This window comes from Bufo bufo, chromosome 4 (genome assembly GCF_905171765.1).
Source record: "Bufo bufo chromosome 4, aBufBuf1.1, whole genome shotgun sequence".
Classification (NCBI taxonomy): Eukaryota; Metazoa; Chordata; class Amphibia; order Anura; family Bufonidae; genus Bufo; species Bufo bufo.
This window is the reverse complement of record NC_053392.1, coordinates 52,605,931-52,860,527: the sequence shown is the minus strand read 5'-3', so window position 1 is coordinate 52,860,527 and position 254,597 is coordinate 52,605,931. Positions and strand designations below refer to the sequence as shown.

Below are 254,597 nucleotides of genomic sequence, written 5' to 3'. Positions count from 1 at the left end.
AGCGTGACTGACGTCACTTAGTAACGCTCCTCCCACTTCAGGAAGCAGGAGCGTTACTAAGTGACGTCAGTCACGCGCGGCCGGCCCGCTCGCTGCCGCTCGCTGCAGTGCATTCATCGTGACAGTGAGTACAGAGGCTGGACCTGTTATCAATAGGAGAGAGATTGTTTCACACACTAGTAAAATACTTTACACACAAAGCCAGTTATGTGAGCGGTGGCCCCTTCATATATAATCGCGGCATTTTTGGGTCGGCCAAATCGCCATATCGCATTTGCCGATTATCGCGATTCGATTATTTTTTTGATTTATCGTGCAGCCCTACTACTCACTGTCCCTACGGGGTACAAGGGGTTAACACAATGGTGGCACTGCAAGGGTTAATACTTGCAGGCCAGGTATATGGTTAGGGATGTAGGAATCCCAGCTGCTGTGTCTTTGTGAATAAGCCTCTTTTTATTTTCTCAAAGTAGAATGTCCTACAACCAGGACCGGTTTCGGCATGCAAGCCTTTCTCAACAGATATCTGTTGAGAAAGGCTTGTATGCCGAAACGGTCCTGGTTGTAGGACATTCTACTTTGAGAAAATAAAAAGAGGCTTATTCACAAAGACACAGCAGCTGGGATTCCTTTATCTTTGATACATTGGAGGTTGCCTCCTCTCCTGTGCAGCGTGCAATACAAGGTGAAGTGCTGACCTGTTTTCTTCTTTCCATTATGGTTAGGGATGTAGCCGTGGGTTACAGGTTCGTGTGATACAGGGGTTAATCTGCTGCTGGGTACTGCAGCAGGAGTTCAGGGCAAGGGAATGCTGGGGCTGCACACAGGGAATGCAGGAGAACTGGGGTGCAGGGATTTCAGGGGTTAATGCTCTGCAGGGCAGGAAATGCAGGGGTTAAGGATATGGGTAGAAGGGGTTAACAGGGGTAAAGGACCTGCAGGACAGTGCAATAGGGGTTAAATATCAGGTGGGACACAGGGGGTTGCGGAGCAGGGGTTACTGCTACTTAGCCAGCTTGTTTGTCTCAACTTCCTCCATGGGGAACTGTTCGATCCATCTTCCTTCATGGAGCTGCTCCCATGTGTCCCTGTTTGAGGCTGTCCCAAGAGAGAGAGCCTTTGTCCTGGCTTGGGCTAATATAAGCCCAAAAGCAGCCCACCTCCCCCCTCTTCAATAGGAGGGTGATGACATCATCGTCGGAGTGTGACGGAATGCTTGAACTGCCAGTTGGCCCCCTGAGGCTATCTCAGGATCTGTACAGACAAAGGAATCAAAGGAGTTCCTGCCCAAAATGTAAATGAGAGCATCCCCCAGATGCCAAACCATGGCATCATACACGCCCACGTCATAACAGAACTAGGCTGATATATATATATATTATATATATATATAGAGAGAGAGAGAGAGAGAAGGTGAAGAAATTTGGCGGCACCAGTGAGGGCTCAGGTGCAAGGTCCAAGAGAATTAGCTTCTCACCCTTAATATACGTATGAAATCGGACAGCACTCCAAGACTTGAAAAAACGTGATGTCTTTATTCACCCATGTGGAACAATTGCAACGTTTCAGCTCACAACTGAGCCTTTCTCAAGCAAAGGTATACAAGCTTGTGCCTTCATTAAATAGCACTCAAATAATCTAGTGACCAATGAACATTCAAATACAAAGTCATGTGACAAATTAGCATATCCAAATCATGTGACTAATTAGCATATCCATATCATGTGATCAATAGCACATACAAATACCCATACACATTGTGCATAAGATTAAACCTGTTAACATGTATCCAACAACTTTACATGTGATAATGTGTTTCCAAAGTGAAAATAATATATCCATCGTAACAGTGAACTTTATTCTTGTAGTGATAATAGATAGTATGTGAATCATTAAAATATACAAACCGGATTCCAAAAAAGTTGGGACACTAACAAATTGTGAATAAAAACTGAATGCAATGATGTGGAGATGGCAAATGTCAACATTTTATTTGTAATAGAACGTAGATGACAGATCAAACGTTTAATCCGAGTAAATGTATCATTTTAAAGGAAAAAATACGTTGATTCCAATTTTCACGGTGACAACTAATCCCCAAAAGTTGGCACATGTAGCAATAAGAGGCTGGAAAAAGTTAATTTGAGCATAACGAAGAGCTGGAAGACCAATTAACACTAATTAGGTCAATTGGCAACATGATTGGGTATAAAAAGAGCTTCTCGGAGTGGCAGTGTCTCTCAGAAGGCCAAGATGGGTAGAGGATCACCAATTCCCACAATGTTGCGCAGAAAGATAGTGGAGCAATATCAGAAAGGTGTTACCCAGCGAAAAATTGCAATGGACTTTTCATCTATCATCATCAATGTGCATAACATCATCCGAAGATTCAGAGAATCTGAACCAATCTCTGTGCGTAAGGGTCAAGGCCGTTAAACCATACTGGATGCCCGTGATCTCCGGGCCCCTTAAACTACACTGCACCACAAACAGGAATGCTACTGTAAAGGAAATCACAGAATGGGCTCAGGAATACTTCAGAAAACCATTGTCAGTGAACACAATCACCGTGCCATCCGCCGTTGCAGCTGAAACTCTACAGTGCAAAGAAGAAGCATTTCTAAGCAAGATCCACAAGCTCAGACGTTTTCACTGGGCACGGATCATTTAAAATGGAGAGTGTGGCAAAATGGAATGACTGTTCTGTGGTCAGACGAGTCACGATTCGAAGTTCTTTTGGAAATCTGGGACGCCATGTCATCCGGACCAAAGAGGACAAGACAACCCAAGTTGTTATCAACGCTCAGTTCAGAAGCTGCATCTCTGATGGTAGTTGGGGTTGCTGAGTGCGTGTGGCATATGGGCAGCTTGCATGTCTGCAAAGGCACCATCAATGCAGAAAAATATATTCAGGTTCTAGAACAACATATGCTCCCATCCAGACGTCATCTCTTTCAGGGAAAACCCTGCATTTTTCAACAAGATAATGCCAGACCACATTCTGCATCAATCACAACATCATGGCTGCATAGGAGAAGGATCGGGGTACTGAAATGGCCAGTCTGCTGTCCAGATCTTTCACCTATAGAGAACATTTGGCGCATCATAAAGAGGAAGGTGCAACAAAGAAGGCCCAAGACGATTGAACAGTTAAAGGCCTGTATTAGACAAGAATGGGAGAGCATTCCTATTTCTAAACTTGAGAAACTGGTCTCCTCGGTCCCCAGACGTCTGTTGAGTGTTGTAAGAAGAAGGGGAGATGCCACACAGTGGTGAAAATGGCCTTGTCCCAACTTTTTGGGGATTTGTTGACACCATGAAATTCTGATTCAACATATTTTTCCCTTAAAATTGTACATTTTCTCAGTTTAAACTTTTGTTCCGTGATTTATGTTCTATTCTGAATAAAATATTAGAAGTTGGCACCTCCACATCATTGCATTCAGTTTTTATTCACGATTTGTATAGTGTCCCAACTTTTTTGGAATCCGGTTTGTACATCCATGTAGACAGGAAGCAAAAGAGGGCGTTACCAAGAGAAATGACATTGCAATGCAATATCGCGCGTCATGTGAATAATGGCCAAAGCTGGCGTCTCTTTTTACTAACAGCACAGGTGCCACAGAGTGTCAAAGAACAAACCTCACAACCAGGATTGCGTCTGCAGCACGGCTCCACTCTATCGCCAATAGCACGGCTCCGCTATACCACGTATCTGGAAACCAGCGCATGCGCATAATCCGGCATCCTTTCAAAGATGCCATCATTGTTTCTGGAGGCATGCCAATATTCCCAATATATCAATATAGCTATCATGACCAATCGGAGAGGGATCCATCCTCCCGGGTGGATCAACCCCTCCAAAGTTCATCGTTTTGGTATGCCCATGCAATCTCCTATATGTGGGAGAAACTTCCACTGATTTAAAAACCAGACTGAACAACCGTAGATTCTCCATACGTCAGAAACGACGGGATTTAGCGGTACCTAGTAATTTTACCGAACATAAACATGTGGAACGTGAACTAAAATGTTGGATTGTAGACCATGTGCCTCCCCCTAGGAGAGGGGGTAACAGACTCAAATTACTGTAAAATAAGGAAATGTGGTGGATATACACCCTAGACAGCCTAAAACCAAAGGGATTGAATGTGGAATACATCCCTGGAGGTGTTCAATAGCGGTTTGCCTGACATTTCATTACTGATGCTTTCGACCATAATCTCTGTAACGTAGGTGCTATCTGGATTTACAAGCATATAGGTAATTTTGCTTTCTCTCCTTTTTTCTTCTTTTAGTTACTAAGTAGATTGATGCGAAGAGGGTGAATAAAGAAGCGTGAACATAGGCTACAGTGCGCGTGGCTCCATGCGTGTAGAAACAATTGATTTGATTTATTTGTTTAAATGTTTCCACTTTGTGTCAAATCAACCTCAGTTTTTCATTAGTATACATATATGGGAGATCCCCTATTAGACTATTCATGGACCGTAATGGTGAGATGGTTTGGGGTACACCGCACTAACGTGTGTGGTCCCCATAACCTGATCGCAACTTTGGAGGGGTTGATCCACCCGGGAGGATGGATCCCTCTCCGATTGGTCATGATAGCTATATTGATATATTGGGAATATTGGCATGCCTCCAGAAACAATGATGGCACCTTTGAAAGGATGCCGGATTATGCGCATGCGCTGGTTTCCACATACGTGGTATAGCGGAGCCGTGCTATTGGCGATAGAGTGGAGCCGTGCTGCAGACGCAATCCTGGTTGTGAGGTTTGTTCTTTGACACTCTGTGGCACCTGTGCTGTTAGTAAAAAGAGACGCCAGCTTTGGCCATTATTCACATGGACGCGCGGTATTGATTGGCAATGTCATGTCTCTTGGTAACGCCCTCTTTTGCTTCCTGTCTACATGGATGTATATTTTAATGATTCACATACTATTATCACTACAAGGATAAAGTTCACTGTTACGATGGATATATTATTATCACTTTGGAAACACATTATCATATGTAAAGTGGTTGGATACATTTTAACAGGTTTAATCTTATGCACACATTGTATGGGTATTTGTATGTGCTATTGATCACATGATACGGATATGCTAATTAGTCACATGATTTGGATATGCTAATTTGTCACATGACTTTGTATTTGAATGTTCATTGGTCACTAGATTATTTGAGTGCTATTTAATGAAGGCACAAGCTTGTATACCTTTGCTTGAGAAAGGCTCAGTTGTGAGCTGAAACGTTGCAATTGTTCCACATGGGTGAATAAAGACATCACATATTTTCAAGTCTTGGAGTGCTGTCCGATTTCATACGTATATATACAGTACAGACCAAAAGTTTGGACACACCTTCTCATTCAAAGAGTTTTCTTTATTTTCATGACTATGAAAATTGTAGATTCACACTGAAGGCATCAAAACTATGAATTAACACATGTGGAATTATATACATAACAAAAAAGTGTGAAACAACTGAAAATATGTCATATTCTAGGTTCTTCAAAGTAGCTACCTTTTGCTTTGATTACTGCTTTGCACACTCTTGGCATTCTCTTGATGAGCTTCAAGAGGTAGTCCCCTGAAATGGTTTTCACTTCACAGGTGTGCCCTGTCAGGTTTAATAAGTGGGATTTCTTGCCTTATAAATGGGGTTGGGACCATCAGTGGCGTTGAGGAGAAGTCAGGTGGATACACAGCTGATAGTCCTACTGAATAGACTGTTAGAATTTGTATTATGGCAAGAAAAAAGCAGCTAAGTAAAGAAAAACGAGTGGCCATCATTACTTTAAGAAATGGTTTGGGGTGAGCTGGACCGCAGAGTGAAGGCAAAAGGGCCAACAAGTGCTAAGCATCTCTGGGAACTCCTTCAAGACTGTTGGAAGACCATTTCAGGGGACTACCTCTTGAAGCTCATCAAGAGAATGCCAAGAGTGTGCAAAGCAGTAATCAAAGAAAAAGGTGGCTACTTTGAAGAACCTAGAATATGACATATTTTCAGTTGTTTCACACTTGTTTGTTATGTATATAATCTCACATGTGTTAATTCATAGTTTTGATGCCTTCATAGTCATGAAAATAAAGAAAACTCTTTGAATGAGAAGGTGTGTCCAAACTTTTGGTCTGTACTGTATATATACAGTCAGGTCCATAAATATTGGGACATCAACACAATACTAACATTTTTGGCTCTATACACCACCACAATGGATTTGAAATGAAACAAACAAGATGTGCTTTAACTGCAGACTGTCAGCTTTAATTTGAGGGTATTTACATCCAAATCAGGTGAACGGTGTAGGAGATACAACAGTTTGCATATGTGCCTCCCACTTGTTAAGGAACTAAAAGTAATGGGACAGAATAATAATCATAAATCAAACTTTGACTTTTTAATACTTGGTTGCAAATCCTTTGCAGTCAATTACAGCCTGAAGTCTGGAACGCATAGACATCACCAGACGCTGGGTTTCATCCCTGGTGGTGCTCTGCCAGGCCTCTACTGCAACTGTCTTCAGTTCCTGCTTGTTCTCGGGGCATTTCCCCTTCAGTTTTGTCTTCAGCAAGTGAAATGCATGCTCAATCGGATTCAGGTCAGGTGATTGACTTGGCCATTGCATAACATTCCACTTCTTTCCCTTAAAAAACTCTCTGGTTGCTTTTGCAGTATGCTTTGGGTCATTGTCCATCTGCACTGTGAAGCGCCGTCCAATGAGTTCTGAAGCATTTGGCTGAATATGAGCAGATAATATTGCCCGAAACACTTCAGAATTCATCCTGCTGCTTTTGTCAGCAGTCACATCATCAATAAATACAAGAGAACCAGTTCCATTGGCAGCTATACATAGTATTTCTACCTTCAAGGTCTACTTATATTGATAGGAGTCAGGGAGAGGTCTAGGTATTCCTAGGAGGTCACCATCCCTCTCCCTTAGCTTTGAGGCCTAGACTACTGTCTATTTCCTTCTGTGTGTTATCTGGTGTTTTCCCCTCCCCATTACCTGTGACAGATATGGGGGCCTTATCTAAAAGCTAACGGGATATTTTTTGTACTAGCACACATTATAAGGTGGTATTTTTTTGTACTGGCGCATATTGTAAGGAGGTATTTTTTGTACAAGAGCACTTTTAAGAGGGTATTTATTTGTACTGGCGCACATTGTAAGGGGGTATTTTTTGTGCTGGCACACATTAGGGGGCATTTTTTACTGGCACACATAAGGAAAATTAACACTACTGGGGGACTACGGTAAACATGATTACTAGTCTGAGCACAATGGGAGCATTATTACTATTGGGGGCACTGTTAACACTATGCACTCTGACAGATAATTATTTCTATTGGGACTTTAAGGAACACTATTACTGTGGGGGGCACCTTGGCACACTATCAGCTTAGCACAATAATTTTTAGAGCACATTTTGTTTACAACACTAATACTGTCAGGGACACTATTTACTGGGCGCAGTTACTTTTTAGGGCACTGTGTGCCGATAATTATTGAAGCGGGCACCATGTCACAGCACAGTATGGGTAGATAACTCCACACCGACCACAAGAGGAAATGGAAAAGGTACTAGGCCTGGAAACTAGGGAAAGAGTGAAAAGGTCACCACCTAGTGAATCCCTGAACCGAGCCCTGACTACTATAAGTATGAACAAACCTTGATGGTAGGAATGTTCATATGCTGGAACCTAAGGACCTATCTGAAAACAACAAACAAGAAATAAAAGAAAAGACACTTAACTCCAAAGTATGCAGACGAACAGGAACTTAGAGGAGAACCAGACACCAGCCCTTCACAACCAAAAGGAGCTATCAACCGCATAGCATGATGGGTGAGGCCAGACTAAATAGAAGAGTTGGAATGACTACTTAAGCTACACCTGAAACCAGAGGTGTGGTCATACCCAGCAACAACACAGAAACAAGTGGAAAAAGAGAGGCTATTAGCTCACATCATGCACAGCCAGTCTCTTAGATCTTCTGACCCCTGTTACAGGAGGGACCATGACACACCATCTCTGCGGTACTAGTATTTTCAGGGGGACTGTTTCTGCAGTATTGTATTGGGGAGCAGTGATGGCCAGTTCGCATTGTTCGCCAGCGAACATATGCGGGCTGCCATCTTTTTTCACAAGTCCGGCGAAGCACAGGTAAGCTCTTACCTGTAGAAATAAGAGTATGTATTAGGCGAGCACTCTAACATAAAGCACACATTTATTCTGGGAAATAAAATATCAGGTATATAAAATCAAGTACATAAAGCCCTTACATGTGCCTGTGCCGAGAGCCGGTCTGAAAACAAATGCTGTCACCGGGAGCAGGCAGTTCCGAGAACAAAAAATACAAATGTGATAGCACTCTACATCCAGCAATTTGCCTCCATGCTGGATGAGGCATTGGTGTACATTTTGGCCAAAGCGTAGTAAGCCACTCACAACGTCAAGGTCGCCTCTATTTGAGTGGTCCCTAACACTAGTTCCTACCCATTTATGGGCCATGACAGCCACACAAAGTCCAGGGAATGCAGGTCAGCGTGCACGCCAAGCACACTCTGCTTTTAACCCCGTCCGGTGCCATTACAGCTTTCATCGGATCCAGGGATGCAAGTACCAACATGCACGCTGAGCCCACCATATACTTCTCCTGGAGCCAGATGGCTAATGGTAGGTTCTATATAAGCAGACTCAGTTTTATACTGACTTTAAAACCAGCCTCCAGGACAGATTGACTGGTCAGGTGTGCAATGACTTCAAGGAGATCGCCACGCCTCCAATATATACTACAAAGAAAAAATGTGGGGGATTGGGTCAGCACAACCTGTATGTAGGTGCACATCACTATGGCGAAATACATATACAAACGAAAAATACAAATGTGATAGCACTCTGCATCCAGCATTCTGCCCTGCCTCCATGCTGGATGAGACATTGGTGTACATTTTGGCCAAAGCGTAGTAAGCCACTCACCACGTCAAGGTCGCCTCTATTTGAGTGGTCCCTAACACTAGTTCCTACCCGTTTATGGGCCATGACAGCGGCGAAGCACAGGTAAGCCCTTACCTGTAGAAATAAGAGTATGTATTAGGCGAGCACTCTAACATAAAGCACACATTTATTCTGGGAAATAAAATATCAGGTATATAAAATCAAGTACAGTACATAAAGCCCTTACCTGTGCCTGTGCCTCGAGCCGGTCTGAAAACAAATGCTGTCACCGGGAGCAGGCAGTTCCGAGAACAGCCCGATGAAGGCGCCCGGTGGCTGTTCTTGGAACTGCCTGCTCCCACTGACCGCACTTGTTTTCAGACCGGCTCATGCACAGGCACAGGTAAGGGCTTACCTGTGCTTCGCCGGACTTGTGAAAAAAGATGGCAGCCCGCATATGTTCGCGGGCGAACAATGCGAACTGGCCATCACTGTTGGGGAGCACAGTGGGCACAGTATTGGGGTTGGCAGGATGGGGTGTTCAGAAGGTGGGTGGATGATGACAAAGTAGGAAACTAAGATTTCTCTGCAGACACAAGATATGGCTGAAAGAAATTACCATGGTGGTCTGAAAGGAGAAAATGAAGAAAGAGAACATTTACATTTGAGGAGACATCACTATAAGTGGTATGTTGCACCGTATTACCCTGTATGTTTTGTAGCGCTTTATGTAATGTTTTCCAAGTATGTCTTTAACAGCAGGGCTAGAAGGAAGGGGTTAGATTGAGAATTTGGTAATGGGGGAGGGTGCCGTTTCAATTTTTGCCTCAGGCAGCAGAAAGGCTAGGTGCACCAGCCCAAGCTGAACTCTTGCACTAGGGCCCATGAGCCTTTAGGCTACATTCACACGTCCGTGGTGTGTTGCGGACCCGCAAATTGCGGGTCCGCAACACACCAGCCCGTCACCCTCATAGAAATGCCTATTCTTGTCCGCAAGTTTCGGACAGGAATAGGACATGCTCTATCTTTTTGCGGAGCTGCGGACCCAAAATCGGGGCCACGCTCCGCAATTGCGGCTGCAGACAGCACACTGTGTGCTGTCCGCATCCATTCCGTCCCCATAGAGAATGAATGGGTCCGCACCCATTCCGCAAAATTGCGGAAAGGATGCGGACCCATTTTTAGACGTGTGAATGGAGCCTAATCCACACCTCTGACTCCATTACTGTCATAATTTCTGCTGCATTTACTAGGGTGCAACCAAGGGGTCAAGCATATGGCAATATGGGTTTCTGGGTACAGATGAGCAAAGCTATCAAAAATCGTTTTGCATGCTTCGCGGAATATTGTAAAAAGAATTACTTCGTCACAAACCACATTTCTTTGTAAATAGCGGGTGCCATGACAGGGAACAGCGATCGCCGAGCAAACATCAAGCCTTCACATAGCTCCGTAGAAAATAAAAATAAAAAAGGTGCTTGGGTCTTGGGATGCAGTGATACAAAAAGATTTTCTTCTTTAAAAAAAAAGGTTTTTATTGTGCAAAAGTAGTAAAATGCAAAAAAAAAAAATACAGGTATTTGGTATCGCTGTAATCATACTGACTGAGAGAATAAAGTTATTGTGTTATTTATGCCAAAAAATAAGAGTCGCAAAACTCAGTGGAAGTATTGCTTTTTTCCCATTTCCCTCCCAGACAGAGTTAATTAACCACTTAAGGACCACAGGTTTATACCCCCCTAGTGACCAGGCCCTTTTTTACAAATCGGCACTTCACAACTTTAACGGTTTATTGCTCGGTCATGCAACTTGGCACCCAAATGAATTTTACCTCCTTTTCTTCTCACAAATACAGCTTTCTTTTGGTGGTATTTGATTGCTGCTAAGAAATTTCGTTTTTCCGATATTAATCAAAATAGGCCGCAATTTTCTAAAAGAAAAGTGTATTTTTAACTTTATCTGGTTAAATTGTTAAAATATAATTACATTTCTATACAAGTTTGTGTCAGAATATATTGTGCTACATGTCTTTGATAAAAAAAATCCAATAAGTGTATATTTATTGGTTTGCGCAAAAGTTATAGCATTTACAAACTATGGTACAAAAATGTGAATTTCCGCATTTTGAAGCAGCTCTGACTTTCTGAGCACCTGTCATGTTTCTTGAGTTGCTAGAATGCCAGGATAGTATAAATACCCCACAAGTGACCCCATTTTGGAAAGAAGACACCCCAAGGTATTCTGTGATGGGCATGACGAGGTACCACGTGTGACACTTTTTTTGCAGCCTAGGTGCGCAAAGGGGCCCAAATTCTAAAGAGCACCTTTAGGATTTCACAGGACATTTTTTACGCATTTGGATTCTAAATTACTTCTCACGCTTTAGGTCCCCTAAAATGCCAGGGCAGTATAAATACCCCACAAGTAACCCCATGTTAGAAAGAAGACTTCCCAAGGTATTCTGTGAGGGGCATGGTGAGTTCCTAGAATTTTTATTTTTTTGGCACAAGTTAGCAGAAAATTATGTGTGTTTTTTTCTTACAAAGTCTCATATTCCACTAACTTGTGACAAAAAATAAAATTTTACATGAACTCGCCATGCCCCTCACGAAATACCTTGGGGTGTCTTCTTTCCCAAATGGGGTCACTTGTGGGGTATTTATACTGCCCTGGCATTTTAGGGGACCTTAAGCGTGAGAAGTAGTTTGGAATCCAAATGCGTAAAAAATGCCCTGTGAAATCCTAAAGGTGCTCTTTAGAATTTGGGCCCCTTTGCGCACCTAGGCTGCAAAAAGGTGTCACACATGTGATATCGCCGTACTCAGAAGAAGTAGGGCAATGTGTTTTGGGGTGTATTTTTACATATACCCATGCTGGGTGAGAGAAATATCTCTGTAAAAGTCAACTTTTCCCATTTCTTTATACAAAGTTGTCATTTTACAGAGATATTTCTCTCACCCAGCATGGGTATATGTAAAAAGACACCCCAAAACACAATGCCCAACTTCTCCTGAGTACGGCGATACCACATGTGTGACACTTTTTTGCAGCCTAGGTGCGCAAAGGGGCCGAAAGTCCAACGAGTACCTTTTAGGAGGGCATTTTTAGACATTTGGATACCAGACTTCTTCTCACGCTTTAGGGCCCCTAAAATGCCAGGGCAGTATAAATACCCCACATGTGACCCCATTTTGGAAAGAAGACACCCCAGGGTATTCTGTGAGGGGCATGGCGAGTTCATAGAAGATTTTTTTTTTTGCACAAGTTAGCGGAAATTTTTTTGTTTGTTTTTTCTCACAAAGTCTCCCTTTCCGCTAACTTGGGACAAAAAGTTCAATCTTTCATGGACTCAATATGCCCCTCAGCGAATACCTTGGGGTGTCTTCTTTCCAAAATGGGGTCATTTGTGGGGTGTTTGTACTGCCCTGGCATTTGAGGGTCTCCGCAATCATTACATGTATGGCCAGCATTAGGAGTTTCTGCTATTCTCCTTATATTGAGCATACGGGTAATGAGATTTTTTTTTTTTTCGTTCAGCCTCTGAGCTGAAAGAAAAAATGAACGGCACAGATTTCTTCATTCGCATCGATCAATGTGGATGAAAAGATATCTGCCAAAAAATGTGCAAAAAAAAATAGGAGGGGAAAGGCGTCTGCCAGGACATAGAACTCCGCCCAACATCCAAACCCACTCAGCTCGTAGCCCTGGCAACCAGATTTCTCCATCACATCGATGTGGATGAATAAATCATTGCCAGAGTTTTAACTTTTTTTATTTTATACAAAGTGTTTGCCAAAGCATATGAACACCGCCCCTCAGCTCATAAGCCTCGGCAAACGTATCTTTTTTACTGCAGAGGGAGAAATCTCGTCTTGCAGCGCCGCATACACCGACTTTTGTGTAAGCTGACAGCACGCAATGCTTCTGTCAGAATGCAGATCATGCTGTAGCTGCTTGATCGCTTGGTCCACCTAGAGGGTAAAAAAAAAAAAAAACAGGCGCAACGCAATAAATTTATTAACATTAACCTTATATAACATTTGAACAGAACATTAACTTTTATAAACTTTATTGAACTTTTGAAACAGAACATTAACTTTTTTGCTTACCTGTGATTTATTTTTATTTTTTTTACCTTTAGAGGACAATCCTCTCCTTCCCCATGGGACAATGTGCAAAGCGCAAAGCGCCCAGAGATGTGGCAAAGTACATTATGCACTTTGTCCCAGGTGAAAGGAGAGGTTTGTGGCACCTGTGAGTGAAAGGGCGCCTAATAGCCCGTGCGTGCCTGTCCTGTGTCACGCAGTCCCTACACTAGTAGTGTTCCTGTGTGTGGAACTTGCGGAAACACTCCCCTATGCATAGGGCAGGCTGGTCAGGACAGTCAGGACAAACAAGGTGGTGGTCACGCCTTATTCCACCCCTGCTACAGACACAACATCTTTTCTTGGGGAACGTTGAGTTGGGTACCAGGATAGACACTGGGGAAGTGTCTGCCATGTAGCCGGCTCACTACATCAGGACTTGGGGCACGGACCTTCCTGGATACAGGATTTCGAAATGATCTCTACCTGAATTTTAGGAAGGATCCTGTTCTCCCAGCCTTACTGTAGAGAACAAAACATTATATACAGCCAATTGAAGTAAATATACAGACATCTTCTTATACAAGCGTCTGGTCCGGCGGGAAACTAAATAGGGAGCCAACATCTGGTCATTGAAGTCCACCCCTCCATGTGAAGGTTATAGTCGTGGACAGAGAGGGTTTCACAATGACTCCAGTTGCCCTTTCAATTTGGACAGTCGTGTCTGCGTGAAATGGTGGACAGAAAGTAAACGGTCCCCTCTTGTCCCTCCACTTCACCCGCGAGCAGTTCTTGGTCACACAAGGCAGGCCCTCTCCCCCGTTGCAAGTCGGGTATTAACAAGACCGTTGGGGAAGCCCCGGCGACTAGGTCGCGCGGTGCCACAGCATTGAATTCCGACTAGATGTAAGTGCCGAAAGAGGGCCACGCTTGAGTAAAAATTGTCCACGTATAAGTGGTACCCCGTGTGGAGTAAGGGTGACAACCAAGTCCTAGACAATCTTGCCACTGCTCCCCAGGGTGTAAAGACATCCAACCGGCTCAAGTTTTTAAGTCTTTTCCCTCATAGACCCTAAAACGATATGTATAGCCTGTGCCCTTTCACAGAGCTTATACAGTTTGACCTCATACCGGGCGCGCTTGCTGGGGATGTACTGTTCGATGCCAAGGCGCCCGTAAAATGTACTAGGGGACTCGTCTATGCAGATGTTTTGATTAGGAATATACACATCTGCAAATCTGGATGACAAATGGTCCTATGAGGGGCCGAATTTTGTGGAGCCAGTCATAAGCAGATGGCCTCTTGGATGACGGGTGTTATTGTCAGCGAAATGCATAAAGCACTTGATGACCTCAAAACGTGCCCTGGACATTTGCAGCAGAGAACATGGGCATGTAATGTAATTGGGTCTTTAGACCAATATGACCGCAATACATGTTTTTTTAGTTAGACCCATGCTGAGGATAAGGCCCAAAAAAAATTTAAACTCGGAAACTGTGACTGGTTTTCACCGGTAAGGCTGGGCATAGAAGCTTTCCGATTGGCGGTAATAAACTGTGTGGCGTAGCGGTTGGTTGTTCTGCCACAACTAGGTCATAGAGATCCGCAAACTCCAGACTGGGCGGTGAAAGGGGGCAATACGGGTGCGGCGGAAGCAGTGGAGCTGCCAATTAGGATTTGCCTGCACCTCTGGGAGACTAAGGGTTCTATGGGCCTGTGAACGCGTTGGCTGCGACGGGGGAGGTTACTGCACGTGCCACCGTACCAGCTTTAACTGCCCTTCTGGTGCTCGCCACTTCACCAGGAATACGGCAGTGCTGGTTAGAAGGTCCAGGATGTGCTGCGCTTGCTGGTGTATGCCGCACCATAAACAAGATCAGCGCTAGCACCACTCTGCTGCAAATGAGGCTCATCATGCGGGTATGCAGAACACTGACATGGGGTCGGGTAGCCTCCCTGACCATAGCAGGGACCTCAACCTCGTCATCTTCGCTAGCGGGTTAGAGTTCCACTGCTGTCTACAGGTTCATATTCTGAACCACTGGATTCAGCGGATGAGGCGTCCCATCGCTTTCATCCATCAGGGCCAGAATCCTGTAGGCCTCTTCAGCGAATACCCCTTATTTGACATTTTGGGCTCACTAAATTTAGGGGGTATTCTCTGAGACTACCTAGGAAAAGAGCAAACTACCTAGTAAAAGAGAGTGCTTGCGAAGTAAAGCTGCAATTGCTAATAAAGATCCAAAAAGTTCAAAAGTGATCTTTATATAGCGCCGCAGCGATTTTTACTGTGTTTTGCAGTGATCAGAAAAAAAATATTCTGTCACTGCAGTGGGGCGGAGCTGAACGCAAGTGTGCGCACAAGATCAGCCTGATCGGGCGAACACTGCATTTTTTGTAGAGCCTAAGGTGACCCTAATATACTTATATAGATCTGATTGCGATCATTCTTGATCACTTACAGATACTATATAGTACTATTGCTGATTAGCGACAGCGTTGACTCTAATCAGCGACTAATCAGTGATGCGGTGCGGTGGGCTGGGCGCTAACTACCTAGCAAGTAGCTAACTACCTGGCGGTGATGAGGGTGATCAATGGCAGGGGGTGGACAAGGGGGTGATCAATGACAGGGGGGTGGACAGGGGGTGATCAGGGTGATCAGGAGTCTAATATGGGTGATCAGGTGCTAAATTAGGGGTTAATAAGTGACACGGTAATGTGTTAATGTGTATGTGTGGTGATTTGGTGCTACTTCCAGACTGCCTGTTGTCCTCTGCTGTCGATCCAAGCAAAAGGGACACCAGAGGAGCAGTATATCAGACGCTATTTTCAAAATAGCGTCTGACATACCCATTTCAATGGTCATTTCAAAAATCCACAGCCTGCCAGCCAATGATCGCGGGCCGGCAGGCTGCAGATGAACTTGTGAACTGCGCGATCCTGTGAACGCCCACTCCTGTGAGCCCGCGTTTACAGGAAATCTCGGGTCACGCGAGATGATTGCCGATCGGCGTTAGTGTGACCTGGAGAGTCGCCGCAATCACGCCTTTCGGTGTTAGCGAGACAAGAGGTGGTTAAAGTATGTATTTTCCATTCTGCAAAACACGGATCCACAAAAAATACGGATGGCGTCCGCGTGATGTCTGTGTTGCATATGTTTATTTTTTGAGGACCCATGTAACAATGTTATTCTTGTCCGCAAAATAGGCCTGCAGAATGGACATACGGGTGTGCTGTCCCGCATTTCTTGCGGTCAATTGAAATGAATGGGTGCGCATCAGATCTGCAAATTGCGGACCAAAAATATGGTCAGGAGAATTGGAAATTGGGCCCAATCAGTAAGTTATGTGTACCCTAGTATAGTTCCATTAAAAACTACATCTTATCCCACAAAAAACAAGCCCTATACTGCTACATAGATAGAAAAATAAAAAGTTATAGCTCTTAGAAGGCGATGATAAATAAATAAATTAAAAAAAAAGCTTCTTCAGTAAGGCCCAAGAGAAGCTGTCACCAAAAGGTTTGACTGAGTAAACAATGCAACACAAACAAGAAACGTCATTGGGGCGAGGTTTCAATATTTTTTAATTGCATTTTATTATTTAAAAACAATACTATAATATATAAATGCAGAAGAAGACCAAGAGCGGCCCACATGCCAAAACTTCCCCCGTAGTATACCAATAAGTATTGTGGCTAAATAAGGGGGCCAGCTACAAAATATCCTGGTACAAGCTCCCAGGCAGAGAAAAAGACTTAAACAAATAATGGAGCTCAAAAAGTATGCGTAAAAAATATTTTATTAAAAAAGTATTTTATTAAATCACAAATTATATAAAACGAATGTCACATTAAAAGGAAATGTGGCAGAAGAAAACACCATCCTGGCAGCACACAGGAATAATATGAGAGTAATACTGCAAAATCATACATAAAAAATGTTTTTAAATATTATATGGGTATGTCCCAAATAATATACATGATGCAGCAATAACAAGTGTCAATATCCATCATGACAATCAACACCGGTTTAAATAGGAGGTTGAAGTAATATAGTACCAGGGAGCAAGATCACATGTATTCCCATACACAAAAATCCTAGAAACTGCTGCATGGAACTGACCCAAGATACTGTGTGCAAACAGGATGGCGCTACCCCGACGATGTGTTTTGGCGTACCTTCGTCTGGACAAAGTCCTCAAAAATAAAAATAGAGCCACAAAATTGGCTATCTTAGAAGCTCCAAAAATCTCATGTGAGAGTACATTCCGTATGGGAAATAAAGGTTAAGGAACAAAAAGAAACCAATGTGGATAAATAGAACTGTAAAAAAAGCATAAATGACAAAAAGAAAGCATATAAATCACTAAAACAGGAGGTAGCACGGAAGCACTGAAAAACTATAAGGAAAAAAATAGAACGGTAAAAAACTAATAAAAGCGGCCAAACTAGGGACCGAGAGTAAATTGCCAAGAGAGTAAAACTAACCTAAAATGTTCTTCAATTATATAAATGTTAAAAAAGTATAAATCTGAAGGTGTCGGCCCTTTAAAGAGTAATGAGGGGGGGAGTCGCAGAGAGCGGACGAGGAGAAAGCAAAGCTGTTAAATATTTTTTCCTCCAATGTATTGCTGTCAGATGACATGCAGAATGTAAAAAAATAAATTCCCCATTAAAAGGTGTCCTGTCTGACCCAGGAAGAAGTACATCAGCGACTTAAAAAGATTAAAATAGACAAATCGTCAGGACTGGATGGCATACACCCCGGTATCCTAAGGGAATCAAGAAATGTCATAGCCCAGACCCTTATTTCTGATATTTTGCGGACTCTATACTGACAGGAATGTCCCACAGGATTGGCGCCATGGCAAATGTGGTGCCAATATTCAAAAAGGGTCCAAAAACAGAGCCTGAAACTATAGGCCGGTAAGTTTAACATCTGTAGTGGGTAAACTGTTTGAAGGGTTTTCTGAGAGATGCTATCTTAGAGCATCTCAACGGAAATAAGCAAATAACGCCATATCAGCATGGCTTCGTGAGGGATCGGTCATGCCAAACTAATTTAATCAGTTTCTATGAGGAGGTAAGTTCTAGACTTGACAGCGGCGAATCAATGGATGTCGTATTCTGGACTTCGTCTCCAAAGCATTTGACACTATACACATAAAAGGTAGCATATAAAATGAGATGCTCGGACTGGGAGAAAAACGTCTGTATGTGGGTAAGTAACTGGCTCAATGATAGAAAACAGAGGGTGTTTATTAACGGTACCCGCTCAGATTGGGTCACTGTCACTAGTGGGGTACCTCAGGGGTCAGTATTGGGCCCTAGTCTCTTCAATATATTTATTAATGATCTCGTAGAAAGGCTTGCATAGTAAAGTATCAATTTTCGCAGATGACACTAAACTGTGTAAAGTAATTAACAATGAAGAGGACAGTATACTACTAGAGAGGATCTGATAGATTGGGAGGCTTGGGCAGATAAGTGGCAGATGAGGTTTAACACTGACAAATGTAAAGTTATGCACATGGGAGGAATAATGCAAGTCACCCGTACATACTAAATGGTAAAACACTCGGTACACTGACATGGAAAAGGATCTAGGCATTTTAATAAACAGCAAACTAAGCTGCAAAAACCAGTGTCAGGCAGCTGCTGCCAAGGCCAATAAGATAATGGGTTGCATCAGAAGGGGCATAGAGCCCGTGATAAGAAAATAGTCCTACCACTTTACAATCGCTAGTCAGACCACACATGGAGAACTGTGTACAGTTCTGGGTTCCTGTAAACAAGGCAGACATAGCAGGCTGGAGAGGGTCCAGAGGAGAGCAACTAAAGTAATAACTGGAATGGGCCAACTACAGTACCATGAAAGATTTATCAAAATTAGGGTTATTCACTTTAGAAAAAAGACACTGAGGGGAGATCTAATTAATATGTATAAATATATCAGGGGTCAGTACAGAGATCTCTCCCATGCATCTATTTATCCCCAGACCTGTGCCTGTGACGAGAGGACATCCTCTGTGTCTGGAGGAAAGAAGGTTTGTACACAAATAGAGTTGAGTGAACCCGAACTGTAAAGTTTCGGCACCCGGACCCGAACATTTACGTAAAAGTTGGGGTTCGGGTTCGGTGTTTGGCGATTTTTATGGCACTTTTGAAAGGCTGCAAAGCAGCCAATCAACAAGCGTCATACTACTTGCCCCAAAAGCCCATCACAGCCATGCCTACTATTGCATGGCTGTGATGGCCAACAGCAGCATGTGACGCCAGCGCTCTATTTAAGCTGGAGTCACGTAGCACCCGCCCGTCACTCTGCTCGGAATTAGTGTAGGGAGAGGCTGCAGCTGCTGTGAGGGAGAGATCAGGGAGAAATCTTATCAAGAACTAGTTTATGTACTCAGCGATCTATAGAAGTGTTTTGTGGGTTGCAGTGCACGAATTTTTTTAAGCCTGCCCTGAGCCAACTACTGCTGAAAACGAACTTTTTTTTCTTCAGTTAGTCAATATCAATACATGATCGGCAGCCATTTTATGCAACGATAGTGCACCAGCATAGGCTATCTGAAAGTCCAGAAATACAGCTTTGGCATACTGGGGTGAAAAAAACATCTAATATACTGCACATCTGGGATTAGACTAGCATAAGTGACTGTCACATTAGGACAGAAATACAGCTTTTTGGTTAGGGTGAAAAAAAGCTCTCATATACTGCACATCTGGGATACACGAGCATAAGTGACTGTCACATTTAGGACAGAAATACAGCTTTTTGGTTAGGGTGAAAAAAAACTCTAATTTACTGCACATCTGGGATTAGACTAGACATAAGTGACTGTCACATTTAGGACAGAAATACAGCTTTTTGGTTAGGGTGAAAAAAACCCTCTAATATACTGCACATCTGGGATTACACGTGCATAAGTGACTGTCACATTTAGGACAGAAATACAGCTTTTGGTTAGGGTGAAAAAAACCTCTAATATACTGCACATCTGGATTAGAAAAGCATAAGTGACTGTCACATTTAGGCCATAAATACGGCTTTGGCATACTGGGGTGAAAAAAGCCTCAGATATACTGCACATCTGGGATTACACGTGCATAAGTCACTGTCACATTTAGGACAGAAAATACAGCTTTTTGGTTAGGGTGAAAAAAAAACCCTCTAATATACTGCACATCTGGGATTGGACAAGCATAAGTGACTGTCACATTTAGGCCATAATACAGCTTTTTGGTTACTGGGGTGAAAAAAGCCTCTAATATATTGCACATCTGGGGATTACACGTGCATAAGTGACTGTCACATTTAGGCATAAATACGGCTTTGGCATACTGGGGTGAAAAAAGCCTCTGATATACTGCACATCAGGGATTAGACAAGCATCAGTGACTGTCATATTTAGGCCAGAAATACGCTTTTTCGGTTACTGGGGTGAAAAAAGCCTCTGATATACTGCACATCTGGGATAAGACGTGCATAAGTGAGTGTCACATTTAGGCCACAAATACCGCTGTCATATAGAGTTCAAAAAATAATAATTGAGTGCAATACCCTACATCAGGGTTTATATTGGCGGTTAATTATTTTAACATACTTAACCACTTTTTACTTTGCTTTGTGAACGCTAACTATGAGGGAAACATCTAATATGGGACGCGGTCATGGTCGTGGTGGTGGTGTTGGTGGAGCCTCTGGTGCAGGGAGAGGACGTGGCCGTTCTGCCACAGCTACACGTCTACTGAACCTACTACCTCAGGTCCCCAGTAGCCAACATAATCTACAGCGATATTTGGTCAGGCCTAATGCCGTTCTAAGGATGGTAAGGCCTGAGCAAGTACAGGTGCTAGTCATTTGGGTGGCCGGACAGTGGATCCAGCACGTTCACATTATCTCCCACCCAGTCTTCTGCAGAAAGCGCACAGGTGGCGCCTGAAACCCATGCCCATCAGTCTTTCACATCACCCCCGTGCATATCGGGGAACCTGTCTGAGCCCTCAAGTCATGCAGGCGTCTCTTAGCTGTTTCCCAAGGGCATCCACCTAGCCCTTCCCCATGGGTGGAAGACATAGGATGCACTGACGCACAACCACTTATGTTTCCTGATGAGGACATGGGAATACCACCTCAGCACGTCTCTGATGATGACGAAACACAGCTGCCAACTGCTGCGTCTTTCTGCAGCGTGCAGACCAAAAAGGAAGTCAGGGAGGAAGACTGGGTGGAAGACGATGCAGGGGACGTTGAGGTCCTAGACCCACATGTAATGAAGGTCGTGCCACTGACTTTCAGAGTTCGAGGAAGAGGCAGTGGTGATACCGAGCCAACAGCGTAGCAAAAGCGGCAGCAGGGTGCAAAAGCAGAGGAGCCGTTGCCAAAAAAGTTTGCCTGCTACTGGCCACCGTCACAGGGATCGAGCACACCAAAGGCATCTTCAAGGAGTTCCCTGGCATGGCACTTCTTCACACAATGTGCTGACGACAAGACGCGAGAGGTTTGCACGCTGTGCCATCAGAGCCTGAAGCGAGGCATTAACGTTCTGAACCTTAGCACAACCCTGCATGACCAGGCATCCTACATGCGAGACACGGGCTGCAGTGGAGTAAGCACCTTCACAACCAAGAAAGGGCTCAAGCCCCTCCTGCTCCCTCTTCTGCTGCTGCCTCGGCCTCTTCCTCCGCCTCTGGAGGAACGTTGGCACCTGCCGCCCAGCAAACAGAGAATGTGCCACCAACCACACCACCTCCATCACCAAGCACCTCCACAATGTCACACGGAAGCGTTCAGCTCTCCATCTCACAAACCTTTGAGAGAAAGTGTAAATTCCCACCTAGCCACTCTCGATTCCTGGCCCTAAATGCCAGCATTTCTAAACTGCTGGCCTTTGAAATGCTGTCATTCAGGCTGGTGGAGACGGACAGCTTCAAACAGCTCATGTCGCTTGCTGTCCCACAGTACGTCGTTCCCAGCCGCCACTACTTCTCCAGGAGAGCCGTGCCCTCCCTGCACAACCAAGTATCGGATAAAATCAAGTGTGCACTGCGCAACGCCATCAGTGGCAAGGTCCACCTAACCACAGATACGTGGACCAGTAAGCACGGCCAGGGATGCTATATCGCCCTAACTGCACACTGGTAAAGTGTAGTGGCGGCTGGGCCCCAGGCGGAGAGCTGTTTGGCACACGTCCTTTCCACTGCCAAGGATCGCAGGGCATCATTATTTGCCTACTGTTGCCTCCTCTTCCTACTCGGCTTCCTCTCCTCTTCTACCACCTCCTCATCCGGTCCACGACAGACCTTCACCACCAACTTCAGCACAGCCAGGGGTAACGTCAGCACGCCGTTCTGAAATTGATGTGTTTGGGGGACAGGCCCCACACCGTGCAGGAGTTGTGGCGGGGTATAGAACAACAGACAGATGAGTGGTTGCTGCCAGTGAGCCTCAAGCCCGGCCTGGTGGTGTGCGATAATGGGCGAAATCTCGTTGCAGCTCTGGGACTAGCCGGTTTGAACGCACATCCCTTGCCTGGCGCATGTGCTGAATTTGGTGGTGCAGAAATTCATTCACAACTAGCTCCGACATGTCAGTGCTGCTGCATAAAGTGCGGGCCGTCCTTGCGCACTTCCGGCGTTCTCATCCTGCCGCCGCTCGGCTGTCTGCCTCTACAGCGTAACTTCGGGCTTCCCGCTCACCGCTTCATATGCGACGTGCCCACCAGGTGGAACTCCACCTTGCACATGCTGGAGAAACTGTGCGAGCAGCAGCAGCCATAGTGGTGTTCAGCTGCAGCACGCACCAGTGGGTCGCACTGCGGAACAGCAACCACTTCACCACCAATGACTGGGCCTCCATGCGAGACCTGTGTGCCCTGTTGCGCTGTTTCGAGTAACTCCACCAACATGGCCAGTGGCGATGACGCCGTATCAGCGTTACAATACCACTTCTATGTCTCCTTCAGAAAACACTTAGTGCGATGATGGAAGAGGATGTGGCCCAGGACGAGGAGGAGAAAGAGGGTCATCTCTCACACTTTCAGGCCAGTCTTTTAGAAGTGGCTCAGAAAGAGGATTTTTGCAACAGCAGAGGCCAGGTACAAATTTGGCCAGCCAGGGCCCACTACGGAGGAGGAGGAGGAGGATGGGGATGAAGCATGTTCACAGCGGGGTGGCATACAACGCAGCTCGGACCCATCACTGGTGCGTGGCTGGGGGGATACGGAGGACGCAGACGATACGCAGAGGACCAGCTTGTCCTTACCTCTGGGCAGCCTGGCACACATGAGCGACTACATGCTGCAGTGCCTGCGCAACGACGGCAGAGTTGCCCACATTTTAACATGTGCTGACCACTGGTGGCCACCCTGCTGCAATCCCCGTTACAAAGACAATGTGCCGTCCTTAATTCCCTCACTGGAGCGTGATCGGAAGATGCGCGACTACAGGCGCACGCTGGTAGACCGCTCCTGAGAGCATTCCCGACTGATGCCGGGGGGACAAGTGGAAGCACAAGGCGAAGGCAGGGGAGGAGGAAGAGGTCTCGAATGCAGCTGTGTCAGCGCCAGCACCTCAGAAGGCAGGGTTAGCATGGCGACATGTGGAAAAGCTTTGTCACCTTCGCCGCAACAACCGGCCCCAACTGCTGATATGGAGCGTGTTAGCAGGAGGCAGCATTTGAACAACATGGTGGAACAGTACCTGTGCACACGACTACACTTACTGACTGATGGTTCTGCCCCATTCAACTTCTGGGTCTCCAAATTGTCCCACATGGCCAGAGCTTGCCCCTGTATTTCTGGAGGGTGCTGGCCTGCCCTGCAGCCAGTGTACTCTCTGAACGTGTATTTAGCACGGCAGGAGGCGTCATTACAGACAGACGCAGCCGTCTGTCCACAGCCAATGTGGACAAGCTCACGTTCATTAAAATGAACCAGGCTTGGACCCACAAGACTTGTCTGTACCTTGTGCAGAATAGACATTTATACCACCATCAAACATACATTCTTGTACTCAAGTCAAATGCAATGATTCTTTTTTATATATTTTTTTATTTGTCCCAATATTTTGGGGCTACCTACCCCAATAAAAAAAAATAAAAAAAACATTGTTGGCTAGCCTCCTCCCTCCATTGCTGGCCTCCACCTACAACACCTCATTCACCGCCTCCTCAACCTCCGAGTCCATATCCACCTCCTTTACTGAGTTGCAGAATAATAATTTGTAATTTTTTGTTATTTTATTCATTTTAAGTTATTTCCCTATCCACATTTGTTTGCAGAGCAGTTGCCATGCTCTTAAGCACATTTTACTGCCTTTTACATCCCTCTAGCCTTTTCAAGGACTATTTTAGAGCCATCTTAATTTAAAAAAGTTCCAATTTTAGTGAATTCTTATTTTCAATTGTCGGGTGACATTTTACAATTTTTGGGCGCATACAAACCCCTGCTGTGCCTTGGTGACAGGGGCATAAATCTCTCAAAATCCTCTGTTCTATTGCTGGGTGACATGACCCCCTTTTGCTGTGAATGAACCCCTGCTGTGCCTGGGTGACAGGGGCCGAAATCTCTCAAAATCCTCTGTTCTATTGCTGGGTGACATGATCCCCCTTTTGCCGTGAATGAACCCCTGCTGTGCCTGGCTGACAGGGGCCTAAATCTCTCAGTGAGATCCCTGTGCGCCGCTCTCCATGTCGGTATACTTAGTTTAGATTTTCTATTCTAGTGAAAGGTCCTCTTTAAGCAGCTCCGCTGACGGCTCCTTATCTCTGACCTTATAAACATTCATTACACCTCAATTCTAATGTTATTGATAAGAATGTAACTTAAGTGTTTATAACCTTTTAAGTAATTTAGAGACAAGGGTTATTAGATGACCAGCACAGAGTGAAAGTAAAAAGTAAGGCTACTTTCACACTCGCGTTTTGGATTTCCGTTTGTGAGATCCATCATGGGCTCTCACAAGCGGATCAGTTTTGCCCTAATGTATTCTGAATGGAAAATGATCTGCTCAGACTGCATTAGTTTTGCCTCCGATCAGTCTACTTTTTGCTCTGAAGACGGACACCAAAACGCTGCCTGCAGCATTTTGCTGCCCGCTTAGACGAAACAGAGCCAAACGGATCCGTCCTGGCACACAATATAAGTCAATGAGGATGGATCCGTTTTCTCTGACACAATCTGAAACAATTGGAAAACGGATCCGTCCCCCATTGACTTTCAATGGAGTTCATGACGGATCCATCTTGGCTATGTTGCAGGTATACAAACTGATCTGCTCAAAATGCGAGTGTGAAGTAGCCTTAGACGCACAGAGCTAGACAAACAGTTAATCCTTTGTGACAGAATGGATCAATATTTTTATTAAAGACCAAATGAAAAAATGATTTTTAGCCCAAAATGAGTAAAATGCAATAATAAAAAAAATGGTGTAGATAGCCTTTAAAGGGGTTGTCTCATCATGGACAATGGGAGCATATCGCTAGGATATTCCCCCATTGTCCTATAGGTACGGGTCCCACCGCTGTGACCCATACCTATATTGAAAACGGGGCCCCGCAAGTAAAGGAGGGCGCACTGCGCCTGCGCATCCGCCCTCCATTTATTTTCTATGGGGCCGGCAAAAATAGCTTAGCGCTGGCTCGGCTATTTCCGTTGGCCGCATAGAAATGAATGGGAGCGGGGGCCGTGCATGCGCGGTATGTTCCCATTCACTTTTATGGGTAGCCGGCTTGGTGGTGGCTGGACCAGAGTCCTCCAGCCACCAACTTGTGGGGCTCAGTTCTCGTTATAGGTGCAGTTCCCAGCGGTGGGAGCCACACCTATAAGACAATGGGGGCATATCCTAGTGATGCAACGCTCCTTATTGGAATAAAATATGTATATATTCTCTCTTTCCAAAAAAAAAGAAAAGAAAGCTAGGCCTCTGGTGCCAACAGTTGGAAGGTAACTCTACTATAAGTCAGTGTTTGAACCATTAAACAGACCTTCAGCCATTACAGTTAGACATGAATCTTAATATGAATACAGATGTTTCCTTCTTAATGTTATGTTCTTGACTCGACATACCCCAAGATGTGTGGAGTGAGATAAGCAGCTTTAAAAATATAATTTTGTGATACTGTCTGGAGATGTCTATGTAATATGTGTAGTCACCCAGTGGTTGTGCTGTGAGTTACAGGCTGTTGAGAGTTTTGGAAGCATGTTGTGATATTGTATTGAATTTATATTGTGAGGTATTGGAGGGAGTTCCTAACAAAAATGTAGACACATCTGTACGTCCAAAATTCTACATTGTACATTAAATGATAACTTAATATTCCTTTATAATGGTCAGAATTCCATTCTTCTGTTACAGAACTCTGAATACCTATAGAAATTTAGTAAAGTTATAAACAGTTTGTTCTTTGTCTGCAGCCACCACTAGAGGGAGCATACGAGCTTCCTGTGGACAATTTATACATTAAACTCAGGAATACCACACTATGCAGTAAGCTCACAGTAGACATGATTTTATAATTTGACTCTATATCTAGGCAGGAGAGTTAGAGCCTCTATAGAGTGATCCCATCACATAACAATTGGCCTCTTTCCAGCCTGAAAGCACTGATAACACATGTAGACAATGCAGGTTTAGAGCAGAACCTCATCAAAGAATTATGATGACATACAACATATCTCATGTCTGTGTTGGCTGAAAGCGTAGTCTATGTGCGAGATATGGCACAGATCTTATAGGTTTGGGGGGCATTTGTAATCCCCAGTAAAGGTTCAAGGTCCAGTTTGGCTCCAGGCGGTGCATTGAAAGTAAAATTTTGTAACAGTGTTGTGAAGAACAGGAAGAGCTCCATTTTAGCCAAGGTTTCTCCTGCACAGCTACGTTTACCTAGAAGTAAAAACAGAAAGCATAAATAGAAGATTGAAAATTTGAGATTAAAATTAGGTGGAAATAAAATTTTATAAATATTTTCTATAAAACCAGTAGATGGTAATTGGCGATCTGGTACAGATTACGCATTGGGAGCAGGAGCTTCAAGTTATACCATGTCCATGCAGTCACTCAACCTTGTCCAGGATCATACATGGATGGTGACTAGAGATGAGCGAATCAAAGCTGACGAAGTGGAATTAGCAACGAATGCGAATTTCCTCGCGCTTCGTGGTAACAAATCGCAATTTTCATAAAATGGCGGCTACAAGTGTGAGGACTGAGGACATGGGGCATGGGACTCTGGGAAGGCGGGATCACCCAGATTGACATGCCTCCATGCAGCCAATCAGCAGCCTGCTCTGTGATGTCACAGCCATATAAATACGGCAGCCATTTTAGATTCTGCCATTTTCCAGCATTCAGAGTGCAGGCACAGACTTGTGAAGGCGCTAGGGATAGCAATTGGAAAAAGCTATATGTTTTAAAAAAAAAATGAAAAAGGGATTTATACGTGTAGGGAAAGGATAGGGAGGAATCATTTCACAGCATCTTAGTGCAGGGAGAGACGTCAGAAGGTGCTGGGGACATTGATAGGAAAGGATTTACAAGTGCAGGGAATGATTATTTGGGGATCCAAATAGCCATTAGACAGCCCTGTCATTCCAGCTATTTGTTATTGGGCTGCAAGTTGGAAAGCCTTTAGTGGCTTATATCTTAGTATCTTATTCAGTACGACAAGAAAAATAAATATAGGCATTTCACTTCAACAATTATTTATGTTGAAAGCGTATAGGGGCGTATTACAGTACAGCAAGAAAAATATACAGCCAGGTCCATAAATATTGGGACATCAACACAATTCTAACATTTTTGGCTCTATACACCACTACAATGGATTTGAAATGAAACAAACAAGATGTGCCTAACTGCAGACTGCCAGATTTAATTTGAGGGTATTTACATCCAAATCAGGTGAACGGTGTAGGAATTACAACAATTTGCATATGTGCCTCCCACTTGTTAAGGGACCAAAAGTAATGGGACATTTGGCTTCTCAGCTGTTCCATGGCCAGGTGTGTGTTATTCCCTCTTTATCCCAATTACAATGAGCAGATAAAAGGTCCAGAGTTCATTTCAAGTGTGCTATTTGCATTTGGAATCTGTTTCTGTCAACTCTCAAGTTGAGATCCAAAGAGCTGTCACTATCAGTGAAGCAAGCCATCATTAGGCTGAAAAAACACAACAAACCCATCAGAGAGATAGCAAAAACATTAGGCGTGGCCAAAACAACTGTTTGGAACATTCTTAAAAAGACACACCGGTGAGCTCAGTGCAGATGGACAATGACCCAAAGCATACTGCAAAAGCAACCAAAGAGTTTTTTTGAGGGAAAGAAGTGGAATGTTCTGCAATGGCCAAGTCAATCACCTGACCTGAATCCGATTGAGCATGCATTTCACTTGCTGAAGACAAAACTGAAGGGAAAATGCCCCAAGAACAAGCAGGAACTGAAGACAGTTGCAGTAGAGGCCTGGCAGAGCACCACCAGGGATGAAACCCAGCGTCTGGTGATGTCTATGCGTTCCAGACTTCAGGCTGTAACTAAATGCAAAGGATTTGCAACCAAATATTAAAAAGTGAAAGTTTGATTTATGATTATTCTGTCCCATTACTTTTGGTCCCTTAACAAGTGGGAGGCACATATGCAAACTGTTGTAATTCCTACACCGTTCACCTGATTTGGATGTAAATACCCTCAAATTAAAGCTGACAGTCTGCAGTTAAAGCACATCTTGTTCGTTTCATTTCAAATCCATTGTGGTGGTGTATAAAGCCAAACATTTTAGAATTGTGTCAATGTCCCAATATTTATGGACCTGACTGTATACGCACTGCACTGTTGCAGTTATTTCTGGTCAAAGCATATAGGGGTGTATTTCAGTAAAATAAGAAAAATATATACGCACTGCACTGTTGCAGTTATTTCTGGTGAAAACGTATAGGGGTGTATTTCAATAAAATAAGAAAAATATACTGTATTTTTCGCTCCATAAGACGCACTTCCTCCCCCCCCCCCCAAAAAAGTGTGGGGAAAATGCCCCTGCGTCTTATGGGGTGAATGCTGGCAATTTACATCGCAGTCTGCAATGCTGCAGCATCGCAGACTGTGATGTAATAGTGAGGAGGGAGGAGGGACTGTAGTAGGCGGGGAGAGCGGCGGGGCCGTGCAGGCACTGTACTCTGGCCCCGCAGCTCAGTATGTACTGTATTATACGTAGTGTTAATCATCAGATCTAAACTGAATAATGATGCGCTCCCCCTACTCCCCATGTGTACCGTACTTACCGGTACACATGTCACGCTCCTGTAGTAAGCACTAGCAGCTAGCAGGCAGGCCGGGCGGCCGTAACTCACTGAGGTCACGTGCCTGCTCCGCCTACTTTATGAATGAAGTAGGCGGAGCAGGCACGTGACCTCAGTGAGTTACGACCGCCCGGCCTGCTAGCTGCTAGTGCTTACTACAGGAGCGTGACATGTGTACCGGTAAGTACGGTACACATGGGGAGTAGGGGGAGCGCATCATTATTCAGTTTAGATCTGATGATTAACACTACGTATAATACAGTACATACTGAGCTGCGGGGCCAGAGTACAGTGCCTGCATGGCCCCGCCGCTCTCCCCGCCTACTACAGTCCCCCCCTAGGAATCTGTGAATGGGATAATGATTGGGGGGGGGGGGGGGGTCTGTGGATGGCATTATGCACTGAGAACATATTTTTTTTTTTTTACTGTAATATGCACCTATACACTTTCACCAGAAATAACTGCAACAGTGCGTATATATTTTTCTTATTTTACTGAAATACGCCCCTATACGCTTTCACAAGAAATAACTGCAACAGGGCAGTGCGTATATTTATTAAATTTTTTTTATGAAATACGCCCCTATACGCTGAGGTAATCCGAAGACTGTTTCTATCGCCGTGCTCCATTATTTTTGGTAAAATCTTTATTGAAGTATTTTGGTGGAAAAATAAATTTTATTCAGCGTTCAGCGCAGCACTCATATGCGTTAAAATCTTTTGTGAATTATTTCGGAGGGAAAAAAAATTGCATTCTGCTTTAAGCGCTGCACTTATATGTGGTAAAATCTTTTGTGACTTATTTTGATGGAAAAAAAACATTTTATTCAGCGTTAAGAGAGGCCGGACTAGGACAAAAGGTAAGGGGAGGCCGACATGAAAGGTTTTGGTAGGAAGGGCCAGGGCAGGAGTTAGTTAATAGTGGTGGGGAGGAGGTGTTTAGGGAGATAGAGGGGGTGGGATTTAGGTTTTAAAAGGAGGTGGCCGGGGGAGAGCCGGCGCCATTTTGGGGAGGAAAAGAACTTACCGGTCACGATGTCCCACTCTGTGGAGGAGATGCTGCAGCAGCTGAGAGCGGCAGCGGACGCCATTGGACCGGACTGGCTACAGGAGCAGGTAGCCAGCCTGTTACAGGGGGGGGGTGCAATCCGGCCGCGGCGGGGGGGTCAGCGTGCAGACTCGCTCCAGGTCCTCCTGACGCGGGAGGAATCCAACGGTTCGGCTGGGCCCAGTGAGGGGCGGGGTGTCCAGTGCCCCGTCCTTTGCAGCATGCGGTGTGGTGGCAGGAGCAGGTACTGCAGGCTCCCCCCTCTCGGTTGGGGGAGGGCTGCTCGGCGTGGGAGAGGCAGCAGCAGCAGCAGAGGACACGAGGCTGTGCACCAGGAGAGGGGGAGGGTGCACAGGCCTCAGCAGAGTGACGGACAGCCTCTAGCTGGTCCTGCCCACGGGGAAGAGGAGGACGAATCGGGATCGACGTGCAGCGCGTTCCAGCGTGGAGGATGCTGGGATGCCTGGTCCAAGCGGGAGGATGATGTCTGGAGTGGTCATTCCGATGACATCTGGAACGCAGCGTCAGGATTCCGGAATTGCAGCTGCGGGGTTCACAGCACCCCGGCAGCCTGGTGAAGCGGCATTGGGGGCGTTTCTTGCGCTGGCTCAAGGTGCTGGGCTGAGTGGTTTTGGCGGGGGGCAGAAGAAAATGATTGGGGGGTTAGGGAGGTTACTGTGTGGTTTAGCTGGGGGTCGTGTGTCGGGTGCAGCACCCCTGCAAGCATGGGGGATTGGGCCTGGAGGTAGTAGGTGGACGGGTAGTTCGGGCGTCGCGGCGGGGGGTTTGGTGTCGGTGCAGACGCAGGCAGGCGGCGATGACGACAGGCCCCGGTTGGATGACGCGGCGAAGGGGAGGTGTACGTGTGTTTTGAGGGCCCCCTGGGAGCGCATTTGAAGCAGGAGGTTAGGGATAGGATATGGCAGGGAGAATATGTAGATATATTTTCGCTTCTTCCTTTGGAGCGTTTTAATCTCAATTTAGGTAAACGGGACGGGACAAAGAGGGAGGAGGAGGAAAAACTGCGGTATAGGCTGATACCACGCACGTTTGCAAACTGGCTACAGGCGTTCACCATATTAGCAAGTGTGATTGGGGAAAAAGCTCCGGACAGTTGTTTGGCGCTTTTTTGTTATCTGGACGCTATAGGGGAGGCTTATAGGATCTATGGGGGTTCTGGTGGTTGAGGTATGACAAGCAGTTTCGTCAGAGGAAGGCGGTCCGCCGTAGCATGAAGTTGGATCATAAAGACATAGGGTTGTGGATGAAAGTGACGGCGCCAGTGTGGTCGGGGCAGCCCTTTCGGGGAGAGTACAGGGGGACAGGTCAATCAGGGTTTGCAACTGCAGCGGCTAAGGGCTTGTGCTTTCTCTTTAATGAATGGAGTTGCAAGTTTGGGCCAAAATGTAAATTCAAGCACGAGTGTTCGTCCTGCGGGGGAGGTCACCGGGCTAGCCGTTGTTTCAGGGGAGCAAAGCAGAGGGGGGGCGAGGCTGGTGCGAAAGGGTCAGACGCCAGTGCGGGTGGGCCTGATGGCGCGGTACCTAGATAGATACCCAGACAGGGGAGCGGCGGAATTTTTGAGGAAGGGCTTCACAGACGGGTTTAGTATTCCGTCTCGCCCGGGGGAGCAGGTGTTGATGGTTAGGAAGAATCTGCGTTCGGCTTTGGAGCATATGGAGGTGGTATCAGAGAAACTGGCTAAGGAGGTGGCATTGGGTAGAATGGATGGGCCTTTGGCAGAGTTACCGTTGGTGACGTTGCGGGTTTCCCCCTTGGGGGTGGTGCCCAAGAAAGAGCCCTGGTGGTGCCCAAGAAAGTTTTGGCTCATTCATCACTTATCCTTTCCAAAGGGGGCGTCGGTCAATGAAGGTATTGATCCTGAGCTCTGTTCGGTGGTCTATACCTCCTTTGATGCGGCTGTAGGTTGGGTATGTAAATTGGGGCCGGGGGCCTTATTGGCAAAAACGGATATTGAGGCGGCATTCCGGTTGTTGCCCGTTAACCCAGATAGTTTGCACTTGTTAGGTTGTTTCTGGGATGGCTGGTATTTTGTGGATAGGTGTCTGCCAATGGGGTGCTCTGTGTCCTGTGCATATTTTGAAACATTTAGTTCTTTCCTGGAATGGGTAGTGAAGGATGTGTCGGGGTGTGTGTCGCTTATCCATTATCTTGACGATTTCTTATGATTAGGTCCGGCAGATTCACAGGTTTGTTCGTTATTGTTGTCCACGTTACAGTCGGTTTTTGAGTCGTTTGGGGTGCCGTTGGTGGCAGGGAAGACTGTGGGGCCTACGACGGAGTTGAGTTTTCTGGGCATAGTTATTGACACGGTTAGAATGAAGTGTCGGTTGCCGGAGGATAAGGTGCAGGATTTGAGGATGGTGGTGGAGAATGCAGTGAGGGCTCCCAAAATCCGCTTGCGGGACTTGCAATCATTGTTGGGAAAGTAAAATTTCGCCTATCGGATTATTCCGATGGGGCATATTTTTTGTAGGAGGTTGGCGTCCACCACAGGGGGGGTGGTTGCCCCGCATGATTTTATTCGTTTGGGTCGCGAGTTGAAGGGTGATTTAGCGGTTTGGGAGAGGTTTTTGAGGGATTTTAATAAAAGGGCATTGGTGTTGGGGGATGCAGTGGATAGTTTCGATTTTGATTTGTATTCGGAGTGTTCTGTAATGGCCAGTGGTGTGCGGGAAAGTGGCCCGAGTCTAGGGTGTTGAGGGGTTGGGTTAGGAACGTGGCTTTGCTGGAGTTGTTTCCAATAGTGCTGGTGGTGGTGCTCTGGGGGGATAGGTTCAGCAATAGGAAGGTTCGTTTTCACTGCGATAACCTGGGGGTGGTGCAGGCGATCAACGGTTTGACAGCGTCTCCTCCCCCAGTGGTTGTTATTGCAGCATTTAGTGTTACGTTGTTTAGCGCTTAACGCTTGGATTGTGGCTATACATGTGCCGGGTGTTGATAATGGGGTAGCTGACTCTCTTTCTCGTTTACAGTGGGAGCGTTTTTGGCAGTGTGTCCCAGTGTTCGTACTGCAGGAGGTTTGTGTGGTGGTGATGTGGACTTGTATGGTTATAGGGTTGTGGTGCGGATCCGCGTTTCTAAGACGGATAGAGAGGGCAGAGGTTTTAGCGTGACACTGTTTGAAGTGCCGGGGTGTTTGTTGTGTCCGGTACGCTGCTTATGAGAATACAGGGCGGGGGTGAGTTTTGAGGAAGTGGGACCCCTGCTACGGCACGAGGACGGGTTGTTTCTGTCATGATTTCAGTTTGTGGCGGTGTTTAACCCCTTAAGGACTCAGCCCTATTTCACCTTAAGGACTTGGCCATTTTTTGCAAATCTGACCAGTGTCACTTTAAGTGCTGATAACTTTAAAACGCTTTGACTTATCCAGGCCATTCTGAGATACTTTTTTTGGCACATATTGTACTTCATGACACTGGTAAAATGAAGTCCAAAAAATTTATTTTTATTTATAAAAAAATACTAAATTTACCAAATATTTGTAAAAAATTTCAAATTTCCAAGTTTCAATTTCTCTACTTCTATAATACATAGTAATACCTCCAAAAATAGTTATTACTTTACATTCCTCATATGTCTACTTCATGTTTGGATCATTTTGGGAATGATATTTTATTTTTTGGGGATGTTACAAGGCTTAGAAGTTTAGAAGCAAATCTTGAAATTTTTCTGAAATTTTCAAAAACCCAATTTTTAGGGACCAGTTCAGGTCTCAAGTCACCTTGCGAGGCTTACATAATAGAAACCACCCAAAAATGACCCCATTCTATAAACTACACCCCTCAACGTATTCAAAACTGATTTTACAAACTTTGTTAACCCTTTAGGTGTTCCACAAGAATTAATGGAAAATAGAGATACAATTTCAAAATTTCACTTTTTGGCAGATTTTCCATTTTAATAATTTTTTTCCAGTTACAAAGCAAGGGTTAACAGCCAAACAAAACTCAATATTTATGGCCCTGATTCTGTAGTTTACATAAACACCCCATATGTGGTCGTAAACCGCTGTACCAGCACACGGCAGGGCGCAGAAGGAAAGGAATGCCATACGGTTTTTGGAAGGCAGGTTTTGCTGGACAGTTTTTTTTGACACCATGTCCCATTTGAAGCCCCCTGATGCACCCCTAGAGTAGAAACTCAAAAAAAAGTGACCCAATTTTTGAAACTACGGGATAGGGTGGAAGTTTTGTTGGTACTAGTTTAGGGTACATATGATTTTTGGTTGCTCTATATTTCACTTTTTGTGATTCAAGGTAACAAGAAATAGCTGTTTTGGCAGCGTTTTTATTTTTTGTTATTTACAACATTTATCTGACAGGTTAGATCATGTGGTATTTTTATAGACCAGGTTGTCACGGACGTGGCGATACCTAATATGTATACTTATTTTTTATTTATGTAAGTTTTACACAATGATTTCATTTTTGAAGCAAAAAAAATCATGTTTTAGTGTTTCCATAGTCTGAGAGCCATCATTTTTTCAGTTTTTGGGCGATTACCTTGGGTAGGGTATTATTTTTGCGGGATGAGATGACGGTTTTATTGGCACTATTTTGGGGTGCGTGTGACTTTTTGATAGCTTGCTATTACACTTTTTGTGATGTAAGGTGACAAAAAATGGTTTATTTAGCACACTTTTTATTTTACATTTTTTACGGTGTTCATCTGAGGGGTTAGGTCATGTGATATTTTTATAGAGCCGGTCGATACTGACGCGCCCCACTCTGTTACCGGGTCAATTTGTGGTTTCCTGATGCAGCTGCTGCTGCCATATCCAAACTATGTGACCTTGCCACTCTGTGGCCTCCTCATGCTGCTGCCATCTCCACACTATGTCACCTTGCCAATCTGTGGTCTCCTGATGATGCTGCTGCTGCCACCTCCACACTATGACACCTTGCCAATCTATAGCCTCCTGATGCTGCCGCCACCTCCAAACTATGTCACCTTGCCACTCTGTGGCCTCCTCATGCTGCTGCCATCTCCACACTATGTCACCTTGCCACTCTGTGGTCTCCTCATGCTGTTGCCATCTCCACACTATGTCACCTTGCCACTCTGTGGTATCCTCCACATGCTGCTGCCATCTTTACACTATGTCACCTTGCCAATCTGTGGTATCCTGCTGCTGCTGACATATCCACACTATGTCACCTTGCCACTCTGTGGCCTCCTGATGCTGCTTCCCCTTCCAAACTATGTCACCTTGCCACTCTGTGGCCTCCTCATGCTACTGCCATCTCCCCACTATGTCACCTTGCCACTCTGTGGTCTCCTCATGCTGCTGCCATCTCCACACTATGTCACCTTGCCACTCTGTGGCTCCTGATGCTACCGCCACCTCCAAACTATCTCGCCTTGCCACTCTGTGGTCTCATGCTGCTGCCATCTACAGACTCTGTCATTGTGCTACTCTTTCAAAGTGTTTTTTTGGTAAAAATGATGGGCTACTGAAAAACAAATTTTGCTGTATAGACCGAATGACGTTGTGTGAGGTCGTGTGACGTCTGAAAGTGTAAGGAAAATATATATTATGAAACAACAAATTTACAAAAAGTACATGAAAACAATGACAACCTCCTGATGCTGCCTCCATCTCCAGACTCTGTCATTGTGCCTCTCGGTGGCCTCATCATACTGCTGCCAACTCCAGACTCTGTGATTGTGCCACTCGGTGTCCTCCTCATACTGCTGCCAACTCCAGACTCTGTCATTGTGCTACTCGTGGCCTCCTCATACTGCTGCCAAATCCAGACCCTGTCATTTGTCCATTCTGTGGTCTCCTTATGCTGCTTCCACCTCACCACTATATCATAGGTCCACTCTGTGGACTTCTCATGCTGTTCCCACCCTCCCCAATTCATGACTGGTCCACTATTTTGGCTTTCAGCCTGGCTGACATAATCATCTATTTGACCTTTCTTCTGTCTGTCAGAAGGAATGAAAAATGAGACGCACAACGTATCCTGTCTGTGCAGCAGCTGTAAGGCCTGTATGGTCCCATCAGAATTGGCTTATGATTTGGTAGCCAAAAGCAGGAATGGGTAGAAAACACAGAAGACATGCAAATATTCCATTTACGTGCCATCTCTGTTTTACATCCACTCCTGGGTTTTTTTGGGCATTAGCAATACTGATGGATTATTGAGCAAATGCTGACCGAGTGAAGGCATATGCTCCACAGACAGGATCCGTTTTTTGGAGGTTATTGTTCTGACAGATCAGAGGAAGGGAAAATTAATCAGTGACTCTGTCTGGGGGGCTCTACTTGAATACGTGTTTAATAGAACAGGTATTGTAGACATCTATGTGGAATCACTTGGCGACGGTGTCAAAGGAGTGCGCTTCTTCTTGGCGCTAACATCGACCGTTAAGGCTGAGTTTATACTTGAGTTATTTGGTCAGTTTTGGCCATTGACTGCCCTAATAAGTGAAGTGTGCAGTGATTCTAAGAGCGACGCCTGTCATCTGCATGTCATACGGATTCACAGTATTATTTCACTACCAAAACAGACTCCCTATGTGTGTTACTGCAAGGCATAGTGTTCTACACCTCTATAAAGGCTCTCAGCAACCAGGAAATAGCAGTTTTTTAACGTAATTAGCCGCAAATTTATTCAAATCGAACAAAATTTTTCCCCAAAAATTTGGGAAACCTGTGAATCAAATTTTTTTTTTAATTCGCTCATCTCTAATGGTGACAACAGGCTGTAGGAGTCACCTACCTGAAAACACTTTTGGGTTATCCAATGTGCAAGGAATAACTGAATGAGACTTTAGCAGCACCCATAAAAACCCCTAAACTTTAATCCAAATAGCACACATGTAGTGGCCTCACGGACTAAGCGTGGGCACTACACGAGGGTCAATTGGGGTGTGCGTGACTTCTCTTCACTAGGGACAGAAGTGTTATTTCCAATTGTGTATATTTTATGTAAATTTTAAAGTATTGTTTTTGTATTGTGTAATGTTTCCCTGTTATAGGCATTATCAGGCCTAGTCCCTGTAGTTAGTCATCCCAGATGCTAGAGGGAGCTAGAGTACCCCAAGTATAAGTGTTCAGGCCCCAGACAGGGAAGGGTTGTTGAAAGTCAGGAGTCTGCAAAGACAAGCTGGAAGGCACCAGTCAGGGCCTTCTCCTGACATGCAACTAGACAGTCCAGGCTTCTAGTTGCCACCAGAAGACTAGTAGAGGGATCCTAGTCTACCTCCTGATCCAGAAGATCTAACCCAGGGGAAGAGGTTGCCTCCTGGGAGAAACCCTGTAGTTCCCACCAAGTCAAGCAGAGCCCACAGGTCCAGCTGATACAAGCAAGCTGAAGGGCAGAGAGAATAGAGGTATGGAGCAAGAATGAGCACCTAAGGAGGACTATTTACCAAGGATAAAAGCGTACAATAAGGTATCTGGGCCTTGGGATTAAAGCCAGACAGGAGTCCGAAAGGGACAGTGTACACTAATCTCCGAGGAGTCTGTACAGCCTGATTCTGCGCATGTGGATGTTTACCCTCTGTGTATCTTGCCTAACCACCATATACCTGCCATCATTGTGTAACCTGCTTGTGAAGTGTACTTGACATGTGGAACTGAGTTGCCATCTAACTGTACAAAGTGGAATTTACTACAGTAAAGCAAAGTTTGGTTCACCCTGCCATCTGTGTTCCTTGCTTATTAAGACCTTCCACCGGTGTGCCACCGTTACCGGCACTGGCGTCACGTACCTCAAAGGGACCTTGCCCCAGGCACATAAAACACCTGCAACACCCAGGGCACCTCAACCATCATCAGGCCTGGTCCCTAAATACAGAGTGTGCCCCAGAGGACTTTTGTGCCAGCCTCTCCTTCACTGCTGTATGCCTGCCCAGGGGCTCCATATAATAACTGTGAGTGACCCTCGCTTGCCATCGACCGTGAGCTCACATTCGCATTACCCTGCGGGTCTGGAGTACCGCATAAATTGGCGTCACGAACAGGATACGGAACATATCCGCGCCATTGTGGGATTACAAAACTGTGTGCTGAAAATCATCTTAAAGTGACCAAGCCCTAAATGGTTTTATTCAAAATTACTGGGCCAAAGGACTGTCCTAAGTAGCGGTGTGAAAATAGTGTTTTATGGACTGTTTGCTGCTTGTTTAAGCCACCGCTTGCTGTCAGTGAATAGACAGCATTTCTACTAAAGATGGCCACTGAGCTTGCTTGACATTACTGCTGCGTCATCTTCATCCTGAATTAGCGGTAAAAGTTGGCGCCTTTTTGCTGAGAAGAGCGGGAAAAAGCTCAATATTGGCGCCACCGCCTGTCTGGACATTTGCATGTCTGCCAGAATGGACTCCGCCTTCCCCATACTGGAGTACCTGGGGGGCGGCCTCCCAGTGCAATGGGAGGATCTGTCTGAACTTATTGGCGCCACCCTGTATCGCTCTCCAGAGAAGGATCGAGCATGTTGGAGAGTGAAGACTGCTCTGCTGGGATGTCCGCGTCTGATTTACTGAACATGACTAATATTGGTGTAGAGCCAGAGGAGGCTCCACCGGCCTACTCTCCGGGACCGGAGAGACCCGCCTGCTCGCCACTGGGGAAAGAACCGGAGCACTGCTACGGCTCCTGGAGAGACTTCTTTCAGCCCTCATTCAAGTTGTCAACACTTATGGCAGAGATCCGGGAGGCCGCTATAAAGAGGAATACTAAAACCAAAATATACTATGAAGAACTGACCAAGTCCATTTACGACCGTCATTCTAATACCCAACCCCGCCTGGAAAGGAGAAGGGGGTTGGTGCTGTCCTTTGACAAGACCCGTGGCTACGGGTTCATACAAGACCACATTACTGGCAGAGACTTGTACGTCAACCGGAGGTCTGTCAAGAGAGGTTACCTCCCTGAGCATCTGCACAACCTCCGCGAGGGAGAGGAGGTAGAATTCACCCCTGCCGAGAGCCTGCGAGGCCCATATGCGACTGCCGTGACCCGTCCCAAGAAGGAACCGGAGGACTGGGAGGCAGATGAGGACTACTCTGGCTGCGAGTGCAAACCTGAGCGCTCTCCAGAACCGGCCCATCACGCATTCCAAGAGCGGGGCTCTTTCATTGGTCCTAATGTGTTTTGGCAGCCAACTGTGTTGGAAAAATGGGTGAGTCCCTATCCGTCCCCCGAGCTGCCTCGCCGGGAGAAAACCATCCAGGACATGGAAAATCTAAAAGGACTTTGCGTTACCCTGGAGAATATCCGGAAGGGTAAGAGACCCGATGCGCCACCGGAGCCTGCAGCGGCCACGTCCGATGCATCCTGCACTGTACCTGCGCTGGCGGCGACAGCAGAGGACAGCGATTCTGAGACCGAAAGCATAGGTAACCAGATCGTCCGTCTGGAAGAAAAGTTGCGGGAGCTGCGCAAGATTGCCACCGCCAGGATCCAGACGCCGCCTAGGAAGGACGAGGTAAGGGTGCCTGTCACCACCCGTAGACCACCTTCTACCACCTCCACACCGTCGGTGCTCCCCAGACGGCCCTCTAACTCTATGACTTGCTGCGCAGAGTCAGTCATTCCACAGCCCACCGGACCGCTTGCGGCGGCGGTATCAAGTCCATCACAGCCTACCATAATCATGCCTGGACCGGTGCGGTCCACAACTGTCCTTACCCCTAGGCCTATGGGGCCAATACCTATTAGGGGTCCCTTCATGCTGCAGCTGCCCCCTGATACTGTAATGTGGGCACATCCGCCTGTGGAGGATTACTACAGGCCTTATTTGCCAGAAAGAACCGGGTGATTATGATGAGCCCTTGTGAATTAGCCTGCTAGGCCTTTGATTCGCTTTGCCAAGGGATTATTTCTGAAAATTTAACCCTTTCAGGACAGGAGTCCTTTGTTTCTGGTCCTTTGTTGCTGCTGCCAGTTTACCCACGGCTCAGTGGTAGTGGTCACCCACTGAAATAATAAAGTCAGCAAAGCCAAGTTTGTTTCCAGGACCTCCTGCCTGCTTCTACTATCACACACCAAGTTGTGGCTGTTCCGTTGTTGCACCTTTTACCCTTAACCCCCTTTTCAGGTTGATCAGGGGTATTACAGCACTTGTTTTTAGCTGTCATTTTTATTGTGCAACGGAACTCCAAGGATACGTGCCCAGTGATAGACTGAAAAGTACCTGAGCCTCTGAGATCTTTGTTTTTAAGGAAATGTGCCCAGAGATGGACTCCACTGCCTGCGAGCCTCTGTGATTTATAAGAAAGGAACTTGGGTACGGACTCATATTGTTCTTTGAGCCTCCAAGAACTTTTAATTTGTTTCACCTTGTTTTGTTGTTCTCCTAAGGACAATTGCACATATGGACTATCCTGGTAGTAATGTTACGCTGTGCCAGGTCAGCGCCCCTGTTCCCTCATACGATCCTGAGAGAAGAGAACGACGCCCCTTTTCACCGAACTTGTTCCTAAGCCAGTTGGAACTACCTGATATGTGCATATATTATGTTTCTGCAAATGTAGATGTGTCTCCTGCTTTGCTGTTTAGTCTCTTTTTCAGGTGCAGTATCCAGCTGGGCAGGGCCCCTCCATGTTGCGCCGAGGTCGGGCAACGTTAAAGCGTGGGGGTATGTAGTGGCCTCACGGACTAAGCGTGGGCACTACACGAGGGTCAATTGGGGTGTGCGTGACTTCTCTTCACTAGGGACAGAAGTGTTATTTCCAATTGTGTATATTTTATGTAAATTTTAAAGTATTGTTTTTGTATTGTGTAATGTTTCCCTGTAATAGGCATTATCAGGCCTAGTCCCTGTAGTTAGTCATCCCAGATGCTAGAGGGAGCTAGAGTACCCCGAGTATAAGTGTTCAGGCCCCAGACAGGGAAGGGTTGTTGAAAGTCAGGAGTCTGCAAAGACAAGCTGGAAGGCACCAGTCAGGGCCTTCTCCTGACATGCAACTAGACAGTCCAGGCTTCTAGTTGCCACCAGGAGACTAGTAGAGGGATCCTAGTCTACCTCCTGATCCAGAGAGTCATGGTTAGCTCAGAAGATCTAACCCAGGGGAAGAGGTTGCCTCCTGGGAGAAACCCTGTAGTTCCCACCAAGTCAAGCAGAGCCCACAGGTCCAGCTGATACAAGCAAGCTGAAGGGCAGAGACAATAGAGGTATGGAGCAAGAATGAGCACCTAAGGAGGACTATTTACCAAGGATAAAAGCCTACAATAAGGTATCTGGGCCTTGGGATTAAAGCCAGACAGGAGTCCGAAAGGGACAGTGTACACTAATCTCCGAGGAGTCTGTACAGCCTGATTCTGCGCATGTGGATGTTTACCCTCTGTGTATCTTGCCTAACCACCATATACCTGCCATCATTGTGTAACCTGCTTGTGAAGTGTACTTGACATGTGGAACTGAGTTGCCATCTAACTGTACAAAGTGGAATTTACTACAGTAAAGCAAAGTTTGGTTCACCCTGCCATCTGTGTTCCTTGCTTATTAAGACCTTCCACCGGTGTGCCACCGTTACCGGCACTGGCGTCACGTACCTCAAAGGGACCTTGCCCCAGGCACATAAAACACCTGCAACACCCAGGGCACCTCAACCATCATCAGGCCTGGTCCCTAAATACAGAGTGTGCCCCAGAGGACTTTTGTGCCAGCCTCTCCTTCACTGCTGTATGCCTGCCCAGGGGCTCCATATAATAACTGTGAGTGACCCTCGCTTGCCATCGACCGTGACCTCACATTCGCATTACCCTGCGGGTCTGGCGTACCGCGCACACATACAAAAAAAAGTCACAACGAGGACGGAGGCAAGTCTGGAAAATGAATACAGACTACATGAGCTAAGAGACATGAACATTTTTTATTATACTATTTTTAATTCTTAAAGTTGAGAGTTTTTATGGTTTTTAACTGGGTACTGGACTTCTTTTATATTATAAGTAGAAAAAGTTCCCGGCGCTGCCTAAGTATGAAATGTTGGTCTGTTTGTATGTTTATTGGATTTGTTCCAAAGGTGCCCAGGAGGCAAATCATGACCTCTTATTACAGGGAAATCGCTAGAAGCCCTATACAGTATACCTTGGCAGTTACGCACTTTATTTTATTAACTGTCCCCCATAACCGAGACCTCCACAGCACCCCGCCCTTTTAACTGTGACCTCCACAGTGTCCAGCTCTCCTTAATAGTACCCTCCACGACACCTTCACCCTTTAACAGTGACCTCCACAGCTCCTTGCATCCTTAATAGTGATCTCCACACTGCCCCGCTCCCTTAACTATGACTTTCACAGCACCCCGTCTTCTTCACTGTGACCTTCACAGTGCCCTTCCCCCTTAACAGTGACCTTCACAGCATCCTGCCCCTAACTAGGACCTCCACTGCACCCTATCGCTTTAACAGTGACCTATAATAGTGAAGAAAAATGGCTAAGTTGTTATGGAAACCTGGTGTAAAACTGTGTGTATTTCAAGACTGAAGGACCTGTAAGCTTCTATTGGCTAAGAAGGGTCATGTGTCAGTGTGTATGGCAGTTACGATATGAGTAAAGGACCTGCGAGCTTCTATTTGCTAATAAGGATCATGTGGCCATGTGTATGACAGTTAGGTAATGAGTAGAGTTGAGCGAACACCTGGATGTTCGGGTTCGAGAAGTTCGGCCGAACTTCCCGGAAATGTTCCGGTTCGGGATCCGAACCCGACCCGAACTTCGTCCCGAACCCGAACCCTATTGAAGTCAATGGGGACCCGAACTTTTGGGCACTAAAAAGGCTGTAAAACAGCCCAGGAAAGAGCTAGAGGGCTGCAAAAGGCAGCAACATGTAGGTAAATCCCCTGCAAACAAATGTGGATAGGGAAATGAATTAAAATTAAAATTAAAAAAATAAAAATTAACCAATATCAATTGGACAGAGGTCCCATAGCAGAGAATCTGGCTTCACATCAGCAGAGAATCAGTCCCTTCATGCCATAGCAAAGAATCTGGCTTCATGTCAGCAGAGAATCAGTCTCTTCATGCCATAGCAGAGAATCTGGCTTCATGTCAGCGCAGAATCAGTCTTCATGTCATAGCAGAGAATCAGGCTTCACGTCACCCACCACTGGAACAGGCCAGTGTCACATATTTAGGCCCAGGCACCCAGGCAGAGGAGAGAGGTCCCGTAACAGAGAATCTGGCCTTATGTCAGCACAGAATATGTCTTCATGTCATAGCAGAGAATCAGACTTCACGTCACCCACCACTGGAACAGGCCACTGTCACATATTTAGGCCCAGGCACCCAGGCAGAGGAGAGAGGTCCCGTAACAGAGAATCTGGCCTTATGTCAGCACAGAATCTGTCTTCATGTCATAGCAGAGAATCAGGCTTCACGTCACCCACCACTGGAACAGGCCACTGTCACATATTTAGGCCCAGGCACCCAGGCAGAGGAGAGAGGTCCCGTAACAGAGAATCTGGCCTTATGTCAGCGCAGAATCAGTCTTCATGTCATAGCAGAGAATCAGGCTTCACGTCAACCACCACTGGAACAGGCCACTGTCACACATTTAGGCCCCGGCACCCAGGCAGAGGAGAGAGGTCCCGTAACAGAGAATCTGGCCTTATGTCAGCGCAGAATCAGTCTTCATGTCATAGCAGAGAATCAGGCTTCACGTCACCCACCACTGGAACAGGCCACTGTCACACATTTAGGCCCGGGCATCCAGACAGAGGAGAGAGGTCCCGTAACAGAGAATCTGGCCTTATGTCAGCACAGAATCTGTCTTCATGTCATAGCAAAGAATCAGGCTTCACGTCACGCACCACTGGAACAGGCCACTGTCACACATTTAGGCCCCGGCACCCAGACAGAGGAGAGAGGTCCCGTAACAGAGAATCTGGCCTTATGTCAGCGCAGAATCAGTCTTCATGTCATAGCAGAGAATCAGGCATCACGTCACCCTCCACTGGAACAGGCCACTGTCACACATTTAGGCCCAGGCACCCAGGCAGAGGAGAGAGGTCCCGTAACAGAGAATCTGGCCTTATGTCAGCACAGAATCTGTCTTCATGTTATAGCAGAGAATCAGGCATCACGTCACCCACCACTGGAACAGGCCACTGTCACACATTTAGGCCCAGGCACCCAGGCAGAGGAGAGAGGTCCCGTAACAGAGAATCTGGCCTTATGTCAGCACAGAATCTGTCTTCATGTCATAGCAGAGAATCAGGCTTCACGTCACCCACCACTGGAACAGGCCACTGTCACACATTTAGGCCCAGGCACCCAGACAGAGGAGAGAGGTCCCGTAACAAAGAATCAGGCCTTATGTCAGCACAGAATCTGTCTTCAAGTCATAGCAGAGAATCAGGCATCACGTCACCCACCACTGGAACAGGCCACTGTCACACATTTAGGCCCAGGCACCCAGGCAGAGGAGAGAGGTCCCGTAACAGAGAATCTGGCCTTATGTCAGCGCAGAATCAGTCTTCATGTCATAGCAGAGAATCAGGCTTCACGTCAACCACCACTGGAACAGGCCACTGTCACACATTTAGGCCCCGGCACCCAGACAGAGGAGAGGTTCATTCAACTTTGGGTTGCCCCGCAGTATAATGGTAAAATGAAAATAAAAATAGGATTGAATGAGGAAGTGCCCTGGAGTAGAATAATATATTGTTAAGGGGAGGTAGTTAATATCTAATCTGCACAAGGGATGAACAGGTCCTGTGGGATCCATGCCTTGTTAATTTTTATGAACGTCAGCTTGTCCACATTGGCTGTAGACAGGCGGCTGCGTTTGTCTGTAATGACGCCCCCTGCCGTGCTGAATACACGTTCAGACAAAACGCTGGCCGCCGGACAGGCCAGCACCTCTAAGGCATAAAAGGCTAGATCTGGCCACGTGGACAATTTGGAGACCCAGAAGTTGAATGGGGCCGAACCATCAGTCAGTACGTGGAGGGGTGTGCACAAGTACTGTTCCACCATGTTAGTGAAATGTTGCCTCCTGCTAACACGTTCCGTATCAGGTGGTGGTGCAGTTAGCTGTGGCGTGGTGACAAAACTTTTCCACATCTCTGCCATGCTAACCCTGCCCTCAGAGGAGCTGGCCGTGACACAGCTGCGTTGGCGACCTCTTGCTCCTCCTCTGCCTTCGCCTTGGGCTTCCACTGGTTCCCCTGTAACATTTGGGAATGCTCTCAGTAGCGCGTCTACCAACGTGCGCTTGTACTCGCGCATCTTCCTATCACGCTCCAGTGTAGGAAGTAAGGTGGGCACATTGTCTTTGTACCGGGGATCCAGCAGGGTGGCAACCCAGTAGTCCGCACACGTTAAAATGTGGGCAACTCTGCTGTCGTTGCGCAGGCACTGCAGCATGTAGTCGCTCATGTGTGCCAGGCTGCCCAGAGGTAAGGACAAGCTGTCCTCTGTGGGAGGCGTATCGTCATCGTCCTGTGTTTCCCCCCAGCCACGCACTAGTGATGGGCCCGAGCTGCTTTGGGTGCCACCCCGCTGTGAACATGCTTCATCCTCATCCTCCTCCACCTCCTCCACCTCCTCCTCATCCTCGTCCTCCAGTAGTAGGCCCTGTCTGGCCACATTTGTACCTGGCCTCTGGTGTTGCAAAAAACCTCCCTCTGAGTCACTTCGAAGAGACTGGCCTGAAAGTGCTACAAATGACCCCTCTTCCTCCTCTTCCTCCTGGGCCACCTCCTCTTCCATCATTGCCCTAAGTGTTTTCTCAAGGAGACATAGAAGTGGTATTGTAACGCTGATAACGGCGTCATCGCCACTGGCCATGTTGTGGAGTACTTGAAACAGCGCAACAGGGCACAGAGGTCTCGCATGGAGGCCCAGTCTTTGGTGGTGAATTGGATCTGATCCGCAGTGCGACTGACCCGTGCGTGCTGCAGCTGAAACTCCACTATGGCCTGCTGCTGCTCGCACAGTCTGTCCAGCATATGCAAGGTGGAGTTCCACCTGGTGGGCACGTCGCATATGAGGCGGTGAGCGGGAAGGCCGAAGTTACGCTGTAGCGCAGACAGGCGAGCAGCGGCAGGGTGTGAACGCCGGAAGCGCGAACAGACGGCCCGCACTTTATGCAGCAGCTATGACATGTCAGGGAAGTTGCGAATGAACTTCTGCACACCAAATTCAGAACATGCGCCATGCAAGGGATGAGCATCAAACCGGCTAGTCCCAGAGCTGCAACGAGATTTCGCCCATTATCGCACACCACCAGGCCGGGCTTGAGGCTCACCGGCAGCAACCACTCGTCGGTCTGTTGTTCTATACCCCCCCACAACTCCTGTGCGGTGTGGGGCCTGTCCCCCAAACATATGAGTTTCAGAACGGCCTGCTGACGTTTACCCCGGGCTGTGCTGAAGTTGGTGGTGAAGGTGTGTGGCTGACTGGATGAGCAGGTGGAAGAAGAGGAGGAGGAAGCTGAGTAGGAGGAGGAGGAGACAGGAGGCAAAGAATGTTGCCCTGCGATCCTTGGCGGCGGAAGGACGTGCGCCAAACAGCTCTCCGCCTGGGGCCCAGCCGCCACTACATTTACCCAGTGTGCAGTTAGGGAGATATAGCGTCCCTGGCCGTGCTTACTTGTCCACGTATCTGTGGTTAGGTGGACCTTGCCACAGATGGCGTTGCGCAGTGCACACTTGATTTTATCGGACACTTGGTTGTGCAGGGAAGGCACGGCTCTCTTGGAGAAGTAGTGCCGGCTGGGAACAACATACTGTGGGACAGCAAGCGACATGAGCTGTTTGAAGCTGTCTGTGTCCACCAGCCTAAATGACAGCATTTCATAGGCCAGTAGTTTAGAAATGCTGGCATTCAGGGCCAGGGATCGAGGGTGGCTAGGTGGGAATTTACGCTTTCTCTCAAATGTTTGTGAGATGGAGAGCTGAACGCTGCCGTGTGACATGGTTGAGATGCTTGGTGACGCAGGTGGTGGTGTTGGTGGTACATCCCATGTTTGCTGGGCGGCAGGTGCCAACGTTCCTCCAGAGGCGGAGGAAGAGGCCGAGGCGGCGGCAGCAGCAGCAGAAGAGGCCGAGGCGGCGGCAGCGGCAGAAGAGGCCGAGGCAGCAGCAGCAGAAGAGGTAGCAGGGGGAGCCTGAGTGAGTTCCTTGTTTTTAAGGTGTTTACTCCACTGCAGTTCATGCTTTGCATGCAGGTGCCTGGTCATGCAGGTTGTGCTAAGGTTCAGAACGTTAATGCCTCGCTTCAGGCTCTGATGGCACAGCGTGCAAACCACTCGGGTCTTGTCGTCAGCACATTGTTTGAAGAAGTGCCATGCCAGGGAACTCCTTGAAGCTGCCTTTGGGGTGCTCGGTCCCAGATGGTGGCGGTCAGTAGCAGGCGGAGTCTCTTGGGGGCGGGTGTTCTGATTTTGCCCACTGCTCCCTCTTTTGCTACGCTGTTGGCTCGGTCTCACCACTGCCTCTTCCTCCGAACTGTGAAAGTCAGTGGCACGACCTTCATTCCATGTGGGGTCTAGGACCTCATCGTCCCCTGCATCGTCTTCCACCCAGTCTTGATCCCTGACCTCCTGTTCAGTCTGCACACTGCAGAAAGACGCAGCAGTTGGCACCTGTGTTTCGTCATCATCAGAGACGTGCTGAGGTGGTATTCCCATGTCCTCATCATCAGGAAACATAAGTGGTTGTGGGTTAGTGCATTCTATCTCTTCCACCCCTGGGGAAGGGCTAGGTGGATGCCCTTGGGAAACCCTGGCAGCAGAGTCTTCAAACAGCATAAGAGACTGCTGCATAACTTGAGGCTCAGACAGTTTCCCTGATATGCATGGGGGTGATGTGACAGACCGATGGGCTTGGTTTTCATGTGCCAACTGTGCGCTTTCTGCAGAAGACTGGGTGGGAGATAATGTGAACATGCTGGATCCACTGTCGGCCACCCAATTGACTAATGCCTGTACCTGCAGGCCTTACCATTCTTAGAACGGCATTGGGCCCCACCAAATATCGCTGTAAATTCTGCTGGCTACTGGGACCTGAGGTAGTTGGTTCACTAGGATGTGTGGCTGTGGCAGAACGGCCACGTCCTCTTCCAGCACCAGAGGGTCCACTAACACCACCACGACCATGTCCACGTCGGCGTCCGCGTCCCTTATTAGATGTTTTCCTCATTGTTCCCGTTCACCACAATTTTGAGAATGGCAAATTTGGGAATAGTTTTTCAACCCAGAACAAAAACTGTGCTTTTACGGTCACTACAAATAACTTGACCAGCTAAAACAGTACAGATTTGGTTGAATAGAAATGTGAGGCCTATTTTTTTTGCGCTGTGTGACAGGTATACGTTTAATCACAGAATTAGACTTGTATCTGCACGGTAGCGTGTGTGTTAAGTTTTTCTGAATGACACTATCAGCACCTTGAATCTAAGATATCCTTTTTGGGATAGATTTCAAGTAGGCCTGATATAGCAGAAACTACTTATTTTGAGAATGTCAAATTTGGGAATAGTTTTTCAACCCAGAACAAAAACTGTGCTTTTACGGTCACTACAAATAACTTGACCAGCTAAAACAGTACAGATTTGGTTGAATAGAAATGTCAGGTCTATTTTTTAGGCGCTGGGTGACAGGCTTAACTTGCCCCTGATGTAGTATATGGCCAAAAAATAACCACACTATTGATGGTTAAATGCACTTGGGTGACACAGGCTCAGCCTGCACCAGATGTAGTATATGGCCAAAAAATAACCAGACTGTTGATGGTTAAATGCACTTCGGTGACACCGGCTCAGCCTGCAGCTGATGTAGTATATGGCCAAAAAATAACCACACTATTGATGGTTAAATACAATTTGTGGTAGCTTGTGCTGGCGCACCACAAGCCACAAAATGGCCGCCGATCACCCCAGAAAAAAGTGATATAAAAACGCTCTGGACAGCCTAAAAAAAGTGAGCAAGTCGATATTAGCACTTCAATGATCCACAGCTGCAGATCGATCACAGAATGAAGTCTTTTGGAGGAGGTAATCTGCCTAATCTCGCCCTAACATCGCAGCTGCAACCTCTCCCTATGCTTGAATCAGCAGCGCTACGTGACCCAAGCTTATATAGAGGCTGGGTCACATGCTGCACTGGCCAATCACAGCCATGCCAATAGTAGGCATGGCTGTGATGGCCTCTTGGGGCAAGTAGTACGACGCTTGTTGATTGGCTGCTTTGCAGCCTTTCAAAAAGCGCCAAGAAAGCGCCGAACACCGAACCCGAACCCAGACTTTTACGAAAATGTTCGGGTTCGGGTCCGTGTCACGGACACCCCAAAATTCGGTACGAACCCGAACTATACAGTTCGGGTTCGCTCATCCCTAGTTATGAGTAAAGAACCTGTGACCTCCTATTGGCTAATAAATTTTTGGGGAAAATCTCAACATAGTAACATAGTAACATAGTACATAAGGCCGAAAAAAGACATTTGTCCATCCAGTTCGGCCTGTTATCCTGCAAGTTGATCCAGAGGAAGGCAAAAAACCCTGTGAGGTAGAAGCCAATTTTCTCCACTTTAGGGGAATAAAAAATTCCTTCCCGACTCCAATCATGCAATCAGAATAACTCCCTGGATCAACGACCCCTCTCTAGTAGCTATAGCCTGTAATATTATTACGCTCTAGAAACACATCCAGGCCCCTCTTGAATTCCTTTTTTGTACTCACCATGACCACCTCCTCAGGCAGAGAGTTCCATAGTCTCACTGCTCTTACCGTAAAGAATCCTCTTCTATGTTTGTGTACAAACCTTCTTTCCTCCAGACGCAGAGGATGTCCCCTCGTCACAGTCACAGTCCTGGGGATAAATAGCTGATGGGATAGATCTCTGTACTGACCCCTGATATATTTATACATATTAATTAGATCTCCCCTCAGTCGTCTTTTTTCTAAAGTGAATAACCCTAATTTTGATAATCTTTCAGGGTACTGTAGTTGCCCCATTCCAGTTATTACTTTAGTTGCCCTCCTCTGAACCCTCTCTAGCTCTGCTATGTCTGCCTTGTTTACAGGAGCCCAGAACTGTACACAGTACTCCATGTGTGGTCTGACTAGCGATTTGTAAAGTGGTAGGACTATGTTCATATCACGGGAATCTATGCCCCTTTTGATGCAACCCATTATCTTGTTGGCCTTGGCAGCAGCTGCCTGACACTGGTTTTTGCTGCTTAGTTTGCTGTTTATTAAAATTCCTAGATCCTTTTCCATGTCAGTGTTACCGAGTGTTTTACCACTTAGTATGTACGGGTGACTTGCATTTTTCCTTCCCATGTGCATAACCTTACATTTATCAGTGTTAAACCTCATCTGCCACTTATCTGCCCAAGCCTCCAGTCTATCCAGATCCCTCTGTAGTAGTATACTGTCCTCATCAGTGTAAATTACTTTACACAGTTTAGTGTCATCTGCGAAAATTGATACTTTACTATGCAAGCCTTCTACAAGATCATTAATAAATATATTGGAGAATAGGGCCCAATACTGACCCCTGAGGTACTCTACTAGTGACAGTGACCCAATCTGAGTGTGTACCGTTAATAACCACCCTCTGTTTTCTATCACTCAGCCAGTTACTTACCCACATACAGATGTTTTCTCCCAGTCCGAGCATTCTCATTTTATATACTAACCTTTTATGCGGTACAGTGTCAAATGCTTTGGAGAAGTCCAGATATACGACATCCATTGATTCGCCGCTGTCAAGTCTAGAACTTACCTCCTCATAGAAACTGATTAAATTAGTTTGACATGACCGATCCCTCACGAAGCCATGCTGATATGGCGTTATTTGCTTATTTCCGTTGAGATGCTCTAATATAGCATCTCTCAGAAAACCTTCAAACAGTTTACCCACAACAGATGTTAGACTTACCGGCCTATAGTTTCCAGGCTCTGTTTTTGGCTCTTTTTTGAATATTGGCACCACATATGCCACGCGCCAATCCTGTGGGACATTCCCTGTCAGTATAGAGTCTGCAAATATCAGAAATAAGGGTCTGGCTATGACATTACTTAATTCCTTTAGGATACGGGGGTGTATGCCATCCGGTCCTGGCGATTTGTCTATTTTAATCTTTTTAAGCCGCTGATGTACTTCTTCCTGGGTCAGACAGGACACCTTTAATGGGGAATTTATTTTTGCATTCTGCATGTCATCTGACAATTTATTTTCCTCAGTGAATACATTGGAGAAAAAAATATTTAACAGCTTTGCTTTCTCCTCGTCGCTCTCTGCGACTCCCCCCTCATTACTCTTTAAAGGGCCAACACCTTCAGCTTTATACTTTTTAACATTTATATAATTGAAGAACATTTTAGGGTTAGTTTTACTCTCTTTGGCAATTAATCTCTCGGTCTCTAGTTTGGCCGCTTTTATTTGTTTTTTACATGTTCTATTTTTTTCCTTATAGTTTTTCAGTGCTTCCGTGCAACCCTCCTGTTTTAGTGTTTTATATGCTTTCTTTTTGTCATTTATTGCTTTCTTTACAGTTCTGTTTATCCACATTGGTTTATTTTTGTTCCTTAACCTTTTATTACCATACGGTATGTACCTCTCACAATGAGTTTTTAGGATGTTTTTAAAGATATCCCATTTTGTGTCTGTATTTGTGAGGACTTTGTCCCAGTTAGTTTGGCCTATGGCCTCTCTTAGTTGGCTAAATTTAGCTTTTTTGAAGTTTGGTATTTTTGTTCCTCCCTGTAGAAACGCTCTTTTGAATGATAATTGGAAGGTTATTACTTTATGGTCACTATTTCCCAGGTGTCCCCCGACCTGCACGTCTGTTGTTCTGTCATGTCTATTGGTTAATACCAAGTCCAGTATGGCCGTCCCTCTAGTCGGGTCCTGAACCAGTTGGGAGAGGTAATTGTCTTTGGTTATAGCCACGAACCTGTTTCCCTTATGAGATATACAAGTTTCAGTTTCCCAGTCTATATCTGGGTAGTTGAAGTCCCCCATAATAACCACCTCATTATGATTTGCCGCCTCGTCTATCTCGTTTAGTAGTAGATTTTCTGTGGACTGTGGTATATTAGGTGGTTTATAGTAAACTCCTATTAGTAATTTATTGTTGTTTTTAGCTCCATGTATCTCTAACCATAGTGACTCCACATGTTCATGTCCCTCACTTATATCTTCTCGGACTGTGGGCTTTAGACAGGACTTTATATAAAGGCAGACCCCTCCCCCTCTCCGGTTTTGACGATCCTTTCTAAACAGACTGTAACCTTGTACATTAACTGCCCAGTCATAGCTATCATCCAGCCATGTCTCCCAAGATCGGTATGTCCTAGAGAGATCGTTACGAATACCTTCCTAGGCACGTTATGTACCTCTGTGCCAAATTTGGTGTCCAACAGTTAAGGCCTCTGGATGCCTATAGAGGACGGTCAAAAAGACATTGATTTTTATAATATAGATACTTACGTTATGTTTTATTATTTTATTTGTATATGTAAAACTGGGAAATACGTTGAATTTTTTATACTTTTGGGCATTTTAGAGTTTTGAAAATCTTTTTAACTATTTTAATTTTAGTCTCTCTAAGGCAGGGGTGCACAACCTTTTTTGGTCTGAGGGCCGCATTGTCACATTGCTCTATTTCAAGGGGCCGCAATGTACACAGGCCGATGTAAAGTGACGGGGGAATGATCGCTATCACAGTCATTCCTCCTTAATTTAGTTACATTGACTATGAGTAACACTAGGAGGTGAAGTCGAGACTAAATAGTGAGCCACTGGGAACAGGTGATCACAATCAGGTACAGGACACACCTCCTGATGACATCCTCCACAGAAAAAGTGCATAACAATTACAACATGCCAAAAAAGACATAGAAAGTAAGATAAAATTTACAAAATGCAATAAAAGAGAAATAAAAAATATATTAGTAATGTAGAATAGTATCATGACGCCTGTTCAATCCTGACGGTATCCGTGAGCCTAATTTGAAAATCCAAAAGCACTCACGATTGAGCAACTTTTTCTTGTGATCACCGCCTCTGCTTGGTCTATTAACCCTCTCCACTCCTTGTACTGACATGCTATCTGTATTACCATTATGAACCGCAGCGAAATGCAAGCTTGCGGCGGAAACATTTTTTACCTTAGCATGGGGTACATCAGAGATGTGACGGCAAATTCGAACTTTTAAGCAGTTTGATGTGCACCCGACGTACTGTAGATTACACAGAGAACATGTGATGCAATATACCACATATGTGGTGTTGCAATTAATGTATTGCTGAATGGTGTGAGTGGTATGATTGCTTGTAGACAGAATATGCGGGCCCATTCTCATATGTGAGCAACATGTGCATTTTTTATGTCCACATTTAAAATTACCTATGTGTCTCAGCCAGGTAGGCTGGGTCCCAGGTTTATCCTGGTAAAGAGAGGGGCTCACCATATTGGCTAAAGTAGCAGCACGTCGGGCAACACATTTAACACCGCTTTTTACAACATCACCCCAAACTTGGTCATATTTGAGAAGATGAAAATGTCTTATGACAATGTTACATATTTGTGAGTATTCACAGCTATAACTCGTGGAAAAAATCACTTGCTTCTCTTTATGACCAAGTTTGGGCTTATTGTTTGGGAAAATTAGATTGTCCCGAGACATAGTGGAGACCATATTTTTGGATCGGTTTAAAAGTCTGCTGGGATAATTCCTCGCTAGGAGACGGGTGGTAACAGTATTCATTTCTTCAATACGGGTTTCACTAGAGGAGCAATTGCGCAAAGCGCGAATATATTCACCCCTGGGGATGTTGTGGACAGTATGTGCAGGGTGACAGGATCCCGCATGCAGGATGGTGTTTCCTGCGGTTACTTTTCTATACGTGCGACTCTGTACACGGCCAACCCCCACGTCCCCCACCAAACACAAGTCCAAAAAGGATATTATGGTCTTGTGCGAATTTAGAGAAAAACGTAAGTTGCAATTGTTGGCATTGAGAAAGGATCCGAATGATGGTACGGCCGCCACATCGCCCGACCAAACAAAGAGCAGGTCATCGATGTAGCGACCGTACCACCGGACGGATCCACTCCATGGGTTGGAATCAGAGAAAAGAAAATGGTGTTCCCACCATGCCATATAAATGTTTGCAAGCGATGGTGAGAAACGGGCCCCCATAGAGACTCCTCTGCATTGGAGAAAAAACCTCCCATTAAACATAAAATAATTGTGCTGCATAAGAAATAATACAACTTTGCAGAGGAAATCTCTAAAGGGTAACGAGAAATTGGAATAAAGACTCAAAAACCAACCCAAGGATATAATGGCGAGATCCTGGGGGATAGCCGTGTACAAAGAAGCGACATCAGCAGAGATCCAAGAAAGATCAGAGGACCACTGGAAGGAATGGAAGGCCTGTGAGACTGAAGCAGTGTCCCGCAGAAAACCAGGAATACACTGTACCAGTGGCTGCAGCATACTGTCCACCCAAGATGACAGATTCTCTGAAAAAGACCCAATACCCGAAACTATAGGGTGCATAGGAGGGGGGAATCCCTCTTTATGTATCTTGGGGAGGGAATGGAAGATGGGGACCACTGGATAAGAGACAAAAATATAGTCAAATTGTTTTTGGTCCAAGTATCCACTATCCAGTCCCTCCTCCAAGATACTCCTCAAAAGGGTTTGGAAAGGAGCGGTGGGATCCTGTTTCAACTCGGTATAATTTTCCCAAACAATAAGCCCAAACTTGGTCATAAAGAGAAGCAAGTGATTTTTTCCACGAGTTATAGCTGTGAATACTCACAAATATGTAACATTGTCAAAAGACATTTTCATCTTCTCAAATATGACCAAGTTTGGGGTGATGTTGTAAAAAGCGGTGTTAAATGTGTTGCCCGACGTGCTGCTACTTTAGCCAATATGGTGAGCCCCTCTCTTTACCAGGATAAACCTGGGACCCAGCCTACCTGGCTGAGACACATAGGTAATTTTAAATGTGGACATAAAAAATGCACATGTTGCTCACATATGAGGATGGGCCCGCATATTCTGTCTACAAGCAATCATACCACTCACACCATTCAGCAATACATTAATTGCAACACCACATATGTGGTATATTGCATCACATGTTCTCTGTGTAATCCACAGTACGTCGGGTGCACATCAAACTGCTTAAAAGTTCGAATTTGCCGTCACATCTCTGATGTACCCCATGCTAAGGTAAAAAATGTTTCCGCCGCAAGCTTGCATTTCGCTGCGGTTCATAATGGTAATACAGATAGCATGTCAGTACAAGGAGTGGAGAGGGTTAATAGACCAAGCAGAGGCGGTGATCACAAGAAAAAGTTGCTCAATCGTGAGTGCTTTTGGATTTTCAAATTAGGCTCACGGATACCGTCAGGATTGAACAGGCGTCATGATACTATTCTACATTACTAATATATTTTTTATTTCTCTTTTATTGCATTTTGTAAATTTTATCTTACTTTCTATGTCTTTTTTGGCATGTTGTAATTGTTATGCACTTTTTCTGTGGAGGATGTCATCAGGAGGTGTGTCCTGTACCTGATTGTGATCACCTGTTCCCAGTGGCTCACTATTTAGTCTCGACTTCACCTCCTACTGATGCACATCATGACTAAGGATCCACATCTACAGTGATCCGAAACCGGTCGATTTTCTGCATTGCTGTATGTTGGTTTTTATCTGCACGGGATTTTATCTGCACGGGATTTCAGTGAAGCTGGACCGTCTTTCTTTTTATTGACTATGAGTAGCACATCCCTGATCACACAGAGAGATGTGCGGCACGATTATACTGCAAGTTATCATGAGTGAGTGTCCCTATGAAGACGTATTTCCAGTAATTGACCTGAATATCTCGCTGCTGGCCCTAGAAAAATACTAACAGTGGCCACGTTTTGTAGTCGGGTACAAATTGATGGAAGTCCGGGCCAGCAATGCCATATTGTGGCACATTATACCGCCCAACAGTTCATCACACAATACTGCCCCCATGAGCACAAAATACATCCCCAAAAACTCTCACTGGTTGGCCGTGAGGAGGGCCCAGATGGCCCCACGGGAAATTTCCCTGTGAGATCTATGGCTAATCCACCCTGGCTTAAAGGGATTTCCCAGTAAAAATGAATTTTTAACAAGTTCTTGCAGCATTGCCCCTGAAACCGAAGAGTTATACTTACCTGCTCCCAACGCTGATTACACCTGTCAGTGCATGGCCATGGTCACAATTACCTCTGCAGCCAATCACTGGCTTCAGCGGTGATGTGGCCACAAGCAGCGTGTCACTGCTGCAGCCAGTCATTGACTGGAGCGGTGTATGTGACAATGGTCATGCACGGACAGGTGTAACAGTGCAGGAACCAGAAGATGGAGGCAGCGGGGGCATGGAGCAGGTAAGTATGAATCTTCTGGTTCAGGGGCCACGCTGCAGGAACTTGTTCATAAATCAGTGATTTCCCTCACTGCAGAGGCCGTGCTCCCTGGTTATTACCGCCTCCTGCCAGTTACAGGCATCATGTAATAACCAGTAAGCACTTTCTCTTTCTAGTGGGGAAAGCGCTTATTAGTTAACACTTTAATAACCAGGCCTGAAAAGACACTTTTTTTTTGTGTTTTTGGGCACCTGGTGGTTCGAGCGGTTTCACATGAATGGGGCGATAATGGCAACGGTTTTGGTTGGTGTGGGTGTTTTTATCTTTTTTAACTTAATTTTTAATATATTTCTGCTACAAATAACATCTCCCAAGAGGTCATAAAAAGACCTTTGGGGGACATTGACACTTTTTGTGAATTTTTCACTCTTTCCTTTTTATTTATTAGTTTTATTTGTATTTTAATAATATTTTATTGTATTCTTTTTTTTTTATAATTGGTTTATTATATTATTTAAATATATTTTTGCCACATAATATCTCCCCCAAGAGGTCATAAAAAGACTGTTGGGGGACAATGAACACTCTACTATTTTGCACTTTAAATTTTTTTTCTTTTATTTGTATTTTATTATTTATTATTTTTTTTATTTTCTATTTTTTTTTATATATATATTTTTGCCACATACTGACAAGGGATCATAAAAAGATTGTTAGGGGGCAGTGAACACTCTTTTACTTAGCAACTTTTCCTTTTTTCCTTTTATTTGTATTTTTTTTTCATATAATTTTCTATTTTTTTGCCACATCATATTTTATTTTATTTTTTCTTTTATTTGTGATTTATTATATTTTTTTAAATATTTTTTTAACTTATTTAATATATTTTTTCCACATAATTTTTCCCTAAGAGGTCACTGAAAGACCTTTGGGGACACAGACTTTTTTTTTTGCACTATTTCCACTGTAACTGGAGCATCCAAAGGAGCCCCAGTTACAGGGGAAACCAGCCTGCAGTGGGGGCATTGTACACAGGCAGAGCTGATCAGGTCTCCTAACCCTGCAGCTCTGCGCTCCTCTGCCCCCAAGCCGGGTCTACCCTACATAGTGCTCACCTGTGTGAGGAGAAGGCAGAAGCGCTGATAACTTCTTCTGCCTTTTCCTCGGCTCCCCCGCTGTCACTGACAGCCGACGACCCGTCCTGCTCCTGCTACAGTGCAGGGGCAGGAGCTATAATGATCCATCGTGCGGCGCTGCTGGCAGAAACACAGCTGATTTATGATCAGCTGTGTTTCTGTCCAGGAGGACGGGGGCCGCAAATCTTGGCTCTGGGGGCCGCAGGTTGTGCACCCCTGCTCTAAGGTATCGCTAAATTATTTATACCACAGGGAGACTCCCCCACCCCACCCTCCTTTGCAGAGCCTTGTTTTATCACTCTAAAGCAGGCAGCCTCCTCTTGTGGTGCCTTAGTATTAAGTACTAATTTATAAGGTCTAGGATATGCTGGGACTTGTAGTACCCCAGTGTTCTAGTGCGTGCAGTACCCCAGAACTTGGGGTATCTGCAATTGTTTAATATAAAATATAATATTATGTAAATACACCAGTATGAAGTTATGGTTGTCATTGGTTGGCATCAGGAAATGGGACTAACTATCCCATTCCTCGCCCTCTTGGTAGCAGTGGGCTGGTCCCACTTTCTGCCAGTAAAGGCTAGAGCTAACTAGGCTAATGAGAAAGCACGAATATCTGCTCCTGCTCCAAGGGTCTTAAAGCCACAAAATCAGCTCAACTGTGAAGAAAACTGCTCCAGGGAGACTGAAGGTCCAAGATTGCGGATAATCTTTGGAGCTACATTGTTACAGTCAGCGGGGTGACCAGCAACTAAAGATTCCCAGATCCTGCTGCAGGTGAAGGAGATTGTTAAGACACCCATCGCCATAGGACAGCCCAGACAAACACAGAAGCACGGACCTGGAAAGACACGGATGCTCTTCCACGTGCTTTCATATCCATGCATTTTGCAGATTGCAGACCCATTGAAGTCAATAGGTTCGCACAGTGATGTGGAGTTCACATGGCTGGCATCCACGTTTTGCAGACCCGCAACATGGGCACGGCGGCACCAGAGTCACGTGAATGTACCCGTAGAAGTGAACATTTCAGGTTACTGCATCCTCCATGTCTGAAAATTATGGCAATAATAGTTTACACCTAGATCAAGATTAAAGAAAGAATTTGCGGAAGAAGATTGCTATTTATCCCTGACATCGTCTGTGACAGTCACATCAGACAATCTCTTTAAACAGTCTCAACAAGCAAAGAATAGTTCTCAATTCACACTTCAGGCGAATCACACTTTGTGAGAAGTCACGCCCCAAACCACACCCCTTTTTCTACCTAACCAATGTTGAAACCATACCATGCAGAGAGTGAAACTCTTTTACCAATGATACTATAAGCTGAATGAGATGTGGTCATCTGGACTTTCATGATGTGGTTACTACCATATAAACATTACCTATTGAGAAGGGTAGAAAGGCCTCATTCTTTTTGAAATTTCCTTTAGAGTCAAGAAAGTGTTCTGGATAGAACTCATCAGGTTTCGCAAAGTATGTTTTTTCTCTGAGTAGAGAGTGCAGAAGTGGGATAACAATAGTGCCCTGGAGGGAAAAAAATCAGTTATGACATAAACTTTATAGCAAAAATATATAAAGTAAAAATCAACAAAATCTACAAGTGAAACAACTGCCATGATAAGTATATGCAGTGGCCACACAGGAGAAATGAGGTAGAGAGCATAAGATTGGTAGTCTGGCACTCGTGGTGGTGGGATCCTGCTTTTGCACTCTCCAGGTTGCGCACAGTGAAGAAGGGGCCAACTGACTCTCACTGGCCACAACCAAGTGAATTGTCCCCTTCAGATGGACGTGTTGTGATCAACACTCTGGTGATGTTCAAGAAATGGGTCCAAGGGCCGGTGAATTTAGTAAAACAATTAAGCAGTACTTTACTGAAAGTCTCTGCAGTCTCCACATACATTTACTTGTAAATGTACGCTTAGTTTCTTTGAAAGTTTCAAAAAGAACTAACTCCATGTGCCACATCCAGATACATTCTTTAGGTATTGCCATGTCTCACTCTAGTCCAATATCTTCCCATAATGTGGGTCTACAATGCACACAATGGGGTATAGACCTTTAACAGACTTGCCATCTGCAACTCTCTCTCATATGACTAGGGATCTGAGGCCTTTTCCCCTAGCTATGGAAGTGCTATGTTATATCCATGTTATAACTCCACAGACAGTCTTCCCCGCGCCAACAAATATGGCTGCTTAATTTTCTGCATAAAAATCTTCATCTAGACTCACTATGGAAGGAATTTCTTGAGTTTCCCTTAGGCCCCAACTCTTTTCTTAAAATCCACCCAAGACTCCTGCAGACTGCTCACATCTCCAGACTCACACTACCTCAGACAACCAGGAAGGAGCCAAGCCCCAGGGGTTGGGCCAGCCCCCGCCTAGTGACTGTATCCAGGCCATGAGTTAAGTCTCAGTGCTCCAGCCGGAAATTACATAAATTAGAAATATCCCAGCATATACAAAACCACACATTAAAAAATGTAGCTTACACCAAATTCCATTATTATAAGTGATAGTAACACGACTTGAATTTTAATATGTGGCCTCTAGGTCACTGCAGGTTGAAATTATAGATTTAAACTGTGACCACTGTAGTACTACTGAACTACTCCTAGGACACAACCGTGAGGTAAGATGTTGACACTTTTAAAAGGATCTGTCGGCTGTCATGTGTGGTGCAGTATAGAGCAGGGGTTGGCAGCCACAGGCACGCCAACTGTTATAGAACTACAAATTCCAGCATACTGCATTCACTTCAGTTGGAGCAGCTATAATAGCCAAGCAAGGTTGTAATCGGTACAGCAATAGTATGATTCGGTGTCTTGACCGCGTTGCCAGTAAATACTCATCAGTAGGGAATTGGCTCCAAAGATTGTCTTTATTCGGACTACTCCTGAATGCTCCCTTCATCAGGTCCCAGTCATATTAAAAACGTACATACAATGTAGGGCAATTTAAAAGACAAAGCTCCTCCAAGGGGAGGTGTTGCAAACAGTCACTTAATGTATACAAGGAAATTCAAATAAAATCATTTAAAATCATCAATAATTTAAAATATTTAAACATTAATATAATCATAAGAAGGCCTGTTAGAGGCTATGTACACCTTTGGAGGCAATTTTTGTTTATGATTGCATTTTACTCATTTTTGGCAAAAATTATACAATTGGCTTTTATTAAAAATTTTGAGCCATTCTGTCACAAAGGGTTAACTGTTTTTCTAAGGGTCCATTCACACGTTCGTATGTCTCCGTTTCATTCATTCGTTTCAATGGGGCCGCAAAAGATGCGGACAGGACACCGTGTGCTGTCCGCATCTGTAGTTCCGTTCCGCGGCCCTGCAAAAAAGATAGAGCATGTCCTATTCTTGTCCACAATCGCGGACAATAATAGGCATTTCTATCATGAGGCCGTCCATGTGCGGTCCGCAAAATGCTGAACGCATGCGCCTGGTATCCGTGTTTTGCGGATCCGCAATTTGTGGACCGCAAAACACTTATGGACGTCTGAATGGACCCTAACTGTGTGACTGGTACTCTCACATTGTGGCGGTCATCTAATAAACCTTATCTCTAAACTACTAAAAAGTCATAAACACTTATTTAAGCCACATTCTTATCAGTAAGATAAGAACTGAGCTATAATGAGTGTTTATAAGGTCAGAGATAAGGAGCCCGTCAGCTTCCCAAATGACGGAAAAGACAGAAAATCCGCAGGCTGCTACTACAGCATCTCAACTATGTACAGTAAAAAGGATTCAATATTTTTAATAAAGACCAATTGAAAAAATTATTTTTAGCTTAAAATAAGTACAATGCAATAATAAAAAACATAGGTGTACACGGCCTTTAAATGTATTTTAAGGGCTATTACATAAAACTAAAGCCACTATCTATCACTCAAACTGCTTGGTGCTCGGAGTGTCACATGACAACCAGGCACATCACGGGACTGATAGAAGGCTGATCTGTCATGTGGGCACTCTAGCTTAATTAAGGCCGTCCCTGTTGTCATAGTAGCTGTGAGCTGATTGATAGGAAGGTTTTCTTCTTGGGCAATAAATTGACAGAGGATGCAGTCAGCATGGCTAAATGCCCAGCACTACTATCCTACAGTACTGGGGTCCCAGGTTCAAGTCTGACCCAGTACACAATTTCTTAAATGAATAAAAAAGATTATAGTACACACTATTTAAGTCCTATAATATACATTCTCTATAAGTTCATTTATGTCACATGGAAATAGAGTTAGGTTTGTAGATCCAATAATTCTCCCTCTTGATTAACTACCCCATGCTTTCTGGATGACACAATGGGATTTGTTCAAGAGGCGCCAATTTTAAGATCTCTGGGTTCGCTTGATGGTAAGCTGAGAAGTGTCTAGAGACACTGGGGGGTCATTTATCAAACTAATGTAAAGTAGAACTGGCTTAGTTGCCATAGCAACCAATCAGATTCCACCTTTAATTTTTGACAGCTACTTTGAAAAATTAAAGATGAAGTCTGATTGGTTGCCATGAGCAATTAAGCTAATTCTACTTTACACTAGTTTAATAAATCTCCCCCACTGTGTTGAGGGAATGATGCCTTGATCTTGTTGCGTTGAGTGTTCATTCAGCACCTTAATTGTTGAGATGTACTGTACTGTAATCTGCACAGACATTTTAGAAGGTATGTTACATGGTCCGATCAACAATTCAAAAACAATGTGATGTTAAAAGTTTCACCTGTGGTTGCTGATTTGAAGGATTTCCTACCGTGCTGTATATTTCTTCAACATAAGCATTTCTTGGTGTACCAACAAAAAAAATAAAAAAAAATATTTTGGGGAACTGACTCTTAGAAGGCTTACTTACTTCATGTGTTAACTAGGGGTCAGCAGGTTTTTGAGAGTTCTGAAGGTTATACAGGGAAAGTTCGGAAGGACCCTAGCTAGATGGGAATCTTGAAAGGCTATCTGCACCTTTGGGGGCAATTGTTTTTATTAATTATTATTATTATTATTATTCATTTTTTACTAGATGCTCTAGTAGCAGGATCTGAATTTTCACCTCTGTTTCATCGGCCAGGTCACCATTACAGGCTCCTTATCTCTGACTTAAAAAAAAAATATTATGGCCTAATTCTTATCTTACTGGTTTTCAATATGCTGTTTTTAACATGACCGGACCTGAGGAAGGGAGCATTCCGTCCCCGTAACACATAGCCCAAATAAAGACAATCTTTGGAGCCAACTCGCTGATGATCAATATTTCCTGGCAGTGCGGTCACAACACTGGATCATCCTATTGCTGTACCGATTTCACCCACCCCTGTGCTTGGCATGTGGATCCGGGGACACGTAGAAACCATATACTGATTCCCTGCCACACACATCATCCCATACTGAAATGTATTACACTAGGAGCTTTGTGTTTCTCTCTAAGCAAGCGTGTATCCTAAGGGTCATAAATATTCATCAGTTGGAGTTCAGGATATTATAGAATTCTAGTGGGGAGGATCTCCTGGCTCACCTTTGTGTTGTAGTAGAGATGATCTGTCAGCCCTCCTGTGTGCTGTAGTATAGAGGATCTGTCAGCTCTCCTGTGTGGTGTAGTATAGAGGATCTGTTATCTCTCCTGTGTGGTGTAGTATAGCGGATCTGTCGGCTCTCCTGTGTGGTGTAGTATAGAGGATTTGTCAGCTCTCCTGTGTGGTGTAGTATAGAGGATCTGTCAGCTCTCCTGTGTGGTGTAGTATAGAGGATCTGTCAGCTCTCCTGTGTGGTGTAGTATAGAGGATCTGTCGGCTCTCCTGTGTGGTGTAGTATAGAGAATCTGTCGGCTCTCCTGTGTGGTGTAGTATAGAGGATGTCGGCTCTCCTGCGTGGTGTAGTATAGAGGATCTGTCAGCTCTCCTGTGTGGTGTAGTATAGAGGATCTGTCAGCTCTCCTGTGTGGTGTAGTACAGAGGATCTGTCAGCTCTCCTGTGTGGTGTAGTATAGAGGATCTGTCAGCTCTCCTGTGGTGTAGTATAGAGGATCTGTCAGCTCTCCTGTGTGGTGTAGTAGAGAGGATCTGTCAGCTCTTCTGTGTGGTGTAGTATAGAGGATCTGTCAGCTCTCCTGTGTGGTGTAGTATAGAGGATCTGTCAGCTATCCTGTGTGGTGTAGTATAGAGGATCTGTCAGCTCTCCTGTGTGGTGTAGTATAGAGGATCTGTCACCTCTACTGTGTGGTGTAGTATAGAGGATCTGTCAGCTCTCTTGTGTGGTGTAGTATAGAGGATCTGTCAGCTCTCCTGTGTGGTGTAGTTGAGAGGATCTGTCAGCTATTCTGTGTGGTGTAGTATAGAGGATCTGTCAGCTCTCCTGTGTGGTGTAGTATAGAGGATCTGTCAGCTCTCCTGTGTGGTGTAGTAGAGAGGATCTGTCTGCTCTCCTGTGTGGTGTAGTATAGAGGATCTGTCTGCTCTCCTGTGTGGTGTAGTATAGAGGATCTGTCAGCTATCCTGTGTAGTGTAGTAGAGAGGATCTGTCAGCTATTCTGTGTGGTGTAGTAGAGAGGATCTGTCTGCTCTCCTGTGTGGTGTAGTATAGAGGATCTGTCTGCTCTCCTGTGTGGTGTAGTATAGAGGATCTGTCAGCTATCCTGTGTAGTGTAGTATAGAGGATCTGTCAGCTCTCCTGTGTGGTGTAGTTGAGAGGATCTGTCAGCTCTCCTGTGTGGTGTAGTATAGAGGATCTGTCAGCTCTCCTGTGTGGTGTAGTATAGAGGATCTGTCAGCTCTCCTGTATGGTGTAGTATAGAGGATCTGTCAGCTCTCCTGTGTGGTGTAGTAGAGAGGATCTGTTAGCTCTTATGTGTGGTGTAGTAGAGAGGATCTGTCAGCTTTTTTGTGTGGTGTAGTATAGAGGATCTATCAGCTCTCCTGTGTGGTGTAGTATAGAGGATCAGTCTGCTCTCCTGTGTGGTGTAGTATAGAGGATCTGTCAGCTCTCCTGTGTGGTGTAGTATAGAGGATTTGTCAGCTCTCCTGTGTGGTGTAGTATAGAGGATCAGTCTGCTCTCCTGTGTGGTGTAGTATAGAGGATCTGTCAGCTCTCCTGTGTGGTGTAGTATAGAGGATTTGTCAGCTCTCCTGTGTGGTATTGTATAGAGGATCTGTCAGCTCTCCTGTGTGGTGTAGTATAGAGGATCTGTTAGCTCTCCTGTGGTGTAGTATAGAGGATCTGTCAGCTCTCCTGTGTGGTGTAGTAGAGAGGATCTGTCAGCTCTTCTGTGTGGTGTAGTATAGAGGATCTGTCAGCTCTCCTGTGTGGTGTAGTTGAGAGGATCTGTCAGCTATTCTGTGTGGTGTAGTATAGAGGATCTGTCAGCTCTCCTGTGTGGTGTAGTAGAGAGGATCTGTCTGCTCTCCTGTGTGGTGTAGTATAGAGGATCTGTCAGCTCTCCTGTGTGGTGTAGTATAGAGGATCTGTCAGCTCTCCTGTGTGGTGTAGTATAGAGGATCTGTCAGCTCTCCTGTGTGGTGTAGTATAGAGGATCTGTCAGCTCTCCTGTGTGGTGTAGTATAGAGGATCTGTCAGCTCTCCTGTATGGTGTAGTATAGAGGATCTGTCAGCTCTCCTGTGTGGTGTAGTATAGAGGATCTGTCAGCTCTTATGTGTGGTGTAGTAGAGAGGATCTGTCAGCTTTTTTGTGTGGTGTAGTATAGAGGATCTATCAGCTCTCCTGTGTGGTGTAGTATAGAGGATCAGTCTGCTCTCCTGTGTGGTGTAGTATAGAGGATCTGTCAGCTCTCCTGTGTGGTGTAGTATAGAGGATCAGTCTGCTCTCCTGTGTGGTGTAGTATAGAGGATCAGTCTGCTCTCCTGTGTGGTGTAGTATAGAGGATCTGTCAGCTCTCCTGTGTGGTGTAGTATAGAGGATCTGTCAGCTCTCCTGTGTGGTATAGTATAGAGGATCTGTCAGCTCTCCTGTGTGGTGTAGTATAGAGGATCTGTTAGCTCTCCTGTGTGGTGTAGTATAGAGGATCTGTCAGCTTTGCTGTGTGGTGTAGTATAGAGGATCTGTCAGCTCTCCTGTGTGGTGTAGTATAGAGGATCTGTCGGCTCTCCTGTTTGGTGTAGTATAGAGGATCTGTCAGCTCTCCTGTGTGGTGTAGTATAGAGGATCTGTCTGCTCTCCTGTGTGGTGTAGTATAGAGGATCTGTCAGCTCTCCTGTGTGGTGTAGTATAGAGGATCTGTCGGCTCTCCTGTTTGGTGTAGTATAGAGGATCTGTCAGCTCTCCTGTGTGGTGTAGTATAGAGGATCTGTCTGCTCTCCTGTGTGGTGTAGTTGAGAGGATCTGTCAGCTATTCTGTGTGGTGTAGTATAGAGGAGCTGTCAGCTCTCCTGTGTGGTGTAGTAGAGGATCTGTCAGCTCTCCTGTGTGGTGTAGTATAGAGGAGCTGTCAGCTCTCCTGTGTGGTGTAGTATAGTGGATCTGTCAGCTCTCCTGTGTGGTGTAGTATAGAGGATCTGTCAGCTCTCCTGTGTGGTGTAGTATAGAGGATCTGTCAGCTCTCCTGTGTGGTGTAGTATAGAGGATCTGTCAGCTCTCCTGTATGGTGTAGTATAGAGGATCTGTCAGCTCTCCTGTGTGGTGTAGTAGAGAGGATCTGTTAGCTCTTATGTGTGGTGTAGTAGAGAGGATCTGTCAGCTTTTTTGTGTGGTGTAGTATAGAGGATCTATCAGCTCTCCTGTGTGGTGTAGTATAGAGGATCAGTCTGCTCTCCTGTGTGGTGTAGTATAGAGGATCTGTCAGCTCTCCTGTGTGGTGTAGTATAGAGGATTTGTCAGCTCTCCTGTGTGGTGTAGTATAGAGGATCAGTCTGCTCTCCTGTGTGGTGTAGTATAGAGGATCTGTCAGCTCTCCTGTGTGGTGTAGTATAGAGGATTTGTCAGCTCTCCTGTGTGGTATAGTATAGAGGATCTGTCAGCTCTCCTGTGTGGTGTAGTATAGAGGATCTGTTAGCTCTCCTGTGTGGTGTAGTATAGAGGATCTGTCAGCTTTGCTGTGTGGTGTAGTATAGAGGATCTGTCAGCTCTCCTGTGTGGTGTAGTATAGAGGATCTGTCGGCTCTCCTGTTTGGTGTAGTATAGAGGATCTGTCAGCTCTCCTGTGTGGTGTAGTATAGAGGATCTGTCTGCTCTCCTGTGTGGTGTAGTATAGAGGATCTGTCAGCTCTCCTGTGTGGTGTAGTATAGAGGATCTGTCGGCTCTCCTGTTTGGTGTAGTATAGAGGATCTGTCAGCTCTCCTGTGTGGTGTAGTATAGAGGATCTGTCTGCTCTCCTGTGTGGTGTAGTATAGAGGATCTGTCAGCTCTCCTGTGTGGTGTAGTATAGAGGAGCTGTCAGCTCTCCTGTGTGGTGTAGTATAGTGGATCTGTCAGCTCTCCTGTGTGGTGTAGTATAGAGGATCTGTCAGTTTTCCTGATGTGTTTTAGTAAATCGAGATGTGTTTTAGAGAAGGCTCACCTCCTAGACAAAAATTAGAATGGGTGCACCTACAAGGAAGATTACACCCAATCTTCAAAAGGAATATAGATAGATAAAAGGGTAGTAGGGCACACCTGCATTCAAATACACATGGGAGGGTTATGTAGACAATCAATTTAATTTATTTAAACCGGAGAAAATATGTAGAGATACATAAAATATTATTAAACATAAATTTGCATGCTATATAGACATTATAATTGTTATAAAAATAAATAAAATTGCAAGACTCAATAAAATGCAACACTAAAATATAAATTCATATGCACGGTCCTAGGGAAGAGGTGTCTTATTAGAGTCTCAAATTTTTGTTCCTTCCTCGTACTCTGTATGTCCGTATTATATTTGTCCAGCGGACCTAATATCCAAGCTATTCAGACACAGTCCGTAGTGATCAGGATTTAGATAACAAAGTTCACAAATTAGCTTCAATGTGATCGGAGTGAGGACTTGTAGTTTGGTCACTCACATTTCTTTTGCTACAAATTAGCAGTATATCAAATCGCTCTGCCTGTGTATACACTCATTCGGCACTAGTTTTGCTTACAGTTCTGTAGGTTTGTGCCGGCTGTGCTGCGGTTAACGTGGCGTCCCACGTGTAGTACGCTTACAGGCTGCGATGTAGCTTCCAGGAGGTAGTTTCAGGGATCTGCGGTAATCAATTGTAGGAGTGCCGTCTCAGTGGTTTTGTATAGTTTGGTTCCTGCACAGGTGCTCTATCAAGCAAGCAGGTCAGATGTCACTGCGGCTGTTGATTTCAAGTTTTTTCCTACCAGATTTTCGATACCGATCCCACTACTTCTGGTCGACTTGAAGCGCTTCAATGTATATTTGGTTTCATGGGGTTATCCTTCACCAGACGCGTTTCGGAGTTAACTGGACTCCTTCCTCAGTGGTCGATTTTCCCATGAAACTGGTCGATTTTATATAGAAATGTACAGGTGTAGTCCGGCTTGGTTTAATTCAGCTATACTGAAAACATGGCATGGAGTGTTTGAAGGACCAACAGAGCTGTTGTAACAGGCATATTTCCCTTATTTCCCTGCCACACACATCATCCCATACTGAAATGTATTACACTAGGAGCTTTGTGTTTCTCTCTAAGCAAGCGTGTATCCTAAGGGTCATAAATATTCATCAGTTGGAGTTCAGGATATTATAGAATTCTAGTGGGGAGGATCTCCTGGCTCACCTTTGTGTTGTAGTAGAGATGATCTGTCAGCCCTCCTGTGTGCTGTAGTATAGAGGATCTGTCAGCTCTCCTGTGTGGTGTAGTATAGAGGATCTGTTATCTCTCCTGTGTGGTGTAGTATAGCGGATCTGTCGGCTCTCCTGTGTGGTGTAGTATAGAGGATTTGTCAGCTCTCCTGTGTGGTGTAGTATAGAGGATCTGTCAGCTCTCCTGTGTGGTGTAGTATAGAGGATCTGTCAGCTCTCCTGTGTGGTGTAGTATAGAGGATCTGTCGGCTCTCCTGTGTGGTGTAGTATAGAGAATCTGTCGGCTCTCCTGTGTGGTGTAGTATAGAGGATGTCGGCTCTCCTGCGTGGTGTAGTATAGAGGATCTGTCAGCTCTCCTGTGTGGTGTAGTATAGAGGATCTGTCAGCTCTCCTGTGTGGTGTAGTACAGAGGATCTGTCAGCTCTCCTGTGTGGTGTAGTATAGAGGATCTGTCAGCTCTCCTGTGGTGTAGTATAGAGGATCTGTCAGCTCTCCTGTGTGGTGTAGTAGAGAGGATCTGTCAGCTCTTCTGTGTGGTGTAGTATAGAGGATCTGTCAGCTCTCCTGTGTGGTGTAGTATAGAGGATCTGTCAGCTATCCTGTGTGGTGTAGTATAGAGGATCTGTCAGCTCTCCTGTGTGGTGTAGTATAGAGGATCTGTCACCTCTACTGTGTGGTGTAGTATAGAGGATCTGTCAGCTCTCTTGTGTGGTGTAGTATAGAGGATCTGTCAGCTCTCCTGTGTGGTGTAGTTGAGAGGATCTGTCAGCTATTCTGTGTGGTGTAGTATAGAGGATCTGTCAGCTCTCCTGTGTGGTGTAGTATAGAGGATCTGTCAGCTCTCCTGTGTGGTGTAGTAGAGAGGATCTGTCTGCTCTCCTGTGTGGTGTAGTATAGAGGATCTGTCTGCTCTCCTGTGTGGTGTAGTATAGAGGATCTGTCAGCTATCCTGTGTAGTGTAGTAGAGAGGATCTGTCAGCTATTCTGTGTGGTGTAGTAGAGAGGATCTGTCTGCTCTCCTGTGTGGTGTAGTATAGAGGATCTGTCTGCTCTCCTGTGTGGTGTAGTATAGAGGATCTGTCAGCTATCCTGTGTAGTGTAGTATAGAGGATCTGTCAGCTCTCCTGTGTGGTGTAGTTGAGAGGATCTGTCAGCTCTCCTGTGTGGTGTAGTATAGAGGATCTGTCAGCTCTCCTGTGTGGTGTAGTATAGAGGATCTGTCAGCTCTCCTGTATGGTGTAGTATAGAGGATCTGTCAGCTCTCCTGTGTGGTGTAGTAGAGAGGATCTGTTAGCTCTTATGTGTGGTGTAGTAGAGAGGATCTGTCAGCTTTTTTGTGTGGTGTAGTATAGAGGATCTATCAGCTCTCCTGTGTGGTGTAGTATAGAGGATCAGTCTGCTCTCCTGTGTGGTGTAGTATAGAGGATCTGTCAGCTCTCCTGTGTGGTGTAGTATAGAGGATTTGTCAGCTCTCCTGTGTGGTGTAGTATAGAGGATCAGTCTGCTCTCCTGTGTGGTGTAGTATAGAGGATCTGTCAGCTCTCCTGTGTGGTGTAGTATAGAGGATTTGTCAGCTCTCCTGTGTGGTATTGTATAGAGGATCTGTCAGCTCTCCTGTGTGGTGTAGTATAGAGGATCTGTTAGCTCTCCTGTGGTGTAGTATAGAGGATCTGTCAGCTCTCCTGTGTGGTGTAGTAGAGAGGATCTGTCAGCTCTTCTGTGTGGTGTAGTATAGAGGATCTGTCAGCTCTCCTGTGTGGTGTAGTTGAGAGGATCTGTCAGCTATTCTGTGTGGTGTAGTATAGAGGATCTGTCAGCTCTCCTGTGTGGTGTAGTAGAGAGGATCTGTCTGCTCTCCTGTGTGGTGTAGTATAGAGGATCTGTCAGCTCTCCTGTGTGGTGTAGTATAGAGGATCTGTCAGCTCTCCTGTGTGGTGTAGTATAGAGGATCTGTCAGCTCTCCTGTGTGGTGTAGTATAGAGGATCTGTCAGCTCTCCTGTGTGGTGTAGTATAGAGGATCTGTCAGCTCTCCTGTATGGTGTAGTATAGAGGATCTGTCAGCTCTCCTGTGTGGTGTAGTAGAGAGGATCTGTTAGCTCTTATGTGTGGTGTAGTAGAGAGGATCTGTCAGCTTTTTTGTGTGGTGTAGTATAGAGGATCTATCAGCTCTCCTGTGTGGTGTAGTATAGAGGATCAGTCTGCTCTCCTGTGTGGTGTAGTATAGAGGATCTGTCAGCTCTCCTGTGTGGTGTAGTATAGAGGATTTGTCAGCTCTCCTGTGTGGTGTAGTATAGAGGATCAGTCTGCTCTCCTGTGTGGTGTAGTATAGAGGATCTGTCAGCTCTCCTGTGTGGTGTAGTATAGAGGATTTGTCAGCTCTCCTGTGTGGTATAGTATAGAGGATCTGTCAGCTCTCCTGTGTGGTGTAGTATAGAGGATCTGTTAGCTCTCCTGTGTGGTGTAGTATAGAGGATCTGTCAGCTTTGCTGTGTGGTGTAGTATAGAGGATCTGTCAGCTCTCCTGTGTGGTGTAGTATAGAGGATCTGTCGGCTCTCCTGTTTGGTGTAGTATAGAGGATCTGTCAGCTCTCCTGTGTGGTGTAGTATAGAGGATCTGTCTGCTCTCCTGTGTGGTGTAGTATAGAGGATCTGTCAGCTCTCCTGTGTGGTGTAGTATAGAGGATCTGTCGGCTCTCCTGTTTGGTGTAGTATAGAGGATCTGTCAGCTCTCCTGTGTGGTGTAGTATAGAGGATCTGTCTGCTCTCCTGTGTGGTGTAGTTGAGAGGATCTGTCAGCTATTCTGTGTGGTGTAGTATAGAGGAGCTGTCAGCTCTCCTGTGTGGTGTAGTAGAGGATCTGTCAGCTCTCCTGTGTGGTGTAGTATAGAGGAGCTGTCAGCTCTCCTGTGTGGTGTAGTATAGTGGATCTGTCAGCTCTCCTGTGTGGTGTAGTATAGAGGATCTGTCAGCTCTCCTGTGTGGTGTAGTATAGAGGATCTGTCAGCTCTCCTGTGTGGTGTAGTATAGAGGATCTGTCAGCTCTCCTGTATGGTGTAGTATAGAGGATCTGTCAGCTCTCCTGTGTGGTGTAGTAGAGAGGATCTGTTAGCTCTTATGTGTGGTGTAGTAGAGAGGATCTGTCAGCTTTTTTGTGTGGTGTAGTATAGAGGATCTATCAGCTCTCCTGTGTGGTGTAGTATAGAGGATCAGTCTGCTCTCCTGTGTGGTGTAGTATAGAGGATCTGTCAGCTCTCCTGTGTGGTGTAGTATAGAGGATCTGTCAGCTCTCCTGTGTGGTGTAGTATAGAGGATCAGTCTGCTCTCCTGTGTGGTGTAGTATAGAGGATCTGTCAGCTCTCCTGTGTGGTGTAGTATAGAGGATTTGTCAGCTCTCCTGTGTGGTATAGTATAGAGGATCTGTCAGCTCTCCTGTGTGGTGTAGTATAGAGGATCTGTTAGCTCTCCTGTGTGGTGTAGTATAGAGGATCTGTCAGCTTTGCTGTGTGGTGTAGTATAGAGGATCTGTCAGCTCTCCTGTGTGGTGTAGTATAGAGGATCTGTCGGCTCTCCTGTTTGGTGTAGTATAGAGGATCTGTCAGCTCTCCTGTGTGGTGTAGTATAGAGGATCTGTCTGCTCTCCTGTGTGGTGTAGTATAGAGGATCTGTCAGCTCTCCTGTGTGGTGTAGTATAGAGGATCTGTCGGCTCTCCTGTTTGGTGTAGTATAGAGGATCTGTCAGCTCTCCTGTGTGGTGTAGTATAGAGGATCTGTCTGCTCTCCTGTGTGGTGTAGTATAGAGGATCTGTCAGCTCTCCTGTGTGGTGTAGTATAGAGGATCTGTCAGCTCTCCTGTGTGGTGTAGTATAGAGGATGTGTCAGCTCTCCTGTGTGGTGTAGTATAGAGGAGCTGTCAGCTCTCCTGTGTGGTGTAGTATAGAGGATGTGTCAGCTCTCCTGTGTGGTGTAGTATAGAGGATCTGTCGGCTCTCCTGTGTGGTGTAGTATAGAGGATGTGTCAGCTCTCCTGTGTGGTGTAGTATAGAGGAGCTGTCAGCTCTCCTGTGTGGTGTAGTATAGTGGATCTGTCAGCTCTCCTGTGTGGTGTAGTATAGAGGATCTGTCAGTTTTCCTGATGTGTTTTAGTAAATCGAGATGTGTTTTAGAGAAGGCTCACCTCCTAGACAAAAATTAGAATGGGTGCACCTACAAGGAAGATTACACCCAATCTTCAAAAGGAATATAGATAGATAAAAGGGTAGTAGGGCACACCTGCATTCAAATACACATGGGAGGGTTATGTAGACAATCAATTTAATTTATTTAAACCGGAGAAAATATGTAGAGATACATAAAATATTATTAAACATAAATTTGCATGCTATATAGACATTATAATTGTTATAAAAATAAATAAAATTGCAAGACTCAATAAAATGCAACACTAAAATATAAATTCATATGCACGGTCCTAGGGAAGAGGTGTCTTATTAGAGTCTCAAATTTTTGTTCCTTCCTCGTACTCTGTATGTCCGTATTATATTTGTCCAGCGGACCTAATATCCAAGCTATTCAGACACAGTCCGTAGTGATCAGGATTTAGATAACAAAGTTCACAAATTAGCTTCAATGTGATCGGAGTGAGGACTTGTAGTTTGGTCACTCACATTTCTTTTGCTACAAATTAGCAGTATATCAAATCGCTCTGCCTGTGTATACACTCATTCGGCACTAGTTTTGCTTACAGTTCTGTAGGTTTGTGCCGGCTGTGCTGCGGTTAACGTGGCGTCCCACGTGTAGTACGCTTACAGGCTGCGATGTAGCTTCCAGGAGGTAGTTTCAGGGATCTGCGGTAATCAATTGTAGGAGTGCCGTCTCAGTGGTTTTGTATAGTTTGGTTCCTGCACAGGTGCTCTATCAAGCAATCAGGTCAGATGTCACTGCGGCTGTTGATTTCAAGTTTTTTCCTACCAGATTTTCGATACCGATCCCACTACTTCAGGTCGACTTGAAGCGCTTCAATGTATATTTGGTTTCATGGGGTTATCCTTCACCAGACGCGTTTCGGAGTTAACTGGACTCCTTCCTCAGTGGTCGATTTTCCCATGAAACTGGTCGATTTTATATAGAAATGTACAGGTGTAGTCCGGCTTGGTTTAATTCAGCTATACTGAAAACATGGCATGGAGTGTTTGAAGGACCAACAGAGCTGTTGTAACAGGCATATTTCCCTTATCTACATATATACAATTGGGATATACACTGACAGTGTTTAAATAGGATCCGAAGCAATATACTTATATATGTAAAATCAATGTGTCCATATACAAAGAATAATAGAATATGGTATAGGAATATATATGGAACTATATCAATCGTTGTATGTTGCTCTTTCTAATTAGTTACTGTTATCTGTCACTAATATTCCTACCCAGAAACAAACAGGTCTAGGACTTTGCGGTAATGTTGAGTCATTGCTGTGATTTTCCAGCCAGAATCGGACAGATTTAATCCTTTGCGGCAATGTGGCGTCATTGCTGCGGTTTATACCGATCATGTGTCCTTGATACGGTTTTAGCCAAGGGTGCATGTTTTTATAAGGCTTTTCCTTGTATCAAATCGGAACACCTGATCTGCAATCCATTAATTCCAATATCATAAATTTAGGGTGGACATATATGTGTATATTTAACTACACATTTCGTCTTGTTTGTTTTCGGTATTATATAATACATCGCTTATGTGTAAGTGTACACATATATATCAACCCCACTTGGCTTTGCTGGATCGCATAATGGGTATGTTCGTTCCTTTTATCCGTCGTTGATATTTCCAGACCTGTTTGGTCCTTGGGGTAGTGTTCCGTTTATTTTAAAATTATATAAAATATGGTAGTCTTGCGATTTTTTCTGCCAATATTTATAACATTTTCATTTTAGATTAAATAAAACTTCTGTAGCATATAAAAAGGTAAAAAAATTGCATATTAAATATTAAAATCTGTATATTTTTATCTACATGTTTGGTTATCTTATATTCCATCATATCTACTTGTTATTTCACTTCCTGAAATAACAACGACAGATAAAAGGAACGAACATACCCATTATGCGATCCAGCAAAGCCAAGTGGGGTTGATATATATGTGTACACTTACACATAAGCGATGTATTATATAATACCAAAAGCAAACAAGACGAAATGTGTAGTTAAATATACACATATATGTCCACCCTAAATTTATGGTATTGGAATTAATGGATTGCAGATGAGGTGTTCCGATTTGATACAAGGAAAAGCCTTATAAAAACATGCACCCTTGGCTAAAACCGTATCAAGGACACATGATCGGTATAAACCGCAGCAATGACGCCACATTGCCGCAAAGGATTAAATCTGTCCGATTCTGGCTGGAAAATCACAGCAATGACTCAACATTACCGCAAAGTCCTAGACCTGTTTGTTTCTGGGTAGGAATATTAGTGACAGATAACAGTAACTAATTAGAAAGAGCAACATACAACGATTGATATAGTTCCATATATATTCCTATACCATATTCTATTATTCTTTGTATATGGACACATTGATTTTACATATATAAGTATATTGCTTCGGATCCTATTTAAACACTGTCAGTGTATATCCCAATTGTATATATGTAGATAAGGGAAATATGCCTGTTACAACAGCTCTGTTGGTCCTTCAAACACTCCATGCCATGTTTTCAGTATAGCTGAATTAAACCAAGCCGGACTACACCTGTACATTTCTATATAAATTCGACCAGTTTCATGGGAAAATCGACCACTGAGGAAGGAGTCCAGTTAACTCCGAAACGCGTCTGGTGAAGGATAACCCCATGAAACCAAATATACATTGAAGCGCTTCAAGTCGACCAGAAGTAGTGGGATCGGTATCGAAAATCTGGTAGGAAAAAACTTGAAATCAACAGCCGCAGTGACATCTGACCTGCTTGCTTGATAGAGCACCTGTGCAGGAACCAAACTATACAAAACCACTGAGACGGCACTCCTACAATTGATTACCGCAGATCCCTGAAACTACCTCCTGGAAGCTACATCGCAGCCTGTAAGCGTACTACACGTGGGACGCCACGTTAACCGCAGCACAGCCGGCACAAACCTACAGAACTGTAAGCAAAACTAGTGCCGAATGAGTGTATACACAGGCAGAGCGATTTGATATACTGCTAATTTGTAGCAAAAGAAATGTGAGTGACCAAACTACAAGTCCTCACTCCGATCACATTGAAGCTAATTTGTGAACTTTGTTATCTAAATCCTGATCACTACGGACTGTGTCTGAATAGCTTGGATATTAGGTCCGCTGGACAAATATAATACGGACACCTTTTCCCTAGGACCGTGCATATCAATTTATATTTTAGTGTTGCATTTTATTGAGTCTTGCAATTTTATTTATTTTTATAACAATTATAATGTCTATATAGCATGTTTTAGTAAATACTTATGTGTCATAAAATAATTTAAAAAATATTTTACAGAACTGGGTGTTACTTCCCTGTTATCTGACATATGTCCCTCTATACACTGACACTTTGTAATCAGAACTGACAGTTTAAGATGCTGTAGTGTGCTAAATGTAATCTAGAGTAATGTCACCAATACAATATATAAAGCTGTAAATTCCTATTAACAGGCTGTAACCACCACTTCTCATTTGTCACCACTAGATGGTGCTGGTGCATTCCAATATAAAAGGGACAGGCTTGACTTAAGAGAAGAGTAAGAGAAGTGTAGTGTGTTCAGATGTGATGAGAGATGTTATGAGGAGCTGTGCAGTGATGAGAGTCAGATGAAAGTCCACAATGTAGCTACCACTTTAACCCCCTTGGTAGTGGCCAGGCTGAGGTAGTTTGAAGGAGGAAACATCAGAAGCTACCCAGCACAGACCAGAGTAGACTTGGGTATAGAGGAAGTCTAGTGGAGATAGCAACAGTCTCCAGCTTATGGACTCCATATCACTCAGTGACTTGGAGAAGCCTCAAGCAACTGGACACACCATTACAACTAAGCGCAAAGTTGTGTTTTACCACATTCCTCTATGGACCGTGTGGAACTGTTTCTGTTGGCAACCAGTACAAAGAATGGAGCAGAAGTTGTATGCCTGTTAGGGAGAACCGCCCTGTAAATTGCAGAAAGGAAGAAAGATAAAGAGAAGATAGATAAGATTATATTATATCCTAGGAAGTGGACCAGTTGCCCAGTGAGCACAGATAAAGGACTCTAATACCTGCAAATGGAAGTATATTAGTGCCATCAGAACATTGAAGCCTGAAGTACAACAACTGAGCCTGTTACCTGGGATTGCAGCACATCTGAGATCAGAAGTGTATCGGAATACTTCCATGATAACTGAACCTGTACATCTACCTCAAGGCAAATGATTCTCAGTGAATGTTCCAATTATTTATTTAAACAGACTCCTTTTTATTTTCATACCTCATTTTCACCCAAGGGTGCTGTCATCTCGAACCTCAGGGACCCTGGCTTCCCTGCACCTAAAACCCCATACCATCAAGGGCATCTCAACCAACATCCGGCAGGAATCCGGTGCCTTCCTTCCCATCACTAAACACTAGCCCAGGGAGCTGCAGAAACTCAAGTACCAACTTCTACACCCATCAGGTCACCACACTCACACATTGCCCCTGCAGTCCCTGTCTCTGAACCTACCCATTTGAAAAGAGGAATGGCAACACTCCTTTGCTTTTTGCATTTGACCCACTAGCATTCCTCTCTGGCTATGCCAGCTTGGACGTCTCCAACATCAAGCTGAGCATTGTTTCTTACCTTTGGTATAAAATACCCTTGTAATATGACATCTTCAGAAGTTGCATGTGGGAGATTCCCTGGCACAACATCACCAAAGCGTTGAATTTCATGAATGACGGCATCTGTATACGGCATTTGTTTCCTATGCTCCATTTGCGGTTGAGCTGATCCAATCACCCTTTCAATTTCATTTTGTACTTTTTCTGCCAGGAAAGGGATAAAATTTAACTTACTATTTATGTTTATGAATATGAAGTCACCAATTAATCAATCCAGACAAATGTTTCAAAATAGGACAACTGCTGTGATAGAGGGAGGAGGAGCACCATTGAGGAATGCCTCCAGGAAGTAAACAAAAAGTATCACAAATTAAATTAAAATGATGATGCAATGCAAAATACACCATGTACTAGTAACCTGTATAATATTTTGGCCAAATCTTCTTTTTAGTCCCTTGAGGTCACAGCCGTTTTTCATCTTCCCGTCCAGACTATTTTTTGCAAATATGACATGTGTCACTTTATGTGGTAATATCTTTGAAACGCTTTTATTTATCCAAGCCATTCTGAGAATGTTTTTTTCATGATACATTGTACTTCATGACAGTAAATTTGAGTAGATATATTTCACCTTTATGTATAAACAAAATCCACAATTTACCAAAAATTTGTAAAAATTTGCAATTTTCAAAATGTATATTTCTCTGCTTTTAAGACAGATAGTGATACCTCATAAAATAGTTACCGTATAACTTTACATTTTTCATATGCCTACTTTATGTTGACATCATTTTGTAAATGCCATTTTATTGTTTTTGAATGTTAGAAGGTTTAGAATTTTAGAAGCAATTCTAATTCTTAACATCTTAACCCTTTAAGTGTTCCACAAGAATTAATGGAAAATGGAGAGGAAATTTCAAAATTTAACTTTTTTGGGCAGATTTTCCATTTTCATCCATTTTTCCTGGAATACATCAAGGGTTAACAGCCAAACAAAACTCAATATCTATTACCCTGATTTTGCAGACTACAGAAACACCACGAATGTGGTTGCAAACTGCTGTATGGACACACAGCAGGGCGCAAAAGCAAAGGAGCGCCATATAGTTTTTGGAGGACAGATTTTGCTGGACTGGTTTTTAGACACCGTGTCCAGCCCCCCTGATGCACCCCTACTATAGAAACTCCCAAATAGTGACCCCATTTTGGAAACTACAGGATAAGGTGACAGTTTTTTTATACTATTTTGGAGTTCATATTATTTTTGATTGCTCTATATTAAGCTTTTTATGAGGCAAAATAACAAAAAAATGGCTGTTCTAGCACAGGTTTTATTTTTTCTTATTTACAGTGTTCATTTGACAGGTTAGATCATGTGCTATTTTTATAGAGCATGTGGTTACGGACACAACGGTATCAAATATGTCTACTTTTATTTATTTTTGTTTAAGTTTTACATAATAAAGCATTTAAAAAAAATCATGTTTTTGTGTCTCCATTTTCTGAAAGCCAGAATTGTTTCATTTTTCTGCCGATCGTCTTGTGTAGGGGCTTGTTTTTTGCGGGAAGAGTTGATGTTTATATTAGTACAATTTTTTTGTAAATATGATTTTTTGATCATTCAATATTACACTTTATGGGGCAAGAGTTCAACATATGGCTTGGTAAATGGTGTCAAGAGCAAGGATTTGGCTTTGTTTCTCATGATAGCTCTACTTGGAATAGAAAGGAACTGTACAAAAAAGATGGTTTGCATCTTTCTCTCAAAGGAACAAATGTACTTAGTGAACAGCTCCAAGAATTTGCGAAAGAGTATTTAAACTAGGAAGGGGGGGCAAAAGAGTGAAAATAAAAGAGTCCAATTGCCCCCCGAAACAATGCCAGAACAGGTCAGAAGCACAGAGGTTAAGAAATGATAAGCTCAGAGTCCTGTCTACAAATGCTCGCAGTTTAGGTAAAAAAATCAATGAACTTGGGTCAATAATGGCATCTGAGAATGTAGATTTAGTGGCTGTTACGGAGACATGGTTTAATGAAAGAAATGACTGGGACATAACCATACCAGGGTACTCTTTATACAGAAGAGACAGAGAAGGCAAGAAAGGAGGAGGAGTGGCCCTGTATGTGAAAGATAGCATTAAATCTAACCTAATACAAGTTGGTGAGGCCAACATAGAGTCAGTTTGGGTTACGTTGCAGTTTGCTAACCATGCAGTAACTCGTGTAGGTGTGATATATAGACCACCTGGTCAAGTTAAAGAACTAGATGATCTACTAGTTGAAGAAATAGCTAAAATGACAATGAAAGGAGAAGTTATCATTATGGGAGATTTCAATCTTCCAGATATAAACTGGAAAACCAAAATAGCAAGTTCTACCAGGAGTACAGATATTCTAAATTCCCTACTGGGGTTATCTCTACAACAAGTGGTTGAGGAGCCAACCCGGAGGGAGGCCATTTTGGATTTGGTATTCACAAATGGGGATTCGGTATATGATGTCATTGTAGGCGAAACCTTGGGATCTAGTGATCACCAGTCAGTGTGGTTTAAAATAAGAACTGTGAAAGAGTCCCACCACACAAAAACAAAAGTTTTAGATTTTAGAAAAACAGACTTTTCAAAAATGAAATTAGTCATAAATGAGTCCTTATCAGACTGGAACGGATTACATGGAGTCCAGGAGAAATGGGACTACTTAAAAGGTGCATTATTGAAGGCAACAGAAAATTGCATTAGACTCGTCAGTAAAAGCAAAAAAAGGAGGAGACCAATGTGGTACTCAGCAGAAGTGGCCCAAATCATTAAAAATAAAAAGCTAGCATTTTGTAATTATAAAAAAAACCAGAGCAATGAAGATAAGGAAATCTACAAGATTAGGCAGAGAGAGGTCAAGCAAGTTATAAGAACTTCTAAAGCGCAGGCAGAAGAAAAACTAGCTCAGTCTATGAAAAAAGGGGATAAGACATTCTTCAGATATATAAATGAAAAAAGGAAATTAAAACAAGGAATAACTAAATTAAAAACAAAGGACGGAAGGTATGTAGAAGAGAATAAAGGGCTAGCCGACTGCCTTAATGAATACTTCTGTTCAGTTTTTACAAAAGAAAAAGGAGAAGGACCTCCACTAGAAAGAATGACTATTAAATCGTTTGATGCATGTATCTTTACAGAGGAAGATGTTCTAAGTTTGCTGTCTAAGGTGAAGACAGATAAGTCACAGGGGCCTGATGAGATACACCCAAAATTATTAAAAGAGCTTAGTGGTGAGCTGGCAAAACCGTTAACAGATTTATTTAACCAATCATTAGTAACAGGAGTCGTCCCGGAAGATTGGAAATTGGCAAATGTCGTGCCCATTCACAAGAAAGGTAGTAGGGAGGAATCGAGCAACTATAGACCAGTGAGTCTGACATCAATAGTAGGCAAATTAATGGAAACCCTATTAAAGGATAGGATTGTGGAACATCTAAAATCCCATGGATTGCAAGATGAAAAACAACATGGGTTTACTTCAGGGAGATCATGTCAAACAAATCTTATAGATTTTTTTGACTGGGTGAATAAAATAATAGACGGTGGAGGTGCAGTAGACATCGCATATCTAGATTTTAGTAAGGCTTTTGACACTGTCCCACATAGAAGACTTATCAATAAACTGCAGTCATTGAGCATGGACTCCCATATTGTTGAGTGGATTAGGCAGTGGCTGAGTGACAGACAACAGAGGGTTGTAGTCAATGGAGAACATTCAAAACAAGGTAATGTTACCAGTGGGGTTCCACAGGGATCTGTACTGGGACCGATTTTGTTTAATATCTTCATAAGTGATATTGCAAAAGGCCTCGCTGGTAAGGTTTGTCTTTTTGCTGATGACACAAAGATATGTAACAGGATTGATGTTCCTGGAGGGAAACGCCAAATGGAAAAGGATTTAGGAAAACTAGAAGAATGGTCAGAACTCTGGAAACTGAAATTTAATGTGGATAAGTGCAAGATAATGCACCTGGGGCGTAAAAACCCAAGGGCAGAATATAGAATATTTGACACAGTCCTGACCTCAGTATCTGAGGAAAGGGATTTAGGAGTAATTATTTCAGAAGACTTAAAGGTGGGAAGACAATGTAATAGAGCAGCACGAAATGCCAGCAGAATGCTTGGATGTATAGGGAGAGGTATAAGCAGTAGAAAGAGTGAAGTGCTTATGCCGCTGTACAGAACACTGGTGAGACCTCACTTGGAGTATTGTGCTCAGTACTGGAGGCCATATCTCCAGAAGGATATAGATACTCTAGAGAGAGTTCAGAGAAGAGCTACTAAACTAGTACATGGATTGCAGGATAAAACTTACCAGGAAAGGTTAAAGGACCTTAATATGTATAGCTTGGAAGAAAGAAGAGACAGAGGGGATATGATAGAAACTTTTAAATACATAAAGGGAATCAACTCGGTAAAGGAAGAGAGCATATTTAAAAGAAGAAAAACTACCACAAGAGGACACAGTTTTAAATTAGAGGGGCAAAGGTTTAAAAGTAATATAAGGAAGTATTACTTTACTGAGAGAGTAGTGGATGCATGGAATAGCCTTCCTGCAGAAGTGGTAGCTGCAAATACAGTGAAGGGGTTTAAGCATGCATGGGATAGGCATAAGGCCATCCTTTATATAAGATAGGGCCAGGGGCTATCCATAGTATTCAGTATATTGGGCAGACTAGATGGGCCAAATGGTTCTTATCTGCCGACACATTCTATGTTTCTATGTTTCTATGTTTCTAAGGTGTCTAAATAATTGACACAGGTTTTATTTATTTTTTTTTTTATGGAATTCACCTGAGGGGGTAGATCATGTGACATTTTTATAGAGCAGGTTTTTACTGATGCGGCAATACATCTACTTTTTTTAAAAATATATTTCAGTTTTACACATTAAAGCATTTTTGAAAGAAAAATGTTGTTGTGTCCTCACGTTCTGAAAGTCATTTTTTCTTTTTTGGGCGATTGTCTTATGTAGGGGCTCTTTTTTTGCAGGATGAGATTATGTTGATTGGTACTATTTTGGGGTACATATGGCTTTTTGATCGCTTGGCATTACACTTTTTGTGTAAGGGGACAAAAAAAAATAGCTTTTTTGGCAGAGTTTTTTTTTTTTACCGCGCTCACCTGATGGGATGGATTATGTGATATTTTTTATAGAGTCGGTCGTTGTGTTTGCGATGATACTCAATATGTCTGTTTTCCTTTTCATTTCTATTTTTCTTTGCTAATTTTTAGGTGTTTATTATTCTTTAAAAAAAAAATCAGACTTTCTTTTTGTCCCACTCTGGGACTTCAATATTTCGGGGTCTGATCCTGTCTACAATGCATTAGTATTCATCCTGTATAGTAATGCATTGTGTATGAGCACTGGGTATACAGTTGCCTAGGAGACCCAGCCTAATAAGGCTGGATCTCATTGGCTCAGTGGGAGGCAAGCCCTGATGCCTGTGTAAGGCATTGGGCTGCCTTTTCAGCCATCAGGTCCCCGTCACCACAATGCAGGGACCAATAGGGTTGGGGGGAGCCAGAACATACAGCAAGCCCTGTGTATACCACGGACAGCTCTGGCCGTAGCATACATGGGTTAATCCGCTGACAACGCTGTTTACAGCGAAGCTGGAGGATACAGCAGGGGCCGGATATCAGTAATTGCCGGGCCCCTGCATTGATCGCGCAGGTACCGCTCCGGTACGTACTAGAATGTCTTGGGTCTCTAGAACACTGTCGGCCATGACGTACCTAGGGGTTAATCCTTCGATATTGTAAAGCGTTTACTTCTTGTCATAAATATGATTCTTACGTTGAATTTCTAGAGAGAAGAGGAGCACTATTAAGGAACGTCTCCAGGAAGTAAACCAAATGTATCAAAAATAAAATTTTAATAACAATACAACGTAAAACATGCCACGTACTAGTAACCTGTATGTAATTTTTTGGCCCTATCTTCTCTATAATCCGACGATACTGTAAAACTTTTGCAGGGTTTCATAAATATGATTCTTCCTAGTGATGAGCGGCATAGGCAACTTTCCTATTTGTTGCTAGGGATGTTGCTAAATATCCTATTTGCGAATACGAGAATATAGCACTATATTCTAAATATTTGCGAACTCTCGAAGTGGCGATATTCGCAATTAAAATTCAACACTAATTCTTACGTTGAATTTCTGGATATTTCATCATGAATAGAAGTCCCCATCTCAACGTGGTCGATGTGGTCTCTATTCCACCAGCAAACAGGTTTCCAACCAACATAGTCAAGTTTTTATTGTGGAAATACTCAGTGGATTCAGACTTGCCCTGGAAAGCACAAAAGAAAAAAAAAAATCATATTTAATACTGGATGATGTTATAGGGAATCTGTCGGTAGGAAATTCACTTTTATACCAGGCACAATGTCTTGTAGGGTTTGCTCAGCTGAAATAGTACGTATTTTGAATCCATATGCAACAGAGCAGTTAAGTGCATCAGGGGCGGCCACTTTATGCACCCTTGCTCCTGTTTCTTCTGCTAGGTTCTCTCTCTGTTTCCTGATTGACAGGTCCAAATACGATGACTATGCAGGCACTTGGCCCTGTCAATAAAGGAGAGGTATGGGCTGGCAGAGGAAGGAGGAGCAATTGTACACAGGGTGGCTTGAGCCCTCGGTGCACTTAACTGCTCTGTTGCATATGGATTAAAAGTAAATTTGCTCTGTGGCTGGCACAATGTGGCAATGTCATGGCGCCTGCTGAACTACGAGGAAAAGTGCACAGGCCCACGGATCATTCCCTTGCTGAGGGAACAGGTCAGTGCGCTCTTGTGCTCAGCTCAGCAGGCGAGATGCTGTTTCCCTTTCGCGCCTGCTGATAGAAAGAGCAGGATGAGCTCTGTGAGCATTACTTTTTTATTTGATTAAGACCAAAGAGCTTCACTACTGTAAGGAGGACAACAGTACTGTGTGGGGGCACTAAGGGGACATAACTACTGTGTGGGTACAGTAAGGGGGCATGACTACTGTGTGGGGGCACTAAGGGGGCATAACTACTGTGTGGGGGTACTAAGGGGACATGACTACTTTTTGGGGCTGCTAAGGGGGCATAACTACTGTATGGGGCACTAAGGGGCCATAACTACTGCATAGAGGTTCTATGAGATCATCACAACTGTGTGGGTGTGCTATGTGGGCATATATACTATGTGGGGTCAGTAGAGGTAACTGGTTACTGTGTGGAAACACTAATAGGGCATAACTGCTGTGGGGTACTAAATGGAACATAATTACTGTGTTGGGGCATTAAGGAGGCATTAGTACTGTGAAGAGGGCACTGAGGGAGCATAACTACTGAGTGGTCGCACTAACAAGGCATTCTTATTGTGAGGGGGCAGTGAGGGGACATTCTACTATGTGGGGCAGTAATGGAGCATAACTATTGTGTGGTGGTACAAAGGGGGAATAACTACTATGTGAGGGCAGTAGGGGGAGTAGCTAATGTGTTGAGTCACATGGGGGATTGGGAGGGACTTGATGTTTGTAGATAGGTACTTGGTGGAGTTAGTGGTATGGGTTAGTGAAAAAAAAAATCCATATTGTGCTTAGCATGCTGCTGCTGTTGTCCCTTCTTGAATTTTGAACTTTTTGAATTGAACTTTTCATAAGTTGGAGGTGTGCAATAGAAACCCTTGTGCCTCTGTACATCCTCTGTTCGTTAAGAAGTGTCTCAATGAATATTTTTTTGTCCCGCTTTGCATAGCACGGAAAGGTGTGGCTTCTAAGTGAGAACTCCAGATGTCTGTGCACTTGTGAAGATTAGTATTTGTAACTCACGTTCAAAAAATGATCATGTACACCCCACTCTAATGCTACTGACCACGAGGGAGCTTGATTATGGGATCCTGGGTGATAATTTACCTCTACTGGCAAATTCCTGCACCTTAATGAGGAGACCATTCTGATCTTTACTATGTTCAATGTAAACCACTGAAACAAATGCCGGAGTATCAAATTTGGTGGATTTTTCTCATACCTCTTGTTGCTTGGTTAGGAAAGCATCAATAAGGTTCCTCTGGTCATTTACATCCAGTTCTGTCTTCTGTTTTGTAAATGTCACTTTTATGAATTTCTTAAATTCCTTAACGTTCTTAAAAATTGTTCTGTGAGGTCCAGGGAGCCAGTCCATCAGTAATGGAAAACTGTTATACAGCTAAAGACAGAAAGTCATGATCACCAATCACATAAGGAATTTTTGATGATTTATTTGAAACGTTCAAAAAATGATCATGTGAAACAGGTTTTTTTTGCTCCTCTGCTGTCAGCAGATTTGTACCTATGAAAGTGGCTGACCTGTTACATGTGCGCTTGGCCGCTGAAGGCATCTGTGTTGGTCCTACATTCATATGTGCAAATGAAAATGAAGCTTTAATATATGCAAATGAGCCTCTAGGAGCAGGTTGTTGTTACACCTAGAGGCTCCGTTTTCTCTGCAACTGCCACGCCCATTGCACAATCTGGGACTGTCCCGCTGGATCCGGGATGGTTGGGAGGCATGAAAGACTGACTCTGCCCCAAAACCCCCCACCCCCTGTGCTTTGCAAAGGGAGTAAATAAAAGTACTGCCCAGTCTGCCGTCTGACTGCTGGGATACTCATGTTGTATGTGTGGGACTACAAGTTCTAGCTGTACAGTACAATGTTATTGCTGATACACAGAGGATCTACCCCCCTATCTGTTCTTGTGCAATGCTCTGCAGACACTTCTTCACAGACAGAAGAAGAGAACAGAGAAGATAACTCCTTCTGTCTGTCAGCTCTGTGTTTGCAGGGGTGAGGAGGGAGGGAAGATCCTGTGCACAGCATTTGTCTCTTCAGCTCCTGAAGAATAGGAAACCCTGCAGCTGCTCAGTACCTGAGGCACAGCCTCCAACCCTGAGTCTGTGCTGCTTATGTGCTTTAACTGCAGACTGTCAGCTTTAATTTGAGGGTATTTACATCCAAATCAGGTGAACGGTGTAGGAATTACAACAGTTTGCATATGTGCCTCCCTCTTGTTAAGGGACCAAAAGTAATGGGACAGAATAAAATCATAAATCAAACTTTCACTTTTTAATACTTGGTTGCAAATCCTTTGCAGTCAATTACAGCCTGAAGTCTGGAACGCATAGACATCCCTAGATGCTGGGTTTCATCCCTGGTGATGCTCTGCTAGGCCTCTACTGCAACTGGCTTTAGTTCTTGCTTGCTCTTGGGGCATTTTCCCTTCAGTTTTGTCTTCAGCAAGTGAAATGCATGCTCAATAGGATTCAGGTAAGGTGATTGACTTGGCCATTGCATAACATTCCACTTCTTTCCCTTAAAAAAACTCTTTGGTTCCTTTGAAGTATGCTTTGGGTCATTGTTCATCTGCACTGTGAAGCGCTGTCCAATGAGTTCTGAAGCATTTGGCTGAATATGAGCAGATAATATTGCCCGAAACACTTTAGAATTCATACTGCTGCTTTTGTCAGCAGTCACATCATCAATAAATACAAGAGAACCAGTTCCATTGGCAGCCATACATGCCAACGCCATAACACTACCACCACCATGCTTCACTGATGAGGTGGTATGCTTAGGATCATGAGTTCCTTTGCTTCTCCATACTCTTCTCTTCCCATCACTCTGGTACAAGTTGATCTTGGTCTCATCTGTCCATAGGATGTTGTTCCAGAACTGTGAAGGCTTTTTTAGATGTTGTTTGGCAAACTCTAATCTGGCCTTCCTGTTTTTGAGGCTCACCAATGGTTTACATCTTGTGGTGAACCCTCTGTATTCACTCTGGTGAAGTCTTCTCTTGATTGTTGACTTTGACACACATACACCTACCTCCTGGAGAGTGTTCTTGATCTGGAAAGCTGTTGTGAAGGGTGGTTTCTTCACCAGGGAAAGAATTCTTCGGTCATCCACCACAGTTGTTTTCCGTGGTCTTCCGGGTCTTTTGGTGTTGCTGAGCTCACCGGTGTGTTCCTTCTTTTTAAGAATGTGCCAAACAGTTGTTTTGGCCACGCCTAATGTTTTTGCTATCTCTCTGATGGGTTTGTTTAGTTTTTTTCAGCCTAATGATGGCTTGCTTCACTGATAGTGACAGCTCTTTGGATCTTATCTTGAGAGATGACCGCAACAGATTCCAAATGCAAATAGCACACTTAAAAATTAACTCTGGACCTTTCATCTGCTCATTGTGGAACATGGCCATGGAACAGCTGAGAAGCCAATTGTCCCATTACTTTTGGTTCCTTAACAAGTGGGAGGCACATATGCAAACTGTTGTAATTCCTACACCGTTCACCTGATTTGGATGTGCATACCCTCAAATTAAAGCTGACAGTCTGCAGTTAAAGCACATCTTGTTCGTTTCATTTCAAATCCATTGTGGTGGTGTATAGAGCCAAAAATGTAATTATCACAGGCAGGAGAATACACAGTTTTACACAATGTCTTCAGTCCTGGAGACAATTGGGAAGTAATCCAATTTATCTCCAAGGGCAGAGGCAAAACTCAATTAGCCACATGGTAGCAAAAGACAATAAAAGACATAAGAATATTTAACTGTGCAGCTATTGCATAAAACATAGACATTTAACATATCCCCAGATAGCTCAGGTCTGAGTGCATTCAATTATTAGGTGAATGGCACTCAGACTACACAAACAAAGTTCAATTGCCATGGAGCCAAATTCTTTCACATAGTCTTTGAAGGGGAAAATCAAGCGTTTCAACATGGGGTCATAGTCGGAAGCAGGCGGGCAAACAGGCTTCTCCAATGCAATGTGGCGAGATTGGTCTCGTCACATCTCTCCCCTTTTCCAAACAGACTAACAGGGTATCTGACTTCCTGCCAGTCAGTGCCCTTGTTAGTCCAGCAGCCCACGCACAAAACAGAAACAGCAGTACAGCCCACCCACAATAAAGGGTTACTACACCTGAGCAAGGGAGAAACCTGTCCATGTCCATGTGTCTCACTACGGCTGTGTGGGGGACAGGTAGATTGCCTTGGTGGGTTGCTGAGTGGGCAGAGACCAGTGGTACTTTGCCCTGGTGCCAGCGCTACCATGGAAGAAGCCTGGTTGGAGCCTGGTTGTTGGAGGGGGAGACCGACTGTCTCCCCTTTAGTTACACAGCTCTGCTGCTGGAGGGGGAGACTGACTGTCTCTGTCACCGCCAGCTCTGTGAGAAGGTCTGTTAGACGTTCTTCGCTAGCTCTTGCATGACGTTCTTTGTTTTGGTTTCACTTTGTCATCTCCTTTCCTTCTCCCAGCTGTCACCTATTTGCACTGATTGTCTCCCTTTATATTCCCTCCCATACTGCCTCACTTTGCGGTTTATACTTCTTCCTGGATGAGTTGTTCACTTCTGGATACTGCTTCTCCTGATTCCTCAGATAAGTCTGTTTCCTTTATTTGTGTTTCCTTGCTGGCTTGATTGTAGGTGACTCTGACTCTGTACGTATTAAGTGCAGGGAGCCGGTGGTCGTGTCCCCTCACTATTATAGGGTTTTCAGGTGTCACATAGTATAAGGTACGTGGACATGCAATTGTCTACCATGAAGACCTTTGCATGGGCATAGCAGTCAGGGAGAGCTCTAGGGGTTTTATCGGGCGCACCCATATGCTCCTTAGTTTGGGATCAAGCCAGTCGGATGTTTATTTATAAGTTCCAGCTTTCTGCAATACCATCCGTGACAGTCTCCCCTTTAGATACACAGCTCTGCTGCTGGAGGGGGAGACCGACTGTCTCCCCTTTGGCTAAACAGCCCTTTTGCTGGGGGACAGGACCGACTGTCCCTACCCCCTGTGCTGTAAGTGCAGAGACCACGGTCCCATCTGCACTGTTGTGGGGCTTACTGTCTCCCTGTCTCCCTGTTACGTTAAGCTGCCGCTGGGGAGAGGGGGTAACAATCTCCTCTCCCATACATACTTCTAGCCGCTGGCGAGGGAGGGCGACCGACCGTCTCCTCTCCCAATACAGTGTCCTGCTGCTGGGGAAAGGAGACTGGACTTTCTATTACCTGCTGGACACTCTGCCGCTGGGGTCTGAGGACAAAGCTCTCCTCTCCCAATAAAACACTCTGCTGCTGGGGGACAGGACCGACTGTCTCTGCCCCCTGTAACTCAGCCTGCCGCTGGGGAATGGAGACTGGGCTCCCAATTCCCAATAAATCACATTGCCACTGGGGAGAGGGGGTAGCAAGCTCCTCTCCCATACATACTTCCAGCCTCTGGGGAGGGAGACCAACTGTCTCCGCTCCCAATACAGTGTCCTGTTGCTGGGGAAAGGAGACTGGGCTCTCTATTCCCTGTAGGACACTCTGCCTCTGGGGGACAGGACCGACTGTCTCTGCCCCCTGTAACTCAGCCTGCCACCTGACGGGGCTCCCAATTCCCTGTAGGACCGGTGGAGAGACCTCGGTCCCACCTCCACCGGCCACCTGGGGTTCTTCCCAGTAAACATCCACAATATCCTCCCAGCTGAAGGGCTCTGGACCTGGGTCTGACACTCTGCTTTCTCGCTGAGCCATCTTACTGGAGTGGAACAGCTGTTGGTAGTCCTGTTCCAGCTCCATCTCCCGGGTCACCAGGTGGACCAGGTCTTGCTCCATTTTGTGAGTGTCGTCCCAGTCATACCTGCTCTCCCGCCACTCAAAGAGGTCCCTGAACCGGGCTTGTGTAGGGCTCCCAAACTCTGGTTCTAAAAAAGTCTCCCATAACAAGCCAGGACCATCCAACTCCTCTCCCTCTGGCTTGTCATGCTCGGCTGTCCAGGGCAGGTACTGTGCTCCATACCACCAGAGCACCTGGTAGGCATCTTCCAGCCACATCTCCTGCCATACTAAGTGTTCCAGTTCCTTCACCCATTCCTCCAGGGGCTGCTCTCCCAGGAAGTGCATCCGCAGGGCTACTCGCTTCCGCAACCGCTGGTCTTCCTTGGGGAACCTCCCGACCTGCTCGTACTCCTCCATACTAGTGATGAGCGGGGGGTGCCATATTCGATTTTGCGATATTTCGCGAATATTCGATTGAATATTCATGTTATATTCGTCGAAATTGAATATTCGTAATTATTTAATTTATCGCGAATAATATGCGATTTAATTAATCGCGTATTGCGATTTTTCTTTTGACAGTATAAGGCAACGTTCCTATGACTAATTGACTATGGCTAGGCTAATATGTGTATTTTATGAATATTCTTAATATTGCTCTAACTTTCGTCTTTTAGAATATTCGTAATATTCTAAAAGACGAAGTTAGAGCAATATTACGAATTTTCATAAAATACACATATAGATTGTAATTTAGCTAATATAGTGCTATAATCCTTTTTTTTTTCTCTAATTTTTTTTGCCTCTTCTGAACTTCAGTTTTGGAAAATATTGTACACTATTAAAAAAATTACTATAGCAGTATATTAGCTAAATTACAATCTATATGTGTATTCTTAATATTGCTCTAACTTCGTCTTTTAGAATATTACGAATATTATAAAAGACGAAGTTAGAGCAATATTAAGAATATTCGTAAAATACACATATAGATTGTAATTTAGCTAATATACTGATATAGTAATTTTTTTAATAGTGTACATATTTTCCAAAACTGAAGTTCAGAAGAGGCCAAAAAAAATTGACAAAAAAAAAGGATTATAGCACTATATTAGCTAAATTACAATCTATGTGTATTTTACGAATATTCCTAATATTGCTCTAACTTCGTCTTTTAGAATATTCGTAATATTCTAAAAGACGAAGTTAGAGCAATAATATTCCACTTTGGCATACTGCTCCCCGACAAGCGTCCCCGTCACCATGGGAACGCCTGTGGGTTAGAATATACCATCGGATCTGAGGTTTTACGATCTCAGGGAAAACTCAGATCCGATGGTATTTTCTAACCCACAGGCATTCCCATGGTGACGGGGACACTTGTCGGGGAGGTGTATGCTGAAGTTGATTATAACGATTTTGTCATGCGCTCGGGCACACGTATTAACCATTATGATTTTTCTGTTGTAATATTCGTGAACTCGAATATTATAACCAAGATTATTGGTTTAGATTAGAATAGGACGAATATTCTAAAATCGAATATACAGCAATATATTATTTATTTAGAATATTCGTCATATTTAGTCTATCTAAAAACGTGATTCCTTCCAGCTTCAATTCAGTTGCTTGTGGGCCAATGGCTCATTGACCCACAAGCAAGAAGCAGGGAGGAATCATATTTTCAGATAAAAAAAATAAAAAATATGAATATTCGATTTCGCGAATATATGGAACTATATTCAAAATATTCGCGAAATCTCTAAGTTGCGATATTCGAGATAAAAATTTGTTATTCAAATATTCACGCTCAACACTACTCCATACCGAGTGCCTGGTACCAGATGCCTTTCCTTATTGCATCTCGGTCATCCATGACACCCTCATCGTATTCCACTGCTGGTTCCATTCTGGTGCTGTCAGGGTCGCTGTACTAGGGCATGTGTTGCCCTCAAATTGTAAAATTCATGGAATGGTGTCTCCTGTAGCTATCCTTCTGGCTGTGGGAACGATCCCGCCGCTTGCCACCAATTGTAACGGCACCCCGTGCATGAAAGGGGTTAAAACCATTTAGGCGATCTTCTCCTTCCAGAGCTACAGGCACAGCTACTTACAGAACACCAAACTCCCGAACGGCATACAAGGGAATGCTCCAAACTCCGAATGGAACCTCACGAATAGCTGCTAGCAGACGAATAGGAAACGCACCCAAGCGGCTTACACTCCTAGCAATCAGTCTCTAACAGCATACAGTGAATCCCCCCAAGAACCAGACCAAGCTCTGTGCTGATGGTAAAGCAGTGGACAGCCATAGCTGTGTGTTTATTGTTCTTATATGCACATTCTTAAATTATTAGGTGAATGGCACTCAGACTACACGAATACAGTTCAATTGCCATGGAGCCAAATTCTTTCACATAGTCTTTGCAGGGGAAAATCAAGTGTTTCAACATGAGGCCATAGTCTAAAGGAAGCAGGCGGGCAACCAGGCTTCTCCAATGCAATGTGGCGAGATTGGTCTCGTCACAAAGACTATTTAGAAAGAAGCTCAATTTTGCATTTGGAAGGGTCAAAAGAAAAACCTGTTGGCCAAATGAACTTTCAGTCAACTGCCATCTGATGTGTATGGCCAGCCTTACTATCCCACTTATAATTCTGACTTACCCTGACCCATGGGCTTCCGAGGAGTCGTACATTTTCATTAATTATAGCCATAAGTTTTAATATAGTCGGATCCTCATAGTCAAATCTATGACCGAGTAGTAGACACACAATTATGTTGGCTACTGCGGCATTAATACAGGTCAAATTATCAAATGGCTTCCCTGAAAAAATATAAAAAATACAGTTTTTTAAAATGAAAAGTCAAATTTCTATACAAATTTTTCTTGTGTATCACAAAAAAAAGTAAAAATCCTCATTAAATGTTACTATTCTCTATGGGCTTAGGCTTAAGGCTTGTTCACATCCGCCATATGTCTGCCACTTAAGTCATAATCAACCACATATTCCATGGCAGATATCTCTAACTTTGAATGCCAAGGACAATCTCACTATTAAATGTGGTTAAATGGAGCTAATCTGCGAGTGGACACCTGCCGTGGTTTACAGCGACGTCCATACGGACAACAAGCCGTCACAAGTAGGGTTGAGCGAACCTGAACTGTAAAGTTCGGGTTCGTACCGAACTTTAGGATTTTTGGACCCCGGACCCGAACATTTCCGTAAAAGTTTGGGTTCGGGTTCGGTGTTCGGCGCTTTCTTGGCGCTTTTTGAAAGGCTGCACAGCAGCCAATCAACAAGCGTCATACTACTTGCCCCAAAAGGCCATCACAGCCATGCCTACTATTGGCATGGCTGTGATTGGCCAACTGCAGCATGTGACCCAGCCTCTATTTAAGCTGGAGTCACGTAGCGCCGCCCGTCACTCTGCTTGGATTAGTGTAGGGATAGGCTGCAGCTGCTGTGAGGGAGAGATCAGGGAGGAATCTTATGAGGAACTGCTTCTTTACTCAGCGATCTACAGCAAATGTGTTTTGTGGGTGCAGTGCACAATTGTTTTAAGCCTGCCCTGAGCCAACTACTACTGAAAACAAACTTTTTTTCCTTCAGTTAGTCAATATCAATACATAATCGGCAGCCATTTTATGCAACGATAGTGCACCAGCACAGGATATCTGCATGTCTGCAAGTCCAGAAATACTTCTTTGAGACACTGGGGTTAAAAAAAAAACTTTGTTTCATATAGTGCACATCTAGGATTATCGCTGCATAAGTGACTGTGAAATTGAGGCCAGAAATACGGGTTTCTCATACTGGGGCATACTGGGGTGAAAAAAAAATCTTCTGTTTCATATAGTGCACATCTAGGATTATAGGTGCATAAGTGAGTCACATTTAGGCCAGAAATACGGCTTTTGCTTACTGGGGTTAAAAAAAACCTCTGATATACTGCACATCTGGGATTAGAGGTGCATAAATTACTGTGAAATTTAGGCCACAAATACAGCTTTTGCTTACTGGGGTTAAAAAAACCTCTGATATACTGCACATCTGGGATTAGAGGTGCATAAGTTACTGTGAAATTTAGGCCAGAAATACGGCTTTTGCTTACTGGGGTTAAAAAACCCTCTGATATACTGCACATCTGGGATTAGAGGTGCATAAGTTACTGTGAAATTTAGGCCACAAATACCGCTGTCATATAGAGTTAAAAAAATAATAATTTTGTGCAATACCCTATATCAGGGTTTTTATTGGCAGTTAATTATTTTTAACAGACTTAACCACTTTTTACTTTGCTTGGTGAACGCTGACTATGAGGCAAACATCTAATAAGGGACGCGGTCATGGTCGTGGTGGTGGTGTTGATGGAGCAGGGAGAGGACGTGTCCGTTGTGACACAGCTACACGTCCTACTGAGCCTACTACCTCAGGTCCCAGTAGCCGCCAGAATCTACAGCAATATTTGGTCGGGCATAATGCCGTTCTTAGGATGGTAAGGCCTGAGCAAGTACAGGTGCTAGTCGATTGGGTGGCCGACAGTGGATCCAGCAGGTTCACATTATCTCCCACCAAGTCTTCTGCAGAAAGTGCACAGGTGGCGCCTGAAACCCATGCCCATCAGTCTGTCACATCACCCCCGTGCATATCGGGGAACCTGTCTGAGCCTCAAGTCATGCAGCAGTCTCTTATGCTGTTTGAAGACTCTGCTGGCAGGGTTTCCCAAGGGCATCCACCTAACCCTCCCCCAGGGATGGAAGACATAGAATGCACAACCACTTATGTTTCCTGATGAGGACATGGGAATACCACCTCAGCACGTCTCTGATGATGACGAAAGACAGGTGCCAACTGCTGCGTCTTTCTGCAGTGTGGAGACCGAAAAGGAGGTCAGGGAGGAAGACTGGGTGGAAGACGATGCAGGGGACGTTGAGGTCCTAGACCCCACATGGAATGAAGGTCGTGCCACTGACTTTCAGAGTTCGGAGGAAGAGGCAGTGGTGAGACTGAGCCAACAGCGTAGCAAAAGAGGGAGCAGGGTGCAAAAGCAGAGCAGCCGTCGCCAAAACTGTTCGCCTGCTACTGGCCACCGTCACCAGGGACCGAGCACACCAAAGGCAGCTTCAAGGAGTTCCCTGGCATGGCACTTCTTCACACAATGTGCTGACGACAAGACCCGAGTGGTTTGCACGCTGTGCCATCAGAGCCTGAAGCGAGGCATTAACGTTCTGAACAATGCGAGACATGGGCTGCAGTGGAGTAAGCACCTTCAAAACCAAGAAAGGGCTCAGGCCCCTCCTGCTCCCTCTTTTGCTGCTGCCTCGGACTCTGGAGGAATGTTGGCACCTGCCGCCCAGCAAACAGAGAATGTGCCACCAACACCACCACCTCCGTCACCAAGCATCTCCACCATGTCACACGGAAACGTTCAGCTCTCCATCTCACAAACCTCGAAAGGAAAGTGTAAATTCCCACCTAGCCACCCTCGATCCCTGCCCCTGAATGCCAGCATTCCTAAACTACTGGCCTTTGAAATGCTGTCATTCAGGCTGGTGGAGACGGACAGCTTCAAACATCTCATGTCGCTTGCTGTCCCACAGTACGTCGTTCCCAGCCGCCACTACTTCTCCAGGAGAGCTGTGCCCTCCCTGTGTAACATCCCAGAGTTATGTTCCTAAACTCTTTCTCCCCGCTACAACATGTTAGGTGTATGTATATTGTCATCTTGTGTAATCTAACATTGCATTCTTAATTATATGTATTTTCTAGGCCTGTTTTATGTATTTTGCTGTAATTTCCATGTACACCAGCAGGTGGCAGCAGTATGTAGCAGGACCTTAGTCAGTTTAGTATTGCTAGACTGGAATAGTTCATTCCAGTCTGGTCTCCCCTCTGTAAGCAGAAGTGGGCTGGTCCCATGCCCTGTCTCATGGGGAGGGAAGGAAGTTCAGGGAGTGTTCCAGCTTCCCCTGCTAGGGGGAAGGCTGTGTTAGTAGGAGCTCCCAGACACAGGGATCCCACCACAGGATCAAGCCTCGGCTGAGGCCAAAGATCACTCTTCCCAATCTGAGCCCTTCAGCCTTGACTGTGGACAAGCAAGCAGCACCTCCAGAACTACAGAACTCCAGGAAGGACCATTCCCTGCGAGCAGTACTGTGAGTAACATATCCAGAGTCCAGGAGAAGCCAAATTCCTCCTCAGCTAGTCAGGCCCATACCAAGCAGAAGACAGACAGAGCAGAAGATAGATACCTGCCAGATTCTCCAGGCATATGATTAGAAGCAGAAGAGATAGTGATCCCTGCCACATGTTGCCAATACCTGCTGGGACCCAAGGCTATTGCTGTAACTCGTGTGGATTCATGCTGCCATTCAGTAAAGACAAGTTGGATTATATCCCTAGTCTGGATCTCATTCCTTACTACCAAAGTTCCTCAATTACTCCTACTAACAACACTCATTTTATTGCAAGTGAGCCAGGATCCAGTAGTCCAGCGTACCAAGGTAAGAGACACCGTTGACATTACACAGAGACACTATCCCCACTCTGGCATTCCTCACCTGATATGTGAGCTATAACATCTTAAAGGGCCCTGCAACAGTACCCTGCGCACATTGCAATTGGCGTCATGAACAAACCATAGACTTAGATACACATATCCTGACCCACTGCATTATTGGCCACCGTACCAGTGTCCTGCTCATTGCACCTGCACAACCAAGTATCGGATAAAATCAAGTGTGCACTGCGAAACGCCATCTGTGGCAAGGTCCACCTAACCACAGATACGTGGACCAGTAAGCACGGCCAGGGACGCTATATCTCCCTAACTGCACTCTGGGTAAATGTAGTGGCGGCTGGGCCCCAGGCGGAGAGCTGTTTGGCGCACTTCCTTCCACCGCCAAGGATCGCAGGGCATCATTCTTTGTCTCCTGTTGCCTCCTCTTCCTACTCGGCTTCCTCCTCCTCTTCTACCACCTCCTCATCCGGTCAGCGACAGACCTTCACCACCAACTTCAGCACAGCCAGGGGTAAATGTCAGCAGGCCATTCGGAAACTGATGTGTTTGTGGGACAGGCCCCACACCGCGCAGGCGTTGTGGTGGGGAATAGAACAACAGACCGACGAGTGGTTTCTGCCAGTGAGCCTCAAGCCCGGCATGGTGGTGTGCGATAATGGGCGAAATCTCGTTGCAGCTCTGGGACTAGCCGGTATGACGCACATCCCTTGCCTGGCGCATGTGCTGAATTTGGTAGTGCAGAAATTCATTCACAACTACCCCGACATGTCAGAGCTGCTGCATAAAGTGCGCGCCGTCTGTGCACACTTCCGGCGCTCGGCTGTCTGCTCTACAGCGTAACTTTGGCCTTCCCGCTCACCGCCTCATATTTGATGTGCCCACCAGGTGGAACTCCACCTTGCACATGCTGGAGAGACTGTGCGAGCAGCAGCAGGCCATAGTGGAGTTTCAGCTACAGCACGCACGGGTGAGTCGCACTGCGGAACAGCACCACTTTACCACCAATGACTGGGCCTACATGCGAGACCTGTGTGCCCTGTTGCACTGTTTCAAGTACTCCACCAACATGGCCAGTGGCGATGACGCCGTTATCATCGTTACACTACCACTTCTTTGTCTCCTTGAGAAAACACTTAGGGCGATGATGGAAGAGGATGTGGCCCAGGACGAGGAGGAGGAAGAGGGGTCATCTCTAACACTTTCAGGCCAGTCTTTTAGAAGTGGCTCAGAGGGAGGTTTTTTTTGCAACAGCAGAGGCTGGGTACAAATTTGTCCAGCCAGGGCCCACTACTGGAGGACAAGGAGGAGGAGAATGAGGAGGAGGATGGGGATGAAGCATGTTCACAGCAGGGTGGCACCCAACGCAGCTCGGGCCCATCACTGGTGCGTGGCTGGGAGGATACGGAGAACGCAGACGATATGCCTCCCACAGAGGACAGCTTGTCCTTACCTCTGGGCAGCCTGGCACACATGAACGACTACATGCTGCAGTGCCTGCGCAACGACTGCAGAGTTGCCCACATTTTAACGTGTGCTGACTACTGGGTGGCCACCCTGCTGGATCCCTGTTACAAAGACAATGTGCCGTCCTTAATTCCCTCACTGGAGCGTGATCGGAAGATGCGCGACTACAGGCATACGCTGGTAGACGCGCTGCTGAGAGCAATTCCGACTGACGCCGGGGGACAAGTGGAAGCACAAGGCGAAGGCAGGGGAGGAGGAAGAGGTCACCAACGCAGCTGTATCAGCGCCAGCACCTCAAAAGGCAGGGTTAGCATGGCGACATGTGGAAAAGCTTTGTCACCTCGCCGCAACAACCGGCTCCAACTGCTGATATGGAGCGTGTTAGCAGGAGGCAGCATTTGAACAACATGGTGGAACAGTACCTGTGCACACGCCTACACGTACTGACTGATGGTTCTGCCCAATTCAACTTCTGGGTCTCCAAATTGTCCACATGGCCAGAGCATGCCCTTTACGCCTTAGAGGTGCTGGCCTGCCCTGCAGCCAGTGTACTCTCTGAACGTGTATTTAGCACGGCAGGAGGCGTCATTACAGACAGACGCAGCCGCCTGTCCACAGGAATGAACCAGGCCTGGATCCCACAAGACTTGTCTGTACCTTGTGCAGAATAGACAGTTCTAACAGCCTCAACCATCCATCCTTGTACTCAAGTGCACTTATTACTTTTTTTTTTTTTATATGTCTCAATATTTTGGGGGATACCCCTATGTAAAAATGCAAAATAACACACATCTGTGTTGGCTGTCTATTCCTCCTTCACGCCGCTTCCACCTAGACCGCCACGTGAGCCTACATGGCCACATCCACCCATTCACCGCCTCCTCAACCTCTTCCTCCTACATCATTCCTAATTGTTATTTTTTTAAGGTCTTTTATGTTTTTTTAATTCATTTTCCTATCCACATTTGTTTGCAGAGCATTTGCCATGCTCTTAAGCACATTTTGATGCCTTTTGCAGCCCTTTAGCTCTTTCCAGGGCTATTTTAGAGCCATTTTAGTGGCCAAAAGTTCGGGTCCCCATTGACTTCAATGGGGTTTGGGTTCGGGTTCAAGTTCGGGTCAAGTTCGGGTTCCGAACCCGAACTTTTTTTTCAAGTTCGGCCGAACCTGCCAAACCCCAACATCCAGGTGTCCGCTCAACTCTAGTCACAAGTTGTTTCAAAGTCACAAGTGAATTGTAAAGACAGGGGAATTATATATAAAAAAAAACTGTACTTCTTTCTGAAATCCAATAGTTTTGGCTTTAACAACTGTATCAAAACTGCATCAAAATAGCACATAGTAAATCACACTTAGTACTGTTATATTGATGTAATGGACTGTAAATTGAAAAATATACTGTAAAATATAATATAATATATGACTCACCGTCATATGATTTTAACTTCTGTACTAAACACTCAGCCTCCTCAATAATCTTGTTTTCTATGCTCTTCTTGCCCATTCCATAATCTCGTAGTGTGGAGAGTGTGAATCTTCTCATCACTTTCCAGTTCTCTCCATTGGAAAAGACAATACCTAAAAGAAGTGAATGCACATTATACCCATCCATAAGACATTAGAATTACTAAAGTCCAGTGTGGACAAGCACTTAGAGAACAGGTCCCACCAATGATGAACTGACTGTCAACTGTTGCCATTCAGGGGAGCTGCCAATGGGACCTCAATGGACTGTCCATGTACAGCATGCAGAAGCTCTCTTCCCTAGTATGGGGCTCACTATATGTAATGTCAGCCTGGTGAACCAGGGGCTCTCCAGAAAACTTTTTTTTGGGCCTTTTGAGCTCACTGTTTTGAGCCTGAACCCTCTGAAGTACTCTGATTCTGGTTTGACTCTATCCAAATACACAAACAGGTCACAGAGATAAGATTAATGTAAAGGAAATGTGTCACCAAAGTTTTTTCTGCCAGTTAAAACCAGATGGAAGAACATATTCTTTTTTCAGATATGTTTTTATTTTCTAATTACAGATTTTTCTATTCTATTTCCTGGAATCAGCCATCTTACCTAATCTGTTCTTAACAGCATGTACAAAGCATTGCGAAAACTGCTTTATGGCACCCCCATGGGCCATAGACACAGTGGTCAGGGGGGGACCTCATCTAAATATTATCTATAAACAGAGGCGATATAATTACAGGCAGGATTAGAAAGACAGATAAGTAGGTGACTGCAGTAAAGTGATCTGTACAGACCAAGAAGTGGCACCTATTTTTATTACAGACCAGTAGGAAAACTGCAGGATTTTATGTTTTTTGTTTAAATATAGATAATAACATGGAAAATTAAAAATAACATTATCAAGTATTCTTTAAAAATAAGTTAAACATAAATGGGATTTAAACAATAGCTTATTTTCTGATGACATATTCCTTTTAAAGCAGATAACCCCTTTCGGGAGCTTATCTGGCAGAAAGAAAACTTTGTCTTCAACATCATCATGACTTGCTGAAAAGTACAATAACCTTGGACAAACAGTAATGGCATCGAGCAGAAGAATAGCATAGAAGGTGAGATGGTGAGAGAACATGTCAGTATTCATAATAAATGGTTACCATTGTTCTTTGCAAATTTTGCAGTCACCGGAACATAAGGTCTATCAGAAAATGCATCGGCGTGATTGATGAGCGCATCCTTAACAGCTTCATAGCCACATAGGACAACCGTTTTTGTCATGCCAAACTGGACACTAAAGACCGAGCCGTACGTCATAGAAAGCTGTGAATACAAATATGTTATGAGAATAACTTCAATTGTATCTGTAATTTATAGTCGCTTAAAGGGTTTGTCGTAACTTTTAAAATTAGCATCTTGTCTTATTTCTATGAGATTGCTGTAGCTAGTCTACTATCTCTGGGATTCCCACAGAGTGTGTACTGTGACACTTCATTCATTCTCATGAGTGGGGCATCCCAAAGGTCAGACCCCTAGTGATCAGACACTTATCTACTATATTCTGGATAGGAAATCACTGTTTGTCTTGAGACAACCCCTTTAATTTTATAACATATCTATAAAGCAATGGGAGTTCCACTTTCTAAAGAGATCATCAAACAAACCCCCGAACAGACACTGCATGTACCATAAGGTTCTAAAGGGAGTAGAAGGTCCCAAATGGCTAGGCAGGGCTGGATCCACCCTTTCATTACCGAAGAAAATAAACTCAGAATGTAGAGTTCGTTGCAGGGAAGTGAACACCTAAAGCAGCAAGGAGCAGATCTGGTCACAAAAACGATTGCAGACTACTTTGCCAGAGAAGGTAACTACTTACAACCTGGCTATAGCTTCATCTGTATGTAGAGGGACATGTATAAGCCATAGGCTGCTCATCATACCATAGTCAAAGGACAGAAAGGACCTTTTGTTCATACACTGTATTTGCAGTGAGCCCCTAAGGAAACAGAGCAGAGGATGGGAGTGGTAGTGGACCTGATGATATATGATGATGTATCACAGTGTACTTCGTCAGTCCGTCTCTCCTGGGGGGTCAATGCAGTGAAGGAAAGACACCCTTTTTCCCCCTGAGGCACTCCCTGTAGCCATGGACTCCCTGATTGATGGTAGTTCAGGGATGCCCATGGTGTTAATGTCCATTTGGGTGCTGGGAAGGGCACATAATGGAAATGCAATGTCATGGGTACCACCTGGATCCATAACAGCCAAGCGCATCCTGCCTCGCAACAGGCCCTAGTATACACCTAGAGATAGCCTCAGCTTTATACCAATCAATGTAGTTTAAGAGGACTGGTAGCAGTTGTGGTGCTCCCCATGTCTATATAGGTTATTTGGAGATCAGCATAAAAGTTAAGCCATAACCTGAAAAGATATGGTAAAAATTAACAAGCAGGATTGTGAAATAATGCAAATGATTTTGAAGGTTTGACATTGCTTGTCATTGTAAAAAAAAAAAAAACACTTTCAAACACTCTATTGGAGAAATTTTAGTTTATACAGTGATTCTCTCATTAAAGACCCTAGCCGATTTGCCAGAGTGGAGAAAGACTACATAAAGCATCTCTGGAGAATTCAACATGGATTGGATTCCCACGCAATTTAGAGATTACTACAGCAGGACTACCTATGACCATCATTTTTCAGGGAACCCTTCCAAATAAAGAAGATTATTTAAAGCAGTGATAGAATAAGTGGGCATTTCACTTTGTTTATATGGGACCACGAAGAAGAAAGCTATGGGGACCGAAGCACCGTCAAAACTAGTGTTGAGAAAATCTAAGAGGAATGAATTAAATCTGATATGAATTTAATCAAAACTTTAATTTGCCACGAAGGACAGTGCAGGGAAAGTATAGGGAGATTGTAGGGAGAGTTTTCAGACACTGTAGGGAGGGCATAGGGAGACTATAGGGACAGTGCAGGGACAGCGTACCAAGATGTTACCCTGTTTTTATTGAACACACCATGTAAACATTCACAGTGCAGGTGGAAAAAGGGTGTGAACCCCTAGACTAATGACATCTCCAAGAGCTAATTGGAGTGAGGTGTCAGCCAACTGGAGTCCAATCAATGAGATGAGATTGGAGGTGTTGGTTACAGCTGCCCTTACCCTATAAAAAAACACACACCAGTTCTGGATTTGCTCTTTACAAGAAACATTGCCTGATGCGAATGATGCCTCGCAAAAAAAAGAGCTCTCAGAAGACCTACGATTAAGAATTGTTGACTTGCATAAAGCTGGAAAGGGTTATAAAAGTAATAAAATGATAAAATATCTCCAACAGCCTTGCTGTTCATCAGTCCTCGGTAAGAAAAATTGTCTATAAATGGAGAAAGTTCAGCACTGCTGCTACTCTCCCTAGGAGTGGCCGTCCTGTAAAGATGACTGCAAGAGCACAGCACAGACTGCTCAATGAGGTGAAGAAGAATCCTAGAGTGTCAGCTAAAGACTTACAAAAGTCTCTGGCATATGCTAACATCCCTGTTAACTAATCTACGACACGTAAAACACTAAACGAGAATGGATTTCATAGGAGGATACATCAGAGGAAGCCACTGCTGTCCAAAAAAAACATTGCTGCACGTTTACAGTTTGCACAAGAGCACCTGGATGTTCCACAGCAGTACTGGCAAAATATTCTGTGGACAGATGAAACCAAAGTTGAGTTGTTTGAAAGAAACACACAACACTATGTGTGGAGAAAAAGAGGCACAGCACACCAACATCAAAACCTCATCCCAACTGTGAAGTATGGTGGTGGGGGCATCATGGTTTGGGGCTGCTTTTCTACGTCAGGGCCTGGACGGATTGCTATCATCGAAGGAAAAATGAATTCCCAAGTTTATCAAGACATTTTGCAGGAGAACTTAAGGCCATCTGTCCACCAGCTGAAGCTCAAAAGAAGATGGCTGTTGCAACAGGACAGCGACCCAAAGCATAGAAGTAAATCAACAACAGAAGGGCTTAAACAGAAGAAAATATGCCTTCTGGAGTGGCCCAGTCAGAGTCCTGGCCTCAACCCGATTAAGATGCTGTGGCATGACCTCAAGAAAGCGATTCACACCAGACATCCCAAGAATATTGCTGAACTAAAACAGTTCTGTAAAGATGAATGGTCAAGAATTACTCCTGACGGTTGTGCACGTCTGATCTGCAACTACAGGAAACGTTTGGTTGAAGTTATTGCTGCCAAAGGAGGTTCAACCAGTTATTAAATCCAAGGGTTCACATACTTTTTCCACCTGCACGGTGAATGCTTACATGGTGTGTTCAATAAAAACATGGTAACATTTAATTCTTTGTGTGTTATTAGTTTAAGCAGACTGTGATTGTCTATTGTTGTGACTTAGATAAAGATCAGATCACATTTTATGAATAATTTGTGCAGAAATCCATAGAATTCCTAACTGTATATAGGCACGTTCATATAGTTCATCTGCTAGGCCATTTATACTTAATCTATTCTGTTACACATAGACTGACTGTGAATTAGACTTAGTCCTCTTTCACACGAACAATACGGATTGTGTCAGGATGCGTTCAGGTTGCATTAGGTGAAACGTGCGCAATTTTGCCAGTAAATTTAGTCAGTTTTGTCTGCAATTGGGTTTAGCATTTCAGTTTTTTCCACCCAGGTGCAATCAGTTTTGATACGTTTTTCATACACATGAAAAAACTGAAGGTTTACAAACAAAATATCCTAGCAACCATCAGTGAAAAATGCATTGCATCTGGATTGCATCTGGATGCAATGCGTTTTTAACTTAAGCCCCATTCATTCTATGGGGCCAGGGCTGTGTGAAAAACTCAAAATATAGTACATACTGCGATGGTTAATTCACTCTTCAACATCGTCTCAGGTGACAACAGATACACACAGCCAGGAATCAGTGGGTTCCTCTGACACCACACTTAGTTGACCTGGCCCAGAAACAACCTCTGTGCCCTCACCTGTCCTGCAACTGCCTCTTTCTTTTGCCACTCTTTCTGCTTGAGAAGTAATGCATGCTGATGGCTCTGTTCCGCTTTTCAGCGAGGACAAGCTTAGTGAGGAAAGTCAGCAGCTACAGGCCAGAACAGACTGATGTCGGGGTGAGGGATAGACTGAGAGGAGAGGTCCACTCTGTCCTCTCTTAGACGTGCAACTAGAGATGATGACAGTCGGGTGGGAGCATGTTGCGAGCGGTCAGGGACGTGACCATGAGACTGGTGAGGGTGACATAAGTGAGAAACAGACATTAGTGGATGATGATGTAGCCAATCGCATGTGGGAGCCGGGTGAAGAGGAGGCATCATCATCAGGGGGTGAGGGTGGTAGTAGGCCCATGAGACAGCAGCAGAGTGGGAGCGTGCCTATGAGCCAGCAGGGTGGAAGCAGTGGGAGATCTGGAGCCAAATGTGCTCGGGGTAGACCGCCTGCTAATCAGGAGCCTAATTATAAAGAAACAACTAGCAGTGCATGGGTTCATAAAGTCAGCGGCAGGCAGTCAGCACGGAGTGTTGGAGGTAAAATGCCATACTCAGTAATGGGGGAATTTTTTATCAAGTCGCTAGAGGACGTTAGCATGACAGTATGCAGGATATGTGGGGAGAAGGTGAAGCGCGGTCAGGGTGCTTATGTTGGTATTATGGCCCTGCGTCAACAAATGGAGAATCAGCATAAAGTGACCTAGGAAAACCATGGCACTAATGTAGTGATATAGAATAACACAGAAACCTCCGTATCTCCCAGCGGCCTGCAGTCCATCTCCATCATTCATGGCTCCTCAACCTCAGCAGATGGAAGCTGTCATTCCTTCCCTTCATCTACAGCTCTTGATGCTTCTCCTCGTCATGTATTTCACCAGCAGTCGATCACTGAGGCAATTGCAAAGAGACAACAGTATGCATGTACTCATCCAACGGTGCAGAAGCTAAACGTGCACCTCGCCAAGTTACTGGTATTACAGCCCCTCCTTTTCCATATTGCGGACTATGAACATTTCAGAGAACTGATGGCTTCTGCCCACCCAAGGTGGAGAGTCGCAAGCCATCATTATTTCTCTAAAAAGCTGTACCAGTCCTGCACACATATGATGAGCACAAGTTGTAACTGTGGTCAAGGAAAATATATGTCCTTTACAACCTACTGGGTAAATGTGGTTCCGGCTCAGTCAAACCACCAACTTGCTCAGGTGATGTCAATGCTGCCTCCACGTTATAATCCTGGGATGTCCTCCTCTGCCTCCTCATCCTCCACCTTGTCCTAAGCCTACACTGTAGGCACAGTTCAGAGTAATCCTCCAGCATAACACCTATGCAAACCATGGCGTTGTCACGCGGTTCTGCAACTGGTCAGCCTGGGCTAACGGGGTCACACCAGGGTGGAACTGCTCTACGTTATCAACCATGGAATTATATCCTGTCTGTCTCCTCGCCAATTGGATATAGGAACCATGGTCACTGATAACAGGAAGAACATTCTGTCTGTGCTGCGTCAGAGAGGGCTGACCCATGTGCCCTGCATGGTGCATGTCTTCAATCTGGTTGTCACTAGTGATGAGCGGCAGGGGTCATATTCGAATCCGCAATATTTTGCTGAATATTCGTCGAATATTCGCAAATTCAAAAATTCGTTATATTCTATGATTTTTTTACTTGAAAAAATCGACAAGGTAATGATCGCGTAATATGCGAATTTTCGTAATGCAAATTTTTATCGCAAATTTTTCAATTGCCCGAGCAAAAACATGATTCCTCCCTGCTTCTTGCTTGTGGGCCAATGAGTCATAGCACTATATTGAATATATTAGTTTTTTTGAATATTCGTAATATTCTAAAACAAGAATATTTAGCAATATAGCGAATATTCGAAAAAACCCGAATATAGAGTAATTTAGCTAATATAGTGCTATAATCTTCTTTGTCTAATGGTTGTCATTTTTTTCTCATCTGAAGTAAAAAAAAAAAGATTATAGCAAAATTGCGGAACGGATGCGGACCCATTTTGCGGATGTGTGAATGGAAAAGATATCCCTCAAAATTAAAATAAATTAAATTATTAAAGTTAAGCAAAAAGCATAGATATGGTCGGCAATAACAAGTGCTCGGCGGCACTAAATCAGGTGCTCGGCGGCACCAAATCAGAAACCATATGTCCTACCACAATCCGGGGGGTTCCAGTGCACATCCATGAATCGAGGAGGGAAAGCAAAAAACATCCATCCCTGGGCTAGATGATGATGTGGTATTGAAGGACAGGGTGGGCAAAGAACTGTCCCTGATATTGCCCTACAGGGGGTACTATTCTGGCCCTGATAGCCTAACCACAGACCACCCGCCCTGATAAGAGCGAACCCGTCTGTAACCTTACCCTTTATAAAAATGGCCCTAGTAAGCCCCTAGCCCCTAGGCCCCTGACTTCCAGGTGATCACTATATAGATCTATGTGTTTTTGACTCTTTATAAAAGTATAAGTATATCGCACCCCTCTGTGTATCACACCTATCGATAGCACACCTATACTAGTCCTTAAAAGGACTTTTGTGGCCCTATTAGCTAGCGTTTGTTGTGCCTAACAGCCTGTCCCTGCTCCACACAGCAACCTCTCCCTACACTGGCAAAACACTGAATGTAAAATGGCGGCCAGATCAGGTTTATTTATAAGGTAGGGGGTATGTCCATGTGCTGAAACGTCTCAATTGGCTGTCCTGTACCACCTGATGGATGTGTCATGGGTCAAAGTTCTTCACAATGTAAAAGAATATGGCGGGCGCGAATATCTCCATATGTTCGCATGTTTGGCGAATCGCGAACACGCAAATTTTGCCGCTTTGCCCTCATTTATAGTGATGAGCAGCATAGGCAATATTCGTTTTTGCAATATTTCGCAAATTTTTGGCCTAATATTCGCCATAAATTAGCAAATTCTAGAATTCATGATCTCCAGTCATTATTTTCTTGATTCCGAAAATCGGCAATGTAATATGTGCATATTGCGCACACAATACAGGCGTAACTCAATTTTGCTAAATTTTTCAAGCTGCTAGAAGTTTTCTGAGACTGGAGAAAATGCACAGTACAGTAATTCCTATCACACTACCTAACACCCTGCACTAGATCACTATCTAACCTACACTGACTATCTCCCACTAACTATCTGTATTATATATATAAGCTAACTAACTATCTAATGTAAATGACTCAGCAAAGCACAGAGCACAGTGATGACACTGCTCTCACTCTCAAAACTGCAAAAAACAGCAGAAAATGGCTGCTGGGGAGGTTCTTATATAGTAAGGGGTAGGCAGCTTTCCTATTGGTTGCTAGGGATGTTGCTAAGCTCAGACAAAGACATTGCAGCCTTCTTATTGGCCCACAAGCAAGAAGTGAGGTTACTGATGAAAAAAATCTAGAATATTCGCATTTACGAAGATATAGCACTATATTCTACATCTTAGCGAATTCTCGAAGTGCCGATATTCACGATAAAAATTTGCAATTACAATATTCGTGCTCAACACTACTCATTTACACCTTCCCAACTGGAAAGTTTGAATGCACCTCTCAATAAGCCAGAGTTCCGGAAATTAATTCTATCCTTTCCATTAGGGAAAACCCCAGGCCCCGACGGGCTCTCTAGCAAGTATTATAGACAATTTCACTCAATTCTAATGCCCTACTTGTTAAAAGAGTATGATGGGCACCCCTTTCACTCCGGATATGTTAAAGGCATTGATAATTTCACTCCCTAAACTGGGTAAGCCCAACAACGTCCCTCAGAACTTTAAATACATACCCTTACTCAATTCAGACAATAAAATATTTGTCAAAGCGATATCTTCTACGCTATCCCCCATTCTCTCTTTGCTCATTAAAGATGACCAAATGGGAATAGTTTAAAGGGCGACATGCATCGGATAACACCTGAAGGATACTAGAATTGTTTAAAGGGGTTGGCCACCATAAGTATAAAAACAAATAAAGTGCCCCAGACAATAACTAATGCAAAGAGGAATTTGTATCATGACAGATATACTGTATATATATCATTTTTCTACTGCATTCGGCATAGCATGCTCCCATTAATGAGAGGCTGTGTGGGCAGAGCAGCTGCAAAGTGAAAGTAAAAATCCCAGCATGCATCACAGCAAAGCGTCTCCAGGGGAGCGGTCACATGACATCTCTGCCTACTTGTGATGCCATAGTGACAACAGCACCTTAGGTGTCATTTCATCAGTGCTCTAGCATACCTCCCAACTTTAGAATAGAAGGAAGAGGGACACTACGTGCCCAAGGCTACTTTCACACTTGTGTTTTTTGCGGATCCGTCATGGATCTGTAAAAACGGTTCTGTTACCATAATATAACCGCATGCATCCGCCATAAACGGATCCATTTGTATTAGGTCTTCTATAACCATAACGGATCCATCTTGAACACCATTGAAAGTGAATGGGGGACGGATCAGTTTTCCACAGTGCCCGCCCCTTTAAAAGTGACCTCTGCAGTGCCCGCCCCTTTAAGAGTGACCTCCACGGCAGCTGCTCCTTTAAGGCTAGGGCTACATGAAGCCATGTGTCACGCGACATTTTGTCATACCAATGTCGTGCAACAATTTTTATAATGATAGGCTATGGTGTCGCACTGCGACATGCTGCAACTGCAACATGACAGTCACAAAAAAGCCATCCAAGATGGATGCATGTAGCAGTGTAGTTGTGCCCTATGTGTTGAGCAACTTATTGTCGTCGTGTAGCCCTAGCCTAAAGCTGGCCTACAGCAGTGAAGAAAAATGTCTGGGTTGTTATGGAAACCTGGAGTAAACCAGTGTGTATGTGGAGACTAAGGGCCTGCAAGCTTCTATTGGCTGATAAGGGACATGTGACCGTGTGTATGGCAGTTGGGATATGAAGAGAAAGACTTGCAGGCTTGTATTGGCTAATGCAGGTAATTTTTGGGGGAATATCTCAGGAACAGTACGTCCTAGAGAGCTGAGACCTGGTCTAAAACCTTCCCGGACACCTAATGTACCTGTGTGCCAAATTTGGTGAAGATCGGTCCAGTCTTTTGGTCGCGCATAAAGAACAGACAGACAGACAGACGATCAGACAGACGATCAGACAGAAACAAATTTTTATATATATAAGAGACTAACAGAAGGACCCGGCTTTGCACGGATATATTTAATCTATTTATTTTAATGTTTCTGTGTGTCGTTAAAAGATATCGACAGTATCCCTATAACAGTGACCTCTACAGCACCTGCCCCACTGTCTGCTGAGCTGTGCATCCAATCCTATCCTGTGTGATACTGTCCGCTGAGCTATGTATCTAATCCTATCCTGTGTGATACCGTCTGCTGAGCTGTGTATCTAATCCTATCCTGTGTGATACTGTCCGCTGAGCTATGTATCTAATCCTATCCTGTGTGATACTGTCTGCTGAGCTGTGTATCTAATCCTACCCTGTGTGATGCTGTCTGCTGAGCTGTGTATCTAATCCTATCCAGTGTAATACTGTCTGCTGAGCTGTGTATCTAATCCTTGCTGAGCTGTGTATCTAATACTATCCTGTGTGATAAACTGTCTGCTGAGCTGTGTATCTAATCCTATCCTGTGTGATACTGTCTGCTAAGCTGTGTATCTAATATCCTATCCTGTGTAATACTGTCTGCTGAGCTGTGTATCTAATCCTATCCTGTGTGATACTGTCTGCTGAGCTGTGTATCTAATCCTATCCTGTGTGATACTGTCCGCTGAGCTATGTATCTAATCCTATCCTGTGTGATACTGTCTGCTGAGCTGTGTATCTAATCCTATCCTGTGTGATACTGTCCGCTGAGCTATGTATCTAATCCTATCCTGTGTGATACTGTCTGCTGAGCTGTGTATCTAATCCTACCCTGTGTGATGCTGTCTGCTGAGCTGTGTATCTAATCCTATCCAGTGTAATACTGTCTGCTGAGCTGTGTATCTAATCCTATCCAGTGTAATACTGTCTGCTGAGCTGTGTATCTAATCCTTGCTGAGCTGTGTATCTAATACTATCCTGTGTGATAAACTGTCTGCTGAGCTGTGTTTCTAATCCTATCCTGTGTGATACTGTCTTCTGAGCTGTGCATCTAATCCTATCCTGTGTGATACTGTCTGCTGAGCTGTGTATCTAATCCTATCCTGTGTGATACTGTCTGCTAAGCTGTGTATCTAATATCCTATCCTGTGTGATACCGTCTGCTGAGCTGTGTATCTAATTCTATCCTGTGTGATACTGTCTGCTGAGCGATGTATCTAATCCTATCCTGTGTGATACTGTCTGCTGAGCTGTGTATATAATCCTATCCTGTGTGATAATGTCTGCTGAGCTGTGTATCTAATCCTATCCTGTGTGATACTGTCTGCTGAGCTGTGTATATAATCCTATCCTGTGTGATACTGTCTGCTGAGCTGTGTATCTAATCCTATCCTGTGTGATACTGTCTGCTGAGCTGTGTATCTAATCCTATCCTGTGTGATACTGTCTGCTGAGCTGTGTATCTAATCCTATCCTGTGTGATACTGTCTGCTGAGCTGTGTATCTAATCCTATCCTATGTGATACTGTCTTCTGAGCTGTGTATCTAATATCCTATAACATCCTAGTGTCCCTGTTTGGCCGTGTTGACATCACTGTTTATTTTTCAGTTCTTCTGATCCGTCAGAAGAAGAGAAAAATAGCAATAATTTAATGGTTCCTGTAGAACGCAGGAGAGGGTCCAAACACAGAAGACATGCAAATATTTCAATCACATGTTATCTCTTTTTTGGACCCACTTCTGTTTTTGCCTCGCCAATATTGATCAAATACTGATTAAAATAAATGACCAATTACTGACTGTGTGATAGAGACTGCATGCAGGACTTCTTTTCTGTCTGAATAAAGGCGATTTCAGAGTCAAATGGCCAAAACTCATGCAAACTGAGAATGAGGCCTCTATCACACATGATTAGGAAGTAAAAAGCAGGAGTGGGTACAAAACACAGAAGACATGCAAATATTCCCATCGCGTGTCATCTGTGTTTTGGAGCCACTGTTTTTGTCTTACCAATACAAATAAAATGCTGACCAAATACTGACAGTATGAAGGGGGATTCTCAAACTACAGGATCCGCTTTTTTTTGGGCTGTTCTTCTGATTTGATCAGAAGAACGGAAAAATAAAAAGTGATGTGAACACATCCTTACTGCTGACCCTCTCCCCACTGTTGTGGGGCCACTACTTGAATTTTGGTCCACTGCACGGTTAAGTCCATGACAATAAATTTGACCTGGCACTAATATTGACCTGTAAGGCGGAGTTCACCCTATTGTTATTTCCATCACTTATCGTAAGGCAAATTCAGGAGACAAGCCTATTCTCGGATTAGGTAACAAGAATAGATGTGCACCTGCTCTGTGGGTTTGACCCACCCCTGTATTTGGCTGACAATGACTGACCAAATATGTGAAGTGTGATCTAAACTTAAGGCTACATGCACATGGCAGTGAAAAACAGACATTTTTAAGGGACGTTTATTTTACTGAGGCCTTTCTGAGAAACGGACGTTAAAAATTGATCCATTCAATTGTATGGGGGCAGTCTGTCAGTGAAAAACGGACACAATAGAACATATTCTATTTTTTTACGTCCGTTTTTCACTGACAGTCAAAATAACTGCCATGTGAATAACCCCATAGACTGCCATTGGTCTTAAAACAGACGTGTGATGGTCGTTAAAATAATGTACATCACATGTCCGTTTTTCAATGTCGTGTGCGTGTGGCCTAATAGTGACTCACAGTCATTCTAAATCTAACAGCAGGGATTCAAACACGTGTTTGCACTGCCATAAAATGGATTTTAAAAAAATATAATTTTCTCCACTACTTTACTGGCGCTGCCTCCATGTCATTGTTTTATTCCACTAAAGAGTCATTGGGACACCTGCAGGGGCACGCAACATTTATTTTTTGCTTTACTGAAGGATGCTGTACGCTTTATTTTGGGTTTTAGCTAAGGGGTTAGCCAGAAACGTTGGTTGCCCGCACGATGATCCGCACGTACATACCGTATTTTTTGCCCTATAAGACGCACTCCCCCCTTAAAAGTGGGGGTAAAATGGCAGTGCGTCCTATGGGGTGAATGCTGCCATTTTTACTTTGCACTAAAACATCGCCAGCCGCGATGCTGCACAGCGCGGCCGGCGATGTATTAGCGGGGAGGGAGGAGGGGCTGGAGGCCTGCAACTTGTGTTGGAATCGCAGCGGGGCCCAGTGCAGTCACTGTTCTCTATTACACCGGGCCCTGCTCACAGCAGTATTTATTAAGTGAAGTCACGGGTAAAGCTTTGTTAAGATATAGCAATCCTCTGCAGCAGTAGCGCACGTAGTACTCACTACGAAACTCCCGTAGAAGGCAGGCTGGCCGGTAAACTCACTTCTTCATGCTCATGCTCCTCCCACTTTATGGGAGCAGGTGCATGATGGAGTGAGTGACGTTACGCTGCCGGCTGCCCTGCCTGCTACTGGAGTTTCATAGTGAGTACTACGTGCGCTACTGCTGTAGAGGATTGCTATACCATAACAAAGTTTTACCCATGACTTCACTTAATAAATACTGCTGTGAGCGGGGCCCTGTGTAATAGAGTACAGTGACTGCACCAGGCCCCGCCGCGATTCCAACACAAGTTGCTGGCCTCCACCCCCTGTATTGGGGGGTCACTATTTACACAAGGACAGTGTTATGGGGGGGGATCTGTGGATGACACATATATAGCATAAGATGCTATATATGTGTCATCCACAGATCCCCCCATAACAGTGTCATCCACAGATCCCCCATAACAGTGTCATCCACAGATCCCCCTATAGCAGTGTCAGCCACAGATCCCCCTATAGCAGTGTCATCCACAGATCCCCCCATAACAGTGTCATCCACAGATCCCCCATAACAGTGTCATCAACAGATCCCCCCATAACAGTGTCATCCACAGATCCCCCCATAACAGTGTCATCCACAGATCCCCCCATAACAGTGTCATCCACAGATCCCCCCATAACAGTGTCATCCACAGATCCCCCCCATAAGGCTACATTCACACGTCAGTATTTTTCTATAATCCGATTTTCTGTCCGTTTTTTGCGGATCCGTTGTTCCTGAAAATGTTTCCGTATGTCATCCGTTTTTTGCGGATCCGCAAAAAACGGAAACATGTATAAATTTCAATAAGCAAATAAAGTTGTTTGGATTTCTTGGAAAAAAAAATAAAAAAATTAAGGCCTAATTCACACGTCCGCAATATGTTTTGCGGATACACGGAGACACGGATCCGCAAAACACGGAAAGCGGCAATGTGTGTTCCGCATTTTGCGGACCGCACATTGCCGACATAATAGAATATGCCTGTTCTTGTCCGCAATTGCGGACAAGAATAGGACATGTTCTATTTTTTTGCGGAAACGGAAGCACGGATGCGGAAGTGCGGATCCGCAAATGTGGATGCGGACAGCACATTCCGTTCCCATAGAGAATGAATGGGTCTGCACCCTTTCCGCAAAATTGCGGAAAGGATGCGGACCCATTTTGCGGACGTGTGAATGGAGCCTAAATGTAATTTCCAGGAACGGATTCCGTATAAAACGGATGACATACGGAATGACATCCGTATGTCTTCCGTTTTTTGCGGATCCATTGACTTTGTATTGTACCAGGATCCGATTTTTCAGGAAAAGAATAGGACATGTTTTATATTTAAACGGACATGCGGAACGGAACAACGGAAACGGACAGCACACATTGTGCTGTCCGTTTTTTTCCAGGACCCATTGAAAATGAATGGGTCCAGATTTGGTCCAGATCTGTTCCAGAAAAAACGGAACAGATCAGGAAAGAAAAAACGGACGTGTGAATGGACCCTAACAGTGTCATCCACAGATCCCCCATAACAGTTTCATCCACAGATCCACATAACAGTGCGTCATCCCCAGATCTCTGCATAATTGTGTCATCCACAGATCACCATTAGTTCAAAACCCACCAAAAGCACACCTTTTGGTTAAAACTTTTTTTCTTATTTTCCTCCTCAAAAACTTAGGTGCGTCTTATTGGGCGAAAAATATGGTATGTCATTCTGACGCGCAGTAACTGTTTCACTACCAGAAAGGTTAGCTGTGCATGTTGCTGCACTGCACAGTGATGTACACCAGGATAGATACTCCCTAAAGTTTAGCTGCAGGCCGGGATAGACCTGATTTAACGCGCTTCGTGATGAATTAATTCGCATTGAAGCAAATTTTTTTTTTTAATTTGGGAAAAATTTGGTGAAGTGACGGAATAGAATTTTTGAAAACTTCACTCATCTCTAGTCAAAACGGCTGCAGAGGGGGATCATTGAAGTAATACTTTTTTTTTCTAATTTAACCTTTCTGGCCATTATAAAAAAGATAATATTGCTCTAAAAAGTACCTTTAAACAGCTCAAGAGGAAATAGGAAATATCTGCAGGTTTCTGCGTCTACTACTAAGGAATGCTTCTGAAATTGGATTTCCAAAAAGGCACTTCTTTAGACCTAGCGCGAGCGGGGAAAAGTTGCAGATTGCGCAATCTGCGCCTGAAATACACCTAATATAGGCAGATTTCAGGTCAATAAATGACCCCCTTTGTGACTACTGTAAATGATAACTTAATAGCTGCCACAGTGCTCTACCAAGCTATACGAAGATGCAGAAACCAGAAAACTGGCTGACATAGCTAAAAAAATATAGCAAACAATAATAAGTCAGGAATAATTCTTAAAGGGAGTCTGTCACCACATTTGGGCATATTAGACTGATAGTGTTATATGATCCACCCAGAACTTAAAAACAGTACCTTTGTTGTAGAAAACGGACCTTTCTTTTAGCCGAAAATCAACTTTTAACATTATGTTAATGAGCCCTCTCAAGTGCCCAGGGCGGCGTCTCAATCGTCCGAGCCCCAGGCAGCACCTCCTCAACGGCTCATAACCCGCCCTCCGTGTGCGTCTGCCCGCCCGTTTACTCCCCTCCTCTGTCCTTTTCCACAGCAGCTGAGCGGTCAAATTCGTAGCGGGCGCATGCGCAATGCGATGCCCGCTCCTGGCAGGGCATCGCAATACCTACTGCGCATGCGCCCGCTACGAATTTGACCGCGCAGCTGCAGTGGAAAAGGACAGAGGAGGGGAGTAAACGGGCGGGCAGACGCACACGGAGGGCGGGGTTATGAGCCGTTGAGGAGGTGCTGCCCGGGGCTCGGACGATTGAGACGCCGCCCTGGGCACTTGAGAGGGCTCATTAACATAATGTTAAAAGTTGATTTTCGGCTAAAAGAAAGGTCCGATTTCTACAACAAAGGTACTGTTTTTAAGTTCTGGGTGGCACATATAACACTATTTGATCAGTCTAATATGCCCAAATATGGTGACAGACTCCCTTTAAGTGAATGTCCACCCTTTCTATCTAAATGGACTGTAAATTTTGGGCTGATAAAAAGGATTGGTCCAGGATTAAGAAAACATGGCTACTTTCTTGTAGAAATGGTGCCACTCCTGCCCATTGGTTGTGTCTGGTATTGCAGCTGAGCTCCATTAAACTGAATAAAGATGAGCGCTAATGCTACACACGATCCAAAGACAACCATGGCACCATTTCTTGAAAAAAGCAGCCATGTTTTCTCAATTTTGGATGAAACCCCTTCCATTATAATTTGCAACATATAATCAAACCCCAGGATAGGCTGTAGTTCACAACAAAACCACTGGGTGGCCACAAGACACATATAGCATAGACATTTTGGGACAGAATATCACAAAATAATTGTATTTTCCAAAGCTACTCATCTGCCAAATATATTGGGATATGTTAAACCAAGAGCAAAGATAAAGTACAAATTGGTATTAGAGAATTTGTGCATTACCTCCATGAACGTTTTATGAGGTTTTGACATGTCCAGCGAGAAAACATTTCCAACGATTGGTAACGGCTTTGGTCCAGGTGGGAAATTTTTATACTTTCCTTGATTCTGGCTCTTAAAAACAGCGGCCAAAAATAAGATGACAACAGCTGCGAGCAGAACTGTGATCAGGTCCATGGTGAATGGGAGCTCTGTGTAATCTAGTAGAAGAAGACAGGACATGAATGATTTTTGTGTGGCATTTACGTTTCTTTTTGAAAATAAAAGTAAATATCTTGCAACAAACAAAAGTTTCTTCTTTTAATTTTCTACATTTTTGTTAATGTGTGCATACTTTTGTTGCCTCAATGTAGATAAAAGATGTAAATGATCTTTTAAAATAGGGCTTTGAGACGATTATGGTCAACAATTTTGAGACATTTTGCATTTTTATACTCACTCCACTTTTGAAAAACTGGGTGGGAATGTAGTTATAGCTAGGCTATCGAGCTGATTTGTTATAGATATCCTGTGACATTTGGTAAATTTGTCTCAAAATGCGGCAACACAGGCTACCTTCAAAACTGACTTAGAAAGCTCCTCTTACGATAAATCCCCTTTCTCTTACTTTGTGTAGTGCGGAGTTCAGAAGAACAATCCTCCGATGAAGACTCTTATATTCTGTCCTCTTGTGGTGAATCCTTGGCTTTTAAGCTTTTAGAGAACATAGAATTATGACACAAGTATATAATTAACTTTGCAGAACCTGCTCCACCCAATGATAAACTCCAGTAAACACAAGTGAAATGTTGCATAAGTTAATCTTTGGCAGGCTCAGCAAAGAGTTTGTTTTTGCTTTATTACATTCTGGTTGCTATAGCTTTTTTTTTTAATGTAGATGTAGGAAGGCTTGTATCTTTAGGAGTCCGACTGCTGGGACGCCCACCGATCCTAAGAACAGGGGTCCTGTTCCCCCACCATCTGCTGATCCATTTGTTTTCTAAGAGACCACCAGAGATAACCCAGTTATTTTCAGAATTATTTTGAACTTTTGAAATTTTAGATTTACTCCTCTGAGTGTGCTGTCATACATTCAGGCTTTTTGATGCAGTTTTTCAAGCCAAATCAGCTGTGGATCATAATAGGAGAAAAAGTATTAAGGGCAGATACAACTTATCCACTTTTTTCAATCTACTCCTGGTTCTGGCTTCAAAAACAGTATGAAAGACTGAAACGTGTGGCAGCACCCTGAGGGATTTATTTTTAGCTAAAATAATGACTCTACTAGTTATAGTGAGTGTATAAATGCCACCAGGTGAAGTATTATTATTTTTAAAGATAACAGACAAATTGGGTTGTTTGTTAATTAAAACAACTTTTGATATGAATATTCTGAAATAAAATGAAAAAAAATATGTGATGAGTTCCCAAATAGGCTATCAAATACACCAAATACATGAGGTACCCGAAGTTACCTACTGTAGGTGCACGGCGGCACCCAACCAGATCTGCTGGTTCACAGCCACTACACCCCACTTTCTATGGAAAGTGCCTGGTTGACAAACAGTGTCAAAAGGTGCTATAAGTGTAGTGGCTGTGTGGCCTGTATGGTCATTACCCAAGGTAAAACCTTTGTGAGAACAAACCTCGAAAGGACGTTTGAGATCAGAAACTTCATTAATTGTCGTACACGAGGGGTAATTTACAAGATCACCTGTCATTGTAGTCTCGAGTACACAGGAAAGTCTAAGAGGGAATTACGGAGGAGAATTAGTGAACATTTGAGATGTTGAGAATCATAGGGACACAGTAATCTCCCGACATGTTCACGAACAACATGGAGACAACATCAAATGCCTGAGTTTTATGTGTATTGAACAGGCGAAACCACCGAGTGGGGGTGGAGTGGTGATTGGGATCAAATTACTTTACAAAAGGGAAGCCAGATGGATTTTCACACTCAAAACAACCAATCCTCTGGGTCTGAATGACAAACTGAATTATGGTTGTTTCTAGGGTTGAGCGAACCTGAACTGTAAAGTTCGTACCAAACTTTAGGATTTTTGGACCCCGAACTCGAACATTTTAGTAAAAGTTCGGGTTCGGTGTTCGGCACTTTCTTGGCGCTTTTTGAAAGGCTGCAGAGCGTTTAACTCTGTGCCCTTAGAAGCCATCACAGCCATGCCTACTAATGGCATGGCTGTGATTGGCCAGTGCAGCATGTGACCCAGCCTCTATATAAGCTGGAGTCACGTAGCGCTGCACGTCACTCTGCTGTTACTAGTGTAGGGAGAGGTTGCTGCTGGTGATTTCAGGGAGAGAATAGGAGAGAATCTTTGCTCAGAACTGGAATCTAACTCAGCGATCTACATACATTTAGTTGTGTGGGTGCAGGGCACAATCTTTTTACCCTCTCCTGAGCCCAGTGACAGAAAAAAATAAATTTTATCCGTCTGTTAGTTAGGTGGGCGGCGGCGGCCATTTTATTCAAGGTCAGTGCACCAGCACTGCATCTGAGCTTTTGTGACATTGAAATCCAAGCTTTGAAAACTGCACTAATAATCTGTTGGTTTTTTTTTTAAATCACCCGTTTTTGGCAATATACAACATCTGGTGCATTTGCAGGATTAGTCAGTGTGCAATTTAAGCTAGAAATACAGCCATAATTTTCTGGGTTTTTAAAAACACACTTTTTTGCCAAAAAACCCAATTTTACAGCCCTTGCAGCATCAGCACGTGTGAAATTCAAGGGTTATATACTGCTGTCATATTCTGTTATTAAACAAACACCCATTTTGGGCAAAAAACTTAAATTGCGGCCTAGTCTGGATCAGTACGTGTGAGATACAGCCTTTACATACTGTGGTTCTATTCAGTTATTTGAAATACAGCCATTTTGGGCACAAATCTTTAATTGCAGCCTAGTGTGGATCAGGGCGTGTTAGATACACCCTTTATATACTGTGGTTATATTCTTCTATTAATAAAACACCCTTTTTTGGGGGCAAAATACACAATTTTTCTAGCCTTGCAGCATCAGCACGTGAGAAATTCAAGGGTTATTTACTGCTGTCATATTCAGTTATTAAACAAACACCCGTTTTAGGCAAAAAGGTTTATTTTGCAGCCTTTGCTGCATATGTCATTGTGAGATACAGCCTTTACATACTGTGATTCTATTCAGTTATTTGAAATACAGCCATTTTGGGCACAAATCTTTAATTGCGGCCTAGTCTGGATCAGGGTGTGTGAGATACACCCTTTACATACTGTGGTTATATTCAGTTATTTGAAATATAGCCATTTTGCGCACAAATCTTTAATTGCGGCCTAGTCTGGATCAGGGCGTGTGAGATACACCCTTTACATACTGTCGTTCTATTCTGCTATTAATTAAACACCCATTTAGGGCAAGATCCTAAATTTGAGAAATATGAGGAGAGCGTAAAATAAGGGACGTGGCCCAGGTCGTGGTGTTGCTGGTGGAGCTCCTGTTGCAGGGAGAGGACGTGGTCAATCTGTGCCAGCTACACGCACAAGTGAAACCCCTTCCTCAGGTGCGAGTAGGCGACAAAACCTGCAGCGGTATTTGGTCGGACCTAATGCGGCTCTACGAATGGTGAGGCCTGAACAAGTACAGGCGATAGTAGATTGGGTTGCTGACAGTGCCTCCAGTTCCTTCACATTGTCTCCCACCCAGTCTCCTGCTGAAAGACCACAGTTGGCACCTGCAGCCGATGTCCATCAGTCTTTCACCTCACCCCATTGCAAATCAGCCAAGCAGTCTGAGCCCCAAGTCATGCGGCAGTCTCTTCTGCTTTTTGATGACTCTGTTAGCAGGGTTTCCAGGGCCATCCACCTAGCCCTGCCCCAGAAGTAGAAGAGATTGAGTGCACCGATGCCAAACCACTTATGTTTCAAGATGAGTACATGGGAGGACCCTTGCAGCACATCTTGGATGATGACTAGTGATGAGCGGGAGGTGCCATATTCGATTAAATATTCGTCTTATATTCGTCGAAATCGAATATTCGTCATTATGCTATTTATCGCGAATAATATGCGATTTAATTAATCGCATATTGTGATTTTGTGTATTTTACGAATATTTGCCATATTGCTATATATTCTTGTTTTAGAATATGACGAATATGACGAATATTCTAAAAAACAAAGTTAGAGCAATATAGCGAATATTCGTAAAATACACATATAGACTGCAATTTCACAAATGTAGTGCTATAATCTTTTTTTTTGTCAAATTTTTTTGGTCTCTTTCTGAATCAGAAAGAGACCAAAAAAATTAGACAAAAGATTATAGCACTACATTAGTGAAATTTCAGTCTATATGTGTAATTTACGAATATTCGCTATGTTGCTAAATATTCTTGTCTTACAATATGACGAATATTCAAAAAAACGAATATATAGCACTATATCACATATATTCGTTTTTTAGAATATTCTTTTTTTTCCCCTCAATTAGTACAGGTATTGCCCTTCGGCATACTCCTCCCCGACAAGCGTCCCCGTCACCATGGGAACGCCTGGTGGTTAGAAAATACCATCGGATCTGAGTTTTCACGATCTAACTAAGATCCGATGGTATATTCTAACCACCAGGCGTTCCCATGGTGATGGGGACGCTAGAAGTTAGAATATACCGCCAGGGCGCTGTGATCCGCGCAATTAACCCCTTAGGTGCAGGTTAATTGCGCGGATCACAGAGCCCTGTGCGCCCTCCCCCCACAACCCCAGTATTAAAATAATTGGTGGCCAGTGCGCCCTAACCCCCTTCCCCCAGTATTAAAATAATTGGTGGCCAGTGCGCCCCCCCTCCCAGTATTAAAATAATTGGTGGCCAGTGCGCCCCCCCTCCCCAGTATTAAAATAATTGGTGGCCAGTGCGCCCTAACCCCCCCTCCCCCCAGCATTAAAATAATTGGTGGCCAGTGCGCCCCCCTCCCCAGTATTAAAATAATTGGTGGCCAGTGCGCCCCCCCTCCCCAGTATTAAAATAATTGGTGGCCAGTGCGCCCTAACCCCCCTCCCCCCAGTATTAAAATAATTGGTGGCCAGTGCGCCCCCCCTCCCAAGTATTAAAATAATTGGTGGCCAGTGCGCCCTAACCCCCCCTCCCCCCAGTATTAAAATAATTGGTGGCCAGTGCGCCCTAACCCCCCTCCCCCCAGTATTAAAATAATTGGTGGCCAGTGCGCCCCCCCTCCCAAGTATTAAAATTATTGGTGGCCAGTGCGCCCTAACCCCCCCTCCCCCCAGTATTAAAATAATTGGTGGCCAGTGCGCCCTAACCCCCCTCCCCCCAGTATTAAAATAATTGGTGGCCAGTGCGGCCTAACCCCCCCTCTCCCCCAGTATTAAAATAATTGGTGTCCAGTGCGCCCCCCCTCCCCAGTATTAAAATAATTGGTGGCCAGTGCGCCCTAACCCCCCCTCCCCCCAGTATTAAAATAATTGGTGGCCAGTGCGCCCTAACCCCCCCTCCCCCCCAGTATTAAAATAATTGGTTGCCAGTGCGCCCTAACCCCCCCTCCCAGTATTAAAATAATTGGTGGCCAGTGCGCCCTAACCCCCTTTCCCCCCCAGTATTAAAATCATTGGTGGCGGTCTGCGTCTGAGCAGAATGGCTGTGTGAAGCAAGAGCTCCGTTTGAAAAGTGCCCTTCCAGCCTGGTATTTCGCTTAACCTGGTTGAAACATGGTGAAGATCGGAGGCCCTAAAACGGTGGAACCTACCGTTCACCCGAAATCGTCCATCACTAGCGGTGAAATGGATAAATTTATAAAAAAAAGCCGCTTCCACCTACGCTAACAGAGAAGCCAAGATGGCGTCGGCGTCTCCACATGCAGCCAGCCGATAACATGGAGAATCTTCTCTCGGCGCACAGGGAGGTGAGGAAGAATCTGATACCCTCCCGATATCCCGCTCTTACCTGAGAGACACTCTGACTGCCTCACTAGCGACAGCATTAGAACCGCTCAGTGCTGATATAGGCACGATCAAGCAAGATGTCCGCCACATAGGACGCAGAGTAGAGGTGCTGCAAGACACGCAAGTCGCCCTGTTAGAACACCAATCAGCAGTCGCACAAAAGTTGCAAGCAGTCCAACTAAACCTGAATTCGCTATACAATGCGATAGAAGATCAGGAAAACAGGGGCCGTCGCAATAATCTCCGCTTCAGAGGAATACCGGAAACGGTTGCCCAGGGAGACATCCCCAATACAATTGTACAAATTTGCTTATCTCTATTGGGCCCTGATTCGGTACATGAAGTACTGTTAGAAAGAGCCCATAGAGCCCTGAAACCTAAGCCTGCTCCCTCAGCACCGCCCAGAGATGTAATTTGTAAATTTCTAAGCTTCCCAGTGAAAGAAGCCGTCCTCAACAAATCCAGAGATATACAAGCTGTACAGTGGGATGGTCATGACATCCTGGTCTTCCAGGACCTTGCACAATCCACCCGTAGGAAAAGAAGAGCTCTAAAGCCGTTAACAGATTGGCTCAGGGGAAGGAATTCTATGTATAGATGGACATTTCCCTTTGGCCTCACGTTTGTTTTTGAAGGTCGCAGGATGTCCATTTCTTCTCATCTCGACTTGGACCCAGTCTATGAGCACCTGAACATCGGCCCACTTGATATCCAGGACTGGGACCCGGTTCAAGACCTAATCAGACTACCTACCCTCCTACTGAATCCTGGGATAAACAGCATACTCCCAAACAGCAAAGAGCCAGAAGAGGGAATCAGAAAACCACTCCAAGTAGGCTACCATTAGGAGAGTGAAATCCAATTACACAGATGAACATGCGGTCACGTATTACCTCTGTCACTCCCACCTCTTGGTATATCTCCTCCTCACCCCTCTTAGATTCACTTTATCTTGTCTCTCTCTTTTATTTCTGTCGTCATTCTCCTCCCTCTGGTCTAGCTGGACCATTATCGTGAAACAAGGGCACTGAGACAGATCTTTTTTTTCCCTCCTACCCACCCACTTACCTCCTACTAAATCACCTAGTGTAATTCACACTATTATTATTATTCTTTTATCTTTTCTATTCTTTATCTGTTTTTCACCACTTGGTCCTTATGCTGAATGTAAAGCAAAAGAAAATGTGGTGTTGTTGTTACCAGTTACAATTGTTTATCCATGTTTTTAGTACAAGTAGATGTACTGTAGATACCAACACTGATATGTACCAATCTAGGATGATAATTGATGAGGATGGAAGTGGTCCCTGGAGGGCACATCTAGGCCCCTTGACCCCTAGAATACCAAATTTTAATATTAGATTCAGAAGTTCCACTAATACGGGAATGAGATGGCTGATTTAACTGTAGTATCCTATAATGTAAAGGGCTTCAATGCACCCTCCAAAAGGTACCAGATTCTCTCATTCCTCAAAAAGAAGGACTGTTCAATCCTTCTACAGGAAACGCATTTTAAATTTAACCACTACCCAAACCTATCCCACTCCAAATATCCACTATGGTTTCACTGTGGTTCAAACTCTTCAGCTTCTAGAGGAGTTAGCGTGGGTTTTAGGGGGGATGTGCCTTTCCAGTACTGCTCTCATATACAAGATCCAGAGGGACGCTACATTCTAATTAAGGGTTGTATTTCAAACCAAATCTACACACTTATTAATATTTATGCCCCAAATACTAACCAACGGAACTGGTTTGGAAGTCTCACCCCAATAATAGATTCCTTTAAAGAAGGCATAACCATATTGAGCGGAGACTTTAACCTGACCCTAGACCCTCAGAACGATTCAACCGCCCATAAATCTGCCCTCTCTCACAAGGCATTACAGGCCATTAAAAAAACAGCTCCACAGTCAACACCTCATAGACGCCTGGAGATCCCTTAACCCTTTCATGACCAAAGGTCATTGATGCCCCAGTGTCTAGGTCAAAATTTACAAATCTGACATGCGTCACTTTATGTGGTAATTAGGGATGAGCGAACCCGAACTGTATAGTTCGGGTTCATACCGAATTTTGCGGTGTTCGTTACACGGACCCGTAAAAGTCTGGGTTCGGGTTCGGTGTTCCGTGCTTTCTTGGCGCTTTTTGAAAGGCTGCAAAGCAGCCAATCAACAAGCGTCATACTACTTGCCCCAAGAGGACATCACAGCCATGCCTACTATTGACATGGCTGTGATTGGCCAGTGCAGCATGTGACCCAGCCTCTATTTAAGCTGGAGTCACGTAGCGCCGCACGTCACTCTGCTCTGATCAGTGTAGGGATAGGATGCAGCTGCTGCTGTTGTAAAACCTAGCAAAGCATACCATTCATCTCCTCTAATAGGTTTCCTGCACCATTCTAGCCTTACATAAGCTATAATTAAGGATCTTTGCATCCAAATACACATAAGAGATGGTTACTGTTATGACAGAGTGCAGATTGTTTTAAATTTTCTGCAATAAATTAAAATTTTTATCTGAAGTCACTGTAGGGCTGGATTTGGTTCTTTTGGTTGATCAGGTGGTATGTCTCTATTTGCTGATTTGAATCAGTGTGGGGTGGCACATGAAAAATCTGCTCTGCCATGTTCAAGACAATAGAGAACGAGAGAGAGGAGAATGCGCTCACAGGGTAAGTATGTAGGGTATGTAGTCTGCTCACCTGTATTTGTTGTGCATGACTGGGCACAACTCCAGTGAAGCTTTATAGCGGTGGAGGGTTGGTGTAGCCGATGCTATCTGGTACCCCAGTGGCAGAGAGAAGAATTACACAGGAATGAGCAGCAGTATGGTATCTGCCACGTCTCTGGATGGATAGTCAGTAGGCGAGAGACACGATCCGAGGCACAGATGAAGTATTGATCTTTTATTGATGATGTGTATTGGGGTGCATGGCCCCTTTCTCAAGTCTGCAATGTGTGAGCTCGATTGCAGAGAGGCACTTCTGGGAACAGCGGCTCGATGCTGCTGCTGTTCTGCACATGTGGCATGAGCAATTGCCGCATGTGCAGAACAGAAGCATAATCCAGCCGCTATTCCCAGGAGTGCCTCTCCGCGATCGAGCTCACACATTGCAGACTTGAGAAAAGGGCCATGTACCCTGAAACGCGTTGTTAATAAAAGATCAATACTTCATCTGTGCCTCGGGTCGTGTCTCTCGCCATACTGACTATCCATCCAAAGTAGTTGACAGATACCATACTGCTGCTAATTCCTGTGCAAATATTAAAGACAATAAACTGGCTGCTGCTACAGCTTCCGCTGCTTGTGGTAGCAGATACTGTGGAAGGTGGGGGCTAGGTATGGGACAGAGAGGGGCGTTTGCTCAATAAAAGTTATGTCAAGCTACGTACACAGTGAAATATTAGTCATATCGGCCAGCAAGATGTGTTAAGATTCAGGAGAATAACTATAAAATTATCACACGTTAGTACAAAACCCCTGACAAGACATGTTTTTATTCGGCTTCGGCATCCGACACATGTTGGAGATGCTCAAAGCAGAGAGGTACTTTCCTCCACATATGGTGGACGTGCCCGCTATTACAACGGTGGTGGGAGAAGATTTTTCAAACATGTAATAAGATATGCGGTTCCTCTATCACCCCAACACCAGAAGTTGCTCTCCTGAATCTTTTCCCTCGTGACACTCCTCCTCCCAATTTAGCACTTTTTAAACATCTAGTGAACGCAGCTAAATTATTAATCCCTCTATTATGGCTATCCACTGATGTTCCATCCTTTGATCAATGGTTCCAGAAGATTGACCAGATATACCGTTTAGAAGAGCTATCCTCATGGGAATTGAGATCTCACCACAAATTTTTAAAAACTTGGAATCAATGGATCTCCTTTAGAGGCTACTAGATAAATTGTCCTGCATATACTAAAATCCCAATGTCCTTACTTATGCAGGGTCGCTGCTCCTATTTTCCCTCTCCATTTCTACTACCTCCTCCTCCATAAGCTCAACAGTGTGTATTATTTTCCCCACTTTGACCCGTCTCGGATGAACTGTACGGCGGTGCTACAACACTAATGACGAAGATTTATTTCCTCATTCTTCAATTCTCTTTTTATGATTGACTTGCCTCAATGTTTACACTGCATTATATGTTTTATGCTTGACAGACCTGTATTCTGTTTTTGACCTATGCAAGAATAGTGGAGACTTGTCATTCCTCCACTGTTCTATTATTGTATTGTATTGATTTGCTCAATAAAATTTGTTAAAAAGAAAAAAAAAAAAGAAAAAAAATGCACTAAGTCCGATAAAGGAAAGAAAAGAGCGAATTACTATATTTGCATACTTACCAACGAGGCGTAGAGGAGAGACAAAATAAGCGCAAGGATAGGATGGATAAATACATAGGAAAAAATTATGAGAATCACCTCCAGCTCTAATGTCTAGTAAGTGCGCAATAAAGTAAAGAAAAGAATAGTCCACTGTAGATAAGTACTAACATTTGACATACGCGCAATAGGTAAGAAAGTGAACTCCAGTGGCCAACAGCAGGCACATGCGCAATGGAGGGCGATCACTCAGAATTCAAACACTGCACGCAGACGCAGTAGAGAAACAAGACCATATCATACATACAAGTCTGTTGACATGCGCAATGGAAGTCGCACTATCTGAAGGATACTAAGTCCTGACGCATGCACAAGGAAAAGGAGCAGACGCGTGCGCAGTGGAGGGTGATCGCTCAGAATCTAACACTGCATGCATCCGCAGTGGAGAAGCAAGTTCGCCTCACGCATATAAGTCCTTTGACATGCGCAAAGGAGGTCGCATAGTCTGACAGTTCCAGGTCCTGATGCATGCGCAAGGAGAACGGGCCGACGCGTGCGCGATGGAGGGCGACTGCTCAGAGGTCTAACACTATACGCATGTGAAGCAGAGAAATAAGTCTGCATTATATATATACTGTAAGTCCAGTGACATGCGCATTAGAAGTCGTATCATCTGACGAATTACAAGTCCTGACGCATGCGCAAAGAAAAGGAGCGCACAGATTGGACAACAGTGCACATGGGAGTGACTAAAAGGCAGCAACCCTAACAAAATCAGCACGGATAGGTTGAGAAGTAAACATAGTACCAAAAAAGACACACAGTAGCCAGCGATATCGTGACGTCGCTGGTAGGGAGGTTTTAAAAGCTTGGTTCCGCCCCCTTCACAATTAGACTGCCCAAACCCCTGAGAACACCAAGTGTTTGGCGAAACATGTCGGGGGGAAGAGTGTGAACGTTACATGTGTTTTAAACAGCGAGTGACTGCAAAAGCAATAGACATGCAGCTTGAATGAGCAAACAGGAAGCGCTAATAGGGAACCCACAAACTTAGGCTACTTTCACACTTGCGTTCGGGGTTCCGCTTGTGAGCTCCATTTGAAGGCTCTCACAAGCGGCCCCGAACAGATCCGTACTGCCCCAATGCATTCTGAGTGGATGCGGATCCGCTCAGAATGCATCAGTTTGGCACCGTTTGGCCTCTGTTCCGCTCAGCAGCGTTCGAGTGTCCGCCTGGCCGTGCGGAGCCAAACGGATCCGTCCAGACTTACAATACAAGTCAATGGGGACGGATCCATTTGACGTTGACACAATATGGTGCAATTTCAAATGGATCCGTCCCCCATTGACTTTCAATGTAAAGTCAGGAGTCCCCTATTAATATACCATCAGATCGGAGTTTTCTCCAATCCGATGGTATATTTTAACTTAAAGCGTCCCCATCACCATGGGAACGCCTCTATGTTAGAACATACCATCGGATTTGAGTTACATTTTCTGTAGTAATTAGGAAAACCCAAAAACCACATCAGAACTTTCTGATTCTCCAGCTGATCCCATTCCAATACCGCACAACCTTTTCAGGATCCATGCAAAACCTAAGGCAGAAAGTAAGTAACCCAGAAACTGCAGCTCCTGGACAACAAACACACATTTCTCCAACTTGGCATACAATTTATTCTCCCGAAGGATCGATAATACTTGTCTTAAATGATCCTGATGAGTCTTCATATCTGGTGAGTAAATTAGTATGTCATAGAGGTAAATAACTACAAACCTCCCCACCAAATGATGAAAAATGTCATTGATAAAGTGATGGAAGACTACCGGGGCATTAGTCAAACCAAAGGGCCATGACCAGGTTCTCGAAGTGGCCCTCAGGGGTATTGAAGGCCGTCTTCCATTCATCCCCTTCCCTGATTCTTATCAGATTATAAGCCCCTCTTAAATCCAACTTAGAAAACACCTTGGCTCTGACAATCTGATCAAATAAATCTGGAATCAAAGGAAGAGGATAAGGATCACGGACAGTAATGAGATTCAGTTCCCGGAATTCTAGACATGGTCTAAGGGTCCCGTTTTTTTTTTTAACAAAAAAGAAGCCAGTTGCCATAGGTGACTAAGGCTACTTTCACATTGGCGTTCTGAATTCCATTTGTGAGATCCATTTCAGGGACCTCACAAACGGTTCAAAACGGATCAGTTCAGCCCCAATGCATTCTGAATGTATAAGGATCTGTTCAGAATACATCAGTTTGGCTCCGTTCCGCCTCCATTCCGCCCTGGATCCGGACACCAAAATGCAGCTTGCAGCGTTTTGGTGTCCGCCTGGCGATGCAGAGCCAAACAGATCCGTCCTGCCTTGCAATGTAATCAATAGGAGCGGATCTGTTTTCACTGACACAATATGGTGCAATTTCAAACGGATCCGTCCCCCATTGACTTTCAATGTAAAGTCAGGAGTCCCCTATTAATATACCATCAGATCGGAGTTTTCTCCAATCCGATGGTATATTTTAACTTGAAGCGTCCCCATCACCATGGGAACGCCTCTATGTTAGAACATACCATCGGATTTGAGTTACATTTTCTGTAGTAATTAGGAAAACCCAAAAACCACATCAGAACTTTCTGATTCTCCAGCTGATCCCATTCCAATACCGCACAACCTTTTCAGGATCCATGCAAAACCTAAGGCAGAAAGTAAGTAACCCAGAAACTGCAGCTCCTGGACAACAAACACACATTTCTCCAACTTGGCATACAATTTATTCTCCCGAAGGATCGATAATACTTGTCTTAAATGATCCTGATGAGTCTTCATATCTGGTGAGTAAATTAGTATGTCATAGAGGTAAATAACTACAAACCTCCCCACCAAATGATGAAAAATGTCATTGATAAAGTGATGGAAGACTACCGGGGCATTAGTCAAACCAAAGGGCCATGACCAGGTTCTCGAAGTGGCCCTCAGGGGTATTGAAGGCCGTCTTCCATTCATCCCCTTCCCTGATTCTTATCAGATTATAAGCCCCTCTTAAATCCAATTTAGAAAACACCTTGGCTCTGACAATCTGATCAAACAAATCTGGAATCAAAGGAAGAGGATAAGGATCACGGACAGTAATGAGATTCAGTTCCCGGAATTCTAGACATGGTCTAAGGGTCCCGTTTTTTTTTTTAACAAAAAAGAAGCCAGTTGCCATAGGTGATCAAGGCTACTTTTACATTGGCGTTTTGAATTCCATTTGTGAGATCCATTTCAGGGACCTCACAAACGGTTCAAAACGGATCAGTTCAGCCCCAATGCATTCTGAATGTATAAGGATCTGTTCAGAATACATCAGTTTGGCTCCATTCCGCCTCCATTCCGCCCTGGATCCGGACACCAAAATGCAGCTTGCAGCGTTTTGGTGTCCGCCTGGCGATGCAGAGCCAAACAGATCCGTCCTGCCTTGCAATGTAATCAATAGGAGCGGATCTGTTTTCACTGACACAATATGGTGCAATTTCAAACGGATCCGTCCCCCATTGACTTTTAATGTAAAGTCAGGAGTCCCCTATTAATATACCATCAGATCGGAGTTTTCTCCAATCCGATGGTATATTTTAACTTGAAGCGTCCCCATCACCATGGGAACGCCTCTATGTTAGAATATACCATCGGATTTGAGTTAGATCGTGAAATTCAGATCCGACAGTATATTCTAACACAGAGGCGTTCCCATGGTGATGGGGACGCTTCAAGTTAGAATATACTGAGAACTATGTACATGACTGCCCCCTGCTGCCTGGCAGGTGCTGCCAGGCAGCAGGGGGCAGACCCCCCCTCCCCCCCTGTATTTAACTCATTGGTGGCCAGTGCGGCCCCCCTCCCTCCCCAGTATTAAATGTGACCAGTGCGGCCCCCCTCCCTCTATATTCATTGGTGGCCAGTGCGACCCCCCCTCCCTCCCTCCCCAGTATTAAATGTGACCAGTGCGGCCCCCCTCCCTCTATATTCATTGGTGGCCAGTGCGGATTCCCAGTATTAAATGTGACCAGTGCGGCCTCCCCTCTCCCCCCCCTAATTAAAATCACCCCCCCCCATCATTGGTGGCAGCGGAGAGTTCCGATCGGTGTCCCAGTTTAATCGCTGGGGCTCCGATCGTTTACCATGGCAGCCAAGACGCTATTGCAGTCTTGGCTGCAATGGTTACTTAGCAATAAATAGAAGCATTATACTTACCTGCGAGCTGCGATGTCTGTGAACGGCGGGAGCTCCTCCTACTGGTAAGTGAAAGGTCTGTGCGGCGCATTACCTATAGCACAGACCTGTCATTTACCAGTAGGAGGAGCGCCCAGCCGGTCACAGACATCGCGGCTCGCAGGTAAGTATAATGCTTCTATTTATTGCTAAGTAACCATGGCAGCCAAGACTGCAATAGCGTCTTGGCTGCCATGGTAACCGATCGGAGCCCCAGCGATTAAACTGGGACTCCGATCGGAACTCTCCGCAGCCACCAATGATGGGGGGGGGGGTGATTTTAATTAGGGGGTGGGAAGAGGGGAGGCCACACTGGTCACATTTAATACTGGGGAGAGAGGGAGGGAGGGCCGCACTGGCCACCAATGAATATAGAGGGAGGGGGGCCGCACTGGTCACATTTAATACTGGGGAGGGAGGGAGGGGGGGCCGCACTGGCCACCAATGAATATAGAGGGAGGGGGGCCGCACTGGTCACATTTAACACTGGGGAGGGAGGGGGTCTGCCCCCTCCTGCCTGGCAGCACCTGATCTCTTACAGGTGGCTATGATTCGCACAATAATTGTGCGGATCACAGCCCCCTGTAAGAGATTGGGTGCTGCCAGGCAGCAGGGGGCAGTCATGTACACAGTTCTTTTAGTATATTCTAACTTGAAGCGTCCCCATCACCATGGGAACGCCTCTGTGTTAGAATATACTGTCGGATCTGATACTGATAAAAACCAGTTATGCAGACGGATCCGTTCTGAACGGATGCAAGCGTTTGCATTATAGGAGCGGATCCGTCTGTGCAGACACCAGACGCATCCGCTCCAAACGCAAGTGTAAAAGTAGCCTTAAAGGTGCAGCGCACTGTGAGATAAACAGTGTGAGCCCATAACAGCACGGTAGATACCGTGGGAAAATATAGGAGCCTGTTAGGCAGAATGAAGTGAGGGCCCTACAGGTAGCCCCATTGCAAAAAAACAAGGCAATAATTAGCGGAAATTGCAGACACAGCTGATAATTTTAAAATGTCAGTCATAGGTAGGAATTTTTAGTGACATAGAAATAAACGTTACATTTTATATATAGGGATAAGTAACACATGTAAACCTAGAGACAATCTCTGGTCCCAGTGACCAACTGTAAATAATCAATATTACTGTGTCTCAACTCTCAACATGTGTTAACGGGTCAATCTTGAAAAATTAAGAGTAGTTCATTTAGTATCACACAAATCTTATTCATGTCATCACGTATAAATGAGACATCGCTCTGCATTTCGCCCATCTGCGCTGACAACTGTGCAATGACAATGCCAGATGTCTTCTGTACTATTTTTATTTGTCCCTGTTTCATCTGAGCCACACTCTTCTGCTTCTAATACCGAGTATCGCGATGTTAATTCTAGAGTGGGTTCTTTTGAGCCATTCATGTTTTCACTAAAGGAAATTTCCACAGCTTGTCCGTTTTTGTATTTTTAAATCCATCCTGCAGATTGTCTGGCCTCTTAGTGAGGAGGTGCCCCGATACTTGGGGCTCTGAGATTTAGGTGGCTTTGCTGCTGATAAGTATAGTACTGACCACGCTTTAGTCTATTCCTCTTCAGTGTGTGGATAAGACAGAAAGAGGGGAGAGAGCGGGACTTTAACTTTGTTGTTATAGTAGGCAAAAAAAACTAGAGGCGCCCAGAGGGGAGACAAAGCTGAAAAAATTCCAGTTGCAGACCGTCCCCTCTCCACTCACTCCCCCCACCATCCCACCACCATTTCTGTACTTCACTGTCAGCCTTCAAATAGAGGCCTGGGGCTGGGTAGTAAAAGTTGATGAGTGAAGCTCATGTCACTATTGCACAAGGTAGTGATTAGCAGCAGACAGCTACACATTTTATAGACAGTGCCATCCAGTCTCCTGTGTATCCTCCTCTACTCACGCAAATACAGATGTTTGTAGGTAGGAATCCAACTCCTCTTAAAGATTTCCTCTGGTCCCGGATGTTAGGCTTATGTAGCAGACAGGATACAAACGACAAACTCCTCAACAAGAGCACACGAGATGGAGAGCAGAGGAAGGTCAGAAGGAGATCAGGAGAAACAAAAGCACACCAGAGGCAGGCCTCATACTTCAGAAAGTCAGAGCTTTCCGGGTTTCACTTCCAGCTTTCATACAAGTTGTGGTGTATGCCAGAACTGCTCCACATAGAACTCTAAGGGAGGGGGAGGCAGAGGGGAAGAGGCACGGCATGCAACCTACATATTGCCGTGATGACATTCCATGCCCATGGTTTATTTTAATCCTGACCATGTAGCTGGCCAGATAAGACCTGTCCTAGGTTGCTAATATGGCTTGTGTGTTTATACAGCTAGACCTGCCAATAACCTTGATACAGTTCCTATGTTTGTGTGTTAAAGACAAAAGCAGAGTTATTTAGAGTGACTTCATGTTTGGATGTCATATAACTGTTATATTTTGTGTTCACAGAAGCAGAAAAGATAATATGCCTTTAAAGGGGTATTCCCATCTTAGACAATGGGGGCATATCGCTAGGATATGCCCCCATTGTCTGATAGGTGCGGGTCCCGCCGCTGGGACCCGCACCTATATCGAGAACGGAGCGTGGAGCGCTGTGGCTGGAGGACCCCAGATTTCCCAGGGTCCGTCCACCACCAAGAGCTAATCCCCGCCTCTCTCATAGAAGTGAATGGGAGCGTGCCACGCATGCGCGGCCCATGCTCCCATTCATTTCTATGGGGCAGACGGCTATTTTTGGCGGCCCCATTGAAATGAATAGAGGATGGCTGCAAATGCGCAGTGCGCTCTCCTTCACTTTCGATCATAAAGTGCTTAAAGGGAACCTGTCACTGGGATTTTGTGCATAGAGCTAGCGGCCATGAGGACATAGATGGCCGCTAGCACATCTGCAATACCCAGTCGACAAAACTCTCTGTGCATTTATTGTGTAAAAAAAACGATTTTATACATATGCAAATTAACCTGAGATGAGTCAGGGACAGGACTCATTTCAGGTTAATTTGCATATGGCTCAAATCATTTTTTTTACACAATAAAAGCACACAGAGCTATGAGGACTGGGTATTGCGGATGTGCAAGCGGCCATCTAGCAACCCATGTCCTCAGCTCTATACACAAAATCCCGGTGACTGGTTCCCTTTAAATAACTTAAAGTGAGAGTACAGATACTGAAGAGAGAAATGTATCCACCATTTTATGTTGAATGACAAGATTGAACAGTTGAACCACCATCTAATGCATACTACCATTTTATGATACTTTATTCAACACGTGTTTTGTACATGGACTATCTTCTGCGGAGGCGGCAGTGTTATATTGTCACGGCTGAGGATGGGGAAAACCCTCAGCCGTGCGATGACAGAGGATGGAAGTCACGTCTTGGCCAGAACCACAGAACTAGGGAGCGGGTCACCTCCTATTGCCTCCCTAATCTGACCCTAACTCATCGCACGGCTGAGGGTTTTCCCCATCCTCAGCCGTGACAATATGACCACAAGGGTGGCCCCCACTGGCAGATGGAAATACCAGGAGGGTTTCTCCAGCAAAGCATGGCTGAAGAACCCCTCAGCTTCAGATCTCCAAAGAGGCTTTATAGCCCAAAGTGGCCACACACACACAGACACACACAGGAGAGGGAATTAACCCTTCCAACACTAACAGGGAGTGAAACCACTTAAAGGGGAAGTGTCCAAATGCACATCACACTGTAGCTGTTACCGCAGGCAACGACATGGGTGGCAACCATGTCCTGGGAGTCAGCCAGAAGGCCGAGACACTGCCACCACATGTACACATACCAAACGTTGCCACGGGCAGCCACAGTGAAGGGAAGTGTCACAGTGCACACCTAACATAAACCTAGTGCACACCAGACATACAAAGTGCATAACATACACACACACACCTAACAGAGAAGTTGCTAGGTGCACCCGCATGCACATTGCCGCAAGCTGCCTAGCACCAGCTCAGGCTGCTCTACTGCGACAATACCCAACTACTTGTTGCCCCCGGCAACCACAAGTGAGGCTACACACTAGCGGCCCTCACCTGTGGTTGAACAACTAAACCAGACCGCAGGCAATCGCATGCGGTAAAGGAGTCACAGCCATGACCATGGCCGTGACATATATATGAAGAAAAGTTGAAGTTAATAAAGAAGTTATTTGGAGCATTTGGTGTGCTCTTTAAACCTACTGTTTCCATAGAACGGCGATAGAGGAATTACAGAGTAATAGACAGTCTGGTTAGACTAAAAAGTCAGAGATATCAAAAAAATTTCTAATGCCACAGCGCAAAAGGCACTTCATAGTGCTGCGCCTGCCACAGGCCATCTTGCATATGAAAATGCTTTTGTACTTGACACTGTGGAGAAAAACTGTCAGACAGGAGATGTTAGCACAGATATAGTGGTAGCTGAGCTTGGCTTAGGTCTGCAATGTTTGAGGCTGCTTCTGCGGTATCAGTGGCATCACCAGTTCCAGAGCTAACTATAATAGAAGCTGGCCCTGGCATTTTTTTGGGGAGGTTTCTGGTCATATGTTTCCTATGCTCTTTATTACCGCCTCTGCAGCCACCACCCTTCTCCTCTAATGTCACTACTCGTCCTCAGCACCTAGGGTGTCCAAACATCCGGTTTTAGGCTGGACAGTCTGGTTTTTAGGCTTCCTGTACTTCGTCTGGCGCAGTGCCTGGACGGACACAGGGATGTCCTCCTTTTCAGTAGTTCACGCTCATACAGCAGCATTGTGCTGTCTGAGTGTAAGAGGCAGCCCTGAATCAAACAGCAGCATTTCCAGCACTTATATCTATGCAGACTGTCATGTTTCCCTCCGGCCACCAGAGGCCACTGTGACCAAACAGGAACCTGAATTGTGCTGGCCAGAGGCTAAGAAAGAGTTAAGAAGTTTTTCCCAGACTGTTCCAGAAGTTGCTGAGATAACGGAGAGAGATGGACTGCTGAGAGATAACAGCAAAAGACTGTAGCAGAAGCTGATATTTTCCTGACAGCTGTGGAGCTGCACACAGAGGACTTCCCTGTGTGTTCCAGAAGAAGTGGGACCATGTAGAGACACGCCGGATCCTTCCTGCCAGAGGTGGAGAGCTGTATCTGTTGTGACCAGAGAGAGAAAGACAGACAAGCAAGCGACCGGACGTGGATCCAGACTGCATCTTAATGGATCCAAGAGAATCTGCAGAACTGTGAGTGGCACCGGTGCTTTCCTGTGATAGGTTATAGAGTCAGGGACTTAGTCAGTGCGCTGTAGAAGCGTCCCCTGGGTAGCAGGGCTAGATAGGTAATTGGTAGTGAGAGTAGCCTGCAAGCTGACTGTTTGCTGTTTAGCTTATTCTGTGTCTATGCAAAATCTCATTACCACTGTTGTTGATTTATGTTCACCTGTTCATACCATTCCTGTAATTGACCCATTGCGCCTCTGGTGCGGTGGTACTGTATTGTTACTCAGGTTTTCCGGCAGTTTCATTTTGCCGGCTTTTGCTTCAGTCACCGGCTTTTGCTTCAGTCACCTTGTCCACTGTACTGTACTTGAATCCTGCTTTGCGGTCTCTCCCTCCCGCTACAAGTGGCGCTGCGAGCAGGGTACAGTCACAGAGATGGAGGCGGCTAAAGGCAATGTGCATGATGCTAATGTAAGCACCTCAGGCAATGGTGGAACCCCTGCAAGGGCCCTCCCTATTGGCATGTTGTTTAACTTGCTACCTAAATTTGATGGCCAGAATATGTCACTGTCGGACTGGGTGTCAAGATTACAGAGCGCTGCTAGGATTTACAATGTCAGCACAGAACTACAAGTAGAAATCGCTTTGGCCGCTCTAGAGGGTGAAGCCCGACAAAATGTCCTACTACAACCGGAAGCCACGCGCAATACATTGAAAGAGATTCCTGTAAGAAATATACAGGAAAGCAGCCAGCGCAGGGCACCTCAGGGTGAAATTCTTTTACCGAATTCAGCGGGAAGACGAAGGTGTCTCGCAGTAAGCAATGGCGCTACAGGAAGTGTTGGCCGAGGTGCAGGAAAAAAAGGCGGACGGAGTAACCACCATGGGAACTGCAGATCGGATCCTGCGGGAACAATTTATTCTGGGACTCTACAGCACTCCCCTGAAACGGACCCTGCAGGAACGAGTTAGGGTGGACTCGGAGGCACGGAGCAAAGAAGAAAATTATGTGTCCAGAGTGATACTGCCCCCGGACCGTCACCTCCCCCGGGGTTTCAAAGAGCGAAGAGGTCCTAGTCAGAGTAGTACAAGACTTACAGAGCTCTCTGAGTGCTATGCACGGAAAGTTGACACATCTGGAAAAACGGATGGAGCCGCACTATACCCCTGAAACTGCCTACCCGGCCCGACAACAAAGTTATCAGGCGCCCCCATGGGTTCCTATATCAGAATATTCTCACCCTAATTTACCTCCTCACCAAGCTCCTCAATATCCTCCAAGGAGGCCTGTCAATCAAGTCCTAAGGGCACCCCCCATATGCAGACAAGTAGAAGGCCGTCAAGGGGCACAGTGTTGGCGGTGTGGAAATTATGGACATTATACCAGAGAGTGTCGGAGTGATGTGGCCAGACGCCCAGAGCCACCGTTAAACTTCCTGCCCCCGCAGTAGTGGGGCGTACTGCGGGGGAGGTGGAGAGCCAAGATACCCAGTATGGCTCCGAACATCTGGTCGCAGGGTGTCCCACCATTCGAGCTGAATTTAAAGGCATTCCGGTCGACTGCTTAGTGGATACCGGGTCACAAGTAACGACTATGCCTGAGTCACTTTTCTACCGTTACTTCCAAGCGCTGGCCAAGCCAGAGCGAGAGACGCTCGTCCGGGTTACAGCGGCCAATCAACAACAGATCCCTGTCACAGGAGTCGTGTGGATGAATGTACGGCTATGTGGGCAAGAAGTGGGACGGAAAGGTATCTTGCTGGTCCCTGAGACGTTCAAAGAAGATGTGCCTATGATAATGGGCATGAACATTCTGCGAGAATTAGATCAGATAATGTTCACCAAACGGGGGCCAGGCTATTGGAAGCAAGCCACTCCACACAAACCTACTCAGCAAGCGTTTCAACGGCTGATCCGATTCTGTGGGACACAGAAAAGTGTCCCAGCACACCAGTCTGTGGGAACGATCCGAGCACCAGGAAAGGCTACCCTCACCATCCCCCCTGGACGGGAGACCGTGTTGACGTTACCCGTGGGAACCTTCCGCAATCTTGAAGGTATGGAGGTGTTCATCGAACCGACGGCCCTAGGAGAGTTGGGTCAGGATGTCCTGGTGGCCCGAACACTGGGAGTGGTCCAGAATGGACGAGTACCCATAAGAGCTGTGAATATGGGAAATCTAGAAGTCTCCTTGACGCCAGGAGTGGAACTGGCTCGTGTGTACTTACACCGGGGAGAAGTATTGAGTCGGAGAGAAGTGACTCTAGCTCCAGTAGGTGATGCTGTTTGGACCCTGGCAGTTACTGCCAGTGTAAAAGAGATGCCGACCCCAGAATGGAATGGGAGAACCATCTTGGATCAAATGGAAATAGATGTGAAAGCTCTCAGTTCAGACCAACGGCGAGCAGTTGAAAACATGCTGTGGGAGAATCAGGCTGCATTCGCCCGTCACGCCGATGACTTTGGCTGCACGGTTGCTACCACACATGAGATACCGACGGGGGACACTCCTCCAATTCGGGAAAGATATCGGCAGATTCTGCCCAAGTTGTACCAGGAAGTGAAAACATTGTTGAAACAGATGATAGATACCGGAGTGGTGCGGGGTAGCCAGAGCCCTTGGGCGGCCCCAGTGGTGCTTGTTAAGAAGAAGGATGGCACTATTCGGTTTTGTGTGGATTACCGGCGGTTGAATGCATGCACCACGCGAGACTCATATCCTCTGCCACGTATCGAGGAGTCTCTGACTGCTCTAGGACGAGCCAAATACTTCTCTACCTTGGACCTGGCGAGCGGGTACTGGCAAGTACCAGTGGCCGAGCAAGACAAGGCAAAGACGGCATTCATACTCCCATGGGACTATTCGAATTCAACAGGATGCCATTTGGGCTGACAAATGCCCCGGGGACCTTCCAGCGGGTGATGGAGAGATGCCTGGGAGACCTGAATTTTGAAGCCACTCTGATATACCTGGACGATATCATCATATACTCTGCTACTTTTCAAGAACACCTGAATCGGCTAGGGCAAGTACTCGAGCGACTGCGATCCCATGGCCTGAAGGTAAAGCCAAAGAAGTGTTATCTCTTCAAGAGGGAGATCGAGTATTTGGGCCATAGGGTGTCCCAAGACGGAGTGTTGCCGTCCCAAGACAAAGTGGCTGCAATACTACAATGGCTAGTGCCCAGAACGCTGCGGGAGTTGAAGGCCTTCCTTGGACTGACCGGGTACTACCGGCGGTTCATCAAAGACTATGCCAAGATAGCAGGCCCTCTGAATGAGTTGTTGAGAGGAACGGCTGGGCAACCCAAGGGCCAAAATATATATTACCTGGGGGCAGAAGCAGGAAGAGGCCTTCCAGGCCCTGAAAGAAGCTCTGACATCGGCCCCCATATTGGCTTATGCCGACTTTGATAAACCATTTCTCTTATCTACTGATGGCAGTCTCTACGGACTCGGGGCAGTCCTGTCGCAGGTAAAAGATGGACATGAGAGGGTGATCGCCTATGCCAGTAGATCCTTGCGAGAGACAGAGTGAAACCCCCACAACTACAGTTCCTTCCGGCTAGAACTCCTTGCCCTGGTGTGGGCCATGACGGAGAAGTTTGCGGGATATTTGACAGAAGCTAAGGTCTTTGTACGGACTGATAACAATCCCCTGGCCCATCTGGACACTGCCAAGTTGGGAGCCCTGGAGCAACGCTGGGCAGCTCGCCTTGCAAAGTATGACTACTCAATTCGCTACCGTTCCGCTATGGAGAACACTAATGCCGATGGCCTGTCGAGGGTTACTTTTGAGACCCCAGGAGGGGATGTCTATGAACAAAAAGAAAAATATGAAACTCCGGATTTCCGCAAGTTCGTTTTGCCCACAGTTGCGGCCCAGACAAATGGGGAGGCCCGTAAGCTACCCAAGGCATTGAGGAGGACTAATGAGGACTGGGGCCGATTACAGGATAAAGATGTTGGACTGTGGCAGATGAAAAACTGGGTAACCCAGCGAAGGAAGCCCAACAGAGAAGTAAGGGCTGACCTGGATGCCAAGATGAAGTCCGTTCTACATCAATGGGACAGACTGGAAATGCACGGAGCTGTTCTGTACCGCAAGTGGCAACAGCCTAAAGACCTAGAGGCGAAGTGGCAAGTAGTCATACCTGGAAGCGTGGCATGTGAGATAGCCAGAGAAGCCCATGAATTTGAAGCTCACTTCGGGCCCGCCAAGACTTACTAGTGGCTGCAGCGTTATGTGTATTGTCCGCGACTGGAGGCAGTGGTGGAGGAAGTTTGCCGACAGTGTCGAGTGTGTGAACTCACTAAAAGCACGGAACAGAGGGCACCCCTCCAGTCTATACAGACCAAAGAACCACTGGAATTATTGATGATAGACTACCTCCTCGTGGGACAATCATCGAGAGGTCCACAGTACTGCCTGGTCATGGTTGACCACTTCTCCAAGTTTGCAGTAGTCTCCCCAACTCGGGATCAGACGGCTGAGTCCGCAGCACGCGCTATCTGTCAGGATTTCATCCGGATCTACGGGTGTCCAAAGCGGATCCACTCAGATCAAGGGGCGTGCTTTCAAGGGAAAGTAATGGAGGAGCTACACCGATTGTACGGTATGGAAAAATCCAGAACGACCCCCTATCATCCCTAAAGGGAATGGGGCCTGTGAGCGCTTCAACCGGACGCTGCTACAAATGCTGAGAACGCTAGAGGAAGACAAGAGGGCACACTGGCCTGATTACCTGCCGGAACTAGTCTGGGCCTACAATAATCGGGTCCATACCACCACCGGTTACACCCCGTATATGTTACTGTTTGGGAGAGCTGGTAGAGAAATCGTTGAATTGAACCTAGAGCAGCCAGAAGACCTAATGGAGCGATCAACTACCACATGGGTGAAAGAACACCGTCAGCGACTCCAGACCATCCGCCGTTTGGCAGGCCAGCGGTTACAGGAGAGAACTCATACGGACCGTCCTCCAGTCCAGGAGGTGCCACTGAAGCCTGGAGACCGGGTCCTGGTACGAGAGAAACGCCCCAGAGGCAAATTGAGTGAGCGTTGGGAAGTACAGCCATACAAAGTGATAAAGAGAGTGTACCCTAATGGTCCGGTTTACGAAGTGCAAGTTGAAAATGAGGAGTTTGCTTCACAAACTTTACATAGGAATATGCTACGGCCATGCCGGTCCGCAGATCCTGCACCTATTCAGAGGACACCTTCTCCTCCTGCCCCATACCCAGAATGTGTTATCTCAGATGGAAACGAATGTGAAGACTGGTGGACCGTTCCTGACACTGTGGAAGGTCCCCAGGCCGTAAGTGATGAGGCTCTTGCTACAGAACCACTACCGTCTCGCAGTGAGGAGGAACCCGCGACCACATCCAGATCTCCTGCTGTAATGGAAGAGCCCAGGTTAACAACTCCCAGTGGAGAAAGTCAGGTCCTAGCAGATAGTCAAGACCTACTGCAGGGGTTCCACCAAACAGGTACGCTGCTGACGAGTTCATTTGGTCTGCCTGTAGGTATTGTGGACAATGTTGTACTGCCGTTTAAATGTTTCATTAACCCCTTTGTTTTCCATGGACTATATAGCGAGGCCGAGGACTGCCACCTTTAAGTGGGGAGGCATGTAAGAGGCAGCCCTGAATCAAACAGCAGCATTTCCAGCACTTCCCGTTTTTCCCGAGCTGTTCCAGAAGTTGCTGAGATAACGGAGAGAGATGGACTGCTGAGAGATAACAGCAAAAGACTAGCAGCAGGAGGCTATATTAGCTGAGAGATAATAGCAAAAGACTGTAGCAGCAGGAGGCTATATTAGTTGATATTTTCCTGACAGCTGTGGAGCTGCACACAGAGGACTTCACTGTGTGTTCCAGAAGAAGTGGGACCGTGTATAGACACGCCGGATCCTTACTTCCAGAGGTGGAGAGCTGCATCTGTTGTGACCAGAGAGAGAAAGACAGACAAGCAAGCAAGCGACCGGACCTGGATCCAGACTGCATCTTGTTGGATCCAAGAGAATCTGCAGAACTGTGAGTGGCACCGGTGCTTTCCTGTGATAGGTTATAGAGTCAGGGACTTAGTCAGTGCGCTGTAGAAGCGTCCCCTGGGTAGCAGGGCTAGATAGGTAATTGGCAGTGAGAGTAGCCTGCAAGCTGACTGTTTGCTGTTTAGCTTATTCTGTGTCTATGCAAAATCTCATTATCACTGTTGTTGATTTATGTTCACCTGTTCATACCATTCCTGTAATTGATTCATTGCGCCTCTGGTGCGGTGGTACTGTATTGTTACTCAGGTTTTCCGGCAGTTTCATTTTGCTCCTTAATAAAGCTGGCTTTTGCTTCCGTCACCTTGTCCACTGTACTGTACTTGAATCCTGCTTTGCGGTCTCTCCCTCCTCTGACCGCTACATGAGCGTGAGCTGCAGCAACTGACCAAGGCTACTCTCACCCCCAGTCAGTCACTAGAGCCGCAGTGATGGCTCCCTGTGGCTGACTGAGGGATAGAGAAGCACCCCGGCTGCCCTCTCTCACCTTCCATTCACAAAGTTCTTCCCTCTCCTCCCCATTGTGTTTTTCCGGCCAGCGGCGGGGGTTTGGCTTCACTGATGTGGGGGTGTGGCTTTACATGGTTTGGAGGCAAGGTTTGGGGCATTGTGGGCGTGGTTTTGGGCATTGTGGGCATGATTTGGGCATGGCCGGTGAGGTCCTGCTTTCTAGGATGAAGCCAGTGGCCACCCTATCAGCACCCCAATCTGGCTCACGCAAGTCATCAACAGGGAAACACTTTTGAGTATGTTCCATAGCATATTTTTTTTTTACTCTTCTTAGGATAAAAAGAAGGCGCTCTATTAGGAAGGAGCAGTGAAGACAGAAAGGATGCAGCTGAAACTTTTCCCTTGTGTTGCAAGGAGGAGAAGCAGGAGGAATGCTGGGACCTCTAGTTCCAAGGCATGGTATCAGATTCTGAAGTGACCTGGATATCATCCTGCTGGGACTGAGAGCTATCCGCTGTACTGGGCTATCCCTGGAATTCTCATAGAAATTAGTGGAGCGGCCACATGCACGGTCAACGAACCTCTCCATTCATTTCTCGGGGCACAGGGCCTCGATTCTAGTGATTGTGGGGTTCCTACTGGTAGGACCCCCACCGATCTAATTAGAGATGAGCAAACCAGTTGAGATTCATTTCATGTCTGGTTCACAGAATTTTTGAAAATGTTTGGTTCGGACACAAATCAATTTGGGCCAAACTAAAGTTGCTCGAGTTGCCTGAAAGTTGGTATAGCCTCTACAGCCTCCTAGGATTCATAATTTTTAAGAAAACTTGTTTTCTCTTTTCATTTATTTTTTTATAAATCCTTTTTTTCCTCCCCCCTCCTCAAGCTCCAGAACACAATGATAGCAATAATAAATGATGTCTGATCCCTTCCCTCTCAGAATTCCATAGGAGCATGTATGGCCTAAAGGTCTCCTCACATTGATTAAGGTGCACTCTCCCTAAGGAGAGTTACCATATTTTCCCTAAAAAAATGGGGGGAAATGGCCCTGCGTCTTATGGGGCGAATGCTGACCTTTTTACATCGCAGTCTGCGATGTATGAGCGAGCGGAGAGGGACTGGGAGGAGGAGCTGGGGTCCGGCAATTGCGGCGGGGCAGGTGCAGTCACTGTACTCCGGCCCCGCCGCTCCAGTGCTGCACTATACAAATATAAAATGTCTCATTCAATTAAAAGTGATTAAACATGCCCCCCCCACTTTTAATATTACCTTACACGCTAACAGCTTTTGTAGAATGCAGGCAGGCCGAGCGGGCGGCAGCATAACTCCCTGATGTCACTTGCCTGCGCCGTCTACTTTATGAATAAAGCAGGCAGCGCAGGCACGTGACGTTAGTGAGTGACGCGCCGGCCTGCCTGCGTTGTACAGAAGCTGTTAGGGTGTACGGTAATATTAGGAGTGAGGGGGCATGTTTAATCACTTTTAATTGAATGAGACATTTTATATTTGTATACTGCAGCACTGGAGCGGTGGGGGGATCTGTGGATGACAGTTTTATGGGGGACATCTGTGGATGGCACTGTTAAGGGGTGGGGGGTCTGTGGATGGCACTGTTATGTGCTGGGGGGTCTGTGGATGGCACTGTTATGGGGTGGGGGGTCTGTGGATGGCACATATATAACAGTGCCATCCACAGATCCCCCATAACAGTGCCATCCACAGATAAAATTTGCAGCTTTGGAACATGTCCCTGCCCCAGTATTAGGTGGAGATAGAGACCGCCTCCTTATGCAAAAGGAGGCAGAGTGGATAATCCGCACCTCGGCGATGGGTCCATTGGGACTAAATCATTGCAATGACCTAAGTGTATGTCTATAAGATATAACAATAGAATATGCGAGTATACACACATGCAAACAGACTACTTAGTGTTAGGGATGTTTATAGTCTATCACCTACCTCGCGCTTTGATTGTGAGGTAGTGGTCTTTTAGCGTCAATGGTTGCCGAGGCAACAGAGACGCTTTAAAATGAGCGCATGGGCAGCGCGACTAGGTCAGAGGCCAGAGGAAGCGCAAGTGCGCGAAACGGCCGTCGCCAGCTGATCACTCAGCAGATACACGCTATGGTCCGCCCTAGCCCGCTTACTACTTTTATCTGAAGTATATGAATAAAGACGTTTTTGAAACATTGGGTGATTGGCGCTATCGTTATTCTATCTATTATATGGATTATCGTATGCTACATTGTGGACATTCTTGATAGCAGAGCACCACTGATAAGTTGCAACCATCTGACTGGGCCGCACATTTTTACGTTTTGTACCGGATATTACTGGATTTACCAGCAGTGCCGCCTCGCATTTCTTCGTTTTCCTTACAATATAAGAACGGAGTTGGGACCCTACATGTTTATTGGCTGAAGACATATGGATGGAAATCCAATGGGAATCGCTTGCTCTGTTCACTGGCGTGGACCTAGGGAGGTCTGAGGGTGGTATTTATCAACAGAACCTGCATAGGCTATGGTGTAGCGGATATCTGTCTCGTGCCATATGCAGGCGAGGTGGGTTTTTTAGGGAATCTATAGTTTGACCATAATAACAATTTTTTAAGAAATGTGACATGAGGACAGTTCCTCAAATCGGTGGAGTTGATCCATTTTCAGGTGCCATTGCTCCATAGAGGGAGTGGAAATTTGAAGCCAAAATCTAGGAAGCAAGAGGCGAGCTGCTATCAACATCTGTGTGAAGATGTAGGGTATGTGTGTATGAAGATCATCAGAGGGAATAGACAAGAGGGCTAATTGTGGGGACGGTTGGATGGATGTGAGGCAAACCTTGTTGGCGAGAGAGAATATCTCGGACCACCACCTGGAAATATGGGGGCAGGACCACCAGATATGGAAGAAGGATCCCTTCTCCCCGTGGCATCTCCATCGTGTGTCTGAGGCAGATTCTGAAAATCTGGTGTGTTGTACCAGCGGGTGAGGATTTTATATCTCTCTTGTTCTCTTGGATCCGGACACAGCGGGAGGCCTTGTGAGGGGATTCAAGAAGCTTGTGGAGGGAGCTAAATGGTATTGTAATATCCATGTCTAGCTCCCATTTTTTTTCTAAATGATGGCTTAGCTAGGACAGGTGGGAGTCGTAATCTGCTATAAAGTCGAGAGATAAACTTTCTAGGGGGTGTGGGTTGGGATATTATTGACTCAAGCCAGACCAGGTGTCACGAGTTGGAGGTCCCAGGAGAGACCACCGCGTCGTCAAGCAATAAATGGAAATCAGGTAGGTACAGACACATAAGAGTTTATTGCACAAACAGAAAGATGGAAAGCAGCACAGATAAAACATGAGCTATATGTACCGTCAGCACAGTGGGAGAAAACCCCCACTGCGCCACTGTCTAGTAATACTCCAGAGTGGCGTAACTAAGCAACTCCTGGTTTTCACTAGAGCCCTAGATGGTAGGGTTAGACTTAGCCGCAGGAAGTTGCCAGGGTCCACTCTGGAGCGTGACCTAGACAGTGACAGCAGGAGCGAATGGACAACAGGTACCAGAAGGTACCGACGGCACATAGGTATACATAACATACAGGCAAATACAAAACAGAGCAACTAATGATACAAGCAGGAGTTCACGCAAGGGAACAGGAGTGGCAATAAGCAGAGAAGGACTTGCTCCACCAGTAGTAAACTGCATGGCCTTGTCATGCCACTCTGCTGCAAAGGCTTGCTGAACACAGACATATGAATACAAAACAGGGCAACTAATAATACAAGCAGGAGTTCACGCAAGGGAGCAGTAGTGGCAATGAGCAGAGAAGGACTTGCTCCACCAGTAGTAAACTGCATGGCCTTGTCATGCCACTCTGCTGCAAAGGCTTGCTGAACACAGACATATGAATACAAAACAGGGCAACTAATAATACAAGCAGGAGTTCACGCAAGGGAGCAGGAGTGGCAATGAGCAGAGAAGGACTTGCTCCACCAGTAGTAAACTGCATGGCCTTGTCATGCCACTCTGCTACAAAGGCTTGCTGAACACAGACATCAGAATAAACACAAAGTAACTAAAACATAACAGGCAGATCAGATATCAGAAAGACAGGAAAGAGGACATCAGAGAACATAAATGAACAAGTAGGGAAACCCACAGAGCACAGGCAGACAGACAAGGATCCCATGGGTCAGCAGCATGGGAGAGAGAACATAAGTGAACAAGTACAAACCAGGAGCAGGACAAGACAACACACACCAGGAGAGCTGACACAGAACTGAGGAAACCTCAGGCTTATATACAGGTTCCATGGGTGCAGCAGAGAGACCACACCCATGGAGCAGACAGAGGATTAACTCCTAATAGGAATACAGGGGAGTTAACCCATACAGAACCACAAATAATACACAGGAACAGAACTTCAGCGAGGAGCGCCGAATGAGCAAGAACGGAAGGTCACAGTCAAAGGTAACGACTGTGACACCAGGGGACGATGGAGGTCGCCCATATGAACGTATTGCTTTATGTAGGACCTAAGGTATGAGATTGAGAAGAGGTCGCACGGGTGAGGATTAAGTGAGGTGTTCATCACCTCCAGATCCATCAGGTCCCCTGGTGGGCTCATCAGGAAGGCCAAGGGAGTCAGTGAGGATTTTAACCCCTGGGAAGTTGACGCTCACAGTGTAGGGGGAGCTGTGCCCAAGATGTATTTTACTGTTAGTGGTAGAGAAGGGAAGGGAATGGAACAATGAGATGTGGAAAGCCATTTCCAAGCCTCTAGGGTGGCTTTAATGATTGGGTAGTGGGTAAGAGGGGTAGGCGGGACATTTTGGTGGCCCAGCCTAAGTGCCCTGATGGGTCTGTCTCGGATGTCAAGTTCAATATCCACGCCAGAGCACTGCAGGGAGGGGCATGTCAGGATACTGCTCTGGAGAGGAGTATAGCTTTGCCATATAATTCCGGGTTCGGTAGGCCTATGCCCCCTGCTTGTCATGGCTTTGTGAGGAGGGAGAACGAGAGTCTCGCTTTCCTCCTATTCCAAACAAAGGACCTGAACTTTCTTTGTAACGAGACATAGAAGTGTTTGGGTATGGGGATGGGGAGAACTTGCTGTAAGTAAGTAAGGCGAGGAAGGATTAGGGAGGAAAGCAGGCTTTTGCGACCAAACCAAGACAGCGTGGGGTTGGACTGGGTGAACTTGTCTATGGAGGAAAATATAGCGGCTCTCAGGGGGATGTAGTTGAGTGAGAAGAGATCTGTTATCATGGGGCTAATTTTAACTCCCAAGTAGGTGATGGTAGGGTAGGACCAATTAAAGGGCGAATTTTCCTTTAGTTGTTGTTGGGTGGAGGAGGGAATTCCCAAGCACATGACCAGGGATTTGCTAGCATTGATCTTAAAGTCTGAAACGGTGCTGTAAAGGTTGAGGTGGGCTTGAATGCTGGGGAGAGAGACTGTCGGATTAACGGTCATCATCATAACTTCATCCGCAAAAGCTGCGATTTTTTGTTCCCTGCCTCCCAAATATAAACCCTCAATCCAATGATCCCTCTTTATAGTAGACAAAAGTGGTTCCAGGGCTAGGATAAATAAGAGTGGGGAGAGAGGACAGCCATGGCTAGTTCCGTTGTTTATGGCAAACAGGTATTCAAAACTGATTTTACAAACTTTGTTAACCCTTTAGGTGTTCCACAAGAATTAATGGAAAATAGAGATACAATTTAAAAATTTCACTTTTTTAGCAGATTTTCCATTTTAATAATTTTTTTACAGTTACAAAGCAAGGGTTAACAGCCAAACCAAACTCAATATTTATGGCTATGATTCTGTAGTTTACAGAAACACCCCATATGTGGTCGTAAACCGCTGTACGGGCACACGGCAGGGCGCCAAAGGAAAGGAATGCCATACGGTTTTTGGAAGGCAGATTTTGCTGGACTGGTTTTTTGACACCATGTCCCATTTGAAGCCCCCCTGATGCACCCCTACAGCAGAAACTCCAAAAAGTGACCCCATTATAGAAACTACACTCCTCAAGGTATTTAAAACAGATTTTACAAACTTTGTTAACCCTTTAGGTGTTCCACAAGAATTAATGGAAAATAGAGATACAATTTCAAAATGTCACTTTTTTAGCAGATTTTCCATTTTAATAATTTTTTTTCCAGTTACAAAGCAAGGGTTAACAGCCAAACAAAACTCAATATTTATGGGTATGATTCTGTCGTTTACAATAACACCCCATATGTGGTCGTAAACAGCTGTACGGGCACACGGCAGGGCGCAGAAGGAAAGGAAGGCCATACGGTTTTTGGAAGGCAGATTTTGCTGGATTGGTTTTTTGACACCATGTCCCATTTGAAGCCCCCCTGATGTACCCCTACAGTAGAAACTCCAAAAAGTGACCCCATTTTAGAAACTAGGGGATAGGGTGGCAGTTTTTGTTGGTACTATTTTAGGGTAAATATAATTTTTGGTTGCTCTAAATTACACTTTTTGTGAGGCAAGGTAACAAGAAATAGCTGTTTTGGCAACGTTTTTAATTTTTTGTTATTTACAACATTCATCTGACAGGTTAGATCATGTGATATTTTTATAGACCAGGTTGTCATGGACGCGGTGATGCCTAATATGTATACATTTTTTTTTATTCATGTAAGTTTTACACAATGATTTCATTTTTAAAACAAAAAAAATCATGTTTTAGTGTTTCCATAGTCTGAGAGACATATTTTTTTCAGTTTTTAGGCGATTATCTTGGTTAGGGCATGATTTTTGCGGGATGAGATGACGGTTAGATTGGTTTTACTCAATAGCAGCTTTTTTAAAACAAAAAAAAATTATGTTTTAGTGTCTCCATATTCTGAGCCATAGTTTATTTATTTTTTTGGGTGATTGTCTCAGGTAGGGGCAAATTTTTTTGCCGGATGAGGTGACGGTTAGATTGGTACTATTTTGGTGGGCATACCCCTTTTTGATCGCTTGCTGTTGTACTTTTTGTGATGTAAGGTGACAAAAAAATTGTTTATTTAGCACAGTTTTTATTTTTTATTTTTTACGGTGTTCATCTGAGAGGTTAGGTCATGTGATATGTTTATAAGAGTCGGTCGATACAGACGCGGCGATACCTAATATGTAAACTTTTTTTTTTCCCTATTTTTTTTTACTTTATTTGGGGAAAATGATGTTTTTGTTTATTTTTACTTTAAAACTTTTAATTTTTTGGGGGGAAAACTTTATTTTTTCAACTATTTTTTCACTTTATTTTTTGTCCCACTTTGGGACTTCAACTTTTGGGGGTCTAATCCTTTACAATGCATTCCAATACTTTATTGGAATGCATTGGCTGTATGAGTAATACAGTGAGTATTACTCATACAGCTTCCGACCTGTGAGATCCAGGGGGCTGGATCTCACAGGCTCATCACAGGAAGACAGCGCCGATGCCTCAGGACGGCATCGAGCTGCCTTCCATGCCATCGGGTTCCCCCTACAGCCCCACGGGGACCCGATGGCATCACCGCCCGTCGCACCATAAAAAGCTGAAAACCGCAGGTCTGAATTGACCTGCGGTTTGTGGCGATCGCCGACACGGGGGGGTCACGGGACCCCCCCATGCATTTAGCCAAGGTGCCTGCTCAATGATTTGAGCAGGCACCTTGTTCCGATCACCGCTCGCCACGCGGCGGTGATCGGAAATACATAGGACGTACCGGTACGCCCTGTGTCCTTAAGGATCGGGACATCAGGGGGCGTACCGGTACGCCCTATGTCCTAAACGGGTTAAGAGGCCCTCCTACTCATTACCTGAATTAATTGCACCTGTTTGAACTTGTTACCTGTATAAATTATGCTTGTCCACACACTCAATCAATCACACTCCAACCTCTCCACCATGGCCAAGACAAAATAGCTGTCTAAGGAACAAAATTATAGACCTGCACAAAGCTGGAATGGGTTACAGGACAATAGGCAATCAGCTTGGTGAGAAGGCAACAACTGTTGGAGCAATTATTAGAAAATGGAAGAAACACTGTCACGCCCTGCCTTGTGAGAGGCCTGAGAAGATCTGACAGACTTGCTACACGTGAGTAGAGATGTCCCGAACTATTCGCCGGCGAATAGTTGCCGGCGAACATAGCTTGTTCGCGTTTGCCGCGGTGAGCGAACATATGCGATGTTCGGTCCGCCCCCTATACGTCATCATTGAGAAAACTTTGACCCTGTACCTCACAGTCAGCAGACACATTCCAGCCAATCAGCATACCCTCCCTCCCAGACCCTCCCACCTCCTATCAAATAGCAAGGACAGCATCCATTTTAGGGACAGCATCCATCTTAGATTCATTCTGAAGCTGCAGTGTCACAAATTTGACTAAGTTGTAATCGCAATGCGATTAATACGGGTTATATTAATCGCATTGCGAATTCAACTTAGAGCTGGATTCCTAATGGTTGTTGTATTGCTAGAATATAACGAAGATTGAGAATATAGTGCTATATTCATTATATTCGTCAATTCTAGCAATACAACCATTAGGAACTCAGATCTAAGTTGTAATTGCAATGCGATTAATACAGGTTATATTAATCGCATTGCGAATTCAACTTAGAGCTGGGTTCCTAATGGTTACAGTGGTGTTGCTATGGCTGGTGTCACCTGGTGCGGTAGAAAATGGTGTCACCCCTGCCCCCGCCCCCCCCCCCATCCCCCGAAGCCATAATAAAGAGATAAAGAGAGAAAAAAAGAAGTCACTAAGTCAGCTCCAATCAGATATATGCATTGACCCAGAGTCTTGGTCTATGTGCAGATATCTGATTGGAGCTGACTTCTTATTTTCTCTTTTGCACATAAATGTTTAAACTATATTCCTTAGTAAAAATGACCAGTCCACACCATGTGGTTCTATATTTATGAGGGCCCCCCTGAGCAAAGATTAGTAAATGTGGCCGGGTGGCCCCAGCCCACAGTTCAACCCAACCCCTTATGTCTCCTGGCCGGGGGCCGTCTCTATAATAATCCACAGTAATTTATGAATGGGGTTAGGTTATTAACTTATTATTATTGGGGTATTATTAAAATAATTTGGTCTATAAAGTCAGAGCCGCTCTACCTACCTCCTCCTCCGGGCACCAGTGACTCCTGCAGGGCAGCTGCCGCGGCGCCCCACCGCTCACCAGGCTGCAGTGAGTCACACCCCCGTCCCCCTTTACCACGTGATGGCGCGACCAATACAACCATTATGAACTCAGACCTAAGTTGTAATCGCAATGCGATTAATACAGGTTATATTAATCGCATTGCAAATTCAACTTAGAGCTGGGTTCCTAATGGTTGTATTGCTAGGATATAACGAAGATTGAGAATATAGTGCTATATTCATTATATTCGTCAATTCTAGCAATACAACCATTGGGAATTCAGATCTAAGTTGTAATCGCAATGCGATTAATACAGGTTATATTAATCATATTGCGAATTCAACTTACCACACTCTGCATCAACTACGTAATTTTCCATGGGTGTTTTGCCATGGATCCCCCTCCGGCATGCCACAGTCCAGGTGTTAGTCCCCTTGAAACAACTTTTACATCACTATTGTGGCCAGAAAGAGTCCCTGTGGGTTTTAAAATTTGCCTGTCTATTGAAGTCTATGGCGGTTCTCCCGGTTCGCGAACATTTGCGGAAATTCGCGTTCGCAAACGGAAAATTTTATGTTCGCAACATCTCTACACGTGAGTATATGTGACAGATTGTTCTGTTTCTCTTTGTTATGGTTTTGGGCAAGATCCCACCTCGCCACAGGTTCTGATCATTAGCTATTTAGTGGTGCTATTTATACCCTCCTCTCACTATAGCCCTTGCAGTTTATATTTGCTTCTGTAGTTCTCAGCTGGTGTTTGGTGGATCTCCTGCTCCCTGTCCGTCTTAAGCTAAGTCCTATTCCTTCCCTTTTGTTGTTTGTTCTGGCTAAGCCTCAGAAAGACGCTGGTTCCTGCACCAAGCCCTAGGAACCGGTTGTCTTCTTCCCTGCTCCCTAGCTGAGGGTTTGTTACAGTTTCATCTAGACTTAGGTTACAGCTAGGGATGAGTGAACCCGAACTGTATAGTTCGGGTTCGTACCGAATATTGGGGTGTCCGTGACACGGACCCGAACCCGAACATTTTCGTAAAAGTCTGGGTTCGCTTTCGGTGTTCGGAGCTTTCTTGGTGCTTTTTAAAAGGCTGCAAAGCAGCCAATCAACAAGCGTCATACTACTTGCCCGAAGAGGCCATCACAGCCTTGCCTACTATTGGAATGGCTGTGATTGGCCAGTGCAGCATGTGACCCAGCCTCTATATAAGCTTGGGTCACGTAGCGCTGCACGTCACTCTGCTGATACAAGCGTAGGGAGAGGTTGCTGCTGCGACGTTAGGGCGAGATTAGGCAGATTAACTCCTCCAAAAGACTTCATTCTGTGATCGATCTCCAGCTGTGGATCATTGAAGTGCTGATATTGAATTGCTCACTTTTTTTAGGCTGCCCAGAGCGTTTTTATATCACTTTTTTCTGGGGTGATCGGCGGCCATTTTGTGGCTTGTGGTGCGCCAGCACAAGCTACCACCAAGTGCATTTAACCATCAATAGTGTGGTTATTTTTTGCTATATCCTACATCAGGTGCAGGCTGAGCCTGTGTCACCCAAGTGCATTTAACCATCAATAGTGTAGTTATTTTTTGGCCATATACTACATCAGGGGCAAGTTGAGCCTGTCACCCAGCGCCTAAAAAATAGGCCTGACATTTCTATTCCTCCAAATCAGTACTGTTTTAGCTGGTCAAATTATTTGTAGTGACCGTAAAAGCACAGTTTTAGTTCTGGTTTGAAAAACTATTCCCAAATTTGCCATTCTCAAAATTAGTATTTTCTGCTATATCAGGCCTACTTTAAATCTATCCCAAAAAGGGTATATTAGATTCAAGGTGCTGATAGTGTCATTCTGAAAAACTTAACACACACGCTACCGTGCAGATACAAGTCTAATTCTGTGATTAAAGGTATACCTGTCACACAGCGCCTAAAAAGTAGGCCTGACATTTATATTCAGCTAAATCTGTCATTACTGGTGTGCCTGTATTAGTGTAATACGGTACCTAAATAGATAGCCAGACAGTGTTAGGTGTCTGTAAAAAAAAAGGCCTGAATTTTAATTCAATACATTGGCCCGAATAATATTTTTCTTATTGTGGTGAACGGGAACAATGAGGAAAACATCTAGATAAAGTGACGCGGACGCTGACGTGGACATGGTCGTGGTGGTGTTAGTGGACCCTCTGGTGCTGGGAGAGGACGTGGCCGTTCTGCCACAGCCACACGTCCTAGTGTACCAACTACCTCAGGTCCCAGTAGCCGCCAGAATTTACAGGGATATTTGGTGGGGCCCAATGCCGTTCTAAGGATGGTAAGGCCTGAGCAGGTACAGGCATTAGTCAATTGGGTGGCCGACAGTGCATCCAGCACGTTATCATTATCTCCCACCCAGTCTTCTGCAGAAAGAGCACAGATGGCGCATGAAAACCAAGCCCATCAGTCTGTCACATCACCTCCATGTATATCAGGGAAACTGTCTGAGCCTCAAGTTATGCAGCAGTCTCTTATGCTGTTTGAAGACTCTGCTGGCAGGGTTTCCCAAGGGCATCCACCTAGCCCTTCCCCAGGGGTGGAAGAGATAGAATGCACTAACACACAACCACTTATGTTTCCTGATGATGAGGACATGGGAACACCACCTCAGCACGTCTCTGATGATGACGAAACACAGGTGCCAACTGCTGCGTCTTTCTGCAGTGTGCAGACTGAACAGGAGGTCAGGGATCAAGACTGGGTGGAAGACGATGCAGGGGACGATGAGGTCCTAGACACCACATGGAATGAAGGTCGTGCCACTGACTTTCAAAATTCGGAGGAAGAGGCAGTGGTGAGACCGAGCCAACAGCGTAGCAAAAGAGGGAGCAGTGGGCAAAATCAGAACACCCGCCGCCAAGAGACTCCGCCTGCTACTGACCGCCGCCATCTGGGACCGAGCACCCCAAAGGCAGCTTAAAGGAGTTCCCTGGCATGGCACTTCTTCAAACAATGTGCTGACGACAAGACCCGAGTGGTTTGCACGCTGTGCCATCAGAGCCTGAAGCGAGGCATTAACGTTCTGAACCTTAGCACAACCTGCATGACCAGGCACCTGCATGCAAAGCATGAACTGTAAACACCTTAAAAACAAGGAAGTCACGCAGGCTCCCCCTGCTACCTCTTCTGCTGCTGCCGCCTCGGCCTCTTCTGCTGCTGCCGCCTCGGCCTCTTCCTCCGCCTCTGGAGGAACGTGGGCACCTGCCTCCCAGCAAACATGGGATGTACCACCAACACCACCACCTGCGTCACCAAGCATCTCAACCATGTCACATGGCAGCGTTCAGCTCTCCATCTCACAAACATTTGAGAGAAAGCGTAAATTCCCACCTAGCCACCCTCGATCCCTGGCCCTGAATGCCAGCATTTCTAAACTACTGGCCTATGAAATGCTGTCATTTAGGCTGGTGGACACAGACAGCTTCAAACAGCTCATGTCGCTTGCTGTCCCACAGTATGTTGTTCACAGCCGCCACTACTTCTCCAAGAGAGCCGTGCCTTCCCTGCACAACCAAGTGTCCGATAAAATCAAGTGTGCACTGCGCAACGCCATCTGTGGCAAGGTCCACCTAACCACAGATACGTGGACCAGTAAGCAGGGCCAGGGACGCTATATCTCCCTAACTGCACACTGGGTAAATGTAGTGGCGGCTGGGCCCCAGGCGGAGAGCTGTTTGGCGCACGTCCTTCCGCCGCCAAGGATCGCAGGGCAACATTCTTTGCCTCCTGTCTCCTCCTCCCCCTACTCAGCTTCCTCCTCCTCTTCTTCCACCTGCTCATCCAGTCAGCCACACACCTTCACCACCAACTTCAGCACAGCCCGGGGTAAACGTCAGCAGGCCGTTCTGAAACTCATATGTTTGGGGGACAGGCCCCACACCGCACAGGAGTTGTGGCGGGGTATAGAACAACAGACCGACGAGTGGTTGCTGCCGGTGAGCCTCAAGCCCGGCCTGGTGGTGTGCGATAATGGGCGAAATCTTGTTGCAGCTCTGGGACTAGCCGGTTTGACGCACATCCCTTGCCTGGCGCATGTGCTGAATTTGGTGGTGCAGAAGTTCATTCGCAACTACCCCGACATGTCAGAGCTGCTGCATAAAGTGCGGGCCGTCTGTTCGCGCTTCCGTCGTTCACACCCTGCCGCTGTTAGCCTGTCTGCACTACAGCGTAACTTCGGCCTTCCCGGTCACCGCCTCATATGCGACGTGCCCACCAGGTGGAACTCCACCTTGCACATGCTGGACAGACTGTGCGAGCAGCAGCAGGCCATAGTGGAGTTTTAGCTGCAGCACGCACGGGTCAGTCGCACTGCGGAACAGCACCACTTCACGACCAATGACTGGGCCTCCATGCGAGACCTGTGTGCCCTGTTGCGCTGTTTCGAGTACTCCACCAACATGGCCAGTGGCGATGACGCCGTTATCAGATTTACAATACCACTTCTATGTCTCCTTGAGAAAACACTTAGGGCAATGATGGAAGAGGAGGTGGCCCAGGAGGAAGAGGAGGAAGAGGGGTCATTTTTATCACTTTCAGGCCAGTCTCTTCGAAGTGACTCAGAGGGAGGTTTTTTGCAACACCAGAGGCCAGGTACAAATGTGGCCAGACAGGGCCCACTACTGGAGGACGAGGAGGACGAGGATGAGGAGGAGGTGGAGGAGGATGAGGATGAAGCATGTTCACAGCGGGGTGGCACCCAAAGCAGCTCGGGCCCATCACTGGTGCGTGGCTGGGGGGAAACACAGGACGATGACGATACGCCTCCCACAGAGGACAGTTTGTCCTTACCTCTGGGCAGCCTGGCACACATGAGCGACTACATGCTGCAGTGCCTGCGCAACGACAGCAGAGTTGCCCACATTTTAACGTGTGCGGACTACTGGGTTGCCCCACTGCTGGATCCCCAGTACAAAGACAATGTGCCCACCTTACTTCCTGCACTGGAGAGTGATAGGAAGATGCGCGAGTACAAGCACACGTTGGTAGACGCGCTACTGAGAGCATTCCCAAATGTCACAGGGGAACCAGTGGAAGCCCAAGGCGAAGGCAGAGGAGGAGCAAGAGGTCGCCAACGCAGCTGTGTCACGGCCAGCTCCTCTTAGGGCAGGGTTAGCATGGCAGAGATGTGGAAAAGTTTTGTCACCACGCCACAGCTAACTGCACCACCACCTGATACGGAACGTGTTAGCAGGAGGCAACATTTCACTAACATGGTGGAACAGTACCTGTGCACACCCCTCCACGTACTGACTGATGGTTCGGCCCCATTCAACTTCTGGGTCTCCAAATTGTCCACGTGGCCAGAGCTAGCCTTTTATGCCTTGGAGGTGCTGGCCTGCCCGGCGGCCAGAGTTTTGTCTGAACGTGTATTCAGCACGGCAGGGGGCGTCATTACAGATAAACGCAGCCGACTGTCTACAGCCAATGTGGACAAGCTGACGTTCATAAAAATGAACCAGGCATGGATCCCACAGGACCTGTCCATCCCTTGTGCAGATTAGACATTAACTACCTCCCCTTAACCATATATTATTGTACTCCAGGGCACTTCCTCATTCAATCCTATTTTTATTTTCATTTTACCATTATATTGCGGGGCAACCCAAAGTTGAATGAACCTCTCCTCTGTCTGGGTGCCGGGGCCTAAATATGTGACAGTGGCCTGTTCCAGTGGTGGGTGACGTGAAGCCTGATTCTCTGCTATGACATGAAGACTGATTCTGTGCTGACATGAAGCCAGATTCTCTGTTACGGGACCTCTCTCCTCTGTCTGGGTGCCAGGGCCTAAATGTGTGACAGTGGCCTCTTCCAGTGGTGGGTGACGTGAAGCCTGATTCTCTGCTATGACATGAAGACTGATTCTGTGCTGACATGAAGCCAGATTCTCTGTTACGGGACCTCTCTCCTCTGTCTGGGTGCCAGGGCCTAAATGTGTGACAGTGGCCTCTTCCAGTGGTGGGTGACGTGAAGCCTGATTCTCTGCTATGACATGAAGACTGATTCTGTGCTGACATGAAGCCAGATTCTCTGTTACGGGACCTCTCTCCTTTGTCTGGGTGCCGGGACCTAAATATGTGACAGTGGCCTGTTCCAGTGGTGGGTGACGTGAAGCCTGATTCTCTGCTATGACATGAAGACTGATTCTGTGCTGACATGAAGCCAGATTCTCTGTTACGGGACCTCTCTCCTCTGTCTGGGTGCCAGGGCCTAAATGTGTGACAGTGGCCTCTTCCAGTGGTGGGTGACGTGAAGCCTGATTCTCTGCTATGACATGAAGACTGATTCTGTGCTGATATGAAGCCAGATTCTCTGTTACGGGACCTCTCTCCTCTGTCTGGGTGCCGGGGCCTAAATATGTGACAGTGGCCTGTTCCAGTGGTGGGTGACGTGAAGCCTGATTCTCTGCTATGACATTAAGACTGATTCTGTGCTGACATGAAGCCAGATTCTCTGTTATGGCACCTCTCTCCTCTGTCTGGGTGCCGGGGCCTAAATATGTGACAGTGGCCTGTTCCAGTGGTGGGTGACGTGAAGCCTGATTCTCTGCCATGACATGAAGACTGATTCTGTGCTGACATGAAGCCAGATTCTCTGTTACGGGACCTCTCTCCTCTGTCTGGGTGCCGGGGCCTAAATATGTGACAGTGGCCTGTTCCAGTGGTGGGTGACGTGAAGCCTGATTCTCTGCCATGACATGAAGACTGATTCTGTGCTGACATGAAGCCAGATTCTCTGTTACGGGACCTCTCTCCTCTGTCTGGGTGCCAGGGCCTAAATGTGTGACAGTGGCCTCTTCCAGTGGTGGGTGACGTGAAGCCTGATTCTCTGCTATGACATGAAGACTGATTCTGTGCTGACATGAAGCCAGATTCTCTGTTACGGGACCTCTCTCCTCTGTCTGGGTGCCAGGGCCTAAATATGTGACAGTGGCCTGTTCCAGTGGTGGGTGACGTGAAGCCTGATTCTCTGCTATGACATGAAGACTGATTCTGTGCTGACATAAAGCCAGATTCTCTGTTACGGGACCTCTCTCCTCTGTCTGGGTGCCAGGGCCTAAATGTGTGACAGTGGCCTCCTCTAGTGGTGTGTGACGTGAAGCCTGATTCTCTGCTATAACATGAAGACTGATTCTGTGCTGACATGAAGCCAGATTCTCTGTTACGGGACCTCTCACCTCTGTCTGGGTGCCAGGGTCTAAATGTGTGACAGTGGCCTCTTCCAGTGGTGGGTGACGTAAAGCATGATTCTCTGCTATGACATGAAGACTGATTCTGTGCTGACATGAAGCCAGATTCTCTGTTACGGGACCTCTCTCCTCTGTCTGGGTGCCGGGGCCTAAATATGTGACAGTGGCCTGTTCCAGTGGTGGGTGACGTGAAGCCTGATTCTCTGCTATAACATGAAGACTGATTCTGTGCTGACATGAAGCCAGATTCTCTGTTACGCGACCTCTCTCCTCTGCCTGGGTGCCTGGGCCTAAATATGTGACAGTGGCCTGTTCCAGTGGTGGGTGACGTGAAGCCTGATTCTCTGCTATGACATGAAGACTGATTCTGTGCTGACATGAAGCCAGATTCTCTGTTACGGGACCTCTCTCTTCTGTCCGGGTGCCAGGGCCTAAATGTGTGACAGTGGCCTCTTCCAGTGGTGGGTGACGTGAAGCCTGATTCTCTGCTATGACATGAAGACTGATTCTGTGCTGACATGAAGCCAGATTCTCTGTTACGGGACCTCTCTCCTCTGTCTGGGTGCCAGGGCCTAAATGTGTGACAGTGGCCTCTTCCAGTGGTGGGTGACGTAAAGCCTGATTCTCTGCTATGACATGAAGACTGATTCTGTGCTGACATGAAGCCAGATTCTCTGTTACGAGACCTCTCTCCTCTGTCTGGGTCCCGGGGCCTAAATATGTGACAGTGGCCTGTTCCAGTGGTGGGTGACGTGAAGCCTGATTCTCTGCTATGACATGAAGACTGATTCTGTGCTGACATGAAGCCAGATTCTCTGTTACGGGACCTCTCTCCTCTGTCTGGGTGCCAGGGCCTAAATGTGTGACAGTGGCCTCTTCCAGTGGTGGGTGACGTGAAGCCTGATTCTCTGCTATGACATGAAGACTGATTCTGTGCTGATATGAAGCCAGATTCTCTGTTACGGGACCTCTCTACTCTGTCTGGGTGCCGGGGCCTAAATATGTGACAGTGGCCTGTTCCAGTGGTGGGTGACGTGAATCCTGATTCTCTGCTATAACATGAAGACTGATTCTGTGCTGACATGAAGCCAGATTCTCTGTTACGGGACCTCTCTCCTCTGTCTGGGTGCCAGGGCCTAAATGTGTGACAGTGGCCTCTTCCAGTGGTGGGTGACGTAAAGCCTGATTCTCTGCTATGACATGAAGACTGATTCTGTGATGACATGAAGCCAGATTCTCTGTTACGAGACCTCTCTCCTCTGTCTGGGTCCCGGGGCCTAAATATGTGACAGTGGCCTGTTCCAGTGGTGGGTGACGTGAAGCCTGATTCTCTGCTATGACATGAAGACTGATTCTGTGCTGACATGAAGCCAGATTCTCTGTTACGGGACCTCTCTCCTCTGTCTGGGTGCCAGGGCCTAAATGTGTGACAGTGGCCTCTTCCAGTGGTGGGTGACGTGAAGCCTGATTCTCTGCTATGACATGAAGACTGATTCTGTGCTGATATGAAGCCAGATTCTCTGTTACGGGACCTCTCTACTCTGTCTGGGTGCCGGGGCCTAAATATGTGACAGTGGCCTGTTCCAGTGGTGGGTGACGTGAAGCCTGATTCTCTGCTATGACATTAAGACTGATTCTGTGCTGACATGAAGCCAGATTCTCTGTTATGGGACCTCTCTCCTCTGTCTGGGTGCCGGGGCCTAAATATGTGACAGTGGCCTGTTCCAGTGGTGGGTGACGTGAAGCCTGATTCTCTGCCATGACATGAAGACTGATTCTGTGCTGACATGAAGCCAGATTCTCTGTTACGGGACCTCTCTCCTCTGTCTGGGTGCCGGGGCCTAAATATGTGACAGTGGCCTGTTCCAGTGGTGGGTGACGTGAAGCCTGATTCTCTGCCATGACATGAAGACTGATTCTGTGCTGACATGAAGCCAGATTCTCTGTTACGGGACCTCTCTCCTCTGTCTGGGTGCCAGGGCCTAAATGTGTGACAGTGGCCTCTTCCAGTGGTGGGTGACGTGAAGCCTGATTCTCTGCTATGACATGAAGACTGATTCTGTGCTGACATGAAGCCAGATTCTCTGTTACGGGACCTCTCTCCTCTGTCTGGGTGCCAGGGCCTAAATATGTGACAGTGGCCTGTTCCAGTGGTGGGTGACGTGAAGCCTGATTCTCTGCTATGACATGAAGACTGATTCTGTGCTGACATAAAGCCAGATTCTCTGTTACGGGACCTCTCTCCTCTGTCTGGGTGCCAGGGCCTAAATGTGTGACAGTGGCCTCCTCTAGTGGTGTGTGACGTGAAGCCTGATTCTCTGCTATAACATGAAGACTGATTCTGTGCTGACATGAAGCCAGATTCTCTGTTACGGGACCTCTCACCTCTGTCTGGGTGCCAGGGTCTAAATGTGTGACAGTGGCCTCTTCCAGTGGTGGGTGACGTAAAGCATTATTCTCTGCTATGACATGAAGACTGATTCTGTGCTGACATGAAGCCAGATTCTCTGTTACGGGACCTCTCTCCTCTGTCTGGATGCCGGGGCCTAAATATGTGACAGTGGCCTGTTCCAGTGGTGGGTGACGTGAAGCCTGATTCTCTGCTATAACATGAAGACTGATTCTGTGCTGACATGAAGCCAGATTCTCTGTTACGCGACCTCTCTCCTCTGCCTGGGTGCCTGGGCCTAAATATGTGACAGTGGCCTGTTCCAGTGGTGGGTGACGTGAAGCCTGATTCTCTGCTATGACATGAAGACTGATTCTGTGCTGACATGAAGCCAGATTCTCTGTTACGGGACCTCTCTCTTCTGTCCGGGTGCCAGGGCCTAAATGTGTGACAGTGGCCTCTTCCAGTGGTGGGTGACGTGAAGCCTGATTCTCTGCTATGACATGAAGACTGATTCTGTGCTGACATGAAGCCAGATTCTCTGTTACGGGACCTCTCTCCTCTGTCTGGGTGCCGGGGCCTAAATGTGTGACAGTGGCCTCTTCCAGTGGTGGGTGACGTAAAGCCTGATTCTCTGCTATGACATGAAGACTGATTCTGTGCTGACATGAAGCCAGATTCTCTGTTACGAGACCTCTCTCCTCTGTCTGGGTCCCGGGGCCTAAATATGTGACAGTGGCCTGTTCCAGTGGTGGGTGACGTGAAGCCTGATTCTCTGCTATAACATGAAGACTGATTCTGTGCTGACATGAAGCCAGATTCTCTGTTACGGGACCTCTCTCCTCTGCCTGGGTGCCTGGGCCTAAATATGTGACAGTGGCCTGTTCCAGTGGTGGGTGACGTGAAGCCTGATTCTCTGCTATGACATGAAGACTGATTCTGTGCTGACATGAAGCCAGATTCTCTGTTACGGGACCTCTCTCCTCTGTCTGGGTGCCAGGGCCTAAATGTGTGACAGTGGCCTCTTCCAGTGGTGGGTGACGTGAAGCCTGATTCTCTGCTATGACATGAAGACTGATTCTGTGCTGACATGAAGCCAGATTCTCTGTTACGGGACCTCTCTCCTCTGTCTGGGTGCCAGGGCCTAAATGTGTGACAGTGGCCTCTTCCAGTGGTGGGTGACGTGAAGCCTGATTCTCTGCTATAACATGAAGACTGATTCTGTGCTGACATGAAGCCAGATTCTCTGTTACGGGACCTCTCTCCTCTGTCTGGGTGCCAGGGCCTAAATGTGTGACAGTGGCCTCTTCCAGTGGTGGGTGACGTGAAGCCTGATTCTCTGCTATGACATGAAGACTGATTCTGTGCTGACATGAAGCCATATTCTCTGTTACGGGACCTCTCTCCTCTGTCTGGGTGCCAGGGCCTAAATATGTGACAATGGCCTGTTCCAGTGGTGGGTGACGTGAAGCCTGATTCTCTGCTATAACATGAAGACTGATTCTGTGCTGACATGAAGCCAGATTCTCTGTTACAGGACCTCTCTCCTCTGCCTGGGTGCCTGGGCCTAAATATGTGACAGTGGCCTGTTCCAGTGGTGGGTGACGTGAAGCCTGATTCTCTGCTATGACATGAAGACTGATTCTGTGCTGACATGAAGCCAGATTCTCTGTTACGGGACCTCTCTCCTCTGTCTGGGTGCCAGGGCCTAAATGTGTGACAGTGGCCTCTTCCAGTGGTGGGTGACGTGAAGCCTGATTCTCTGCTATGACATGAAGACTGATTCTGTGCTGACATGAAGCCAGATTCTCTGTTACGGGACCTCTCTCCTTTGTCTGGGTGCCGGGACCTAAATATGTGACAGTGGCCTGTTCCAGTGGTGGGTGACGTGAAGCCTGATTCTCTGCTATGACATGAAGACTGATTCTGTGCTGACATGAAGCCAGATTCTCTGTTACGGGACCTCTCTCCTCTGTCTGGGTGCCAGGGCCTAAATGTGTGACAGTGGCCTCTTCCAGTGGTGGGTGACGTGAAGCCTGATTCTCTGCTATGACATGAAGACTGATTCTGTGCTGATATGAAGCCAGATTCTCTGTTACGGGACCTCTCTCCTCTGTCTGGGTGCCGGGGCCTAAATATGTGACAGTGGCCTGTTCCAGTGGTGGGTGACGTGAAGCCTGATTCTCTGCTATGACATTAAGACTGATTCTGTGCTGACATGAAGCCAGATTCTCTGTTATGGGACCTCTCTCCTCTGTCTGGGTGCCGGGGCCTAAATATGTGACAGTGGCCTGTTCCAGTGGTGGGTGACGTGAAGCCTGATTCTCTGCCATGACATGAAGACTGATTCTGTGCTGACATGAAGCCAGATTCTCTGTTACGGGACCTCTCTCCTCTGTCTGGGTGCCGGGGCCTAAATATGTGACAGTGGCCTGTTCCAGTGGTGGGTGACGTGAAGCCTGATTCTCTGCCATGACATGAAGACTGATTCTGTGCTGACATGAAGCCAGATTCTCTGTTACGGGACCTCTCTCCTCTGTCTGGGTGCCAGGGCCTAAATGTGTGACAGTGGCCTCTTCCAGTGGTGGGTGACGTGAAGCCTGATTCTCTGCTATGACATGAAGACTGATTCTGTGCTGACATGAAGCCAGATTCTCTGTTACGGGACCTCTCTCCTCTGTCTGGGTGCCAGGGCCTAAATATGTGACAGTGGCCTGTTCCAGTGGTGGGTGACGTGAAGCCTGATTCTCTGCTATGACATGAAGACTGATTCTGTGCTGACATAAAGCCAGATTCTCTGTAACGGGACCTCTCTCCTCTGTCTGGGTGCCAGGGCCTAAATGTGTGACAGTGGCCTCCTCTAGTGGTGTGTGACGTGAAGCCTGATTCTCTGCTATAACATGAAGACTGATTCTGTGCTGACATGAAGCCAGATTCTCTGTTACGGGACCTCTCACCTCTGTCTGGGTGCCAGGGTCTAAATGTGTGACAGTGGCCTCTTCCAGTGGTGGGTGACGTAAAGCATGATTCTCTGCTATGACATGAAGACTGATTCTGTGCTGACATGAAGCCAGATTCTCTGTTACGGGACCTCTCTCCTCTGTCTGGATGCCGGGGCCTAAATATGTGACAGTGGCCTGTTCCAGTGGTGGGTGACGTGAAGCCTGATTCTCTGCTATAACATGAAGACTGATTCTGTGCTGACATGAAGCCAGATTCTCTGTTACGCGACCTCTCTCCTCTGCCTGGGTGCCTGGGCCTAAATATGTGACAGTGGCCTGTTCCAGTGGTGGGTGACGTGAAGCCTGATTCTCTGCTATGACATGAAGACTGATTCTGTGCTGACATGAAGCCAGATTCTCTGTTACGGGACCTCTCTCCTCTGTCCGGGTGCCAGGGCCTAAATGTGTGACAGTGGCCTCTTCCAGTGGTGGGTGACGTGAAGCCTGATTCTCTGCTATGACATGAAGACTGATTCTGTGCTGACATGAAGCCAGATTCTCTGTTACGGGACCTCTCTCCTCTGTCTGGGTGCCAGGGCCTAAATGTGTGACAGTGGCCTCTTCCAGTGGTGGGTGACGTAAAGCCTGATTCTCTGCTATGACATGAAGACTGATTCTGTGCTGACATGAAGCCAGATTCTCTGTTACGAGACCTCTCTCCTCTGTCTGGGTCCCGGGGCCTAAATATGTGACAGTGGCCTGTTCCAGTGGTGGGTGACGTGAAGCCTGATTCTCTGCTATAACATGAAGACTGATTCTGTGCTGACATGAAGCCAGATTCTCTGTTACGGGACCTCTCTCCTCTGCCTGGGTGCCTGGGCCTAAATATGTGACAGTGGCCTGTTCCAGTGGTGGGTGACGTGAAGCCTGATTCTCTGCTATGACATGAAGACTGATTCTGTGCTGACATGAAGCCAGATTCTCTGTTACGGGACCTCTCTCCTCTGTCTGGGTGCCAGGGCCTAAATGTGTGACAGTGGCCTCTTCCAGTGGTGGGTGACGTGAAGCCTGATTCTCTGCTATGACATGAAGACTGATTCTGTGCTGACATGAAGCCAGATTCTTTGTTACGGGACCTCTCTCCTCTGTCTGGGTGCCAGGGCCTAAATGTGTGACAGTGGCCTCTTCCAGTGGTGGGTGACGTGAAGCCTGATTCTCTGCTATAACATGAAGACTGATTCTGTGCTGACATGAAGCCAGATTCTCTGTTACGGGACCTCTCTCCTCTGTCTGGGTGCCAGGGCCTAAATGTGTGACAGTGGCCTCTTCCAGTGGTGGGTGAAGTGAAGCCTGATTCTCTGCTATGACATGAAGACTGATTCTGTGCTGACATGAAGCCATATTCTCTGTTACGGGACCTCTCTCCTCTGTCTGGGTGCCGGGGCCTAAATATGTGACAATGGCCTGTTCCAGTGGTGGGTGACGTGAAGCCTGATTCTCTGCTATAACATGAAGACTGATTCTGTGCTGACATGAAGCCAGATTCTCTGTTACGGGACCTCTCTCCTCTGTCTGGGTGCCAGGGCCTAAATGTGTGACAGTGGCCTCTTCCAGTGGTGGGTGACGTGAAGCCTGATTCTCTGCTATGACATGAAGACTGATTCTGTGCTGACATGAAGCCAGATTCTCTGTTACGGGACCTCTCTCCTCTGTGTGGGTGCCGGTGCCTAAATATGTGACAGTGGCCTGTTCCAGTGGTGGGTGACGTGAAGCCTGATTCTCTGCTATGACATGAAGACTGATTCTGTGCTGACATGAAGCCAGATTCTCTGTTACGGGACCTCTCTCCTCTGCCTGGGTGCCTGGGCCTAAATTTGTGACAGTGGCCTGTTCCAGTGGTGGGTGACGTGAAGCCTGATTCTCTGCTATGACATGAAGACTGATTCTGTGCTGACATGAAGCCAGATTCTCTGTTACGGGACCTCTCTCCTCTGTCTGGGTGCCGGGGCCTAAATATGTGACAGTGGCCTGTTCCAGTGGTGGGTGACGTGAAGCCTGATTCTCTGCTATAACATGAAGACTGATTCTGTGCTGACATGAAGCCAGATTCTCTGTTACGGGACCTCTCTCCTCTGCCTGGGTGCCTGGGCCTAAATATGTGACAGTGGCCTGTTCCAGTGGTGGTTGACGTGAAGCCTGATTCTCTGCTATAACATGAAGACTGATTCTGTGCTGACATGAAGCCAGATTCTCTGTTACGGGACATGTCTCCTCTGCCTGGGCTCCTGGGCCTAAATATGTGACAGTGGCCTGTTCCAGTGGTGGGTGACGTGAAGCCTGATTCTCTGCTATGACATGAAGACTGATTCTGTGCTGACATGAAGCCAGATTCTCTGTTACGGGACCTTTCTCCTCTGCCTGGGTGCCGGGGCCTAAATATGTGACAGTGGCCTGTTCCAGTGGTGGGTGACGTGAAGCCTGATTCTCTGCTATGACATGAAGACTGATTCTGTGCTGACATGAAGCCAGATTCTCTGTTACGGGACCTCTCTCCTCTGTCTGGGTGCCGGGGCCTAAATATGTGACAGTGGCCTGTCCAGTGGTGGGTGACGTGTAGCCTGATTCTCTGCTATGACATGAAGACTGATTCTCTGCTGACATGAAGCCAGATTCTCTGCTATGGCATGCAGAGACTGATTCTCTGCTGACATGAAGCCAGATTCTCTGCTATGGCATGAAGAGACTGATTCTCTGCTGACGTGAAGCCCGATTCTCTGCTATGGGACCTCTGTCCAATTGATATTGGTTAATTTTTTTATTTTTTTTTTTTTATTCATTTCCCTATCCACATTTGTTTGCAGGGGATTTATCTACATGTTGCTGCCTTTTGCAGCCCTCTAGCTCTTTCCTGGGCTGTTTTACAGCCTTTTTAGTGCCCAAAATTTCGGGTCCCTATTGACTTCAATGGGGTTCGGGTTCGGGTTCGGGACGAAGTTCGGGTCGGGTTTGGATCCCGAACATTTCCGGGAAGTTCGGCCGAACTTCTCGAACCCGAACATCTAGGTGTTCGCTCAACTCTACTTGTAGTGTAGTAACACTAAAGGCTGTGAGACTGATCTGCATGCACTGTGCGCAGTAGTCGGCATCCACTGAATTGGCAACACGCCGTTCCAGAGGAAAAGCGCTTATCAGGCGAATCCAAGAACAGTATCGCTATGAATGGTAAAATGTTCAATTACGTTACCAGTCCAGATGTCCGCAAAGAGAGTATTGTCCAGCCAAGCTCTTTCCTGCCCATAGCGTGGCGTCCCACGTGGCGGGGTACTTGAATTCTCTGCTTAAGGATTCTTTGTAGCGAGCGGCTGGTATGTTACATAAGGCGGTTTTTCAGGTTCACCTGCCATGAAAGTGAATGGGGCCCGCTGCGAACTTGAGGTTCGCAAACATTTGATCGCATTCGCGAAACGTCCCGGCCGATGTACGTCCATCACTATATGTATGTATAAAACACTCGATTGTGTTAGCCATTTTATTAGTACCACTTTGATATGACATTATCATTTTTAATATAGATTTTTTTTATTCCAAACATTGGCAAAATTGTCATTTCTATACAAAACCTTATATCACTCGTAATTAGAGTTGAGCGAACCCGAACTGTAAAGTTCGGGTTCGTACCGAACTTTAGGGTTTTCGGCACCCGGACTCGAACCCGAACATTTACGTAAAAGTTCGGGTTCGGTGTTCGGCGATTTTTATGGCGCTTTTTGAAAGGCTGCAAAGCAGCCAATCAACAAGCGTCATACTACTTGCCCCAGAAGGCCATCACAGCCATGCCTACTATTGGCATGGCTGTGATTGGCCAACTGCAGCATGTGACCCAGCCTCTATTTAAAGAGGACCTTTCACCGATTCTTACCCTATGAACTAACTATACAGATATGTAGAGCGGCGCCCGGGGATCTCACTGCACTTACTATTATCCCCGGGCGCCGCTCCGTTCTCCTGCTATGCCCTCCGGTATCTCTGCTCACTAAGTTATAGTAGGCGGAGATACCAGTCCCTAAGTTATGGTAGGCGGAGTCTGCCCTAGCGCTGGCCAATCGCAGCGCAGAGCTCACAGCCTGGGAGGTTATTTTCTCCCAGGCTGTGAGCTCTGCAATGCGATTGGCCAGCGCTAGGGCAGACTCCGCCTACCATAACTTAGGGAACGGAGATACCGGAAGGCATAGCAGGAGAACGGAGCGGCGCCCGGGGATAATAGTAAGTGCAGAGAGATCCCCGGGCGCCGCTCTACATATCTGTATAGTTAGTTCATAGGGTAAGAATCGGTGAAAGGTCCTCTTTAAGCTGGAGTCACGTAGCGCCGCCCGTCACGCTGCTCGGATTAGTGTAGGGAGAGGCTGCAGCTGCTGTGAGGGAGAAATCAGGGAGGAATCTTATCAAGAACTGGTTTATGTACTCAGCGATCTACAGCAAATGTGTTTTGTGGGTGCAGTGCACAATTTTTTTGAGCCTGCCCTGAGCCAACTACTGCTGAAAACGTACTTTTTTTTCTTCAGTTAGTCAATATTAATACATAATCGGCAGCCATTTTATGCAACAATAGTGCACCAGCACAGGATATCTGCATGTCTGCAAGTCCAGAAATACTGCTTTTTGCTTACTGGGGTTAAAAAAATACATCTGTTAAATATACTGCACATCTGGGATTACACGTGCATAAGTGATTGTCACATTTAAGCCAGAAATACGGCTTTTTGGTTACTGGGGTGAAAAAATCCTCTAATATACTGCACATATAGGATTAGACAAGCATAAGTGACTGTCACATTTAGGCCACAAATACCGCTGTCATATAGAGTTAAAAAATAATAATTTGTGCAATACCCTACATCAGGGTTTTTATTGGCGGTTAATTATTTTTAACAGACTTAACCACTTTGCTTTGTAAACGCTAACTATGAGGCAAACATCTAATAAGGGACGCGGTCATGGTCGTGGTGTTGGTGGAGCCTCTGGTGCAGGGAGAGGACGTGGCCGTTCTGCCTCAGCTACACGTCCTACTGAACCTACTACCTCAGGTCCCAGTAGCAGCCAGAATCTACAGCGGTATTTGGTCGGGCCTAATGCCGTTCTAAGGATGGTAAGGCCTGAGCAAGTACAGGCGCTAGTCAATTGGGTGGCCGACAGTGGATCCAGCACGTTCACATTATCTCCCACCCAGTCTTCTGCCGAAAGCGCACAGGTGGCGCCTGAAACCCATGCCCATCAGTCTGTCACATCACCCCCGTGCATATCAGGGAACCTGTCTGAGCTTCAAGTCATGCAGCAGTCTCTTATGCTGTTTGAAGACTCTGCTGCCAGGGTTTCCCAAGGGCATCCACCTAGCCCTTCCCCAGGGGTGGAAGACATAGAATGCACTGATGCACAACCACTTACGTTTCCTGATGAGGACATGGGGATACCACCTCAGCACGTCTCTGATGATGACGAAACACAGGTGCCAACTGCTGCGTCTTTCTGCAGTGTACAGACCGAAAAGGAGGTCAGGGAGGAAGAATGGGTGGAAGATGATGCAGGGGACGATGAAGTCCTAGACCCCACATGGAATGAAGGTCGTGCCACTGACTTTCAGAGTTCGGAGGAAGAGGCAGTGGTGAGACTATTCTATTGCCAACTTTTTCTCCTCCAAAGTCATTATCACCTCTTCTAGCTTGTCCAGCTTAGAGGAGAGAGTGACTTTCTTACATTTGCTCTCCTGTATTTTCAAATTTTTGTGTTTTAATTTAACTCTTCTCAATTCTTTTTTAACTTCTTCATACAACCTTAGATAGTTAACTACTCTGGAAGCCAGAATATCCATGGTTTCAGTGGGGCCCTGTACCCCCCAGTTTTGGATAGCCTTTAGTTCTTTATTTTTTGGCTGACACCCCTCAAGGCGAGACATACCAGACCCTCCATGGCAAGACAGACCAGTCACTTCTGGGGCGAGACAGACCAGACCCATCAGGGCGAGATACAGACATGCCAGACTCACGTACCTCCACCCCAGCCCTGGCCATCTCTGCCTCGGATACCACATTCTTAGAAGACTTTGCTGGTGCCTTCTCTGCTTGTTTACCTGCTGCCACTTTGGAGCCAACCACTATTCTCTTCACCACTTGTTCAGCGGCAATCACTCTTTTAGCTGCTTTAGCTGCGCCCACCACCTGTTCAGCAGCAGACATCTTCATACTACAGGGCTTAACCACATGAGAGCCCGCCCAGTCCAAAGAGGAGTCAAGGCTGCTCCCCTTTCTCATGCATGCTTTCCCTGAAAGTCGGGTCTCAGAGCCACTTTTCTCTATACCATCCCTCTCTGGAGCACTTGACTGTATAACTTGGGCATCATGCCGCTTACCTCCGGGCTGCGACACTGTCCCCAGTCTCTTCACACATTCAGGCTCTGCGGAAGGTCTTTCTGTGGCTTCTCCTTCCCTCTCCACCTCCCGCAGCACAGGCACTTCCTGCGCCGGGTCTCCCACGTTCCTCTCTATTGCCGCAGCTCCGTCATGGCGGCCTGGTATAGAGCGCCGGGCAGCCGCAGCCCGGGTGTCCATGCTGGGAAAAAGCACCACACCCTGGGGAAAGGGCAGCACTCTCCCCAGCTCTCCTTGTTCACCTCCTGGTTCTCCTGCAAAGCACAGCACACACACACACACAACAGGAAACAGGAACAGAAAGGAACAGTAGTTCCTCCCACCACTTCTTCTGTCCTGTATACTGGGTGTAATTCTCAGTTTCTCCTCTTATTCTGTATATACGGACACTGCACAGTACCACTTCTCTTCTTCTGTATACTTGGTGTAATCTTCAGTATCTGCTCTTATTCTGTATATATGAACACTGCACAGTACCACTTCTTCTATCCTGTATACTGGGTGTAATCCTCAGTGTGCAGGAGCCAGTGGACGGGTGTGGTTGTGTCTGGAGGAGCTCCTGCTGATTGCTAACAGACTTCCAGGGATTTTTCCACCTTTCCCAGCCCAGGCCCTGCCTCTCTCCCCAGGGTGGTGGTGGGGTCCTGGGCAATGAAGCGATTGAAGACCCAGGATCCTACTTCGCGGGGTAGGCCGGCGGGAGGTAGGGGAGGTGAGCTACCGGCCTCAGTTCCATCTTCCGCCTCGGGGGTCAGAAGATCCAGCAGGAGTCATGGTGCAGTGGCCCCTGCAGCCCCCAGAGTGAAGCCGTGTCCATCGCCGGCAGTTCCAGGAGGGCGGACAGTAGCCCTCCAAGAGGTACGCGGAGTGCTCCTGGGGGTGGGCCAGTTCCGGTTGAGGCTGACTGGGGCAGCATGAAGCCCCAGGAAATAATCGCCGTTTACAGCTTCCGGATCACGGCCTACCTCCGGGAGTATGAGGAAGCGAATAGGACCCTCAGGAAGATTAGGGAGAACTTAAAGCTTGAGAGGGTGAAGGTGCACAAAGCGGCAAGAAAAAACAGGTCAGAAATATCAAAAAAAAAATCAAAGGCTTAAAAGAAATTATTAAAGAGCTGCAGGAGAGAAGGGCGGCCATTCTGGAAAACAGTGGTCCCTTTAAAGAAAAGCTCATGAACGATGAAAGGTTCAATGAAATGGCTGGAAGCCAAAAACAGCAGGAAGATGACTCCTCTAGTGAGGAGGAAGAGTCGGACATGGGGGGGCAAGCTGCGGAAACTGGTGTCATCACAGGTATCAACGCAGAGCAGGTATGCCTGCCCCCCACTAGTTCCGATGAGGAAGGAGAGTACAGTGAGAGCAGCGGAGTTGGGGGGCAGCTTATGGCCGAAATACGCCACCTGGAGTCCCCCAAAATTTGTGAGGACATTTGCTTTGGTGACGAATTACCTGAAGATGAGCCGATAGGAAAGAGGAGAAAGACAAAGACATTAAAGACAGAGGTGAGGTATGTCTATGTGACCCACCCCGCGTGCCCTGGGCCAGCTGAAAAGCCAGCTCAGGGCACGAACCCCACCATCCTCCCTGGCCCGGTCTCTGCTGTGGGACCGGTACGTAAGAGTGGGGAGACAGACGTGGCAAAGATGGCGCAGGACGCCGTCCCTGTTTGCGGTAACAGGGGCAGTGAGGATAAGCAGGAGGGGCCAGACAGGAAGGTTCCCGGAGCGGGTGGCGAGGGGGACATGGTTGGTGGTCGGATGGCTCCGCCCGCCTCTGCTGGGGCACTGGACAAGTGCCGGGTGGAGGTGCGGTGGGGCGGTGTGGCTGCCACTGCCCCCCTTGCTGAGGTCGTTGCCGGGATCCCTGTCCTGGGGTCTGCCTCCTCTGCCCCGGTCTGCTTTGCCGCTCCCGTGCACCCTGCAGTCCCCCCTGCCGGTTTTGGCATGGCGGCGGGGGACGGGGGGGCGGGGTGGTGGGGGTGGCTGTGGGTGGAGGGAGTGGGGCCGCAGGTACAGCGGTGTCCCGATCCGCAGCTGCAGGGGGAGAGTGCGAGGTGGCTGGCTCCGCCCCTCCCAATTTGTATGCCCAAGTCTTTGCCGGGGTTCCAGTCTCCTCTGCCCTGGTCTGCTCCGCTTCAGTCCCTTCCGCTGGTATTGTTGTGGCGGCGGGGAGTGGAGGCGCAGTGGGAATGGTCGAGGGTGGAGCGGGTGGGGCTTCGGATGTCCAGAAAAGAGCTCAAAGCAGTGTGTCTGTAGGCAGAGAGGGAGGGTTACGCCTGGCAGAAGTTATGCTGGTGTGGTCGCCGGCGCAGGGCGGTCCCCATTGTCCTCCCCATTACCAATGTCTGTTGACGGTAACTTGCAGCGGCAAATTCTAGAGGCTCTTAGGAGAGGGGAGAATTCCATTACAGTAGGGGGGCAGCAGGTGGATCTATCCTTCTAGATAGACAGGCATGGCCTGCGTGCCTTCCGAGAGCAAGGCGGGGGCGAGACCACCTGGTCCTCACCCACAACCGGCCCCGGGTCAACCAGGCGGAATGTTGTCTGTCTGAAATGGAGAGGCAATGAAGCGTGCCCTACCAGGAAGAGGGTGGCAGAGCTTCTCTTTCGGATGGGCATCAGGGCATGTGACATCTTTGCCCTGATACATCCGTATGGCACCCGGGAGTTTGATGTCAGTTTTTCCCGGCCAGAGATTCCTGAACTTTTCTGGTCTGGGTATGAACTGGCAAAAGACCAGCCGGACTGGCAGGGTTTTTTTGTGCAATCGATAACCCGCCAGAATGAGGTCAAGAAGGTGACCGTTCTCACCCGTAACGAGTCACTTTCTTGTGTTGACATCTTGACCTGGTTGAGCAGGTACGGGGACGTCCAGGGTCTTCCTAGCAAGAACCTGGATGAGTTTGGCATCTGGTCGGGTGCCTGGACGTTTCAGATTAAGTTGAAACATTCAGGGGGTTGGTTTCCCACATACCATCATCTGCTTTCCTTGGTCAGGATAGGATCATGGTGTTCTACAGGGGGCAGCCTAAGCTGTGTTACAAGTGCGGCAGCCCTTCGCACTTCAGTGCCAGCTGCCAAGTGCAGAGGTGCGCGTTGTGCGGGGGTGAAGGCCATCTAGCTGCATCTTGTGGGCCGATTAGATGCAACCTGTGTGGTGAGCTAGGGCACCCGTTCAGTCGTTGCCCTCGTTCTGTCGCCAACGTGGCTCGTGAATGCGCGGAGGCGAGCCGGGAGGCCTCCACCGCCGAGGCGAGTGCTGGCGAAGGCGACAGGGCAGTGGGGTCGATGAAGAGAAAAGACGGCCCGTCCCAGCAGAGACGGAGAGAGAGGCGTCAGATGGAGAGGGGGCAGGTGGAACCCCATCCTGGGGTGATGCCTGTGCCCTCCCAAGAGAATTCCTCTCCTAGAGCTGAGACCCTGGGGGATATTGAGGTGAATGAGGAACTCAGGAGACTAGACCGTTCCGAGGTGAGTCTGTCCTCTTGCTGCGAGAGTGCAACAGAGGGGAGTGAGAAAGAGTCTAAAAGAATAAGAAGGAAACGTCTGACCAAAAAAAGATCTAGCCCGACTAGAGTGCCTGTGGAAGGCAAAGCCAGATCTCCCCTGGACCTCTCTAATCCTGACTCTCTTCCCCTGGATCTTTCCAACCGGTACCTCACCTTGGAAGAGATCTCCGCCTCCTCTTCTTCCGGGGAGGAGGTTAAAGGTGGGGAGCCGGAGGGGCAAGAGAAGGAGCCTCTGGAAGGGCCTGCGCCTCCCTCCGGTGAGGATGCAAGGTCCTCGGGAGGTGGGGCGGGTCCAGACACTGGGAATGGGAATGACAAGGGTGGTGCGAAGGGGGAGGCGGTGGTGACTAATGAGATGGACCTCACTGTCTCTCTCAAAAGAGATCGTGCCACCTTAGGGGGTAGCCCCAAGAGGGGTAAGAAGAAGAACAAGAAGGGGAAGGGAAGGAAGAAGGCCGTCTAACTTAATCACTCTGTATGGCGGCACTCACTCCGTTGACGCTGGCGACCATTAATGTCGCCAGTATTAAATCGGATGCGGCTAGGTTTGCAGCCTTTGATTTTCTCAGCCGGGTTGAAGCTGACATTTTATTTTTGCAAGAGACCAGGCTGCCAGATTTGGCGGCTGTGTATAAAGCAAAAAAGGAGTGGAGGTGTGGTCCATCATATTGGTCTCTTGCGGCTGAGCCGTATAGCGGAGTGGCGGTTCTTTTTACCGCACCAGTAGAAAGCCGACGAGTGATTGAGTTAGAAATGGGGAGGTGTTTGATTTTAGATGTCCTCATGAAGGGTCAAGAGCTTCGCCTGATAAACATCTATGGTCCCCAAACCAGGTGGGATCGGAAGCGTCTCTTTATGAGGATCAGACCTTTCCTTTTTACGAGTCGGCAGGTGGTCTTTGGCGGGGACTTTAATACAGTCACAAGGTCCCAAGACCGGGGAGGAGCCAGAAACCGGCTGGCTTATGATAGTGTATCCCTGAATAGCATAGCTAGCAAGGCTCGCCTGGTGGATGTCCACATTAGGCACACCTCAGGCCACGGTGGTTTCACTTATTATAGAGGTAGTCAGATTAGGTCTAGAATAGACAGGTTTTATTTAAAGAGGTGGTAGAGGTGGAATTTTCTGATCACTGTCTAATTATGTTCTCTTTAAATGTTGCAGAATCCCCCCAAATGGGAAGAGGCTATTGGAAGCTAAATTCGGCCCTCCTGGAGGAAGCAGAGGTGAGACAATCCTTTAAGGACTTCCTTCAGAGTCAGGTAGAGTTGCTGGATCTTTGTGACACTAAGTCTGAGTGGTGGGAGATATTCAAAGATCGGGTGGCAAAATTCTTCCGCCAGCTCTCGAGCCTCAGGTCCCTGAACAAGTACCGCTTGTATCAGGGTCTGAGGAGGAAACTCGAACAACTGGTCTCGACTAGAGGTAGCCGAGAGGAAATCTCCAGGGTGAAATCTTTGCTTAAGAGGTGCCAGTACGATAGGCACACATCTTTGGTTTTTGAGAGGGATTTCGGGAAGTACAGAAACTGTAAGATGTCAGTGAAAAGTAAGTTGGTGACGGGACTTGTCGATGGTACGGGATCTCTGGATAGGTCCAGATCAGGGATCTTGGAAATCGTCAAGTCCTTCTACTCGTGCCTCTTGAGGAAGAAGGATCTGAATCGGGGCAGGATTTCGGCTTTCCTGGCTGAAACCATCCCTGAGTCAAGAGTAGACCTCTCTCTTGCCGTTTTGATAGAAGAAATCAGAGAAGAAAAAGTCAGCCTGGCGATCGAAGGGCTTGCCCTAAAGAAGTCGCCGGGCCCGGATGGCTTAACATCCGAGTTTTATAAGACCTTTAAGGACTCCTTGGTTCCCCTCTTGACTAAGGTATTCACTGAGTGCCTTTCCTCGGGTGCTCTGCCGAAGTCAATGAGGAGGTCAGCTCTGATCCTTATATCAAAGGGTAAAGATCCGAGCCGTATTGAGAATTGGCGTCCCATAGCGCTTCTCAATACAGACAGAAAGATCCTGGCCAAGATACTGTTTAAACGGTTGGTGCAGTTTGCGCCCCGGCTCCTTTCGGAGACCCAACATTGCTCAGTTCCAGGCCGAAGCACGTTTAGTGCTGTGCTCGGTGTCCGAGAGGCAGTGGAGCAGAGTAGGGCGGGTAACTGGAAGGGGTACATGCTGGCTTTAGATCAGGCAAAGGCTTTTGATCGGGTTAACCACGAGTACCTTTGGGCAGTCCTTCTGAAATATGGCCTGCCGGGAGGGTTTTTCGATTGGTTAAAGATCTTGTATGCGGGGCAGAGAGTTTCCCGCTGGTGAACGGTTGGTCTGGCAGCCCTTTTGAGGTCGGGTCTGGAGTCCGCCAGGGTTGTCCATTGAGCCCGCTCTTATACGTGTTTGCGATTGATCCTTTTATTAGGAGGATTGATCGGGGACCGTTAGCGGGAGTCAGGATGAGTCTGGAGAAGCCAGAAGCCACTCTGAGGGTGGTGGCGTATGCCGATGACGTCACTGTTTTGGTGTCCTTGGGAGGGGAGGAGGAATATGTGATGTCGGAGGTAGAACGCTACTCGTAAGTCTCCGGGTCCGTGATTAACCGGGATAAGTGTGAGAGTCTCTGGCTGGGAGGGGGTGATCCATCTTTTGGTCTCCCGGACACTCTCCCAGAGCTCCAGTCGTCAGCCAAAGTCCTAGGCGTTCAATTCGGCCATGGGGATTATCCCACCCAAAATTGGGACAGCAGGCTCACGATCGCTGCTCAGAAGGTTGACCAGTGGAAGGGTTGGTCTTTGACCCTCAGGGAAAGGGTGAACCTGATCAAGACTTACCTTCTCCCTTTGCTTATCTATTTGGCCAGTGTATGTGTCTTGCCAGAACCTCTCTGTACTCGGGTTTACAGTCTGTTCTTTCAACTGTTATGGGGGAATAGGCTGAACCTAGTCAAGAGAGAGGTGACATACCGTACGAGGAGATTAGGGGGGTTGGGTATGGTAAACCCAGTGGTGTTCCTTGTGAACACCTTTGTTAAGATCAACCTGGCAAACCTCTGGAAAGAGAGGGCTCCTCCGTGGGTAGTCTCTTGCAGGGGTTGGTTTCGGCCTTTCTTCCAGGAGTGGGAGACAGGAGGGCAAGTGAAGGATTTGCGTACACCTCACGGATATCTTCCGGCTTATGTCACCCTGATTCTGAAGGTGATCCGCCAGTGGGGTTTGGGAGTGAGTGAAATCAAGACCCAGTCAAAGAGATCCCTTGACGATAGGGTCTTGTTGACCCACTTCCAGAAGCCCCTGGCCCTTAAGGATTGCCCAAGCCGGGATCTAGACAAGGGGTTACAGTTGTTAAATTCGGTAAGGATCCCCTTGAAGTTTTGGGACTTGGCTTGGCGCTGCTTTCACTGGAAGCTGTATGTAAGGGACAACTTGAAGTACAGGAACTCTGATGAAAGGGGTTGTCCCCGGGAGGAGTGTGGCGACATACTAGAAAGTATGGAGCACTTCCTGCTTCAGTGTCCCTTTAATACAGAGGTATACAAATGGGTGGGTGCATCCATTGGCTGGCCTAGGCTAGCCAACCTCTCCTATGCGGAATGGGCTTATGGAGCATTCAAAGGTTTGGGAGGAAGGGACCCATGCACAGCTTTTATAGTTAGCATAGTGATCAGGTACTTCACATGGAACGCACAGTGTTTACTTTCAACCCAGCAGAAAGTCCTCCCTGTGGAAGAGGTGTGTAGGAACATTCTAGGTGACCTGGCGAAGGTTCGCTCTCTTGAGTGCGAGAAGGTGGGTACAGATGGGGTCTCTTACCTCTGGAGAGGCTTCACCTTTGATGTGCCTTAGCCTCAGTAGCACTTTTCCTGGTGTTGGGCTGAGGCTTTCACATTAGGTTTTTGTTTTGTATTTAAGATGAGTTTTTGAAGAAAGGTTTGCAAATGACTGAACTTGGGCCTTCGGGTGGATTTTAATATTGGTTTGTATAGATTGATATGGTTGTTATAAGATGTATATATTGTATGATAGGGTAAGTGGGGTGTAGTTAGGTTGGGTGGGGGGGGGTTCATATTTTTGTGTGGGGAGGCCTGCATCCAGCCCTAGACTATGCGGACATAGGAGGACATGAGGCGAGGGGCTGGGTGTGGGTGGTGGTGGAAGGGCTGGCCTCATGGAGGGACAAGAGGCGGAGGTTGGCCCTGGGTGAAGGTGATGGGATAGATAGATTGGTAGGGATAGTGTAGGTTTGTGTTTTCTCATAAATGTGTGTGCGTATAAAAAAAAAAAATATATATATATATATAATAATAATATTTTTAAAAAAAATTATATAAAAAAAAAAAAATTATTGTTATTTGATATTTCTATTATGATTTCTATTATGATTATTTAATTTGTGTTGATTATTTATTGTGATAAGTTGTCATTTATTTTCGGTTATAAACTATTTGTATAAATTTGTATATAGTCAGGGTTCAGCCGGATCGGATGTTTAGGTTAGGCTAGGTTTCTTTTTCTCTTTTCATTTTCTCTATTTAGTAGGTATGAATGAGATAGTATGCATGTAGCTGGGCCAGTAGGGTAAGTGTATATACTTTATACCTTGTTTTATATCTTGTTTGGAAATTTTATGGCAAAGTTTTTGTATTTATGTATAAAATTAAAAGAGTTCCTCAGTATCTGCTCTTATTCTGTATATATGGACACTGCACAGTACCACTTCTCCTATCCTGTATACTAGGCGTCATCCTCAGTATCTGCTCTTATTCTGTATATATGGACACTGCACAGTGCGCTAAATCGCGCAGGGCAAGGTCTCTTTTGTTTTCAATAACACACTGCCGGACGGAAACTTCCGCCCGGCAGTGTGTTCGGTGACTTCACCGGCTCTGATGGGTGGACTTTAGAGCTGCCCTAGCCGTTTTACTGGCTAGGGCAGCGCTAAATCCCACACATCAGTGCTGGTGACGTCACAGGGCTTCCTGGCAGTCCCATGGAGAGCCCGCTACATTACCGGATCTCGAAAAAATGCCTTTGCCCTGCGCGATTTAGCACAGGGCAAAGGAGAGTATCGGATCATGAACTGCTCCGATGCTCAAGTCAGAGGGGCTGCCGGGGTGAAAATGGAGGTATGTCCGGGTTTAACTCTGAACCCGGACAACCCCTTTAATGGTGGCACAACTCCTCTAACTGAAATATTCAGCTCTGCTAGATCTGTACCTTCCTTCTGTTACTTATCCCATGACAGGTGTGTGTTGTATAAGACTACATGGATAAGGATAATACTTAGGCTCAGTTTCTCTATTGTTGCTGTCACAGATTTACTACTTATTTTGACGCCCATCATGATGGGTGAAGAATGGAGCTGGATTGCATTGAATAAATACTTAGAGGAGAAAATCCGATAATCTGGTAATTGTTCTATAGTTTAGCAGCCAAGGAGGGGAGGTCTTCTCCAAGATGAAGAAAAATCACTGTGGAAAAGAAGACTGTTTTATATATTTCTGAATTGTTGTACGCTACTATTTCTCAAGGTAGTCAGATTCCCTAGTTATTTGTGAATAAATGGTTTGTTCCACCAAACGCAGGGAATTTTAACCCCTTAACAATCACAGACCAAACTTTTTCCAGTTTTTGAGAGCTTTTTTTTTTTTTCTGGGGTGAGTTGTATTTTTTAATAGCACCATTTTGACGTACTTGTAATTTACAGCTTAGCTTTATTATATTTGTTGGGGGAATGAAAAAAAACAAAACCTCTCATTTCCATCATTGCAGCTCAAATGTATTTTCGCCCTGTTTACAATGTAGTAAAAATAATATCTTAATTTTATTCTATGAGACTGTATGAATGTCAGAATACAAAATCTGCGAAGAATTTACCTTTTTTAGTACTTTTGCTCAATAATAAAATTATTTGATGGGGAAAAAGTCATTTTCGTGTTGTTGAATTCCAAGACCTCAAACTCTTTTACTGTTCTGTCAATGTACCTATTTAAGGGCTTTTTTTGTGGAATGAGTAGGAATTTTTTATTGCTACCATTAGAGAATCAAAGTATCAAAATCTAAATTTCAGGTAAAAATTGATTCGCCGCAAACCTGAATTTCCTTGCGGTTTGTGGTAATGAAACTGCTTTTACTGAAATGGCGGTTAAAAACCAAATAAGCCCAAAACATACACACCTCATCCATTTGCGCACAAACAGGCCTTCAAGGCCATCTTGATTGCAGAAACCTCAAAAATCTAGGGCAGGAAGATGAATGAGTCTCGTTGGCCAGGAGTGGTGATGTTATCATGTCATCATGTCACCACGCAAAATTTCTTCTCCAAAATAAAATGGATAAGGTATGTTATTTTTTTTTTTTTTTTTAACTGGATTAGCCCCTGAAAGGCCTTAATTGTAATCTCAGATGCTGCATCAGCAAGGAATGTGACATTCTGAGGGGTTCAATGACAGGGGGCGGTGCAGTCACCGTTCCCTGTCACTGTGTTGGCTACATACAAAGGAATGCGCTTCGTGATGAAGTAATTAGTCACAAATCGAATTTTTTTGTACCATTGTTTTTATTTTTTATGCTGTTCAGTATTTAAGATTTTTTTATGTAAGTTGCTCCAATTGTGCTAGTACCACATATGTATTTTTTTTATGGTGAACGATTTAAAAAAATAGTAAAAAAAAAGGGGGTTATTTTCACTATATGGTAAACCAGACCCCTCTGGGTTTCTGGGAAAGATAGATATTCAAATTAGCTTTAATAAGCCTATCTGATGGCAGCAGATGTAAGCTGTGCTAACTTTTTATATGTTTTTCCCAGAAACCCAGAGATACATTGAATAGCTTATGAGTATACTCCTCATTCATACTCCGCACTCTCTATAGGGAGAAATAGTACTCCTGCCAAATATATGAACATTAACACATCTTACATCTGATGCCATCAGGCTTAGGAAAGCTAATTTGAATATCTATCTTTCCCAGAAACCCAGAGGGAAGTAGCCTTGCCTACAAATGTACACATACAAGGTGCTCTCTGTAAGACTTTCCTGTTCTGGTCCTAGAGTCTTTCCAAAAAAGATATAAGTTTTAGGAGACCAGAGAGTGCTATATAGAAAATTTCAGGGCAATTGTAGAGTATTTGACTTGGGTGGAATCTATTCATACCCAAATCAAACTTTTTCAAAAATTCGGTGAATCAAACCCAAAACAAATGTTGTACTCTTAAAAACACATATAGGTGAACACATCATAGGAGCTTGTTCAGACGTTGCGATTTATAGCCGCAGTCTCTGCATATTTGGGATATATATTAAAGGGGTTGTCCAGCCGTTCATATTGATAACTTATTGTCAGGATATCTTATCAATATCTGATCGGTGGGGGGTCTGAAACCCAGCACCCCCTCTGATCATCTTTTTGAAGAGGAGGCAACAGGGGCGTAGCTAAATGCTCATGGGCCCTGGTGCAAAAGTTCAGCTCCCCCCTCCTTATTTCAGTGCTTTGTGGCCAAGGGCAGGGGTGCACCTAGCCTTTCTGCTGCTTGAGGCAAAAATTGAAAGGACACCCCCATGCCAAATTCTCAATCTAACCCCTTCCCTCCAGTCCTACTGTTAAAGGGGTTGTCCTCTTTTTATTTTTACTACTGATGACCTATCCTCAGCTACCTATCATCAACTGTTTGAATAAAGGGTAGAGCTCATATGAGAGCTGCTTTCTCTGCTCTGTTCACCTGCTTGTCTCAGCAATTGCAGTAGTGAGCAGGTAAACAGAGCAGAAAAGGCAGCGCTCGTACAAAAATAAAATAAAATCGGACAACCCCTTTAAACACATACTTGGAAAACATTACATACAGAGCTACAGAACATACAGGGTAATACAGTCCTACATATGTACCTTTTGCACCAAGTGACATCTCCTCTGATGTAAATATTCTCTTTCGACATCTTCTCCTTTCAGACCAGACCACCATGGTGACTTCTTTCAGCCTTGCCTTGTCTCTGCAGAGTTTAACAAACATACATCTTAGTTTCCTACTTTTCCGTCCTTCTCCCACCTTCTCAACACCCCATCCTGCCACCCTCAATACTATCCTGTAGAAATAATCCCACTGAAGATACTGGTACCATCAGTACAAAAATACCGCTTTATATTGTGTGCCAGTACAAAAAAATACCCCCTTCCTTTCAGATCAGACCTTCATATAATACTTAAGATGAGACCCCCTCATCTCAGACCAGACCTATATGTCAGACCCCAATTTTAAACCTCAGGTCACACCCTCCATGTCAGACCCCGCCCTAATATCAGACCTCAGCTGACCCCCATTAGACCTCCAGACCCCCATATCAGACCTCAGACCAGATCTCCAAACTCCCAATCAGACCCCTATTAGACATCCAGACCCCCAATCAGACCTCCAGGCCACCATTAAACCTCTCAGATCCCCATATCAGACTGTAAAATTGGAAATGAACTTACCTCTCCTATCGCCATTATCCTGGTTCCCTTCTTTTCTCTTCTCAGGTACCGCGCTGAAGTTACCTGACTGCCTGCAGCATTAAGTCAGAGTGCGCTATGTACATCCTGATGCTGCAAGCAGCCAGGACACAGCAGCGTGGGACTTGAGAAGAGCGAGCAGAAGGAGGGGTAAGTACAGTGCTCACAAAGCTTCACTCCCCTATCTCCTGCAGACTAGTGTGAGCTCTTCCATAATGGAATCGCTCACTAGTATTCCCTTTATAAGATGCAGTGCATCTTATAAAGGGAAATATACAGCACCACTAACAAGGGGCTGGCTTAGGGGCCCAGTCGCAACTACGACCTCTATGGCTACGCCCGTGGGAGGCGGTGCTCAATGCGACTGTCGCTTCCTGCTCATTAAGTGCCGTCTACGGTAATACAAGTATTCACTTCATTCAAGTGAATAGTGATTACCATAGCGAGGAGGAGATTGGAGAGAATTGCTTCTCATATGTGCGGCTCATTGGATCTTCAATTTAATTATGGTCAAATCTTATGGCATAAAAATGAGACAAATGAGTACAGCTCACCTTCACTGCTGACTGTACTATTTCTAAATATTTTTTCAAATGCATCAGTTCACATTATATAATCTTCTAAAAGCGCTTTGTTAATTGGTTGTTGTCTCTACCCCGTGTTCTCAATGTAGTATGCTATTGCACGGTGGTCTCATGGAGGCAGAAAATGCGCCAAATGTTTTTGCTATCTCTCTGATGGGTTTGTTGTGTTTTTTCAGCCTAATGATGGCTTGCTTCACTGATAGTGACAGCTCTTTGGATCTCATCTTGAGAGTTGACAGCAACAGATTCCAAATGCAAATAGCCCACTGGAAATGACCTCTGGACCTTTTATCTGCTCATTGTAATTGGGATAATGAGGGAATAACACACACCTGGCCATGGAACAGCTGAGAAGCCAATTGTCCAATTACTTTTGGTCCCTTAACAAGTGGGAGGCACATATGCAAACTGTTGTAATTCCTGCACTTTTCACCTGATTTGGATGTAAATATCCTCAAATTAAAGCCGACAGTCTGCAGGTAAAGCACATCGTGTTTGTTTCATTTCAAATCCATTGTGGTGGTGTATAGAGCCAAAAATGTTAGAATTGTGTCGATGTCCCAATATTTATGGACCTGTATGTAATGATTTGTGATTGTATCTCATGTATTTATTTGTAGACATTTGCCATTATATTTATACTAGTCTGAAACGCGTAAGCATTGTTACGATGTGCGCATCTTGTTTTTAAACACTTTTTTCTTCAATAAAGCCTACATGATTTTATCTACACCATCGATCGCTTGATACTTTTCCTGTTGAATACTAATCATTAGGTCTTAGGCCTCCTGCACACGACCGTATGGCTTTTTCAGTGTTTTGCGGTCCGTTTTTCACGGATCCGTTGTTCCATTTTTTGTTTCCGTTGTGTTTCCATTTCCGTTCTGTTTTTCTGTTCCGTTTTTCCGTATGGCATATACAGTATACAATAATTACATAGAAAAAAATGGTCTGGGCATAAAATTTTCATTAGATGGTTCCGCAAAAACGGAATGGATACAGAAGACATACAGAGTACATTCCGTATGTGTTCTGTTTTTTTTGCGGGCCCATTGACTTGAATGGAGCCACGGAACGTGATTTTTGGGCAATAATAGGACATGTTCTATCTTTCAACGGAACGGAAAAATGGAAATACATAAACGGAATGCATAACGGAGTACATTCCGTTTTTTTTGCAGAACCATTGAAATGAATGGTTCTGTAAACGAAAAAAAAAAAGAAACGGTCGTGTGCAGGAGGCCTTACCTGGGAGTAGGCCTGGAGTTCTCCGGGCAACATCTTCCCTGCATAAAGTGACTTGATAAGAGTTGAGAACTTTTTTTAGCCTATGTATCACTATTAGACATGTTGCTTTACTAGTCTAGCTGTAGATGGCCCTCCCTCATTAAGTCATCCATTGCAAAGTCGTATGTCTGTTACTTATACAAGTGCCAGTTACTTTTCTCCAGAACAATGCTTCAAGGAGAGCTGGGAAAGGTAGTTCTGCTACCTCCCTCTACAGCTGCAGACAATTCTTCTTACTGACAGGCTCGGACTGGCCCACAAGGGAACAGGTGAATCTTCCAGTGGGCCCCTGAACAAGGTGGGCCCCTAGTCCCTCACCCTCTGCACAAGTGGTATATGGTGCAGTAGACTGACAGCACTAGATATAGATAGTCAGCATAGTGTGTCTCAACCAGCCAATGTTGATATGAAAACCTGGGCACATTATTTAACAACGTACCCAGTTTATTATTATAGACAATTTGGGTGGCTGAGATGACTTTTAGGTATAGCCTAGCCATGTTCTCTTTCCCCAGGGACTTGCCCTCTTAAAGTCACTGCAAGGGCCCCCATAATCCTATTGTAGCGTCTTGCTGCTGTTGCTGCCACTGTATGGGTGGTTAGTATTAATATGTAGCTTTATAGTTGGCCCCTAAAATTAATTTTACGGGCACCCCAGACCGACACTGCTTACTGATGACCATCTTGTGTAGCACCAACTGCTCTTATAAATCTCCTAATTTAAAGTGAAATCCAGACATTTTCTGGAGTTTACCCAGAGCGGCTGTATGTGTGAACGCAAACATCCGCAATATCGGTCCTGGACTTTACCCAGACCTTTTTTCTCTCCAGAGTCCTAGTGCTAACTCCAGGTTTTGTCCGAGCGAGCGCATGTGTGAAACCAGAAGTAAATGTTCCACAAAATCACAGTTGGCCATGCCTAAAGTTCCTGCCCCTTGCCTAGGGACCTGGAACATTCCCTCTGTAGTGAGAACACACCCAACATGGTAGATCTCCAGGGTGATAGCTAAATGTGTGATAAGCCAACTTCACCAAATCTCCGGATCTGAATCTTAAAATATTCTGAAGTTTAGGTGTGAAAACAGCTTTGGAGATGTTACATTTAAATAAAAGTAGAGGGATGGCACTCAAAACAATTGGGGTGTATGGAAAAGTAATACTATTTAATATAGAATAGCTGATAGTAAAAATATAAAACACATGTAATCGATAATCAATATAAAAAGTACATAGTGGTAATATCGATAAAAAGATAAAAATATGAAGATGGTTGAGTGATCTATAATAAATAGATAAAAGATATCAATTCAATACAATCCTGCTGGGAAGAAAGAGGGAAAAAAAAGCAGTCTTATAGGCCTGTTGGAAAAGAATCTGGTCATATATAGTATTGAAATGTCCAATATAGTCCTGGTATCATGTAATGTCAATTTATGGAAAATCCTGCTGGAAAAGAATACTCCTGGTATGGGAGGAGAAAGGGCAGTCTTGTGAACCTGTTAGGATGAAAGAAGGTCCAGTATCATGGCATATATTCCAGTAGGGAGATGGGGTATCCTGATGTTAGTTGAAAGGTGGATACCTTTCTATAAGGGTTTAGTTAGAGATCCCAAGATTATGGGGAGGAAGCAAAACGGGTCCGATTTTGTTTCAAGTTGTTATTCACAGATCCGGTATCGGCAAGCTGTGGAATAAAGACTGCTTTGTAAGCAGGTACATTACCCTCCTTGCGGCTGTTGATGAGCTGGTCAGCGGTTCCTGTCTGGGCGGCGGTGTCCACGTGTGCCGTTCCCGCTCGCTGTCTGCTCAGGCCGTTGGTTGCTGCTGGGTGTCGTCACTTCCGGTGACGTCACCTGCGTTCCTAGGATCTCCCGCTCAGTGCTGTTTGCAGCTTGCCACGTGGAGGCAAATGGCGGGAAATAGAGAAACGCTGCAGCTTCTTTAGGGGGGAAGCAGATAGATAGCTCCGGAGCTGATCTATAGTTGTAGGATCCTTCTGTTTGTTGCTAGCTAGATGGGATAGGCTTACTCAGTGACCCATACGCGTTTCAGAGCGTACCAGCACTCCGACCCCTCCTCCCGGGGTGGGCCCCTCCCCATATACACTATCAACTACCTATCTCCTATCTCGAAAACAATATCCTCTTCTGAAGACTATAAGAAAGAACAACAGCCTAACACAATTCCTAGATTGTATACTTTAGACTACTACTGCTGCCACACCACTTTATTTGCCCTATGACCAGGTATACACCCATCCATGGGACCTACCCATATAGTATATTTTATCCATATTATTTATCCTCATATCATTTATCTATGTATTTCCACATACTGTTGCATACATATATACCTTGTTTATTTATATATTTTTATTCCTTTACTTTATATTCTCATTTTATATATTATGTATCTGATAAACTATTTCTCCATTACATTGAAGTATCTATTGCACGGTTCCTCCTGAAGATCCATTACACAATTTATCCAAAGAAAAGAAGAGAAGAAGAAGAAAAAGTAAAGAAAAGTAAAAAAACTTTGACCACTCCCACATTTTGATTTAAAAAAACTTTGGTCACTCCCACATTTGGGAAAAAAACTTTAACCACTCCCAGATCCACTAATTGGACCCAATTAGATGCATATATATTCCCAAAAAGAAATAGGCTACTCATTCCCACTGATGAAGGAGCAGTACGCTCTGAAACGCATATGGGTCACTGAGTAAGCCTATCCCATCTAGCTAGCAACAAACAGAAGGATCCTACAACTATAGATCAGCTCCGGAGCTATCTATCTGCTTCCCCCCTAAAGAAGCTGCAGCGTTTCTCTATTTCCCGCCATTTGCCTCCACGTGGCAAGCTGCAAACAGCACTGAGCGGGAGATCCTAGGAACGCAGGTGACGTCACCGGAAGTGACGACACCCAGCAGCAACCAACGGCCTGAGCAGACAGCGAGCGGGAACGGCACACGTGGACACCGCCGCCCAGACAGGAACCGCTGACCAGCTCATCAACAGCCGCAAGGAGGGTAATGTACCTGCTTACAAAGCAGTCTTTATTCCACAGCTTGCCGATACCGGATCTGTGAATAACAACTTGAAACAAAATCGGACCCGTTTTGCTTCCTCCCCATAATCTTGGGATCTCTAACTAAACCCTTATAGAAAGGTATCCACCTTTCAACTAACATCAGGATACCCCATCTCCCTACTGGAATATATGCCATGATACTGGACCTTCTTTCATCCTAACAGGTTCACAAGACTGCCCTTTCTCCTCCCATACCAGGAGTATTCTTTTCCAGCAGGATTTTCCATAAACTGACATTACATGATACCAGGACTATATTGGACATTTCAATACTATATATGACCAGATTCTTTTCCAACAGGCCTATAAGACTGCTTTTTTCCCCTCTTTCTTCCCAGCAGGATTGTATTGAATTGATATCTTTTATCTATTTATTATAGATCACTCAACCATCTTCATATTTTTATCTTTTTATCGATATTACCACTATGTACTTTTTATATTGATTATCGATTACATGTGTTTTATATTTTTACTATCAGCTATTCTATATTAAATAGTATTACTTTTCCATACACCCCAATTGTTTTGAGTGCCATCCCTCTACTTTTATTTATATTCCCTCACCACAAGCGTTGGGTACGCTCTGTTCGGATTGAGCACCATACTCCATCCTCTTGTCAATAGAGAGCCGCCTCACTTTTAGATGTTACATTTAGTTTGCATGTAACTCAGTATAATAGGTAAAGAAAAACATTTGCAAAAAAAAAATCAATCAGTCTTGCTACTCAGAAGAAAAATCAGTTGGCACTCTGAGCGGTGCGCGCGTCCAGGGTCGGCGTCCCATCAATCCAAGAACAAAGAAGACCGGCACTCGTGTTCGAGTCGAAACGTGTCAATTTGCTCCTCCATTGCTCCTCCTTTGTTCTCAGTCTTGCTACTGGGATGTTGATCGATTAGCTGTACTCTGTAAGTGAAGAGTTTAAATCTCCTACAGCACCACCACAGGCAAAATGAAGCATTGCATAAATCTCATAGAAATCAATAAGCTGTCCGTGTAATGTCCAAACATGTCTCCAGAGAGATGCCCTTTGTAGCTCTTCTACAATCGGGCTAACAGGTAAGACCCTAAGAAAGGGATTCTGCTCCATTATTGCCCAACTCAGGTGTTTGAACCAGGCGAATCTAAACCAGATGACTAAACCAGATGACTGCTTTAATCCCTACTAAATTGGTCCTCATCTTACATCTTATTAGGCCTTATGGATGGCATACAGGGCAAGGTCTGCTGAGAAGCTCTCTTTATGGACCAGCAAGCAGTGTCCTTGCATTACATGGATATAATGCTACATGCATATATGTGAGGCTGGCTGAGGATTTTCGAGAAGTAGAGATGTCAAAACCACAGCGATCGCCAGGCTTCTTTGCTATAACTGTTTTAATTTGCTAGTTCCAGGCATGAAACAGACAAGCCCACATTTTATATGGGTCATGTTTTTAATTTTAAAAAGCATACAAAATCCAATAGAGCGGAGTGTAATTAAACAGGCTGTTTGATACCCCAACTTCACCAATAGCCATACATGTCACTGTCAAGTCGACTTTTCATGGCAATTAAGGCATTGTCAATTAAATTTATTTGGACCAAATCTGACTACCATTTCCACCTAATCTGTCCCAAAATGAAATTTAGGAAATTTGCTTATTGGCGCCCAGCACCTTCTAAGTATACATCACCAAGTACTGGCACCCAATTTCCCCCCAACATCACGAGGCCAGGTAGCATCCTGCAGAGAAAGCAGTTGTGTGATCGGATCAGATCACCTGTTTTCCAACATAAATCGGTTTCGTGGGAAAGGATAGTGAAGAAGAAAGAACGGAACGGTATCCAGCACTCGAGTTAATAACATTTAGTTTTTTTTCTTTCCAGGACACAGAATACACAGTTAAAATCAGAGAATTCTTACATGTTTCAAGTGAATAATCATTTTAATTCATAGCATAAAATAATAAGTAATACTACTAATCTTTTTTACCCGGAGCAGAATGCATACCTAGAATAAATAGGCAAAGAGGTATCTCCCAAGAAAAAAAATAATAATCATCTCTCTGGCGCCACCTGTGGAAATGGCTCCCTACAAGTCGAAATCCAACTTTTTAATAAGTCTATGACAAGGGGAATTTCAAGCCAGATAGCCTTCCAAATTAATTTCACAGTGAGTAACAGATAATAGACCTAGTTCTCATCGCAGGATGTCATATATTAGTGTATAGTACTTTTCTTTTTTTTTTTTTATAAATGAAATAGGGAAAGGGATGATTTTAGATTTTACATTTATTTTTATATATTATTTTTTTTACTTTATTTTTAGAACTCAGTACACAGAAATTAACCATGCAACATTAGATTACTTATGCCCTGTTTGAAGCAAGGTTTCACAGCAACTTTACTATGGCAGGCCAGGAGCCTTCACAATGTTTCCCTTGACCATAGCAACCAAATGATTCACATGATCTGATTGTGCAGAGGGAAGGTGTTCAGTAACCAGAGGGAACCCTTCAAATGACAGCTCAGATACTACGTTCTTAGTTGACCACGGTATCTGAGGGGTTAAATGTTTCTAATTGGAGTTGTCTCCAACTATGGACACTGGAGTAAGGTTTTTACTGTATAACACAGGAGGGAGCTGCCTACAGGAGCTGATCAGGTGCCATTTTTAAAGACCCAACATCCGCCGTACATGTATGGCTGCCACTGTCCTTGAAGTGGGACCTTAAGCCCCTCTGCCACATAAGAAGACATCAGTAATATAAATGGCACCTGGAATGTGGAAGCCCGGTAGAAGATTGTACATTTGGCCTCTGGGGTTTCAAATTATGCATCTGCCTTAACTGAATATATTTGAAGCCTCGTTGTTTGATATGTAGTAGCTTGAATATGGAAGGAGCAGCCTGAGCCTGTGATGATACCTAAGGTTGAGCTAATCAAGCTTTGGATCATAGATGCTGTCTGTGTACAGCATTAAAATGTTTGTGTTCCATGTAAAACTTTATCTCGGCCGAAGTTGCGCAAGACTTGGTAAACTTTGGTATTCCTATCTGCGTATTTAAAGTAGGAATCCGAAGTGGGCTTTGGTACCGTTGGACCTGCCAGTACCTAAGCCAACTTCGGATTCTGATTTTAAAATGTTTTTAAATAAGCAGATAGGAATACCAATGTCATTCACCGAAGTCTTACACAACTTCGGCCGAGATGAAGTTTTCCCACACGGAACAAATACATTTTAATGCTGTACAGAAACAGCATTACAAATAAGGTTTTTAACGAATCGACCTCAGATCTATGATCTAAAGCTCGATTTGCTCAACCCTAATGATATCATAAGTAGATTTCAGACTCCCACTGGATAATGCCACTGAGCTGGAGTCAATAATCATACAGTTGCTGTGTCCTACTGGAAAAAAAAAATAATGCAGTAGTTAAATTACAATTAACAATAAAGTACATGGAAGATATACTATATTGGTGTTCAGGGTAAATTGCTGTTTTGGCACTTTGCGATAAATAAGGGGGTTTTGGGTTGCGGTTTGGGCACTCAGTCTCTAAAAGGTTCCCCATTACTGTACTAGAATATCCAAGATAGTTAACTTTAAGAACCCTAATAGACTTATGGTCTACAGCAGCGATCTCCAGCCTTGACTCTCTGGAGAACATTGGTCAGCAGTACAGATTCACTACAAAACAAACAACTAGAATAGAACATTTCTTCATTTCCTCATTCACTGCTTTCCTAAAAAAAACTAGTCGTCCCTAGGCACGAGGTATGGCACAAATCAAATGAGGCACAGGAGGTGTTGTGAAGCCAACAGCTGGGGTTAGATCTAACTTGGTGCCAGATGGAGCCTGGAATGTGAAGTTCTGCAGTAATCTTGTAAAGAAGATGAAGAGCTCCATTTTAGCCAAGTTCTCCCCGGCACAACTTCTCTTCCCTAGAGAAAGCAGACAACAGCAGATTTGTATACATTTCAGTTTTCACTGTGTTGTATATACTTTTATACTAGTGTCCATATGCCTTTACAGAAATGTCTTGTTACAAATGGCTCTTCCCGGGAGTCATATTTGTCCTGACCTTGGGCACATGAAGACGAAGTTACATGTGAGAGACTGTAGACTATCTCAGTCGAAGAGGAGAACATATCTAGGGCAACACTTCCTTACCATTCTGCAATTGAGATTTCTGGGCTACATATATGCTCATATTTTGTAGTGGATAAAGCACATGATTTATGGAAATATTGTTCTACATTATCAATAATTGTAAGTGTCTACGTGAGCTTCTTTGCAATTTGGTTGGCTCATGGTGGCTCGAACAGGTGAGGAATTGTGACAAACATTTGGGAACACCCTGCGGTTGATATTGTATAAAAAAGCACATTGCAGGATGCACTAGGAGCCTCTGTGTCTGGCATGTGAGGGCACTTTAAATTGGACATACATTGGCTAAATCAGTATCAACCAATCAGAATGCATCTTTCATTTTCCAAAGGAGCTCTGAAAAATGAGAGGTGGAATCTGATTGGTAGGTTCGGCAACTAAGCCAGTTTTTCGTTACATCAGTTTTGATAAATCTCCCCCCAAAATCTACTTTTAGTACCAGAAGATAAAGTTCTAAGTCTACCCTACACAGAGGCACATAATGGATATGTACTTAAGCTTTCCTGTATAATTTTCTGCTGTTTAATGGAAAATTTTACAAAATTACCTGCAGAAAATGGCAAAAAGGCTTCATTCTTCACAAAATTTCCTTCGGAGTCAAGGAAATGCTGTGGGTAAAACTCATCTGGTTTCTTAAAATAGGCCTCATCTCGAAGGACAGAGGTCAATAGGGGCATGACATATGTGCCCTGAAAGAGAATGCTCATGAAGAGTGTACCACCAATGCATGCCTGAAATATACACTGTACAAACTGTAATCGTAAGTCGTAAATATAATTATAATTATTGTTTTCTGTTCTCTTTTATGGTATACCCAAAGAATATGTGATACATGGTTAATAGGTAGGGGCACGCATCTGGGATCCTCACCTGACCCCCTGTTGATAATAACATGTTTTGGACACAGTAAGACATGTCCTTACCCAAGGCCATGGTGACTGGCTTGCAATCCTGTCTATTGTGTGTAATTTTGCTTGACTATTTCTCACTTCCACTTCAATAGAGAGGGCCATGGTCAAGCCTGAATAGGCAAACAGGGCCCTGGTGGGAGTCCTAAAGGTTCACCAGCACCCATCTAGCATTTATGGTATATTCTATGGATTTAGATCTCTAGCTATAGCATCATTAGTATAATTGAATTTCTTATACAATTCACACACTCTTGATCACTATTTTCGACTGTAATTTATAAGGCACATTTTACTTACTTTCGGCATAAAATAACCTTTGAATGTGACATCCTTGGCAGTGGCATGAGGCAGATTAGTTGGAATTATGTTGGCAAATCTTTGAATCTCATGGATGACGGCATCTGTATAAGGTAATTTTTTCCGATGCTCTGACTGAGGTTCGGAGGATCCAATTACTTTTTCTATCTCATTTTGAACATTTTCTGGAATCAGGATGAAAATTGACCAATTAGTTAACTTTTTCCATTTGAAGAAAAATTTTGTACATCTTATTTAACTTTTTTTTTCAATTAATTTTTTCAATGTTATGGTATGAAAGTGCAATAGGCATAATGTGGGAATTGTTCAGAGCAGAGAGAGGGCAGATGAGGTGGGCTGTCTTCATCGCCTACATTGTCTATGTTTTCACTACCGAAAAGCTGGGAATTAATATGTCCTAGGTAGCCCAAAAGAGATAGCCTTGGTAGCACCGCTATCATGACTCCCTAGCTTCAAGGGGTTATCCAAATCTCTGATTACCTGTCCTCTGGATAGGTGATGAGCATCTGATCGGTTGGGGTCCAACAGCTGGAACCTCCACCTATCAGCTGTTTGAGAAATTCCAAAGCCTTCTCACAGCTTACCCTAGGTCATGTGAAGTCACAGTCATTGGTCACATGGCCTAGATGCAGCTCAACCAAATTCACTTGAATAGGGCCTTTTCAAACAGCTGATCAGATTACTCCTTTCATTCTGCACCAACATAAAGGGCACCCCCCAAAATAAAGCTACTATTGTCATCACTGGCAGAACCTCTCATTGACACTGCACTGGTCTAGGGACTGAGAGGGATTAGTTTCCCTGAAACACATTGACAATCACCGTGATCTTGCAGCAACCAACTTGGGGCCTAGTTAGTACCATCCTTCCACCAGTCTCTACAATGGAGCCCTGAGTTGCTGCATATACTATTTATTGATGAGCGGCAGGGGCAATATTCGAATGATTGGCCCAAAAGCAATTTAAGCAGGGAGGAATCATGACTTCAGATGGAAAAAAAGACGAATATTCTAAAAAACTAATATATAGCACTATAGAATATAGTGCTATATATTTGATTTTCGAATATTCGTCATTTTTTTCCATCTGAACACATGATTCCTCCCTGCTTCTATATCGAATATAGTGCTATATATTAGTTTTTTAGAATATTCAAAATTTTTTTCCATCTGAAGTCATGATTTCTCCCTGCTTAAGTTGCTTGTGGGCCAATGACTCATTGGCCCACAAGCAAGAAGCAGGGAGGAATCATAGTGCTATATATTCGTTTTTTTGAATATTCGTTTTTTTTTTTTTTCCATCTGAAGTCATGATTGCTTCCTGCTTAAGTTGCTTGTGGGCCAATGACTCATTGAGCTACAACAAGAAGCAGGGAGGAATCATGTGTTCAGATGGAAAAAATATTTGCGATATTCGAGATTAAAAATTTGCTTTTCGAATATTTGCACTCAACACTAATACTATTTCCCCTGTTTGTTTTCCACCTTTCCATGGTATGACATTTATTTTTCCTCTACTTTCTTCCTTCATCCCCAGTCATTGCTAAGTGGAGATGGGCGCCCTTAGTCTCGGGGACCCGTAGCAGTTGTTTGCCTGCTACACTGGTAGTTACATTCATGTCCCTAATGTTGATGAGATGCTGAACTTGCTTCCAGTTTATGCAGTACAAGCTAAAAAGTGAAGTCTAGAATTCAGAAAGTGTCTTTTGCAACATTTACCATTAAATCATACATAGATAAATTCTGAAGAAAAAAAAAAGATTTTTTTTTTTTTTATAAAGGGTGAATCAAACTCAATAATTTCAACCACAAGTAGCTTCTTACTTTGAATTTCAGGATATTTTATCATTAGAAGTAGACCCCATTGCAGAGTGGTTGAGGTGGTGTCCATTCCAGCAGCGAACAGGTTACTGACGAGCATTGTTAAATTTTCGTTGTGATAATAAGATGCAAATTCAGATTTTTCCTAAAATGATTAGAATAATGCTCTCAGGAAAAAAAATATATAAATTCTCATATTAACAATTGTGTATTTGCCACAGTCCCTAGAGGGAGCCTTAGGTGATGACGGTATAGTATGGTACGATAATCTCGGGGTTCTGAATTTTCTCTTTGTGAGGGGATTATACTGTGGAGTTAATATTAGATGTACAAGAATTTCTTGTTTCCTTCATAGAAGTCAAGCAGCAGTACTTTGATTGGGAGCTTGAGAAATGGGGGTGAGGGAGGTTGGGGCCAAGTCTAAGATTTTGGATGATGTCAAGTAGTAACTTCATACTCTTTGTGCATTTTGGGGATTTATTAATTTCTATTACAATCAATGCAACTTGATTGATTCCTCACTGTGGAGTTTCCACAGTATTGCCACACTATGCATTGAACTTTCTTACTTTGGGTTTTCCTAGCTTTTTAGATCATATCAGTCCATGATGTTCATTAACTCCATGCCAACAAAATGACACAGAGATCATTGCTAAGTAACTAATCACCTGATTTTCATGGACTACTTCAAAAACTTTAGAAGGCCCTGATGTCTTCAATGTCAAGATTAAAGGTATAACATTAGAAGCTATACACTGCGTGCAGAATTATTAGGCAAATGAGTATTTTGACCACATCATCCTCTTTATGCATGTTGTCTTACTCCAAGCTGTATAGGCTCGAAAGCCTACTACCAATTAAGCATATTAGGTGATGTGCATCTCTGTAATGAGAAGGGGTGTGGTCTAATGACATCAACACCCTATATTAGGTGTGCATAATTATTAGGCAACTTCCTTTCCTTTGGCAAAATGGGTCAAAAGAAGGACTTGACAGGCTCAGAAAAGTCAAAAATAGTGAGATATCTTGCAGAGGGATGCAGCACTCTTAAAATTGCAAAGCTTCTGAAGCGTGATCATCGAACAATCAAGCATTTCATTCAAAATAGTCAACAGGGTCGCAAGAAGCGTGTGGAAAAACCAAGGCGCAAAATAACTGCCCATGAACTGAGAAAAGTCAAGCGTGCAGCTGCCAAGATGCCACTTGCCACCAGTTTGGCCATATTTCAGAGCTGCAACATCACTGGAGTGCCCAAAAGCACAAGGTGTGCAATACTCAGAGACATGGCCAAGGTAAGAAAGGCTGAAAGACGACCACCACTGAACAAGACACACAAGCTGAAACGTCAAGACTGGGCCAAGAAATATCTCAAGACTGATTTTTCTAAGGTTTTATGGACTGATGAAATGAGAGTGAGTCTTGATGGGCCAGATGAATGGGCCCGTGGCTGGATTGGTAAAGGGCAGAGAGCTCCAGTCCGACTCAGACGCCAGCAAGGTGGAGGTGGAGTACTGGTTTGGGCTGGTATCATCAAAGATGAGCTTGTGGGGCCTTTTCGGGTTGAGGATGGAGTCAAGCTCAACTCCCAGTCCTACTGCCAGTTTCTGGAAGACACCTTCTTCAAGCAGTGGTACAGGAAGAAGTCTGCATCCTTCAAGAAAAACATGATTTTCATGCAGGACAATGCTCCATCACACGCGTCCAAGTACTCCACAGCGTGGCTGGCAAGAAAGGGTATAAAAGAAGAAAATCTAATGACATGGCCTCCTTGTTCACCTGATCTGAACTCCATTGAGAACCTGTGGTCCATCATCAAATGTGAGATTTACAAGGAGGGAAAACAGTACACCTCTCTGAACAGTGTCTGGGAGGCTGTGGTTGCTGCTGCACGCAATGTTGATGGTGAACAGATCAAAACACTGACAGAATCCATGGATGGCAGGCTTTTGAGTGTCCTTGCAAAGAAAGGTGGCTATATTGGTCACTGATTTGTTTTTGTTTTGTTTTTGAATGTCAGAAATGTATATTTGTGAATGTTGAGATGTTATATTGGTTTCACTGGTAAAAATAAATAATTGAAATGGGTATATATTTGTTTTTTGTTAGGTTGCCTAATAATTATGCACAGTAATAGTCACCTGCACACACAGATATCCCCCTAAAATAGCTAAAACTAAAAACAAACTAAAAACTACTTCCAAAAATATTCAGCTTTGATATTAATGAGTTTTTTGGGTTCATTGAGAACATGGTTGTTGTTCAATAATAAAATTAATCCTCAAAAATACAACTTGCCTAATAATTCTGCACTCCCTGTATACGTGACCACCCCAAAAAATATTTGAAACTAAAATCTGGTTGTAACACACTGTTACTGTGGAGAGGTTTCACTATAGCAGAGTCTGGAAGGTTTGTGGTGGAGGATATAGGTAATATAAGGTTTGGGTTACAAGGCGATCTTGGTTGTGTCACTATTGCACAACCAAAGATCTCTATGTAGTCGTTGACCAGAATCGGGTAACAGGGTGACTCACAAAGTTGCCATAGCTGGATTTTTTTGAGATTCCGAGGTTGTGGTTGGGACAAATTCCAAGTCGCACTACAACCCAATCCAGTTCAATGGCAGCACAGCTACGCAGTGATCTTTGATCATGCAGTGGTGTTGAGGCCAAGATTATTGTGTAGCCCCAACCCAAAGGAGATCATGGAAGAAAATCTGCTGTGGACTGTAGAACTGCCACCGGATTCAGTTTTCATTAAAGATGACCTGTCACCTCTACTGTCAGTTTTAGTAATTATTTGCAGTCCCCATGTAAAATAGTCCTGGGGATGAGGATGTTTCCTTGCACAGTCTGCCATTGGCAGCACTGATTGGATACTGATAGTAATATTGAGTTTGCTTGGTATAAGAGTAATTGTCTTTTATGGAGTTAGTAGAAGTGAGCACTTGAAGTCAAGATGTATACACCTTTGCCCACTGCACATGTCTATATCATGGCAGCGCATGGAAATCGTCTGCTCCAGCGCAAGGTTTTGATCAGCCGGTGCTGACGTCAGGAAACAAAGGGGACATGTGGCAGAGGGGAGGCGAGATCGAGATCGAGAACGAGAAGAATGTGAGAGCCTGGAGATGACACATGACTCCCCCCAGGCAGAGCAATGCCGCAATGACTACATGAGGTCATGATGTCAGAGACATTTTCAAAGTTTTATTTTTATAGTTTAGGAATGATTGGATGAATAAATAATCAGCTCTATATGTGAATCAATAGCAATTATTCAGTGAAACTGACATGTTACGAGCGGTCGAAGATCCACTTTATCATCACAAAATTATTAATCCAATCGATCTCTCATAGAGATAAGTAAATTAATTCATAAAAAATTCCTATCAAGAAGAGTTAAATGAGAGGACCTGCTCCATTTCTCTAAGTAGCAATGCTAGGAAGCGCTACCCGGTTAGGTGCAGAACTTTGAAGAATCATTTTCTCATCTCTTATCTCCTGCATTTTTTTAATGTACTGAATATTAGGATCTACCCTGTGTTAGGAACGAGTCACGTAGATTATGTACCTCTTGCTGCTTGACAAGAAACGTGTCTATCAGAGTCCTCTGATCGTTTACGTCCAGCCGCTCCTTGTGCTTTGTGAAGGTCTCTTTAATAAATTTTTGTGTTTTTACAGCATTTTCTTGCACTTTTCTGTGACTTCCCGGGAACCAGCGAAATATAGAATTGAAATTATTGTACAACTGCAGAGGAAAAGATAAAGGATGAGTTATTCCTGGTATGCTTTTCTGTTGCTAGACAGTGGGCACGTAAAGCCATTTACGGGCAAGAGTAGGATCTAAATGAACAAAATGTGTTCCATCTACAAAAGTAGCAAATAATTACTTGGACACTTGTCTACCAGAGCGACTTGTTAAGAGGTGCTACAGCTTAGTAGTGATGAGCGGCATAGGCAATATTCAAATTCACAAATTTTTTGCTGAATATTCGCGCTTGCAAAAATCGGCAATGTAATAGACACGTATTGCGCACACAATTTCATTACCGATAACAATAACACAAAGGCTATATACAAAAAGCCAGGTATGTGCCAGCCAACAACCTATCTATGAGACAGATACAGTCAGCATACCTTATAATGGCAGCCTTGTGTGCAATGAGACATTCAAGTCCAGCTCTCATCTGACTGAGAGATGGTAAGCCTCAAAGTAGCTTGATTTGAGTTTGATGGCTTGGGAAAGACATGCAAATTAGCAGAATCTGCCGGGTTTTTTTTCCAGCTGAAACACTATTTGCCTGTCCTTCCCATATGACCATGTTTATGCAAATGAGTTAACATGACAAAACAATATAGAAAGGTTATTGAATATAATATTAGGACAATTAGAAAAATGAAATTTTTTATGCAGCCCTCCTAAGCAGTGAGAGAAGAGCTGGCATCACCCCAAAAATCTTTTAATTTTGGTCTCCCTAATTCTAATGATCTAGGGGCGCAGGTCCCCCAAGCCATCAAACGCAAATGAAGCAACTTTGAGGCTTAGGCCTCATGCACATGACCATTCCGGTTTTTGCAGTGCCTTCCACAATTTGTGGAATAGGTGACCCCTTGTAGAAATGTCTTGTCTCCAAAACAGACAAGATTAGGACATGTTCTATTTCTTTTGCGGGGCCATGGAACGGAGCAACGGATGTGGACAGCACACGGAGTGCTGTCTGCATCTTTTGCGGCCCCATTGAAGGGAATCCGAGCCGCAAAAACAGTGGCTCGGATGCGGACCCAAACAATGGCAGTGTGCATGAGGCCTTAGGCTAGTTTCACACTAGCGGCAGGTGAACAGTGTGTCGGATCCGTCCTGCCGCTAGTTCACGTGTGACCCTGGACTGCCACTTTTGGTCCGGCTGCCTCTCGGCGTGCGCTGCCGCCGGAGCTCCGCCCCCATTATAGTCAATGGAGACTGAGCGGCAGTCTGGATGTGACAGGTTGTTCACCTGCCGCTAGTGTGAAAGTACCCTTACCAGCTCTCAGTCAGATGAGAGCTGGGCTTGAATGTCTCATTGCACACAAGGTTGCCATTGTAAGATACGCTGACTGTATCGGTCTTATGGATAGATTGTTGGCTTGCACATACCTGGCTTTTGGCATACAGCCTTTGTGTGATTGTTTGTTATATGTTGTCTATTGTATGTTATAGATAATGATTTATTTAAAAATATAATAATTAATGATAGGTAGGAAAATACTTATAATAAAAGTTTATTAAAGGGAACCTGTCACCGGGAATTTGTGTATAGAGCTGAGGACATGGGTTGCTAGATGGCCGCTAGCACATCCGCAATACCGAGTTCTAGTGTTGAGCAAACTTCTGTTTTAAGTTCGGCGTCTAAAGTTCGGCTTCCGGTTAGCGAAGTATTCCGATATGGATTCCGAATTCCGTTGTGGTCCGTGGTAGCGGAATCAATAATCGGCCATTATTGATTCCGCTACCACGGACCACAACAGAATTCGGAATCCATATCGGGATTCTCCGCTAACCGGAAGCCGAACTTTAGACGCCAAACTTAAAACAGAAGTTCGCTCAACACTACCGAGTTCCCATAGCTCTGTGTGCTTTTATTGTGTAAAAAAAAAGATTTGATACATATGCAAATTAACCTGAGATGTGTCCGGTACGTGAGATGAGTCAGGGACAGGACTCATTTCAGGTTAATTTGCATATGTATCCAATCAGTTTTTTTACACAATGAAAACACAGAGCTATGGGGACTGGATATTGCGGATGTGCTAGTGGTCATCTAGCAACCCATGTCCTCAGCTCTATACACAAAATCCCGCTGACAGGTTCCCTTTAATGATAGGTAAAAAAAATATGGATGATAAATAGCATAATAAGGATAAAGAAAAGTTTTATACAATAAGTGAAAACAGATTCTAGGTTTATTTAATGATAAAAAATCTAAAATATTCTCGATTACGAAGTTCTAGCACTATATTCTAGATCTTCACGAATTCTCTAAATGCCTATATTCGCGCTCAACAGTCAACAAACACTACTGCTTAGCACTTATTACAAAATAGTGCGCTGGAGCTGACCCTTAGGTTGTACTCTTGATCCATGGACACCCAATAGGAGTTCAGTAGTCATTTGTGTCATGACATTGTTAATTAATGTATTGTTAACATGTCTTTATATTACAGGTACTATGTATTTAACATGTACCGAGGTGCGAAATTTGCATTGTGTACTGGGGTCCTCGTGGGCTGGCATGGTCTTTGGTGATGTGTATACAGACAAGTCCACATGGAACTGACACTGTTTTGATACCAAAGGATCTGTAGATAGGAGTTGGTTACTGTCATCATTCATGGCTGCAGGAATAATGAAAAGACCCTAAGTATTCTGCTAAGGAGATGGACACTTCCAGATCCTTGAACTCACCCCATATTGTTGGTTCTGCCCAAGAGAAAGTGCTCTATGACCAGTGAAGAAGGCCCTTTGTTTCCCACAAATGATTGTGGACCGCTTCCAGAGTGATTCTGTGCGGAGTGCAGTTGGTAGTGACCAGAGACTGGGCCATTACTGGGCCCATGGACGCCCTGCATGAACTTTGTAATGGGAATTGTTCTGTGACAGAGACTACAACCATCAAGTTTTGTGCCACTACTTGAGCTACCAAGTAGAATGCCCATAAGGGGCTGTAACCACTAAGCTTTTTACTCATAGAGACTGTAAATTTTAAACTGTGTGCTTATTAGAGACTGCAATTGCTAAACGGTGTGCCGAACTGGGTAACCATCAAGTTGCACACCAATTGTAACTATAACCACAAGCTAAGTGCCACAGTTTAGAACCATTACCCTTGTTGGCCAAGGAGGAGTAAAGTTCTGTTCTTTAGAAATGTGTTGTGTCCACCTACATTGGCTTGTTGGCTGAAGCTGCTCATCGAATCATGAGTGTAATATTGCTGCCCTAAGAATGCATTGTGTCACATGGATCAATTACAGAATTATATATATATATATATATATATATATTGCAATGTATTGCATCGGTCACAACAAGGGGCAGCTGGCAGCTATGGAGATACTTAGGCAGACCATACACATAATATGGAGTTCAAATTCCCCATGAATATGATATGCACACATGGATTGGCAAAGTTTATATGATTATTTCAAAAGGGAGGAAGAAGGATCTAGCTAGGGCTGCAGCTAACAAGTATTTTAGCAATAAGGTACTCTTATAAGAAAAAATGAATTAATAGACTGTTTTCCTTTATAAAAACTCATAAGACCCCCTGCCATCAGTCCTCAACACCCTTCGTTCACCCCTGTGTGATCAGCCCAAGTGCATCAGTTCCCCCCAGTGCCATCAACTCCACTATCCCCCAGTGCCATCAGCTCCCCCCATGCCATAATCTCCGTTCCCGCAGTGCCTTCAGCTCTCTCCCACCCCAGTGCCTTCAGCTCTACTAAAACCGGGTCCATCAGCTCTCTCCCACCCCAGTGCCATCAGCTCTCCCCAACCCAGTGCCTTCAGCTCTCCCCCATCCCAGTGCCATCAGCTCTCCCCCACCCCAGTGCCATCAGCTTTCCCCCACCCCAGTGCCATCAGCTCTCCCCCACCCCAGTGCCATCAGGTCTCCCCACCCCAGTGCCATCAGCTCTCCCCCACCACAGTGCCATCAGCTCTCTCCCACCCCAGTGTCATCAGCTCTCCCCCACCCCAGTGCTATCAGCTCTTCCCCACCCCAGAGCCAATAGCTCTCCCCCACCCGGTGCCTTCAGCTCTCCCCCACCCCTGTGCCTTCAGCTCCACTCCCCCCTTGTGCCATCTTTCCCTGGCCGGGCCAAACTTCAGTTAAACCACGGACGCACGGTCCATGAAAGCACAGTCTACCCTTCTCCTGACACCCGGAGTGCACAGCATCATTGGTTGCTATGACGCTGTGCACTCCGGGCCCCCGGCCTTAGTCTCGCCCCCACCCCCTCATTGTCACCAACTTATGTTTCCAGCAGGGGCACCGCCGGCACTCCATCATTCCGCGCTGCTCTGGGCCTGATGTCACACAGCGTGACAGGTCACGGCGTGCGTACGTCAGGAGGTCAGTGCAGCGCAGGACCGTGGACGTGCTGTGGCGTGTCCAGAGGCCCCCTGCTGGAAAGGTGAGTATTCCGAGCGCATTGTGGGCCAGCGGGAGAACATGGAGCAGGAGTAATAGCAAGCGCTTCACTTCGTGGTCACGTGACCCAAAAAAAATATTTTGTGTCAAATTACTCGATTTAATCGAGTACTCGTTGCAGCCCTAGATCTAGCATTTTGAAATCCAACATTCCAAATTTGTTCCAAGAGAGCAATTCTGTGTGGACAGTTAAAATGTCCCCATACCAGGGTTTAGCTAGGAAGAAAAAGGGTTGTTCTGATAATACATGCTCAAGGAGTTCCAAAAGCCATTCTTATGTGGCCAATGCATTTAGGTTCAGGGCTCGGGCAGCAAACTGATTCCTTGCCCTAGAAAGATGGCCTACCTACCAATTTACCATTAGATTGATAATCAGTAGGTTTGTCTGTCGTTTATCTAATGTGTATGCTCAGTTCTACACCTGTGTGACAATATAGCATTTACCATTCAACCAATTTTCAGAGTGCCTCTCCAACATCTGCTCCATGGAAGATCATTCCTCAAAAGGTGAGAGTGCTGCACACTGTAGGTCATTGCAATTTACTGCATCTGGATAGTACTTAGGAGACAAGGACAAGCCGCATTAAGAGGTGCCCTGTCCTGGTCTTAGGGCAACATCATGGCTACCATAGCACTGCGTCTCAAAACCAGGGTAGGGACAAATGAACTATAAGTTCACAGCCATTGAACAATAGTGGCGCTCTTTTTTAAAGAAAAAAATCATTAGGCTTTTTTCCAATCTTTATCAACCCCTTTTAAATACTTCTTGAAACATCCAGTACAGAAATCAATTTTGTAAAAAATTTAAGCAGCCAAGTACTGTCATTATATTTTCTGCTCATATGTATACCACAGTGAATACGTTTACGAATGGTTAAGGGTTCAAGAACTTACCATGACCATCGGGGTTCCCATCAGCCTTATGTTCTCATTTATAAAACCCATTAGCCTTAAAAACACTGGATCATTGTAGTCAAAGCGATGACCAAGCATTATGGAGACAATGATATTGGCGACAGCTGCATTTAGGATCACAGGATCTGCAAATGGTTTACCTGGGAATTGGAGACAGAGTATAAATTATTCTCAGGACAGCCACACAAGGGGACTGAGGCACGGGAAGCTCACGTGGAAACATTTGGTGCAACATGGCACAATTAGCGGTAATCCACATACAGATTAATTGGCTGGACAGCACCAGGTGCCTTCGCCCTCACAAATAAGTTCCCCATTGCACATTACATATACATGCAATTTTTACGGTCTTAAAGGCTGTTGTCTGGGTTTTAAAGAAAGATAGGCAATCAATATCAGATTATGGGGGTACGACTCTCAGTAGATACCACCCACCAGAAGATACACAGCAGAAGGAGCAGACAGCAGAATCCACTGTGTAGTGGCCATGCTGGGTTCCTTCACCACAGCTCCCATTCATGTGAATAGAGTCTGAGCGACAAAAACCCAGCGCTACTCTATATAAGAGATGGGGCTTTCTGCTTCTGGCTCCATCCACTGTGTTATTTCTGCACCAGCGGCTGATGAGAACAGCTGATCCATGGGCCTGCAGGGTTTCAATGAGACATGTCAGAAAATTTTATCACTGGTGGTCCATACCCGGTGATGACCATCAATTACCAGTATAAAGAGAACACAGCACTTCTCCAAGAATGATGCCCCTTTGTCTTCCAACTTGGTGATCTTAAGAATTCCAAGTCTGTTGTCAGAAGTCTCCTTTTCACTACCATGAGACGGTAATGTCCATGCCCCAAGGACCCATCTTCTGACTAGGGATGAGTGAACTTGTGTTTTCAAGTTTGGCGTACAAAGTTCGGGTTGTCTAAGAATTCCGTTATGGATTCCGCTTCCACGGACCATGGCTCGCTCATCCCTACTTCTGACATCTGAGTGACTTCTCAGGAACCTTGCCTTTACACTCAGCGCTTCCGCTAAGAGCGTAGATTACATCATTATAATTCTTTGTGATGACATCACTAACCTCCATATGATTTAAAACTCTTCACTAGGAAATCACTTTCTTCATTCATTTTGTCTTCAATGGATTTCTTCCCCATCCCAAAATCTCTTAGTGTTGAAAGTGTAAATCTTCTCATCACTTTCCAATTCTCACCTCCAGAAAAAAGAACACCTGGAAAGAAACTGTCCGACAATGTCAATATATAAAATTAATAATTTGTCATAATTTACACTAAATAACACCGCCCAGGCATTTGGTGGCGTCACATACTGTGCACTCTATTTAAAGCAAATCTACACCTTTAGAACACCATGATGATCCACAGCAGCACCTAAGCTCCACCTAGTGGTGGCTGCAGGCATCCATGAAGTTATAATTTAACCCCTTCCTAACATCAGCCATACATGTACGGCACATGTAGGGTTTGTAAAGATGGTGCTCGCTCCTGAGCGGGGCAAGTGTTTCATATAGCAAGCACCCATGGTTAATGTCCACAATCGGCGATAATGCCGACCGCTGACATTTATCCACTCAGATGCAGTGGTTAAATGTGGCCACGACATCTGAGAGTGTTAAAAACCGGAAGCGTGCACTTCTGGTTCAGACGCACTTTCACCTGCCAGAGATCAAGAAAAGCACCCTGTTCTAATAATGAGCCGGAAGCCTGTATTAGGCTTCCAGGCTCATTATTAGTATTTCCCAGTTTAGGCCACTAGGTGGCAGCACTGAACTGTGATATAGTGATTTCTATACAGAATAATGGAGCAATTTCCATTATTCTGTATAAGTTGCAATCTGATGATTGGCAGTTCTGGTGCACTTGGGGATGTAACAAAAAGTAAATTCAAATTCCCCCCTCCCCCCACAAATCAAAACAAATAAACAATTAAAAAAATAACATCATGAGCATTGCCACGTGTGAAAATCCACATACTACTACAATATAAAAAAAAGTTAGCCCATATAGTCAATGGCTTAACGGAAAGAAAATGGCCGATTCAAGTCAGTTTTACCGCATAGTGAACACCATAAGAAAAGCTGTAAAACTGTGGCAGAATTTTTATTTTTTTTCCAATTCCACCTCATTTGGATTTTTTTTCTAAATTTTCTCATGTTTTGCTCATCTCTACACATGATAGGAATATTAGTATGATGGTTCAGTTATGGTTTAGTATGTAATCTGTATGTAAAGTCTTCTGAGGAAGTGTCATACATTTTATCATTTAAAATAATTCTCAATACCTTTCATCAATGACTTGGTGCTTCATCAAATGTCCTGCTGTATAAGGCCTTGAAATCTCATGTCGCAGAAGAAAAAGTAAAAAAAAAAGTTATTTTGTCTTTAGGTTGTTTTTTAATATGTCACCAGCTCGATAGAAAACGGCTTAATAACAATCATCGTGAGGAAACTCTTCAAAAAGTCTGATACACTAGACAGTGTTAATCAAGGCAGCTTGGGAACTTAAAGTGGCCCTGAATAAAAAAAAAAGTTAAAAGTGGCCCCAATGTGGTCAAGTCTGAACTGACAGAAGGCGGGGCAACACAAGCAGGCAGGGCCAGCAATATCACAGTACAGCACAAAATACCACCCCAGTAAAACCAAATAAAACCAGACAAGATTAGAACATGTTCTATATTTTTCGGGAGCCGCGGACCGGAAGATTGGGGCCACGCTCTGGAAATGCGGAATGCGGACATCGAGAAATCGAGAATGAATGGGTCCGGATTCGTTCCGCAACGTTGAGGAACGGATCCGGACCCATTCTACGGACGGGTGAATGGACCCTAACACTGTGCAGCATAAAATACTGCTCTATGACCATCAGGATGGTGACACAGTTGAATTCATGAGGGACCTGCAGCTGCTGGCCAAGGTGTGCCTAGCATTAATTATTGTTTGTTATGTGGCCAGCGTATGTGAGGAGGGCTCAGGTGGCCCCTTGGGCATAGGCCCACTGGGAAATTTCCCTGTAGGGTATATGGCCAATCCGCCCCTGGTGCTAATGGATTAGATGGGCAATAATTTTCATTCAACTTTGAGGTGACATTATGGCTGTAGGAAGACCAGCCTTACAGCGGAAAATGCCCCGTGCAACACTTTATTTCGGTAGACCCTTCCTTCATGGTATAGGACCATACAGTGTTGTAATAACCATGCACAACCTAAATCTAAACTCTATACAGTTTGGTGCCCCAATATGTCGGCCAAATAATATTCCTGTACGCTTACAGAGATAAGAATAATGTATAAATAGCACTGCCACCACCACACAATCCAAAATAATAGACTGCACAGGGTCTGAGTGGCAGTGCCAAATAATAGGGGAGTAAATAAATCATAGTACCACATAGTAACGACATACTGTAGCGTGACCAGATAACAACTCCATACATACAGTCTAACCTAATCTCCATCTAAAGAGGGACAAATGGTTTATTGCGTGCAGTGTCAGGCTGGGGTTCTAGGTGCCCACCAGAGAAAATTATTCTTGCGGTACAAACCCAATATCCGCAATAAAGTTTAATAGGTTTTGAATCAAAAGAATAAACCCTTGTGGCAACTGATTGGTAGCCATTTAGTTTTTTTGCCTGATCTCTGTGGCCCATTATGGTATCAGAGCTTGGGCCCACCAAAGCATCCTCTAGTAGACTGGTGGGCCAGTCAGACCCTGATTGTGTGCATAACTGTACTGTAGTTATCATTTACACAATGGAATACAAATCTTCTGAATATAGTCCTTCTTAAAGGGGTTTTCCAGGATTTTCATATTGATGGCCTATCCTTAGCATAGGTCATGGGAAGATCTTGGGACACATATTGAATGATCAAACAGTGGACTAAATGCACGAAATCATGAAATATATTGAAGCAGATATACTAATGCTGGCATGATAAAACACCAGTCTAAGGCTACATGCACACAAACGTCGTTTGTTTCCGTGTCCGTTCTGTTTTTTTTTGCCGATAGGATGCGGACCTATTCATTTCAATGGGTCTACAAAAAATGCGGACAGCACACCTGTGTGCCGTCCGCATCAGTATGTTCGTTCTGTAGTCCGTTCTGTAGTCCGTTCTGTAGTCCGTTCTGTAGCCCCGCAAAAAAAAAATAGAACATGTCCTATTCTTGTCCGTTTTAGGCATTGTTACAATGGATCCTCAAAAAAAATAAACACGGATGGGATACGGATGTAATCCGTTATTTTTTTTGCGGACCTCAAAACACATACGGTCATGTGCATGTAGCCTTAGTATAAAGTCTGTCAGCACAGAGTGGACACAATTTATTAAAAGGCACAGGCCTCTTTTGGTGCATTTCCAGGAAGTTCAAATGTACATCAGCTATCATCTCTGCCTGTTTCTGGCTTAACCGATAGTAGATATATCGAGCCACAGGAGGCCATGGCCCTATGGAGTGTCGAGCAAATTAATAAAGCCAAACAAATTGACTTCAATTTGAATTTCAGGAAAAATTTGATTTGCCACGAAGCCGAATTTCATTGCGCTTCGATTCGTGTAACAAATATATTTTTCCTGAAATGACGGTAAAAAAAAAGGCTAAAAATAAAGGGAGGGCCCAAGCCACTCTGTGCACCCTCACCCCTCCTTTTTCATCTGCCAGCCGCTCTTTCTCTTTCTTGATTGACTATGATCCTGCATAGTCGTCTCGGCAGTGTATGGCATGTAGGCTGGTTCATTTTAGGTGGTTGACAGTGAAAATATTAAAGACCAAAAATAAAGTTTACCATTGCCCTTCGATAGGTCATGAAATATAGGGACATATGGTCGTTCCGAAAATTCTTCTGCATAGTTGACAAGAGCGTCCTTCACAGTCTCGTATCCACAGAGTAAAACCATCTTCTGGCTTCCTATCTGTACGGTGAACACTGGGCCATACGTCTTAGAAAGCTGTGAAGAGGAAAGGAGCAGGGTTAACACACAAACTCTTAACTCATCTCGTTATCTTGAAACAAAAGCCATTGAAAAGCAATTGAAGGTGTTTGCTCAACGCATTTAGTTAAAGGGGTTCTGCACTTTCATTTAACTATTGATCTATCCTCTGGATAGATCATCAGCTTCTGATCGGCGGGGGTCCGACACCCGGGACCCCCGCCGATCAGCTGTTTGAGAAGGCAGCGGCGCTCCAGCAGCGCCGCGGCCTTCTCACTGTTTACCGCCGGCCCACTGACGTCACGACTAGTATCAACTAGCGTGGGCGCGGCTAAGCTCCATTCAAGTGAACAGAGCTTAGCCGCGCCCACGCTAGTTGATACTAGTCGTGACGTCAGTGGGCCAGCGGCCCGGCGGTAAACAGTTGGAGAAACAGTTGGAAACTGCTGGAGCGCCGCTGCCTTCTCAAGCAGCTGATCGGCGGGGGTCCCGGGTGTCGGACCCCCGCCGATCTGAAGTTGATGATCTATCCAGAGGATAGATCATCAGTTAAATGAAAGTGCAGAACCCTTTTAAGGCTACTTTCACACTAGTGTTGTTGGATTCCGGAACTGCCTGCCGCATCTGGAAATGCATATGCAAACGGATACCATTTGTTTCCGGATCCGGCTGACAGATGCATTGAAATACCGGACCCATCTCTCCAGTGTCATCCGGAAAAACGGATCCGGTATTTATTTTTTTCACATTTCCGAAGGTCTGAGCATGCGCAGACTATAAAACTGGATCCGTCAATGCGGCAATTTTGGTACCAGATCCGGCATCAATACATTTCAATGTAAATGAATGCCGGCAAGTGTTCCAGAATTTTGGCCGGAGAAAATACAGAAGCATGCTGCGGTATTTTCTCCGGCTAAATGCAGTAAAAGGGAAGGAATGGAAAACATCCTGATGCATACTGAACAGATTGCTTTCCATTCAGAATGCATTAGGACCAAACTGATCCGTTTTTTTTCCCCAGTATTGAGCCCCTAGGATGGAACTCAATACCGGAAAACTTTAACGCTAGTGTGAAAGTAGCCTTAGATAACACATCTCATGAAGCATGTGTGTTAACTCTACTACATCTGTATGTACAGGACATAAATATCTGTACTACATTGAGGGGGGCACATTTATTAAGACCAGCATTTTAAATGCCGGTCTTAATAAAGGCCCATAGCTGGTGGTGGATCCACCAAAGTTATGAAGGGGCGCAGGCCTCTCCATAACTTAAGCGTATCCAGCGCCAGTTCTAAATATCAGGCAGCTTCCTTGCTGTCTTACATTTATACAATTTTCTATGCCTAAAACAGGCATTGAAAATAAAAAAAGAGACAGCGCTGCTGGCCCATTCCCTTCCCTGACCACATCACGCCCACAATTTTAGATTTTGCGTGAGCGGGGAGAAGTGGCAGATAGCAGCGCAACTAACCGCTGCCTTGCCATCTGTGCCTGAAATATGCCTAATTTACACATATTTTAGATTAGTAAATGACCCTCACAGTGTTATAGTACCTCTAGAAAAGTCTTGTATGGCCTCTTCAGGTTTAATTGGTGAATGTTTCCAATGATCGGTAAGGGCTTGGGTCCAGGTGGGAAGTTTTTGAAAAGATTATCCTTTCGCTCATAGAAATTTTTTATTAAAAATAGGCAAAAGAAAATCACAAGAAGAGCTGTGACCGGGTCAATAGCGAACATGATTCCGTCAGTTCTGAAACGAAACATAGAAACTTTTAGCCAGTCAATAACACCTTCAACCTCTTTTATTGTTATCCTCGTTAAAAAATGTGGGTGTCCAACCTGTAGTGAAAGTACCAACACCCTAAGGGTGGGTTCACATCTGTGTTCTGGATTCCGTTATGGCTTTCTGTTATAAAATGGTTATAGCGGAAAATAACAGAATCCATAAGACGGAAGGACGGATCCGTTATGATGCCCATAGACTTGTATTGTGACGGAATGCAAAACGGAAGCCTTTAAAAGGCATTCCGTTTTGCTTTCCATCTTAATAGAAGTCTATGGGGATCCGTCTGGTTTCCGTTATGCAGAACGGAGAAAAAAGTCCTTTGTTTTCCGTCTTGCATAACTGGACACAGACAGATCCGTTATGATTCCCTATAGACTTCTATTAAGACAGATCAAAACGGAATGCCTCTAAAGGCTTCCATTTTGACTTCCATCTTATGGATTCCGTTATAACCATTTTATAACGGAAAGCCATAACGGAATCCAGAACGCAGATGCGAAGCCACCCTAACATATTCCACTCTTTGATCATTCAGTATGTGTCCCAAGATCTTCCCATGACCAAACACTGTAGCAATTACAGATTAGTTCTTCCTTACCTTTACTCTTGTCTCAACATATCTCGCGATGTGTAGCACAAGATGACCAGCTAATAAGAATTACTAGATGTCTATCCTAGGTTTCTTCGTATGTGGCCACCCAGTGGTTGAGTTTTGTGCTGTAGTTTGTCAAGGGTTTTGCTGGAATATTGCGATTTTGTATCTAATTTCCACATCGATAAATGGGAGCTTTTTTAGGGTTTGTATTGTCTTGTTTGAGATTTAATATGAAAAGGCAAACACCCTAAGACAAAACTTGAGTTGTGTGGTGCATCCAAACGAGAAAGAAGCCTTTCGATTCTGAATGTCAAACTTTATTTTTCTGCCAGTCTGCTTTCCTAATTGGTAGATAAGAAGGGTGATGATTTTATATATTTTCTATTAAACTTCCATCCATAATATTGTTACAATGATCTTATTGTGCTTTTGGAATCACGACAGCCAATGAAACTACCAGATGTCTCCTTAGATCAAGCAAGGATGCTTCATAAAATATACCGTAGTCTCTCTCTCTCTCTACCGAATCAGATTTAGGCCTCATGCACACGGCCGCTGCCGGACATGGCTGTATTGCTCGTGCTCCCCTCATTCACGGAGCCATTCACTTGAGCTGTGGTGCCGAACGGAGGCACTAAGGAGTGCTTCCGTGGTGTTTCTGTCCGTGACTCCACACCGCAATTTTTTACGGTGCAGACGGATCACGGACCCATTCAAGTTGTCTCTCGAACCGTTCCGGCCGCCGCACGGATGTTGCCCATGTATTGGGGACCGTGAATTGTGGTCCCCTATGCGCGGAACGAATGCACAACGACTGTGTGCATGAGGCCTTAATCAGATTCCATACCAGAAAAACCCTGGTTAGGGTGGTGGATTTTTTTTTTTAGATTGTACAAATAATTCTGAGACCATAAAAATATTAACTTCTAAACTTAAATAAGTGATGAAAACTTTTGTAGAGAGAGCAAATTTGCCCACATGCACGGTGGGAGGAGGACTCGAACAGGGATGATCTACGGTGAGACAGCGTTTTTTTTATTTATTATTTAGTTTCTTTATTAGTAAAAAAAATATTACAGTGAACAAGAAATTGAGTAAACACTCCATATATTTGATAACCTCTTTTTCTCCCCTTATCCCTTCTGGGGTATGCCGAGTAAGGGTAACCAAAATTCTAGCCAACAGCAGTATCCTACCTAGAAAGATCTTTTGATACTTGTGACTACTTATTGTAGAAAGCTCATTGAGCAAGAACACTTGAGGTTCAAAGGGGATTCGTATTTTAAGTCTATGGTTAAGAAAGTTATTGATATTAATCCAGTATTTTCTAAGTTCTGGGCAGGTCCAGATCATATGGAGGTAGTCTGCGCCTAGAATATCACATCTAGGGCACTTGGATGTATCTCGTAGCCCACATTTATTTAGCCATGTGGGGGTAACATATAGTCTATGGCAGATATTAAAATGTACTAGGACATGGTTGAAGTTCCGGGATAGTAAGCCTGAATTAGCAAAGATATTCCCCCACCCCTCTAATTGTATATGAGACAGCGTTTTTAAGACAATGGAGACATCAACTTGTAATTACTCTCATCCTATAGCACAATAGTTTATACTTTATTGATGACTTCTCTCGCCCAAGCTGTCTTCCATTATGGGATTAAGGGATTCAAGTGACTGCACAAAATGTCAACACAATGACACCACCCTAATCCATTTGTACTGGAGCTGCCAAAAGGTATTTAGATACTTTGATGATGGAGGTGGAGCAAGTTGGTTTGACTCTGGATCCATTGGGATTGTAACCTTGTAGATCTCTCCAGTCTGACTGGTTCATCTTTCGCCCAACAGACGACTAGTGATGGACGAACATCTGCCGGTACGGTTCGCGAACGTGATCGCGATCAAATGTTCGCGAACCGCAAGTTTGCGGCGGGTCCCATTCATTTTATTGGCAGGTGAACCTGAAAAACCTTCAGCTCATATTTGCAGCCAAGAAATAATTACTAGAAGTGCACAAATAGTCCCACAACATGGATAGTGACATACCAGATGTATTATTCAAATTTGCGATCTCCATAAAAAAATATTTTCAATGCGAAATATCGGCAATATAATTTTCGCGTACGCGCATGCGAAATTCACTATACAGTACCCAAATGCACTATAAAGAAAGTATATTGGTATATAACACCCCGCTTCAATCAGTTTTTTGGGGGGGCGACTGGTATATCACACCAGTAGAAATTATTTGTTCCAATAACGCTTGTCCCTCTATATACCTGCAGTATCGCAGCAGAACCGCACACAACTGCCGCACAATACAAATGCACTATAATATACTTTCTAACAACACGGACACCAGCAATGTGCATTCCGCAATTTGCGGACTGCATATCGCCGACACTATAATAGAAAATGCCTAATCTTGTCTGCAATTGCGGACAAGAATAGGACATGTTCTATTTTTTTGCGGAAACGGAAGCACGGATGCGGAAGTGCAGATCCGCAAATGCGAATGCGGACAGCACATTCCGGCCCCATTGAAAATGAATGGATCTGCACCCGTTCCGCAAAATTGCGGAACGGATGCGGACCCATTTTGCGGACGTGTGAATGGAAAAGATATCCCTCAAAATGAAAATAAATTTAATTATTAAAGTTAAGCAAAAAGCATAGATGTGGTCGGCAATAACAAGTGCTCGGCGGCACCAAATCAGAAACCATATGTCCTACCACAATCCGGGGGGTTCCAGTGCACATCCATGAATCCCGGAGGGAAAGAAAAAAACATCTATCCCTGGGCTAGATGATGATGTGGTATTGAAGGACAAGGTGGGCAAAGAACTGTCCCTGATATTGCCCTACAGGTAGGTGCTAATCTGGCCCTGATAGCCTAACCACAGACCACCCGCCCTGATAAGAGCGACCCTGTCTGTAACCTTACCCTATATAAAAATGGCCCTAGTAAGCCCCTAGGCCCCTAGGGCCCTATAGGTGATCACTATATAGATCTATGTGTTTTTGACTCATTATAAAAGTATATTATAAGTATATTGCACCCCTCTGTGTATCACACCTATCGATAGCACACCTATACCAGTCCTTAAAATAACTTTTGTGGCCCTATTAGCTAGCGTTTGTTGTCCCTAACAGCCTGTTCCTGCTCCACACAGCAACCTCTCTCTACACTGGCAAAACACTGAATGTAAAATGGCGGCCAGATCAGGTTTATTTATAAGGTAGGGGGTATGTCCATGTGCTGAAACGTCTCAATTGGCTGTCCTGTACCACCTGATGGATGTGTCATGGGTCAAAGTTCTTCACAATGTAAAAGAATATGGCGGGCGCGAATTTCTCCATATGTTCGGCCAATCGCGAACACGCAAAGTTTGCCGCGAAACGACCCCCGGGCGAACCGCAAGGCCATCTCTACAGACGACTGAAAATTTGTACGTATCAGTACGAATTGTACAGCTTCAAAGCTGGTTATTCCAGAATTTACCACTATATTCAGTTTGAACATAAAAATATTTTAAATGTTACTCTATGTGAAAGGAATATGTTCTAATAATTGCTGATAATTTCCAATGTGTTGTTGGAAGATTGTATTATGTGCACCCCTCATCAGCGCCGTGGAATAATAAATAATAATAATAATTGTCTATGGAGCCCAGGAGAGCGGAGGTTGATAAGAGTGCTAGTGGCTATGATGGTGGTAGTAGTACTCACAGCTCACAGTGGCAGTCCTCACCCTGGCTCTCCTTGGGTTGTGCAGTAAATGGAGGGCACACCCTTTCTTCCCTCGAGGCACTACCTGGCATTGGGGCTCCTTCCTGGTAGTAGTTGGGGTGCCCTTGAAGATGGATGTTTGGCAGGAATTTTGGTTAAAATAAAGTTTATTTTTACTGAATTGATATTATAAGTAGTATCGCATATAGCAGCAAAGGCATAGTTGTAAGTATATCATGGTAGGATTTTTTTCCCAATAGTGTTATATAGCCAACAATGATAGTAGTAGTAGTACTCCCTGTCTTTTTTCCAAATACACAGAGATAAAGGTTCTCTGGTCTTGAGCCCAGTTTTGAGGAGCTTGTATAATAAGGTCATATCCCCTGCTGTGCTCAGACAAGACTCCTTTAGGCCTCTTTCACACGAGCGTGTCTGGATACGTTGCAGCAAACCCGCGCGAGTAGGTACGCAATTGCAGACAGTTTTGACTGCGATTGCGTTCCGTTGTTCAGTTTTTATAGCACGGATGCAATGCGTTTTGCACGCACGTGATAAAAAACTGAATGTGGTACCCAGATCCGAACTTCTTCACAGAAGTTCAGGTTTGGGTTCAAGGTTGTGTAGATTGTATTATTTTCCCTTATAACATGGTTATAAGGGGAAATAATAGCATTCTAAATACAGAATGCATAGTACAATAGGGCTGAAGGGGTTAAAAAAAAAAAAAGTTATTTAACTCACCTTAATCAACTTGTTCGCGCAGCCGGCATCTCTTCTGTCTTGTTCTGTGAGGAAAAGGACCAGTGGTGAGGTCACTACACTCATCACATGGTCATTCACATGATCCATCACCATTATAATAGTGACAAGGGAACTACAAGTCTCATCATCACCAGATTGTTGTTATTGGAAATTAGGGGGCAACAAAGGGAGAGGTAAAAGTGGAGAGAACTATAACTCCCAGCATGTCCAGGCTGTTATTATTGGATACAAGTGGATATTACACAGAGAGAGTATACGGCCGGGTTCACATCACTGTTTAGTTTTCTGTATTTCTGATCAGTCAAAAGAACAGAGAAATAAAGGAAATAAAAACAGATCCTGCATTTCAAGCATAAGTTCTGCATATTCCGCATCCGTTTGAGTCTGAGATCCATTATTTTAGATGGAAAAAAGCCCTGCACGCAAAAAGGAAAACTAAACGGTGATGTGAAACCGAAGAGAGAACTACAATTCCCAGCATGTCCAGATTATTATAGGGCATCATCCAGTTTTACTAGGTGAGAGCTTTAAAAGGAAATAACTATAACCCCCAGTATGGCCAGACTTATTATGGGGCATCAGTATACATTACAGAGAGGGGGTATAAGAGGAGAGAACTAAAACTCCCAGCATTACTAGACTGTACTAGGGCAAAAATTGAAATTACAAGGATATAGATATAATAGGACAGAACTACAACTCCCAGCATTACCAGACTGTACTAGGGCAAACATTGAAATTACATGGAGTGGGATATAATAGGACAGAACTACAACTCCCAGCTTTTATAGCATGTTATATGGGCTATCCCTGGACACCACTAGCCTCCCCTCCAGGCACAACACAGAAGCTCTGCCCCCTCACAGAAACATCCCATAGGTCTTCATCACCAAAGGTCCTTTAGACTTTTTGGCTTCCTGCACTGGTCACATGGTTGATGACGTTACCAAAGGTCCTTTAAACTTCTTGGCCTCCTGCACTGGTCACATGGTTGATGACATCACCAAAGGTCCTTCACTTCTTACATTCTATTTTAACAGGTAGTAGCTATATCAGTGTAATTAATGGGCGGGTCCTATTCTCCACTTCAGGCCCCCTTCCCCCAGGGGCCCCATAGCAGCTGCATGGTCTGCCTCTATTGGAGATACGCCACTGCATATATGATGCTGAAGAGAAGATATTTATGAAGCATTATTTTTCAGCTATTTTTATCTTTCTGATGTCTGTATTCAGCCCTTAGCAACCCTATTTCTCTGTGCCTCTATTTCAGCATCTTCCCAAGATGGCATCTGCTGCACTTCCTGTGGTGATCTTTGCCATGTCCTTAAGGCCATCCTGTATTTCCCTCACTTCCCAGAAGCCCTTGCTCTCCTCACAGGAGATCTGATGGGTGTAGCGTTGTCATGATACCAAAGTTTTGATTCGGTTTCGATTTGGCGACTAAAAATTTCATTTTAGTCTGGAGCAGTGCTGTGCCCCCCTATAAAATAGTTCTGATGCCTGGTGCCCCTATATAGTATTTATGATGTCCTGTGCTCCCTATATAGTATTTATGATGTCCTGTGCCCCCTATATATTATTTATGATGCCCTGTGCCCCCCTATATAGTATTTATGATATCATGTGCCCCCCTATATAACAGTTCTGATTCCAGATGCTCCATATATAGTATTTTTGATGTCCTGCCCCCCCCCCAGACTGCTTCCCTGCGTCACCATTACTATCAGCTCTCTCTGCATCCATTGCAGGCAGAGACAGCTGAGAGCTGGACATAAGAACATGGGGGATTAGTTGATGGGGCTAAAGGGAGCTGTATAATGAAATTACAATTAGGCTGAATGTTATCTGAGTGCAGTATCTATGTAAATTAAACTGAAAATGATTAACACAGGGCGAGCAGCAAACAGTGGGAAACTGCAGATGTGAAGCCTGCACAAGATGTATTAGTAGCTAGGAGGCAGAGTACCTCCTACTACACTGTGACTGCACTCTCAGGGCTGTGCTCCTCCTCCCAGTGCTCTCCCGAACACTCAGGACTGTGCTCCTCCTCCCACTGCTCTCCCCAGCACTCAGGGAAGGCTGTGCTCCTCCTCTCAGGGCTGTGCTCCTCCTCCCACTGCTCTCCCGTGCACTCAGGGTTGAGCTCCTCCTCCCAGTGCTCTCCCCGTAACTCAGGGCTGTGCTCCTCCTCTCAGTGCCCTCCCCGGCATTTAGGGCTGTGTTCCTCCTCCCAGTGCTGATCTGTCTCTTGTTTATCACAGAAGAAAGACGGCCTGCACATGACAATGCTGTGAGATGAGAGCTGCTGAATAGGAAAGTAGCATGCATTTGTGAGAGTTATTATAAGGTAAAACTAAAAATGATGAAATTCCAAAGCACTTTAGTGTGTACTATAACATTATACAATATAATATGAAATGGCAGTTACACTTTAAAGATGTACAAACTAGGGGGTGGGCTAAGTTAATCACTCTGGTAACTAGAGATGAGCAAAGTTTTGAAAAATTAGATTTGGCCACTTCACCAATATTAGCCAAGAAATTCAATTAGTTCTGAATTAATTTGTCATGAATCGCTCTAAATCAGATATACCCAGGCCACTCTGGCTTAGGCTATGGCCACACGGAGCAGCTGTGCTGGGCACTGGAATAATAAATGCTTCCACTTCAGTAATTTGATCAGTTATTTCTATCAGATATTGTGAGCCAAAACCTCTAGTGAAGCCTACTCCGAGGTAAGGTGTAATGGAAAGATTTGAACCTGTTCCGTACTTTTGACCCGAACCTGGTTTTAGCTTCCAATAATTGATGGAAATAACTTACCAAATAACTGAAGTGTGAACTCAGCCTTATTGGTATTGAATTCTTCTATTAATAATTTTCAGCAGCACTGTCCCTAGCGCATGAGCGCTTGTCATGTATCTCCCTTTGCTCAGCTCACAGGTCAATGACGGAGACTGCGTGGGATGATGGTTTTAAGATAAGATAAGATTAGATTCCTTTATTGTCACTGTACAATACAATGTAATACAATGTACAATACAATGAAATGTTGTTTGGAGCAATCCTAGATGCCATGGACAGAGGAACAAGAACTGACATTTAAACTAAAGCATTACACTAGAAAAAAAAAAAAAACATTGCACTAGAAAACATTACTATTCACAGTTCACAGTATATATATATATATATATATACACTGCGTGCAGAATTATTAGGCAAATGAGTATTTTGACCACATCATCCTCTTTATGCATGTTGTCTTACTCCAAGCTGTATAGGCTCGAAAGCCTACTACCAATTAAGCATATTAGGTGATGTGCATCTCTGTAATGAGAAGGGGTGTGGTCTAATGACATCAACACCCTATATCAGGTGTGCATAATTATTAGGCAACTTCCTTTCCTTTGGCAAAATGGGTCAAAAGAAGGACTTGACAGGCTCAGAAAAGTCACAAATAGTGAGATATCTTGCAGAGGGATGCAGCACTCTTAAAATTGCAAAGCTTCTGAAGCGTGATCATCGAACAATCAAGCGTTTCATTCAAAATAGTCAACAGGGTCGCAAGAAGCGTGTTGAAAAACCCAGGCGCAAAATAACTGCCCATGAACTGAGAAAAGTCAAGCGTGCAGCTGCCAAGATGCCACTTGCCACCAGTTTGGCCATATTTCAGAGCTGCAACATCACTGGAGTGCCCAAAAGCACAAGGTGTGCAATACTCAGAGACATGGCCAAGGTAAGAAAGGCTGAAAGACGACCACCACTGAACAAGACACACAAGCTGAAACGTCAAGACTGGGCCAAGAAATATCTCAAGACTGATTTTTCTAAGGTTTTATGGACTGATGAAATGAGAGTGAGTCTTGATGGGCCAGATGGATGGGCCCGTGGCTGGATTGGTAAAGGGCAGAGTCAGTCCGACTCAGACGCCAGCAAGGTGGAGGTGGAGTACTGGTTTGGGCTGGTATCATCAAAGATGAGCTTGTGGGGCCTTTTCGGGTTGAGGATGGAGTCAAGCTCAACTCCCAGTCCTACTGCCAGTTTCTGGAAGACACCTTCTTCAAGCAGTGGTACAGGAAGAAGTCTGCATCCTTCAAGAAAAACATGATTTCCATGCAGGACAATGCTCCATCACACGCGTCCAAGTACTCCACAGCGTGGCTGGCAAGAAAGGGTATAAAAGAAGAAAATCTAATGACATGGCCTCCTTGTTCACCTGATCTGAACCCCATTGAGAACCTGTGGTCCATCATCAAATGTGAGATTTACAAGGAGGGAAAACAGTACACCTCTCTGAACAGTGTCTGGGAGGCTGTGGTTGCTGCTGCACGCAATGTTGATGGTGAACAGATCAAAACACTGACAGAATCCATGGATGGCAGGCTTTTGAGTGTCCTTGCAAAGAAAGGTGGCTATATTGGTCACTGATTTGTTTTTGTTTTGTTTTTGAATGTCAGAAATGTATATTTGTGAATGTTGAGATGTTATATTGGTTTCACTGGTAAAAATAAATAATTGAAATGGGTATATATTTGTTTTTTGTTAAGTTGCCTAATAATTATGCACAGTAATAGTCACCTGCACACACAGATATCCCCCTAAAATAGCTAAAACTAAAAACAAACTAAAAACTACTTCCAAAAATATTCAGCTTTGATATTAATGAGTTTTTTGGGTTCATTGAGAACATGGTTGTTGTTCAATAATAAAATTAATCCTCAAAAATACAACTTGCCTAATAATTCTGCACTCCCTGTATATATATATATATATATATAGAAAAAGAAAAAACACAGGCGGCACCACCTAACGTACAAGGTGGGTGCAAAGTCCAAGCACGGCAGCAGGTGCTTACCCAATCGTAGAATCGAAAAAAAATTGGACTGCACTCCAAGCGTATCTTCAAACAGTGTGTGTTTATTCACCCATATGTGGCATAGCGACGTTTCGGCTCCAACTGAGAGAGGCTTGAGAAAGGCTCAGTTGGAGCCGAAACGTCGCTATGCCACATATGGGTGAATAAACACACACTGTTTGAAGATACGCTTGGAGTGCAGTCCAATTTTTTTCGATTCTACGATATATATATATATATATATATATATAGCAAGAGCAAAGTAGGAAGTGCTTATGAGTATATATACACACTGATTCAGACACCACTGCAGACAAGAGATCATCATGGGTTCATGAATGCAGCAGTCCTTTTCAGTCTGTGGTAATTTCTATCCTTGGAAGGGGCAATAATCTCTGAGCATTTAGGAGACTGATTGCTTTGGGGTAAAAGCTGTTCTTCAGCCTAGTGGTGCGGGCATGTAGGGCTCTAAGACGCCTACCAGAGGGTAGGGGAATGAAAAGGCTATGGCCGGGGTGAGTTGGATCCCCGCAGATAATTTTTGCCCTGTTGATGCAGCGAGCAGTGAAGATGTCATCCAGTGATGGTAACTGAGTACCAGTTATTCTTCCAGCCATTCTGATGATGCGCTTGAAGGTCTTCTTGTCCTCAGAAGAGCAGCCGGAGTACCACACTGTAATGCAGTATGTGATAACAGATTCTATGGTGCACCTGTAAAAATTGACTAGCAGCTGTTTAGGGAGTTGTGCTTTCTTCAGACTCCTCAGAAAATAAAGCCTCTGAAGGCCTTTTTTTGGTAATTTCTGTTGTGTTTTTTATCCATGACAGGTCCTGACTAATATGAACTCCTAAGAATCTGAAACTTTGAACTATCTCCACGTTTCCACCATTAATGCTAATGAGATGGTGTCCATTTCGTTTCTTCTTCCTAAAATCCAGAATTAGCTCCTTTGTTTTCTTGGTATTGAGTATGAGGTTGTTGTTCTTACTCCATCTCTCTAGGTTCTCAACCTCTTTCCTATAGGCTGTTTCATCATTGTTGGAGATTAGGCCTATCACGGTCATGTCATCTGCAAATTTTATAATGGTATTGGTATTGTGAATAGGTTTACAGTCATTTGTGAAGAGGGAGTAAAGGAGAGGGCTCAACACACAGCCTTGCGGTACCCCAGTGTTTAATGTTAAGGATGAAGAAAAGTGCTTGCCCATGCGTACGATTTGTGGTCTTTTTGTAAGAAAATACAGTATCCAGTTGCACAGGTGTGAGCTGTAAGGCTATCTGCGGATTTGATGGCTGCACAGCATTATGGGTGATCTTGGTTCCCGGCTTGCCTTCTGTAAACTTATTTTCTCTTTGTAACACGTGCAGCCACCATTTTTGGAAAACCTAATTCGTAACCATGAAGCGCGAGAAAAATTGGATTAGTTGTGAATTGAATTCTGCTTCAGATGCTTCACGTTGCTCAACACTACTGATAACCTGTTCCAGTCTGCCAGTATTTACTGTTTCCCTGTCCCTGCTCCTGGTATCTTCAGTAACCTTCTTCAATAGTATTTCTGCCTTGCTGGTTTAGGACGGGACTAGCGTTGAAAGAAATAGAGTGAAAAATCGATTTGCCACAAAGCCAAATTTCCTCGTGCTTCGTGCTTGAAGAGCTGGCCGCCACCATCGTGATTGAAGATCTCGCATGAAATCCCGTGTGTGGTGATGTATGACGTCATCACGCCGACTGACGTGATAACGTCATCATGGGCCACACAAGATTTCACGCTAGGTCTTCAATCAAGATGGTGGTGGCCGGCACATCACGAGTAAATGGATGAGGTAAGAATAATTTTTTCCACATTTTATTTTACACTGTAATATTGATGTCAGATGCCACGATCAGCTATGAACATGGCATCTGAGGGGTACAATGACGGGGAGTGGCGCAATCGCCATTACTCATCATTGCACTGGCTAGTTACAAAGAAATGCGCTTCGTGGCAAATTATTTTGTAAAATTTAGTGAAGAAGCCGAATCGAATTTTCCAATACTTCGCTCATCTCTAGACGGGACCACTGCTCCTGTAAACAGTGCTGTGAACCGTTTTGGCTGTTCTGGCACCTCTAGATGACGTAAAAGAAAATTAGCAAACCCCGTCCTGCCAGCTTTGTGTTCTTCAGGGCTCGGTGTCTGCGTATTAATAACCATCCATGCCTCCAGTGCCCTGTCCTCGCAGCTGCCTTGAGAATCGAGAGTGCTCACTGGAACTGTCTTGGCTTTCATCCTGGTGAGGCTTTTTATTATAATTCGGACTACCGATCAATAAAATATCTATTTTTCACATTTTGTCCAGTTTATATACTGTGAGCTGTAGCATTTATATGTATACATATCTGTGTATTGTGGGGATTCGCTCTGGTAGGCAGGTTAGCGGACGCAGTATAGAGGCAATAAAAAAAATCATAAACTTAAACAGTTCAGTGTTTATTCATGCATTAAATAAGTGACAAAAAAAAAACAGTTCCCAGAAAAAACTGTCACCTTGAGTCTGGTGTTCGTTCACACCAGGCAGTAACGCAGAAGTCCTTGTATAAAACAGATTCCACGTGCTTTCACACAAACACTGTAGCAGGCCTTAATCCTGGCCCAAACTCCCAGGCACCAACACAGAGACTGGCAGCACTCCACTGTCAGAGAGGAGTCATCCACACCACCTGACAGTGCTGCCTGTGTTTTATGTCCCAAACCAAGACCCGGCCTGGAACGTGGGGAGAAGCTACCCACCCATCACTTTGACTACTCCCAATAAGAGCCGTCCCGGGATAGCTTTGCAGCCAATACTAAAACAGCTGTGTCAGACTGCAATCTGCAAACTGACACTGAGAAAAACCGGCTCTTACCTCACCGAGGCCAGGAACCTTTGTGACACGTGAGGACCATCAATGACGACTCCTTGTTCCTTCCTACAGTATGCATATATATCTCTATGTGTGTATGTACGGTACATGGATATATGCTTGTGTTTTTCTTTTATGTATATCTGTGTAGATTTTGATAGATATTTTGGTGTGTTTTTTTAACATATATGCATAATTGTATATAAACAGCAAAAAATGAGGCAGCATTCCAAAGTAGGTCGAATTTGAATATACAGTCAGGTCCATAAATATTGGGACATCGACACAATTCTAACATTTTTGGCTCTATACACCACCACAATGGATTTGAAATGAAACGAACAAGATGTGCTTTAACTGCAGACTGTCAGCTGTAATTTGAGGGTATTTACATCCAAATCAGGTGAACGGTGCAGGAATTACAACAGTTTGCATATGTGCCTCCCACTTGTTAAGGGACCAAAAGTAATGGGACAATTGGCTTCTCAGCTGTTCCATGGCCAGGTGTGTGTTATTCCCTCATTATCCCAATTACAATTAGCAGATTAAAGGTCCAGAGTTCATTTCAAGTGTGCTATTTGCATTTGGAATCTGTTGCTGTCAACTCTCAAGATGAGATCCAAAGAGCTGTCACTATCAGTGAAGCAAGCCATCATTAGGCGGAAAAAACACAACAAACCCATCAGAGAGATAGCAAAAACATTAGGCGTGGCCAAAACAACTGTTTGGAACATTCTTAAATAGAAGGAACGCATCGGTGAGCTCAGCAACACCAAAAGACCCGGAAGACCAAGGAAAACAACTGTGGTGGATGACTGAAGAATTCTTTCCCTGGTGAAGAAAACACCCTTCACACCAGTTGGCCAGATCAAGAACACTCTCCAGGAGGTAGGTGTATGTGTGTCAAAGTCAACAATCAAAAGAAGACTTTACCAGAGTGAATACAGAGGGTTCACCACAAGATGTAAACCATTGGTGAGCCTCAAAAACAGGAAGGCCAGATTAGAGTTTGCCAAACGACATCTAAAAAAGCCTTCACAGTTCTGGAGCAACATCCTATGGACAGATGAGACCAAGATCAACTTGTACCAGAGTGATGGGAAGAGAAGAGTATAGAGAAGGAAAGGAACTGCTCAAGATCCTAAGGATACCACCTCATCAGTGAAGCATGGTGGTGGTAGTGTCATGGCGTGGGCATGTATAGCTGCCAATGGAACTGGTTCTCTTGCATTTATTGTTGATGTGACTGCTGACAAAAGCAGCAGGATGAATTCCGAAGTGTTTCGGGCAATATTATCTGCTCATATTCAGCCAAATGCTTCAGAACTCATTGGACGGCGCTTCACAGTGCAGATGGACAATGACCCAAAGCATACTGCAAAAGCAACCAAAGAGTTTTTTAAGGGATAGGAGTGGAATGTTATGCAGTGGCCAAGTCAATCACCTGACCTGAATCCGATTGAGCATGCATTTCACTTGCTGAATACAAAACTGAAGGGAAAATGCCCCAAGAACAAGCAGGAACTGAAGACAGTTGCAGTAGAGGCCTGGCACAGCATCACCAGGGATGAAACCCAGCGTCTGGTGATGTCTATGCGTTCCAGACTTCAGGCTGTATTTTACTGCAAAGGATTTGCAACCAAGTATTAAAAGTGAAAGTTTGATTTATGATTATTATTCTGTCCCATTACTTTTGGTCCCTTAGCAAGTGGGAGGCACATATGCAAACTGTTGTATCTCCTACACCGTTCACCTGATTTGGATATAAATACCCTCAAATTAAAGCTGACAGTCTGCAGTTAAAGGGAACCTGTCACCGGTATTTTGTGTATAGAGCTGAGGACATGGGCTGCTAGATCATCGCTAGCACATCCACAATATCCTTTCCCCATAGCTCTGTGTGCTTTGATACATATGCAAATTAACCTGAGATGAGTCCTGTACGTGAGATGAGTCACGTACAGGACACATCTCAGGTTAATTTGCATATGTATCAAATAATTTTTTTTACACAATAAAAGCACACGGAGCTATGGGGACTGGGTATTGCGGATGTGATTGCGGCCATCTAGCAACCCATGTCCTCAGCTCTATACACAAAATTCCCGGTGACAGGTTCCCTTTAAAGGGCTTCTGTCAGCCCACTAAACCGTTTTTTTTTTGTTTTGTTTATTAATAATCCCTACACTGCGATCTCTGCATACATAAGTAAAATAATCATTTTTGTTCAGTAGAATTTGATAAAACGCTATTTTTATAATATGTAAATTACCTTGCTACCAGCAAGTAGGGCGGCTACTTGCTGGTAGCAGCCGCATCCTCCGATCCTAATGACACCCCCTCCGCATTGTGATTGACAGGGCCAGGGAACGGAATCGTTCTCTGCTGGCCCTGCCTGTTTTCATTCAATATCTGGCGCCTGCGCTGCTGCCGTACCTATCTTCAATCTGCGCAGGCGCACTGAGAGGCGGCCACTCACTCGGCCGCTCGCTCCTCAATGCGCCTGTGCCGATGACATCACATCTACACCCGGCGCAGGCGCATTGAGAAGCGAGCGGCCGCCTCTCAGTGCGCCTGCGCAGATTGAAAATAGGTACGGCCGCGGCGCAGGCGCCAGATATTGAATGAAAACAGGCAGGGCCAGCAGAGAACGATTCCGTTCCCTGGTCCTGTCAATCACAATGCAGAGGGGGCGTCATTAGGATCGGAGGATGCGGCTGCTACCAGCAAGTAGCCGCCCTACTTGCTGGTAGCAAGGTAATTTACATATTATAAAAAAAACGTTTTATCAAATTCTTCTGAACAAAAATTATTATTTTACTTATGTATGCAGAGATCGCAGTGTAGGGATTATTAGTAAACAAAAACAAAAAAAACGGTTTAGTGGGCTGACAGAAGCCCTTTAAAGCACATCTAGTTCGTTTCATTTAAAATCCATTGTGGTGGTGTATAGAATTGTGTCTATGTCTCAATATTTATGGACCTGACTGTAGATATATGTGTAGGGATTTTTTTTACATATGCATGTGTTTTTTTTTTTTTTATATACATATATATGCATATGTTTTTTTTTAGATATACAGTATACGCGTGTGTGTTTTTTATATATGCATGTGTTGTTTTTTTTTTACATACGTGCATACACAAGACCTGGATGTTTTGGCCTAGCAACACCCATCTGGCTTTTTCCAGAATTGCAAGACGGGCAGTGCGGCCCTGGATGTATGTATGCGCCAACTGCATTAGGCAGGCATCCATAGACGGATAGCGCGGGACAGAAAATATTGGCAGCTATAAATCAAAAATGTTGTTTTAGATTTCCCATTCTAACAGCTTTTTAACAGATTCCTCATAGTGTTCTACATTTTGTTTGACCTGTGATACTTGATTTAGGCCTCCGAACTTGTGCACGTGATAAATATTTGCGATCCAAGAACAAACATTTGGATCATTTGTAGCTACAGATTTCAGCACCATCTCCGTGACAAAATAATCTGTATCGACAATTACTGCATATGTGGATTCCATTTTTGTGGTGCTTAGCCATGTCCACTGCTCATTAAACATCTCACCACACATCCACTAACTCTCAAACATATATCAAATCCAAAATGTAACATGCAGAAGTTACCAAAAATGCAGCCGAAACATTCAAACGACACACTTGCACGTGGCATGCACACTGCTAATATCCGTATTTTGCTGCCTGGCAGATTGCGGACAGCTAAATACTAACACTGTCATAAGTCTATCATTTTGCCATGTTGCTTCTTGACATTTCCGCCATTTCACCTTATTCAATACTGAGGTTGCTTAGGTCATGTAAATCATGTAGGATCTATTCATATTTGTTTTACAAGGTTTGCAAAAATGCTTGCATGGTGAAAGGCTGTGTATGTTCAGTGAAAAAGTGGAATTCGGATATCATACTTCATGTGTTTCCAAACAGATGTTGCGAAAATAAAGTCCTGACTACAGCAGACTGGACAATGTAGGCCAAACCTGGAAAACATGGTGGAAAAAGTCCTCATTGACACGAAGAATGTGCTCTTTGCAGTTTCCGAATGACTGCTATATTTTCGTTGGTGCAAAACAAACTTTAACTCCCATGTATATTCCCAGTATGGTTATGTATGTAAGTGATGGAGTTAACCAACTTGGACATGGTCCCTGCAGGAAGTTGAGGTGTGGAGCCTGGATCCACCTCTAGATCAGTCTATTCAGTGTGTGAGTTTGAAGATTAAGAGAGAAACATCATCTCCATGTGCGCCTGTCCTCACAGGATTGGACCAAAGATCCAGAGCAATACTTTCTCAGTGGACTATTTACTAAATGAGAGACCTCACTTTTTCTACAGTACTCAGGAAAGATAGAGATGAAAGAGAGAGCCAAGAAGTTATATACAAAAATTATCTCAATGCACCAGGTACATATGTGCAGAGATATGTCACACCTCTTATAAACTTATTTACCACATGTGGACTGAGTATATTTAAAATTTAACTTTTACTATAATTTCACTTAAAAGACGTTGATGGTAGCAGTGAGACAAAGACAAAATTGTGTGGTCACAGGCACTGGTGTCCAATTGTTAAGTTGGTATGGCAATCTGGATACTCCTATAATGCCCTGGTCTAGAGCCCTCCCTGTATGGATGGTCGGGGGCTATCCTCATAGACCTGCCTCAACGACACGGAGCACCCGCCCCGACAGGGGCGACCCCATACGGAACCTGTCCCTAAATGGGGCCTATTCCCTGTAAGTCCCTTACTGTATGGCCCTACATGCCATGTTTCGTTCCATAAAAAATGGAGCTCATCAGGGGCTCATTGAAATCAGAAGGTTTCTATAAAAAATACACAGAAAAAGATACACAAAGCATAGTCACTACACTGTGCCTATTTTGATATACATTTAGACAACATTATCTGGTATGTAATCTCGACTTACTATTTCAGTAGAGAGTTTCTTGTAAATACAAAGCGATGTGGACGGTCAGTGGTACGCGTCCCCGCCGGGGTATGGAGAAGTGTCCCCAACAATACCCTCGCCTCACCTCACTGCTGAATGCCGGTAGTGTGGGAACACAGCCCATTCAGCCGCCTGGCCTTTTAAAATCAGCGCCTCCAGCTGTTTCCGCCCTCCTGCTCCACCCTCCTCCGGTGGAACGCACATGGAACGCACGCTGTTTCCATGCGCTCCATTCCACCGGAAGTCGGTGTCACGTGATCGCTCGGGCTGCCGGAAGTTACATGCGAATGTGTCTGAGCGTCACCCGTCGCCCAGCAACCGGGCGACGCGCCTGCACTGCACGCTGATAAGCCGCCTCAGATGCCGGACGGTAACTTTTAAAGAATACAATCATTCAAAGATGGATTTCTCTGGCAGGTTCTCATACATACTGTTCCCGCATGCAATTGGTCATGCGGTGCAGATTGGAAGAATATATTGGACACAAAAATCTGTTCCTACATCGAAACTAAGATTATCAATTTATGTCATTTTTCTGTCGTCAAATATATAGGGCTAGAAAGAGTATTTTTACGCTATTCTGATCTTTGATATAGCTAGGGGGAGTATTCTAAATTTAACAATGATGTCATCCACTATAAAGTCCAAAGGGACAGTTTCCCGCACATATTAGATCTTAAACAGTTGGATCATACAGTTCAGTTTACATCAAATCATTATGATATTATGGCCGTCATAATAGCTGGCCATTCAAATAAAGCATGTAAAACTCTGTTGTTCATTAAGGCCGTTGGGATGTAGTGTCTTCAAACAAAAAATCCACCTCGCCTCACATTGGAGGATTCTCTTATCCCAATCTCCACCTCTTAGAGGTGGCCTCACTTTTTCGATTCCCATAAAAGAAAGGCACCTTGTAACGGGGTTCCAAAGGTGCACTCGGTCCCCCTTTGCCCGCAGAACTGTTGCTTAGCTTTGGGAATGAGGATCTGTGTTTGACCTCATTCCCAGGGCGGCTTTACTAGCTGGGTGGTTCCCGGCTCCTAGTCTGCCTTGAGCGCCGAGCTGATCACTCGGTACTCGACAGGTTGGTCTGTCGGTCATGTGACGCTGGCCACGTCACATGACCCTCACTCCCCACTATAAATACAGGCAGCCTGCTGGCCACAGGTTGCCTGTTAATTTAGCTTCCACCTGTGACTTGGTCTTTCCTGGCGTACTTACCTCCTGCTGAATTTCTGACGATCCTCTACCTGCTCCTTGTGTACTTTGCTGCTCTCCTGGTATTTGACCCCGGCCTCCTCCTGACGATCCTCTGCTGACTCCTTTGGTACTTCACGTCTCTCCTGGTATTTATGACCCCGGCTTCTCCTGACAATTCTCTGCTTGCTCCATTTGTACTTTGTAGCTTTCCTGGTATTGACTCGGTCCGTTCACGTCCTGTTGTTTGTCTGTCTGTCATCCCTGCACTTATTCCAAGTTAGGGATTGCCGTCCAGTTGTCCCCTGTCATTAGGACTCGCGAGTCAAGTAGGCAGGGCCAGGGGTAAAGGTGGAGCGCAGTGGTCACTTCCCTCCCCCCTTTGTGTGTGTGTACGCGACCGTTACACACCTTGGGTCCCCGCCGTGCTCAGCACGTACATGGCGTGTGACAACGGTGTCCCTGCTGTTACGGACATCATTTATATGCTCACCGATTCTTCTTCTCAGCTCCCTTTTTGTTTTGCCAACATATTCCTTGTTACAGGTGCATGTGATTTTATAGACAACCCCCATAGTTTTACAGTTTATCAGATCCCTGATAATATATGTTTTTCCTGTGTTGCAGCTCCTAAACGATTTTCCGCACTACATGTACTTACAGGCTATGCACCCCCCACATCTGTAGGTACCATGAACACCTTTTTCTAGCCAGGTTTTTTGTGCCGGTTTAGGAGAGAAATGACTATTCACCGTCCAGTCTCGTACACTCTTTCCCCTCCTATATGTTATACTTGGGTGTTCTTTTATGGTGGTACAGAGGTCAGGGTCCATTCTTAGTACATGCCAGTGTTTGGCAATTTTTTCTCTTATGCCTGCGGAGGCCTCATTAAATGTGCTAATTAAACGTGTCTCCTAAACGTGTCTTCCTGGGCACACGAGGATGTCAATTCATGACACAACAGTTTTGTCCTTCAATTATTGGAGTTTGTACTATGTAGAAACTATTTTCTTTTCAATGGTAGGTTTTACCACCAGCTCAGGGGCACCGCGATGGGGTGTTCATGTGCCCCATCGTATGCAAATCTGCTCCTGGGCTGGTGGGAGGATACTTTGGTCTTTTGTGACGAGACCATCTGTGAGGTCCAAAATGTCCAGATATGGGCACGTTATATAGATGACGTGCTGGTTGTCTGGAAAGGTGGCTGTAAGTCATTCTCAGATTGGGCATCAAGTTTAAACAGGAACCAGATTGGCTTACGTTTCACGTCAGAGTGTGACGAGAGGCAGTTGCCATTCTTAGATATCCTTATCACCAAAAATCTGGATGGCTGCCTTGAAACTACAATCTTTCGTAAACCAACCTCGACGAATTCCCTCCTGAGGTGGGACAGTTGCCACCCTTTCCCCCTCAAGAGGGGAATTCATCGGGCCAATATCTGAGAATAAGGAGAAACTGCTCCAAGGAGGCGGAATTCCAAAGACAGGCAACCAATCTGAAAAAATGTTTTATGGATCGGGGTTACCCTATTGGCACATTGACACCAGCTTACAAGGCCGCAAAAGGCCGCTCCCGCAGCTCCCTTCTTACCCCTAACAAGACGAGCAGTATCGATAACGTGTCCCCAATAGGGATTCAGGAGACACGTTTAATTAGCACATTTAATGAGGCCTCCTCGAGGGTGAGGCCTCCGCGAGGGTGAGGCGAGAGTATTGTTGGAGACACTTCTCCATACACCTGCGGGGGCGCGTACCACTGACCGTCCACATCGCTTTGTATTTACAAGAAACTCTCTACTGAAATAGTAAGTCGAGATTACATACCAGATAATGTTGTCTAAATGTATATTAAAATAGGCACAGTGTAGTGACTATGCTTTGTGTATCTTTTTCTGTGTATTTTTTATAGAAACCTTCTGATTTCAATGAGCCCCTGATGAGCTCCATTTTTTATGGAACGAAACATGGCATGTAGGGCCATACAGTAAGGGACTTACAGGGAATAGGCCCCATTTAGGGACAGGTTCCGTATGGGGTCGCCCCTGTCGGGGCGGGTGCTCCGTGTCATTGAGGCAGGTCTATGAGGATAGCCCCCGACCATCCATACAGGGAGGGCTCTAGACCAGGGCATTATAGGAGTATCCAGATTGCCATACCAACTTAACAATTGGACACCAGTGCCTGTGACCACACTGGAGCATTGACGCCACCCACCAACCCTGATTGTGTATCTGCAGGACCAGGGGTGTAACTAGAAGTGACTGGGCCCCACAGCAAATATTTGTAAGGGCCCCCCCAGCGCGCTTCGCACCTACCTCCTCCTGTGTAAACCCCACTTCTTTGGCACAGTGTATAGGTATACGGTATATTGTGGGGCACAGTGTAGAGGTATACTGTATATTGGTTGGCACAGTGTAGCGGTATACTGTATATTGTGTGGCACAGTGGATGCTATATGTGTATAACATAAACATATTTCATATGAAAACTTACAGTTACTTGACCCTTGGGGATCTCGGATGCCACTTCCACACTTTGGCCGGGGGCTGGTGGAGCTGATGTTGTGCTGTATCCTAATGAGAAAGATTTCATAATAAGGATTTGGAGAAGGGGCAGAGGGATAGCAGAGCAGGGAGAGGCTGGTGCTGCTACTAGGGGGTCATACCATGGGGGAGTAATAAAGACCACTATAATGCCCCCCCCCAGTAGTAATAATTCTCCTAATAATGTGACAGTGCAAATACCCCTATATAGTGCCCCCAGTAAATTCTCCCATAGTACTCCTCTCCCCGCTTCCTGCTAGTGCCCCCCATAATGTACCAGTATAAAATGCCCCATATATAGTGCCCCAGTAGATGCCCCTCAGTGTCCGGCCTCTGATAGGCTGCCGGCCTAGTGTCCCCCATAATGCCCCCCAATAATGTGCCAGTAAGTGTCCCCATAGATGCCCCCCCATCATGTGCCAGTATCAAGTGCCTCTCTCCCCCACACATGTCCCAGTATCATAGTGCCATCCCCCCCAATGTGCCCGTATCAAGTGCCTCTCTCCTTCCCACCCCCCATGTGCCAGTATCATAGTGCCAAACCCCCCATGTGCCAGTATCAAGTGCCTCTCTCCCCCCCATGTCCCAATATCATAGTGCCATCTCCCCCCCCCACAAAAAAAGTGCCAGTATCAAGTGCCTCTCTCCCCCCCCATGTGCCAGTATCAGGTGCCAACCCCTCTCCCCCCATGTCCCAGTATCATAGTGCCATCCCCCCCCACAAATAAGTGCCAGTATCAAGTGCCTCTCTCCCTCCCCCCCATGTGCCAGTATCAGGTGCCTCTCCCCCCCCTCATGTGCCAGTATCAGGTGCCAACCCCCCCTCCCCCCCAGGTGCCAGTATCAGGTGCCAACCCCTCTCCCCCCCCATGTGCCAGTATCAGGTGCCTCTCTCCTTCCCACCCCCCATGTGCCAGTATCAGGTGCCAACCCCCCCTCCCCCCTCCAGGTGCCAGTATCAGGTGCCAACCCCCCTCCCCCATGTGCCAGTATCAAGTGCCTCCCGCTCCCCCCATGGCAGTAACAGTCGAGTATTAAAAAAATAAAATAAACACTTCTACTTACCTCCATGTCAGCGATGCAGCCTCTTCCTGTGTCCCGCCCTGTATGTCCATATATGGAGTCAGTGCTTGTATTTCAGAAAAGTTTCTGCTGGGATTCGAACCCACGACCTTCTGTATCAGAGGCAAAGCATCTAACCACTAGACCATAAGAGCTGCCTTGCTGCTGACTGAAAAAATATGAGACTTCTACTGTTATAGCTGGCTAAGTGTACATCTATACACATGACAGCTGCTCATATATAGAGATATAGGAGAGCTGAGTGTGCTGGGACAGCTGTCATATAGAGATATAGCAGTGCTGGGTGTGTTGGGGCAGCTGTCATGTGTATAGATGTACACTTAGCCAGCTATAACAGTAGAAGTCTCATATTTTTTCAATCAGTTTCAATCAGTTTCAATCAGTTTCAATCAGTTTCAATGCAGCCTTTATGGTTGTGTGGATTAATGCTTTGCCACTGATACATTGGAGGTTGTGGGTTCGAATCCCAGACACATCAGGAGACTTTAGGAGACCGTAAGATTAGATCACATTAGCGAGGGGGCCTGGTCAGCTGCTGTGAAGGGGCCCTGAACATTAAGACATCGATATTTAACTAACTTGAAAATAAACTGTCACACACGCTGCCGGGGCGCCGGGCCCCGAAGCAACTGCATCCCCGGTAGTTACGCCACTGTGCAGGACGGGGTAAGACCCACCCAGTATTACCTTACCGCTGTCTTATATGGTGGTAAAATAAGTGTTTACATGTATGTATGTAATTTTGTCTTTGTCTCACTGCTACCACCAACGTCTTCTAATTGAAATTATAGTAAAAGTTAAATTTTATGTATACTCAGTCCACATGTAAATAATAGATGTTTATGTATACTCAGTCCACAGGTAAATAAGAGAGCCAAGAAGGTTCAAGTCGAGCATTGGAGTCAGACAGTAGGATATTTGCTAATCTAAGCTACAGATGTTACTGCTGTGAGAGGGACATAGTTGAGACACCCTTCAGACTGGGAGAATACCTGACCAGTCATATCTTAAACGCTGTATCCCTCAGTGGACATTACAGCCTCCATTGCAAAAGTACGATTGCCATAGATTCTGCACTAAGGGACCTTGGGAAGATAGAGAGTAAAGAGTACTACATACCCCATCCTTGCTCAAATCCATACATTGCTATCTGGGGAGATTTGCACTATGAATTGGTGTCACTGTGTTTTTATACCATTGGACTTGCTACACCTCCTATTCTGCACTTTAGTAAGCAGAGACATTTGTTTTCTACCTCTGGCCTGATAACTGACTCCTACAAACATATGCCAGCCATTACACCTTGAACTCCTGCCATTCACCAGCACCAAACCTAGCACACATCAAGGGCACCCCAACTACCATCAGGCAGGAGCCCCAACATCAGGATGTGCCCCAAGGGAGGAAAAGGTGCAACCTCCTTTCACTGCCCTCACCCTAGGGAGTATCGGTGTGAGGATTGCCACTGCAATTGACTCTTATAGCCAGAGTCACTACCACTCCCATCCTCCGCTCCACTACTCCCGGGCCTTGGAACATGTTCCATGGATGGCTGCATTTCCACTGCTTCCCTGGTCTGAACTCACAGCATCATAATGACTTAAGATGCTGTGAGTTCCCACCTGGCTGTGGGTCTTCTGCACTGTACTTATAAATCTGGAAAAAAAACACGGCACTCCAAGTTCTGTGCATATTAGTATGCAGGATGGCGTGTGCATACTAATCGCTACCATGGCTAAGGCCGTGAACAAGGTCTAGGTTTAGACCGAAACGTCGGCTAGTGGCTAAAATATAACCTTATCCGGTTGGATTGAAAACAAAATAAATAAGAAGTTCATATAACAGAACTTGGAGTGCCAGATTTATATGTATCCAATTTACCACTGAGCACCGTCTTCATCTTAGAGGTGTGCCGTTCAACTCTCTTCCTTAATTCTGCACTGTACTGACATAATGCACAGTACAGCAGACCCAAGGTCCGGCCAGAACTCAGAGCATCTTAAGTTATGCAGTCAATGGTGTCAGTTTAGTTCAGTCCGGTAAATGCAGCCACCACGAATGTTGGGTTTTAGCTGCAAACGTAGGAAGCAGCCGGCACTTGGGAACAAAATAAACTAAACATTTTTTTGACTCCAGTCTCCAAAATGACTGGAGATGTATAATCTCCAGGTCATTACATATTATGTATGCAATCCGGATTCGCAATACACGGGCACCGTTCCGTGTGCATTCCGCATCACGGATGCAGACCTATTCACTTCAATGGGTCTGCAAATCCGGAGATGCGGAATGGTGCGGAACGGAAGCATGGAACGGAACCTTGCAGAAGCACTACGGAATGCTTCCATGGGGTTTCGTCCCGTACTTCCGTTCCGCAAAAAGATAGAACATGTCCTATCTATTTGCGGAACGGCCGGATCGCGGACCCATTAAAGAGAATGGGTCCGCGATCCGCTGCGGCTGCCCCACGGCCACGGGGTGCACACGTTCGTGTGCAAGAGGCCTTAATCAGCACTTACTGGAAAAGGATTAAAGGGGTTCTCCTAAAATTTTTGGGACCTCATGGTGTGGCTGGACCTGCAGGGATGATCATTCTTACCTGATCCTCACAGCTAAGTTCCAGCTCCATCATCAGCTCTGCAGCTCCTGCCTCCCTCTGCATCAGCATCCTGTTAAAGGGGGCATGTGACCGCTGCTGCCAATCGCTCCCTGCATCGGTGACCAGTCACCTGCGTGGCACGTGACCCAGCGACATGTTGTATGGGTTGCCGCTGCAGGCAATGATTGGCTGCCATGTTTGCATGCCCCCTGTCAACAAGATGTTGATGCCAGGCTAGATGAGAGATGCAGAGCTCATGACAAGGCTGGCAACAAGCAGCGAGTAGGATGATCACCAACACAGGTCTGGACACTCTGTGAGGTCTGAAAAAATGTCGGATAACCCCATTAAATAGTAAAATAAATGGTTAAAGTAGTAAATAGTGGATGCTATCTAGAACAGTGTTTCCCAACCAGTGTGCCTCCAGCTGTTGCAAAACTACAACTCCCAGCATGCCCAGACAGCCTTTGGCTGTGCGGGCATGCGGGGAGTTGTAGTTTTGCAACAGCAGGAGGCACACTGGTTGGGAAACACTGATTATAGAAGACAAGGTATTATGTGGTGTAAAGAAACGTCACAGAGAATAGAATAATGGGAGTCCCCAAATAACATTTTTCACCCTTTCCCATTACAATATCCTCAAATATTGAAAATAATTTAAAACTGGCTCCCTATTGTATCCTGACGCCATCACTAAGGAAATAATTAAAGGGTTTGTCCCACGGAAAACAGTCTACAATTTTCTAAACCATCGTTTGGATCTGAATACTTTTGTAATTGGATATAATAAAACATGCCGTATAGCCGCAGAGTTTTTCTATGTAACATAATCTGTATAGAGCCACCTGCAGGGTTACAGATTTGGGAATTGTAACCTGAAACATGTGCCTGCAATCTGTGGGTTGTAAAACTGGTAAGTTCAGAACAAGGATTAATGAACAGCTTGAGCTGTGTCGCCCAGTATTCTTTACAAAAGGTAATACAAGGTCTTTAAAGAGGACCTTTCATGGGTCCAGACATTATGAAATAAGTAGCAGGTTATGTAGGGCATAGAGCAGGGATCTAATAGCGCTTACTATATTTTCTGGGCTCCGCTCCGTTCCCCCGCTGTGCCCCCTTGCAGTTTTCCTGGCTGGTATGCTAATAAATAGCATCGGTACAGGGAGGAGGAGACTGCCCTGTTTCTCAATGGGCGTCTCCTTCTCCCTGACTGTAGCGCTGTCTAATCACAGCAGAAAGCGTCACAGCAATGGAGAAGGTGAGCTTTTTTTTCTCCCTGGCTGTGGTTGGACAGCACTACAGTCAGGGAGAAGGAGACGCCCATTGAGAAACAGGGCAGTCTCCTCCTCCCTGTTCTGATGCTATTTATTAGCATACCAGCCGGGAAAACTGCAGGGGGGCACAGCGGGGGAATGGAGTGGAGCCCAGAAAATATAGTAAGTGCTCTTACATCCATGGACTATGCTCTACATAACCCCCCTACTTATTTCATGATGTCTGGACCCATGAAAGGTCCTCTTTAAAGGTTACTGCCATTGAAAGGGTTAAAGGGGTTGTCCTACCTCCGATTTTCATTGGTAAGCTGGGAATAACCCAGAGAAAGCGCCGCCCCTAGATGGGCAAAGTTGTGGAAACAGAGTAGCGCCCATTGACTACTCTGTACATGCTGTGATGTCATTAGACACAGGAATTTTTTTTCCTGGGGGATGTTCAGCTTTCTCAAATTAGAGGACTATCTAGCAGACACCAGGGTTTGAAAAAAATATACCAGCCATATCATTCCTAAACCAAACCCCATGTCAGCCATCAGCCCTCCATGTCATATTTCTCCCCGTCCATGGCACAGACAGGCTACAGACATTGTCTCCGGCCCATCATGTAACCCCATCCTCACCCATGTCACATTTCTCCCCCTCCATTTGATTGCTCTAACACCTAAAGAAATTTTTTTTTTTTTTTTTAAACCTGATGTTTCTCCAGATGATCTTATGCTAAAAGTAGTGGTAATAGAGTCTCAAAGGTCTATAGAAGCAGGTACACCCTGGTGTGTCTGCTAGATAGTCTTATAATTTGAGAAAGCTGAACCCCCCCCCAGGAAAAAAAACTATCTACGGCCCTGCCCTTATCTACGCCCCTGATTAGACACACCCCTCTGTACATGCTGTGATCAGGGTTGCCAACCAGAATTTCTGGACAAATTTCTGGACAAATTCCTTTGTACCTGCTGTGATGTCATTAGTCACGGCCTTCTGTATCTGCTATGAAGTTATTAGACAGACCCCTCTGTACCTACAGTGATGTCATTAGACACACCTCTCTGTACCTGCTGTGATGCCATTAGACACGCCCCTTTGCACATACTGTGATATCATTAGTCACACCCCTCTGTACCTCCTATAATTAGACACGCCTCTTTGTGCTACTGTAATGTAATTAGTCACACCCCTCTGTACCTCCTATAATTAGACACGCCTCTTTGTGCTACTGTGATGTAATTAGACACACCCCTCTGTACCTCCTATAATTAGACACGCCTCTTTGTGCTACTGTGATGTAATTAGACACACCCCTCTGTACGTACTGTGATCTAATTAGATAAGTCCCTTTGTGCTGCTATGATTAGACACTTTCCTCTGTACCTCCTGTGATGTCATTAGACACATGTCTCTGTATCTTCTGTGATGTCATTAGACACATGTCTCTGTATCTCCTGTGATGTCATTAGACACATGTCTCTGTATCTCCTGTGATGTCATTAGACACATGTCTCTGTATCTCCTGTGATGTCCCCTAGAAAGTGAAAGGAGTTAACCCATGATTAAAGGGGTTATCCAATTTCTCAACCCCCCCCCCCCCCATGTGCCGGGCCCCTCACTGGTAATATACTTACCCCGTTCCTGGTCCCCGCACCGCCGCTGCTGCTTTTCCCTGCACACGAATGAAAACATCCGGTGTTGGGGGGAGCAGCCAATGGCAGGTGGGGACGTGGACTAGCCTCCCTAGTGTCACCCACGATGCTAGGGAGGCTCGTCCCCATCCTAGCCTGCCATTGGCTGCTGCCCCCAACACCGGATGTTTTCATTCGTGTGCAGGGAGAAGCGGCAGTGGCGGTGCGGGGACCAGGAGAGGTGCTGGGAGCCGGGTAAGTATATTACCAGCATATGTGGGAGGGGGTGTTTCGAGAAATTGGATAACCCCTTTAATGTATACAGTACATGATAATCTCTTTCTAACAACGCTAGAACCAGCCCTGTACCTGACATGGATCCAGAGATCTCCCCATTCATTGCTTAGATTGTTCTGCTAGATGTATTTAAGGCTGTCAGCTTAGGGAGTGTGCCCTTTCTCGGTGGGAGTGTCCTTTATGCTGCAGTTGAATAATGGGACTGAGCACGGGCTTCCATCTCAGTGAGCAGGACAGATAAATTAGAAAAAGAGCACACAGCAGGTGGCGCTATACAGATAGATTTCATGCAGTTGCTCAGTAGCTAAAATACATTTTTAATTACAAGCAATCACAAAAATATTCAGATCCAGCTGCTGGTTGGAAAGCTGTAGAATATGTTTTATGGGATGACCCCTTTACACTAAAACTGCTGCAAAGAGACTAAGTAAAGTTCTAGCCTAAAGAGATAGCAGCAGACCTGAATGTATCAGATGTAGCAGAGCTGAGCTGGTCAGTTGTAGCACAGCCCAGTTTCAGTCACATGTGTTTTACTGAGTATAAACAGTGCAGCCAGAGGTCCTCTATGAACAAACACAGCTCTACTGCATTTGTGCTGAAGCCCATGTTACAGACGCATAATCTGCCCCATTCCTCACTTACTGTACCTGAATAAATTGGTGGAAAGACCTTTCTGCTCCTCTCCGAAGGCACAGCCTCACCTTGTGTTCTTCCCGTCACACTGTTCTCAGGAAGTATGCTGCTCCTCCCTGTCATGCAACCGTAAAACCCTTCTGCTTTCTAACATGAAGGTGGTTCCAAAGTCATATTCAGACTGGTTCATGAAGAACATGGTTGTGAAATACCTCGCAAAAAAGCATTTTAAGGACAAAGTACAATAGGCTTTGGATGTGCTGCTGACGCGTTTTATTTAAAGCTGCAGAAAGCTAAGAACATGCACAAAGCGGTAATCACAGGGTCTTCTCTGTGCCGTCCGGGAGGGAGCGAGGGGAGAGATTTATCATCAGGGGGATTTTTGAAGTCAGTTTTCCTTGATGCCGGGTTGTGCAATTTCTGCAAAATGTATAAAATTTTGCAACTTGTTTTATAAATTTAAACCATCGATAACACTTTTGCTTCGAGATCTTACTCCAGTCTTTTCATCATCCTCTGATGTAGTGTGATTGCAAAAGATTTACAGATTTTTATTTCTGTGACTTTTTTATGATAAATTTGGCGTACACTTTCTGACCCAGCTACCGAATTTTTTGCTTCATAAGACACACCCATGTAGAGGAAGAAAATAAGAAAAAAAAAAGTTTTTCATCAGACCCCAGATCAATCCCAGCATCCAGCGCTACACAATACAGGAAGCCAGCTACAGATCATAGACCGCTGAAGAAGGCCCTGACAGGCCGAAACGTCCGGTCACCATATTGATTTGTACATGTCTGCCTTATAGATCCTGTAATTGCACTGGATCATGATGATCATATGATGATATAAGATTAAAACCTAACAGCAAAGAAAAATACTGCGTGCTGCAATTTTCGATTACGTGAGTCCTTGCTGGCACCAGTAATAACGGTGTGTGGTACTCCAAATTTTACAGACCCCAGATCAGACATCCAATCTTCATCAGATCCTCAAATCAGACCCCCAATCTTTATTAGACTCCCATATCAGACCTCAAATTTGTAACGCCCCAGAGTGGCATTACCACTCCTACGCCCTGCTTCTATCTGTGTATGTGGTACAGTGTCATCCTGCGTATTTATTGCCAGGTCCTGCATAATGTGAATCTGTATTTCTGATTTTGTAATTGTTTAAGTGTACCTGGTTCACCAGCAGATGGCGGCACCTATGGCAGAGCTAGTTTTCCTAGAAAGGAACCTTTCTTTCCATTCTAGCCCCCTCTCTAGAGAGGGAGGACTTCAGCTAGTTAGAGTACCCCCTGCAAGAGGAAGGGTGTGTGAAAGCCAGTAGAGCAGACCTTCAGCTCTACTGGACATATAGGCCCAAGCTGAAAGCTTCTGAAGCCAGGAGGAGAAGTTCCCTGGATAAAGATAAAGATACAGAAGAGGCATAGATGCCCGTGATAAGAACATAGTCCTACCACTTTACAAATCGCTAGTCAGACCACACATGGAGTACTGTGTACAGTTCTGGGCTCCTGTGAACAAGGCAGACATAGCAGAGCTGGAGAGGGTCCAGAGGAGGGCAACTAAAGTAATAACTGGAATGGGGCAACTACAGTACCCTGAAAGATGATCAAAATTAGAGTAATTCACTTTAGAAAAAAGACGACTGAGGGGAGATCTAATTACTATGTATAAATATATCAGGGGGCAGTACAGAGATCTATCCCATCATCTATTTATCCCCAGGACTGTGACTGTGACGAGGGGACATCCTCTGCATCTGGAGGAAAGAAGGTTTGTACACAAACATAGAAGAGGATTCTTTACGGTAAGAGCAGTGAGACTATGGAGCTCTCTGCCTGAGGAGGTGGTGATGGTGAGTACAATAAAGGAATTCAAGAGGGGCCTGGATGTATTTCTGGAGTGTAATAATATTACAGGCTATAGCTACTAGAGAGGGGTCGTTGATCCAGGGAGTTATTCTGATTGTCTGATTGGAGTCGGGAAGGAATTTTTTATTCCCCTAAAGTGGGGAAAATTGGCTTCTACCTCACAGTTTTTTTTTGCCTTCCTCTGGATCAACTTGTAGGATGACAGGCCGAACTGGATGGACAGATGTGTTTTTTTCGGCCTTATGTACTATGTTACTATACAGATCAAGATAAAGACAGAATCAGACTACCAAGCTAAGTACAGCAGAAAGGAAACATTTCTATTAAACTGACAGCACAGCAGTGCTAAAGAGGTTCAGATGTAGCAGTGCTGAATGTGTTTGCCTGCCAAAACTTATGCCAAAGCTTGCTGGTGACCAAGATAAAGTTAGAAGATTGTTCTCTGATGCAAGTTTATTCAAGTAAGGGCTCATGCACACGACCGTATGTATTTTGTGGTCCGCAAAACACGGATCCGCAAAAAATATGGATGATGTCCGTGTGCATTCAGTATTTTGCGGAACGGAACAGCTGGCCCCTAATAGAACAGTACTATCCATGTCTGTAATGCGGACAATAATAGGACATGTTCTAATATTTTGTGGAACGGACATACGGTAGCGGAATGCAAACAGAGTAACTTCAGTTTTTTTTGCGGACCCATTGAAATGAATGGTTCCGTATACGTTCCGCAAAAAAATGGAACGAATACGGAAAGAAGATACATTCGTGTGCATGAGCCCTAAAGCTGTCACCTATATGCAAAGTCTGGACTCAATTATTTCTACAAATCCCTCAACTATTCCCCCTGTTTGCACTGCTTTGGACGAGGACGCCTGGGGTTCCAGGGTATCCAGGTAGGAGCACAGTTACACGTGCGCAGCCACAACACCTAAAGGGACATTATAGGCTACCCTTGCCCCACTCTGGCATTCCTACACCTGGATATCACCTATCACCAACACCATCTACTTAAGGGGACTCCGTTCCCTGTTGCTAAAATGCAACTGGCGTCACAACAAAACTCTTTCACTTTAAGGGACCCAGATCAGACCTCCAATCCTCATCAGAACTCAGATCATACCTTGAATCCTCATCAGAAACCAGATCAGACCTCCAATCCTCATCAGAACCCAGATCAGACCTCCAATCCTCATCAGAACCCAGATCAGACCTCCAATCCTCATCAGAACTCAGATCAGACCTCCAATCCTCATCAGAACCCAGATCAGACCTCCAATCCTCATCAGAACCCAGATCAGACCTCCAATTCTCATCAGAACTCAGATCAGACCTCCAATCCTCATCAGAACTCGGATCAGACCCCAGTTTTCATCAGTGTCAGGATCACGTTTGAGACTCAGGATGGGAGCTTAAAGGGTCGCCCAGATTTCAACGTCATCCTCCCACTCTGCTACTTTAGAGCCACAGGGTTACGTTAAAGTTTAACCTTACCCCTTTAGCTTTTTGACACCCACATTTAAGAGATATTACCTGCCACCACTTGTCATATTAAGCAGACAAGATGCCTTAAACTAGGTCACACAATTACCCACCTCAACCCACTACTGTCTCTAGCATTCACAGGGTTACTCCACCAATATACATAATGCTTAGGTTGTGAAATTGTTTAGAACACAAGAAGGCTCTTATTAACATGAAGGTTTAATACCAACAGGACAGTACATACAAAACATACAGTTATCTGAATGTAAAAATGCAATGACAGACAAGAACTTCACACACACGCTACAGTGCAGATCCAAGTCTAATTCTGTCCGTAAACGAATACCTGTCCCCCAGCGCCTAAATAATAGGCCTTAAATTTGTATTCAGCTAAATCTGTCATTACTGGTGTGCCTGTATTAGTGTAATACGGTACCTAAATAGATAGCCAGATAGTGTTAGGTGTCTGTAAAAAAAGGCCTGATTTTGAATTCAATACATTGGCCCGAATAATATTTTTTTTATTGTGGTGAACAGTAACATCGAGGAAAACATCTAGTAAGGGACGCGGATGCGGACATAATCGTGGTGGTGTTAGTGGACCCTCTGGTGCTGGGAAAGGAAGTGGCCGTTCTGCCACAGCAACACGTCCTAGTGTACCAACTACCTCAGGTCCCAGTAGCCGCCAGAATTTACAGGGATATTTGGTGGGGCCCAATGCCGTTCTAAGGATGGTAAGGCCTGAGCAGGTACAGGCATTAGTCAATTGGGTGGCCGACAGTGCATCCAGCATGTTCACATTATCTCCCACCCAGTCTTCTGCAGAAAGCGCACAGATGGCGCATGAAAACCAGTCTGTCACATCACCCCCATGCATATCAGGGAAACTGTCTGAGCCTCAAGTTATGCAGCAGTCTCTTATGCTGTTTGAAGACTCTGTGGCAGGGTTTCCCAAGGGCATCCACCTAGCCCTTCCCCAGAGTGGAAGAGATAGAATGCACTAACGCACAACCACTTATGTTTCCTGATGATGAGGACATGGGAATACCGCCTCAGCACGTCTCTGATGACGAAACACAGGTGCCAACTGCTGCGTCTTTCTGCAGTGTGCAGACTGAACAGGAGGTCAGGGATCAAGACTGGGTGGAAGACGATTCAGGGGACGATGAGGTCCTAGACCCCACATGGAATGAAGGTCGTGCCACTGACTTTCACAGTTCGGAGGAAGAGGCAGTGGTGAGACCGAGCCAACAGAGTAGCAAAAGACAAAGAGGGAGCAGTGGGCAAAAGCAGAACACCCGCCGCCAAGAGACTCTGCCTGCTACTGACCGCCGCCATCTGGGACCGAGCACCCCAAAGGCAGCTTCAAGGAGTTCCCTGGCATGGCACTTCTTCAAACAATGTGCTGACGACAAGACCCGAGTGGTTTGCACGATGTGCCATCAGAGCCTGAAGCGAGGCATTAACGTTCTGAACCTTAGAACAACCTGCATGACCAGACACCTGCATGCAAAGCATGAACTGCAGTGGAGTAAACACCTTAAAAACAAGGAAGTCACTCAGGCTCCCCCTGCTACCTCTTCTGCTGCTGCCGCCTCGGCCTCTTCTGCTGCTGCCGCCGCCTCGGCCTCTTCCTCCGCCTCTGGAGGAACGTTGGCACCTGCCGCCCACCAACACCACCACCTGCGTCACCAAGCATCTCAACCATGTCACACGGCAGCGTTCAGCTCTCCATCTCACAAACATTTGAGAGAAAGCGTAAATTCCCACCTAGCCACCCTCGATCCCTGGCCCTGAATGCCAGCATTTCTAAACTACTGGCCTATAAAATGCTGTCATTTAGGCTGGTGGACACAGACAGCTTCAAACAGCTCATGTCGCTTGCTGTCCCACAGTATGTTGTTCCCAGCCGGCACTACTTCTCCAAGAGAGCCGTGCCTTCCCTGCACAACCAAGTATCCGATAAAATCAAGTGTGCACTGCGCAACGCCATCTGTGGCAAGGTCCACCTAACCACAGATACGTGGACCAGTAAGCACGGCCAGGGATGCTATATCTCCCTAACTGCACACTGGGTAAATGTAGTGGCGGCTGGGCCCCAGGCGGAGAGCTGTTTGGCGCACGTCCTTCCGCCGCCATGATTCGCAGGGCAACATTCTTTGCCTCCTGTCTCCTCCTCCTCCTACTCAGCTTCCTCCTCCTCTTCTTCCACCTGCTCATCCAGTCAGCCACACACCTTCACCACCAACTTCAGCACAGCCCGGGGTAAACGTCAGCAGGCCGTTCTGAAACTCATATGTTTGAGTGAAAGGCCCCACACCGCACAGGAGTTGTGGGGGGGTATAGAACAACCGACCGACGAGTGGTTGCTGCCGGTGAGCCTCAAGTCCGGCCTGGTGGTGTGCGATAATGGGCGAAATCTCGTTGCAGCTCTGGGACTAGCCGGTTTGACGCACATCCCTTGCCTGGCGCATGTGCTGAATTTGGTGGTGCAGAAGTTCATTCACAACTACCCCGACATGTCAGCGCTGCTGCATAAAGTGCGGGCCGTCTGTTCGCGCTTCCGGCGTTCACATCCTGCCGCTGCTCGCCTGTCTGCGCTACAGCGTAACTTCAGCCTTCCCGCTCACCGCCTCATATGCGACGTGCCCACCAGGTGGAACGCCACCTTGCACATGCTGGACAGACTGTGCGAGCAGCAGCAGGCCATAGTGGAGTTTCAGCTGCAGCACGCACGGGTCAGTCGCACTTCGGAACAGCACCACTTCACCACCAATGACTGGGCCTCCATGCGAGACCTGTGTGCCCTGTTGCGCTGTTTTGAGTACTCCACCAACATGGCCAGTGGCGATGACGCCGTTATCAGCGTTACAATACCACTTCTATGTCTCCTTGAGAAAACACTTAGGGCGATGATGGAAGAGGAGGTGGCCCAGGAGGAGGAGGAGGAAGAGGGGTCATTTTTAGCACTTTCAGGCCAGTCTCTTCGAAGTGACTCAGAGGGAGGTTTTTTGCAACAGCAGAGGCCAGGTACAAATGTGGCCAGACAGGGCCCACTACTGGAGGACGAGGAGGACGAGGATGAGGAGGAGGTGGAGGAGGATGAGGATGAAGCAGGTTCACAGCGGGCTGGCACCCAACGCAGCTCGGGCCCATCACTGGTGCGCGGCTGGGGGGAAACGCAGGACGATGACGATACGCCTCCCACAGAAGACAGCTTGTCCTTACCTCTGGGCAGCCTGGCACACATGAGCGACTACATGCTGCAGTGCCTGCGCAACGACAGCAGAGTTGCCCACATTTTAACGTGTGCGGACTACTGGGTTGCCACCCTGCTGGATCCACGGTACAAAGACAATGTGCCCACCTTACTTCATGCACTTGAAGAGAGCATTGGCTATTTGTTCAGTCCCCCAGACTAACCTTCACCTTACCACCAACCCCACCTAACCCATAGAAATAAACACACAACACCACTGCTTGGATTTAATCGGCCACAGCAGCCGTTTATTGAATAAATACATAATATAACATAAATTAACTAATGACGAGGGAGGTCCTAGAAGCCCCAATAACCTCATAAACACTGGAACACCTGCGTCTCCATCTTGCCCCCAGCCGTTGAACCCAGCTCGGAGGCAGCAACTGATGGACGCGTAATTAGTTACTACCAGCTCCTCAATGAGAGTCCAGCCCCTCCCGCGGGGCCCTCCCATCCTCAGGTACCATTATATTCTTCCACTTCAAGGACCTCCCCCGCCTCCACGACTGCCACGACACATAAAGAACCCCAACTCTTCCCCAAGTACCACTTACACTAGGGACGGGAGGGTGGGCGTTTCTCTCCCCTGGCCGCAATGCTTCTGCTCCCGCCTCCTCCTTCCGTCTCAGCACTGGCCACACACCCCGCTGCCCTAGCAACTCGCGCCTCTTCACACCAACCCACCCCCACTCACACTTAACCCTTCCTCACCTGTCCTTCACCGCCAAGCCCCTTCATGCTCGGCCTCCCCCACCGCTGCGCTCCTGTCCGGCCTGACTGGAGCGTGATAGTAAGATGCGCGAGTACAAGCGCACGTTGGTAGACGCGCTACTGAGAGCATTCCCAAATGTCACAGGGGAACAAGTAGAAGCCCAAGGCGAAGGCAGAGGAGGAGCAAGAGGTCGCCAACGCAGCTGTGTCACGGCCAGCTCCTCTGAGGGCAGGGTTAGCATGGCAGAGATGTGGAAAAGTTTTGTCACCACGCCACAGCTAACTGCACCACCACCTGATACGGAACGTGTTAGCAGGAGGTAACATTTCAATAACATGGTGGAACAGTACCTGTGCACACCCCTCCACGTACTGACTGATGGTTCGGCCCCATTCAACTTCTGGGTCTCCAAATTGTCCACGTGGCCAGAGCTAGCCTTTTATGCCTTGGAGGTGCTGGCCTGCCCGGCGGCCAGCATTTTGTCTGAACGTGTATTCAGCACGGCAGGGGGCGTCATTACAGACAAACGCAGCCGCCTGTCTACAGCCAATGTGGACAAGCTGACGCTCATAAAAATGAACCAGGCATGGATCCCACAGGACCTGTCCATCCCTTGTGCAGATTAGACATTAACTACCTCCCCTTAACAATATATTATTGTACTCCAGGGCACTTCCTCATTCAATCCTCTTTTTATTTTCATTTTACCATTATATTGCAGGGCAACTCAAAGTTGAATGAACCTCTCCTCTGTCTGGGTGCCGGGGCCTAAAAATATCTGACAGTGGCCTGTTTCAGTGGTCGGTGACATGAAGCCTGATTCTCTGCTATGTCATGAAGATTGATTCTCTGCTGACATGAAGCCTGAATCTCTGTTATGGGACCTCTCTCCTCTGCCTGGGTGCCTGGGCCTAAATATGTGACAATGGACTGTTCCAGTGGTGGGTGACGTGAAGCCTGATTCTCTGCTATGACATGAAGACTGATTCTCTGCTGACATGAAGCCTGAATCTCTGTTATGGGACCTCTCTCCTCTGCCTGGGTGCCTGGGCCTAAATATGTGACAATGGACTGTTCCAGTGGTGGGTGACGTGAAGCCTGATTCTCTGCTATGACATGAAGACTGATTCTCTGCTGACATGAAGCCTGAATCTCTGTTATGGGACCTCTCTCCTCTGTCTGGGTGTCGGGGCCTAAAAATATCTGACAGTGGCCTGTTCCAGTGGTGGGTGATGTGAAGCCTGATTCTCTGCTATGACATGAAGACTCCTTCTTTGCTGACATGAAGCCAGATTCTCTGTTACGGGACCTCTCTCCTCTGCCTGGGTGCCTGGGCCTAAATATCTGACAATGGACTGTTCCAGTGTTGGGTGACGTAAAGCCTGTTTCTCTGCTATGACATGAAGACTGATTCTCTGCTGACATGAAGCCAGATTCTCTGTTACGGGACCTCTCCTCTCTGCCTGGGTGCCTGGGCCTAAATATCTGATAATGGACTGTTCCAGTGTTGGGTGACGTAAAGCCTGATTCTCTGCTATGACATGCAGACTGATTCTCTGCTGACATGAAGCCAGATTCTCTGTTATGGGACCTCTCTCCTCTGTCTGGGTGTCGGGGCCTAAAAATATCTGACAGTGGCCTGTTCCAGTGGTGGGTGATGTGAAGCCTGATTCTCTGCTATGACATGAAGACTCCTTCTTTGCTGACATGAAGCCAGATTCTCTGTTACGGGACCTCTCTCCTCTGCCTGGGTGCCTGGGCCTAAATATCTGACAATGGACTGTTCCAGTGTTGGGTGACGTAAAGCCTGTTTCTCTGCTATGACATGCAGACTGATTCTCTGCTGACATGATTCCAGATTCTCTGTTACGGGACCACTCCTCTCTGCCTGGGTGCCTGGGCCTAAATATCTGATAATGGACTGCTCCAGTGTTGGGTGACGTAAAGCCCGATTCTCTGCTATGACATGCAGACTGATTCTCTGCTGACATGAAGCCAGATTCTCTGTTACGGGACCTCTCTCCTCTGCCTGCGTGGCGGGGCCTAAATATATGACACTGAACTGTTACAGTGGTGGGTGACGTGAAGCCAGATTCTCTGCTATGGCATGAAGAGACTGATTCTCTGCTGACGTGAAGCCAGATTCTCTGCTATGGGACCTCTCTCCAATTGATTTTGGTTAATTTTTATTTATTTTATTTTTATTTTTATTCATTTCCCTATCCACATTTGTTTGCAGGGGATTTACCTACATGTTGCTGCCTTTTGCAGCCCTCTAGCTCTTTCCTGGGCTGTTTTACAGCCTTTTTAGTGCCAAAAAGTTTGGGTCCCCATTGACTTCAATGGGGTTCGGGACGAAGTTCGGGTCGGGTTCGGATCCTGAACCCGAACATTTCCGGGAAGTTCGGCCGAACTTCTCGAACCCGAACATCCAGGTGTTCGCTCAACTCTATTCATTAGTCCTCTTTCCAAACTGAGGTCCTTTTCCTTCATTTTCCTTTGTAAAAACTGAACAGAAGTATTCATTGAGGCAGTCAGCTAGTTCTTTATCTTCTTCCATATACCTTCCTTCTTTTGTTTTTAATTTGGTAATTCCTTGTTTTAGTTTCCTTTTTTCATTTATGTATCTGAAGAATGTATTATCGCCTTTTTTCACTGACTGAGCTAATTTCTCTTCTGCCTGCGCTTTAGAAGCTCTTATAACTTGTTTGGCCCCTCTCTCCCTAATCTTATAAATTTGCCTGTCACCCCCTTTTTTTTTTTTTATAATTACTAAATGCTATATTTTTGTTTTTAATGATTTTGCCCACTTCTGCTGAGTACCCCAGTGGTCTCTTCCTTTTTTGCTTTTACTGACAAGCCTAATGCAATTTTCTGTTGCCTTCAATAGTGCCACTTTTAAGTAGTCCCATTTCTCCTGGACTCAATTGAAACTGTTCCAATCTGATAGGGACTCGTATACCACTAATCTAATTTGAGAAAAGTCAGTTTTTCAAAAATCGAAAACTTTTGTTTTTGTGTGGTGTGAATCAGTCACTGTTATTATAGTAAACCACACTGACTGGTGATCACTAGATCCCAAGCTTTCCCCTACAGTAATATCAGACACCAAATTCCCATTTGTGAATACTAAATCTAAAATGGCCTCCTTCCGGGTTGGCTCCTCAACTAGTTGCTGTAGAGATAATCCCAGTAGGGAATTTAGAATATCTGTACTCCTAGCAGAACTAGCTATTTTGGTTTTCCAATTTACATCAGGAAGATTAAAGTTTCCCATAATGATAACTTCCCCCTTCAATGTCATTTTAGCTATTTCCTCAACTAGTAGATCATCTAATTCTTTGACTTGGCTAGGTGGTCTATATATCACACCTATACAAGTTACCTTATGATTATCAAGCTGCAAGGTAACCCAAACTGACTCTAAATTGGTCTCGCTAACTTGTATCAAATTAGATTTCATGCTATCTTTCACATACAGGGCCACCCCTCCCCCTTCTTGCCTTCTCTGTCTTTCCTGTATAGAGAGAACCCTGGTATTGTTATATCCCAGTTATTACTCCCATTGAACCACGTCTCAGTAACAGCCACTAAATCTATATTCTCAGGTGCCATTATAGCCTCAAATTCATTGATCTTATTCCCTAAACTGTGAGCATCTGTAGACAAGAATCTGAGCTTGTCATTTCTTAACCTTTGTGCTACTGACATCTTCTGGCATTGTTCCGGGGGGCAGTCGGACTGCTGGATTATCACTCTTTTGCCCCCCTTTCCTAGTTTAAATGCTCCTTAGCAAATACTTGGAACTGTTCACCGAGGACATTCATTCCCTTGAGAGAAAGATGCAAACCGTCTTACTTGTACAGTTCTTTTCCATTCCAACGAAAGCTAACATGAGACACAAAGCCAAACCCTTGGTTCAGACACCATTTACCAAACCATACATTGAATTCCTTAATGCGCATCTTCCTGTCATGCTGAAGGTTATGCACAGGCAAAACTGCAGAGAATGAAACAGTTGATGCGACCTCCCGTATATCATTTCCAAGTGTGTGAAAAGCTTCCTTCACCTTTGAAACCTCATTGCAAGCCAGATCATTTGTCCCAAGATGGACAATAACATCCACCTCCCTTTCCTGCTTTGCTTGCCTAACAATATTAAGGATCCGTCGTCTATCCCTGCTAGCGGTAGCACCAGGGAGACATCTCACAACACCATTTTCCTCAAACTTCACACCTCTTATGATGGAATCGTCCACCAACAGCTGCTTACTATCAGCTGCTTGATATGCAGTGGTAATTTAATAAATGATCTTGTAAGACCCTGCTACTGTTCCTTTTACATTGGCAATAGTATCTCTCCTTTAGGTTGTAATACTTTACCTCTTTCAAAGGGAATCATGATGGTATCTCATAGTATGTGGAGATCCATGTGGTCCTTAAATGATTTATGAAATTTCTTATCCTGGCATGGAGATGTGCCAACAGGTCTCCACTCATCTTCAAAACCCACTGGAGGCTCGCCTGAGTCTGGCCAATCAGGTGTGGGCATCACTGGGAGGTAAGCCCTTTAGCACTGATCTGTAGTGACTGCACAGGGGACGTGTGAGCGCCTACCAGCTTGGTGTGGCCTCTCCTCTTAAATAGCTTGCTCAGCGGACAATCTGAGCCGCTACCTCATTCTCTGCCTATACTATAATGCTACTGGTGGTCTCCCTGATGAGCCTTCAGTAACTTTTACCGACTAAACACGTTTGAGAGCGGTTCTCAGCATATAGGGCAACCTAGTTGTTCCAGGGATTAGGTTCCAGTGCCAGTTTAGACGCTTATGTCTGACTGTAGGGCTTAGAAATTCACCTGCAGCAGACAGCTAGGGATGTTGTTGTGACCCAGCTCTGGTGCTATTCAGGGACCATTATTTGAAATATGAACATGGGACCAACAGCTGTCAAGTGTAGAGACAACAGGTAAGCCAGTTTCATAGGTACAGATCTGCGGACAGATGCCTTTTAAATGAAGACATTAGCTTCTGAACTTCCATCTAATACCACTGACATTGTCTATGTGAATAATATTTTTCAACTTCTGTATATAAAGGTGGCCTTGGACATTAGATGTTGGCCATCAATTTTTTAAGGATGTGTAGACCAACCAAATTGTTGATTGTTCCAGGAGTTGGAGTTCAACATGTCTGATTCTTTTGTTATCAGGGAAGTTAAGCTGCCACTAGAGGTGTCTTTAGCATCTTACTCCCATCTCCTCATGAAGCCGATAGCTATCTAAGAGCTCATTCACATGACCCTATGGTCGCCCGTGGCCCATGCTGCAGACCGCAAATAGCTGTGCGAATACCTTATTGCGGTGCAGTCCCTTGAATCGGTCAACGTTCTGCAAGATGTGGAAAAATATAGGTTGCGTCCTATCTTTTGCTGTGTAGAAGCACATACTTTAAAGCCCACACAAGCGCTTTGAAGTGTTTCCATGGGCTTCCGATCCATGTCTCTGCTCCGCAGTGCGGTCCACAATACAGGCAAGGAGCCTTTATGTTCATGTGAATGAGCCCTAAAGCATATGAGCAGTTTAAAAGACTTGTCTACTACTCTTCCATTGATGGCCATCTTCAGGATAGGACATTAATATCTGATCAAACCAGGACCTAAAGGAGCTGGTTCAGAGTAGCTCTGGTTCCAGAAATATACAGCTCTGTCCATTGTGTAGCAAGTAGTCACTGCAGTGCTGCCCTTTTTAAAAGATAAGTTAGAGGCAAATTTATTTGCCGGATTTGTGCGAGGGGAGGCGGGGTTACTCACATAAAATACATGCAGGAACGCATCAGAAAGACGACTGGGTGTCTCACGTCACTTCCGGTTCGTCCACGGCACTGGGGAAGCGGGAGATTCGAGTGGGCAGCATCTTTCCTTTGGCAGTCAGAACACCGGCACTTTCGGTAAGATCGAGGCTTTCTGTGGATCCAGAGTCGGACCTGGTCGGCATTGCATAGGGTGTTTTGCTTTGTAACAAGGTCGGCCCGCTTGTTTTATTGTCTAACCCGGGGGCGGCTCTGCCCTATCCGCTTCATAGTTCAGCATCATGCGATTACCTGTTCTGTATTTATTCACTTTATTTTTAGAGCACCTACTTTTTTTTTACTCTCTTTTTCTCAGCTATAAACTATGACTGCATAATTCCAGAAACAGTGCCACAGCTATAGATGGGTTTACAGTTAACAGGACTGGGCTACAATGCCTCACACAACCTATGCACTGGTGAGGTACTATTTTTACAAAAAAGCAGACACCTTTTTTTTTTTTTTTTATCCGGTACAGTTCTATCAATGTGGATGTTTCCATCCCACTAGTTTCTTTGGCATGAGTTGTTGCACTTTGTATCTGTAAACTGATTTCAAAATGTTCTCTTGTGGCTCAAAGATTTATCTTGTATAACTAATTAATCAACATACTTTTTAAATGTCTTTAAACCTAAAATTCTGATTAAAGTTGTCCTGAACCGGTTCTGCAGTATTTGGGGCTGTAGACCACCATCTCCTACTCACCATGCTTTAATTTACTGACCTTAAGGACACTGCTCTCTCTTGTTTTTTTCCTATCTTTCTGGCCGCTCTTTCAGTGTCATTCACTGGCTCTAATACTTCTCTTCTTTTACTTCCTGTTGGGGTTCCTCAGGGTTCAGTATACTTCCTTTTTCTCTTTACCCAGCCCCTATTCCAAAGACTATCAGTAGATTTTGTTTTAAGTACCATCTCTATGCTGATGACATCCAATCATATACAGTACCTCATCTCATGACATCACTACTGCAGTACTACAAGACACCAGTTGTTATCCGTCTGCTGTATGTAACATCATGTCTTCTATCTGGAATTAACCACCTCAGCCCCCAGTGCTTAAACACCCTGAAAGACCAGGCCACTTTTTACACTTCTGACCTACACTACTTTCACCGTTTATTGCTCGGTCATGCAACTTACCACCCAAATGAATTTTACCTCCTTTTCTTCTCACTAATAGAGCTTTCATTTGGTGGTATTTCATTGCTGCTGACATTTTTACTTTTTTTGTTATTAATCGAAATTTAACGATTTTTTTGCAAAAAAATGACATTTTTCACTTTCAGTTGTAAAATTTTGCAAAAAAAACGAGATCCATATAGAAATTTTGCTCTAAATTTATAGTTCTACATGTCTTTGATAAAAAAAAAATGTTTGGGTAAAAAAAAAATGGTTTGGGTAAAAGTTATAGCGTTTACAAACTATGGTACAAAAATGTGAATTTCCGCTTTTTGAAGCAGCTCTGACTTTCTGAGCACCTGTCATGTTTCCTGAGGTTCTACAATGCCCAGACAGTACAAACACCCCACAAATGACCCCATTTCGGAAAGTACACACCCTAAGGTATTCGCTGATGGGCATAGTGAGTTCATAGAACTTTTTATTTTTTGTCACAA

The 254,597-nt window shown here is 45.3% G+C and overlaps 2 protein-coding genes and 1 long non-coding RNA gene across 6 annotated transcripts; all 3 read right to left on the bottom strand.

Moving 5' to 3' along the window:
* Positions 1–16,605: 16,605 nt before the first annotated feature.
* On the bottom strand, positions 16,606–21,182 carry LOC120997241. Its single transcript, XR_005778131.1, has 3 exons — positions 21,132–21,182; positions 20,693–20,694; positions 16,606–17,235 (listed from the first exon to the last, which is right to left on the bottom strand). It is a non-coding gene; the product is annotated as an uncharacterized LOC120997241 (long non-coding RNA).
* A 5,353-nt stretch (positions 21,183–26,535) lies between these two features.
* LOC120997237 (cytochrome P450 2C14-like) lies at positions 26,536–133,123 on the bottom strand. 2 transcript variants are annotated; one of them, XM_040427236.1, is made up of 10 exons: positions 117,072–117,205; positions 116,468–116,664; positions 100,642–100,804; positions 99,454–99,603; positions 92,703–92,863; positions 85,489–85,665; positions 83,641–83,782; positions 77,467–77,651; positions 59,265–59,406; positions 26,536–26,925 (listed from the first exon to the last, which is right to left on the bottom strand). In XM_040427236.1, the coding sequence occupies exons 2-10, from the start codon at positions 116,639–116,641 to the stop codon at positions 26,747–26,749; spliced, it is 1,473 nt and encodes a 490-aa protein (XP_040283170.1). In that variant the 5' UTR covers positions 116,642–116,664; positions 117,072–117,205; the 3' UTR covers positions 26,536–26,746. The 2 variants fall into 2 exon arrangements, with proteins under 2 accessions (XP_040283170.1, XP_040283171.1); XM_040427237.1 differs by lacking the exon at positions 117,072–117,205 and adding an exon at positions 132,889–133,123 and having other exon boundaries at positions 26,747–26,925.
* Positions 133,124–189,623: 56,500 nt separating this feature from the next.
* On the bottom strand, positions 189,624–239,966 carry LOC120997236 (cytochrome P450 2K6-like). 3 transcript variants are annotated; one of them, XM_040427233.1, is made up of 10 exons: positions 239,810–239,966; positions 210,528–210,742; positions 208,826–208,988; positions 205,103–205,252; positions 204,001–204,161; positions 198,492–198,668; positions 194,922–195,063; positions 193,078–193,262; positions 192,417–192,558; positions 189,624–191,643 (listed from the first exon to the last, which is right to left on the bottom strand). In XM_040427233.1, exons 1-10 carry the CDS (start codon positions 239,916–239,918, stop codon positions 191,465–191,467), a joined length of 1,623 nt encoding a protein of 540 aa, XP_040283167.1. In that variant the 5' UTR covers positions 239,919–239,966; the 3' UTR covers positions 189,624–191,464. The 3 variants fall into 3 exon arrangements, with proteins under 3 accessions (XP_040283167.1, XP_040283169.1, XP_040283168.1); XM_040427235.1 differs by having other exon boundaries at positions 210,528–210,723; positions 239,864–239,955; XM_040427234.1 differs by having other exon boundaries at positions 210,528–210,723; positions 239,810–239,942.
* Between the last annotated feature and the right edge of the window lie 14,631 nt (positions 239,967–254,597).

Excerpts from the sequence above, each read along its gene's own strand:
- LOC120997237 (XM_040427237.1), bottom strand. The coding sequence starts at position 116,641 with ATGGACCTGATCACAGTTCTGCTCGCAGCTGTTGTCATCTTATTTTTG. Across the intron at positions 92,864-99,453 it reads GAAGTTAAAATCATATGACG|GGAAGCCATTTGATAATTTG; the intron begins GTGAGTCATATA and ends ATATTTTTTCAG. Across the intron at positions 59,407-77,466 it reads AAGGGTATTTTATACCAAAG|GGCACTATTGTTATCCCACT; the intron begins GTAAGAAACAAT and ends TTTTCCCTCCAG.
- LOC120997236 (XM_040427233.1), bottom strand. The coding sequence starts at position 239,918 with ATGACAGGGAGGAGCAGCATACTTCCTGAGAACAGTGTGACGGGAAGA. Across the intron at positions 204,162-205,102 it reads GAGTTTTAAATCATATGGAG|GTAAACCATTTGCAGATCCT; the intron begins GTTAGTGATGTC and ends TCCAATTCCCAG. Across the intron at positions 195,064-198,491 it reads TTCTTGTCAAGCAGCAAGAG|GAAAAATCTGAATTTGCATC; the intron begins GTACATAATCTA and ends TAATCATTTTAG.